This window comes from Gopherus flavomarginatus, chromosome 7, assembly GCF_025201925.1.
Source record: "Gopherus flavomarginatus isolate rGopFla2 chromosome 7, rGopFla2.mat.asm, whole genome shotgun sequence".
Lineage (NCBI taxonomy): Eukaryota > Metazoa > Chordata > Testudines > Testudinidae > Gopherus > Gopherus flavomarginatus.
The window spans coordinates 110,596,664-110,848,443 of NC_066623.1; the positions used below are offsets into that span (position 1 = coordinate 110,596,664).

Consider the following 251,780-nt stretch of genomic DNA (forward strand, 5'->3'; position numbering starts at 1 on the left):
GGGTTCTGAGAGTAACGAGACGTACCTACAGGCTCTCTAATTTTCTGTTCAAATAGTAAGTATCCGTAGAAAGGCAATTTAGTCTTTTTGATTGTTATCTTTATTTGCAAATGTGTATTTTGCTGGAAGGATTTTAATTTGTATTTGTGCTGCGGGGAAGGCTTCTCTCTAGTGTCTACAAGCTGAAAGACCCTGTAACCTTTACCATCTTAATTACAGAGACAACTTTTACTTTTCTTTTTTTTATTAAAAACTTTTCTTTTTTAAGACCTGATTGATTTTTTCCCCTTGTTGAGGCTCAGGGGAATTGAGTCTGTACTCACCAGGGAATTGGTGGGAGACAGGGAGAGAGAAGAGAGAGGGAAAGGTGGAATTCCTCTGTTTTAGATTCACGGAGCTTGAATCTGTATTACCTCTTGTGGAGGGAAAAAGAGGAGAGGGGAAGGTGCATTTCCCTTTGTTTTAAGATTCAAGGAGTTTGAATCACAGTGATCTTCCAGGGTAACCCAGGGAGGGAAAGCCTGGGAGAGGCAACGGTCGGGGAAAGGGTTTACTTTCCTTGTGTAAGATCCAGGGGGTCTGGGTCTTGGGGTCCTCTGGGAAGGTTTTGGGGGGACCAGAGTGTGCCAGGCGCTGCAAGTCCTGGCTGGTGGCAGCACTACAAGATCTAAGCTGGTAATTAAGCTTAGGGGGATTCATGCTGGTACCCCATCTTTTGGACGCTAAGGTTCAGAGTGGGGGTTATACCATGACAGACCCATTTAAACAAAGGTAACACTTGAAAAGTTTTACCAACAGTCTGATTTGGGGACAGGGAGAGATTTCCCATTGATTTTTCAACAAGAGGCCCTAAGTGTCTCGTATGCCTTTGAAAATCTTCCCCCCAAATGAATTAGTTCAAGACAGAAGACTCGGACCCTGCCCATGAAAAATTAATTTCACCGTTGATTTTCTCCTATTGGAGGCAAAGCAGGTGCTGTCACAAGAAAAGGCCCTTCTGTAGCTTATGCATTGACCTGCAAACCTAAGCAAGATGCAAGTTCTGGAGCATTTCCCTCTTTATTCCATTAGCAGCATCCACTGTCAGTTATAGAAATCACAGGCTCAGTTTAGGCCAAAGGTTCTTAGAGCATTGCTTAAACAGGATGTTAAAACTTCAGTTATTCTGGAAGTCATTATTTCCAATATCAGGATTAAATCATGAAATGCAGCTCATCTCCTGCAGCGGGCTTTCAGATTACAGTTTTAGAATTTGAGTAAATGAAAGGATTTTTAGCTGGATAGCATGGTGAGATTTCTTAGCTATTCCTCCAACTACGCTTCTAATACTTAAGGAGTGTGAAATAATATTTTAGTCTCTGTCCAGGTGTGAGATACTTAGCTGGAGTCACAGAGCAGGAATTGACTCTCCACTTCTTAAATCTGTCTTGACTCGATCCTTTCCCCACAGGTTAGTCCCACGCACTAGACACACAGTTTTCCCCATCTGGTTTTGGTCCCTGGACTCAGCTGTAGCCAATGGCCTAAATAAACCTCTGAAGGTGTAGAAATGCCTTTCTCTGATATAGGGGGTGATTCTGTTTGCTAGAAGCTGGGAATGGATGACAGGGGATGGATCACGTGATGATTCCCTGCTCTGTTCATTCCCTCTGGGGCACCTGGCATTGGCCACTGTTGGAAGAGAGGATACTGGGCTAGATGGACCATTGGTCTGACCCAATATAGCCACTCTTACTTATGTTGTTATATTCTGCCTCTTACTATTGAGCTGTCAGTCCTTGGCTTTGCTGAATAAGGTCCGAGAGGAGCATTGAACTTTCAGCCCGGGCCGTCACCCTGACTCTGCTTTGTCAGCTACACACTGCCTAGTCTAGTGGCTGGATTTAGCTCTGTTACTTTGAACCTCCCATTCTATTGGTCTGTTGTCTTCTAGGAATTTTCTCTCCAACTTCTTTCAAAAGCCTCTGCCGACTGCCCCCAAAGCACCTCTTCTCTTTATCCACCTGGCCCCAGAACACTGCTCAGTGCAGAAAAGGGTTTTGAACAAAGACTCCTTTAGTTTGTTGTGGGAAAGGAGCAAATGGCCTTGTTTCGTCTAGGAACATTCTGCTCAGTACACTCCTTAGTTCTGTGCAGGACAAGCTGAGGCTCCTTGCCTTGTGAAAACTGGTTCATGCTAAATCCAGGCCCATTTCAGCAGAAAGCCTATGCAGCTCTCATTTCCCCAGTTTGAAGCCTATGTGCCTAACCTGTAATGGGTTTGATTTAGATCCAAGCATGATTCTGCAGAGGCTAGAGCCTTTACAATAGAAAAAATGGACAAACGTATTCCTATTCACAAGGCCCCACAGTCAGCCAGAGAGAGAGAGAACCTTGGTCATAATGCTCTGCTACATCCAACCAGGAGATGTTGTATCTCCCATGCATTCACCCCAGCAGGGAGAATGGCTGAAGAGGTGCACAGCTACTTAAAGGGACAGTCCCATTGTAACAGCTGGTGCCCCTAAGGTCTGAGGATTAATTCTATGCCCGCATGGATCCCCCTTCGTTGTCTGTGATGCCTTTATGGGCACAGTCCTTCTCATGCCCACTTGGGGGATATCTGGAGCAGTGATCCCATCTGCTCTTTCTTCTCTTAGGATAAGAGACTCTTTCATATCCAAGGACATTTGGGCAACATCGACATCCGTACAATAATGGCCACGTCCAAACCAGAGCGGGAGTTGGACAACATCCTGCTCATTATAGAACTAGAGAGGAAAAACATAAAGCCAACAGCAAGTTGTCAAACTGGCTTTCCTCTAGGTACAGGCTAGGGAAGGTGAGTGACGAAGGTCGCAGACGGGTAGCTGTGGATATTGCATATTAGGGTTTGCTCAGTTTACAGCTCACAGCCTGACAAAGATATTTAAAGACCTCTTGACCAATCCACAATCTTGAAGTTGCATTCTCCAGGGCATGGCTGTATTTGTGGCATTTGACAAGCTAACCCCCCTTCCTGAGGAGGTCTGTGTACACGTCCCTTCCTTCTGAATGCAAATTGGTGTCTCATCTGGTGATTCGGTGTCTGTGTCTCACCCTGGCAGGCCTTTCTGGTTCTGGGTTGCTACAGATTTTTCATTCAAAGGCACAGTGTCAGAGATAGCATGGGCATAATGTTAGAACATTGCTAATCAGCAAAGGGGCAGAGTTAGCTGTCACATTCTCCAAGTGCAGGACCCAAAGCCCGTTGAAGCCAATGGGAAGAAGACTCTCATTGACAGACTTGGGATCAGGCTCCAAGTGAGAAGGGAATTGCTGCACCTTTCCCTGGGCTGGAAGGGAGGTGTCTTGATGCAGTTGCTACATTGGAGGGGCAGATTCCAAGGATGAATGCACAGGGAGAACCCCTAATATCTGTCTAGCATAAATGATGTGACAAGAAAGCTCTATTCTGGGGATCATGTAAACATCCATCCTGGATTAGAGGGGGGAATTAGAGGTATCTTGGCTCCAGCTGAGTGACTTTTGAGGGCCAATGAGAGCTGTGTATGTAGTCTGAAGGCAGCCTGTATGGATCTTTGATTGTCCATGTTGGATTGTGTCAGTGTTTAAATTACAGAGAGCTCTGAGCCAAGATCTGAGCAGCCTCCACTGGAAAAAAGTTCAGATTTGGAGCAAAAATTTTAACTGGCTCTATTTCCGTAGTGGGCCAAACCAAAACTCCAGAACTTCTCAGTGGGTAGCAGTGTTCACCCACCTCTTAACTGGGAGACTTGGCCTAGTTCACACTTCAATCTTCCCAATCAAGCGTTGTTGTTAATCCCTTATACGGGATGAGAGTGGCCTTGGCGGTGAAAGTCACACCTTTGTTGTTGACGTTTGGCTGGAGCCAGCTCTTGGCAAGGCTGGGTGGATAGATGATCAGTGAAAATAGACCAATGTGCTACAGTGTGCAGATAAGTGCTGGGCTCAGTCTACCCTGGAGGTTAGGCATTAGTGAAAACTGCAGAGCACCAGTGTAAATTGTGTCTACACTAGGGGTTTGCACTGGTGCCTAAAATCCCAGTGTAAGGAGGCCTTAAACCCCAGCTAGATCGCTGGCCTCCATAGGATGGGAGCTGAGGAGACACTTGGACTCCTGTGGAGGACGGAGAGCTAGCTCTGTGCAGTGCTGCTCTCAATGGCTGGCATTAGGGAACAGATGTGAAATTGCACTCAGAGCTCTGCTTGTGCCCTCAGCACACAGCGTGAGGGGCTGTGGAAAGGGGAGTTCTGCCTTTGACCCTGCATTGCTTGGCACTGAGAGGCAAGAGTGCTCCTTAGCTGGGGATGAGGCGCTTAGGATGCTTTATTCCCATATCCAGGTCTCCTCCCAACACTGCGCTCACTCCAGCTCTGGGGATGGGGAAGGCCGCAGAGAAACCAGCTGGTGCTGAGAATTCAGGAAAGGTTGTGAAACGGGTTGGCTGAAGTGGGGCTATCCCATGAAATACCCATTGATGGCATTCCCTTGCAAATGAACTGATCCTACTGACTCTCGATGTGGAGCTCCATGGTTTCTGCGGTGTCAGGGAAGTTTCCTCAAGAGCAGGTGGATCCCATTGCTGGACTTGAGGACAATCTGTGGTATTTCCTTGGGCGGTTTGGCTGGATCAGGAGCCAGCTCAAAGCGGAGCAGAGTCAGAGCGAGAGCCACTTTCAGCTCATTCATGGCAAACTGCTTCCCGATGCAGTTCCTGGAAGAGGGAAGGGTAGCTTAATAAGGACGTATGCTCTTGCTTAGAAATCAACTTTCATTCACAAATCTATCCCGACGCACTTTGCTAGCTGAGTGAACTAACCCAGCTCTTTGGGTCAGTGACCATTTCCCAGGTGTATGTACAGCAGCTAGCACAATGGGGGCCTCATTTCATCTGCTACTGTAATATATATCCTAGACAAATCCCTTCACCCATCACTGTAGTGCTGCCACTACTGGGTTAAAACATGGCAGCTGTTTAATAGTGCACAGCAATGTTACCAGGCAGTTTGGGGACAGGTGTGAAAAATGCTCTTTTCCATTGAACCTGCAAGGAGATCGATACAGTTACTCCCCCACGCCTCTACTCAAAGAGATCTTTGCTGACCACAGGGGAAATTTTTCCAAGTCACATATATCAGTTAGGCACCTCACACTCATTGGCTTTTAATGTGCTTAACTGCTACACACATGTGCATGGAATACCTCCCCCTACAAGTGATCCAGAATTCAGTCCCACGAGTGATGGCTCTGGAGTTGCTCAGTAATAATTTAGGGTGATGGTGTGCTGATCGGATTATTGCAGGGGTTCTCAGACTTTTGTACTGGTGACCCCTTTCACACAGCAAGCCTCTGAGTGCGACCCCCCCATTATACATTAAAAACACTTTTTTATATCTTTAACACCATTATAAAAGCTGGAGGCAAAGTGGGGTTTGGAGTGGAGGCTGACAGCTCATGTCTCCCCCCATGTAATAACCTCACAACCTCTTGAGGGGTCCCGACCCCCAGTTTGAGAACCCCTGCATTATTGGGATGTTTACTGTGTAAATATATTGGGTGAAACTGAATAGGGGGCAGTCGGGAAAGCCAAGCAGGAAGGCAAAAGATAAGCCACTTCTCCCCCAAACACTTTGGTGTCAAGAGACAATGCCAGGAGAGGAAAAGGCCTGTGAATGCAGGAGATCAAAAGAACAATGGTGTGTTAAAAAAGGCACACTCTTCTGAGGGGGGAAATTGTTTGGGGGACTCAGGCTGAGACAGGCACCCGCAGGGGTGACAGAACAAGTGAGGCCTGCTTAGGACCCCAACAGGTGGTGATAAGCCTTTGGGTGAGATAGAGGTAGGTGTAGACCATTGGCTGTTTTGAAATCTTTTCTCTCTAAGTGCTTTTTTCCAACTGTTAAATAACCCGTGCTTTGGTTGTCAGAAGTCTGGCTGATTGCTGTAAATCGCTAGCCACAGACTCCCGAAGGGAAGAACTGCAGGGGTCTGAACTGGGTTGGACCTGGTGGGTCCTGTTGGGCCTGGTCTGAGAGGGGAGAATTGCACAATTCCAACCAGGAGAGGCCCGAGGCCCAAGACCTGAGGGGTTCGCTCAGAGACCACAAAGGGGCTGGGGGTGCAGCTAGCCCACCATGGCACCGCGCCTCTACCAAACAATGGCGGCATGTCAATTACACTCCTTTGGAGATGTAAGGAGGCGACACTTAGGTCTCCTGCCGGGGAAGGAGAACTAGCGCCATTGCAGTGCTGCCCTCTAGAGTTTGCATTAGGGAATGGATGTGAACACTGCACTCAGAGCTCCATCCATCGCAGTCTTTTGGAGACAGGCCACTCCAGGGGACGGCTCAGTGGGCATTGTGAAGCAGAAGCAGGAGAGGCCAGAGAGTTCAATCCCTAAGAAGGAACCTCTGGTAGCTCCCGTAGCTCCCCCACTTGGAAGACACAGCAGTATGTAGCCAACATGTTAGTGCTCAATGGGTATTAGCAGCATCCTGGCAGAATGTATTGCTTTGTTTTCAGCTGACCCCACCCACAGAGTGAATGAAATATCCCGCACCGTGCTCCAGCTGCGAAGGGCAGGAAAGCATGGGAATGCCTCTTGGACACGTTCTCTGGTGAAAACCTCATGGGATCAAACACCTGTGGGAAGAGAGTTTAAAGGTCTGTGGCAAAGGCTTTTCATTCCAAACTACAGCATTGCTTGGTTTGACGCCAGCAACTTTATAGAATCAGGCAAGGTGCATCTGACAACATTGCCCCCCTCAGCTTAGGCACAGGATGCAATTTCAGAGTCAGATGGGAGGTCAGTTTCAGCCCAGAGTCTGTTGCTGTAGCCCTAACACCGAGGAGGAGGTGCTGAGGTGGAAACCCTGCTAGGACAGCTGCAGTGTGAAGGGGCAGTGATCTCCCCTTCCATAAAGGGCTATCACAGCCCAAAATGTGACCTGTAACCTGGGGAGGTACTGTTGCAACACATCCCCAATGCAGCCCCCTACCTAAAGAGTGAGCCCTTGTGCTGGGCCCAGAGCACTACTGTCCCTCACTCACAGCTGCCAGGCGACTGGCAGGAGTTGCTGGTACAACCAAGAGCATCATTTGCTACATTTGCCCAAAATGCTATGAATCCTTATTCCACCAGACATACCTGACTATGTGTAAAAACAGACCGTTCCACACCCTACTCTGTCTCTCTATGATACTCAAAATCTTTAAGGTAACTTCCTTTTTGCAGATCTATCGCACCTTTCATCTGGACAGGCGCTACTTGAATAAGATTGCAAAACATGTCGGTAAGGTCAACACTATCCTGGCTTTACAGCTGGGGAAATGGAAGAAGGGAGAAGTAAGAGATGTCTTGCTCAAGGCAGTATGTGGCAGAGGCAGGGAAAGCACCCATCTCTCTTGGTACCCAGTCCTTTGTTTTAACTACGTGACCACCTCTTCTTTCTGTAAAGTTAAAAGTACCTCTGGATCTTGCCATACAGTTGGGTTCCTATGAAGAGAATAAATGCTCACTGCAACCAGAGAACCTATAAGAAAAATAAGAAATAAGAAAATAAATATATTCATCTCTAAGGTGCCACAAGGACTCCTCATTGTTTTTGCTGACACAGACTAACACAGCTACCACTCTATAAGAAAAATGTTGGTGACCTCACAAGGCAATCTTCTACTCAGCACAACATGCTATCCTGTTAAAGGCCCTTCATCTTCTTAATCAACACACCTGCTGTCTGAGAAATATCTTGAGTCATTTCTACATACATGTTTTCACTCCCTTTAGCCCTGCAGAGGCAACGTTAAACGATGGGAGAATGAACTGGGATCTATTCTGGCTCATGAATCATCAGCAAAAGTGATAGGTCTCAAAATGTAATTGTAAGTGGGGAATCGTCATCGAGCTGTGGGTTTCTAGTGGGGTCCCACAAGACCCTACGCTATTTAACATTTTTATCAACGACCTGGCAGAAAAAATAAAATCACTGATAAAGTTTGCAGATGACACAAAGATTGGGGGAGTGGTAAATAACGAAGAGGACAGGTCACTGATTCAGAGGAATCTGGATCACTTAGTAAACTGGGCACAAGCAATCCATATGCTTTGTAAACAACTAAATGTAAAAGTATACATGTAGGTACAAAGAACATGAGCCACTCTCACAGGATGCGGGACTCTATCCTGGGAAGCAGTGACTCTGAAAAAGATTTGGGGGTCACTGTATGTAGATAATCAGCTGAGTAAGAGTTCCCAGTGTGATGCTGTGGCCAAAAGAGCTAATACGATCCTGAGATGCATGAACAGAGGAATCTTGAATAAGAGTAAAGAGGTTATTTTTACCTCTATATTTGGCACCAAGAGACCACTGCTGGAATACTGTGTCCATCTCTGGTGTCCACAATTCAAGAAGATTGTTGATAAATTGGAGAGGGTTCAGGGAAGAGCCATAAGAATGATTAAAGGATTGGAAAACCTGTGTCATAGCATTCCTTCCCAGTTCTGGACCTTAGCGTCCAAAATATGGGTACTAGCATGAGTTTTCCTAAGCTTAATTACCAGCTTAGGTCTGATATGCTGCCACCAATCAGGAATTTTCCAGGGCCTGATACCCTCTGGTCCCCCCAAAACCTTCCCTGGGGACCCCAAGAACCCAGATCCCTTAGGTTCTTAAAACAAGGAGAAATAAGCCATTCCCCCACCTTTCCCCCTCCCAGAATCTCCCTCCCTGGGCTATTCTGAGAGATATTGATCCAACCTCTTAAATTACTATACAGAGAAGCATTTCCCTTCCCTCTCACAAAGAGGCAAACAGATTCAAGGAAAACAGAGAGAGATTCTATCTCTCCCTCCTCCCATCTCCCCCACCAGCCCTGGTGAGTTATCCCAATCCCCTGGGATAAAACATGGGAAACAAGAAAAAAAATCAATCAGGTTCTCTAAAAGAAATCTTTTAATAAAAGAAAGAAAAAGTAAAGAATTATCTCTGTAACTTCAAGATGTAAATATACAGGGTCCTATAGCTTACAGATACCAGAGAGAGACTTTCCCCCCCAGTACCAATCCAAATCAAAATATTCCCAGCAACTACACATATAAAAGTTAACCAGCCAGATCCACAATTGCAAATAGAGTAAAACAATTAAAAAACCTAAACCGCCTGGTTTTTACCTTCTATTTGAAAAGAAACTTAGAGAGCCTATAGTAATGTCTGGTCTCTCTCAGACCCTCCGAGAGAGGAACAAAGAACAAAGAACTCACACCCAAACTTCCCTCCACTCGAATTTAAAAGTATCTTGTCTTCTGATTAGTCTTCTGGTCAGGTGTCCAGTTTCCTGCTTGTAACCCTTTACAGGTAGAAGAGACATTAACCCTTAACACTCTGTTTATGACAACCTGCCTTAGAGTGATTGAGCTCTTTGAGTTTATCTATTTAGCTTAAGAATGAGAAGGTTAAGGGGTGATATGAGTACAGTTTAGACTCTGTAAGTATCTGCACGAGGAACAAATATTTAATGATATGCTCTTCAATCTAGCAGAGAAAGGTAAAACACAATCCTGTGACTGGAAGTTGAAGCTAGACAAATTCAGACGGGGAAATAAGGTGTAAATTTTTAACAGATAGTGTAATTAACCCCTGGAGCAATTTGCCAAGGGTCATGGTGGCTTCTCCATCACGGATAATTTTGAAATCAAGATTGGATGTTCTTCTAACAGATAATCTCTAGGAGTTATTTTGGGGAAGTTCTCTGGCCTGTGTTATACAAGAGGTCAGACTACATGATCACAGTGGTCCTGCAGGAATCTGGGACTCTGTCAGGTGAGTTCTGAGTGCCGAACCTAAGTTACTAGAAACGATGGCGGTAGTAAACGGCATTGTAATATATTAATCTTCAGCTTTCATGGAGAGAAAGAACTTCGAACGCCACAATACTACTTTTACAGTCACTTGTGTGACAATCACTATACATTCAGGGTGAGATTTTCACAGCTCGCACAACTGCACACTTACATTTTTGGCTTGTGAAAGTGGAGGGGGGATGATCTGTCCCGTAGTGAATTTCATCTTGTTTATTGATCTTATGCAATAACTAAACTCTCTTTTTAAAAAAAATTACACTCAGCAGCCATGCACGGGCGCCTTATAGAAGTGATCCAAATTCCATTGAAACTGGTGGAAAAAAACCCCATTGTCTTCAGATCAAGATTGGCGATTTATCAGGTGCACACCAGATGATGCAATATAATATAATTGATGAGCAGATTATCAACAGAGTCAATAGATTTTGCATCAGAAGCAGGGAATGGTTAAAAGATTGGGCAAAAGCACCTAATGATTAGGGAAGAATGATAGACATGCCGGCTGTACTTTGAACCTAGAAGAACAAACTGCAATTAAAGCCAAATAATGGACTTGCCTCAGGTGAATATTTCACTAGCATAGTTATTGGGGCAAGGGTAACTTCTCCCCTCTCACCTCCTGCGGTGTGATTATTGCACAAATTAGTAAAACCAGAAGGAGACGGCAACATGACCCCGTGCCTACAAACCAAAGAAACAGAGAAGACAGACACCGGGTGGGGGAAGAACACCCAAGGAGAGGAAACAATGTGATGGCAGCAAACAAACACATTAGTTCCATGATTGTATTGATTGACTGATTGATTTGTGAGGAGAGGTTAGTTAGGAGGGGACCAGTTAAATGGAAGGAAGAAGGGTGAGGGGGGCAGCGCAGAGGAGAAGTGAGCAGGAGGGGCAGACAGGGCGTGAAACTGAGGTGAGGAGACCGAGAGGAGGAAGAGTGCAGAGAAAGGCAGAGAGTATTCTCCAGCTTTGATTGGAATGTCCAAAGGTCCATGTTTTCACAGCTTCTGCTCCTACTGGCTTGCGTCTCTGGCTGGCTGCTCTGCAGTTCTCCCCCAAGACCACGTGATGGGGGAAGGGGAGGCACTGCCTGGATTCTAGTGATAGAGTGTGCATGTGTATAGGGGGTTCCCCTGCACAGTTCTGGGTCTGGGGGATGCCAGGCTGGGCCCCATTTCTCCCTCTACCCAACTGGCAAGTGGAGAGCATAAAGCCAACAGTCCCCTACCTGCAATGTATTTTTCTGCAAGTTCCCTGCTCTTTTGTGGGTGCTGCTAGAACTGGCGCTGCAAGGCGTACGCCTGGGGCAGGACAGCATGCGCTGGCCATGGGCATGGCAGGCTGGAATTAAATGCCATGCTCTGTTTGTTTGCTTTCTGATTGTTTAATGTTTTGGTCTCCATTCACGTAGCATTTTTCAGTTGGTAGAATCATACCCATCTCACTGAGTGAAGAGAGAGGAGAGGCAACTGGAGAATTTGGTAAGATCAAGACAAGGCGGGCAGGACACTATGCCAGGAAGTACAGAGTGAAATTTACCATGATGTCCTAAATGGTCTATTTTATTCAGCCAAGGTTTGCTTAGGTAATACAACCGTAAAGACATCCATCATTCCCAATATAACAGAAGATAGCAATGATGGGGTACTCAGTGTGTAAATCTCCTGGGCCTACGCAAAGCGCGTTGAGTCAATGGGAGTCTTTCCATTGACTTTGGATCCAGCTCTATAACTGTTGTTCCCATCAAGCTCTCTGCCTTTACTGAGTCAATGAGACCATGACATGAGCAATTCCAGCTCAGTCCTACAGTGTACGGCCAAGCAGTCTTGTTGTGTGATCTTGTGCGACCTCACAAGCTAACACATCTTAGTCCTAGAGGCAGTAGAATAGTTCAATGCAAAGAATATTAGTTGCACATTAGGGTGCACTCTCTCTGTTTCTTGCCCTCCCTGCATTGAATGATTATTAGTAATAAAGATTTCCATTAGACTGTAAGCTCTTCTGGGCAGAGACTGCCTCAAATCATATGTATATGTGTAATGTCTTGTGTATGCAATAGTGCCTAGCAAATGGGACTTCCTTCTTGGTTGGTGCTTCTGAATACCTCCAATATACAAATAATAAACAATAAAAAACAATATCTGGGATTTTCAAAGGAGTTTAAGAGAATTGGACACCCAAATTCCACTGAACTCTAGTGAGATTTGGGTGCTTAATTCCCACAGGCTCATTTGAAGCTCTCAGCCAATTCTTCACAGGAAAAGAATGTAATATTCTTTGGATGCAGGGGACTGGGAGCATTTCAGATGTGATGCTTTCAGCTACCATGCTATATGGGGCTATAGCTCAGTGGTTTGAGCATTGGCCTGCTAAACCCAGGATTGTGAGCTCAATCCCTGAGGGGGCCATCTAGGGCAAAAATCTGTCTGGGGATTGGTCCTGTTTTGAGCAGGGGGTTGAACTAGATCTCTTGAGGTCCTTTCCAACCCTGGTATTCTATGACTAACAACATTCAGCCAACTCTGGCTGGAGCTGAGATGGGAGATCATTAAGGCATGCACGTGTGGAGCAATGGCTGCACCGATACAAAGCATCCCCTAGATGGACTTAGTCGGCAGGTCTCCCATGGAATCTCAGGAGGAAACTGGCACTGCTATTTTCTAGCAAAGTCTCTGAGGTAGGACAGGCAGCAGTCCCAGCTACCCTCCTTAGGGTGAATCGCCCCAGGGCTCAGTGAGACAGGTTAGCACAGGAAAGTACAATTTGTAATGGACATTCAAGGAATCATCTTACAATTTACAATGAAGACAGAATAGGCCATGGGAGCACCACAAACCGCTCAACATCTCCTAGATCTTCACTTGGATGTCACAGGAGCATTTCTTCCACTCTCATTGACATGAACTACATTCAGGGCCAAAGTGTGACTTCAGAGGGAGTGGCATGTATGCGGCTGAAGGTAGAATTGGGCCCTTAAGAAGGAAGAGGCTAAACAGACCTTCTGGCATGGTTCGTCCATCGTGGAACGTGATGGGTTTGCTGAGCAGTCTGGATACTCCAGGTACCGGAGGGTAAAGGCGAAGGCTCTCCTTGATGCACATGGTGCTGTAAGTCATTTTGCCAAGGTCATCCCTGAAAGCAAGCATAGGTGGAGAGTATGAATGAGTAACGGCCCCTACCACTATGAAAATACTAACTAGGAGCATCAACATCAGCAAACCAAAGATCTAGAATTGAAATGCCCTTAACACAAGGGAAGTTTGTATTGGACCTTGGATCTCTCCTTTGTAGCATTGCTATACTAAGTGTTGATCCTTCAGTGCAGCGCTTCTGAAATAGATCCATTTTTAATTCCTCAGATTGAATACCTAAGAAAACAATCCCAAACCAAATTATATTAAACTAGTGAGGTAACATCTCACCACTGAATGGTGTCTCTGTCTCCCAGAATCTCCTTGATTTCTTCCCTGCATCTCTGCTGGTGCTCTGGATGCAGGGCCATGCAGTACAAGAGCCAGGAGACCCCACTGGCCGTGGTATCATGACCCTCAAACATAAACGTGTCCACCTCAGCACGTAGGTCTTCATCGGATAATCCAGCTCCATTTTCATCCTAGCAAAGCAGGGAGTAAATAATCCTCAAACAAGTGTTCATTTTATTAATAATTTTTAGAGTGAAAAAATACACCTTGATTACTGGTGAAGATCCCAGGCCTGATTTGTCTTGTTTACACCAGTGGAAATCAGGTGTCAGTCCACTGAAAGCAATGGAATTATGCAGGTGTCTACATGGTGTAAGTGAGATCAGATTCAGATCCATTGAGTATAAAGGGAGGCGTTCCCCTTTGTCAAAGTTAGAATCAAGACTCACAATTTGAAAGCTGCTGACCAGCTTAACCCTGTGGAGTCACAAATTTTAGCAAGTTTATTCTTAAGTACACCATTTCGCCTTTCCACAGCACCTGCACTTTGTGGGTGGTAGGGACAGTGCAGCAGGTGTGTGACATGTAATATACGATCCAGGTGTTGAACAATTTGTCCGGTAAAGTGTGTACCCCGGTCACTGGACAGAGTGGCAGGAATTCCCTTGGCAGGCATAATATGGTTTAATAAACATTTAGCAACGGACAGTGAGTCAGCCTTGCAACAAGGAAAGGCTTCAATCCAACCAGAAAATAAACATACCATAACCAAAATAAATTCAAATCGTTGACACTTAGGCATTTGTACAAAATCAAGTTGCCAATGCAAGAAGGGTGCTTGGGGCAAGCCCTGGAATCCCTGAGCCACTTTTACAGGTTTACCAATATTGTGGCTTTGGCAAGTGGTGCAGGCGGCACAGTGGCGGGCTGCAAAAGAGCTGAAATGGGGAGCCCACCATCCCGCCTTAGTTAGAGCAGACACCATTCCCTCCTTTCCGACATGCGAAACACCGTGTAGCAGGGCGGCCAGCGATGGGTAGAATGAAAAGGGGGCTACGAAGGTACCAGTAGGTGAACGCCAAAGGGAATCAGGATGTAGAGAGCAACCCTGGGCAACCCAGGAATCTTTTTCAGTTTCTGGGGCAGAGTCCTGGAGCAGGGTGAGGTCAGTGAGGGAGGGTGGTGGTATAGAAACAGAGAGGGAACCTAGAAATGCATCTGGGGAAGGTTCTATAGCAGCAGCATGTTTAGCAGAGGCATCAGCAAACGCATTACCCTTAGCAACATCAGTGTCTGCCATCGAGTGGCCAGGGCACTTAACAATAGCCAGGGCAGAGGGAAGTAAAACTGCATACAGGAGAGCAGCGATATAGGGGCCGTTCTTAATAGGGGTACCGGCAGATGTAAGGAAACCCCGAGCTTGCCAGAGGGTACCAAAGTCATGTACAACCCCAAAAGCATAGCGAGAGTCAGTGTAAATGGTGGCGGAGCGTCCCTCAGCCAAAAAGCAGGCACGGGTGAGGGCAACTAATTCAGCAACCTGTGCTGAGGTTACAGAAGGTAAAGGTGCAGCTTCTAGGGTTTCAGAGAGTGACACTACAGCGTATCCTGCAAGGAGACGACCTTGGTTGTCTCGAAAACAGGAACCATCAGTAAACAAAACAAGGTCAGAGTTAGGGAGAGGGACATCAGAAAGGTCAGAGCGCGGGACGGTGATAGCAGAGACAGTAGCGAGGCAGTCATGAGGATCACCGTCATTAGACAAAGGAAGGAGAGTGGCAGGATTTAACTGAGAACAGCGCTTTATAGTGATATATGAGGCCGACAGCAGTAGAAGTTCATACCTGGTAAGGCGAGCGGAGGAGAGGTGGCTTGTATTACGTTGTAACAGCAGAGTTTCTACAGAGTGAGGGACCATGAGAGTAAGGGGGGAGCGAAGGACAAGGGATTCAGACATTTCGACTAAGCGTGCTGCAGCAGCCACAGCACGCAGGCAGGGGGGCAGGCCTTGGGCCACGGGGTCCAAAGTGGCAGAGAAATAAGCTACTGGGCGATTCCTGCCTCCGTGCACCTGAGTGAGAACTCCAAGTGCACATCCAGATTGTTCATGGCAGAAAAGGGTAAAAGGCTTAGAATAGTCTGGCAGCCCTAAAGCGGGGGCCGAAGCCAAACCTTGTTTGAGGGAAACAAAGGCAGAGTCTGCTTCAGGTGACCATGGCATGGGATTAGGCACAGAGAGTCGAGTGAGTTCCTGTAGAGGTTTTGCAAGGGAGGCGTATTGGGGAATCCATTGCCTGCTAAATCCTGTCATGCCTAAAAATTTTCGGACCTGGCGTGGAGTGCAGGGTCGGGGAAAGCTAAGAATAGCCTGGACGCGGGTGGGAGAAAGTGTACGGGAACCCTGGGAGAGGAGAAAACCAAGGTATGTGACAGAGGTTTGACAAAGCTGTAGTTTAGAGCGAGAAGCCTTGTGACCTTTGTTTGCTAGGGCAGTAAGGAGCACTAAAGAATCAGTTTCTGAGGCAGATAACGAGGGGGAACAGAGGAGCAGATCATCTACATATTGGACTAGAGTGGACCCAGATGGGAAAACAAGGTCAGCTAGGTCTCGGGCTAATGCCTGGGAGAAATAAGATGGACTTTCCGTATACCCCTGAGGGAGTGTGGTCCATGTATATTGCTGTCCCCTGTAGGAAAAGGCAAAGAGGTATTGGGAATCAGGGTGAACCGGAACAGAAAAGAAAGCAGAACACAAATCAATAACAGTAAAATGAGTTGCAGCTGGTGGAATAGAAGCCAGGATCGTTGCTGGGTTTGGGACAACAGGAAAAACAGGTATGACAATACGATTAATGGCTCGAAGGTCCTGAACAAATCGCCATGATTTGCCATCAGCTTTTCGAACAGGGAGGATAGGGGTGTTACAGGGACTGGAACAGGGAACAATAATGCCTTGCTCCTGCAGGGCAGTTATGACCGGAGCAATGCCAGCCTCTGCCTCAGGGTTTAAAGGGTACTGAGATAGGCGAGGCAGGGGTTTGGAAGAGTCAACAGTAATGCAGACAGGATCAGTATTTAAGCGGCCCACCTCAGAGGGATGGGTTGGCCACAGAGAGGATGGGACCTGCGAAATTAGGTGCTCAAAGGACGGGACCAGTGGGCAACAAGGGACCGGAGTAGAAAGGGACGTTTCAGACAGCAGGGAGGCTACAGAATCACTCAGGGAAGACTGGGGAATTTGTAAATAGACCCCATCCGGGGAACAGTATATGGTGCAGCCAAGCTTACATAACAGATCCCGACCCAAAAGGTTTACCGGAGTGGAATCAGAGAGAAGGAAGGCATGATCTGCAGAAAGGGGACCAACCTGGACCGGTAGAGGTTTTGAAAGGGGATAAGGGGTTGGGACTCCCGTAATGCCCACAGCGGACACGGTTTTTCCGGAGCGGGGAACCTCAGGCAGGTCGGTAGTACGAACTGCAGAGAGCGAAGCTCCCGTGTCAACAAGGAAAGGGAGAGAAAGATCATTAATAGTTAACACACACTCACCAGTGGGAGTGAGAGGTAGTAAAGGGGCTAAAATTTCCTGAGGTTCCCCGGTGTCCCGTCATTGTTGTGAGGCAAAGTAAGGCTGGGGGCTGACTGGCTGTGCTGGCAGGGGGTTTAACTGGTTGTTCACAGAGTTACCAGGCCGGCTTGGACACTCATTTTTCCAATGTCCCGGCTGTTTACAGTAATTACAAACATCCCCATAACCCGAAAATCCAGTTCCCTGTTCCCTCCCGCTACCACGTCCCCCCCGTCCTCGTCCCTGGTATTTTCCCCGTCCCCAGTACTGTTTGCCCTGCCCTGAATAATGCTGTATTTGCAAGGCCATTAACTGCTGAGCTGATTGCTCTTCCTTTCCTTTTAAAGTACGTTGGCAATGCTCTGCCACTGTTTGCAATTTGTCCATGGTTTCGGTCTCCCATCCAACACTTATGCATTTTAGCAGATTGCCAATAGCAGGCAGGAGGCCATTAACAAATGCACTAGCCAGGGCACCTTGTCCATTTGTATCTGGTTGCTGTATACCAGAATGTTGCAGAAAAATGTCAGTTAGCCGGGTGCGATAGTCGCCAGGGTTTTCTCCCTGTCGTTGCTTACAGCTATTTATGGCAGTCCAGTTGGTTTTAGGAGTCCATACCCGAGGGATGGCTTCAAATAGATTTTTAGCTCGTTCCTTACACTTTTTTCGGTATTCAGCAGTAGGACCAGTGTCTGGCAAAGTAGAGTGGCGGTCAGCAGCGGGCCAATCTGCTGCTGTGAGCCATTTATCATGCTCACTAGGGGCTGTTACAAGTAGCTTGCACAGCTGCAGGAGGTCTGCCTCAGAGGGTTCATAGGTATCGCACACCAACAAAAATTCCTCTGCAAATTTGGTAGGATTTTCTCGGGGCTTTGGAAAGCCTTTTATAATTGAAAGGAGCTCAGTTCGAGTCCAGGGTTTATAGCTCCAAGTGGGACCCTCGTCCTGGCCCCCAGTATGCAGGATTCGGAGGGGAGCCTGGATATTTTTAAGGCCTAAGCGTGAACTTTTACGAGGCAGAATTAGTCCAGAGGAATGGGCCTCGGCATTACCAGATGGTCCAGACGGGTTCGAACTGGAGATCTCTGGGAATTGTTCCTGATCTGGGAGATCTGGTGACAGTTGTTCCTGAGCTAGGGGCGTGGGTGGCCGTCTATTGATTCGACGCAAGGCTGCCAGGCCAATTAATGCGTCTTCTTCATCCTCATCCCCGGAATCTAGCAAGGGGTTTTCTTCGTCTTTTCCCACCCGGAGACAGGAGTATGAAGGGGGGTCTGCTTGGAGAACAGGGTAAAGGGGAGCGCTCGGTCTAGTGGTGGGAGAGGAAGTTTCCAATAAAGATTTTAACTTATCATTTGAATCTTTGAGAGAGGCGAGTTTCGATTCTGTCCATCTATGATTTGCCTCTTCCCACCATTGCATGAAACAATCGACCTCTCCTTTTGCCAATTTAGTTTTAGATTGGCCGAGCTTGTCTTTTAAGACGTCTACTCGATCCTTATCCCAAGATCCTAACAGTGGCCACTGAGTTTTGGGATCTCCCTGAGTTAGCCTAGACCATTTTTCCAGAAACTTACAGGAGTCTAGACCTTTCCTAAAATACATAAAATGAGCCGGAGTTCCTTTAGGGAACTGCCCCGGCTTAGACGTCTGGTTACCCATACAGGAGGACTTCACACACCAATCACACAAGAAGGAAATTAGGGTTCGTCAGAGCGATGCCCAGTGCAACACAGAAAAGGAGCCCACAGGCTACTGCCTCAATCGCCCTTGCTTTCACACTAAGGGTTTTACCCAAGGTGTGGTGCGGCTGCGATTGTGCAGATTTCACTCACTCAGACCGCAGGGACGGGAACCCCTTGGTCGGCCGATCCCCAGATAGAGACGGCACCCAGACTCAAACACTCCACAGGGAGGACGGATAGACACAGAGACAGGACAGTCCTCAGTCCGGACAGAACACAGAAATAATTACCTGACCAGAATCCTGATGTCAGATCCCGGGATCCCTACCAGAACAGAGTGGGAACCAACAGGTTCGATGGCTTAGACTTCACTGTGGTCGTGCGCCTTTCCGTTTTAGTGGAGGACCGCTTGGGCCAAGTGCCCAGGTGCCGGCTGCCACGGTCGTCCTATACAAACGGTCAGGAATCACACAGCCCCAGTGAAGATGGTTGCCATCTCGGTGGGACCTCCAAATTGTCAAAGTTAGAATCAAGACTCACAATTTGTCAGACCACTCTGTTTATTAGCGCAGCGCTCCGCCAATAACATTCAGAATATGTGAGTGGCCATGCAAGACCCAAACAGTCTTATTTATACAGATAAAAGAGCGGGAATTAGACAAAGGAACAAAGAAAGCAAAACAGGAAAATTCATTTGGGGCACAGCATGCATATCCTATTTCCTTACTAACTGTTATCGATCTAAGGCTAATGCTTCACCAATTGCCCTTAAACGGTGCAATTGTTCTATGTTAATGTCTGTATTCCTGACACCTGGTTGCAACATTCCAACATTTTTGCTTACAGATACAGACAGCATTTCTTTAATCCTTTCTATTCTTAATATATAATTTATTTTACTTTCACACCTTCTAGGATAAGCAAGGCAGCAGAGATGGGTTATGGTTCAAATTACTCATCAACAGGTGTTATGTATCAAGCTTCAGGGCTGACAAACTGAATATGAGCCAACAATGTGAACCTCTGACCTAGCCCATCCCTGATAGGTGTTTGTCTCAGCAGCCCAGAGCCCCTGCACAGAGCTAAAACCATTCTGGGGTGCATTAGCAGGAGTGTTGTATGTAAGACATGGGAGGTCATTGTTCCATACTACTCAGTAGCCGTGAGGCCTCCGCTGGAGTCCTGTGACCAGTTCTGGGCACTGCACTTTAGGAAAGATGTGAACAAATTGGAGGGAGTCCACAGGAGTGCAACAAAAATGATAAAAAGTTCAGAAAACCAGGGGGCTCTCTGAAAAAAGGTTAAGAAGCCTGGACTAGTTTAATCTTCAGAAAATAAGACTGAGGGGGGACGTGGTAACAGTCTTCAAATATGTTAAGGGATTTATAAAGAGTATGGAGATGAATTGTTCTCCCTGTGCTGTGAAGGTAGGACAAGAAGTAACAAGCTTAATCTGCAGCTGGGGAGATTTAGGATCTTGAGAGATACATTCTAACTCTAAGGATAGCTAAACTCTGGAACAGGCTACCAAGGGAGGGGTGGAATCCCCATCATTGGAGGTTTTTAAGAGCAGGTTGGACAAACACTTGTTGGGGATAGGCCAGGTCAGAGGTTCCCAACTTGTTTTTGCTGAGACCCCACTTTGGAGATTTATGTCTCATCTAAGCCCCACTCTTTCTAAGAAACTGTATTTTTGTAGGGGGTGGTGTGCCTGGTAACCAGAGGGGCCAGCACAGGTCCTCACCATGTAACAGTTGAGGAAGCCTTCAGCTCCCTGCCATGGTCAGACAATCTCTCAGGGGCAGCAAACTGGACCGTGCTGAAGGGCCAGTCAGGAGAGGAGCAGAAAGCTGCACCTGTGAATACTGGCCTCCTTGCTTAGGGTGACCAGCAATCCCATTTTTAAAGGAACAGTCCCATATTTAAGCCCTCCTGCAGGTGTCTTGACTTTTTCTTAAAAATGGGCAAATTATCCCATATTTTCTGTCTCCTCCCCATCAGTACTGGTGGGTCCTGCTGCTGGGTGGATCCCTGCTCGCCAGCTGCTCGCCCACCAGTGGTGAGTGAAGGGGTCCAGAGGCCGATGATGGGGGTGGGTGTGCAAGGCTGGTGGTAGGGCAAAGCTGCAGCGCGGGGCCAGCCGCTCCCCATGCTGGTCTGTCAGCACAGCCCCCACCGTGTGCTGGCTCTTGGCCAGCAGGATCCTGCCCCCCGCCCCCTTTCCGGCCGGAACAGGCTGTGCGCTGTGAGCTGAGGTGGCTGGTGAGTGCAGGCAGGCGCTAGGCAGCGGCCGGTTACGTGTCACCTCTGCTGCCCACCCATCAGCCCTTTACGTGCTCCCCTTCTTGCTGTCCTCTCCCTGCTTTGCCCCTTCACCTCCCCCCCAGCCCCACCGCTCCTCCATATCCCCCAAGCGGGGTGCGTCCCGCTCCCAGCGCTGGGTAGAGAACCAGTCCCTGGTCGGAGCGCTCAGTTCACCAGCAGCCTGGCCGGCAGGCTCCTTCCTTCCCCCACTGCCTCTGGCTGGGCCAGCACCCCGGGAAAGCCCAAGATGCTTCGGCTCAGGGCGCTGGCCAAAAGGAGCCGAGCCCTGCATGTGCCAAAGCCCCACACAGAGCTGGCACGGAGAGGCATCTCCGCTCTTCAGCTAAACTCTGGAGTGGCAGGGGGAGGGGGGAAGAAGTGATTTCCAGTCTGTTTGTGTCCTGACCCTGCAGGCTTCACAGGAGCCTCCTGGGTAGGGGCTTAGCACCCTCTTCACCCCCACCCCCCGAGGTCCTGCGCCCAGAAAGCTCAGGGCTGCTCCATCCCCTAGGCACCCTCCCCTGCTGAGCCACCTCTCTGGCTGGATTCACTGAAGCTCCTGCAGTCAGGTTCCCTGGGCTGTGGTGCACAATGCATCCTTAGGGCTTCACCCCTTCCTGCCCACGCTATAGCAGGAGGACAGAAGGCGGCTGGGTTAACTTGATGGCCACCAGCAGCCTGGAGATGTTCTCCCCACCCTGATCCCCTGTGGCTGGAAGCAGCTCCCGTCCCTTCCCTCCCACACAGTGCTGAAACGCTGCTGCTGGCCACATTCTGGTGTGAACCCTGGCAGAAATCTGGGGAGGGGGGCATGTGACCCTGCATGCCCCCACCCCCACGTGTTGCCTTGGGAAGACGCAGTGCCAGGTACTGGGAGAGGCAGATCCATCCCAGGGGCCCAGCCAGGCATGGAGGGTGGAGAGTGCAGGGCAGGGAGGGTCAGGTCAGTTGGACACCCCCACCCCATGTGAGAGAGGTGTACAGGAGTGTGTGTGTGGCACGACCTCTCCCTGTGTGAACCCTAAAGCCTTAACTATAAGAAGATAAATAAAAAGAATCCAACTACACAGTATTTCTTTGGAACAGAGGCTCAGTCAACGTGATGTTAATTTGAACGTTCGCACTGATAGTTCTGATTGATTGTTGGTGAAGTTGCTTAAATACGAGTAATTTTACCTGGTGTCCTGTATTCAGCAAAGGGAAATACAATGCTACTCTTTCTGGACAGCCCTTGGGCATTCAGCATGGCCCCATCTGCTCTTCCTCTGCAGGTTCTGTCCAGCAGGGGAAGTGGATGGGGCTCTGTGCCCTGGGGCCCCACTGAAGGGCCAAGGTCAGGAGAGGGTCTGTCTGGCGGGGCTGGGGTGGGTTCAGTACTCCTGGGGTGCATCCTTCTGTCCCTATCTCTCTGAATCTCCACCAGCCTCCCCAGCGGAGGAGAGTAACTGCTGGTTGGTGGCTCCTGCAGGTCCAGCATTGGGGGAGTGAGTTGGGCATGAAGCCTGGTCTCAGCAGCTCAGACCACCTGCACAGAGCCCCACCTGCTTCCTTGCCAGACAGAGCCCCCTCCTGAGCCTGGCCCTTCTGCATGTCTCCCCAGGTCCTCACACCCGTCCAATAACCCCACCACAGACACTCCAGGTATACTGAGTCCTGCCTCAGTGCAGAGATCAGCCCAACTGGTGGCCCAGGGGCCAAATCTGGCCCACAGGCCGATTCTATCTTGCCCCCAGGTGTCCACTCCCCCAGCAGCAGCTGCCCAGCACACAGAGAGCATTTCAATGACATATTGAATGTACCAGAGGCTATCTGTACAAAATGGCATCCTCTGTGCAGCATGGCCTTGTAAGTATGGTGCGTGAGGTCACGCTACATGGAGGATACCATTTTGTTTCTGTGAGTGGCCCACACAGGTGCCACACAACTGCACATACCGCCTGCATCTCTGAAAAGGTTGAGCCACCCAAGGGCCCTTCCAGCCCTGCATTTCTGTGCTTCTATGGTAACTACCATGTGTTGTCCACTCTCCTCAGAAGAATTCTTATTCTGTTTTATTTTTTCTATACACAAAGAGAAGTTATGTACTTTCAGCCAGGATACGTGTTTTAAGATTACAAGACAAACAACAATACAAGAAAGAACAAAAGTAAAATCCCTGGGGGGAGGAGGAGAGGAAGAGGAGGGAGAGTGAGAGCACAGTGTGTGTGTGTCTCTCCCCTGTAGGAGTCTGCACTGAACTGAACTCCAAATGGCAGCGGTCTCCAGCAGATCAGCAGGCATTTAGAAATTTAAAGATGCAGTACACAGGAAACCGAAAAGGGAACATTTACCTAGTTACACACAGAATAGACAACACCCCCTCCCTGGAATCCTCCCTAGAATGTGCCAAAGGTCTCATTCATGTTAACATGCTGGGGTGCCGCTGTTCCTGTACGTATTAACGTGCTGAGTGAAAAGCAACTCACAGAGAGGAAAGAGTTAATTACCCTCATAGCACTGTTACTACTTGTTATTCATTCACTGAGCACTGTCTTTTGCACATCCTTGCTTGACATTTCTTCCCTTCACTTCCAGCCCCGCTATCAGCTGACAGAATTAGACATGTGGATATATAGGCTGGGAAGCTATTGTCAACCACAGCCAGGTGTAGCTGCTGATGACACTTAGGGAAACACTTGCTTGGCTGTTTACATGAGTATTTCAAACACTCACCTTGGCACACAGAAGAATGTCCAGAAAATCCAAGTACTTCTTCTTCTGGATCTTTTCAAGTTCTTGCTGATCTTGGAGGGACGTCTTTCTCTCTTTTATTACTTTATCTGCATACGAGAGTGGCAAAAATATTAGCTACCCCTTGACATCACTGTGACCTGTCTGTCTGGAAAGGTCATGCTGTTGAGTAGTCAAAAGATCAGAGGCTGAGGGTCTTCTGCTTAATGCAAAGGGTGAAATGGACATATAGTAGATGAATGCAGGAGATGAGGTCTCTAAGAACCAAGTGTTAGGAAGACTTTGTATTTCTAAAGTACTGTCATTGACGGATAGGTCCATCAATGGCTATTAGCCAGGATGGGCAGGGATGGTGTCCCTAGCCTCTGTTTGCCAGAAGCTGGGAATGGGTGACAGGGGATGGATCACTTGATGATTATCTGTTCTGTTCGATCCCTGTGGGGAACCTGGTATTGGCCACAGTCAGAAGACAGGATACTGGGCTAGATGGACCTTTAGTCTGATCAGTATGGCCGTTCTTATGTTCTTATGTCCCTTCCACTGAGAGTTCTCTCAGAACATTACAAACAGTGGAATCATAATCTCTATTTTGCAGGTGATCAAACTGGCCTGTGGAGAAACAAAGTAACTTGCCTAAAGTCCCACAGTAAATCAGTAACAGAGCGAGGAATAGGAATCCATCCTTATTGGAATTTCACTGAAGTTCAGGGAATTCCACCAGCATTGGATTTGGCCCTAGATCTACTATCAGCCTTGTGCCTCAATTTTAAAACCATCTTTCTTCCCTGGAGAATTAGTGAAAACGTTTCTCCAGGGTTTCCATTTATAGACAGACTAATTAACAGTAGGTTAATCCCACCAAACTAGGCAACATCCTACAGTCAATAGGAGAAGAAAAGGAGGACACTGGGAGATACCTGTATGCTGGTGTGCTAGTCGGCAGGCCTCCTGAAAGCGACGTCCTTGAGAACTGATTCGATAGATGAAATCATTATGAAATGGGAAAAAGCGGATTCTATGAAACACCAGGTAGGTCAGATCATAGACTGCTTTGATGTAGTAGTCTGAATCACTGAAGGAAAAGAACAGTCAAATAAGGCTACTATGGATCTGGCTGACAAGAACTTTTTTGTTAGGATTTGAAAGCACCTAGCACTGACCTGTCAGTCTGGCAGTTGCTATGACAACTGAAGGCACATTTCATGATGCTGTCCAGGGTCATCAAGCTGACATGTTCAAAGAGCTCCACTGATTTATCCACCGTGATCAGCCGTTCCCACTTATCCTAACAGAGGAGAGAGCGATGAGGAGGGATGGGATTCCAGAAAAGGGTTTTGCTGACTACAGAGATCCCATTCGGTGCCCTTTATTCATTTTTCTTGCTTTCCATATCTGCATCTTGCCAAACCCCTGTTGCATGTTAGACCCTGCTCTGTAAGCAAAGACTCTGATCTAAAAGGTCCAATGTTAGCTGGGATTGACATTCCCTTTTGGACCAGATTACAGGATTATTTATTTATTGCTGGAGATCAGGCCAAAATGAAAAACTAGATCTGAATTCTTCTTTCCCAATCTTTGGGGTCGGCAAGATCTGGATCTGCCTCAGGATTTTGTTGTCCTGGGCCTGAACTAGAAACCAAAATCCAAACATCCCTAAAGCAGGTTTGAGCCAGACCAGGAGTGGCTCACAGCCATTCCTATGTACAAGTTATTTTCATGATATTCTGAGATTATTTTCAGCAAAGTGAAAAGAAACTGATCTGTGTAATAGGTCTTTGGCCAATTATTTTTGGCAGGAACTAGATCCAAATCTGAGGTGGGAAGGGAGAATCCACATACAGTGGTGCATTGTTGATCTAATGTATTTTCTAGAATGTCTGTCACCACTAGCATATCTAATGCACAACAGATATAACCGGAAATCAAGGTAAATTAAGACTTGCGTTCATTTTTACTGGTTTCACAATTGACATGACTCAGCAGCAAGCCTCTCCATATAAATTAATGTCCTCTGAGAAAAAGTTCATTGACAATTCAACAGATATGCCATGCCAGAAAGATTTGGTTATTTGAGTCCAATCCAGCTGGATTAAAGGATGTGTCTACAATTTCTTTGATCTCTGCAACTGAGTGATTTTCGCTAGCAAACTGTTTTATTTGCCAGCATTGTAAACAAACAAACATAAGTTTAGCAACAACCCTTACTAAAAAGGGAGACATAATGATTATTTCTAGGTGGTTAGAGCACACCTCAAGTGATGACTGAAAATCTGAAGACGTTTGGGGCCAAGTGCATCTCTTGATGTATCTCCACTATAGTCAGTGGAGTTACCCCAGAAGTCAATTTGGCTCAGAGACTTTAATTATTATTAGGGACATACAATCCTTGTGAATTGACGGTTTCTAGCTAAAGAGAGTATTCTGAGTTAAAAGGACTCTTCCAACAAGCTGGACTAGGAGAAGTGGGCACCTTATGAACGGTGCATGATAGTATACGAACTTCATTCGATCCCACCCTGAGCTCCTCTTCATCTACTCTTCATTCCCAGTTTCCGTGTTTGTTTTGGGCGCAGTCCCCCTATTTTATACTAGCCCAAGTTTAGTTCCTTATCTGGCAGTCAGCCTGTTCTCCTCATTTACCTTCTATGTTCACCATCCCCGGGCTGAGAAAAGCTACTGTATTACTGTTCACTTTATTGGAAACCAGGTGACAGAAAAACATCTTGGGCCAGATTCTAAACTGATGTAGGTTGGTGTAGCTCTATAGAATTACACCAACTGGTCCCTTTACTAAAGGGCTGTAGAGCGATTGTGGGACGCAAACTGTTTAGAACATCTCGTTCCACTTTCTTCTAATTGTTCAACACTAGACCCAGTTATTTTCCTGGCTCTGCAGCTGAAAGCACAGTTGTGGTGATGATTCTTACCAGCATCACTTTGGTAGACTCTGCCATCAATGAGACATAAGGTTTCAGCACATCATAATGAAACCCTGGTGTCAGCAGCCTTCGATGCTGGAACCACTTTGGCCCATGTAAGATCAGTAATCCCTTGCCTGGGGGAATATAAATAGCAAAGAACCAGTCAGATCACTTCACAGTACAATGAATTACTATTATTTATGTGTATAGCACGCATAGTAGTCTCGGTGCTTTGAAGAGAGGGAACATTTAAAACATGAATACTTAATTCTATACCTAAGCAAGTCCTCAGTGGATCGCATTCCGAGGGATGGTACCATGAGGAAGGAGAGGGAGTCTTAAGAACTTGATGAGAGATTAGAAAGAACACACCATTCGAGAGGAAGGGAGATGGCATTTACTGAAAGAGGGCAGGGGCAAAGGTGGAAGGGGCTCTATATTTGATGTAGTACCTTATTGGTATTTTGATAGCAGCCACACAGGGCCCTTAATAAGGCTGAAATTAGTTACGCCCCAGCAAGTGTGAAATCTCTGTCACACCAACTAGAGCCGGGCAAAACCAATTTTCAATGAAAAGGGTCAAAAAACTGAAAACCGAAAATATTTTGGTTTTCCAAAATGGAAAATGTTGGTTTTACACTGAAAACTTTATGGGTTTTATTTGCTGGCAACCATTTTTCTTTTGGTTGGAATATTTAAGTTTTCTGCATTTTTTCCCCAGGTTTTTTTACTAAAAGCTGAAGTGTTTTGCATGGGAGAGAAAAAATTTGCAACCAGCTCTACAAATGACATAGGTATTAGCAATATTAATACCCTGTGCCATGAAATGACGTGGTGCAATAACATGAGCAGCTGGAAACAATAACACTCATAGACTCATAGACTCTAGGACTGGAAGGGACCTCGAGAGGTCATCGAGTCCAGTCCCCTGCCCTCATGGCAGGACCAAATACTGTCTAGACCATCCCTGATAGACATTTATCTAACCTACTCTTAAATATCTCCAGAGATGGAGATTCCACAACTTCCCTAGGCAATCTATTCCAGTGTTTAACTACCCTGACAGTTAGGAACTTTTTCCTAATGTCCAACCTAAATCTCCCTTGCTGCAGTTTAAGCCCATTGCTTCTTGTTCTATCATTGGAGGCTAAGGTGAACAAGTTTTCTCCCTCCTCCTGATGACACCCTTTTAGATACCTGAAAACTGCTATCATGTCCCCTCTCAGTCTTCTCTTTTCCAAACTAAACAAACCCAATTCCTTCAGCCTTCCTTCATAGGTCATGTTCTCAAGACCTTTAATCATTCTTGTTGCTCTTCTCTGGACCCTCTCCAATTTCTCCACATCTTTCTTGAAATGCGGTGCCCAGAACTGGACACAATATTCCAGTTGGGGCCTAACCAGCGCAGAGTAAAGCGGAAGAATGACTTCTCGTGTCTTGTTTACAACACACCTGTTAATGCATCCCAGAATCACGTTTGCTTTTTTTGCAACAGTATCACACTGTTGACTCATATTAAGCTTGTGGTCCACTATGACCCCTAGATCTTTCTGCCATACTCCTTCCTAGACAGTCTCCTCCCATTCTGTATGTGTGAAACTGATTGTTCCTTCCTAAGTGGAGCACTTGGCATTTATCTTTATTGAACTTCATCCTGTTTACCTCAGACCATTTCTCCAACTTGTCCAGATCATTTTGAATTTTGACCCTGTCCTGTCATGGTACATGGTACTGTCATGGTACAATTCCCCACTCTGAACCTTAGCATCCAAAAGATGGGGTACCAGCATGAATTCCTCTAAGCTCAATTACCAGCTTAGAACCTGTAGTGCTGTCACCAATCAGGAATTCCAGTACCTGGTACACTCCGGTCCCCCCCAAAACCTTGCCCAGGGACCCCCAAGACCCAGACCCTCTGGATCTTAACACAAGGAAAGTAAAACCTTTCCCTCACTGTTGCCTCTCCCAGGCTTCCCCTCCCTGGGTTACCCTGGAAGATCACTGTGATTCAAACTCCTTGAATCTTAAAACAGAGAGGAAAATCCACCTTCCCCCTCCTTCTCTCTCCCCCTCCCAGACTCTCCTGAGAGAGAAAGTAATCCTAACACAGAGAGAAATTAGCCTCTCTCTCCCCCTTCCCTCCTGTCTCCCCACCAGTTCCCTGGTGAATCCAGACCCAGTCCCCTGGAGTCTCACCAGAATAAAAAAACAATCAGGTTCTTAAACAAGAAAAGCTTTTAATTAAAGAAAGAAAAAACAGTAAAAATTATCATTGTAAATTTAAGATGGAATATGTTACAGGGTCTTTCAGCTACAGACACTGGGAATACCCTCCCAGCCTAAGTATACAAGTACAAATTAAAATCCTTTCAGCAAAATACAAATTTGAACTCCTTCCAGCCAAATACACATTTGCAAATAAAGAAAACAAACATAAGCCTAACTCGCCTTATCCACCTAGTACTTACTATTCTGGACATATAAGAGACTGTATCAGAGAGATTGGAGAGAAACCTGGTTGCACATCTGGTCACTCTCAGAACCCAGAGAGAACAACAACCAAACACTAACAGCACACACAAAAACTTCCCTCCCTCAAGATTTGAAAGTATCCTGTCCCCTGATTGGTCCTCTGGTCAGGTGACAGCCAGGCTCACTGTTCTTGTTAACCCTTTACAGTCAAAAGAGACATGAAGTACTCCTGTTCTATTAACCCTTAACTATCTGTTTATGACAAACACTAATGTCCAGAATTACCCTGATGCACAAAGTGTGGTTCTACTCACTAAAAGCAGTATTATGGAACTCAGTACCTATGTGCCTTGCTGAGTCCACACACAGTTTGCTCAGTTTACAGAATACACAGTTTACCAGCCCTGTAAACTCAGCTTTGGTTCTGAGAGTCATCTCAGTCATCCTCAGTGACACCTGCTAATCCCATTAGACTTCAGTGGGGTTGCGGTGACGGCACCAAGGGCATAGTCTGAAGACCATGAAGCTGAATATGTGTAATTGAGGGCATCATTTGGTCTGCATCAGTTGTGCATTGGTTATGGGGGAAGGTAATCACCGTCATCTGAAATATCAGATACTAGTCACTGTGGAGCAGGATTCTGGATTAAATAGAGAAATGGTCTAGTCTAACATGGTATCTCCCGTGTTTGTCATGTCATCCCTAGTAGCTTTCCATAGCAGAATGGTCATCTTCTCTGGTTTTATAATAGCAAGGAATAAAGCAAATCAAATTACAAGGGAAGTGTGTGGCCCACCATGAACTGATGAAGCAAGGAAATTAAGGATGAGGGCTGAAACTCTGGGCTAACCCTCCAAGACATAGCATGCCCTTGATTCATTCATCAAACTGTTCAAAAGGATGGATGAAGCATGATTCTACATACCAATCCAGGGAATAAGGAATTTGTAGGTTGTAAGACCCTTGGGATCTGTAAAATTCAACAGAGAAGATAAGTACAATGTTAGGAGTTGACACACCATGAAAACAAAAATCTAGATGCATTTCTGGTACAAATTCACTCTTCTAGTCATAGCGATGGAGCTCAATTAATTAGGAAATGAGTTATATAGAAATTAGACAGCTAAATCTTTTTGTATTATTTAGGATATTAAATATTTAAAGAATATTTCTTTTCATACGATTACATTTTAAAGAGGGTCTTTTACATATATCTCATTAATTAGATGCACACGGGACTGGGGAGGGTGATGGGAAGATGAGATTAGAGATATGGGTGAGGAAAGGGAAGGGAAGGCCATGGAAGCTTTTAAAGTTGAGGAAGGACATTTTGTGCTAGAGGAACAAGAAAGTCAATGGAGATGCTATTGCTAGATCAAGGCCTTGGGCCTGATCTTCAAAGGTATTAATGTGCCACGTCCAAGCCACATCAGGGATCACATTGACATCAATGATCCACCAAGGCAGCTATGCTCTTGTAGGGTCATGATGCAACTGTTGAATCAAATCTGAGCGATTAGGCTCATCCAGACTCTGACCGCATTTAGGATGTGCAGCAAGAACCTCCTCTTCGAAGAAGCTTTCCAATCCTAATGGGAATAATATTGAGATATGCCTCTAGATAGTAATCTCTACAGGACAGAGTCTGTCATTTGTTCTGTGTTTGTATAGCCTCTAGTCCTAGAATACTGTGGCCCCGATTTAGTCAAAATCCCCAGGTACTACCACAACAGTAATTATAATAATTAGAGCTTCCTACACTAGAAAGGGAGAACAAATGAAGATCTGGGATCTCATGTAGGAGATGTTCTGTGCTGCTTTTCCTGGGAACAACTTAGATACTGTGGTGGTGGATGCTCTAGGAAACCCTAAGACAGACACATTTCTGAGGGTGCAGGTGTTTGGTTCTCATTTCCCATTGAGGGTGAGTATAGTGCCCCAATTTAACGGTGAAGAGTTACTCATTTGGGAAGAGTATAAAGGAGGGAATTGCAATAATTGACAGAAGAGACAAGCAGGAAGAAGAGTCTGAATGGTTCTCTGTGGAAATAACACTTGGCCTTTGCACCGGGAGAGGGCCTCAAGTGCGAACCTTTCTGAAATAAGCTCCAGTGACCGTACCTCCATGGCCAAACACAGTTTTGGCATAGTCAGGGTGGTTGACTGTTAAGGAAGCCATGAAACCTCCAATCCATCTGGGGTAGGCATAGGGGTACTCTTTTGCCCAAGACAGCAACTGATTTAATTCTCCACTTTGAGAAATCTGCAATGATAGTGAAAAGAGAGTGAGAGAGAGCTTATGGAGAAAGGGGTGAAATCACCTCAGCATGGAAAGTCTGCACAAGGCCATCTGGGCCACTCGAGGCCTGTTTGTGCGAGATGGGGAGCAGGTGGAGTGGATTTGCAATGAGGGGTTCTGCACCTCAAGATGGAGGGAAGATGCCATGCTGGCCCCAAACTGGCTGGGGTAGAGAGGACCAAAATCTACACACAGTGGCTACATAGTTCCAGAGGGAGCTGCATTGCAGCTCTGTCTCCTTTGCAAATCACAATGGTAAAGCTTAACACTCCCCTTGCACTGGGGAAATGAGGCAACTGCTTGACAAAATTCCTATTTTTTCAGAGAAATGTCAAAAATTAAACTTTTCATCTACATTTTCCTCTGATTTTTTTAAATAAAAAAACTGACACCCAAAACCTGAAAATGTTGGGGGTACTTGAAAGCTGTTTTAAGTTACAATTATTAGGTTTAAAAAAATTTCAGCCTAAAACAGTTTCTGGTTTTGTATCAAAAAAAGAACACAATCAAAAATGAAAATTTCCCATGCAAAATTTTTGCTTTAGATAAAAAAACATTTTTTTGGCCAAAATTGCATATTGATGAAATATATTGACATTGCAAGAGGCAAAGCGGGGCAGAATCAGGCTCAACATTTTAAACCAGTGATATTTAGGTCTCAGCGGGTCAGGAGCCAAATTAGTGATCAACATTACCCAAAAGAGCCACAGTAGTGAGAATTCATTGCTTCATTTTCTATAGTACTATATAGTCATCTTTAAACAGTATGACAGGGGAAGATTTAGTTTATATCTATCTATTTATCTATTATAATTATTATTCCCATAGCAAGTTGACTGACCGAGTATTATTATTTTATCAACTACAATTGGTTAATAACACAGTAAAAGCATCCTGATTGGTTACTAACTTAGATTGATTAATAGTTAAATCACACAGTAGTTTAATATCATGTCCTGCAAGGATCTACAGGGGGCACATTAAAGAGACACGGTCTGAGTATCACTATTTTAAAGATGCATTTGATGACAACCTGTTTGAGTTTTGGTGACATGAACATTACAATTGAATACAACAATGCATAAAGCCCCACTCATGAAACGCTGAAAATGTTTGAAATAAAAATTCCCCATATTCACACACACAGCAGAGCTTAGTAGCTATGAAAACCGACTCAAACCTACTTATTACAGAGAAGATGCCTCTTAAGTGGAGGAAGAAACTTTTTTTACGTTGCTCCTATTAAATTTGATCACCAAAATCCTGATCTTGGAAAGCATGTTTAACTATAAGCAGGTCAGTAACCCATGTCAAGTCAATGGGACTATCTGTTTGCTTAAAGGACTGGAGCTGAAAATTGGATACAATTTGTACTGTGGCTGCATTTTTATTTGTCCCCCACAAACATGACGCTAACATACACTTGTGGTGTCTGTTAAAGGGTAGGATAAGAAAGCCGCCGCCTGCCAGGATCCTTTCCTACCAAACAGATTTCACAGACCCCACTCACTGTATTTACCTTTCCTCTGCCTATTCTCTGTTGAAACTAATCGAGATGGTGTGTATATAGCTGCATAACCCCACATCTTTCCCTACCTGAGAGCTGTGGCCATACAGCCAGTGGCTGGGGGGACCTGGGAAACTCTCAAAAGCTTTGAGGAGCTGTTGTCTCTTCCGATAGAGCTGGATTGCTTTCAGCAGCACGTAGATGAGGCAAAATCCAGCAGCCGGGTACAGAAGCAGAGAGGAAGGGGTCGCTATTTTCTCCAGCGCAAAGGCCATGGTCGTGCAGCGTCTGTGGCAGTGACAGGCTCTGAATCTCTCAGTGTGCTCACATTCCTTTTGGGTCTGGATTAGCCAATAGTCAAAGCAATATAGCTCCCTCCCCTTTCCCACACAAGCTTGTGTGGAATGCTGTATGTCGAATAACCTAGTGGAAGGTACAGGAGAAAGTTCTGAAGTTCTCACCAGCACTTGGCCAGACTTTGCTCTGCAGGAGAAGATCCAACCGTCCTGTTAGTTCATCTGTCTTTTCCCCCTACTACAGGCATTTAGCAGTGCCCTAAAGAAACTTACTACAGAGGATTAAGAAGAAACTTCCCATGTGGACAGGTTATCCTATCATGGCAGGATTTCTTGCACCCTTTCTCTGAAGTCACTGGTGCTAGCCAGGATTGCCAGAGGAGGATGCTGAACTAAATGGACCTCTGGCCTGATCCAGTCCATATTCCATCCAGTCTAATCTTGCACGGTAGAAGGTGCACAAATGTCCACAGTGCCACCTAGTGGTCAGGTGGGGGTCAGCAGGCAGTCTTCCCATTGAAAAAGTGGTCCTGCCTTTCAGCGCCCTGCCCCAAGGACTACCTATCCTCTCAGTCAGCACAGGGATTTGGGGAATGGGCCCTTGGCCAGTCAAGGTCTATTTCGGAAGCACTATCGCCTTAGATCAGTGGTCCCCAAATAGTGGGGCACGCTCCCCTAGGGGTCCTGCAGGAACATTCCAGGGGGCATGGTGAGGTCTGGCCCAGCCCCCAGCTCCACTCTGGCCTACCCCCTGCTGCAGCTCAAGCCCCAACTGTGGCCTCACTCCTGGCCATGACCACAGCCCCACTCCCAGCCACGGTCCCAGCTGCAGCGCTGCCCCTGCTTCCAGCTGGAGCCCTCAGCTCCCGGACCTAATCCTGGGCCCAGCTCCTGACCTTGGCTTCTAGGGGAGGCACGGACCAGGTAAGGGGGGGAGGGTGACAAAGTTTGGGGAGCACTGCCTTAAGTGAAGGTCCCTGGTGCTGTAATGTCCTCTGGGAGTGGATAGGAGAGCCCAGGCCTGTGCTCTCCACTGGGCTCTGGATCAGGGCCAAATGGTGGGCAGCTACACTGGACACCTTGGGGTGTCAAGCCGCTTCCCCTTCCTACCCCTTTAGCTTCATGGAGTAAGTCACTTCAGCCAAGTCTCTGACCTTTACACTCTGTCATTTCTTTCTCCTTTGCAGGTTTCCACTGGTTAGTGCAGTCAGGCCTCAGGCAAGGAGCTCCTGGGCAGTATTTTCCCCTCAGAGCACCAGTCTGCTGACTTCCACTACCTGCCACCTCTGAGCCGCTCTGCTCTGCTTCTCCTTTTAAGCTCTGCCTCCAGTCTGTGCAGGCTTTGCATGTGTGGCTGGTTAGGGCCGCTTGGCCTTACATTAGCTTCATGGAATGTTAGCGCTTTATGCAACAACCCTTCCACCAGCCAACCTAAGAGAGGCACAGCTCTTGTTGCAAGAGAACTGGCCAGGCATCGGGTTGACATTGCCTTGCTCAGTGAACGAAGGTCAATTGGCAGAGATGGGTGCAGGATACACATTCTTCTGGGGAGATTGTCCAGCCTCACAGCCAGGACAACTGGGTGTTGGCTTTGCCATTAGCAACTCCATTGCTTGCAAGCTTAAAAGTCTACCTAAAGACATAAGTGATCATCCAATGGTTTTGTAGTTGCCATTGAAACATAAGTGGTAGTTACCACCATCAGCGCTTATGCTCCTACCATCACAAATCCTGAAAACGAGAAAGAAAAGTTCTCTGGCGACTTAGACAAACTCATTGTGCTTACATTGGCATCAGATAAATTTATTATCCTAGGGAGACCTTAATGCAAGGGTTGGCAATAATATCTGCTGGCTTAAACATACATTCCTGGGTTTGGGGGGGTGTTTGAAACAAGGGTTTTGGTTTTGGCCCACTGTAAAAATAAGGTCCATTGGTGCATGGTGGACCCTGATCAGGTTACAGATCTGCGGCTTGTCTGTTTTATTGATGGGTAAATTGAGGCACTCAGACACTGGATTCAGCTATATTAAGGCCAGAAGGGGTGTTGGATCATTTGCTCTGATCTCCTGTATAACACAGGGGGGAGAGATAGCTCAGTGGTTTGAACATTGGCCTGCTAAACCTAGGATTGTGAGTTCAGCCCTTGAGGGGGCCACTTAGGGATCTAGGGCAAAAACTGGTCCTGCTAGTGAAGGCAGGGGGCTGGACTCAATGACCTTTTAAGGTCCCTTCCAGTTCTAGGAGATTGGTATATCTCCTATTGCTATTATTATATATTATACAGGTATTAGCCTTTTACCCAGGGATTCCTGCAGTGGAGGGAACCGATCTCCCCAGCTATGTACATAGACACTAGTGAGGATGATAGGCTTGCAGTTGAACAGGGGTGACTTTGATAAGATTGCTTACACAATGGGAAAAAAAATCTCTGACCTTGCCTTCTGGTACCCCCAGTGCTCTGATGGCTTATTGAAGCAAATCAGTCACATTCCTCAATGAGTGTGTTTTACCAGAGCAGCTACTTCCCTGACCTCTTGCATTAAAGCCCGAGGGAGGTATCCTGAAATTCTACAGACATACAGAGCCAAATTTGGTGTACGCACCCTGTTTGTACCAGGGCGGAATTGGGCCTATAGTGCAAAGAGCATTGAAATATTTTGCGGTTACTTGCGTTCTGTTCTTGTTTCAATAGAAACTGTGAGGTTATCAGCATGAATATTTCTATATCGTTGCAGACATAGAGGGCCAAAAACTGAGCTGAAGATCTGACTCAGAATGTGCCTGCATTTACAGCCCTTAGCCCCCATAAGGGCGAGAAATGTACTTCTAACTGGAAAAGGACATGTTTTTCAAAGCATACAGAAAAATCCACACTAAACCCAGAGCCTTGGAGTGACCAGGAAAACTGATCCATCAGTTACTGAACATAGCAGCTTTCCACCTAGTTGGCTTCTTTGTTTGTTATGTAACTAGTGATAGTTTATGTAGAAGCTAAGACAAACAGAGATAATTTGTATTAAAGTCCAAGGGTGATTTAAATGGTCTTTTCAAGAAGCAGAAGGAATGACGGAGACTGAAGCCAGTCTGTTCCAGAAAGTTTTATTAGGAGCTTAATATTTGCTAGGTATCTCTATGGTATGTTACTCATTTTGTATCTGCCAACTAATTGGTAGCTTATGCTGTATGTTCTAGTTAAATAATACCATACACTTGAGTTTAAAAGATTAAAGAATCACTGCCCCTTAACATAACCACAGATGCACTGGCATGTGACTGTTCCTTGGTAGTCACATTTCTTGGATGAATTCATAGAATCATAGACTTTAAGGTAAGAAGGGACCATTATGATCATTTAGTCTAACCTTGTGCACAACACAGGCCACACAATCTCACTCCTGTATCAAACCTGTGTCTGAACCACTGAAAGTCCTCAAATCATGGTTTAAAGGCTTCAAGGTGCACAGAAACTTTCAGCAAGTGACCCATGCCCCACGCTGCAGAGGAAGGCGAACCCCTCCACCCCAGGGCTTCTGCCAATCTGCCCTGGAGGAAATTTCCTTCTCTACTCCCAAAATGGCGATCAGCTAAACCCGGAGCATGTGGGCAAGACTCACCAGCCAGCACCCAGGAAAGAATTCTCTGTAGTAACTCAGATCCCACCCCATCTAACATCCCATCAGGGAGCATTGGGCATATTTACAGCTAGTAATCAAAGATGAATTAATTCCCAAAATTAGGTAATCCCCTTATACCATCCCCTCCATAAACTTATCATGCTTAGTCTTGAAGCCAGATATGTCTTTTGCCCCCACTACTCCCCTTGGAAGGCTGTTCCAGAACTTCACTCCTCTAACGGTTAAGAAACCTTAGTCTAATTTCAAGTCTAAACTTCCTGATAGCCAGTTTATATCCATTTGTTCTTGTGTCCACATTGGTACTGATCTTAAATAATTCCTCTCCCTTCCTGGTATTTATTCCTCTGATATATTTATAGAAAGCAATCATATCTCCCCTTAGCCTTCTTTTGGTTAGGCTAAATGAGCCACGCTCTTTGAATCACCTTTCATAAGACAGGTTTTCCATTCCTCTGATCATCCTAGTAGCCCTTCTCTTTAAGGCACTTTACAGAGTCCCAAAGAATCCAACCTGTTCCAGTGCACTTTACTGTCGCGGACAATTGTGTGTGTGAGACAGTAATGATTTACAATGAATGTATTTGGAAGGTAGGTATAACTTGATGGCTAGATGTAGTGTATATTCCTTGGATGATACAGCCATTTCTCCTTTCTTGTAGTGTTCTTTTGTAAGAGGCACCCTTGCTCACAACTCCAGTTGAGCACCTTCTCTTGGTTACTCACCAGACTGCTGTGAGTGGATCAAGCCGTGGAATCCCCTGGGTGTCCTAAGCATCCAGAGTCTGAACAGAGTCCAGCACTGTCCTTATCTTAGGGTCTGGAGTCCTTTTTGTCTCAGTGCCTGACTAGCATCTCGAAACATGGAGTCTTCTCCACCCAGCTTTCTATTCTGCCCTTGGCCGCTCCATCCTCTCTCCCTTTCCTGCCCATAACTATTCTGTGGCTCTCAGTCATCCCCCTGTGAGTCCTTTTCTAACCTTTCAGGCCCTTGGTCAAGTGACTCCTAGAACAGCCTTAACAAATGATAGACCTCTACTAGACAACTTCATTGCCAGACATCCTCTGTTCTGAAAACAGTTTTCCTGGTTGAGATCTAGACTATTGTTTAATATGTTTGTATTTGACTAGAGGACCATCCCAAATTAAGAACCCTCTGTTGTCAGCCCTGTTAGACTTTCAGTTCAACCTGGAGGTAAAGAGGGAACAGAGAACAGAGCACTCAAAGCCCACACATTCAAAATGGAGATTGCTGCTGATAAAGATATGCCCAGAGAGTCCATAATCTCACACTGAATCCACAAATCGCACAGATTTCCCAAACAGTCATACCCTGACAATCAGCACAGTCCCTTGTTGGAGTGGCAGTGTTGTCTAGAGGCTAGAACACTACATTGGGAGACTTGGGTTCTACTCCAAGTTCTGACACTGCATGACCTTGGGTAAGTTGTTTCTCGCCCCATCCTTTATCTGTCTTGTCTATTTAGACTCATCGGGACAGGGACTGTCTCTCACCATGTATTTATACAGTGCCTGGCAAAAGGGACTCCAATCTCTGTTTGGTTCTCCAGGCATTAGAGGGATATGGACAGGGCCAGCTCTAGGCACCAGCATTCCAAGCATGAGCTTGGGGCAGCACTTTTCAAGGGGCAGCACTCAAGGGGTTTTTGTTGTATGTTTTTTTTTTGGCAGCACTCTCCATTTTTTGTTGTTGTTGTTGTTTGTGCTTTGGTGGCGGCACTCTGCTCTCCACCTCCGTTTTATTTTATTTTATTTTTTTGCTTGGGGCAGCAAGAAACCTGGAGCCGGCCCTGGATGTGGACATTGCATAAGGCCACAGCAAGAGACACAATCGGCCATGGGGTGAGAGGTGGGGATCTGAGAGCGTGAATCCGGATACATTTATATTTGGAAGCCTAATGTGCTAATAGGATGGCATGAAAATATTTTTAATGCTATTTAATTTATGCATCATTGACACAGCTGTGAAATCTCAAGATAATTTACATACAAACAAGTTGATAAAAGGGGTTACACATGAATTTAATCCTTACAAACATTGATTAATTTGCTTGCTGGGTCGTTGGGATGCCTGATCTGCCGCACACAATTTTGCTCTACGGTGTACAGTTGAAAGTTGTGCCACTTTGACTATGCCACTAATGGTAAAGTGGGACAACTCCCCTCCCTTGTGTGGATGCAGCTATATGGGTATAAGTGTGCTCTGTACCAGTATAGCTGTTTCTGTATGGCACGGGAATAACTATATGGCTATAAGACACCTTAATAATGGTGTCAATGCACCCACATTAGGGATAACACCAACAGTGGAAAATCACACCCCTCACCGACATGGTTATACCTGTAGAACTTTTCAGTGTAGGCCAGGATTTGCACTCTCCTTAATTTAGTTAGCTGAAGGGCTGAATCAGGCCGTCCCATGGCAACAGATAAGCCTTTGCATTGCCCTGAATGGAAGGCAGGGAAAGATTAAAGAGAGAGGCAACTTTTGTGCAACAAACCTGCCATTGATTTATGTCCTATCTAGAAGCATGTGGAGTGTCCAGTGCCCAAACAGCCCACCTGGGTCCCGACACCTGATTAGGGCTTCTAAGCACTCATGTAAATAAACAATAATTGTCATTACTGCTATGTAAGGCTTCTTCCTATTAAGCATAGCATTGCCCTGGGGCGCAGTGGCACTCCCTTCCCTTGGTGGACTTCTGCAGTACCCTTTCTGAGGTAAACCAGTACAACTTCCTACCTACTCGTCTCGCTCCCTCAGAGGAAGTGGTCCCTACACGGGGGCTGGAAATCTGGCAGGCTTGTGTACAGAGCGTACAAGGGGACAGGAAGAGGAAGTCTGCTTACTCACTCCCGTCCATCCTTCACCCTTTGTGTCGGAATCTAGCCCCTCTGCAAATCTCCCAGAGCTGGGACGCTGTCCTCTTTCTCTTCTGTACAACGCTAAGCCCTTGTTAAACTATTATGATGATAAATAAAAATACACTGCTGCATCTCCATGGCCCTTCCCCCTGCCAATAACTTTTTAGTTAATCACAAAGAAGAGTTAGCAGGGATACATCTGCAGAGATGAAACACAGCCTTTGTTTTCACTAGAACCAACTGGGAAAATTTTGACAGGAATTGTTGCTTTGGAAAGAATTTTGTTTTGAAAAAAAAATCTATCAATGTTTTTTGACACCGGTACAAGTTTAGATTTGTTGATTTCAGAACGACTTTTCGTTTTGTCTTTTATATAAAAGTCAAAATCAGAGTAAAAAGTTTTGATGATCTTGGAAGAATTTTTGAAATTTTATTTAAATGATTTTTTAAAATTCATTTTGTGGGAAATTTTGAAATTCTGTTCTTTCCTTTGCAATTCTGAATGAAACCAATTTGAAATCACAGAATTTCACATGAAAAGGAAATTTCAGTTCCCACCCAGCTCTAGTTATTCAATCAAATTTAGATTAAACTCTGCCATGTATCACACTCCCGTCTCAGTGATCTAAGTGTCACTGAAGTTTCTTCAGGTGCAGGTGAATCCCATTCTTGGAGCGCAAAACGAGCTGAGGTATTTTGATGGGGGGCTTGGCTGGATCAGGGGAGAGTTCAAAGCGCAGCAGAGTCTGCATAAGAGCCACCTTCAACTCGTTCATGGCAAACTGCTGCCCGATGCAGTTCCTGAGCAGAGAGAAGTGACAAATATTTCATCTCTAAAGTTACCAAAGACACTTAATATAGTAAACAGAGCACAAGGGACGACCACTGAAATAGTTAACGGGATTCATTTCTATCCAGTGGTTAGTAGAAAGGGTTGGAAAATGGAAATTCCTTCCCACAACAAAATTTTGCATTTTTGTCATTTTTTTTTCCATCTCAAATAAGCCTGGAAATGTGACAGCCTGGGGAGCCAACCAGCCCCAAATTCCCTGAGTAGAGTGTGGTGCAGAGAAGCAGCTGGCAGCTGCTCTTTCTTCACCAAGTAGACAAGAGATGGCAACAGAGCTGTAAACATAATTCTTATCTGATGTTAAACATCTTCCCCAGCTAATGCCTGCAGCCAAAGAACATACCTGTTTAATTTAACTATGTCGGGCAAGAAAAATACCCAAGTGCTGCACTTTGCTCTCTCCAGTCACAGTATAAATTGACTAGTCTGTAAGGTGCCACAAGGACTTCTCATTGGTTTTTATAGTATAAAGACCAGGTCTGAAGCCAGTTTAAAGTGGCAAAGAGCCATCAACTTTTCTATGTGGATTTAGATTGGCTAAGCATTAGCTTTGTATGGGTATTTGTTTTGGATAAACTGAGTGGTGAAGCTGGTTGGGGTTTTCCCACTGGAATGATTTTCCAACAGAAAATGCAGTCTGAGCAAAAATGAAATTTTTCTAAAGAACATTTCCAATTTTTGTTGGAAAACTTTGAGGAAAATCTAAATAAAAACTTCTGTAAGCCAGGCAGGCAGCTTGGGATAAATGGGGAACATTCATTTAGATATTCCAAAGAAAAATTTCAGTTTTGAAGAAATTGCCCCTTCTGTCAGAAAATTATTCCAACAGAAAATTCTTCACCAGCTCTACTGGATAGTTTATCAGAAACAAACTTAGGCAGAGGGCTGGTGTGAATCAGCATAGATTCAGTGAAGCTGACGAAACTATGCCATCTACACTGGCTGAGAATCTGGTCCCTGTGGTGGAACAGGAGAGAACAATTAGCAGCACCTAACGGTGTTTCTCTTGGCTGATTTGTAATTAAGCAAAAGGTTTGCTCTTTTGTTGCAGGCACTTGTCAGGGAAGGAGGATTCTAGACACAAGTGACAATTACATGTACAGCTCTGCTGTGAATACAGCAGGAAAGCTGCCACCTCCTCTCTCCACAGTGAAGAATATGTACAGAGTAGTTCTTCACAAGTCTTGCCCAAGGTCCCACAGCACATCAGTGGGTAAGCCAGGCATAGATGCCAAGTCTCTAGACTTACCTGTCCACTAGACCACCCCATGTCCTAATTGTGCAATAGAGCCTACAATGTGCTAGACACTTGGCAATATAGACAACAAAGGACAGTCCCTTCCCCCAAAGAGTTGACAAACAAACAAGCAGACAGAGGCCAGGGCAGGAAAATAACAAAATAATTTTCTATACCAATCAACAAGGTTCCCTACAGGCAGCACAGCAAAAAGTGGGACATAACATTGGAGAGAAGCAGGGGCCTTGCCGATGAGTTCAAGGTCAAACCACGTATAGGAGACCACACAGAAGATGGTATGGAGGTATTGTTCTGACATGCTGTGGATTTAAACAGACATAAGCCTGAGCTGGATCCAGATCTAAGAGTTTCCTAAGTTAGAGGATGTTTGAATTTGGAGTTTTGCTTCAGTCCCGAATGTTCCTTTTTAAGCACACACTGTTGAATACCTTGAGAGCACATGTAAAACAAGAGCACACTGATATGGCACATGGCAAAGACAAAAGGTGAAATTCTATTCCCCAATGACAAAACTCCCACTAACTTCACTGGAACTGGAATGTCACCCCAAGCTGGGAGTGATTCATCAGTGTCCAAGGAAAATTATTTTATTTAACTAAAGCAACAGATAGAATTAAATATACTCCACCTGGGTCCAGCTGCAAAAGGCAGAAAAGCATAGGAATGGCATCCAGCTGAGTTCTCTGGTGAGAATCTCAAAGGGTCGAAGACCTGCAAAGAATAATAAAGACACATAGTTATGAAACTATCGCTTAGTTTGGCAACCGAGCTTAGCTAGTAAGGGCCAGATTCCACTCTCAGTTACCCTTGCACAAGCCCACTAAAGGCAAGTAAACAGCCTTATCTTAATGACAGGGGACAATGTGTACCAATGGTTTGGGTAGGGAAAAGGGACACAATTTCCATCACAATCTCTCTCCATAGGTAACACCATGTATTAGTATATGGCTCCCAGCTTACAGCAGAGAAATGGCCCGATGCAGAAGATCCTTGAGACATCTACAAACTTCCCAAAATGAAAACGGGTGGGTGTGGCCCAAACAAATATAGGAGGAGTCAGGGCAATGAAAGGTATTGTGTCAGCTTTAGGATTTGGCCTAATGCATGGGTGAACCTGGTTTTCTCTCCACCCTCAATTAAAAATTCACATAGAAACAAAATTTAGTTTTCTCTGGACCTTCCATATCCCACATATCCCCTAAAATCTACAGTTAAGTGGAGTCTTCATACAGCATGAACATTGTGTTATCTACGTACTCCTAGTGAAAATTGGTCATCTACCCAAGGAAAGGGCCTACTTGCTGCTTCATGTGCACATAGGAACTTCTCATTGATCAGACATATAGCTATCCCATATCCAAAAATATCTTATCAGTTTCAAGTAAAAAAAGAAGTACCTCTGGATCATGCCAGACTGTGGGGTTTCTGTGAAGACCATAAATATTCAGTGAAACCAGGGATCCTATTAAGAATCACAGAAATAAATCATCATAAGGCAGGAAAAACGTGTCCTAGATCATAGTGTTCTGTCCACCGACACTTGTGGAATCCTGCAAAACTAGATTAGTATCAAATCCCCTTTTGAAGTCCTATTTTCTTCTGCCACCCATGTGTTGATTGAGTAATAGAGTTCCATCAGGGGACCACCTCATTCTTTACTGACTAATAAAACAAAAATTGTCCAAAAATGTTAAAGAATTTCTACAGACGGTGAAAAAAGTCACTTCAGGTAAGCATCAGGAGAAGGGGAAAATCCAAAAGATGTTAGAGATGAAAGAGTCCTGGTGGACGTGCTCCATGTCCTTATCAATGCAAAGTTTTTCCTTGTGATTTATTCTCCTGCTCTTTGTCTTATCTGCTTTTAAATAAGTCTACACCTTTTACCTTTGAAGATTTTGGAACAACTTATACATCACACAATTAGGAATTGACTCTTGGTATTTAATTGTATAGCTGCCACGTTGAGGAGCCCCAACCATAGCCCAGGACCCCACTGTGCTAGGTGCTGTCCAAACACAGAACAAAAATACAGTCCCTGCCCCCAATGAACTTACAGTCTAAGTATAAGACAAGAGACAACAGATGGAATCAGACAGACTGATGGAGGAGTTCGCAGAAGTAACATTCATCATCATGACAGGCAGCTGTCTCAGCACATTAGCAGCCTAGGTGTGATTTTTTTGAAGGGTTTATGGCAAAGGGAGAGTTTTAATGATGGTTCCTCCCAAGTGTGAGGAGCAGCATGGCAGAAAGCATGAAGATGCTTGTTGGAAAATTTAACAAGTAGGCAATGGATGCTGATATCATGGCCTGGCTGGAGGTGGGAGTTGACCTTTTGATACAGAAGGAGGGATGATAGGTAAGGGTGAGGAATGCGATAGGTCATGAAGGGCCTACCAAGTGAAGACAAGTAGCTTATGTTTGATACAATAGAGAAGAGGAAGCCAGTGGAGGAATGCAAAGAGGGATGACAAGGTCAAAGTGACCTTGGTCACAGGCTGGGAAAATAACCTTTGGAGCAGCATTTTAAATGCACATCAGTGGGGCAAGATTGCATTGTTCAAGGCCAGAGAAAAGGATGTTGTCATGACATGTGAGATAATGAGAGCAGGGCTACAGTTTTAGCTGTGTGGCTGGATAGGAAAGTCCAGATTTTAGAACCATTATGCAGAAACAACCTCAAGACTTAGACATAAATCTATCTCTAGGTTCTCACATCCAGGCTGAGTAAAGATGATGTCCAAGTTACAGGCCTCAGTGATGGGTAACAGGGTGGTCAAGAAAGGAGGTAGCAAAGATGGTTTTGGAGGGAAGAGTAAGAGTTCTGTTTTGTCTATGTTAAGCTTGAGCTGATGGCTAGACATCCACAAGGAGATGTCAGAGACAGGCTGAGATTTTTTTTGGACAGAAGGAGACGGGTCTGGAGTAGAAAGACAGATCTGTGAATCATCCACACGGAGATGGTAGTTGAATTTGCGTTTGTGGATGTTCTTGATATTTAGCCTAAATCAAGTATCACACTATTACTCCAAATAATAGTCCGTGTGTCTCCCTAAACAATTCCCCTCTCTCCTTTCATTCTCTGTATATAAAATGCTTTTGGAATGAGAGGCAAAATACAAATAAGAGACATGAGGATCACTGCCATTGATGTACAGGCACACAACAACCTAATAAGCATTTAAAGAGGAGATAGACTAAGCAGACCTTTTGGTAAGGTACGTCCATCAACAAATGTTACAGGTGCACTGAGTTCTCGTCCTACGAGAGGTACTGGAGGGTAAAGACGAAGAGCCTCTTTGATGCACATGGTGGTGTAGGTCATCTTCCCAAAGTCATCCCTGAAAGGAACCAGAGGCAGAAATTAGGGACAACTGACAATGGCCAAAAAGATATTGTTCATATTTTTTACAGAGATTCACCCAAAGGCAGAGCTGTGACCTGGAAAACAGAAAACTGAAAGGTGAACGTTATAACCTGTAAGTCAAGCAAATTGCAAGCAGATGAGAGTTCTCAGTGCGAGAGCCATGGAGGAGGGAGAGCGGTGGGGAGGTACTGCTTATGCAAGCCAAGTAGAGGAGGGAGAGTTCTCCCTCTGGTTTTATAAGAGAAGGGAGAGCTGTATTCTGCCCAGCTCCCTTAGTTTAAAAGGAGCTGAAAGGGGAAGGGTGATTAGAATGGACACACTTAGGCAACCTTCTCTACCTCTCCATCTATAATATATAGAGTTATTAGGGCTTAAGGCAAGAAGGAACCATTAGATCATCTAGTCTGACCTCCTATATATCACAGACCATTAAATTTCACCCAGATCCCTCTGAACTGAGCCCAGTTGTGCCCAATAGCTTATGTCTGACTAAAGCATATTTTCCAAAAACATACCCGACCTTGATATGAAGATATCTAGAGATAGAGACTCCACCACTTCCTCTCATTCTTTGTTCCAATGGTCAATCGCCCTCACTTTTAAAAATGTGTCCATTTTCTAATTGCAGGATGTCTGGCTTCAGCTTCTAGCCACTGGCTCTTGTTATGTCTTTCTCCACTAGATTAAAGAGCTCTTTAGTACCTAGTATTTTCTTCCCATGAAAGACACTGTTGTCAGATGACCTCTCAATCCTCTTTTTGATAAGCTAAATAAACTGTGCTCTTTAAGTCTCTCATTTCAAGGCATTTTCTCCAGCCGTTGAAGCTGGAGTACAGGACTCGACGGGAGAGCGCTTGGGGATTGATTTATCGCGTCTAGATTAGACGCGATAAATCGACACCCACTAGATTGATTGCTGCCTGCCGATCTGGCGGGTAGTGTAGACATACTCTAAGTCTCTCATTGTAAGGCAGTTTCTCCAGCCCTTGAAGTGTTTTGATGATTCTTTTTAGCACCCTTTCCAACTTTTCAACAACCTTTTTAAAACATGGACACTAGAACTGGATGCAATATTCCAGAATCTGTCTCACCAATGTTCTATGCAGAGATGGGACAGTTGACTCATGCCAAGCTGCAAATGCCATTCTATTTTTTGAATGCTATTTTGACTATAAACTGCTATATGCCCTCTGGGTTGTACTGTGGCCTCCATCTTGAGCTGGACCACCCAGGAAGTGTTGGGAAAAATCTTTACATCTAGCACAGGGGCTAAAAATGGGAAACCATCAAGAACCATCAACCTTGATGGTCCTGCATTCAAGTAAGTTCACCCCAGAACAAAAGGCTGCCTGCAGTCCAGGAGAACTAGCTTTCCCAATTGGGAACTGGGTGGTAGGGGGAGAGACAACTGGGGTTAATAAACTGATCACAGGAGAGGGGTTTCAAGTTATTTGGGAGATCACTTGTAAGGAATATTAAGTTCTCACCATTGAACAGTTTCTCTGTCTCCCAGAATCTCTTTGATCTCTTCCCTGCATCTCTGCTGGTGCTCTGGGTGCAGGGCCATACAGTACAAGAGCCAGGAGATCCCACTGGCCGTGGTATTGTGACCTTCAAACATAAACGTATCCACCTCGGCACGTAGGTCTTCATCGGATAATCCAGCTCCATTTTCATCCTAACGACACACGGCTTCTATCAGGTTTCATGGGTTTTCCCAGGAAAGAGATATGAGGCTTCCTGCTGCTCAGAGTTTAAGTGACAAATGTGTTAGAAAGGAAACCCTGGAGCATTGATCAGACCTTCCCTTTAGGTTGGGGAGAAATGTAAGAATCCCCACATGTGAGATGAACTCCTGTGACGCAGAAAGGTACAACTGCCGTCCTTGCAGTCCCTCAAATGCAGATACTGCTTCCTGCTTGCTCACTCTGGAGGACAAGAAACCTCCTGGAGGGATAGTGAGTAGTAAGGAGGAAGCTGGGACATACTTGTCCCCTCCTCCTTCACTAGCCCATGGAAAGGGTGAGATGCACCAAGGGAAACACATTGCATCCCTTAGAAGGGATATAGCAGTGAACTTACTAGTACCCCCATGTACAGTGCAGCAGCGGGCGGAGATTTCTCTCTCCTCCCAGTGCTTCCCCAGGCTAACACAAAGCTGAGCTTAAATCAAGGGTCGGCAAACTATGGCCCACTGTCCTCATCCAGCCCATAGGACCGTCCTGCCTGGCCTCCAAGCTCCTGGCCTGGGAGGCTTGCCCACAACCCCTCCCCTGCTGTCGCCCCTCCCTCGCAGCCTCAGCTCGCTCGTAATGCTCTGGTCGGCGGGGTTGTGAGCTCCTGGGACAGCGGAGCTGCAGAGCCCGGCCTGACCTGTGGTGGGTGGTGGCGGTGGTGGTGGCGTGGCCTGGCTCCAGCCGGGTGGCATGACTGTAGCGCCACAAGGCACCTGTGCTCCAGGCAGCGCGGTAAGGGGGCAGGGAGCGGGGGGGGAGGGGTTTGGATAGAGGGCAGGGGAGTTCGTGGTGCTGATCAGGAGTGAGGGTGTGGATGGTGGTCAGGGAGGAAATAGGGGGTTGAATGGGGGCAGGGGTCCCAGGGGGAAGTCAGGAAGGAGGGGGGATGGATGGATCGAGTGGCAGGTAGTAGTCAGAGGCAGGGAGTCCGGGGGCAGTCAAGGGAGAGGGAGAAGGGGTGGTTGGATGGGGTTAGGGTCCTGAGCGGGCCATCAGGAATGAGAGGATGGGTTGGATGGGGCGGCAGGGGTGCAGAGACAGTCAGGGGACAGGGAGCAGGGGTGTGAGGATGGGGCAGGGGTCCCAGAGGGGCTGTCAGGAAATGGGGGGGGTTGGATGGGGCAAAAGCTTTTGGGGGAGAGGGCAGATAGGAGGTGTGGGCCTCGCCATGACCCCCTCCTATAACCGGCCCTCCATACAATATACAAAACCCGATGCGGCCCACAGGCCAAAAAGTTTGCCCTCCTTGGCTTAAATGGTACACACAGTCCTGCATAATTACATTGCCACCCAGTCACTGCTGAGTTAAAATGATCATTTCTATAAAACGATCACTCTTTCGATCTACAGGAGTCTGCTTATGTCTTGCCAGTGACTATACTTTGTAAAAATGAGACTAAGTGTGGTTTATAACCTCGACTGCACATGAACAAGCCTATAGCGTTTGTGTGGCTTTAACTATGCACACAGGACTCTGCAGTCACAGAGTTGGGGCAGAACCCATCCCTTGTGTCAAAACTATGCTTCTGAACATTGATGAATCCGGCCAATCAATTTTAACCTTTTCCCTGAACAGAAATATATATTTTTTGGAAGCTGCTGTCCACAATGCCCAGGCCTCTCTCAGTGCTGCTACTCGAAATGCTCACATACTTGGCTCCAAACAGTTCTTGCAACACTCACTTTCGCACTCAGAAGGATGTCCAGAAAGTCCAGGTGGCGCCTCCTCTGGATCTTTTCAAGCTCTTGCTCATCTTTAAGGGACTCCTTTCTTTCTCTGATCACTTTATCTGCATCAGGAAAACATTAAAGTAATTATATCCCATTCGGAGCCATATGTGCACTGTGATTTTCCAGAACCCCAATGGATCCCAAAATACCCAGGAACCAGAATTCTTTGATTCTCATAATTTCTGAAATGAGATGGATCACTCTGCATGGCTTCTGGGGGATGTAAAGAATCTGGGCCACTGCGGAGGTGCCTGAACTACCTACACCAATGGGCGCTTCTCTTGTTGGTGTAGGTACTCCACCTTCCTGAAAGGCGGTAGTTATATCAATGGGAGAAGACCTCCCATTGACTTAGGGCTGTCCACACCACAAGTTAGGTCACTATAACTACTTTGCTCAGGGATGTGGATTTTCCACATTGCTGAGTGACGTAGTTATACCGACATAAGTCTGTAGTGTAGACTAGGTCTTATCTTGGAGCCTGGTACAAATCCTGAATGAGAGGTGAGAAGAGGATAGCAGGAAATACCTGTTTGCTTATGTGCCAATCTGCAGGCCTTGCGGAATCGACGCCCTTGAGAACTGAGCCAGTAAACGAGATGGTTGTGATGCAGGGGTGTCTGGATTCTCTGTTGCACCATCAAGCTGAGGTCCATGACTGTTTGGATATATAAGTTCTCACTACAGAGAGAGAGTCAAGAGAGAGATGGATAAAGACTGGGCAGCGAGTTTGAGTGTATTGGGGGACAGACTGCAAAGATTTCAGAGTTGTTGATTTTAATGGCAAGTGTGTGGTTAGTGCAAGACTAAGGTCACCCAGCATGACAGCAATGTGAACAGGCGGTAACGTAGTGAAACTGCCTCAGAGAATGGCCTTTTCCTTGCAAAGCATTCAGGCCAGCCTGCACGAGGCAAAGCAGTGTTCCCGGGGAGTAACTTGAGTGCTTGTAGTTGAATGTCTTGAGTTTGCAGCACTTCTGCCTGGCCTTTCACCCCCAGTATAAGTGTCTGATAAGCCATGTGCCCGGTCCTATGAGGTGCCAAGTGCCCTCAGCTCTCCTTTATTGCAATAGGAGTGGCAGGCACTCTGCGCCTTCCCACTTCAGGCTTTTGGGTTGTGACACTGAGGAACCAAAAGTCACTAGTCACATGAAAACTTAGGGCTGATCTCGAGTCCATTGAATTCCATAGCAACCCCCCCCACTAACTTCACCAGAGCAAAATCAGACCGGGGTGCTGGAACAATTTGTACAGTGGGGGTGCTGAGAGCCATTGAACCAAACTGTAAACCCTGCATATAATGGAAACCACATCAAGCCAGCGTGTGCAGGAGCACCTCCAGAACCCCTAGTTCCAGCACCTCCGGATCAGACTCATTATGATTTTAGCGGCTCTTAGATTTGAATAGTTGTGTAATATGATTGACTGTATAGGAAGCAGCTTTCTTGGTTTGCCTTGAAACAATGCCCCTTGTCTCAGTTAAACAACAACAATCTCATGTTTGTTACCACCCCCATCAAACAACACCGATTTCTCATAAAGATCAGCTGATGGCATCAATATATTAGTAGCTTCTGCATTTAAAAGATGCCAGCACGTCTAGCTCCTGAGCAGGCTGTAAGTGGAGTTAAAGTGGGTCCCAGCACCCCAGATCCCAATACTCCCCTGTATTAGTGACATGAAGATCAATAGGCTAATGATCCACTACTTCTATCACATCTGTGTAGTTCCCAGTTTGGACACAATTGCACCACACTGAATTTAAAGTCATTTAAGGCCAACAAGGACTTTTCATCAGGATTTGACACTTGCCTGTACTGACCTGTCAGTCTGGCAGTTGCTCTGGTAACTGAAGGCGGATTTCATGATGCTGTCGAGAGTCATCAAGCTGACATGTTCAAAGAGCTCCACTGACTTATCCTGTGTGATCAGCTGTTTCCATTTATCCTATTGGAAAAGAGTAATGAGAAGGGAGACATTTTCTTGGGAGTACAGAATCCTGGTTGCAGCCATTCACTTGGGTCTGGGCCACCTCTTGCATCTGGGGATGTTGGACCTGTGAGCAGGTGGCTGTAATTTTTAACAGTCCAGCCAGTTTCACTGACAGTCTTGAGATTAAACCCTGGGTTGCATGGAAGGCTGAGAGACGGCAGGAGCGCCTTTAACAGGGCTCATTGTCCACCAAGTCATCACAGGTCACTCTGTGGAGATGTGCAATGGGTTAGCATGGGCTCTCTTCTGCTCACTGTGCTACACTGCTGCAGCGCTGGCAGCCGACCCAACATGCACCAAAGAGAACATTCTCAATGTTTTTAAATCTTTCTAATCTACTAGGTAAAGGTTCTTAAATCAGGAAGGGGCACTAGGAGGTTTGAACTCATGATGGTGCCAACAGCCGTTCCTACCAGCATCACGCGGACAGAATCTGCCATCATGGTCACGTAAGGTTTCAAAAGATCAATGTGAAACCCTGGCGTCAGCAGCCTCCGATGCTGGAACCACTTTGGCCCATTTAAGATCAACAGTCCTTGCCCTGTGGAGGAGCACAGTGCAAAAGAGCTGGTTAGATCACTTCCTACTAAGCAATGGATCATGTCAGGTGCCATGATACAATCCAGCCAGAATATGAATGAATATCTGCTCAGTTCTATCCAGTGTATTCATCAGGAAGAAAAGAGTTTTTCTTTAGAACATAAGAACATCCATACTGGGTCAGACCACTTGTCCATCTAGCCCAGTGGTTCTCAACCAGGGGTACGCAGAGGTCTCATCAAATCATCTAGATATTTGCCTAGTTTTACAACAGGCTACATAAAAAGCAATAGTGAAGTTAGTACAAACTAAAATTTCATACAATGACTCGTTTATAGTGCTTTATATACTATACACTGAAATGTAAGTACAATATTTATATTCCAAATGATTTATTTTATAATTATATGGTAAAAATGTGAAAGTCAGCAATTTTTCAGTAAGTGCTGTGACACTTGTATTTTTATGTCTGATTTTGTAAGCAAGTAGTTTTAAAATGAGGTGAAATTTGGGGCTACTCAAGAGCAATCAAATTCTTAAAAGGGGTACAGTCTGGAAATGTTGAGAGCCACTAATTTAGCCCAGTACCCTGTCTTCCAACAGTGGTCAATGCCAGGTGCTTCAGAGGTTATGAACAGAACAGGGCAATTATGCAATGACAACGTCATCTGCTCCTGCCTTCTGGCAGTCAGAGGTGAGGGACACCAAGAACATGGGGCTGCATCCCTGAGCCTCTTTGTTATTAGCCATTGATGGACCTATCCTCCATGAGCTTATCTATTTCTTTTTTGAACCCAGTTAGACTTTTAGCCTTCACAACTTATCCTGGCAATGAGTTCCACAGGTTGACACTGTGTTGACACTGTGTACTTCTTTTGCTGAGTGACATCATTAAACATCTTTGATTTCACTTAGAGCTTTTTGGAGAACCAATATTTTTTTCCCCTGTGAGAAATTTCAAAAGAAAAATCTTTGTTTGAAAATTTTTAATCAACAATTTTCAGTTTTCCTGTGGGAACCAAACCAAAATTCATTTTGAATCAACCATTCTGTAATTAAATGCAAGCTTGCAATTTGTTTAGACTTAAAATGTCATTTTGTTTCAACCAAAACAACCAAAAGAAAATGATATTTTAAGACAAAGCAGAACATTTTTCATCGAGAAATTTCCTGCTGAAAGCTGAACAGTTGTCAGAATTGATATTTTTCCGTACACATTTCAGTTTCAACAAAGCCATGTTTTTTTGAGGAGAAAATGTTATGCACCAAACAGTCTAATTTCAATCCAGACAAGGAAATTCAAGTTTAAGGCTCAAAGATGATCTGATACTTGTTTATGTTTTTCACGTATTACCACTTAATATCACATGTAAAATATTGTATCTAATGTGCTCTCAGCTAAACCTCTGAAATATCTAGTTACAATGATGACATGAGTAAAAGGATGGAACTTAACCTCCATTTCTCAATCTGAACTCAGATTTCTCCACTTTCCTGTATTTCATTCACACCTTCCAGTTACTGTCACAGTCGTTTTTGTCAAGGCCGGCGCTACCATTTAGGCAGCCTAGGCAATCGCCTAGGGGGCCAGAATTATTGGTGGGCGGCATTTTGCCAGAGGGGGTGGCAGGCGGCTCCGGTGGAGCTGCCGCAGTGGTGCCTGAGGAGGGTCTGGTGGTCCGCGGCTCCGGTGGAGCTGCCGCAGTCGTGCCTGCGGACAGTCGGCTCCTCGCGCGGCTCTGGTGGACCACCCGCAGGTATGACTGCGGCAGCTCCACCGGAGCCGCGGACCACCAGACCCTTCGCAGGCACCACTGCGGCAACTCCACTGGAGCCGCAGGACCAGCGCGTGGGGCAGCGAAATTGCCATTCACGCTAGGGCGCTCACACCCCTAGTGCCGGTCCTGGTTTTTATGTTAGCTATTAAATGCTATCACTCTGTATCTATGTGGTACAAGAAATGATGCTGCTTCCCTCATGAATATCACCAGCAATATTGTTACATGAGGTAAATGAGAATGAAATATGATAGTACAAACCAATCCAGGGAACCAGGAAACTGTATATCACAAGAGACTTAGGGTCTGTAGAATTCAACAGAGAAGAGAAATATATTATTAGGGTAAAATGATACTGAAGGTGAATAAGGTGCTACTCATGGTGAGTAAGGCATCAAAATCTGATCCTATGTTAGTCAAACATTATTAGAATTACTTCTAAGCTTTAATCATGCTCTCACTAGTAGCAAAATCTGTACCGGGAAGGACAATCTCCATACAGGAAAACTCTTACATTTTATATCAAGGTTCCATTGATAGATTCTAAAGGGTTAATAAATGTCTGACAGACATTGTAAGCGTGTAACAGAGAGGAGGAATAGGTGTTGTTATAGGGGGTTATAGCCACATGAGAAAAAGGCACAACAGATGGCTCTAAGCAACCTACTGACCTCTTGGACTCCTCTATAGCAATTGACAAGCCATTTGTTAATACATCAATTCTTTCTAATCATTGACTATTTATAAATAGAGCCTTACTAAAAAAACGGTGACCACAATTCTCTCTATTTAGAGCATGCTCTTCTCCTCATTCATCCATCTATCCAGATTCATTCCCATCACCATAGTGTCAGAGCACTGGGGAAAGACCAAATTGGATTAGTTATGCTTAAAACCCCTTCCAATAAATACATCACCTCCCAGTCTGCATTTTTCAGTTTGTGCCTGCTCAGACTTGCTCTTTTGCTTAGGAATCATTAGCCTCTGATTCTCATTATGTGTAAAAAGTACAGAGCTTTTTTAATACCATTACTTAATTCAGGCTTTTTCTTCAGTGCAGCCTTAGCTTGAGTTATAACTTGAGTGTTGCCCCTAACTCAAGTCCCATCTGTACTGAAAAAAACATAAGTCAAGTGTAGTGGTGCTTTCAGCTGAGCAGGCCTGGCCCATTGAGGAAGAGGCTACAGCTCTAGTGAACACAACCTGTCATTTTCCAGGTATGTGCAATGAGCAAACCTTTCTGGAGTGTGGGCAATACAGATTGAAATGGACATTAACGGCTGCCTTTTCAGATTGGCCTAAATAGGTCTACCTTTTTCCACCCACAAAGTTGCAGGCATAAATAATTGCAGGGCCTGTGTAGCTGGTGTAAATCACGTTCAGTGCTTGGGCTTCAGCACTTATTAATTTCTCTTCAGATGGAGAGTGATCATTTTCTGTGTGAGTATTGAAAACAGTTGATCAAAATGCTTACAAAATACACTGATTTCATTCTGTGCCAGTTTCCATCTTAAAACAGTGGCATTTTCTTTGAATCGATGCTTTTCATGTCCATTTCTGAGACCTCTGCTTTACAGATAATAGCATTCAGTGGCATTTGCAGTATGGAATGATATCACTAGCACTCAGATATAAGAGGTGTTATATTTTTGGACCCAGCAAAGAAGGAGATAGACACAGTGGGAGCTGCTAGAAACACAGCTTTGTGCTGTGCTTGCTTTATTGTTCTAGCCGAAAAACTGAAACTAACAAGAAAGTGAGGGGCATAGCACTGGGAAGGAGGGAGCACTTAAACATTTAGAAAAACTTTTTGGCAGTTTACAGCCAAATATTTGTGGAGTTTTGAGTTTGGTTTTCCAATGAAAAGTTGACCTTTTCAACAGAAAATGCCCCAGTGTTCTGACCAGCTCTGTGAGGGGCACTTTTTTAAATGAAAAGGCTTGTGAGGAATGGGTCCCGATCAGCTCTACTCTTGAGTTAATTAATGCATTTTGCCTGTTAGAAGCATAAGGAAATTGGCAGTCTGGGCCTTTCTTAAGTGGATTCCAGCTGCAGTATTTCCTTGCTTTTCAATAGATAACAATTTTAGAATCCAGGGATTTGGGGTTCCCTTTTATTGTGATCCAAAAATCACATCTAATCCACAATAGTGATTGCTACTATTAATAAGGCATTAAATAGGTTCTTGGTGGTACTCTTTAAAGGTACTTATATGAAAGGCAGGATTCAGTAAGGGATCTCGTGCATTCCCAAACCCTAGGACTGGGGACACTTCAACACTGTGATCTGGGGATTAGAAAATACCCTGAGATGCCAATATTCACAATGTTTAGATTGAAATCTCTGCTTTCCATAGTACAGATTGCAACTACAATTTCACTTCTCAGTGGGCTCTGTGCAGGAAAAATAATAGAGTTACAAGGTTTGCACATGGGACTCCCATTAACTTCTGCAGCTATATTGTCAGGGGATCTGGGTACAAGAGTAACTAAATGTGCAATGCATTGTCCCTGAAAGAACTCTGATTCCATGTGGACAACACTGCCTTCTAGTGTGAGAATTAAAAACAGGCCTGCAGCATAGATTCACTACTGAGCAAACCGAACATGTACAGGGAGAGAAACCAGAATATTGACGCACTGGCATGGAGTTTGAACCACACTGGGCTATTGTAACAGAAAAATAAAACAGCCCTATTTTCTATATGTGTCAGCCAATATAACTGGGAGTGAACGGGGGACTTCGACCGCTGAAAACATGAGTCTGTATATCTTGTATGGAGCTAAAGAGCCTCTGGGTGCAGCTGAGAGGTGTAACAGACCCAGGCTCTCTTTGGAATGGATCTGGAAGGGGCACACGTTCACTAACAGGTCACGTCTCCTTAAGATTGACCAGTATCATGGCCTCTTTTGCTGCCGTCTTTAATAGGGCAGCAAAAGAGCTAATACGTTAAATATAATGGGCAAGATTCTCACTTGCCTTCTTGTGGCTGTGCAGGCGCATAATGTCTCACTGACAACAGCCCTTCTATTTAGCCTGCACAGACTGCAGTTTCAGGGGGCGGGGGGGAGGAAAGGTGAGATCCGACGCTGCAGTGTTACTACTTCTGAACCCCAGCAAGCTGGGCAGGGAATAGGACAGGAGGGGAGCAGAGTGGCCACAGAGCTGTGGCTTCTCCCCCCACAGATGGCAGATGTAATAACCCAGTGCAAGCTTAAAGGTGTTAAGAGCTAGAAGCCATTTGCAGTGCATAACAACTTTACTGAACCTATAAACTTACAAACCATACAACAGATGCTATTATTCTTATATATGCCTCTATGTGATCTCTCTCCCCAGAGGCTTGTTAGAATTTATTTATTCATTTCTATATCTTGGACAGCTAATATTGATTATTTGTAAGCATTTGCTTTCAATTTTGTATTTAAATTTTGACAGTTGTGCGAAGTTATGGGTTAGCTTTTTTCATATCATCAATTCAAATTTTTCACAGTTTCAGGAAATGATGGGGCGGGGATCAGACAATAATTATTTAAAGACAGACAGAGATTGAGATTCAAAAAGCTAACACTTTCTAACCATTAAAACACACTTTGTCAACATCACATTGACAAAGTTAGTAGCCTTAAATCAAACTCCAAGTTTTCCTATCTGTATATTTTGATTTATTATCTATGGAAATATTTCCTTCCTCTGTTTGTGTGTGTATTTGAAATTGATGTTCACCAACATTTATCAACGCATCTAATCCTTCCAAGCCTATATAGATATGCCAACCCCCCATCCCCCATCCTCCCCCCACACACGAAGAAGCAAGCTGCATCCTACAAATAATTGCATCAACCTACACGCCAGCTGATGCTAAGGAGAACCCAGGCTGGAGCTGCAAGTCTTTTAGTCAATTTCCTTCCCAGGGTTGCTCTTGGGCTAATCTAGCTATGGCCACCCCCATGCAGGAGTAAGACACAATACAAATCATATACGAAAGCCTAGGCATCTGACATCCTCAGCCATCAGTGGCCTTTAGATCAGTCAGAACTGGTACCTGAAATCATTGATCAATGAACAAATTATTTTTAGATTGACTTTTATCATAACACCAAAGAGCCTCAGAGTGCCACATTACTAAACATTAACAGCTCGTTGTGGGACCACTCAGCTGTCGTTGTGGCTTCTGCTGTACTCCAACTCTTCCCCTGGCAGCAGTTATTTCTGATCTCATCGTGATATGAGCCTTCGGCTTCTTCCAAGGAGGCCTTTGCCAATGACATTTGACACATCAGGATGGGCTGTGGGCCAGCATTAGCGTGTCTCCAGTCTGAATTGACACTGACAGTGTTGGCATGGGACAGATCTCTGTCTGGTAGCGAACTTGCCTTGTAAGGAAGAGGAAGGCATTGCTCAGGCTGGGGGCAGAGCGTCTGGCATCCTATACATGGGGACTAAAGTGAAAGCTCACTCCTGTGTAGAGGGCCAGCCCAAGACCTTTGCATCAGGGTTTGGCTAAAGAGGAACCATTTGTACATAGTAATTTTTCTGACTAATTTTCCATACAATAAGATACCCTGCAGTGTAATGATCAAAGCAACTGATTCTGGACAAAGGCAAGAGAGAGAAAGATAACTTGGGTCTATACCGTAAGTGCCAAGTAGATTCCTAGATTCCTCTTGTTTCAAACTGGCATCTTGAAATAAGAGAGCATTTCCCTTTCCCATTTTTTGTTGTCTAGAATACACAACTAGCTAAAGATGTCCCTAGTTTATTTTTAAGATGGAAGGTAAATGCTGACACTGCAGAGCAAGGCATTTCTGGGCCTTCTCACCTGTCTCTTTCCTGCACTAGGATAAGTGGGAACAGCTGATCGCACAGGAGAAGTCAGTGGAGCTCTTTGAACATGTCAGCTTGATGACTCTCGACGGCATCATGAAATGTGCCTTCAGTTACCAGAGCAACTGCCAGACAGACAGGTCAGTACCAGATGCTCTTGGGTTCTGATGGAAAGTTGCTATTCATTGGCTGTGAATAAACTGTGCAAGTTGCTTATGACTGGTAAATTTATCCCACCTTCATTTTAAAAGTTGTCGAACAGTCAACAGTCAGCATCGTGGAGGTGAATGCCTGGCTGCGAAGATGGTGTCGCCAGGAGAGCTTTGGCTTCCTCGACCACGGGATGCTAGTCGAGGAAGGACTGCTAGGCACAGATGGTGTTCACCTTTCGAGGAGGGGAAAGGCCTTATTTGCGCACAGACTGGCTAACCTAGTAAGGAGGGCTTTAAACTAGGTTCGACGGGGACAGGTTTTAGGGATGGCCTTCGTAAGATGACTTACAGCACCATGTGCATTAAGGAGAGCCTTCGCCTTTACCCTCCACTACCTGGAGTGTCCCGACAGCTCAGCAAATCCATCACATTCCACGATGGACGTACTTTACCAGAAGGTCTGTATTCAGTTCCCTCTTTTCCATTAATTTTTAATAGTCAAATTCTGCTCTCAGCTATATAGGTACAACTGCCATTGACAGCCATGAGAGTTACACCTAACGGAGAGAAGGATGTGGCCCGCCCCTAAATAAGTTATATGCCAGTAGAAGAGCAAGCATTTATATTAAAAACTGCAGACAGAACGCTCTGGTTGGCAGGAGATGAAGTGCAGTAAGAAGAAGGGGATTAGAATCAAACTGTTGGAAACCAATTGAATGAATTCTGACGCAAAAATGTTCAGTCACATTGTTGACCGCTCTAATATCGCGAAGAGCGGAGACTTAAGTCCTTTAGAAAGGGGCACTCAATTGCTCTAGGGACTAGTGTTGGGTAATGGAATTGCAAATTCTGCCATTGAAAAGCAACATATGACATTAGTGAGCAAGAATTATTTGTGACCACTAGTCATGGACCTATATGAAATGAATCAGTGATCTAAGTTCAATTAATAGATTCTATGGCTGGAGGGGACCATCGGGATCATCTAGTCTCACTTTCTGTATAGCACAGGCCAGAGAACTGCCCCCACCCTCCCCAAATAATTCCTAGAGTAGAAAATTATTTTAGAAAAGCATCCAATTTTGATTTTAAAATGGTCAGTGATGGAGAATCCACCACAACCATTGGTAAATTGTTCCATAATTGCTCACTGTTAATTTCTGCCTTTTCACAGTGGATTGGTACCATATCACACAAAACCCCACCACAACTGAAACACAACTGAAGAGAGTAGAGATGGAATGAGAGCTTGGAGATGAAGCTCCCTCCAGGCCAGTACTGTGAAACCTTGGCCTGGCTCAGGGGGCAACTGACGCTGCTCCTGCCTAGGGCATTTCCTATCGGTTGACAAACAGATTTCTTTCTGCAGGATTATCAGGCCAGCACCCTGTCCTGCTTCTGAACATTGCACAATATTTATTTTAAAAAAAATGAGGAAAGTTGGACTTTGCTCTCCTGTATCCATTGCATTTAATTTGTTCTTTCTGTAAAACAATTTTCAACTCAAAATGGCCACCTGGCTGTTAAAGACCATACCATAACAGTCTTTCATAGACAGGACCGGTGCAAGGATGTTTCGTGCCCTAGGCAAAACTTCCACCTTACACCGTCCCCATCTCTGAGCCCTCGCCCTGAGGCACCCCCCCACGGCAGCTCCCCACCCCCCACCCTCTGCCCCGAGGCACCCCCCATCCCAGCTCACCCCTGCTCCGCCTCCACCCCAAGCACGCCATGGCTGCTTCACTTCTCTTGCCTCCCAGGCTTGAGGTGCCAATCAGCTTAGGCGCCACAAGCCTGGGAGGCGGGAGAAGTGAAGCAGCCATGGCGTGCTCGGGGAGGAGGCGGGACAGGGCTGAGCTGGAGCGGGAAGTTCCCCTGCGTGCTGCCCCCCCCTTACTTGCTGCAGGTGGCCCTCCCCGCGCTCCCCTGCCCCAGCTCCCTCTGCCTAAATGCCGGCGGCGACCAGGGCAGCTGAAGATCCGGCCGCCGTGGTCGCTGCTGAAGAAAATGCCGCCCCCCAAATCCTAGCGCCCTAGGCGACCGCCTAGGTCACCTAAATGGTTGCACCGGCCCTGTTCACATATCTAACCAAACTGTCCGCATTAGGCCCATGAGCAGCCCAGGTTTTAGTCTTAAATCAGGGAGACAGAGCCTGCCCTGTCATAGCCACATCCAGAACTGGCTTTTGAAAGCTGCAGCCAACCCTTTTTATCTGGCTTGCTGGCCCCTGATTGGCCCCTGCCTGCTCCCAGCCCTTCGAACCTCACTTATTCCTCCAGCAACTGATCCTGGGAGGCCTCTCTAGGCAACTCCTGGATGTTTGAACTCACTGCTCTTCTCTCCCGAAAGGACTGCTTCATACGGCGGGATTACCATGGCAGCAGGCCTCCAGCAGGGGGCAGCGAGCACCTAGTATCCCACTGTCAGAAGGAATCAGCAGATTTTCACCCTGTTGACTTGTTCTCCTCCTAAATGGATACTGAACAAGTGACATTTAATTTGGAAAACAAATAAAAGAAAAATCCTCCAACAGGGCCTGAGCTGAAGCCCATTGACTTCACCGGGTGTTAGTTCAGGTCCCTAAAGCCCAAGAGAATAGGTGCCTGGCCCCTTGTGAAAGGCAGCGTAGGAGTTCGCAGTCTCACTGGTGCGGCACCCCCTGCTGGTCATCTGGGAATTAGCTCTTCTCCAGCCTCATAAGTGCCCTCTGCAGGCTGGTGTCTCACCTGCCTCAGGCCCCTGTGTCCCTCCCAGACCCCGGTGACTTTTACCTCACGGTTCTGCCCCAGCAGTACCCCCAAGCGCTGGGTCTCTCCTCCCAAGGGAACCCCCAACTCTCTATACCCACTTTGCCTCAGTGGCTACAGACAGTCATCATCTAGCCCCTTTCTCAAGGGGCAGACTGCAGTCCATAATGGCCACTCATCACTGGCAAGGGGGTTGGACCAGCTGCCTCTGCCTATCCCTGGGCTACACTTGTGTAGCCCCAGTACCTGCTTAGGCCTTACCCAGAGCCTCAGCCTCGGGAGTTGCCAGGCTGCAGCACCCCAGCTCCTCTTGCCTTTCCCCAGCACTGCTCTGTGGCAGGAAGCCTCTGTTCCCAGGCAGCTAGGTCCTTCCCATTCCAAGGCTGGAGTGAGACTGACCCAGCTCCTCTCTTAACTCTTTTATCAGGGCCTGCTGTGGCCTGGTTAGGTGTGGCCACAGCTGTGGCTGCTTCCCCAACCAACCTACCTTTACTCCTCAAGCTGGAATTTACACTCCCGCTCAAAGTGTAGACATACCCCAAGACAGAACTATTCAAAACTGCCCTTTGTTCTTCCAAGCCCACTGCCCCGCTCTTAAACATGTGAAAACATCTGAGTGAAATGATCCCATCTTGACCTACAGATGGAGAGACAAGACAAACAGATTATTTTGTACTGAAGCTCTACTCTTCTGATCAGCAAGTGGGCTGCTAAATCAGGCTGGGGAAGATGTCGGTGCAGCAGAAATTTGTTGCTAATTTCCACTTCCTGGCCACTTCAGCAAGTGTCAAATGCAGACAGATGGAATAAAATGGATTAAGAACAAAGAAATTATTATTTCACTAGGAGGGTGGTGAAGCACTGGAATGGGTTACCTAGGGAGGTGGTGGGATCTCCATCTTTAGAGGTTTTTAAGGCCCAGCTTTATAAAGCCCTGGTTGGGATGATTTAGTTGGTGTTGGTCCTGCTTTGAGCAGGGGGTTGGACTAGATGACCTCCTGAGGTCTTTTCCAACCCTAATATTCTATGATTCTATGAAATAGTAGGTACCTACATCCCAATTCCTGTTCAAAGATTCATAAGACAAATGGCAAAACTTCAGTGGGCGTTAGTGGAGTTAGGATTTCATCCATAGACTAAGGCCAGAAGAGACCCCTGATCACCTAAGCAGGTTTCCTGCATAAGACAGGCCATAGAATTTCCCTCTGTAATTGCTGCATCAGTAAAAGTTTTCTCCCCTTTGTTTGCTTTATAGGCTCTTTGGTTGCAGTAAGCATCTATCTCATTCACAGAAACCCCAGCATGTGGAAAGATCCACTGGTATGTTTTCTTTGGTCCTTCTGCAAGCAGTGCACTCAACCTACGCATTTTAGTAGCTGAATTAGCACCTTTAGCAGTTAACCCCCTTGGCATACAGGCCCCTGTGACTGAAGACTGTGAGCTGCACAGGTTTCATGCACACTGTGTCTGGACTTTCCTGGCTTTGTCTCCCCAGCTGGGTGGGTGGCATTGATGGGCTATTTCTACCCCACTCCCAACAGCCCCACAAAAAACTCCACAAGAAAATCCACGTGTATGCACACACAACCCATGGAGTCCTGACTCCTTCCCTTAATCCTGGCTCTACCAATGTCTGACTCCATGGTCTTGGAGAAATCCTTGAGTGAGAGACCTTTGTCAGCAATTAAAGACATAGATAGAGGAGAGCAGCAAAGGAATTTCACAAGTCCACCTGTCTCCTCTGTGTTGATCAGGCACTTCAGGAAGCCTCTTCTGATGGGTAGATCTCTTAAAGTACTTGCACGATAGTTATTTGCACATCTGTGCCATCTTTTTATCTGAGGATTTCCAAGAGACTCTATACATATTAATTAAACCTTCCCACCCTCCAAGTAGGGGCACCCAGAGTGAGCATCCACTTTTCAAAATGGGGGCCCTGACCTTTTTGTGGGCATCAGCTTAACCAAACAGAAATTGGCTATGGTACCAATCTGTACTGGTACCTCACAAGGGCACTGGAAGGCTTAATTAATTGTTTGCATTGCAATCCTCAGTTAAAGTCCCATAGATGTGCAAATTATTGATGATGATGATGATGATTATTAAGTGGTTTTGGAGACACTCTACCTCCCCCCACCCCCAATCAAGAGATGAAGTCCTTACTCAGATTAATAAAATAATCGTAGATCTCAGTGTGTGTCACAACCTTGTTTTGAGGTACAAAGCGCATTGAACTTTCAGACAGGCAAAGTCCTCATGGAAACCTTCTCCCTGATTCTTACAGCTGATGAGTGGCTTTACAAACTCTATTATACAACCAAAGGGCTGTAATTTATGAAAACAGAGACAACTAGAGGCAGATGGCTCACCAAATAATAGCCACGATTTTGAAAAGTGACTAGTGATTTTTGAGTGCTCAACTGGAGATACCTACAAAACATAGGATGGGAAGAGACTTTCTGGGACAGAGTCCAGTCCCCTGCTTTTGCAGGCAACTCTGTCATATAATCCCATTCATAAACATATCAAGCTCCAGCCTCAAAACTAGGGGTTTTGTCCCACTGCTCCTGTTGGGAGGCTGTCCCAGAACATAACTCCTCTTATGCCTCTACACCTTCTTCTCATTTCCAGCCTGAATTTGTTCGTGGGAGTAGATCCCCATTTGTTCTTGTGCCAAGATTGTCCTTGATTTTCAATAGCTTTTTCTCCCACTCTAATTTACCTCCTCCCCCATTTTAACCCAATGTATTTAGAGAACAATCAGATCCCCTTCCCAGTCTTCATTTTGCTAGGCTAAACAAGCAAGCTCTTTTCATGGCCCCTGGTTAAACAGGCCCTCCATTCCCCCGAACATCCTAGCAGCCCTTCTCTCCGTCTGTTCTAATTTGAATTCATCTTTCTCAAACGTGCATGACCCAGGCTAGCCACTATTCCAGATGAGGTTTTACGAGTGCCTACTATTGGCATTAGTACATCTCTAACTCTGCTGGAAAGACCTTGCCTGATACATCCTAGGATTGCCTTTATTTTTTCCCCCACAGTTACATCAGTGGTGGCTGATAGTCTTACTGCGATTGACTAAGACAGTCTGGTCTTTCTTTTCCTCTGTTTCCAACCGATGGATAGCAGAAATACTTATTAGTCTAAGTGCATAACCTTACACTTTATACTATTAAATTTCATCCCATTTCTATTACTTCAGTTCTCCAGTTCTACCTGTATTGCTGATGCCTCCTAATTTGGGTCATCAGCAAGTTTAATTAGTACACTTCCCTTAAAGTGACCTGACTTTCTGAGGGCAGGTACTTGACCCTTCCTGGGGTTGAAGTGGGGAAGAGAGACACAGATTCTAAGGCCAGAAGGGACCATTAGAATCATTTAGTCTCATCTCCTGCATAACAGGACCTAGTAATTCCAGCATCAAGCCCACCTTTTCTATCGGAGCTAGAGAAAGCTGTTTAAATCAAGATTGGATACCTATGTAAAGTCTTCGAGTGATGGAGAATAGACTGTATCCCTTTTTCAGTGGTTTCATGGATAAGCAGTGGCGGATTAACCACTGGGCCGATGGGGCCCATGCCCAGAGGCCCTGGCCAACTGGGGGCCCCTGGAAAAATGGGCACCCCTGCACCGCAACTTGCTCTATCTGTCTGGCACTCCAGCCAGGGAGCAGGGCCAGGCCGTGAGGGCTTGTCCCGCTCAGCCCTCCTGGTGCTCTTGCAGAGTGGGGCAAGCCCCCATGCCCCGGCCCCACTCCCAGCTGAAGCACCGGGTGGGTGAAGCAATGCCCCACACTCTGACCCCGCTCCCCAGCAGCAGTGTAGTGGGGATTGCAGGTGGAAAGGGTGAGGAGGGTCCCCCATTTGCTCTGGCCCAGGGCCCTGCAAAAATCGTAATCCACCCCTGTGGATAAGCACCCTTGCTGTGAAAGATAAGTTGTGCCTTGTTTCTTGTCTGAATTTGTCCAGCTTTATCTTATAAAGGAGTCTCAAATTGGGCATCGAGAACATAGACACCAAAGTCACTAGTCACTTCTGAAAGAATTGGCCAGTAGTTTTGAAACTGAAATGAGCATTGTTTGTTTGTTTTTTAAAGGAACTCTTTCATTCCAGGCATTTGATCCATGGAGATTTTCTCCAGAAAACGTCTCTGACCGACATTCTCATGCCTTCCTGCCTTTTGCTGCTGGGTCAAGGTGAAGTATATTTTAATTTAAGAAGTCAAAGGGAAGAAAAGATTAAATATGATTTAGCAGATGTTTCTGTTTGTATTGCAGAAGCACTTAGAGACCCCAGCCAAGAACAAAGGTTGGACCCCATTGTGCAAGGTGCTATACAAGCACAACGGAACAGATGAGCCCTGCCCCAAAGACTTACAATCTTAATATTTTCTGTCAAATTGACATCAGTTATTATCTATATTCTGGTAGCACCCAGTGGCCCCAGCTAAGATCCTGTCCCACGGTGCTGGCAGTCATGTACCGTCATGCAAAGAGCTTATAATCTAAATACACAAAATAGGAAAGTAGTATTATCCTTTGTTTTAGATACCGGGAACAGAGGCACAAAGAGATTAAATGACTTATCTGGGATCATGCAAGGAGTCTACCCCATCTCAGACAAAGAAATTCTCATTTGCTCCTCTCCTCTGATACCTCCACTTATTTGCCCAAGTGACCCTATCCCATCTCCTGATCTCCCTTGTGCCCACTCTCATCCTCTCCCTTAGTCTCCTTCTTAACCTCTCACAGTCGTCGGGCTTTTAGAATCATAGAGTTTAAGGCTAGAAGGGACTATCAGATCTTCTACTCTGACCTCCTGTACATCACAGGCCACCATCATCATACAGCACCAACACATGAACCCCAACAACCGAAATGAGATTGAAGTATTGCAGCCGACAGGAGACTAGATGTGGGAAGAGAGCGATCCTACAGAAACTGAGAACAGGAAGGGAGAGTTAGAGAGGCAAGAAAGCCAAGCAGGAGCCTGTAAGCACAGTATGACCCTGGAAAAGGCTAGTGAGAAAGATTTGGGGTCTGGTGTTAGCTAGAGAGACTTTGGGCTTCTAAGATAAGAAACTGCTGCTTTTATTTTTGGTTCTTTCTGGGTTCAGAGACACGGAACTTTATACATTCCTTGTAAATGAATGAACAGAACAGGTAATCATCAAGTGATCCACCCCATCACCCATTCCCAGCTTCTGGCAAACAGAGGCTAGGGACATCATCCCTGCCCATCTTGGCTAATACAAACACAAATACAAACACTATATTTGAAGGAAGCTGTTGGTCACTAGCATTGGCTACAGGTACCCAAAGGGAGGAAACAGGTGCCTGAAACCCGGTCAAGCCTTCAAGGTAATAAATCGTTGATACATGGGGGAGCGTACCTTAGTCCTGATCAAGTGGGGGAAACACTGCAAGATTCCACCTTAAGGCAGAGCAAAGGCAAGAGGCCTGTCCCCTGAGGGGCTGCACACAGAGACTAGAAAAGGGACAGGCGGGCAAGAGTCTTATGGGACACTCTGGAACTTTATGGAGAGTTTTAGTAGAACATGTGTGAAAGACAAGTGAGTTGGTTAAGTCTGAAAATAGGCTGGATGCATCAGGTAGGCAGTACGTATCTCAACTACTGGAACTGCTGAGTAGCCATCTGCACGACAACTGTGTCTGTCTGGCAAAGAGTAAGAGAACGAAAGAAAACCATAAGCAATGGCTGAGAGGGTGAGCTATGGAGAGAGGTTCATGGTTTTTGCTGATGCAGGCCCAGCTTCTCTGAATTTCCTTTGGGTCTCTTTTCTCAGGAACTGCATCGGGCAGCAGTTTGCCATGAATGAGTTGAAAGTGGCTCTCGCTCTGACTCTGCTCCGCTTCGAACTCTCACCAGATCTGGCCAACCCCCCCATCAAAATACCTCAGGTCGTCCTACGCTCCAAGAATGGGATTCACCTGCACTTGAAGAAAGTCCTCTGATGTCGATATTGCACTGATCTAAGTGCGGGAAAGGGATCACATAGATAACGTGGTGCCATTTGAATCAGACCAGGAGATTAGTTAGAATAAACAAGCTTCTGGGCCCAAAGATCTTCACCCCACTTCTTCTGCCACCATCAGCCAAAGTGCCTATTTTGGCCTGAACTGATGTGTCGTAGATAGTGGGTTCAATAAAAGGCATGGATCTTATTGCCCAGTAGGATTTTATTCTGCCTAGCAAGTGGTCCCTTTGGAACATCTGCCCCGCTCTGATCTTGCCTCTTCACGTCCCTTCACTGCCTTCCTCTCCTCTTTCGCACAGGGGGTTCAATCCAGCACCCAGTGAAGCCTTGCAATGGGCATTGGATCAAGCCCCAAAGTTCTAGCTTCTCTCTTCCAACTCTTACTGCTTCCTACTATCCTAAATTTCCCTCCCAATTACCTTTTCGGGTCCTTCATCCACTGTCCATACCTTCTACAATGCCTGCATATGAACCCCTCTGTCCTCATTCAAAACCCTCCTTATGTTGCACTTGCCAGAACAGGCCAACTTTTACAGACCTCTTTGTTTTTTAATAAGCATTGATTAAAATTTGGACTGTCAACCTCTGGGCAAACCACATTATCTGCATCTGATTAAAACTGGAAAGTCACTCGGGACAGTGTCTGCCTTCTGGGTTAATAAATAACTAGTTATTAACATTGTATTGAGTTATCAGTGACATTTATAGCTAAACCGATCAAACAGGAGTACTCCAGAAAACAGCTTAGCAATGGACCTGAAGGAACTAGATCAGATCCTCAGCTAGTGTAAATTGGTAGAGCTCCATTGACTTCAATGGAGCTATGGTGATTTACACGGTCTAAGAATCTGGCCCATTGTGCAAGAGAAAAAATTGCAATACTGGGTGTCAAATTCCATGAACACCCCCCTTCCAGAACACCCACGCCCCTAGCTGAATATTATTGACATGTCTATAAATACAATGCCTGTGAAAGTAAGAAGTCATGGGGCTGCCGTACCAGCTAAGGCAGGGGTGGCCAACCTGAGCCTGAGAAGGAGCCAGAATTTACCAATGTACATTGTTAAAGAGCCACAGTAATACATCAGCAGCCCTCATCAGCTCCCCACCCCCATTCCCAGCACCTCCCACCCACCGGCAGCCCTGCCAATCAGCGCCTCCCCATCCCTCCTCACACTTCCTGATCAGCTGTTTTGTGGCGTGCAGGAGGCACTGTGGGGGGGGGGAAGTGTGAGGGCATAGCAGGCTCAGGGGAGGGGGCAGGAAGAGATGGAGTGGGGGCAGAACCAGGGGTTGAGCAGTGAGCACCCCCAGCACATTGGAAAGTTGGCGCCTGTAGCTGCAGCTCCAGAGTCGATGCCTGTACAAGGAGCCACATACTAACTTCTGAAGAGTTGCATGTGGCTCCAGAGCCACAGATTGGTCCACCCCAGAGCTAAGTCCATTGGAACATCTCACATGGTGTTTTGCCTCCTGCTATAAAAGATCACACTATTTTCCCATCACACTCTGTCTCCAGCAGTTGTCTATTGGACAGTTCAGAGGAATATGAATACCCCCTGCCCTCACAACTTAAAATTCTGGTCAGGGCAATGGTGTTTCTCAAGGTGCAGATTCCTTCCTGATCATCGAAGGTAGCCAGTTCATACTCTGAAGCAGGAAGTTTTATGATTATCCTTGTAATTATGGCCAGATCCAGTCTAACGCCCCCTGAAGTCAGTGGAAGACTTTTCTTTGCATAGCCATGAATGTTATCAGTGGTCAAAGTTACCCAGTTACTGAACCAAAAAAAATATTGTCTTGTATTTGTTCTAAATCTCCTGCCTTGTCACTGTCCCCAAGTCCCATTCTGTACATAACATGGGACATGGTGCAAGAGATCCTCAGATGATCCTGCCTCTTACTTCTCTATGCAGTTGCGATGTGGCCCCTACGTTTAAGCCAAGGAGTCTCCTGTCATCTCACTCGGATGTTCAAGCTGAACAACAGGACAAAAACTGATTCAAATGCCTTAAAACGTAATTAAATTTAAAAAAGCTAATCACCATCATAAAATTCAAAGTGGTAAAGCAAACAGAATATGTGTGTGTTGGGGGATGATACACAAAAAGAGAAATGACAGGCAATAATGAAGATGGAACTGACAGGTGCTATCCTGAAACATATTTGAGGGGGTAGGGGGAAAGGTTTCGGTGTTTCTTAAAGGCTGGATCTAATTCCCATTGACCTCAGCGGGAGCTTTTCCATTGATTTCAGTGAAAATTGGATCGGGCCCTAAAACAGGAAGAGATGAATGAGGATGACTCTCAAGGTCATCGTGTTCCATAGTCAAAGGACCACCACAACAAAGGCAGGGAGTGTGATTTTGGGACCCACAAGGAGTCTGTGGATTATAAGTGCACCTATCTCTCGGGTGCGAGGACTTAGCCGTGGCTAGAATCCACCTTGCATAGGGCTGTATAAATGATCACAGAATCATAGAATATCAGGGTTGGAAGGGACCTCAGGAGGTCATCTAGTCCCACCCCGTGCTCAAAGCAGGACCAATTCATCTTCGTTAATCTACCAGTGTAACTGACACAGAGTTATGGGTAAACAAGAAATCCCCTTGGTGCCCATACATTTCCTGAGGCCTCATTTAAAACAGGTTCTTCAAGTTTCCTGCACTGTGGGGTAGGCTTTTCAAACACACTCAGCACTAGGCTAACTCTGCTCTTGCTGGAGTTTGGCCATTCATATCAATGGGGACAGAATGATGCCAAGACGGAGAGTTTTTAAAACTCCCACATGCAGTGTTGAACCTCTACTGGTCCCATTTTGCAAGCGCTAGTTAAGTCAGTCCATATTTAGCACTATACAGCCGGCTTTTTCTCCACTGTCCAACGTGTAGTCAGCTCCTTTTTCCTCTTTCGCTGTTTGATACGCTACGTTAATTTGAAAATAAAGAGCCCCAGATCGTGCCCAGCAATATTACGAACAGTCCAGACACCAAATGAGTAACTCAAGTTCAGAGCCCAGCATTCGTTGCCCAAATGCAAAAAAAGAAAACCCGGACGTGAAAACATAAAGCAATTTCACTTCTCCCCAGTGTTGGGTGCAGGTCCCCTGGCCTCTGGTATTCTAGTAACCAGGGTCTTCCCTCAGCCCAGGGATTTCCCCAGGGCCTCCCACCCCTTGCAGCTCTCCGCAACAAGGTCTACAATTTGGGCTTTTGTTTGAGGAGGGCATTTTCATAGCCCTCTCCTGGGCCCCAGGCTTCTTTAACAGAGCAGGGACCCTCCTCTCTCTTCCCTAGCTGCTAATCATTAGACTCAGTCACCTGGCTCCGCTCAAGTGGGTCTGATGACTCCCAGACCTTGCCATGACCCTCCCCAGAACAGGCTGACTCTTTCCCACCACTCCCAGCCCTTCACGGGGCAGCCCTCCCTGTGACCCTTACCCATCCTCCATTACAGTGGCATGTGTTTTGCACTTTACAATGCATTTTTCCCAGATTAACACTGAGGAATATCAAACTTTTCAGTGCAATGTGTTTTTATAGGGAGGTATGTATTGATTTTTTTTCTTTTCCGGGCAAGTTTTAGCAGCTTCAGGAGTACACTTCCAATCTTGATTGTGATCTGTTAGCGAAATTCTCTTCAACATGGACTACATCATTGTTTTTCCCTTTAACTATGTAACATCTGATCGTAGGACACTGTCTTCTCAGGGATTGTGGCTCTTTTCCAATGGTTTGGATTTACAGGCTATAAATGTGCCAATAAAATTACAGGAGAAGCCAGTACAGTGCCTGGAATTGCTGGGTAGTAACACAGAAGCCTTTATTATGCAAGTATCGTGTTATATGCACAAGAAACCCTCACAGTGATGTCCTTCCACCTCCTGTGAGTGTCCCTATCTCAAAATAGGACCACTAGAACTTAATACCCAAAGATGGGCCTGAGCCATAGAATGTGGATCAAAATATTAATTTCCCCAAGGATAAGATGCATTCAGGTCTGGTGTTCCAGTTTAGGCCCATGAACAGATAAAGAACTTGTGCTACAATTTGCAGCGCTTCAGGAGAACATCTCCCAAATTCAAGAGATTGAGGAGGAGGGGATCGGATCTGGCATTGCTCTTAATTACAGCTTCATTGAAACACCAAAACAGAATGAAACTTATTAGAGACAGATCTGCACTAGCACATCCCAGAATCCAAATCCATTCATGGCTTGTGCAGCTGATGCCGCTCTCTCTGCTCGGACAACCTAACACCCTGGGCAAAAGCCCTCATGAATTTAGAGGTTTAGAAATCCAGATCCACATCTGTATTTTGCTCAGCTTACTGCATCAAATGTGAGTTCATTTCACTGCACCACCAGGTTCGGAGTAAAAAAAATGACTAGATCGTTCAATGAAAAATCTGCTCAGGAGGGATCTACCCAATGTCACGTTCCATCACATGAATACGTTTTCGATCTGTCCTGAAACTGCCGAGTTCAGTGATTCAGATACTAGGCCAGCGGTCCACAAACTTCTGAGGGTCACGCCCACCCTCACCACGTCCACCTCCCCTGCCTCCCTGCATGGGGAAGGGGGCAGGAGGGGAGCCACAGCCAGGCTGCAGTGGAGGCTGGAAACTGGGCCCACGGCCAGGCTGGCTCCATTCCTGGCCTCGCCCCCAGTCTCGGTCTTGAGCCAGGAACAGAGCCGCAGGCAGCAGCTGCGGCTTGGGGCGGGGCCAGGAGCGGAGCCACGGCAAGGCTGAGGGTGGGGCCAGGAGACAGGGACGCAGTTGGAGCAGGACTCGGGGCAGAGCTGGGGGCGGTGAGGGGCTGGGTGGCACTCCCTCTCCACCCCCCCATGGGGTCTGGCCCAGGCCTCCCCACCCCCGGACATTCCCCCACGCCCCTCTTGGGGAGCATGCCCCACAGTTTGGGGACCTCTATACTATGCAGGGAACATAAGTGATAATTTCATCCTGCCAGTCCAATTCAAGCTTCTACCTCTAAAACGGCTCTGCTCCTGTATAAATCTGTGCTCTGCTTTCTTCCCACTCCCTTCAAGCCAGCACAACCAATTTCATTACCTCTCCCTGTGCACCCTGCTCCCAATCTTCCGCCCTTGTTCCAGGCTGCTGCTCATGCTAGAACAATCTCTTCTCTCTTTGTGCTCTTGTTAGTCTCCATAACCTCAATTACATCTAGAAAGGAGCCAATAGCTGAACACAAAGCTGTTGTCCCGTTTCCCCACAGGATAATTTTTACCACCTCTAGTTGTCCAAGGAGAATTGTGGGCTGTCCATTTGATTGCAAATCCCCGCTCGAATGAGTTGCAGAACAAATAGTTTACTTACTGGGTGAAGAAACCTGAAACGACAAATATTAATCTCAAACAGCAAATAACCAATAGTGAAAAAAGTGAGAGTCTCATGATACCGTCACAAACAATTCCAAAACTGAGATAAAGGCATCACTGATCAAATACATTGTCTGTTTCAGATGATTCCTTACGCTCACTGTACCTCATCTCTTAAGAAGCCTTTCAAAGCTTTCCATGTGCATCATCTCCCAAGCACCTTGTCATGTCCTCAGGGTGGCTTTGCAGAGGCCTGTCTCAGTTTCCCCTTCGCTGAGGGCTCCTTAATAAAACTCCAGACAGGCTCTCTCGTGGCCTGTTTAATAACAAACCAGTTTAAAACAATCATTGGTGTTCCAAACTAAAGTCCATCCTGCTGACACTAAAACTCACACTCAGCTTTGGCATCTTCAGCTAGTCCTGCATTTCTTCTGTCCCAGTCTGCTCTCCACCAAGCTGCCATGCCCAGCGCTTCCCAGCTAGAGCTCAACCTTCCTCAATCTGCCTCAAAGAGATCAGCCAGCAAATCCTCTCTGCTGCTCTTCTGGTTACTCAGACCCGCCTGCACTGTGCAGCCCCACCACAATTTTCTCTAGCCGCACTCTTAGCTCCATGGCTTGAGAGAGGTCAGTGGGCAGCCAGTCATTCCATGGTGCCGTCTCCTCCTTTATAAGGCCCAGGTGTCTTCCTTTAAACTCAATTGGGCTGCAGGCAATCAGTCACAGGTGCACTGGCCCCTGCTCCCTCCTAAAAGGGGCCAGTCACCCTGTGACACATGACAACAGAGGACCTGCCAGGCTGGATCAGACCATTACTCCGGTATCCTCTCTCAAACCGTGACCAGCTGTGTCGGAGGAAGGTGCATGAAGCCCTGTAGTGGCAGTTATGGGATAATCTGCTTCCTGGGAACATATCTTCCTGATCCCTTTAGTTATGCCCAGAAGCACCAGGATTTGTATAGGTGCCAGATCTCTTCTTTCTACCCTAACAGAACTCTAGATACTCTTGGTATCCATATAAATGTCCAATTTATTTATTTTTTTCAATCCAAAAAGCCCTTGGCCTCTAGGGTAAAGGGTTTTACACTGATGTCTAAAACAAGGGAAAGAACAAACTTGAATGTAAAACTGATCTGCAGAACACGTCTCTTCTGTGAAAATCATTTGTCTTATCAAGCTGTTTCATGACACTGTCTTCCCACCTTGCTTGGAAAGGTTTCTGCTGCAATCACTATGTCATGATCTGAGAGCTCTGTTGCCTCCTTCAGAAGTAGAGATTAATTAGCACTCCATGTGACAAGCATTCTGTCTTTTCCAGTCTCCTACAGGTATCACTCACCAGGTGCAATGTCTACGTTGGTGTCTCTCCATTACACTCCACTGTGTTTTTTATTAGCAACAGTTATTTGAGCACAGGAATGGCATCTTTGCGTTTTATTACCCTTGGACTCCAGCACATTGGCTGGTGAATCATTCACATCTTGTTCACTTGCTAGGTCTGTGGCAGCACCATCTCTGGCTGTCTTAATTATTGACTCCAACGCTGCATTTCAGGGCATGTCCTCTCTGTTAAAAGATATTCTCTGTCTTCAGTGGTTTTTCCAGTCCGCCCCAAGCTGGGTTGTGAAAGGTTTGTCATAAACTTCCACTCACATTGCTGCTGGCACAGACACAAAGAGAAACTAGGACAGCAACGTACAAATCTATGGTATATCTAGTTCATCCCCTGCCTTTTTCCTGCACTGTGCTGCAGCAAAATCATCAATGAAATCACTGAGCTCCAGCTGTTTTCCCAATGAACTCTTGCTAGACGGGGCAAGAGGCCAAATTCAGCTACAATGACAACATCCCTTATTGCGTTTAGCTGGAACATCAGCTGTCCCTTGGGGTACTGAGTTCAGTCAAAGGCTAGATTTGGTCCAGAGAATTCAGTTTATCCTTTGCCAACAGTAGCTTGGAGTTACCAGTGCCAAATACAGGAAAAGCTTTGTTATCGGCACGTTGGGGGAATATGGGGGTGCCCATTAGTCCAAAATTCCGGTTAACTAAGAGTTATACCTACCAATGGAAGGAGGGAATTTGGGTGTGGGAGGGGGCTTGGGGCAGAGGCTTGGGGCACAGGAGGGGTTTTGGGGTGCCGGATCCAGGCGGCGCTCACCTCGGGCAGCTCCCCACAAGCAGTGACATGTTCCTGAAAATCTTCAATAGGGTTGCCAGGTGTCCAGCTGGTGCGGGGCTGGCAGGCTCCCTCTCTGACTCTGTGTGGGTCCCCAGAAGTAGTGACATGTCCCTGCTGCTCCTAGGCAAAGGTGTGGCCAGGTGGGTCTGCACGCTGCCTCCATCCGCAGATGCTGTCCCTGCTGCTCCCATTGGCCGTGGTTCCCAGCTAATGGGAGCTGAGGAGCGAGTGCTCAGGATGGGGCAAGGACAGCGCATGGAGCCCTCTTGGCTGTTCTTCTGCTTAGGAGCATCAGGGACATGTCTCCACTTGCAGGGAGCCACGCAGAGCCAGGTAGGGAGGCTGACGGCCCTGTGTCAGCTGGACACCTGGCAACCCTATTGACGATTTGTATTGGGAGACATCACACATGCCGGTTTCTAAAGCTTTACGTGCCAGATAAGACAGCTTTTACTGTAATCTCCCTCTCAGCATTGACTTGAGGAGCTGGATCAGGCACTCAGATTCAGACAGTGCAAGATACATACAACGTACTCTCATGAACGCAGGGGGAAACACAGCAGCTTTCGCTAACATCTAACATCAGGAGAGCGAACGCATAAAAAAGGCGCCACCCGACATATCAAATTACACCTCTACCTCGATATAACGCGACCCGATATAACATGAATTTGGATATAATGGGACAAAGCAGTGCTCCGGGGAACTGCGCACGCACCCGGTGGGACAGCCTCTCTCATCTCTTCTGAGGGGGCTGCTCTGCAATCTGGGGCCCCTGGAAGCAGACAGCACACAGGAGCGGGGGCCGGTGGGACAGTCCCCTGCATAAGAGAGACAATCAGACAGAGGTGGGCAGGGTCTGTTGGGGGTTCACATGGGGGAGAGGGGGTGGGGGGCTGCACTGGGAGACTCTCCAATGCAGCACCTTGCCACACTGGCTCTGTGCATCATGAGGCACTCGGGAAAAGGAGGCAGCAAGAGAGAGAGGCCGAGGAGTGCCCTTCCCCTCCCAGCTGGGTCTGTGAGTCCCTGATCTCACAGAGTCTCAGCGCTGCAGGTACCCAGCCCCCAGATACTAGGCTGCAGTGCAAGCTAGAGGGGCTGATACAGAGAAGTCAGAACCAGTCAGAGCACTTCCCATGTCAACATGAAAACTCACTCCTGGAAAGCTGGGTGAGGCAATATGGGGGGTGGGTGAGTTAATATATATCAAGGTGGGTGAGGTATAATATTTTATTGGATCAGCTTCTGTTGATGAGAGACAGACAAGCTTTTGAGCTTTCACAGAACTCTTCTTCAGGAAGAAGAACGAACTCCATGAAAGCTCCAAAGCTTGTCTCTCTCACCAACAAAAGTTGCTCCAATAAAAGCTATTACCTCACCCACCTTGTGGCTCTAATTTCCTGGGAACAACAGGGCTACACCAACCCAGCATACAAAAATGCAAGATTCACATGAACAGCACAGAGTGACCACCATCACACCAGGACACTATTTTCACGATTCATCTTAGCATAGTGTCCATAGCATAGCATCGCACCAAGGAAGTAGCACTATTAGCACAATGAGATAAATACAGCCACATGCGCATGCCAAAAATTCGCAGTACAAGCGCACTGGGATCCACACAGCAGGATAGTAGTGTCAGTTTAGCTCTCAGTCTCTGAGTCCCCCACTAAACTAAGTCTAAAGTTTCAGCTAAACACAGGGGCACATGCAAATAGCTGTACTAACAGCAGGATCTACACTGGTAAAATAGGAGGAGTTGCATGTCAGGGCACTAATTCCCAGTCCCAGTGCAAGGCAATATAGGATCCAGGCACCAGGTCCTTAGAACCAGAATTTGTAATCACTGGAGAGTGGGATGAAATTAGTTACAGAAGGCAACTCCCAAGAAACAAGGCATTGACCAAATGGCTGGGTGGATGTTAAACCATCACCAGCCATTGTGTGCAGCAAGTGAATGACAATTAGTAACTTAATGACCACCATCACCAGAGAATTACTCAGCCCTGGGACTCAGCAATGCTACCTCTCCCTGCCCCCCAACATGGTGCCTAGACTTGTGTTTGCCAGAGCACATGGACTAAACTAAACACATACTACAACAGCAGACAGTTCGTTCCAGCCTTCCATCCACACCCCCAAGGCAGAGATTGTACTGCTATGAAGATTTCCCCTGATAGTCTGTTTTCCTCTCCTACCCCCCACCCCATCCCTTCCCCACTGCCTCTTCCCTTCCACCCCTCACCCCCTAAGAGGCAGTCACCCAGATGCCAAGGAGAGGGAACCAAGCACACTACATGGCCACTGTCTCTGAAAGGCAGGCGTTTCTGCCTGGGCAGGGAGGGCAAGCAGGGGTACCACACCCCACAGGAGACCAGGAGATGTGCCTTCCCCCCCCCCCCCCCCGACCAATGCCTGTCCTGGTCCAGCTGCCCGGGTGCAGAGAATATTTTTGGAGATTTCTCTGGCTAAGCCACCTGCCCCCCACCATGCAGACGACCATCCCACCAGCAGCCAGGTGCTGGCTCTCACAGCTACCTGGAGAGTTTCCAGTCCCCCCCGAAGTCACCCTCACCACAAGAAAGACTCCCTTTGAAATACACTTACCAGCTGCTGCTACTGGCTGCCTTTAGTTGGGTGAGAGGGTAGGAGCTGCTGCTGTAGAACCAGAGAAAGCACACCTGCCACAGTGCCACAAGAAGCAGGTAGGAGAAGGAGGTGGGGTCTCTCAGCTGCTCAGCTCCTTGCTCCAGGAGCAATTCTCCTCGCTGATTGGCTGGTGGCCAAAAACCAGCTAAACAGCGAGCACTCGCACTCCCCTAGCTAGCAACCCTACTGCCCCCGCCTAACAGCTGATGGCTCGTGGGCCCCCATGGGCTCCATAAACAGTTTACTCGTGGGTGGGCGCCCCTGCCCCCTATAGGGGCATGCCCCGACCGACCCCCTTCTTCCCCAAGGCCCCAGCCTCTCCTCCTCCCCAGGAGCCCAGCTTGCTGGAGCTCAGTTCTTTCCCCCTCCCCTCACTGATTAGCTGTCTGTCTGTCTCCTGCTGGGAGACAGCTAATCGGTGAGGCAGGGAGGGGGCACGGTTTATGCAGCACACTAGGGGAAGCCAGCAAAGTGTGCCTGCAGGAGCCCAGCTTGCTGGAGCTGAGTTCTTCCCCTCCTCTCCCTGCCGCTGGATCAGCTGCCTCGCTCCTGCTGGGAGACACAGCTGACTGGCGGGGGCGGGGTATGCAGCATGCTGGGGGAAGCCGGGCAGGCCTTGCTTCAGAGTGGAGCATGGGTCCTGCCCCTGGCGCCATGGTAATCCCGCCTAAGGAGCAGCTTTTTTGAAAATGTGCTGAGGGGAAGCAGCTGCTTCCCCTGCACCCAACTAGCTACGCTACTGAGCTTTAGTGATTTAAAACAATAGTAAAGAGCCCCAGTGAAATCGACTCCTGGTATTATTTGTAGTTGGGTATGCCCACAGTGTGCCACACGTGGTCCCTGGCCCGAAGAGCTCCCAATGTAAAAGATGCTGTGACACAGCAAAGGGGAAAGAGTACAAATACGAGTGTAAAGGTCCCAGTGGCACGGTAACTGGCCATGGAAACACAGTGCTTGACCAGCACACTGAATCAAGCTTCTGGGCTCTGGACTGGCAACCAAGAGAAATGTAAAGTTGTACTGGGTGCAGTGGCTCGAGGGGCTGTTCTGGCAGCCAGGGATCACCAAGGCACAAGTGTACTCCTGGCCACACTCCTTTTCATGATGACACCCACTACATGGGAGGCTGGGAAGGGTCCAGAGTGGGGCTGAGGCCATGGTTCGTTGTGTGCACCATGGTGCATTGGACTGTGTCTCCCTAAAAGCCAGTTGGCCGACAACACTCCATATGTGGGGTCCCTTCAGTTCTCCTAAACTGCCCACACTATCCCCCACTATCACATCTATTGTGCCCATCAACATCTTGGCTGAGCCATCTCCTTCCCAGACTGCAGAGGCTCACCCAGAAGCAAAGGCCCCTTCGTCCCTCACCCCAGGTTCCTGCCTCTGGGGCAGGGAAGGTGCGACGCTGTATGGAATTTGGGGGACACTTTAGGATATTATGAACACCAATATTGTAAAATTGTCATGAGTTGTGCCAGATATGCCATGTAAGGTATCTGCAAAAATGTTATAATTTTCCAAGTTGATGATCTTGTTATATGTTTGTCACATTTGTATTATGCATTGTAGCTATATATGTATGCCTGTTTTTCAAACTTGTGCCATGCTTCTAAGTGACAACCCCAGACAGTTTGGAAACAGCACTGCCTAGCCTGCTTGATGGCTCATCAAGCAACATCAATTGTACAATGAACCCTTTGAAAGGGTCAGGGATATAACTTATGACTTAGGGGACATGCCCATACGGGGACATGCCTATAGACAAAACTCTATAGCTTCCAGGTCTTGTGCTCGGCATCTTGAGTTTGGAACAAAGGAAAACAAGCTGCATGGCAAAAGACTGTAAAAGGCAGCTCCATCTTCTGCTTCTTGTCTTCATTCCTGTTTCTTACCTCTGGAATAACCTTCCTACAAACGAAGCTCTGAACAAAGGACTGAATGAGCCATCCAAGCTTTGGATGTGTTCCAGAGGGACTTTCAAACCAGCAAACTCACCAGTGTTGCTAGGAACCTGATGGACTTCGAAGTCCTTGTATATATGTGGCTGTTTACCATTGAACAACTCTGGTCATCTTCTTTCTTTTTTCTTTATAATAAACCTTTAGTTTTAGACCCTAAAGGATTGGCTGGCAGCATGGGATTTTGGGTAAGATCCAAACTGATACTGATCTGGTAACATAGCTGACCCTTTGGGGTCAGAGGAACATTTTGTATGTGTGAGCAGAGTTTTTAAAATAACTTCTCACTATACTGGACCTCAGTCCTGATTAGGAGCCTGAGAACTGGAATGCAATAAAGGGTGATGTGTGATTTCTTTTTTTTATTTCTTGATAACCCGTGTGGGGGATCAGAAGCACAGTTTGTGACTGGTTGGGGAGTTTAACTTCAGTGTTACCCACCAGTCTTGGAAGTGTCTGGTTTCTCTTTTACAGCCTGCCCTGACCGTGGCATTTCCAGTGAGGGATGCCCCAGGTCGCAGAGGGGCACTGGACTCTTCTCTTTACCCTTCTGGCTGTGGAGGGGGGCACGGGGACTAGGCTGCTCTTCTGGATGGCTGCAGCAATGGCACAGCCCACCCTGAGAGCCCAGGGATGGTGGGTAGGAGTTTGCTCTAGATGCAAGCAGCAAGGTGGAAGACGTTGTGATGGCGAGAGTGGGAGCAGGCTACAACGGGGAGCGGTTAGGAGACAGGCTGAGGTGGAGTGCTGGCTGGGGGAATAAGATCTAGCAGCTGGCATTCTGGCAGCAGGGCAGCTGTGCAGAATCTTGAAGATCAAGCTGAGAAGCCTGGATGTACACCCTGTCACACAGTCATTGGCATTCGCCATTAAGTGGGTGATTTCGGTCAAGTGGGTCCCGGCCCCCTGACGGGGTCACTTAGATTAATAGTCCCTGGGTCCCTGAGTGGACAAAACAAACAAGCAGTATGAGTCCTGCAGCCTCCTGGCTGGGGCAAAGCAAATGAACAGTCTGGAGGCCTGAAGCCTCTCTACACTACCATGCTGCCTCCTCTAGCTGGTGGTGATCTGATGTCCCCATCAGTCTCTGTAGTCAGCGAGGTATCCACACTGTAGTCCGGGTCCATGGGCCCTGCTGCTTGCAGAGTAACTGGTACCTCTGGATGAGCCCCCAGGACACACCCTTACTCCTCTGCAACCAGCCCTGACTTTATCTGGTTCCTCCACTTGGAACATGCCCAGCAGAGGAAAGGAGATGTGGCCTCCTGGGCCCACGATGATTGGTCCGCCCCGGTCACAGTCTTGCAGTCTCTGATCTCCTTTATCGCTGGGTCTCAACATTCTTGCCAGTGCTCACATGTGTTGTCAATGTCTCTTCTCAGTAAGGGCTGGTCTACACTGTGTGTGTGCGGGGGGATTGATCTAAGATACACAACTTCAGCTACGCTATTCGTAGCTGAGTCGAAGTATCTTAGTTTGACTTACCTGGCTGTCCTCATGGCAGCAAGTTGACTGCCGCGGCTTCCCCGTCGACTCCGCTTACTCCTCCTGCCGAGGTGGAGTATGGGCGTCGATTCGGGGATTGATTTATTGCGCCTAGACAAGACACGATAAATTGATCCCTGATAGACCGATTACTACCCACTAATCCAGCGGGGAGTATGGACGTGGCCTAAGTGAATTCTACTACTGGTCAAAATTTTTTGGAGACAGATTTTTCATGAAAAAATTGTTTTACCAAAAGCTAATTTTTCTGAGTAAAAAGAAATCATGTTTGACAAAATTTGATTCCCCCTGCTTTTGAAATGGAAAAAAAAGTACTTTTTGGCATTTTCAAAAATTTTCATTTAAAAATTATGGTTAAAATCCTACATTGTCTAAGGGCTTGGCTACACTTGCAGATGTAGAGCATCGGGAGTTAAACAAGCCCTCGGAGACCTCAGCAGGGAAAACGCTGCCCCGTGTCTACACTGACAGCTACACGCGCAATGGCGTGGCCACATTAGCAACTCTTGCAACGCCACAGAGAGCAGTTATTGTGGTAGCTATCCCAGTGTACAAGTGGCTGCAGAGTGCTTTTCAAATGGGGTGGGTGGAGTGGAGTGTGTTGTGTGTATGTGGGGGGAGAGACAACATGTTTGAGGAGCAGAGAGTGCATCAGCATGCTGTCTTGTAAGTTCCCTCCCTCACCTCTCTCTCTCACACACACACATACACACACACGGCTCAGCAGCAATAGCATTGCACAGTAATGGCAACACTTCGGTGGCGGGCCCTTCACTCGCTCTGAGTCTTCGGCAATGGGTCCCTCAGTGCTGCCAAAGATGCGGAGCGAGTGAAGGACCCACCGCCGCCACAGACTCAGAGTGCCGCCCAGTGAGTACAAACGTCCACTCCCCCGCTTTTTCCCAGGCCCCCTGAATCCTCTGGGTAGAACCAACAACAAACCTCCACCCACAACACTTTCCACAATTGGCAAAATTTGGAAAACAGCCAGAAAGTGGGTGGTAATAGTTTTTGTTTAATATTTTCCCTGGGGAAACCATGATTTCCTGATGGAAAATAAATATTCAAATAATTTCCCCTTGAAAATTCTCGTTTTCTGGCCCACCCCACTGATTTCTATGGTATTAAACTGACATTTGTCTTTGCTCAATTTAAGCTGCTTTCTCTTCGTAATAGCAGTGCTGCTCTAGGCTATCACATGATCAGGGCGCCCTTTCACTCCAACACCACATTCTGTTATTGGGGATATTATACAATGAAATACAGTATTACTTGCACATATGTTCTCCAAAAGACAATATCAAGAAGCAGCATCTGCCAGCGAGTGTATTAAATATGGTCATCTTGGAAATTTCTTCATCTAGGGCAACCTGCCAGTACACCAAATTTGCTAAAAAGTTTGGCTGCTACCATAGACTCATAGACTCTAGGACTGGAAGGGACCTCGAGAGATCATCGAGTCCAGTCCCCTGCCCTTATGGCAGGACCAAATACTGTCTAGACCATCCCTAAAAGACATTTATCTAACCTACTCTTAAATATCTCCAGAGATGGAGATTCCACAACTTCCCTAGGCAATCTATTCCAGTGTTTAACCACCCTGACAGTTAGGAACTTTTTCCTAATGTCCAACCTAAATCTCCCTTGCTACATTTTAGCTCATTGCTTCTTGTTCTATCATTAGAGGCTAAGGTGAACAAGTTTTCTCCCTCCTCCTGATGACAACCTTTTAGATACCTGAAAACTGCTATCATGTCCCCTCTCAGTCTTTTCTTTCCCAAACTAAACAAACCCAATTCCTTCAGCCTTCCTTCATAGGTCATGTTCTCAAGACCTTTAATCCTTCTTGTTGCTCTTCTCTGGACCCTCTCCAATTTCTCCACATCTTTCTTGAAATGCGGTGCCCAGAACTGGACACAATACTCCAGTTCAGGCCTAACCAGCGCAGAGTAAAGCGGAAGAATGACTTCTCGTGTCTTGTTTACAACACACCTGTTAATGCATCCCAGAATCATGTTTGCTTTTTTTGCAACAGTATCACACTGTTGACTCATATTAAGCTTGTGGTCCACTATGACCCCTAGATCTCTTTCTGCCATACTCCTTCCTAGACAGTCTCTTCCCATTCTGTATGTGTGAAACTGATTGTTCCTTCCTAAGTGGAGCACTTTGCATTTACCTTTATTGAACTTCATCCTGTTTAGCTCAGACCATTTCTCCAATTTGTCCAGATCATTTTGAATTTTGACCCTGTCCTCCAAAGCAGTTGCAATCCCTCCCAGTTTGGTATTGTCTGCAAACTTAATAAGCGTACTTTCTATGCCAACATCTAAATCGTTGATGAAGATATTGAACAGAGCCGGTCCCAAAACAGACCCCTGTGGAACCCCACTTGTTATACCTTTCCAGCAGGATTGGGAGCCATTAATAACTACTCTCTGAGTACGGTTATCCAGCCAGTTATGCACCCACCTTATAGTAGCCCCATCTAAATTGTACTTTTCTAGTTTATCCATAAGAATATCATGCGAGACTGTATCAAATGCCTTACTAAAGTCTAGGTATATCACATCCATCGCTTCTCCCTTATCCACAAGGCTTGTTATCCTATCAAAGAATGCTATCAGATTAGTTTGACACAATTTGTTCTTTACAAATCCATGCTGGCTATTCCCTATCACCTTACCACCTTCCAAGTGTTTGCAGATGATTTCTTTAATTACTTGCTCCATTATCTTCCCTGGCACAGAAGTTAAACTAACTGGTCTGTAGTTTCCTCGGTTGTTTTTATTTCCCTTTTTATAGATGGGCACTATATTTGCCCTTTTCCAGTCTTCTGGAATCTCCCCCGTCTCCCATGATTTCCCAAAGATAATAGCTAGAGGCTCAGATACCTCCGCTATTAACTCCTTGAGTATTCTAGGATGCATTTCATCAGGCCCTGGTGACTTGCAGGCATCTAACTTTTCTAAGTGATTTTTTACTTGCTCTTTTTTTATTTTATCTTCTAAACCTACCCTCTTCCCGTAAGCATTCACTATATTAGATATTCCTTCAGACTTCTCAGTGAAGACCGAAACAAAGAAGTCATTAAGCATCTCTGCCATTTCCAAGTCTCCCATTACTGTTTCCCCCTACTCACTGAGCAGTGGGCCTACCCTGTCCTTGGTCTTCCTCTTGCTTCTAATGTAGTGATAAAAATTATTATTGTTTCCCTTTATTCCCATAGCTAGTTTGAGCTCATTTTGTGCCTTTGCCTTTCTAATCTTGCCTCTGCATTCCTGTATTTGCCTATATTCGTCCTTTGTAATCTGACCTAGTTTCCATTTTTTATATGATGCCTTTTTATTTTGTAGGTCATGCAAGATCTCGTGGTTAAGCCATGGTGGTCTTTTGCCACATTTTCTATCTTTCCTAACCATCGGAATAGCTTGCTTTTGGGCCCTTAATAGTGTCCCTTTGAAAAACTGCCAACTTTCCTCAGTTGTTTTTCCCCTCAGTCTTGATTCCCATGGGACCTTACCTATCAGCTCCCTGAGCTTACCAAAATCCGCCTTCCTGAAATCCATTGTCTCTATTTTGCTGTACTCCCTTCTACCCTTCCTTAGAATTGCAAACTCTATGATTTCATGATCACTTTCACCCAAGCTTCCTTCTACTTTCAAATTCTCAACGAGTTCCTCCCTATTTGTTAAAATCAAGTCTAGAACAGCTTCCCCCTTAGTAGCTTTTTCAACTTTCTGAAATAAAAAGTTGTCTGCAATGCAGTCCAGGAACTTATTGGATAGTCTGTGCCCCGTGGTGTTATTTTCCCAACATATATCTGGATAGTTGAAGTCCCTACATCACCACCAAATCTTGGGCTTTGGATGATTTTGTTAGTTGTTTGAAAAAAGCCTCATCCACCTCTTCCAACTGGTTAGGTGGCCTGTAGTAGACTCCTAGCATGACATCACCCGTGTTTTTTACCCCTTTTAGCCTAACCCAGAGACTTTCAACACTTCCGTCTCCTATGTCCATCTCCACCTCAGTCCAAGTGGAATACCACTTGTTTCCTGCCAAGAGGTTTGAGCTACTGTGAACTCAGCTGTGTCAGAGCCATTCCACACATGGTGTTTCATGAAGTGGCAGGTGATCCTAGGCTCTGCTGCAGCAGAGAGTTCTTTGGGTGGCGGTTAAGGAAGGAAGAGGACAGGTGACTCAAGCACAACAAGGATCTGTCTATACAGAGACAGGAGAATCCTGGGCACTCTGCACATTTCCAAAGACAATAGGCTTCCTCCATCACGTGGGCTTGACAGCCCTTCTGGACAGCTTGATTTATTTCACTGCTCGAAACAGACCTCCCCGTCCACTGTGTGAGTTCAGTTGAGCATAAAACTAGAATTTTGGCATAGCCAATATGCTGAGTAAGGATTTTATTGATAATTACAGTGTAGGAATACACAGGTATTAATTACTCCACCCTTATATCAAAGTTGATACAGCTTCAAGGAAATAATACTGAATGCAATGAGAATTTATTTTAAGTCATCCTAATCGGACAGGTGGGGGGAAGTCCCAAACTCTTACACTATTCGTTTGCATGAAAAATGATCCAGGGTGTGATATGGAAGTATTGTTTTCACAGCAACTTCTGCTACCAAAAAAACTGGGAAGAAAAGAGTCTGACTTCTAAAGGAGTTGCAATGATTAATGGGCCAGCCGTGATGTTGCAATATTTTCAGATACAGATTACCAGGACTGACTTTTACTAGTAGTTGTCAATCAAGGCTGATTGAGTGTGCGACGAGACAATATCTGTAATATTACTTGGTCCTTATAAAAGAGACTTAAATAAAGTTGAGGTACTGGTTCTGTATTAGCGGAAAGACCATCCCTGAGTTTCTGTGGCATTCTCAGCCTCCTTGTGCTGAGCCAGACTAGACAGAGCCAACCCTAAACCTGACTCTCTCAGAGAGATATCTTCTCATCTCCCGGTTCCAAATCAACATGAATGTTAGACACAACCGTATATATACAAAACAACCCCCTAACAACTCACTAACAATTTTCAATTAGTCTTTGAGGTGTGCTGCTCAGTCTTGTGGATCTGGTGTTATCTCTTCAGTCTCTGCAGGGTGGTGTGTGGTATCTCATGCGGACCGGACAAAGCACACGACCAATGTGGTTGCAGGCTGAATCAAATCTGTTTATTCACGGCTTTATTATATAGCCATCTCTTACATTACATAACACTTAACACGCAGCACCAAACCATGTTATAATCTTTCCTTATTGGACAGCGGGCAAATATCACGTGCTCATCATGCATCTAATCATTACTGATCGGTTAATTGCAACGACGTGATCCCTGATTATATAAAGAGTGATTTATAGCCTTGTTTGCTTCTTTTCTATAGTCGGGCTTCCGTCTTGCCGGCGCTTCTCTGAGACAGCCCCACGCCAACCCTCCCTGAGTGCCCGGACACGACCCCGGTCCAGCGCTGCACCTTTTCTACCCAGATCAGTATAGGGATGATAAATCCCTACACCTCCCCCTTTCTTTTCAAACAAGGCTGTGGCAATACGCATAAGGCTTTGTCGTAATATATAAACAAAACAAGGAGCAAAAATAAGAAAAAGCAATATAATTATTAATAGATACAATTCAGTGTGTAACAGTGAAGTAAGCCAAGTTGGTTAACCAAAACTATTAAGCCAATCCCAGGGAGGATTCTATCCCTGGGTAAGTTTATACACATTATCCAGTAATGGCTGCAACAACGCATGTATAGAATGTGAGTGATCCGATGAGTTTATACAACACATACCTTCTGAAAAAATCAATAGCTGCTCGATTTTGCAAAACTGCATAACGTATACTATCTACATCTTACAACTTAATTAATGATTACAAGTTTCTAATGAAAGTCAGGAAAGAGGAAACGTAGATCCGGGATGGTATCGTCGTTTGCCGCTTCTATATCGGGGTCGTATGGTTGCTCAGCATGTTGTTGGGTGAGCCACGGTCGAACCCACTTCGCGGGGATCCATCTGGGACCTGTAGTAGTAGAAACACAGGCATAACCCCTCCCCCATGTTAATAACTCTACAGGACCTTGCCATTTCTGATGTGTATAATCAAACCATCAAACCTGCGGGCGAGGCAGCAAGTGTTCTTGCCCTGTGGCACCAGTAATATGTCGCGTGACCGGTGGGACGTTATGCGTCCCTACTTGTAACCAGTTAAGCACATATAGAGCCTTTGAAAGGCGAGCATGGGGTGTACGGGTTAATGGGTCAGCATCAGGGGAAACTCCCCCTTTTTGTTTTAATAAAAGAAGCTTTAAAGAGGCATGGGAACGTTCCACGATAGCTTGACCGGTGGAATTGCCGGGGACACCGGTAACATGAGAGATACCCCATAAGGAAAGAAAGCGAGCTGTACGATGAGAAATATATCCAGCGCCATTATCCGTTTTTATGGACGCAGGGATGCCCATAACAGCAAAACAAGCCTGCCAGTGTTTAATAACATCCCGGGAACCTGTACTGGCTAACCCCGTAGCCCACAGAAATCCTGAAAAGGTGTCCACCGTAACGTGAATATATTTAAGGGAGCCGAATTCAGGAAAAAGGGTAATATCAGTTTGCCAAATTTGCAAGGAAGACAAACCACGGGGATTAACACCAGAGGCAAGGGAAGGAGGTAAAATATGTTGTTGACAACTAGGACAGGAGGCTACAAGGGCATGGGTGGTACTTACAGGAAGCTTGAATTGACGGGTTAGGGCACGGGCAGATTGGTGAAAAAACTCATGGGAAAGACGGGCCTGAGCAAAGGAATTAGGGACATGAACCGAGCCGACCAACCGGTCGATAAGGGCATTACCCTGTGCAAGACCATTAACAATACCAGAGTGACTACGAATGTGGGTAATAAAATAGGGACAAGAGCGGGCATCGAGTAAATGCCAAAGCTGGAGAAGAGCCTGCCATAACACAGGGTTAGGCACTTGCTTTAGAAGTGAGCGCTCTAAGCGACACGTTACACCAACCGCATAAAGGGAATCGCTAACAATATTAAGAGGAATAGTGGGCCACTTAACAAAGGCACGAATAATAGCCTGGAATTCCAAAACCTGGAGAGACCCCTCTGCCACGACCAATTCATGATGCCAGGCACCAGCCGTGTGCCACAGAAGGCCAGCACGGGCCATTTTGCAGCTGGCATCAGCAAACACAGTAAGCCCCTGAACAGGGGAAGATTGTCGCATGACCACCTTTTCTAAGGGAATTGTCACTGACAGGAGGCGGTGAGAGGGATAGTGATTAGTAAGACGGCCAGTATAACATAACAAAGCAACAGCAAAAGAGACATCATTAGCAAGAATGTGGGAGAGTAAAGGAGCATTAAAAGGTACATAAATAACATCAGGATCAGCGCCCGTAATTGTAACTGTACGGGCGCGGGCTGTCACAATAAGTGATGCAATGGCTTCCAATCGAGTGATAACTGTTTTGGAAAATTGAGAGGATGGGAAAATCCATTCGAGTCTGACGAGAGGGTCAGGTAGATCCGGAAGCCATTGAAAAAGCAGTGCTTCCAGGGAGGTATCTCTGGAGAGAATCGCCAGGGACACAGGTGAACCCGGGAGAATGCGGCCAGAATACCGAAGCGTAATCTTATTGGCAATAGTGCGGAGGGCAACTTCATGTTGTGGTCGCAAGGAGCGAGGTTCAGCTGGATCACGGCCTCCTTATAGAAGTTGAAGAAGGGGAGCCAGATCCTCATTAGAGATGCCACAAAGCCCACGGACCCACTGTAAGTCTCCGACCAGGCGTTGGACGTCATGCAGGTTGCGAATAGTGAGATTAATAGTCAGTTTTTGTGGTCGTACGATAGAGTTAGTAATGTGCGTGCCTAGATAATAATAAGGAGCTTGTTGTTGAATTTTGTCCGGGGCTATGGTGAGGCCAGCAGATTGCAGCACGGAAGTGATTTCCAAAATTGCCATCTTAGCATTAAGGGTTGCCCCCGCGAAAAGAATGTCATCCATATAATGATAAATAAGCCATTCGGGGTGTGTGCGATGGAGTGCCTTTAACGCCCAGGCCACATAAAGCTGACAAATAGTGGGTGAGTTTTTCATGCCCTGCGGAAGCACTGTCCACTGATATCGTTGAGCAGGTTCGGCTTTGTTTATAGAGGGAATCGAGAAAGCAAACTTGTCCTTGTCGTTAGGATGAAGTGGAATTGTGAAGAAACAATCCTTTAAATCGATTACAAGGAGAGGCCAATTACGAAGGAGCATCGTAGGGGTACGTAAGCCTGGTTGAAGGGTCCCCATGTCTTTTATGACCGCATTTATTGCTCGTAAATCATGTAACAGGTGCCACTTTCCTGATTTTTTGGGAATGGTAAAAATTGGGGTAAAAATGGTAAAAATTCCAGGGGCTTAAGGAAGGTTCAAGGTGGCCCTTTTCAAGCTGTTCCTGGACCAATTCTTGTACACGGGCGAGCTTGTGAGCTGGCAGCGGCCATTGAGCGACCCATACCGGAGCAGAGGTTAACCATTCCAATTGCAGGATCTGCCGCCCCTCAATGGCCGCTAAACAAAAGGGGAGTTATGTAAAATAATTCCCCACTGACTTAAGCAAGCACGACCTATCAGCCAGACGGGAGCAGAGAGAACGTAAGGACGTACCTTCGCTGTTGTAGCAGGGTCCTCGTCATCACAGATTGTAATATAGTAGGTACTGATGCGAGTGGGTTGGGTCCCCCCAATACCCCTGACTGAGGTCATAGCATCTTGCAAGGGCCAGGAATCAGGCCAAAATTGGATTGGGACAATAGTCACATCGGCTCCAGTATCCAAGAGGGCTTCATGTCGTATTTGGCGGCCATCTGGGCCCTGTAGGCACACCGCCCGCAAGGGTTTGCGTTGCGTTAATGTCATAGCAAGAGCTATCTGTGGGGGATCAGTAGATCCAAAGCCATGAGGCCCACGTTCCGTTGTTTTAGTTTTAGGTACAGAACTTTGAAATGGAATTAATTGAGCAGTACGAGTACCAGCCACAATATTAACCGGAGGGAAGAGGGCACGGACCATTATTCCGATATTTCCGGTGTAATCCGCGTCAATAAGGCCAGGCAGTACGAAGAGTCCTTGTTTAGACATAGAGGAGCGGCCAATTAGGAGAGCACTAAGTCCGTATCCTAGAGGGCCATTTACTACGGAAGGAACGATTTGTACCTTATTGTTTTCCAATGATATATCTGCTGCTGTGGCCAAGTCCACTCCGGCACTTCCTCGGGTGGCTCCTGTAAGGTATTCCAAACAACCAGTTTGGGGCTGGGGAACTCTTGTGTCTTCACGCCCCCCCGGCGGGCACTCCGTATCCCGTTTCCCTGCAGCAGTGTGCCATTCTTTTTGAAACGAGATCGGCATTCGGACCCACGGTGCCCAAACTTGTCACAACGGTTACAAGTTCCCGCAAAAGCCTTTGTTGCATTATCGGTTCCCGTCCGTGTATTTTTATTCGGGCAGTCCCTTTTCATATGTCCCGGCTTTCCACATGCAAAACAAACTCCCGACGGGCGGGAAGGCTTACTGGACCTTACCAAGGGTCGAAGGGCCACTGCCAGTGCTGATGCGTGAGCCTTTGCATGTATTTCCGCTTTGTTAGTTTCCTCGTATATTGATGCTCTGTTACAGGCTTCCACCATTTCTGTCAGGGAAGCAGTCTTTGGTAGAGTAGCCAAAATACAACGACAAACGGCATTGGCATTTTGTGTAGCGAGATCAAGTCCAACAGCTGCCTTTGCTTCGGCCGTTAAATTAGGGGAACGATCTATCGCTTCTCTAAGTCGATCGAGAAACGTTGAATAAGGCTCAGAAGGAGCCTGGACAATTTTTGCGTATGGCGGGATCGGTTTACCCATCTGAGGTACATCCTTAAAAGCGGCCAGAGCCAGTCCTTGTGACTGTTGTAAAATCCGAGGATCAAGACGAGCTTGCCGTTGCGGGTCCGCATAAACTCCAGTTCCCATAAGCATATCCTGAGTGGCATAACGCAGAGGATTGTCCTCAGACAAATCAATTTTACGTATGAGAGCCATTTCCTCACGCTTTGACCAATTATCCTTCCACAATAGCCTTTGAGTGGGTGTTAGAAGCATATCAGCAAACTTTGACGAGTCATAAGGGCACATAGCTTGTCCGACGAATACCTGCTCTATGAGGGACTGTACACATGGATTATTCATGCCGTAGGGCATTATTGATTTTTGTGCCTCACGGACAAGTTTCCAGTCCAATGGCGCCCACTGTCGCCTAGCAGGATTGTTCGGGTCCGGTGTAATAACCGGGAAGGCATTAGGTAAGAATTCTCCTTCTATGTGGGCTTCCTTTATAAGTCCATGCCACCGCCGCACCGGATCCGGAGACCCCGGACCCACAGCATCAGGTGAATATGCTGGTGGCTTATTAGTAAAGGGATTGTTAGGTTCCAGCGGCTTGCCCACAAAGGGGTTATCCTGCTCAGTACATCCCACATTACAACCCCAACGCCCGCAGCGGCGACAGGGGGTGACAACATCACCCGAGTGTGGGGTTTTATCGGGCGGTTTAGTCTTATATGCTCTCTGAAAACTAGACAAACCCGGCTCAGACATTTCGTGCAGGGTTTTTAATGTACGAGATTGCGGAGGATGGTCCTCCCCGACCATCTGGGACAATTTATTTAGCATTTCTTGCAATTGAAAACCTTGCCTTCTGATCTCCTCCTGGAATTCAACCGTCCCTGCATTGATGGCTTCCATTTTTTCCAAGGATTCATCTGGATCCTTTGGGAGCGGGACGGTGCTAGGATCGATTTCAGGCGCACTGGGGGCTAGCAGAATTACAGTCTCTTCTCCCCCAAAGAACTCCCGGGCGCCAACCGGCAACACACAGGGCGGCTCCTCTTTTGGCCGAAAAATATTATTAACCACAGCCTGCACTTCTGCCTCCGCGGCGAGTGTCTCTACAACCTTTTTTGTTTTGCACCATATTTGGCTCAGGGATATGGCTTCGTTGTTGCCATGCGAAACAGATTCCCATAGTTCAGATCCCACACGCTCCCAAACGGCTTTATCCAAAACAGTATTTGGAGTAATAAAAAACTCGCGCCTTTGTCCCCACTTCAACAACTGGGACAGCGTGTCGGAGGGAATCTTTTCTCCCTGCTTCTCAGCAGTGCATAACAAAAAATCATGCACCATTTTTTCCTCCGCTGACAAAGCGGAACCCATACTATTTTCTGCAGCCGCTCACTTGTGAGCTCACGAACGTCTCTCTCGGACGACCAGGAGCCGATATCCCGTCGTTACCTCCTGCCGCGGCCGCTACCTCTGCCTTTCCTTTCGAACTCATCGACCAGGTCCTGCCGGATCGGATCACGTCGGGGTCACCATTTGTGGTATCTCATGCGGACCGGACAAAGCACACGACCAATGTGGTTGCAGGCTGAATCAAATCTGTTTATTCACGGCTTTATTATATAGCCATCTCTTACATTACATAACACTTAACACGCAGCACCAAACCATGTTATAATCTTTCCTTATTGGACAGCGGGCAAATGTCACGCGCTCATCATGCATCTAATCATTACTGATTGGTTAATTGCAACGACGTGATCCCTGATTATATAAAGAGTGATTTATAGCCTTGTTTACTTCTTTTCTATAGTCGGGCTTCCGTCATGCCGGCGCTTCTCCGAGACAGCCCCACGCCAACCCTCCCTGAGTGCCCGGACACGACCCCGGTCCAGCGCTGCACCTTTTCTACCCAGATCAGTATAGGGATGATAAATCCCTACAGTGGTGTTCAGTACCAACCATGTGCACCCATTCTGTGGACTCCTCCATGGCCCTTCCTGGTTCTAGCTCTGCGGATTTAGATTCTGCCTCCCGTGCTGTCTCACTTCTTGTCTCCTTGCCCTCCCTTCATCCAGGGGTCTGCTAGAGGCATCTCCTATTCCGTCTGTATGTCAGTTCCCTCAGGAGTGACAACCTCGTAGGACCTAGGAGCCACTTTGTGAAAGATCCCAGCCTTTTGTGACCAAGTTCTTGCCTCACATACTTGTACATGATCATGTTGCTGCAAAGGCTGAAGTTCATATGACCCCTGTCATAATCAACTTTTTGTTTCTTTTGGTCAGTTTTCTTATACACAGTGAAGCCATTTTATCTGTTACACCAATTTCTACACAGTCAGGCTTTCTTCTTTTCAGTTTTCTATTTGTGACGGGTTTTGGTTGGCTAGGTCCCAGTACCAAAAGGAAGGGGAAGTGTGGATGGGAAACCAGGACCCTGAGACTGACAGTCCCTAGGGGCAATGGGGAGAGGCCAATGCTCCAGGTTAGCCTGATTGACAGGGCAAACAGGCTAATGACGGAGTCGGGGTTCAGAAAGGTTCCATCCTCCGTGTGAGCTGGAATTGCCCTGGGTCAGACAGACAGACTGGGGCCGAGCTAAGGAGAGAGAAGACCCTGTGCTGGGAGCAGAGCTGCAGCCATAGAGCCAGAGGGGGCCAGAGAGGCAGCCCAGGGGCTGGAGACAGAGCAGTAGCATCAGTGCTGAGGCCGAGTGGAGCCGGAGCTAGAACAGTGGAGCTGGAGCCGGGTGCAGTGAGCTACTGGGGCCAGCCAAGGAGGGACCCTGGGCAAAGGGCCAGTGCAGAAAGACATCCCCAACCAAGGGTCCTTGCAGGCCAGACCGGAAGGGGGATCTTAACTCAATGGGGGCGGATGCTGGGAAGAAGGGTCCCACCACCCAAAGCCCAGAGGTGTGTGGCCACCACCAGAGCAAGTGCTCAAACCATAGCATCCCTGCAGCACAGCCAGGACCTGAGAAGGAGGCCTGGGACCTACAAGGAACAGACTATGAACTGCCCTGATGTTCCAGAGACACTGTTTGTGATGTTCCCTGCCACAGAGCAGGGTGATGTGTTTCCTTTACCCTCTCCCCATTTTTCCTTATTCTTTTTTAAATTAATTGCTGATTAAATAAATTGTATTTGCTTTAAAATGTATGTAATGATCAGTGAGTTAGGGAAGTGTCCATTGCAGAGAGAGCACCCCGGAGTGGGGACACCCTAGCCCCAGTCCTGGGTGACCACAGCAAGGTTGGGGGTTGAGCCCCCCAGGAATCCTGGGCCCAGCCTTGGTGGGGTTACAAGGACTCTGCCAGACAAGAGAGTGGAAGGGGAGTCCACGAAGGCAGGGGGCCTCTGGGTAAAGGAAGTGGGAACGAGGACTCAGATCCTTGCACTAGCCCATTTCACCCGGGTAGTGCAGAAGCCAGGAAAATTCCCCACAATAGCAGGATCATTCCCTCATTTACATATTGAACAAAACCTCTGCTGGCGACAACCCACGTGTAACGAGGCGTGACTCCTTTCCCACCTTTTTCCCCACAGAAAATGCACAGATTTGAGTGATTGTACTTTCACTGTATCCTTTTATTTTAAGTATTCACCACCATTTCCATAACAATTCCTATGCAACAGTCTGTATACAGCACCACCATAATTTTTTGGCCTTCTCCCCAGGACCCCAGGGGAACAGAGGTCTCTCTCCTTTGAGGCCTTCATTTAACTGGGCTCAACTAGCCTTAATCCCTCTCTTTCCCCCTGGCACTTCCTTCCTGCTTTATTGGATTTATGGGGTAAGTGGCTCCTGATCCCACCAAGCCGGCCAACCTGATTGTCTAATTACTGCTTCCAGCTTTCTCAAGGGGAGCTAATAAACTTCTGAGTGATCAGAGCACAGACTCACCTGTTCTCTCCCTGCACTCTGTTCCACCATGCTTTAAGGGGGCAGCAATTTTGAGTAAGAGTTAGACTCTTCTTCCTTTTTAAACAGCCTCTTAATTATTTGGATGCCATTTTCCACTAGACCATTAGACTGTGCATATCTCGGATGAGATGTAATATTTTTACACTAGGGCTGTCAAACGATTACAAAAAATAGTTGCAATTAATCAGTTTTAATCTCACTGTTAAACAATAACAGAATACCAATTTAAATTGATCATAAATATTTTTGCATGATTTTCTACATTTTCAAATATATGGATTTCAATTACAATGCAGAATATAAAGTGAATGGTGCTCACTTTATATTATTTCTGGTTACAAATATTTGCATTGTAAAAAAGATAAACAAAAAAAATAGCATATTTCAATTCACCTCATACAAGTACCGTAGTGCAATCTATCGTGAAAGTGCAATTGACAAATGTTGAATTATTATTTGTACAACTGCATGCAAAACCAAAATAATGTAAAACTTTAGATCCTATAAGTCAAAGCAAGAAAGGGTATATGCATTTTTAGCACATCTGGCATATAAATACCTCGCAAAGCCGGCTACAACAGTGCCATGCGAACGCCTGTTCTCACTTTCAGGTGACATTGTAAATAAGAAGTGGGCAGCAGTATGTCCCGTAAATGTAAACAAACTTGTTTGTCTGAGTAATTGGCTGAATAAGTAGCCCTAGTTTACACCTTTGTTAGCAAATTGTCTGAACTCACATCCATCAAACTGTGGCCCATTATTTGTCATGCCCACTTCTTTGCAGTAGTGTTTTCTACTTTCTATTTTTGGAAACTGCAATAAATAATTACAAACCAGTGCACAGTTTCTTCTAGCATATGTGAACAAATCAATGCCCACTTTTACCATGGAACTAAACTCTCCTGAGTAAATATTATGGGCTCTTTACTTGACTGGGTCTGTATTTCTGTCATGTTTCACAAGCTCTAATGGTTTCTTCTATGTCCACATCTATGTACCAGATGGAGGATAGCTAATATAATGCCTATTTTTTAAAAAAGGCTCCAGAGGTGATCCTGGCAATTACAGGTGGTAAGCCTAACTTAAGCACTTGACAGATTCATTGAAACTGTAGTAAAGAACAGAATTATCAGACACATAGATGAACATGATTGTTAGGGAAGAGTCAACATGGTTTTTCTAAAGGGAAATCATGCCTCACCAATCTATTAGAATTCTTTGAGGGGGTCAACAAGCATGTGGACAAGGGTGATCCAGTGGATATAGTGTACTTAGATTTTCAGAAAGCCTTTGACAAGGTCCCTCACCAAAGGCTCTTAAGCAAAGTAAGCTGCCATGGGATAAGTAGTAAGGTTCTGTCCTGGATCAGTAACTGGTTAAAAGATAGGAAGCAAAGAGTAGGAATAAATGGTTAGTTTTCAGAATGGAGAGTGGCAAAAAGGAGTGTCCCCCAGGGGTCTGTACTGGGATGAGTACTATCCAACATATTCAAAAATGATCTGGAAAAAGGGGTCAACAGTGAGGTGGCAAAATTTGCAGATGATACAAAACTACTCAAGATGGTTACGTCCAAAGCAGACTGTGAAGAGTTACAAAGGGATCTCACAAAACTGGGTGGCGAGGCAACAAAATGGCAGATGAAATTCAATGTTGATAAATACAAAGCACTGCACATTGGAAAACATAATCCCAACTATATATATTAAATAATGAGGTCTAAATTAGCTGTTACCACTCAAGAAAGATCTTGGAGTCATTATGGATAGTTCTCTGAAAACATCCATTCAATGTGCTGTGGCAGTTAAAAAAAAGCGAACAGACAGTCCCGATTTGGGGGTATTTTTCTTATGTAGGCTCCTATTACCCCTCACCCCGTCCTGATTTTTCACACTTGCTGTCTGGTCACCTTAGGGGCATGGGTCACTTCTTGGCTTGAACTAGAGTAAAGGGTGGAGTCTCTGTAACTTGAAGTCTTTAAATCATGATTTGAGGACTTCAGTAACTCAGACAGAGGTTAGGGGTCAATTACAGGAGTGGGTGGGTGATGTTCTGTGGCCTGCAATGTGCAGATCAGATGAGATGATCATGCCAGTCCCCTCTGACCTTAAAGTCTATCAATCTAGGTACAAACTGTCCTACAAAGTTACCATTTCTAGGAATTTTTGAACCTCCTCTTTGTCTGTTAGGGCCAATTGCCTGTACCCCACTGGGGCCTACTTGTATCTCCTGTTCTATCAGCCTCTCTCCCAGGTATATTTCTCAGACCCTAAATTTACATTTTTGTTGATTTAGCTTTTATCCTACTGAATAAGCTCTTTCTAGTGCTCTTTGGAGCCTCTGGTCATGTTCCTCTGGCATATGTCCCCAGATTAAAACATCATCCATCTATGCTTTGGTACCTCCAGTACCACCAAATATTTGTTGTGCTTTTCTGTGGAACACTTCAGGTGCAGGATATAACCCAAAGGTAGCCCGCAAAAGCAGTATCTCCCAAAGGCAAGTGCACAAATGGGTACTACTTTTTTTCCTAAGGGCATCTACCAAAAACTAACTGATGCATCTAGTGTGGAGATATTTGGCATCAATCACTTCTCCAAAGATTTCTTCCCTTGTAGATATAGGAAAATGTTCCCGCTCTTCCGTATTATTATGGATGTCTAGATGTAGGTGAAGGTGTCCATCTTTCTTTTCAACCATTACTACAGAATGGACCCACTCTGTCAGTTCTACTTTCTCTATGGTGCCTAGTGCAATTAACTTGTCCAGTTCCTCTTTGAGCTTCTGCTTGGGGAAAAGAGGTGCACTCCTAAGGGGGGGTGTATTATGGGACTATTGGCTTCAGTCCACTCTATCTTATACTCTGTTGAGAGCTTTCCAGTCCCCTTAAAGACATCTTGGAACTGGTCCTCGATATGTGATCCCCTCCCCCTCTAAAGAACACACTCTGTATAAGGCCCAGGGTCTGACACTTTTGCAACCCTAGGATTGGTGTTCTTCGCCCTTGCACAATTACAAACACTATCCTTTCCACATTGTCTTTTGCCTTTACTTAACGCTCACTTACAGCAATAGATGGAGTCAGCTCTCTGCTTTAAGCACTCTAAATGCAAGCCTAGATCTTCCAGCAGCCTCCTTCTGAGCTTTATTTCTCTGCTTCCCATAACAATGAGTTTTCTAATTACGGAACCTGTGAGCTCTCCACCATTGATCTCAGGCTGCCAAGCCAGTCACAAATTCTTCAAAAGTTTCTCCTTCTTTTTGAGCTCTCCTATGAAAGTTGTTTCTTTCAAAAGTCTCCTTCCTTCTGGGAGCAAAGTATGCCACAGATTTTTGCAGCACTGCCTCATAACTAGCCTGCCCTTCTTGGCTTACCTGCAGATTGTTATGTACATCTAGCGCTTCTGACACAGCTATATTAAGGAAAATCTTTTGTTTATCTACCTTCCCAGCGGCTCCATTGGTCTGCTGCATTTGAACTTTGTTGGGGCTCTGAGCAGCTCCATTTCTCTTCACCCCACTCCTGAAACCATGTGATATTACTGGGCTCTTATGAAGGAGATAAAGACAACATTGAGGGATTTCCTTCTTTATTAGAAGCAGAAGTAGATTAAGTTTTTGTGGGAGCCTGAGACAGAAGAAGTGGGGGCACGTCCCCATCCCTTCTGCCTGCACTTCCGCCCCCGTTCCCCGACACACACACACTCTTGCTGGGGAAATGGGGTCAGGGCCTGGGGGCTTGCATCACTCCACCTACGTGGCGCTCTTGCCAGGGAGCGAGGTAAGGGAGTGGTGGAGTCTTCCCCTGCTGGAGCACTGGGTGGACAGAGCTGGACAAGTTCCCATGCCCCACTCCCACTCCCCAGCAGGCACGCCAGGCAGGAGGAGTAGGTTGACATGTGGGGGTGCCCATTTTTCCAGGACGTCCCAAGTGTCTGGGGCCCCTATGCATGAGCCCCGTTGTCCCAGTGGCTAATCCACCACTGATTAGAAGAAAAACTGAGACTGTAATGATCTTGGAGTTCATTAAATAACAAACCAGTGAATGAAAAATAAATAAAACTTTAATAAAACAAACTGGAGAGCTTCTGGAGTGAGTGTTCCCAACCCCTGCCCCAGGGAACCTCCTCAAATTCCTATGTTTGTAATACTGTCCCTTATGAAGTAGCGTCTCTAAATTATAATCTTCTATGAACATATCTCTGCAGCTTCCTTCTTAAAGAAAGGAAAATTAACTCTAATCCACATATATAAACAGCTAACAACTATCTAATAACTCATGCATTACATTCTCATCCCATGTAGTATATTTCCATAAACCCAATGTGAGAGGAGTGGTTACCCAGACATCACTCTCGCGTGAGTCTTTACCATTCACTTTCCTCAAATACCCCTTCTCCAGGCAGGTTACCAAGTCTCTATGAGTGTTTCAGGATGTTTAATCTCCTGCTCTGATCTTCTCAGGATCAGCCTTTCATTAGAGTCTGGAGTTGTTCTCTTGTTCCTTGATATTTTCTCCTTTTTAAAAAAAATAATTGGAGATATACCTATCTCCTAGAACTGGAAGGGACCTCAAAAGGTCATCAAGTCCAGCCCTCTGCCTTCACTAGCAGGACCAAGTACTGATTTTTGCCCCAGATCCTTTAGTGGCCCTCTCAAGGAGTGAACTCACAATCCTGGGTTTAAGCAAGCCAATGCTCAAACCCCTGAGCTATCCCTTCTCCCTAGTTTTTGCATTGATAAAGGATCAGTCAGATGAGAAATGCCAGAGTTCACATCTCCTGTCAACATATTGGAATTTTCTGGGATTATTCGTAAATCCCTCCAATTATGTTGAAATGTGTCCCCCTTGCTCTGTCTGGACTACATAAGATCTTGGATGCAGCTGTTCTTTAATGGTACTACTTTGGCCCCAAGTATTAGAAGTGTGATCCCTCAGGCACACTGTCATCTGGGTTAAGAGGTGGGAGATCACAGGCCGTTTTGTCAAAATAATAGTTCTGCTTCCACTTCTGATTTTCTTTCATCTTCTGTATGGTTTCATTGTTATGAAATTTCAGCAGGTTATCAGTGATTGGTAAATTAGATCTGATCCTTCTTCCCATTAACATCTGAGCTGGAGAAAAGCCATTCCCCAAGGGCGTACTTCAGTAAATCAGTAATGCTTTATACAAATCACTGTCAAAAGTCTTTTTAATAATGTTCTTTATTGTCTGTATAGATCTTTCCGCAAATCCATTTGATTGGGGATAATTTGTGCTTGATGTTTTGTGATGAAAATCCCAATCTATGGCAAATTGCCTAAAATCTGCACTGGAAACTTGTGGTCCATTATTGCTAAAGAGTTCATCTGGAATTCCATGTCTGGAGAAGATTCCCTTCATGCCGGCTATCACTGATTTACTATTAGTACTAGGCAGTGTGCAAATGTCTGGATACAGAGAATAATAATCTGTGACTATTAAATAATCCTTTAATTGGCAGGTAAATAAGTTAGTGCCGATCTTCTCATAAGGCCTTTTTGTGGAACTGGATGAGGTCTTAGTAGCTCTGCCTGTTGGCATGTCTTGTATTTCAAACATGGGAAGCAGTTTCCTACCACATTAGAGATGTTGTGATTGATCCGCGGCCAATACAGCACCATGCGTGCTCGTTGTTTGCACTTCTCAATTCCTAAATGACCCTCGTGGATCTTCTACAACATTTCTTTTCGGAGGCTTGTTGGAATTACAACTTTACTGCCCTTGAAAATCACCTCATCTATCACAGTAAGTTCATGTCTGCAGTTCCAATAGTTTCTTATACTTAGATAGCAACTGCTTATTTCTTCAGGCCATCCTTTAATTATCACTTCTTTAAGGATTCCCAATGATTCAGCTTTCTCTATTTGCTCTCTTATTTGTTGCAGTTTCCTGTTAGCTATGGAAATTGACTTTACAATCAAAGCTACATAGTCTTGCAGCTCTGTCTTTAAAGTCCTCCCTGGTTTCATGGGAGCCACTGCTCTGGAAAGTGCATCTGCAGTGAACATGAATTTACCAGATATGTAGGTCACAACCAAATCGGATTTTTGCAGTTTTATTATCATTCTTTGAATCGTTAAGGTGCAGTCATTCAGCGATTTGCTAAATAATGTGTTCTATTTCAACTTCAACTGTCTGTCCATAAATATACTGATTGAATCTTTCATAGGCAAACTATATTCCTAAAAGCCCCTTCTCAATCTGTGCGTATCTGGTTTCTGCCTCAGCCAGTGATTTAGGTGCATATGCCACTGGTTGCCAACAACCCTCATGCTTCATAAAATCACTGCATCTAGCCCAGACTGTGAAGCATCTGCTGAGATCGTAGTAGGTCTTCCTAGTGTATAGAACTTCACTGGTTCTTGTAGCAGCTGTTTTAAATCTTCCCATGAGTCCTCCCGCTCTGCACTCCAGTACCATTCATTTTTATTTTCTAGAAGTTTTCTCAAAACTGCTGTTTTGACAGATAGATTAGGTATGAATTTACCAAGATAATTAGAGGAACCATTAGACATCTTTCTTTGACAGGGGACATGGCATCATTTCAATGACTGAAATCGTCCTCTTATCAGGTTTTACACCTTTGCTGGAAATCATGTCCCCAGCAAAAGTCAGTTCTGTAACCCCTAAAACACATTTCTCCCTGTTTAGTTTAAGTTTTGTAGCTCTAGTTTCATCTAGGACTTCCTGAATTCTACAATCATGCTCCTCTTTCACTGAGCCCCAGATGATGTCATCCATCCCACAGTTCCCCATTCATGCCCAGAAGGACAGATGAGTTTTGCTGGGAAGGAATCACAGAATGGCTCAGCTTCTGTGGCACAAAGAACCCTGGGATGTGATACCTGAAGTCCCAGTGACACACGCAGGAAAGTGCAGCCATAAGCTGTGACTCCGTGGGTGCTCCAGGGCTGGAGCACCCACGGGGAAAAATTGTTGGGTGCTCTGCACCCATTGGCAGCTCCCCTCCCTGCCACCCCCGAGCTCACCTCTGCTCTGCCTCCTCCTCTGAGCATGCTGAGCTCTGCTTCTCCCCCCTCCCTCCCAGTTCTTCCCACCATAAAACAGATGATTCATGGCAACAAGCGCTGGGAGGGATGGGGAAGAGAGGGAATGCGACATGCTCGGGGAAGAGGTAAGGCTGAGAGGGGGATTTGGGGAAGGGGTCCAATGGGGCAGGGAGGGGCAGAGTTGGGGTGGGGCAGGGGTGGAGTCGAGGCAGGGCTGAGCACCCACCGGCTCCTGGAAAAGTTGGTGCCTATGAGTGCAGTTGCGGTGAGCACACAGTAATGCAAGTAGGACTTTACAGTGAGCAAATCTAGTGCTCAGACCAGGTGCCAAACGCTGCAGTGAAGATATGCTCCAAAAGTTGGTCTCTCCAGCCACTGGATAGCTCCTGCTGGCATTTTTGTAGCACCAGCTCTAAATGTTGGACTCCTACAGCCCAATTCAACTCCCAAGTGAAAATGATGGGAATCTTTCGATCAGCTGCAATGGCAATAGGATCAGACCCTTACAGTGGTGCTGGCAAAAAACATTCTGCTAGCCTTGCTATCTGAAAAGGAAGGCACAAGAGGGAGAATTTAGTCTCTGTGTGCACACTTTATAATTTTGGGAGGTGCTGAGATGTGTGGAGTGATGGATGTGGTTTACAAAGATGGGTGGATAGAAGTTACTGTTATTAAAACTGTTTATTAATTATTATTACTGAGGATGAGCTTAGGAGCCCCATGACCTCACCGTATTAGCTGCTGTTCAGGCACAGACAAAGGGTACGTCTATACTACCTGCCAGATCGGTGGGTAGTGTTCAATGTATCGGGGATTGATTTATCGCATCTTGTCTCAGTGCGATAAAATTGATCCCTGGATCAATGCCTGTACTCCACCTCAGCAGGAGGAGTAAGCAGAGTCGACGGGGGAGCCGTGGCGGTCCACTTGCCTCCGTGAGGACGGCCAGGTAAGTTGACCTAAGATACTTCGACTTCAGCTACACTATTCACGTTGCTGAAGTTGCATATCTTAGTTCGACCCCCTCCCCCTAGTGTAGCCCAGGCGTAAGACAACATGCCCTGCCCCAAATAAAAATAAACATTAACAACACAGCTCTTATGACGATTGTCCCCAGTGTCCATTCAATGATGAGGATCATCCCAGCTGTCCGATCAAAATTGTCAGAATCTTGCTGTGCCGGTTCCCTCCCCAGTCTCTGCATTTATGTGCAGGGAATTTAATACGTTAACCCACCGGGTAACCTCCACCTCTTATTTTAGAAGAACTCCATCTCTTGCCTTATGCTGTGTATTGGAAGTATTAGCCAAATCAACTGAGTTTGGTGAAAAGCACTTTGCCTAAAGCCCATCGAACAAGCCTTGCTAAGTCTCCGTCTAGCAGGTGGGCATCCATTTTACTTGTGTGGAGATGGTGCAGTCCAAACAGGCTCTGATTGCAGGAGTTACTCCAATGATCATTGATTCCAAAATGATGCCTGTGACATTGTTGGATGGTTTCCAACATCATCATTCAGATATTTTCTCTAATGCTCGACTCTGGCAAGCTCGCTGGGAAGATTGTCCACACAGAAATAGAAAGAATTCTCAGACTAAGGTCATGTCTGCGCTAGCGAGCTTACAGTGGCACAGCTGCACTGATACAGCTGTGTCGCTGTAAGATCGCTCACGTAGCCGCTCTGTGCTGACAGGAGAGAGCTCTCCCTTTGACATAATAAAACAACTGACATAGTGCTGTGCACACAAGCACTTATGCCGGCAAACCTTATGTTGCTCAGGGGTGGTTTTTGTGGAAGTGTAGACATGGCTAAATCAGACCTATGGTCCAGCTAGTCCAGTATCTCATCTCCAGCTGTGGTTAGGACCAGATGGTTCAGATGAAAGTGTAAGAAACCCAGGATCAGGCAGATGTAGGATAACATGCTCCATGCATTAACCTTCTCTTGAGGTTTCAGAGTGGCAGCTGTGTTAGTCTGGATCAGCAAAAAGAATGAGGAGTCCTTGTGGCACCTTAGAGATTAACATTTATTTGGGCATAAGCTTTTGTGGGTTAAAACCCACTTAATTGGATGCATGCAGTGGAAAATACAGTAGGAAGATCTATACACACACACACAAAACATGAAAAAATGGGTGTTGCCATACCAACTGTAATGAGACTAATTAGTTAAGGTGGGCTATTATCAGCAGGAGAAAAAAAAAGTTTGTAGTGATAATCAGGATAGCCCTTTTCCAACAGTTGACAAGAAGGTGTGAGTAACAGTAGGGGAAAAATTAGCATTGGGAAATAGTTTTTACTTTGTCTAATGACCCATCCACTTCCAGTCTTTATTTGAGCCTAATCTAATGGTGTCCAGTTTGCAAATTAATTCCAGTTCTGCAGTTTCTCATTGGAGTCTGTTTTTGTTGTTGAGAATTGCGTCTTTTAGGTCTGTAATTGAGTGACCAAGCAGATTGAAGTGTTCTCAAATTCCGGTTAGCTAGTGACACATATTCCCATGTGGGCTGTCACTGGTAGAGACAGGAGGTCTTGTATCCTTGCTATAACAACATTTACTCTGGCATCTGGGAAGCAGCAAAACAACATCAGCCCCAAGTGACCCAGCCCAGGCTTCTTACTGTGGAGTCATAAATGAAAGAACCTCAGTAAGTGAAGCACTGCAGTTTTGAACAGAGCAATACTTAAGGTGTTGCAATTCTAAGTGCGGCAACACCTAAGCACATTCTTCTGGTCCTTCCCCCAGGTAAAGTTGGCAGCAGATCAGCTGCTTGTGTGATAACCTCTTAGGATATCATTGGATCAGTCTGCCAGCTGGAACACCTATAAAGAGAAACTGGATGGTGCATTTGCTGGTGGGGACAGGACGTATACAGCAGGAAGATGACTTCTGTCGTGGTGCGACTGATAACCGCAATTTGGTGCTGGCTGAAAAAGGATGTCTCTCGAATCTTGTACCTGCTCACTGTGCTTTGTCTGGCCTACATGGTGCTGAAAGCAATCAAGCTGTATCAGTGGAGAAGGAAGCTGAACAAAGCACTGCAGAGTTTTCCAGGCCCTCCAGTCCACTGGCTTTTTGGCAACGTCCATGAGGTAAGGAAAGAGGTGGTTGTGAAGACTTAAAAGCTCAAATTGAAAAACCAAAAGCAACTTTCTTGTATACAGAGACAGCCTGCTTAGTGGTTAGAACAAAGGTCTGGGAGTCAGGACCTCCTGAGGTATAATCCAAGCTCTGATATAAAGTTGCTATCTAGAATGCAGGGGTGGGGAAATCAATTAACCTCTTGCCTACTCATGGTGAAGGAGGAATAATAATGTTTACATTGATCAGTGGATGTTGAGAGGATAAATTGATAATGGTACAATGCTCTAAAGACATTTATACTCTATAAATGCTGAAGTATTAGGGTTATTTGGTTATGGATTTTTAAAAAAAAGTTACTCCAGGAGTTTGGAAGAGTTATAAATTCTTGTGTTTCGAGACATATGACAACGAGTAGCTAAGGAGGGCTTAAAAAAAACCACCTCCCCCTATTTTTGTGGGCAAGTTATTCCATAACTGTTTTTAGCAGGGTATCTTGTACCATCTTCTACATCTGATAGTATTGGCCACTGTTGGAGACAAGATACTGGACTAGATGGACCCATTGATCTGATCTATTATGGCAATGACAGTGCTCCTATGAAGTAAAAGAGAAATAGAGAAACAACTCCACCTTCCTGGCCTCTAGGCTAATATCATTAGAGCTATGTTTCGTGCATAACATTGTGTAGCACACATTATACAGTGTGTGCTTTCCATTTAAGTAGCCACAGAAGAAACAATCAGATGGGGGCAAGAGGGATTTGAGACAGGAAAACTCTGGTTAAACTTTCAGTAGAAAATAATCTATGAGCAAGGTTATTTATTTAACTTATTTTGCATGCTTCCCATTCAGTAATTTCTTTGCAGACGCAAGGTCCAAATCTATGCTTGTGTTCTTACACTGAAGGTCAGATATTTACTGAACTCAATAGGGTTATTCATATGATTAAGTGTGAGACTACTAATGTCAGTAAGGAATGCAGAATTTAGTCCCCAAAAAATTGGCCACTTTGGGGGTTGGATTATCAGTGGCACTGAGCTGACGGAAAGGTGGCATCACATCAGCTTTCTGCATCTCTCTTTCCCCAATCCTGGGGACAGTAGGGGACTGTTTCAGACTCTGGTGTCATTTAGAGCAGTCTTGGGGCTGCTCTGTAATATGCCTGGCTGTCTGGGGGCATCTAAGAGCCATCCATTGGCCAAGGATTCCTGGAGCACAGTGTACTCCAGTCACTCCCTTACTGACCCCAGCACACCCTCCATCCCAGGGGGTCAAAAGCATGTGGCATAAAGGTGTCTATGCCAGCCTCTGAGACTTGGGGATCCCCAGCTGCCTTATGTCAGCTTTCTATCCCCTCTTACCACCAGAGCAGAGCACAGGGATAAGGTAAGGGATAGGAGACTTGCCTCATGTGAAGCCTTCTACAAAAATGAAATGGTAAACAAAGTACTTTGTCCTTCTTCCCACAAACCTCAGACCTGGCAATCCTAATCAAGCAGCGTGGGGTGTGTTGCAACAGTCTGAAAATGCCAAGGCTAGATTCCTTGAATCTGCCAGGGCTTATAAAAAAGAAAACCCAGCAAGTTCTTTGCCATTTTGCACTGCCGCTTCTACCAACTCACTTGAGCGTGCATAGGAAGGACTTGACGTGGGGGGCTTGAACTGATACAAAGAGAACTGCCAAAATGACTCACTCCTGAATTGTGGGCCATTACTTCAGCTGGAATATTGTGTTACACAAGTGAGTTAGTTACACTGAATGGCAACCGAGTAGCCAGTTTTCTTGCCAATGTGTTGTACAACAGCTCAAATAACAAAAACTGAGCATCTGTCCCTCAGGAAGAGAACCTGCTTAGCTCAAATAGATTGAAATCACAGAGTGGTGTCAGTCATTGCTCTACATTTTGTTTCTTCTCTTTATTTCACACTCTGATAGTTTATCTTCATTAGCAGCTGGCACAGTTTCAAGTCTCTCCACCTCTGACCCCTGTCTGCTCAAGGGATGCCCCTTTAGGTCCAGGACTGGCCTGAAGATTTATGGGGCCCTAAACACTATTATTAAACTGGTGCCTCTATGCCTGATGGCAGCCCGGGGGAGGGAGAGAGGGCAGAAGGACGAGGCAGCAAAGGATACCGAGATACCCGGCCTGCCTCATGGTGGCGGAGAGTTACAGTTCCCCACAGAGACCCTCATACCCTCTCCCTCACGCAGACTGTGCAGCGGTGGTGCATTCGGCTCTGTGAATATGGCCCCTGCCTACAGAGACTGCAGTGAGTGGTTGGTGTGCCGGAGCCAACCCACTCTTACCTGCTGTCATGGCCGGTGGGTGAAGCCGCTGCTTGGGGATGCTAGCTCCCCAGCCCACCTCTTCGGCCTGTGGCCCCGCTCATACTCCAATCCTGTTCCACCCCAGGCCCCGCCCTCTTCTCACTGTCTCCCTCCTCTTTCGTCCCCCACCCTGCTCACCCCGTTCCAGCCAAATCCCTGAACCCAAATGAAGCAACTGACATTAAAAGCACCACATTTGGGAATAAAAAATGTCATAGGTTTTTTGGATATCCCCTGAAGTTTGTCAGAGATTTATTTGCAAAAACTTGTCTTACTGAATACAACATTAATTATGGAGGAATGCCTGGTGCTGTTTTCCCTTTTCTTAATCAGTATTTCTAAGCTGATTTTATATTTTAAATGTACTCTTAATCCTTCATAAAGTAATCATTCCAGATTACTACACATTTAACTCACTGAAACAAAGACATTATTTTAAATTAATCAGTCACAGAGGTTTAGTGTGTTCATAACAATATGGATTGCTTTTAGAAAAAGGGAACACTAATTTACTTGGTGATCTCCATAACAGACATGTTTATGAAATGTCACCAACTTTAAAAAATGTTTCCAAAGATTTTAGGCATAACAAAGGATTTTATATCTTACTAGATACTGATTTTGCTGGACGGTTCTCTTAAACCTAGTTCATTAGATAGTCAGAAGTAAAGAAATGGAACTCTTTGTCCAGTTATCTGGAAGGAACGGGGTGTTGTCCCTTTAAGGGCTCTCTTCAATGGGGGAGGGGCACGTAAAGGGAGAAAGGGATGGGCAGAAAGGACAGGAAGACTTTGGAAGCAAGTTCCCCCCGCCCATTGTAATTAAAATGTGTATTTTAGATAAGGGTGGTCTTTTGAAGGATTTATTTAAAAAAACATGTCTGAAGATCCAAGCATTTAAGGCTAAAGATGACTGTGCATCTAAAAATCTATGCAAGGATTTTTTTAGAAAATGTGATTTTATAATATTCACCAACTCACTAATGAAATATTTTAAAGCAAATTTTAAACTAAGGTCCTGTAGACTAACATGTTCTGAGTAAAGATGACAGTCATGCACAGCTGTTTGTCAGTAAATTCAGAAACTGACAGCATATACCTGGAGATTTGGCAAATACCTGTGAAATAGGTTCATTGCCACTTGAATGGCTCTTCAACAGTTTCAATGCTGTGCTAACCGGTCTGGCAGGCTGGAGGCGTTTTCACCTTTACATTACTAGATCCCCTCCAGCAGGGGCAGCGCCAGGGTTTCTGACGCCCTAGGCGGACGGCCATTTCGCCGCCCCCTGCGGGTCTGGTGGATCTACTGCAGTCATGCCGGCGGACAGTCCACTGCTGGAAAGGCTCCGATGGAGCTGCCGCAGTGATGCCGGCAGGCAGTCCGCTGGTCTAAAGGCTCCGGTGGACCTGCCGCAGGCATGACTGCAGTAGGTCCACCGGAGCCTTTAGACCAGCACACCGTCTGCCGAAATGATGGTGGCAGCTCCACCGGAGCCTTTCCAGCAGCGGACCGTCCACTGGCATGACTGCAGTAGGTCCACTGGATCTGCAGGCCGCCCCCCCGGCAAAATAGCACCCCCAAAAAATTCTGGCACCCTAGGCCATTGCCTAGGTCGCCTAAATGGTAGCGCCTGCCCTGCCCTCCAGAATAAGAGTCACCAGGTTGCAGCAGGTAGGGTGACCAGACAGCAAATGTGAAAAATCAGACAAGGGGTGGGGAGTAATAGGTGCCTATATAAGAAAAAGACCCAAAAATCGGGACTGTCCCTATAAAATTGGGACATCTGGTCACCCTAGAAGCAGCCACCTGTGGGAGCTTGCAGGAGGGGTCAGAACAGAATTAGGAAGAGCCGGAAGGGTGGAAACTAAGACCCAATAGTGCCCCAAATTTCCAGGTGCCCTATGCAGCCCTGTATGCTGCATATGCCTAAGGACAGGCCTTGTTTAGGTCTCAGGGCTCCTGCTGACACCTCTCTATAGGCAGACTCTGTCCCTCCAGACCATGGTTTCAGGCATGCAGTCCCCCAGCAGTTCACTGCCATTATCCTGTAGCACCTGCAGTCGGGATCTCTCTTTTTCAGGGGCTATGACAGCGGTTTATCAGAGACCAGGAAGCCATCACAGATGTTTAAGGACAAAAGCCTTCCAGAGAAAACATCCAGAACAATTGACAGTCTATATGCTGGCTTCATCTTACCAAGTGTGCCTAGCAGGATCCAGTCCTTCATATCCTGGAGCAGGTGTTTCCATCTTGGTCAGGGGCGGCTCCAGGCACCAGCACACCAAGCATGTGCCTGGGGTGGCAAGCCACGGGGGGGCGCTCTGCCAGTTGCCGTGAGGGCGGCAGGCAGGTTGCCTTCGGTGGCATGCCTGCGGAGGGTCCGCTGGTCCCGCGGCTTCAACAGACCTCCCGCAGGCATGCTGCCGAATCCACAGAACCGAGGACCTCCCGCAGGCATGCCGCCAAAGACAGCCTGCCTGCCGTGCTTGGGGTGGCAAAATACCTACAGCCGCCCCTGATCTTGGTTAAAGGTTCCTGGCAGTTGGCTGGATCCAAATGCGGGCCCTCTCAGTCAGTTTAAGCTGACACTTCTATACAGTTTGTGAGGCCTTTGTTTCCCAGCTGTTCTGAAACAGGTAAAACCAGTTACTTCATCTTTGCCCAGGGTAGACAAAGCTTCAAAGGCCAGGTAGCTGCATAAACAGCATTAGGATTTGGCATTAATAACCCCTTAGTGTGTTTGGATTGCACAAGAATCTCAGCAAGCCAGGAACACAAAGACATATAAAACATATTAATACAAAGGCCTATCCATGTCCAATAGACCCCCCCTGTCTCACGCATCTCAATATAAGTCTTTTGCAGTTTCCATGTGTCCAAGGATGGACTCAAACCCCTCAGCGTTTAAGCTTCTGCCTCTTGGCATTTGCACAACACCTCACATGAGGTGTTATGATCTCTCTCTCATGCCTAAGCCTCAGTCAAACTCAAAGCCAGCGCAGGGAGGTGTTGCCCTGCCAGTCTCACCTGCAGGGCCTGAGTGGGTAGGTGTGCTCTCAGAATGACTAACTCCACACAATGAAACTGGAAGTGGGGAGGAAAAGGCAGCCTCTCTTATAACCATTAGCCCAGAGGTTGGAGAATTCACCCAGGACATGAGAGACCCTGATTCAATCCTCACCCATGTTCTGCTCCCCTCTTCTTCCCCCTCCTCCGGCCCCCAGAAACCAGCAGTGGTTCAGCTCCAGCTGGCAGGCTCCCTTCTAGCCTCCCCACTGCATAGTGCCTGGGAAGCAGCCAGCATGTCCCCGTTCCAGCTCCTATGCATAGGGGCAGCCAGGGGGCTCTGCACACTGTCCTCAACCCAAGCACTGCCCCCACTGCTCCCATTGGCTAGGAACCATGGCCAATGGGAGCTGTGGGGCGGCGCCTGCAGACCAGGCAGTGCGCAGAGCCACTGGCCGCGGCTTCCGCATAGGAGCCGGAAGGGGGACATGTCATTGCTTCTGGGAGCTGCTTGAAGTAAGCACCACTCAGACCCTGTACCCCTCCCATACTCCAACACCCTGCCCCAGCCCTGATCCCCCTCCTGCCCTTCAAACCCCTCAGTCTAGCCCAGAGCACCCTCCTGCACCCAAATCCCCAGCTGCACCGCAGAGCCCGCACCCCTAGCCGGAGCCCTCACCCCGCCCACATCCCAACCCACTGCCTCAGCCTGGAGCCCCCTCCCACACTCTGAACTCCTCATTTCTGGCCCCACCCTAGAGCCTGCACCCCCAGCCAGAGCTCTCACCCCTTCCTGCACCCTATCCCTCTGGCCCAGCCCGGTGTAAATGTGCGAGTGAGTGAGGGTGGAGAGCAAGTGACAGAGGGAGGGGAGATGGAGTGAGTAGGGGGTAGGCCCTATGAGAAGGGGAGGGGCATAGGTGGGGCCGTGGAGGAGAATGGCAGGGGCAAATGTGTTTGGTTTTGTGCCAGTAGAAAGTTGGCAACCCTAACTCACGCCAGCCTGGTGGTGGTGGTGTTGGGGGTGTCAGACACTTGGGACCAGCCTGGGTAGGATTGGGCCAGCAGCCTGGTGCAGAACTGGGGCTGGTCTGAAGCCAGGGGAGCTGGTAGCTTGGCCTGACACCGGGGTGGGTGGGCATTGTGGCTGGAGCAGGTGGGCTGGGACACCTCTGGCTGTGGGGCCTCAGGAGGAAGGGGCAGGTCAGGGCCTGCTGCGGGCTAGCCTCCCTGAAGTGTGGGGGGGTTCCACCAGCTGCCCATGCCCTTCTGCCTCACGAGGAGAAGGACAATCCATGCTCAAATCCCATTTCTCAGGCGAGTGCTCCTAATGTCTAGGTTATACATTCAGTCTCACTATCTCTGGTCCAATGCCTATTTAATTCTATATCCACACAGAGGAACAGCTTCAATGGGAGAGATGGAGAGATGCCACATGAGAACATCCTGGAGTCCTGTGCTCAGGGCCCTCACCTGGGAAGGAGGCAAACCCTTGTTGAAATGCCTTCTCCTCATCTGGCAGAGAGGGGAATTGAACCACATTCCCCCACATCCTGAGGGAGTTTCCTGACCACTGGGTTACAGGTTACAAGGGAAGCCTCCTCCTCTCTCCCCCTGCCACTGGGGATTTTAGAATTAGGTATGGAACACCACTATTCTTGGAAGTAGCAGCTTAGGCCTGTGACTCTAGGAAAGGTTCACAGGAATATATGCCTCCCTCCAGCCCAGATTGAGGGGCCTAACTCACTGAAAGATGTGGGGTTTAGGATGCACCCAACTCCTTGGCATCTGATATTGGAGTTTAGAATACACTCCTCTCCTTCACATCTGCTATTTGCTGACTAGAGTGGTGCCCCACCTAGCATGTTGGCTTTTGTGGATCCCATTCTTAGGGTCTGTCTCCCCCTACACATCTAAGGGAGCCTGGTCACCTAACTCAGCTTTTGTGGATTTCACTGGGTGGCTAGGGGTTTAAGAGTTGGGTGTTGCACCACTCAACCTTGCAATGTCTACGTTTTCTTTGTGGCTATGGACCTTAGCGTCTCTCTGGCTGGAGCTGGTCAGCATTTTGAAAGGTTGACACAAACACATGAGATAACCACAGTAACATTTTAAATTAAAAAAAAAATCATGTCCATCTTCCAATCATTGCTATAGCTGCTTGGGAAATTTTGAAAAAGTAAATGAAAAAACTGGGGGAATAATGTCAAAGCTTTTTACCTGTCCCTTCTCAGCCTTGTTTCCCTGCCATCTCTAAATCCACACTAAAACGTTAGGTCGACCCAGTTGCATCATTTAGGGTTGTGAAGTTCACACCCCTGAGCAACATAGTTAATACAACCTAATCCTTAGTGTATACAGTGCTAAGCCAACGGAAGAATTCTTCTATCAACTGAGCTACCACCTCTTAGGGAAGTGGATTAACTACAGTGTCAGGGATTTTGTAGTCTGGAATTGGGAAGGCATTTTAGCACATACTTAAGTTTCAGTAACCTGGAAGTTTTCTGAATTCAGGGCCCTAGATATGATGTTTAAATTATTTTTCTGTGCCTCTGACAAAACCAAAATACATGCCTATGGACAAGAAACCTTTCCCTTTTGGGAAATTTGTTTCAGTTTATCAAGCAGGGCGGTATGGAGTATCTCCTGTGATTTGTTTAGAGATTGGTTCACTCCGTGCTCTCCGAGGTCTGCCTCAGAACCATCACAAAGCAAAACAAAATAAGCAGTTTGCTTGCCCCAAGGCTCCAGTAGAGACCCAGCAGAACAAGCTGACTCCTTCCAGGTCTCATCTTATCTGAAGAAAGGGCAAAGCTTATAAACTCCTTTATCTCCCAGAATGCCATGGGCTGCTAGGGAACTCTGTCTCCTAGCAACCTTGCTCCCCTGAATCCTAGAGGACTATCCCAAGTCAGCCTTGTCCCTCATCACTGAGGGGAGTTCCAACCCACTCAGCTTGGGGAACTCCAGCCTCAGGTTCACCGGTATGTTTTAAGAGGTAAAACCTGGATCAGGGTAGTGCCACGTCTTAAGGGCCAATGCACTTTGTTCCATCCAGGGTACTCTGTGTCATCCTCTAATTAATTCAGCGGTATCATGTATAAATAATTAAAATTGGGATTGAACCATCATTGGTGGGGATCTGGTGCTGAATGAATATCCCAGGAGATGAGTGAATCCCTACCCTGGTGGGCGGATGGGGAAAACAGGGTTAACTGGTCCAGAAGTACCCATTGCAAAACAAAACAGAAGCTTTGGAGGTGCTGCAGCCTATGGCCTATGGCCATAGGAATCGCACAGATGGCAGGATGGGGTCCCTGCTCGCACAAAGTGAACCCTCGGACTTTTGGAGTGCTGGACTACGGTGACCTGCTGTTACAACAACTAATCATAAATCTATACTGGAGTAGCACCTAGGTGTCCCATTCATGGACCAGAATCCCATTGTCCTAGGCATTGTTCAAACATATGACAAAAAGACAGTTCCCGCCCCAAAGAGCTTGCAACAGGTGGAAATAAACAGATGGGGGAGCAATAATAATAATTCATTTCACTATTATGACACCTATGATCGACAGTGTAGGGGCCTCAGAAATCACAGTAGCCACCCAAGTTAAAAGTCAGCTGAAAAGTACAACTGAGTAAAAATGGGTGGTAAAAAGGGGGGACTTGGCATAGGCACATATCAAACACCTAATTTTTGTCTTCTCTTTGTCATTAATAGAGCTGGTTGAAAATTTTCAGATGGGTCTATCACAAAATTTGATTCATTGCAATCTAAACATTCCATAGACGCATTGTTTTTTTACTCCATTTTGTCTAGGAAAAAAAATCAAAAGGAAGGATTTGTTTCAAAACAGCTTTTTTGTTTTGAATTTTTAAAAATATTTATATATATTTACATTTTTATATTTTATAAAATAATGGAAACGTTTAAAAACATGTAAAATGGAATATAAAACATAAGCATCAACTAAAATGTAAAAATATAAAATAAAAAAATACTGAAACATACCATTTTGATTGCATTGAAATGGAAAGATCCCTCTCCCCCAACACTTCATTTTACAGGAGACTGAAATTCAGTGTTTCATTCTGATTCTGAACAAAATTCAGATTTTCCCATAAAACAGAATTGCAGGTTCCCAACCAGCACAGGTCATTTGTTACTAGTATTTGGTAATCTAGATATTCACCGATTCTTATAGCACCATTACAGCACACGGTGCTGTAGAATAATAATCCCTGTCCTTATCTGCGCCATGAAAACTAATGATTTTCCTCACTGACTTTTAAGGAAGCAGGATCAAATTCTATGGCACAAGCTGACACAACAGAGACCAAGCAGAGCTGAGTTTGACTCTTGTAGCAATAACACCTCCTGGAGTAGGTGACACTTCAGAAGTTTTAAGAAAGAGGAGGATGGTACATAAGGAACATTAGCTGGGTGCTCATGCCAAGAATGCAGGCCTAGCAGAAGAGAAGGCACAGAATCGGGATTGAGCAGTGGAGCCTGACGGCGCTATCAGGGCAGAGCTGTGGGTGAAGAGTAAGAAGCACAAGACGGTGTGGGAGGAGATGAAATTTTAAATTGATGATCCTAACTATGTGCACAGGCAGGGCAAGATTCCATTGCTGGTGTAAATCAACACTGCACCAGGAGGACAATTTGTACATCTTATATGATGTTTTTAGATCAATGGGAGAGAACAACAAAGTCAATACTCTTGGCATAGATTTTGATTTTGATATTGCCTTGAAGGAAACAGATCAAATTTGAAACTGTTGTTAATATTCAGCTGTATAACAAATTAGGGGACAATGGATAGACATTTTTAAAAAGAGTAAACAGGATTGTCACAGTTCAAGGAAACTGCACTTGTATTCCCCCTCTATGGTCCCTCCAGGGCACCAACTCTAGGGTCCCAGCTCCTCCGCAGTCACATCTCTTGGACAAAGACACACACATCTCTCCCTTCTGAGAAGAGTATTTTCAGGCTTCACAGCTCACTACCTGCACTATGAATTCCCCAGCAAAGTCAGACTGCCCGTGGAGGTCTGCTTTACTTTTCTCCTCAGAGCCAGTAAACAGTGTAATTGCCACAATTATAAAAAGTTACCACTCAGCTCTTTCTAAGCAAGCACATTTTTTTCTTAAGATATAAGCATTACAGAGAAAACATATTAAAACAAACAATAAAAGAACTTACACGTGTGCTTTACCAGAGATCACCTCCAGCTCCAACAAGATCTCTGGCTGGTGAACAGTCCTTCAAACCTTACCAAGGGTCACAAGTTCATAATGGCTGTTATTTCAGAACGAGCACACTCATGAATCTATGAGCCCCTCCTTTGTTGAGTTTGGATCTTTGAAGAGACCATGAATGGGTAATCAACCATACAGGGGGTTTCCCACTCAGGGAGAAGCTTGCATAACCAGAGTAGATGCATTGTACACCCATCCTAGAGATTTCTTGGGATTTTCCTTTCTTTAAAAGTTCATTCTTTTCTTGACCAATTGTTTTAAGAGTTCCTTGAAGCACTGAACCCTTTCTAAAGTTTACATTAGTCCTGTCTCCCCCTAGAAATTAGATACCATCCCATAATAATACATATACATTTATATTTTAATACAATGAACTCCTAGGATACTTAATTCAATAAGGTTTGTCCAGGATATTGCAGAAAATTGCTATACCTGTCACAGGGATGACTCCGGTGATTATAGGCCAGTCAGTCAGACATCGATCCCAACCAAGATAATGGAGTGACTGATACGGGACTAGATTAATAAAGAATTAAAGCAGGGTAATATAATTAATAGCAGTCAACATGGTTTCGCAGTGCAGGACTCACCACTGCGGTGCCTCCTGCTGGTCGTCTCAGGGAATTAGCGTTTCCAACCTCTGGAGTGCCTCTGCAGGCCAGTGTCCTGCTGCCGCTTGGCCCCCATGTCCCTCCCAGGACCCGGTGCCCCTTGTCTTTGGGTTGCTGTCCCCTGGCAATAACCCCACAGTCTCAGGGTCTCCCCACCCAGAGAAACCCTCAACCCTCTATCCCCATCTTGCTTCAGTCGTGGGCTACTGCTAGTCACCACCTAGCCCCCACTCACTGGGGTAGACTGCAGTGTAAAAGCCACTCATCATAGGCAAGGGGGGGGTTGGACCTGCTGCCTCTCCCTACCCATGGGCTGCCCCCGGCAACCCCAGTACCTAATTGGCCTTCCACTAGGCCACAGCCTGGGGCGTTTCCAGGCCGGAGCTCCCCAGCTCCCTTGGCCTTCCCCTAGCCCTGCTCCACTCCAGATACCTTCTCTCAGCTCCCTACAGCCAGGTCCCTCCCTCTCAAAGCTAGAGAGAGTCTGTCCTCCTGACCCACTGCCCTCTTATAAGGGTCAGGTGGGCCCTAATTACACCGGCTACAGCTGTGGCTGTTTTCCCAAACAGACTAGCTTTTTCCTTAGCCCTCTCCCCAGGGGCGGCTCTAGCCATTTCGCCGCCCCAAGCACGACGGCACGCTGCGGGAGGCGCTCTGCCGGTAGCCGGTCGCGTGGTTCTGGTGGAACTCCCACAGGCTTGCCTGCGGATGCTCCACCAAACCCGCGGGACCAGCGGACGCTTCACAGGGACGCCTGCGGGAGGTCCACAGGAGCCGCCTGCTGCCCTCCCGACGACTGCCAGAGTGCTCCCCGCAGCATGCCACCCCAAGCAGGTGCTTGGCGTGCTGGGGCCTGGAGCCATCCCTGCCCCTCCCAGGACTGTTTTAAGCCTTTCTTTTTCTGATGAATTTTAAAGTTGGATTGATAAAGGTAACAGAGTTGATGTAATATACATAGACTTCTGTTAGGCACCTCCGGTCTAGACCATACATCATCAGTGGAGCCACACTGATTTGCACTTACTGAGAATCCATCCCTGTAGGCAAGTCTACACTGCAAAAACAAAAACAAAAACAGGAAACAAACCACGGCATTGCATTGCAGAAACCAAGTCTATAGGCTGGGGCTCATGCGACTGGGCAAAATATAGCACTGTAGACATTTCTGCTCAGGCTGGAGCTTGGGCTGTGAGACCCCACCCCTGGCCAGGTTTAAGAGTCCATGCTGAAAAGTCTACACTTCTATTTTAAGCCCTGTAGCATGAACCCCACAAGCCCGAGTCAATAGACTTGGGCTCTGAGACTTCATGTTGTGGGTTTTTTTAAAGTATAGATGTACCCTAAGAGTCTTCATTGTGAGAAGAGACAAAAGAAGGCACATGATTAGGGCTGGCCAAAAAAATCCATATTAATTTCTGTGGAAATTTTAGAAAGAAATGAAAATTTTCTGTTTTGTTCAAATTTGTGTGTGTGGAAATTTTCACTTTTTTGTGTGTGGGGGGGAAATCAAAATTGAATGAAAGTTTCCATTTCACTTCACATGGAAGTTTTTAATTTTGTTTTTTTTTTCAACCGTCCCCTCCCCCACAAATCCATTTCTGATGTTCGGATTTTGGATTTTGATTTCTCTCCTCACCCTTTCTTTACCTCTCACATGTGTTTTTTTTATTTTTTATTTTTTTGCTTCGCTGGTGGACTCCCCTCCCCTCCCATGTGTCCCAAAATTTTCTCGCTCTCATCTGGTCACCTTATCTCCCCTCCGCGCCCCACGCTCTGGACAATGGAGAAGGGGAGACTTTTAAAAAAGGAGAGAAACTAAGGAAAATCTCACCCCCAACCAAAGTCAATGTGGTTGAAAAGTCAGTGTTCTTTGAAAATATCCTGTGACAAAATTTCCAGCCATGTTCTACCCATGATATCGCTTGTGTATGCCTGCTAGAACTTGTTTTCTTTCTCTTTGGAAGGCATCTGGTCGCCTTTCAAATTACTAAGATATCATTGAACAACCTAAAGCATCTGAAATGTGTTAACAAAAAATCTGAGGATGCATCATAGAAGTTGACAAACTGGATCAGATTGGCTCATCTTATCATTTTATTTAGTGCTGTAGATTTTTAATGTGCTTATTCTGTAGACACCATAGTTTCAAGTGCTGCATTATCCAGCCCACGCCTGAGGATGGTTGCTTTTGCTAAACCCTTACGGTACAGCACAATTCTTTTATTAAGCTACTAACCACTGCTATCAAATGACATTGTAAATCTGACGAAAACAAAGGTCTTCAAGCCTGGTTCTACTCCCACAGGGTTTATAAAAGGAGCTAATTTTTGAAGTGAGACTTTGTGGGTGGAAGATGGAGCATCTTAATACTGGAGTGTGCTAGGGAAGGAAGGTGTGTGTACTTTGCTTGCTTAAATGTTTGTTCATCTCACTTTCATGGCAATGGATTATTAAATAATAGTTCTGATATAACAAACATGGTCAGATGGATCACAGACTTCAGAGTTTGCACTGTGACAGTTATCCTTTCCTCTGACACTGGAAAGGTTGTCTTGAACTCTACAGGAGAGAGATTTTGGCAAACACCTGACTTATTGCTCCTGTCCTCTTTTCCCTCCATCATTGTTGCAGTTCACCAGAAGAGGGAAGGATCTGGACAAGCTTTTGGAATGGAGTAAAAAGTACGCACGTGCCTTCCCCGTGTGGTTTGGGAAATTTGTAGTGTTTGTGAGCCTCAACGATGCTGATTACGCTAAGGCTGTATGTGCCAGGGGAGGTAAGAGGTGGTGCATTTTGCCTCTGAATGAGAACAACACACTTGTTATCGAAGTCCTCCAAGGTGTGATTCTGCTCTGAGTCCTGCCAGGAATTGAGTAAGCAAGTGTAATCTCAGCCCTGATGTATGGCTGCAGTCTTCTGCCTTTTTTCCTTGGGGTTATGGGCTAAGTTCCCTTTAAGCTGTGCAGCCGCGGAGCAGCCTATCGGGCACTCAAAGCTGTGACAGAGAGAGACGCCTCTCCCCCAGCCCTGGAGCTGTCGCAACAGGGAGAGACACATTTCCCCCCCAGCCCAGTTGCTGCTGTGGGGGGAGAGAGGGTTGGGGGAGTCCTCTCTCCCCACCACAGCCCCAGGGCAGCCTGCACCCCAAGCCCCTCATCCTCGGCATCACCCCAGAGCCCACACCTCCAGCTGGAGCCCTCACCCCCCACGCCAACCCTCCGTCCCAGCCTTGAGCCCCCTCCTGCACCCTGAACCCCTCATTCCTGGCCCCAGCCCTGAGCCCCCTCCTTCACCCTGAATCCCTCATCCTTGGCCCCACCCCAGAGCCCACACCTCCAGCTGTAGCCCTGACCTCTCACACCCCAACCCTCTGCCCCAGCCCTGAGCTCCAACCCACACCCTGAACCCCTCATTCCCAGCCCCAGCCTTGATGCTCCTCTGATACCGTGACCCCCTCATTCCTGACCCCACACCCTGAGCCAGAGCCCTCACCACCCCCTGTCGCACACCTCCAGCTGTAGCCCTGACCTCCCACACCCCAACCCTCTGTCCCAGCCCTGAGCTCCCACCCACACCCTGAACCCCTCATTCCCAGCCCCAGCCCTGATCCTCTTCTGATACCCTGAACCCCCTCATTCCTCACCCCACACCCTGAGCCAGAGCCCTCACCCCCCCGGCCGCACCCCAATCCTCTGCCCCAGCCCTGAGTCCCCTCCCACACTCCGAACCCCTTGGCTCCACCCCCACCACACATCACCTCCATATTGGGGCACATAAGAAAATTCATTCTGCACATGCATGGGAAAAATTAGAGGGAACATTTTTATGGGTCTTGAGTTCACCTATAAGGGTACCTCCACCCAAGGAAACTCCTAGTGCAGAGAACACAGAAGGCTTGTCCCTTCAGAAAATATTTCACACACAATATCATAAAGAGGAGTGTCAGTTAGAGCACACACAAAAATAAAATAGCTATCACAATTCCCAGGTAATAAAACAGTGACTGTTGATTAGGCATGGGGAACTGAGGCTAAGGGACAAAGGAAAAAGGGATCAGGATAATAAAAGATAAAAACAACAATACAGAAACTCCACCCTTTCCAACATATCTAGACACTAAAAGCCACCCTTGGAGCCCAGCACCTGCCTAGGTAAATAGTGAGTTAAGGCTCATCCTTTGATTGGTGTTGCAACACTGAAGTTGGTGGCTGGCTTAAAACAAAACAGCAAAATAAATAAATAAGGATATTCTTCTGAAGTATCCACCCCAAGGATGGCCAAATCATCCGTGTTGCTCTCTGGTCTGGATTCCAGTGTGCAGGTAGGTTGGCTCTTGGTAGCCTGACCATGATTCTCCACATTACTGAGTGTCCCAAAAATCCCGTAAAATCCTCCCTTGGATAGGAATGTGGAGGGCTGAAAGGTCCTCCCTGGACTGTGATGCTTCTCTCCCTGCTACACTCCAAATGTAGAACTGATAAATGAAATTGTTTTTAATTGTTCACTTTATTAATGTAACTTCTGTTCACCATTCACTACACTTGCCTACACTGTAACTTCTGTTCCATATTGTAATTCAAACCCCATTTTAAAACACTCACTCCATTTTGTAAAAGCTTCCTCCAACCTTCATTTTTGCAAACCCTGCTGTAATCTTATTAGTTTAGTTTAGATGTATGAATGAGGTATGTATGAATGATGGAATCAACCTCCAGCCTCAGCCTGTTCTGATGAGATAAAGTTCAAATACCAACCGCTGAAGACCTAGACAACAGCCCTAAACAAAGTAAGAAGCATCCACCCTAAAAAGAAAAGGACAACAGAACAACAGAAGGAAGATCAAAGCCAGGTCCAAGGCTGAAAGTCACGCCTACAATTGATGGGTGATCAATCTAAACCCAGAGGCAGCGTGACACAGCAAGACCTATAGACTTTGAATCCAAAACTAAAAGCCTATAAAAAAGAAGGGTGAGATGAGAGACTCTGGGTAACATTCTGCTGCCAACATGGAAGAACATCGGTGCCTGCCCAACAGAGATCCAGCTCAGCCTTGTGCCCAGCTTTCCTGGCCAGTTAGCTGCCACAAGCTATGAACCCAAGCTGCAAAATCAAGCCATGAACTTAAGCTATCTTCAGGACTGGTAACTATGCAGCAGCTGCAGAACACCTGATGAATGTAGGTGTGTGTGTGTGAATGTGTGTATGTGTGTGTATATAGGTATTAGGTATAATGTGAATGTGTGTGTGTGTGTGTATAGGTAACAGGTATAATGTGTGTGTATAAGAATTAAGATATTAGTTATTAGTCATAAATTGTTATCATAATAAATGTGGCATCTTTGTCTTGTCCCCTTTAATAAGATCCTGCTGGTTTTTACTGGTCTAATATAATTGGTACAACACAAACACAGCCAAAAAACTGAAAGTAAAACCAAACACATTGTGTCAGAGTTCTGCCTTATTACGCCTGGTTCTGGTAGTGTTGCTAGCCAGTCTGTCTCCTCTGCCACTAATTGCTGCTGTGATTCAGGGGCAAGTCCACTAGATGCTCAGTGTAGCATTTCAGAAGCACCCTCTCCAAAGGAGTTAAGAGTCCCAGGTGTGTGTTAGTGACCTCGTGTGAGGACTACTGTCTGTCTTCCTGGGTCGTTTCCCAGAACAAAGCTCAGACAAAGATATGGAGCCCATAGTATTCGAAGGGCTTGTCTAGATGGTGAGTTAGCGCTTGGCAAGCTGGGCTGTAAATCTACAGTGCGTTAGCATGCTGTACACTAACTAAACTGAAAACGGTTCTTAGTGCAAACCAGGTCAATATGTGTGAGGGAACTTTTAGCACATGGTTGCACCATCCATATGGCCCGATAGTGCCTGGCATGCTAGGAACACCTTAGTGTACTGCACACTAGCTTGCCATCTAGACAAATCCATAGATTACAGTTCACTCCACACGCATCACAACAGGTCAGTAGACTGGCTGTCTAGGGATATGAATGGCCAATGTAATCAATCAGTCTGGACCAGACCACTAACACAAAGCTGTTTTTCTCTCTCTCAATCACAATTTTGCAGATCCCAAGGATAATATTTTCTATCATTACGTACTCCCATGGATTGGTAAGTATATTCTTGCTTTTAGCCATCAACAATGATATGGAGAAGCTACTCCACCAGCTGAGGATCAGCCCTTGTGTTTCCGTGATTACAAAGCAAGGCTGTTTCAGATTGTTTCAATACACAAAAACCTCCCGGGGCAACTTCATTCCCTTATTATTACCATTCATGTTTATTACAGTAATGCTTAAGGCAGGGCCAACCAAACGTGGGGCCCCATTGCGTCGGCACTGTACAAACAGGGTGTGAGAAGGGATGAAGCTGTTCAGATGAGTGGAATTACAACATGTCCAAATTTGGCTCTACCTGCTTTTGCTCTCCTGCCTCAATGGTTTGTTCAGCAGCTGCCTGAAGTGTTTATGGTGTCTGTGATTTTAAAGACTTTCATTCTTTAATTCATTTCCATTTGAAAAGCTATACAGTGTTTTAAACATTAAAAACATTTCGACGGAGCTTGCAGAGCAGCTGATTCACTGCAGCAATTTCCTCTCTAGTGACAGTCACTCTGCCACTCAGCCTGCTGGCCAGGTCATGGTGTGGTCACACCCCTTCTGGGGTGACAGAAAGTCCAATGAATTGAAGTCCTTACGTCTGGTCCTCGGTCCCAAATCTCAGCCACAATGTCCACTCCTTAGAATCCTTTCCCAGGGCTTGAGATCATCCTGATCCCCTTATGTCAGGGGCTTCAAGTCACCTTCCCAGTGGCTAGTAGGGGAACCCAGATCCACCGGCTACACTGGGCTCCAGGCCAGGAACTCTGGGATAAGCAGCCAAGGTCTGCTCCCTCAGACACCTTGCTGCTGCCTCCCTGAACTCCTTCTTGCCTTTTTCTCAGTCCTTTCTTCAGTTCTTCGTAACAATCAGCTCCTCCCAGGGTTTCTCCCCAAGAGGCCCAGTTCCTGCCCTTGTATCAGGGTCTACCAGAGAAGCTGGCTCCAATCGTGTGTCTTACCCCCTCCCTCCCTCCACCCACAGGCTTTGTCCTCACCCTGAAGGAATCTTCTTGCTCCCCTCAGGTTTCTCCACTCTCTATTACGAAGAAGGTGACTGCAGTCTGACAATAGGCTAATGGTACCGGGGAAAGCCTGTAATAGGGTAGCAAAGAATCCTGTGGCACCTTATAGACTAACAGACGTTTTGGAGCATGAGCTTTCGTGGGTGAATACCCACTTCCTCAGATGCATGTATTCACCCACGAAAGCTCATGCTCCAAAACGTCTGTTAGTCTATAAGGTGCCACAGGATTCTTTGCTGCTTTTACAGATCCAGACTAACACGGCTACCCCTCTGATACTTGTAATAGGGTAGTGATGGGTAAACCCAGTTACCTTTCCACCTTGGAGATAAACATTCACCTGAAATGAGATTTTGTAAGATATTTACCTTGAAACTAGCAAACAGGATAAAATGTCGTGATTGGGGATGCAGCGGGGGGGGGGGGGACGTAGAGGTTTGGTTTGGAGACACATTCAGAAGCTGCTCATCTGAACCTCTTGCACTTAGAAAAAGGTCAGGCAAGAGATTTTTCAAGAAGAAACTACCTCCTTAGATTCTGGTACTTTCTTTGAGTTGAGCCAGAAATACCAGGTGCGCAGCATTCCCCAAACTTGAATGGTGTACTACTAATACTGTTGATCGTGGACCCAAATTTCTTGAGGTTTAGGCATTGGTACAGAAATGATTAGATTGCGTTGACGAATAGGCTGAATTTTTCAATCTGGAATTTTTTTCAATGAGGAAAAGGCTTTCATAAATGAAAAATTTTGTGGATATATACATGAAATTTTCTGAATTTTTGACAATGCCCCAAACCAAAAACATTTCATTTTTCAAACCCAGAAACCTACTTCTTTTTTAATTGTAGGAATTTTGGTTGTCCCCCCTTTCTTTCAGTTTTTCTCTGCATCCCCCCACCACTTTTCACTGCAAAAAAAGAGGGGAAAAACACTAAATCTCCAAAAACCAAAACATGGTTTTGGAAAACCAAATATTTCCCTGTTATCAGTTTCCAGTTTTTCTTCAAAATAAATTAAAAGATTTTGAATATTTTTTGCAAGGAATGTAGAAAAAAATAAATTATTCCCGCCCTCCTCATGCATAAAGCCTATGTACCACTTTTCTGAGCAGCTCCCTTCTCTAGTGATTGAAATCATCTGATCTTTGTTGCCTGTGTTTCTCCAGGGAAAGGATTAATGACCTTACAAGGGCCAAAGTGGTTCCAGCATCGTAAACTGCTGACTCCAGGATTTCACTATGGGGTTTTGAAACCTTATATGTCATTGATCACCAAGTCTACACAAGTGATGCTGGTAGGAACTGCTGTTGCAATTGTCATCACTTGTACTTGGTACTTTTCCGACTTTTATGCTGAAAGCAAAGCTTTTCTTGCCATTTCTTCACTGTTCTCTTGGATTCTCTGCCTGCATTTTGTAGTATTTGAAAGACGTATGGGGTGATTCACATGCTATGACATAATTTACACTTGTGTAACATGTTACTAGATCAGAATTCTCCACTCACTCACAATGGTGGTGTGATAAATGAAGGTGGGTGGAGGGGACTTCCTTTTATGAACACACAGCTAGCCAGTAAGCTGTAAAATCCCTCTTGGTAGCTATTCTCTGCTTGCTTTACCTGTAAAGGGTTAAAAAGACCCCCAGGTTAAATAAATAAATAAATAAAAAGGAGTGGGCATCTGACCAAAAGAGCCAATGGGACAGCTAGAACTTTTTAAAATTGGGAAAAAACTTCCCTTTGTTGTTTGTTTGTTCTCCGAGAGAGGGGACAGAGCAGGACAGGGCTGAAGTTATGCTGTAAGCAGCTTTAAAACCAGGTATGAAAACACATCAATTCATATCTCAAACCTACTTATCTGAAACCCCAGATGTGTAAGTAGATCAGAAATGTTTAGAAAGACGCGATTAGATTATTTTCTTTTATTTCTCAACGGCTTGTGGACTCCTCTGTGCTAATCCCAGATGCTTTTGTTTGCTTGTAACCTTTAAGCTGAACCCCCAAGAAAGTTATTTTGGGTGCTTAGTTTTTGCAATTGCTCTTTTAAAATCTATCAAAAGCCTAAATTCCAGATGTATTCTTTCTTTCTTTCTTTCTTTCTTCTTTCTTTCTTTCTTTCTTTCTTGTTTTTAATAAAATTTACCTTCTTTAAGAACAGGATTGGATTTTTGATGTCTTAAGAGGTTTGTGCCTGTTGTTTGATTAGCTGGTGGCAACAGCTAATTTCCTTTGTTTTCTTTCTCAGCTCTTTCCCAGAGGGGAGGTGAAAGGGCTTGAGGGTATTTCACAGGAGGAATTCTCAAGTGTTCCTTCCTGGGTCCAAGGTGGGTTTTGCATGTGGGTAGTGGTAGCATTTACCAAGCCAAGGTCAGAGAAAAGCTGTAACCTTGGGAGTTTAATACAAGCCTGGAGTGGCCAGTATTAATTTTTAGAATTCTTGCAGGCCCCCACCTTCTGCACTCGAAGTGCCAGAGTGGGGATTCAGCCTTGACAGGTGGTAACATTTTACATCCTCTTTGCACTCACTTTGAAAAAGTATAAATCACTAGAGATCTAATATAGCAAGACCTCCATCATCCTCCCAACACTTTAAACCCCAGCATGGAGGTGGGGGTGATCATAGGGGATTTTCCAGAAAGCATCTGGGCTCCAGCAGTCCCCTGCTGCTAGAATAGTTCCTTGGGATATGTTTCAGTTGAAAGCAAGTTAGAGCAGCCCTGAGTCTATAGGTCAAACCACACCCAGGATCAGAGGAATGCACTGGCTCCATACTGCAGATAAATGTGAACCCCCCTCACACGCCCCTTCCAATCTACACTGGGGGAAAATTCCCTCCCAACCCCAAACCTGTCAGTCAGTATGAGAGAGTCAAACCAGCCAGGCATCCAGAAAGAGGATTCTCTATATTACCTAAGAGCACTAGTCCACCTTGTCCAATGTCCTGTCCCAAGCGGTGGCCAATCTCTGATGTTTCAGAGAAATGTGAGAAAACCCCTCAGTATTCACCTGGCCAATTGTGCACCAGGAAAAATATTCCTTCCTGACCCCAGCAGGCAAATGACTGAAGCCCTGAAGCATCCGATTTGATTATAGTCATTCTCTTAATACAGAGATGCAAGTGTTATGAGAATGTTGAGGGCAATGCCGGCAATCCCCATGGCCAGTGAAAAAACGTGATGAACAGGAGGGCCCAGAGATTCATCGATCCTAAAGTCAGCAGGGACTGCAACCAACATCCATTTTACCCCATTGCACACAGAAGCTCCAAGTAATGGCAAGTCCAACCTCAACATGGATAAGCGGTTCCAGTGTTTAGGAAATCACCTAACTTCAATTTTCAGTAACTGGGTCTTGTTATGCCTTCATCAGCAAAGCTGAAGAGCCCCACAGCATCAGATATCTTTCCCATGCATAAGTACCAATTCACAGCATTAAGTCGCCTCTCAGCCTCCTCTTCGATTGGCAAGCTTGTTTTCCAGCTTCCAGGTCATTTTTGTGACTGTTACTTTGAACTGTTTGATTAATACCTGAGTTTTTTGTTCTCACTCTTCCCTTTCTGTCTGCTCGCCTTTGCCTTAGTTTTCCCCGTTTCCCTTTATGAATAACTTTTTCCTGCCTTCTTCCACATAAATCTGTCCTCTGCTCTCCTCCATATTTTCCTCTTCCCCCTTCCATTCTCCTCCAACTCACTTCCATTGGGTCCTACATTCTCCTCTTGTCAGAGGGCCAGCGGGGGTCTAAGGTGCTGCTTGGCTTCGGGGCAGCAGTGCCCCGGCAGTGGGAATCTAAGAGGGTGTCTTTTCTAGCAGGAGTACGTAGTGAGAGTCTCAGGAGTCACCCTCTTTCTGGAGGTAGCCGTGCCTAGTGACAGGAGTCCAGAGGGCTGCCTTCTCTGGCAGTGGTAGCGCCTAGTGGCAATAGACCAAGGAGCTGCCCTCTCTGGAAGTGGTATGGCCCAGTGGCAAGTGCAGGGAGGGGAGGGGAACCCGGGCCCATTCTGCCCAACCATGATCTGAACCAGGCCCTTCAAAACCCATTACTCTGTTGAAGGGTTCAGGTATCCATGTCCCCAAGCAGGTCACTTCCTACCCTTAGTCCTTACTCTGGTATCTCTTCCGCTGGTTGCAGTTCATCATCCCCTTCAGTCCCTAAGGTGAACTGGGCTCCTGTGGTGTAGTCAGGATTCTCAGTCTTGGTGGTTTGTAGTCCCGTTGGCTTCTCAGCAGAAGCCTGCAATGCATGTCCACTTTCCTCCTCAGCCAGCCCATACTGGGCTGAGCTGCTTCCTTTTATGTGCTCCCTCTACTGGGAGTGTGCCCAGCATGGGCGAGGGGGCGTGGCCTCTTGGACACAAAGCAGTTTGTTAATCCCCGTGTCACCAATGCGGGGTTGGTACACCCAGTCACAGCTCCTCTGCTAAATTCCATCCCCTCTGCCTCACCCTCAGGAGTAATCAGGAAGGGGAAAAGGAGTTCACAGGGCCATTTTGTATCCTGGTACTATTAGCCCCTAGGATTCAGGCCCGTCAGAATCATGAGATTGGATTAAAAATCATGAGATTAAAAAAATAATAAATAATAATAATAAACACTGTGAATCTTTGAATGAATCCAAGGCTAGAAGGCACCATAAGATCACTTAATCTGACCTGTAGAAAACAGGCCATAAAATTTCACCCCATTTCTCAAGCCTATAATTTGTGTTTGGCTAAAGCATCTCTTCCAGAAAGGTGCTCAGTCTGGATCTGAAGACATCGAGAGATGGAGAAGGCACCAGTTCCCTTGGTAGTTTGTTCCTAGGGTTAATCACTATCACTGTTAAAAATGTGTGTCTTAGTTCTAATCTCCATTTGTTTGGCTTTAGCTTCCAGCCATTGGTAAACTGGGTTCTTTTTATTTGCCCTCTGGTCTCTAAACTCTTTTGAGTGCACTTGGGTCACATTTCAAGCCTTTCTCTGAAATCATGAGGGCTAGAAGCTTTCTTTTTAAAAAATGAAAGCTGAGATTTTCATGTATTCGCTTGACTCCAGGAGCTGGGGCTTTAAGAGAAACACCAAATATGATACTCCTAATCAAATCATGAGTGCTGTCAATACTAGTTCTCTTGATCCTTTAACTGGGAAGTGGAGGGGAAGGTGGTGGTGGTGCAGGAGCTCTCTTCTGTCTTCCTCTTGGAGCTGGTAGGTGGTAAGGTTAAGAGTATAAGAAGAACATCAAGTGATTCATCATGTCGCCCATTCCCAGCTTCTGGAAAACATAGGCTAGGACACCATCCCTGCCCATCCTGGCCAACAGCCATTGATGGACCTATCCTCCATGAACTTATCTAGTTCTTTTTTGAATTCTGTTATAATCTTGGCCTTCACACCATCTCCTGGAAATGAGTTCTACAGGTTGACTGCGTTGTGTGAAAAAATACTTCCTTTTGCTCATTTTAAACTGCTCCCTATTAATTTCATTTGGTGACCCCCCTAGTTCTTGTGTTATGAGAAGGAGTAAATACCACTTCCTTATTTACTTTCTCCAGTCATACCAATCAGCTACCTGAGGGGGTCAACAACTCGCTCTCCTGTGGTGTTAGGTATATCAACAGCTCTGTGTAAGCTCCAAAACTTGTCTCTCTCACCATGGAAGTTGGTCCAATGGAAACTATTACCTCATCCATCTTGTTGCTCTAGCATCTAGCAAAGCACTTCTGTTCCATCTCATTTCTGTCTCCTTCCTGCATTAGGATAAATGGGAACATCTGATCACTCAGGAGAAGTCGGTGGAGCTCTTTGGACATGTCAGCTTGATGACTCTTGACAGCATCTTGAAATGTGCCCTTAGTCATGAGAGCAACTGCCAGATTGACAGGTCAGTAGAAGGGATAGACCTGGGCAAAATTTTTTAGACAAATAATTTATTTGCCAAAAAATGCAGTTTTGGTTGACTCAAAACTATTTTCAGATTTGACACAAATAGTCACAAAATAGAGGAGAAGGGGGCGGTGTGGTGCTGTTGAGATACCCCTCCTCCCACACCCTTTCTAACCTCTAGCCCAGTGGTTAAGATATCTGAGACTCTGGTTTGAAACCGCCTCTAGATAACGGAGTGTTTTGATTCACTGAAAAGTTTTGGCTTCAGTTCAACCCAAACTGAATTTTTTATTTTATTTTTTAGAACTGCCTTCAAACCAAAACATCAGTTATTCTCCCAGCTTTATGCAATGTTATCTGGATATATTGCTGCCACTAACTCATTGTTTAGGTATAGGATATTGCAACTTTGGGATTAATGGTGACTATGTTACATCTCTACTACAGACAGAAAAGTTGTATACTTTGCTAAATGCCATTTAAATCCTTCAATAAACTTTTCTTTCAGGGAGAATTCCTACATCAAATCTGTCTATGAAATCACCTATCAGATAAATTACAGGATCTGGTACCTCCCATATCAAATTGATTTCATCTATTGGCTCAGTCGTGATGGACGTCGCTTCCAGAAGGCTTGTGAAATGGTGCATCTCCAAACAGGTATTTCCCAATGTTCTTGTCGCTGTCTTTCTCTGAAACTTAGGGGGAAGGGCTAAAAATTCTTTAGAGAAAATATAACTCCCGCTGAAGCCAATGAGAAGCGATCAGTTGACTTCAATAGAAGCCAGATTGTTGCCTTGGTCTCTATGACTTTCAGTATAGCAACAAAGTATTCTATTGATCTATAGACATTATATAGCTGTGCAAGCTTCCTACATATTGTTCTGCCAATGTGCCTCACTCCTCTCCTGGGGAGTCCACCTTTAGAGGTGAGAGGGAGATGCACTCTTCATGGACACTTGGCTTCTTTGATAAGGCTCCCATCCAAGGTGTTATGTGAGATGGACACCTGATTGCACCTTCCAGTCATTACCTATCTTGGCTGGATTTGAGGACTGACCTTCCTCTAAATTTGAATTATGCAAACTCAAATTTAGTGAGAAATAACTGTGCAGCCAATTGGGTAATGGAATGAGAGAAATCCCATTCCCCCTCACATACGGATACAAGAAAGCACCGAGTAGAGTCCTTCTAACAGGCCTCTGCTTCTGCCCTTCTGCCCTGCATCCTATGGTAAACAAAGTGAATCCTACCATCATAAACAAGGAGGATGATGGGGCCAGAAAGACCTCACATGTTGAATGATGGCCCTTCACTCTGCTGGTAGAGCTAACAGAGAAATCTAGATTCTTGAAATATATATTTTTATTATTCTTTTTCTGAAACAGATAAAGTGATAAAGGAGAGGAAGAAATCCCTCAAAGACGAGCGAGAACTTGAAAAAATCCAGAAGAAGAGACACTTGGACTTCCTTGATATTCTTTTGTGCGCCAAGGTAGGTACAGAAGAACCTTGGTTGTTTCTCATATCTAGTAAATGAGTGTGTGTATGTCTGTTAGACAAAAAAAATTTTCACATTGATTTTTCCACTTTGTAGCAGTGTAGTTCCCTAGCTGGGTTGGGCTAAATGCTAATTTTCTCTGACATCAGTTAATTTCTGGAGCAAGTTCTTTAAGGACTCCACATCCATCAACTTCCTTTGTTAATAGGTATCTATGGCTTCAAATTCACATATTTTAGCATAGTCCAGGGTTTCTGCCGCCCCAAGTGTCAGAAAAAAAAAAAATCCGCGATCGGTGGCAGCTTCACCGCCCTACTTTCTTCTTTGGTGGCAATTTGGCGGCAGGTCCTTCCCTCCGAAAGGGACCGAGGGACCCGCCACCAAAGAGCCCAACGTGCCGCCCCTTCCCCTTGGCCGCCCCAAGCACCTGCTTGCTGAGCTGGTGCCTGGAGCCGGCCCTGCCTGTCCCACAGCGGAGAATGGGGACAAGGGGAGCCAATTACAACTGCCATGAGACACTACAATGACGATTCTCAGCCAAAATCTTTCGGTTTAGAGTTTGATGAAAACTCCTAATTTCCCATAATTTTTTTTGATGAAAACAAATGGACAGTTTCCATGGGGGAAAAAAATCAGACCAGCTCTACTGGCCACTCCAAATCTGTGTACTAGCCTCGGAGTGAAACACATTGCATGCCCAATGGGGGAGAGACCTCAGAAAACAGAGAGATTTCTGGAGCTCAAGGGTAGAAAGAAAGAGAGAAGAGACCATTTTTAACCCTCCTTCCCAACTGTTACTCTGCATTTGCCATCACCATTGGTAGTGGTAATGGTATGTCTGCTTAATGGTTATCAAGGACAGCATTAGGTGCAGTGTGGTGCAGCAGCAGCAATATATCTCTGGACTAATACATTCCCTTGACCAATATCCCTGTCTAATTAGGATGAAAAGGGAGATGGATTATCTGATGAAGACATACGTGCTGAGGTGGACACTTTCGTGTTTGGGGGTCATGATACCACAGCCAGCGGGATCTGTTGGACCTTATACTGCCTAGCCATGTACCCAGAGCACCAGCAGAAATGCAGAGAAGAGATACGGGAGCTTCTGGGCGACCGGAAGACCATTCAGTGGTGAGCGCTCACATCTTATTTCATGTTATTTCCTCTCAAGATTATGTCTGGTGAATTAAGATATTCTTGAGAGTGGGAAACTAAGAAGTCCCTGAAACTCAGGGCATCAGGCAGTGTGGTATATTGCCCTGATATTTAGTTGATCCAAAGCCCAGTGGTAGTCAGAGGGAGTCTTTACAATGACTCAAGTGGTCTTTGGATCAGAGTTTTGAACAGGATTTTCATTGTCTTTAACATGGATGCCTGCAAGAACATTTCATGTTTTGTGTGTAAATGGAGACTGTCAAATAGCTGAAGGTTCAGCTAGGTCTGTCTTACTTACATATTTAGAAATCCAACTCCCCACATTAAACATAGATACTAACTTTGTGGGCCCCACAGTTTTAAAAAAGTTTCACTCTCTTGTTCTCCATTGTCTTACTCTTAAGGGGCATTCAGTTAACAAACGCTAATCCCACAGCTGTGCCTGACATCACTGATGAGACTGACATAAACAAGCGAGTTAATGGCAACATATGTGACTTTCAGATCCATTAAAAATAAGCGGATGCTACCCCTGGAAATCTGTGTTGAAAAGTTGTCATAAAAATCTACCAGCTTGAGTGCAAAATTATATCTCCTGCCATCCAGCTCTCTAATCTAGATAATTAAGTAGCCCTTGTCACTGTAATATGTATGAGAACCTTGGATGATAATGAGAAAATTAAACAAAATTTAACGTGTCCATCAAAAACTGTAGCGGTCAAAGGCAAGCTGGACTTTGCAATGCTGTTTTAATTAGGGTCACTCTCAGATTAAACCACTTGGACTGAGCTGGGAGTAGATTTCAATCATGTTCTGTGAATATTCAAATGGCTCAATGAGTTCCCATGTGACTCCTTGCATTCTGTCCCTTTGGCTCTCTGAAAATGTTCAAGCGATTCGGTATTATTGGCATGGATTTTTGTGGGAAGCAAATTTCAAATCCATGTGGATGAATATTTGTAGGAACCAAATTTAAATGTGCCTAGACAAAGGTTCCTGTTGGTAATTCTTGTGCCCTCATTCAACCAGGCAACTTTGTACTATATAACCTATCTGACTAATCACAACTAAGCCACATGACTTACATTTCTAATAGAAAGTGCCAGAACCTTTCAGCAAACTGTTTGCAATCAGTCACAACCCACAGAGTAAAAATATAATATTCCATGAGCCAGGGCCGGCTTTATGACCCATGGGGCCCGATTGGAATACTCGGCAGCGGTCCGGGGGTCTTTGCTGGCACTTTGGCGGTGGGGGGTCCACTCCAGGCCTTCTGCAGCACTGAAGAACCCCCTGCCGTCAAAATGCTGCCAAAGACCCCCTTCGGCGCGGGGCCCTCTTCAGCGTGGGGCCTGATTCCGGGAATTGGTGGAATCGGCGTAAAGCCGGCCCTGCCATGAGCAGAAAAAAAGGAGGCTGAATACGTTGGGTCATTTTTCACTGTGGTTTCTTTACTCACCTCAAATGCTTATCTATATAGCTTTGTACACTCTTTAGGGCAATGTTTTCCAACCTTTTTACACACAAGATCACTTTCTGAATTTAAGTGCAACCCAGGATCTACCCCACCCCTTCCCCGAAGCCCCGCCTCGCTCACTCCACCCATTATCCCACTCTCCGTTGCTCTTCCCACCCTCACTCACTTTCACCAGACTGTGGCAGGGGATTGGAGTTAAGGAGGGCATGCAGGTTCTGGGCTGGATAGGGCCGCCCGGGGGGGGCAAGTGGGGCAATTTGCCCCCGGCCCTGCAGGGGCCCCCATGAGAATATAGTATTCTATTGTATTGCAACTTTTTTTTATGGAAGGAGCCCCTGAAATTGCTTTGCCCCAGGCCCCCTGAATCCTCTGGGCAGGCGTGGAGCTGGGGCTGAGGGGTTCAGCATGTGAGAGGGGGCACAGGGTGCTGGGTCAGAGCTGGGGCAGGGTTTGGAGTATAGGAGGGAGCACGGGGTGCAGGAGGGGGTATGAGATGCTGGCTCCAGGAGGAGGTTCAGGGCTGGGAGTTGCATAAATAATCATAAAAATGAATGACAGCTTTTGTTGGCTGTGTAGCCACACAGCCTTTCCCACCCAAAACCTCTATCCTTTCAGAAACTGGGAAGGTGTGCCAAGGAAGGCAGGTAAAGAGAGTGCAGACAGGCCTGGATTATAAATGTAGGTCAATTGCTTTAGGTTTCAGGAGGAAACTGTTTGCCCAATCCTGCAAACACTTGTGAGTAAGCCAGCAGTGCACGCAGGCTGGTACTCTCTGGTACGTCGTACCAGCAAGCTATTTACAGGGGCGGCTCCAAGCACCAACACGCCAAGCGCGTGCCTGGGGCTGCAAGCCATGGGGGGGCTCTCTGTCAGTCGCCAGGAGGGCAGCAGGCAGGTTGCCTTCAGCGGCATGCCTGCGGAGGGTCTTCTGGTCCCACGGTTTCGGCAGACCTCCTGCAGGTGTGCCGCCGAATCCGCGGGACCGGAGACCTCCTGCAGGCAAGCCGCTGAAGGCAGCCTGCCTGCCGTGCTTGGGGCGGCAAAATACCTAGAGCCGCCCCTGCTATTTATAGCCAGTACGGAGTACTGGGAAGACACAGCAGCAGCAGGAGGAGGAGGAGGAGAGGGCTGGGGGGCAAGGCTGGGGGTTCTGCTGGGTCAGAGCTGGGGCAGAGCTGGGGCAGGGTTTGGAGTATAGGAGGGAGCACGGGGTGCAGGAGGGGTTTGGGGTGCAGGAGGGGGCCTGGTAGGTGGAGAATGGGGGGTGGGGCTCCATGAGCCGCATGTGGCTCACGAACCATAGTTTGGCCACGCCAGTTATATACATCATTACGACTGGGGTAAGTCTTCATTGCAGAGTTATCCCGGGCTATCCCACATCCACATCCCACAGCCTGGGTGTTATCCTACCCTCTCTCTGGTTCACAATGCAGAACCTCTAACCTAGGCTTGAGGATACTCTGAGCCTGAGCTAGCAGGCACAGCTGAGGGTATAAATATCATTTTGCTGCAGGTTGGCTTGATCACCCACCTACTGTTCAGTGAGGGGGACCCAGCACCTTTCCCCGCTACCCTTTCCAGAAGGGAAAGGAGCAGAACCCCCAGCCCCGCCCCCTGCCCTTCCACGGATTGGACACACTGGACTCATTGGAAAAGCAGAAGAGTTACAGAACTAGGCAAAACTAACAAACAAAACAAGCTCAGGGGTATGACTCCATGGCCACAAATTGAAAGAAAAGGAATAGTTCAGAAAGACTTCATTAAGCAAAGCCACTGAGGTCCCCATAGTGCCATTAGCCAAGCAACTGCCATTCTTATCAACTGAGGTGGCCAAACTGACCGACCTTCCGAGACACACACCATAATCTTCAGCCGTTCAAGAGCTGCAAGACATCCATAGCCTGGTAGGTGGAGAATGGGGGGTGGGGCTTCATGAGCCGCATGTGGCTCGCGAACCATGGTTTGGCCACGCCGGTTATATACATCATTACGACTGGGGTAAGTCTTCATTGCAGAGTTATCCCGGGCTACAGCCTGGGTGTTATCCTACCCTCTCTCTGGTTCACACTGCAGAACATCTAACCTAGGCTTGAGGATACTCTGAGCCTGAGCTAGCAGGCACAGCTGAGGGTATAAACATCATTTTGCTGCAGGTTGGCTTGATCACCCACCTACTGTTCAGTGAGAACACAGGGTAGTCAAGCATGGGTGCCATAAATCCTCTAATCCTATCCCCCCCGAATCACCAGACTCACTTTCTGCTGCTTTCATCACGGGGGACGGGGAGGGGAAATTAAACTGTATTTTACAGGCTTAAAAAATAGAATAAAAGGAGAGAAGTTATCAGTGTAAAAGCCAGCTAAGCGGGTCTAATGAAAATGATCATTTTAGGCAGAACAATACGGTTAGCAGCTCACCCTGGACACTGGGTGCAGGTTTTTTATGCAACCTGCAGCGTGGATTCTCAGCACGGATACTGAATGCCTGTATTATTGCATCGAGAAGGAGGGTGTCACTCAATTTCTCTTGCTTGCAGGGATGACCTGGGTAAGATGCCTAACACCACAATGTGCATCAAGGAGAGTATGCGCATTTTCCCTCCGGTGCCCTTTGTGGGCCGCCAGCTTAGCAAACCCATCACGTTCCATGACGGGCGTTATTTACCAGAAGGTCGGTATACTCCCTTTCCCCTTTCTGGAGTCTGCACCCTGTCTTGCTGGTTGTTGAGAGCTACAAATTGCTTCCACAGCCCTCCATTAAGCCTCACCAAGTCCGGGCTTACTAAATGGGCCATGTAGAATCCTGAAGTTATTTGGTCTCAAAGTGGCCTCTGTTGGGTCACATAGCCCATCTGCCTTCATTATCACTGCATCTGAGCCTATTATCCCTAGTAGATGAATCTAAGGACTAGCCTTAGCCTTGAATGCCTTCTCCAGTCATGGTGATCTCACCACGTTCATTGCAAGACTTTCTAGGCTTCCCCTCTCCTCTCCTTCCCTGTAACACTGCGGTTGGGACCTGTTGGGAAGGTGAAAAGAGAATATGTCCATGAACTTCTCATGCTGCCGACTTCCACAGATTCTTCCCCTTTCTTTCCTCCACGCATAGAGTACTGCAGTTGTGGGGCTGAAATCATCCTCCTAGAGCTGTACAGGGAATGAGGGGGACAAAAATGTTCCTCTGGTGCTAAGCAGGGTTGGAGATGATCATGGTGATGGTGTAGTCCAGTCTTCCTAGTTCCCAGCTGCCCCAGGGGGAAATCTCTGTGCCAGCAGATCTGTCCACCCCCAATGACTGATGCAAAATGGAGCTTCTGCAGTTGATTCTCAGCTATGGAGTCCCACCCACCTTCTCACTTCCCCTTCTGTGGAGATGGGGAGATGTAACAGGGGTGCAGGGCCTCCCTGGTGTTGCCCCCAGTAGTCCCAAGGGATGTGAAGACTCTGCAGTCTGGACACTGGATGGAGCATGGCTGATACGTTGCCATAGAGTGAGGCTGAGCTGTGGAGGTCCAGCTGGTTTCATGTCACAGAACCCAACTAGGGAAGAATTAGATATTATTATTGCTCTACTCACCGAAGTTCAGGGGGAGAGCTGTAATACTTTCCCACTGAGCAACTGCACTGGGATAGGTGGCCTGAAAATGGGGGTGATAAAAATGCTAGCTACTGTGGTTGTAAGAATGCTTAGCCTCTCACAGAACATAGCTTAAGCAGAGAAGCTATGTCAATGACCTGTCTTTTTCTTGAGCTTTTTATCTCTTCTGTTGCTTTGCAGGCACTTTGGTTGGAATAAACATCTATCTTATACACAGGGACCCCAGCTTATGGAAAGATCCTGAGGTATGGTACTTTTCTGTCTTTATAATAATAACCTGTTTCCTGCAGCTACTGTCTTGGGGTAGTGACCGGGGGACCCCAGTCCTGGATCAGGTCCCCGTTGTGTTAGGTGATGTACAAACATAGAGCAAGATCTTGGCCCTTGCCCCGTAGAGATTACAGCCTAAATAGCTCAGACAGAGAAAAGATGAAAGGGGGCAAAAAAGAAAGGGGAAATGACTAGCCAACGGTCACACAGCATTTCAGGACATTGAATCCAGGTCGCCTGACTGCCAGGGCCACATCCTTATCCTTATCCAATGTATCATGGTACCGCCTATTCAAAGGATGTAATAAAGCTCCCTGCCACACTTGGCTCTGTTGTGGCCCTCTGGTTGGAGACACATCTAATTTACAATTCTATAATCTCACTTATGCAACACAGTGAGGCTAACATTCAGCAAGCAACAGGAATATGAGAAATCAGCCACCCATCTAAACAGGAGTGCTACAGTGATGTTATCTTTTCTGAGTTATCAAACACTCTCATTACAGGTATTTGATCCTACGAGGTTTTCGCCGGAGAACTCCTGCCAGAGACACTCCCATGCTTTCATGCCTTTTTCAGCTGGAGCAAGGTGGGGCATAGCATTAGTATTCGTGTCTAGTTAGTGCCAGAAACCTACGCAGCGCTTTATAAACCTGGAGTCAGTGCTGCCAAGAGCTCAGGCCTGGATCCAGATAGGAGTTTTGCCACCGACTCCAATGGGAGCAGGATGAGGCCCTATGGCGGACAGGGAAAAGGGAGAGAAGATACTTAAAGGCAACAGAAGGGAACATGGCATAGAGAGATCATCGGCCAGGAAGACAAGGCAGAGTGGATTCCTGGGGAAGTGAGTTTTAAGGAGGCATTTGAAAGGGGAGAGAGTGCACTAGGTAGACAGGAAATAGGAGATTGTTCCATGTACAGAGAACAATGTAAAGTGAATCCAAGAATGGGAGACAAAAGAGGGTATGTCTACACTACCCATCGGATAGGCAGGTAGTGGTTGATCCATCGGGGATCGATTTATCATGTTTCATCTAGATGCGATAAATTGATCCCCGAACGCGCTGCCCGTAGACTCCAGAACTCCACCACTGCGAGAGACGGAAGTGGAGTCAACGGGGGAGTGGCAGCCGTCGATCCTGCGCCGCGAGGATGCGAAGTAAATCAATCTAAGTCGATCTAAGATACATCAACTTCAGCTACGCTATTCTCGTAGCTGAAATTGCGTATCTTAGATCGATCCCTCCCCCCACACACAGTGTAGATCAGGCCAAAGAAGGGATTGAAAACCTCCAGCCCCTTCTTCTGAGGCTGCTAGCTCCTGTTTTGATCCCTGGAGTAATACAGAGCAGCCTCAGAGCTGCTTTACATTACCGTGGATGTCATGGGGCCATTCCAACAGCCAGTGACTGGTATTTCAGGGCAGAGATAACTCCTTTCCCAAGACACTCCCCCTACATTAGGGACCAGGAAGTGGACTGGCACAGGGGTCACTATGAAAGCTTTATGTCTCCACAAAGTTTTCTCCCCACAAGGCCTCCAAAGAAGCGAATGGGTCAGATTCCCAGCTTGTGTAAGTCTGTGTAGCTCCACTGAAAAAAATCTTTTCAATCTTCTACTAAAGATACATAAAAGAAGGAAAAACAATGTAAGCATTTGAAAGGTCAGGTATTAAGTAAGCTTTAATTTTAACAGCATGCCTTGATCCCTTTGCCTTTAGCCGGAGTGAGTTTTTAGAAGAAAAACCCTCCTATTTTACAGTCTCTTCACTGGTATTAATGATGGTAATAACTGTCCTTTTTGGGAGAAAGAGAAGAAGTTAGTTGAGGTGGATTGGTGCTGTTGTTGTTAAAATCCAGTCCCATTTCCTAAATGACAGAACAAGACAAATCCACACAAGAGGGGAGAAAAGAATGGCAAGGATAGGAAGTGCAGCTTCTGTCTCTGGTGTTGGCTTTTACTTGCAACCTCAGCGCTGGAGAAACAAGCGTGGCACACATTTTTATTAGCCGCTCCAAGACCAGGCACACCCGTACCAGCTGTGGACTGCTTAGAGCTTTGCTTTTCAACTGTCTCTGTGATCACAGGTTACAGCAGCACAGCAAAATAGACAGTCTCAGCCAGCTAAGCCACTCTTATTAGACAGGAGGAAAAAGGAAAGGAATAGGAAAGAGAAGAAACAAGGCAGGGAAGGACAAAATCTCACATCCCTGGTGGTGGTTGGGATCTAGCCTGAGCCAGTGGAGCTGGCGATGTCATCTGAGTCTCAGTCTGCTCAGGATGAGGATGACAAAGGCCAACAAGTAGTTCCCAGGGTCCCAGGAGGTGGTGGTGGTGTTGGCTGCCCTGATGGCAAAGCTCGCTCCTTTTGGTTTACCTGTCCCCAAGCAGCAGCTCTCAGACAGATTCTTTTTCTTTAAAAGAAAAGGGAGTTTTGAGCAGAATATTTTGTCCTCATTCCTGCATTCACCAGTTAGGCCTAATTTCCAAAACACCAGTTTTGGTCCTTTGATTTCCAGTCACGCACTTCTCTTGTTTTCCAGACATGGTCTAAACACATTCCCTGAGTTAGATCAGGAGGTCTTTTTGTTTGGACTAATTTAGTTTGTTTCCCCTTTGCACCTTTCCCCATCGACATTGGTTGTTATAGATTATTGTGACACTTTATGGACTTTCACTCACTTGTCACAGCTGGGCTTACAATTAGGGCATATCCGCAGACCCAAATATCATACCTCCTTTCTGAAGAGCCACCTGCTACACCTGGGGATTGCTGGCAGCATGGCATAGGGGACACTAGGACAGTTTTATGGCTGCACAGAGATTTCTCCCATGGTGGGCTCCGTAGAAGTTCATGGGCCAGATCCCCGAGCTGGCGTAAATCAATCAGTGAGCGCCATTGAGTTCCCTTGACTTAATCATTCTGTAAATAATCTTAGTAATAAAAAAGACACAAAATCTGCCTCACTCAGAAACTGACTAACACAAGTTAGAGTGTTTTCTTCTCACACTTGACATAATATTAAACCGTACACTTTAAAATTACAGACGTAGCTGGAGGCAAAGGGGTATTGTCATTTGAAGCTCGGTAAACAAACTCTAAGTCAAGCTATTTGATTCTTTCCTAATTCAGCTTCTGAAAGACACCTCCAGCAAGTGATAAGTGACTCCACCTTCCCAACACAATAAAGAGAAATCCAACTAGGGAAAACTTACTGTGCTTTTCCATATCATTTACACATTATTACACGGTTATGCTGCCCTTCCTGGCTCTGCTGAGAATATCAGGGATTATACAGCCAGACATGGAACATGATCTTACCTATTCATTACAATCTGATTTAGGATACCAGAGGCATCATTTGCCACTGTGCTACTGCTGTTTTATTCCAACATCAGTCTGTTGAAATCAAGGGCATTTCACCAGCACTAAGTAGGAGTCATGGAGCAGTGAATCAGGCTCTAATTATTCAAGATCACATTCTGATTGGTCATATCGGCCTTTTTCATGAGTTTAAGATAAGCTGGAAGAATGGCTGGGGGGAGCGGGGGAGATACAGTTGCAGTCGGCAAGGTCTTCCTCAAGGCATAATATTTATAGCAAAAAGGCAAATTAAGGTAATTTAAGTGAAAAAAGGAAATAGCGAGCTCCCCAGCTCGGGAATCAATCCAGTCCTGTGACCCTGCGTATGGAACCTGTTCCTGCCAAAAACATTCGCTCTCCTCTCTATCTCCCAAGCAACAATTTATAACCCTGTCCCTAAGCACCTGTGGAGAGACAGGAGGCTACTGAGCTGAGGTTAACCCCTTATTTGCCAAGGATCAGATTCAGCCGTGTGCACACGGTCATAATCACCAACTCCCAAGGATGTCTGGCTGTGAGCTCATCACCCACACAGAAAGGAAAGCCCACATAGCTGTGACATACAGAAGGTGGGGAAATAAGGAGAAGGGGATGAGCAGTGCTGTCCAGTGGGGCAGCTTCTTTTCAAATCAGCCCAGCTGCCTGTAGAGATTTGCTGGCTGTGAGAGGGGGAAAGAGGGTGGGTGCGTAGGATGGGACATGGGTGGGGTTGACCACTATAATTTCTCCACTGGCTTCAATTTAAAGAGACATGCCACATTTTCTTCTCCAGCCTATGGTGCTTAGTAGTATTTGAAAGGCAGCAGGATTACATCAGAGTTTTCCTTCAAGTGAGAAGGTGAATTGAGAGCTGTTAAGTACATGTTTATGTTTTAAAGGAAATAACCGGGATGTGGGGTAGAGAGAGAGGGGGAAAACAAGAGTATAGAAAATGCCAAACATGAGGCCAGCTGCTCCTTCCAGCAGCATGCAAGAAACGTTAAAATAATCATTTAGAAGTGCATTGATTGGACCCAGTCCTCATCGACTCATAGACTTCAAGGCCAGAAGGGACCTTCATGATCATCTAGTCTGGCCTCCTGCAGATTGCAGGCACAGAACCTCACCCATTCCTGAAGTAAACCCCAAACCTCTAGCTGAGTTACTGAAGTCCTTAAATCTTGATTTAAAGTTTTAAGTTACAGAGACTCCACCTTTTACTCTAGTTCAAGCCAGCAAGTGGCCCATTCCCCATGATACAGGGGAATGTGAAACCCTCTGAGGGTCTTCACCGATCTGACCTGGGAGAAAATACCTTCCCCGACCCCAAATATGGAGATCAGTTAGACCCTGGGCACGTGGGTGAGACCAACCAGCCAGACATCTGGGAAAGAATTATCTGCAGTAACTCAGAGACCTCTTCATTTTGTGTCCCATCTCCTGCCATTGCTTACAATGCATTGCTTACAATGCATTGCTAATATTAGCAGTTGTGGTTGGGCCATATGCATTGTAAGCAATCTCATCATATCATTCCCTCCACAAACTTATCAAGCTCAGTCTTTAAACAAATTAGGTTTCTTGCCTCCACAACTTCCCATGGAAGGCTGTTCCAGAACTTCATTTCTCTGATGGTTGGCCACCTTCCATCTAATTTCAAGCCTAAACTTGTTAATAATATATATATAATATATAATATATAAGTAATATATATAATGGCCAGTTTATATCCATTTTTGTGCAAGTATTGGCCCTTACCTTAACTCCCCTCCCTCAATGATGTTTGTCCCTCTGATGTATTTATACAGAGCAATATCTCCCCTCAGCCCTCCTTTCGTTAGGCTAAATAAGCCAAGCTCCTTAAGTCTCCTATTATAAGTTCTCCATTCCTCTCATCAGTTTAGTAGCTCCGCTCTGTATCTGTTCCAGTTTGAATTAATCTTTCTTAAACACGAGAGACAAGAATTGCACACAGTATTCCAGATGAGGTCTCACTAGTGCCTTGGATAATGGTATTAACACTTCCCTATCTCTACTGAAAATATCTTGCTAAATGCACCCTAGGATTGCATTAGCTTTTTTCACAGCCACGTCATATTGGTGGCTTATAATCATCCCATGATCAATCAATATGCTCAGATCTTTCTCTTCCTCTGCTGCTTTCAACTGGTAAATGTGCACCTTATAGCAAAAAATCTTGTTGGTAGTCCCTAAATGCTTGACCATGCACTTTGCCCTATTTTATTTCATCCCATTTCTATTAATTCAATATTCAAGGTCATCCAAATCTTCTTGTATGATATTTTGGTCTTCCTCCATATTGGCAATACCTCCCACCTTTGTGTCATTGGCAAATTTTATTAGCACACTCTCACTTTTTGTGCAAAGGTCATTAATGAAAATGTTAATGAAGATCGGTCCCAAGATTTATCCTTGAGGAACTCCACTAGTAACCACGCTCCAGCCTCACAGTTCACCTTTCAGTATGATCCATTTCAGTCTCTTCTTTAATCGGTCCCTATCCACCTTTCAGTTCTCGTATTAATCCCCATCTTCTCCAATTTTACTAATAACTTCCCATGTGGAACTGTATCATATGCTTTACTGAAAGGCAGGCAGATTAGATCTACTGCATTTCCTTTGTCTACAAAATCAGTTATCTTCCCAAAGAAAGAGATCAGGTTAGTCTGACACAATCTATCTTTTTTAAAACCATGTTGTATTTTATCCCAATTACCATTTATCTCGATGTCTTTAATTACTTTCTCTTCAGAATTTGTTCTAAGATCTTGCATACAATTGAGGTCAAACTAATGGGCCAGTAGTTTCCTGAATCACTACCCCACCAGCCCCTCTTGAGTATAGATACTATATATGCAATTCTCCAGTCACAGGGTATCACTCCCCAATTTATGGATTCACTAAAAATCCTTGCTATTGGGCTTGCAATTGTGTGTGAGATTTTTTTTTAATATTCTTGGGTGGAGATTATTCAGGCCCCCAGTTTGATCCCATTAAACTGTTTGAGTTTGGCTTCCACATTGAATGTGGTAATTTCTACTTCATATCCTTGTTCCCATTAGCCACCCAGCCACTGGACCCAAGTGCCTCATTACCCTTACTAAAAACTGAGAGTATATGTTCATTTCTGTGTTTGACCATACTTAGATTATCTCTTTAATCTCCACCTCATCCTCAGTGCGTAGCGGTCCCCAGTTCATCTTTCCTTGTTTTCTTTTCTATTTACCTGGCTAAAGTACCTTTTACCATTGGTTTTTATTTCCTTTGCGAGGTCGAGCTCAGCTTGGCTTTTGGCAGTTCTCACCTTATCCTTCTCTTTCTGAGCTCCAAGAGGCAGCTCTCCTTGCTGATCCATTCTGAGTCCTTTATTCTGTTCTTGCACAGATAAACTGTGATGGAAATCAATGGGAGTGGTAAATAAGAAAGGCAAAGAGCTCAGTATTGGACCCATTTATTAAGGAAGGGAAGAGTTTTCTATTTCTTTCCCTGTTATTTTCTTGTGTTTTTCTCAATGCACCACATTCCACGGTGGAAGAGTTTTTGCTCAAGATCCCTGTGATCTCTCCCCATGCCATACAGCCTCAGTTGAGATTGGCAGAGCTGCTCAGATGGGCTCCCCTCGATTTAAACGAGGGTGGGCTGGTGGGAACCCCTTCTCTATGAGGATTCCTGAGCTCTGGGACAGACTTGAAACCCTGGTCCAAGAAAGCTCAAGTCTACTGATCTTGAGAGCATACCGCAAGACACATGTATTTACGTGGGCTCCTGTGAGGTGTGTATGTATGTCTTTCTCTTTGAGAGAAATCACTTGTGTGGGGGAGAGGGAAGTCAAATGTTCTGGGGGCAATCTCATTGGTCCTATAGCAGAGGTGCCTAGAATCTTGGATAGTTGTCCATTTTTATTTTTTGTATCACTGTAATAATAATTGAACACAGCTTGTTTTTTTACAAAATTTAAAAAGTGAATATATGCAAATATCAAAGAGTCATAGAATAATAAAATTGGAGAAAGGTTAGAAACATTTATCTTACTGCCCTCAGCTTCTTTATATACATATAAAATGATTGGATCTAAATCAGCTGTTACCACTCAAGAAAGAGATCTTGGAGTCACTATGGATAGTTCTCTGAAATCATCCACTCAATGTGCAGCAGCAGTCAAAAAAACGAACAGCATATTGTGAATCATTAGGAAAGGGACAGATGATAAGACAGAAAATATCACATTGCATCTCTATAAATCCATGATACGTCCACATCTTGAATACTGCATGCAGATCTGGTTGCCCCATTGCAAAAAAAGATATATTGGAATTGGAAAAGGTACAGAAAAGGGCAACACAAATGATTAGGGGTGTGGAACATCTTCCATATGAGGAGAGATTAATAAGACTGGGACTTTTCAGCTTGGAAAAGAGATGACTAAAGGGGGATATGATAGAGGTCTATAAAATCATGACTGGTGTAGAGAAAGTAAATAAGAAAATGGTATTTACTCCTTCTCACGACACAAGAACTAGGGGTCACCACATGAAATTAATAGGCAGCAGATTTAAAACAAACAAAAAAGGAAGTATTTCTTCACACAATGCAATCAACCTGTGGAACTCTTTGCCAGAGGATGTTGTGAAGGCCAAGACTACAAAAAGATTAAAAAAAGAACTAGATAAGTTCATGAAGGATAGGTCCATCAATGGCTATTAGACAGGATGGGCAGGGATCATGTCCTTAATTTCTGTTTGCCAGAAGCTAGGAATGGGCAACAGGGGATGGATCACTTGATCATTACCTGTTCTGTTCATTCCCTCTGAAGCACCTGGCATTGGCCATTGCTGGAAGACAGGATATTGGGCTAGATGGACCATTGGTCTGACCTAGTATGTTCGTTCTTATGTTCTTATGAAAAACAATGGTCCTGCTCTGCAGGGTGCTGTAGCTGAACCATCCTTGGTTTTGCAAAATGACCACCCTAACCAACAATGTGCTGCACCTGAGTTTGCCCATCCCCGTTACAATACCAATCAGCCATGCCAGCAGGTGCCTAGATATTGTTGCATTTCTTGAGTGACGAAGGGCATTTTCCTGTTCTTCAGTCCCTCTTTTCAGAATTACAGTGCTTGAAGGGCTGCATTAGTGGCCAAACAATGCACTCCAGAAGCTACATCCTCCATTGGTGTAAGTCAGCATTTCTCCTTTTTAGTCAATAGAGTGATGTCAATTTACACCAGCATTGACAATATATTGCTCAGCTAATATGCGATGGTAACAATTCTCTAGGTTACTTTATAGTCAAGCCATATATATTGACATCACCTACATATAAATGGCAGTACCATCTTCTGGTCTTAGGGCTCCACAAAGGAGGTAGTAAAACCTGATCTAATCTTCTGTTCATGCTAACAGTTCTGTGCTGTTTCTTCCTTGTAGCTGTAGAATTCTATATATTCAATGAACAACCATGCTGGAGTCTATGGAAGTTTTGGACTGATCCTAAAATATCAATTAATGAGTTGGATAGCTTAAACCAGTTTGATTCCTTTCGGCATGAACCACATGGAGGATAAGGAATTGTTGAGCAGCAATTAGCCTATCAACGTATTGGCAAAGAGTGAAAAATAAACTAAATCTTTTAAAGCACTTTCTTTTTGTTGGATTAATGGGATATGAAAGAATCTTAATACGCCTGATTCAAGAGCACTTGAAGTCAATGGAAAGTTTCCCATTGACTTCAAGTGACTTTGGAGCAAGCATCAGGACACTCAGGTTCAATATTCTCACTGGTTCCATCTCTCTCTTCTCAGGAACTGTATTGGGCAGCAGTTTGCCATGATCGAGATGAAAGTGGCCATTGCTTTGTCCCTGCTATGCTTTGAGTTTTCACTCAATCCAGCGAAGATTCCCAGGAAAATACCCCAGCTGGTGTTACGGTCCAAGAATGGGATACATGTGCACTTGAAGAAAATCCACTGGCATTAACATTGCGAAATGTGGGCAAAATACATAAGAAATTTGTAAGTTATTTGATTATCAAATGCATTAAAAATCCCAACTTTGGGGAAAAAAAGATCCCCCATCCCTTTGAGCCTGAAAGGTTGCTTGTTGGTCCAGTCAAAGACATATATATATTTATTCTGAGCCATATGATGTCCTCCATTAAAACTGTATTCCCAAACATTTGCTGGTTACTTTAGTGACAGAGGGACAGAAAAATTAGATTGATCAGCAAGGGAGAAAAATATGAATCAGATCTTCAGGCCGTGTAAATCAACCTTGTTCCACTGATTTCATCGGAGTTTAGTTCATTGATGCCAGCGGGAGATTTAGGCCTATGTTACCAGATGAGATTTGAAAATTTGATCCAGTGGTCACCATTTAAAGCCAACTTCTGCAAAAAGGAACTTCACTGTGACCTTAAAGCTTTTATTTCCTTTACTAGGTACAGAGGGAACCTATGGTATCTCAGACTCCTCTACGTGGCAACTCTTGGCAAATGATTACTCTTTAATAGGGTAGAAGAGTGGACTCACTGCTGGCATAGCCCCTCATGGCTGGAGGTAGTGTTGCAGATTGTTAAGGGTTAATGTTGCTTCTAACTGTGAGGGGTTACAAGCAGGAAGCTGGACACCTGACCAGAAAACCAATCAGAAGACAAGATACTTTTGAATTGGGGTGGGAGGGAAGCCTTTGTTTGTAGTTTTGGGTTTTTGCTTTGTTCTCTCGGGGCTTTTGAGAGTACCACACATACCTCCAGGCTTTCTAATCTTCTGTTTCCAAGTTGTAAGTACAAGGATAGTAAGACAATAGGTTTATATTGTTTTTTTGTATTTACATGTGTGTAGTTGCTGGAATGTTTTAAATTGTATTCTTTTTGGATAAGGCTGTTTATTCATTTTTCTTTTAAGCAATTGACCCTGTATATTGTCACCTTGATACAGAGACCATTTTTATGTCTTTTTCTTTCTTTTTATATAAAGCTTTCTTTTTAAGGCCTGTTCGAGTTTTTCACCTGTTAAGACTAAGGAAGGAAGGGAGGGGGGGAAATCTCTTTGTGTTAGATTTACTCAGCCTGACTTTGCATACCCTCTGGGTGAAGGGAGAGAGAGATTTGATCTCTCGGTACTTGTGTTTCAAGGACTTGAAGCAGGGAATCTCCTAGAGTACCCAGGGTGGGGAAATCTGGGAGGAGGTAAAGAGGGGGAAAGGGAAGTGGGTTATTTCTCTTTGTGGTGAGACTCAGGGCATCTGAGTCTTGGGGTCCCCCAGGGAAAGTTTTGGGGAGACCAGAGGGAGCCAGACCCTGGAATTTTCTGGCTGGGGGCAGCGATATCAGATCCAAGCTGGTAATTAAGTTTGAAGGTTTCAGGCTAACTTCTCATGTTTCTGAACTCTAAGGTTCAGATCTGAGTAGGAAAGTTATGACATGAGTGGCAGCGGTGTGGAAAAATAAGAATCCAGAAGCCAGTAGGAATATTATTTTCCTTTTCTCTGCTAGGGCTTTTAAGCAGAGAGAAAGAGTTTGGTTTTAAAAGGAGCCAGAGATAATTTTTTTTCTGTTCTCTCGTTGCAGTTTTGCTTGCATATTAAGCAAGGAACTATTAAGGTTGACAGAAGGGTCTTTTGTTAAACTATAGCACTCCGATTGAGAGTCAAGTACCCAGCACAACACACATGCAAATAAAGTGGTTTTTCTGGTTTACTTTACATTTAAAAGATTAGCTAGAGGAAGAAAAAAAGGCACTGTTGCTAGGCAAAACCCAGCAGGCAGCAGAGGAACAGCAGTTAAGAAAATAAACACCAGAGGGCACCCCAACACAAGAAAGCAGAACCAGAATGTCACAAAAACCAGAAGCAGTACAGCTGGAAGCAATGGAAAAACAGATAGAACTACTAAGAACACAAATGGCCAGAGATGAGGCAACTCACAAACAAGAGATGGAAAGGCTACAAAAACAAGAAGAAGCCAAAAATGCAGCCCACCAACGAGAGTTGGAAAAACAGAGGGAGGCCCACCAACAGGCCATGGCATTAGAACAGGCTAAGCAACAGAACACAGCCAATTCTAACAACCCTTCGCCAATACTTGTTCCACAGCACAAGAAATTTCCCACCTACAAGGCAGGTGATGACCCTGAGGCCTTCTTAGAAAATTTTGAACGAGCTTGTCTTGGGTACAGCATCCCTGAAGACCAGTACATGGTAGAACTGAGGTCACAGCTCAGTGGACCCTTAGCAGAGGTGGCAGCTGAAATGCCAAAGGACAGAATGAACGATTATAAACTGTTTCAAACCAAGGCCAGATTCAGAATGGGGATAACCTCGGATCATGCCCATCGGCGTTTCAGAACCCAAAAGTGCAAACCAGATTGTCATTTCCCAGACACGCCTACTACGTTGGGAAAAATTATGAGGTCTGGATATCAGGAACCAATGCTAAATCCATGGACGAACTGCACCTCCTCATACAAATGGAGCAGTTCTTGGATGGTGTTCCTGAGGACATAACACGGTACATACAAGATGGAAAACCCAAAAATCTCGCTGAGGCGGGGGAGATTGGAGCCAGATGGATGGAAGTGGCAGAAAGCAAGAAAGCTACTGTCAAGGGGAATGAATACCCCAGGGGGCACACCGACAATAAACCCTACAACCGAGGGCAACCCAAGACCCCTCCTACACCCCAAGGAAAGCCACAGACACCCTATTCTTCCATCTCACCAGTCTCCAGTAACTCACCTCCACCCAGTGACCAGTCAGCTGGAAGATGCTTTAAGTGTAATGAACTGGGACATATAAAGGCCAACTGCCCAAAGAACCCAAACCGAGTGCACGTCGTTACACCACCATCACACCAAAGATCCCCAGGCCCGGATGCCTCTCAAATACCCTTGGAGCAAAGGGAAAATTTGAGAGTGGGCGGAAAGAAGGTTACTGCGTGGAGAGACACGGGGGCACAAGTGTCAGCTATCCACCAATCCTTCGTTGACCCCAAATTCATCAACCCAGAGGCCCAAGTGACCATTTACCCCTTCATGTCACAAGCTGTAGACTTGCCTACAGCTAAATTGCCTGTCCAGTACAAAGGCTGGTCAGGAAAATTTGCAGTCCATGACAATTATTCCATCCCCATGCTACTGGGGGAAGATTTGGCCAACCAGGTGAAGCGGGCCAAGAGAGTGGGAATGGTTACACGTAGCTAAACAAGGCAAGCTTCCAGACCCATTCCTGTTCCTGAGCCATCCACAGAGGCCCCGTCTGTGTTACAAGAGACCCAGACAGAGGTAGTGGACCTGGATTCCATGCCAACGACTAAAACAGCCACAGTGACTCCAGTCCCAGACCAGAAACTGGAAAAGCAGCCAGCACTGATGACAGTGCTTGCAAATCCATCTTCAACCCCAACGCCAGAGGGCGCCAGTGAGCCAGAACTGGCAGAAGCAGCAGACAACCACACCCAAGAGGCTCAGCCAGAGCCTGAAATACCCCCAGGTGCACCAGCGGAGAGCGGTTCACCAGCAACGGAAACAACCCCATCACCTACATCACTTCCAGAGGGACCAAGCCCAAGTCCACAGTCTGAGGAAGAACTGGTGTCCCCAGCCTCAAGGGAACAGTTCCAGACTGAGCAGGAAGCAGATGACAGCCTTCAGAAAGCTTGGGCGGCGGCACGGAGCACCCCAACGCCTCTCAGCTCTTCTCACCGATCCTGGTTTGTTATAGACCAAGGACTTTTATACAAAGAGATTCTTTCTGGTGGACACCAGGAAGAATGGCAGCCACAAAAACAGTTGGTGGTTTCAACAAAGTACCGGGGAAAGCTCTTAATCTTAGCCCATGATCATCCCAGTGGCCATGCTGGGGTGAACAGAACTAAAGACAGATTGGGGAAGTCCTTCCATTGGGAAGGGATGGGCAAGGACGTTGCCAAGTATGTCCGGTCTTGTGAGGTGTGCCAAAGAGTGGGAAAGCCCCAAGACCAGGTCAAGGCCCCTCTCCAACCACTCCCCATAATTGAGGTCCCATTTCAGCGAGTAGCTGTGGATATTCTGGGTCCTTTCCCAAGAAAGACACCCAGAGGGAAGCAGTACATACTGACTTTCATGGACTTTGCTACCCGATGGCCGGAAGCAGTAGCTCTAGGCAACACCAGGGCTAAATCTGTGTGCCTGGCCCTAACAGACGTTTTTGCCAGGGTAGGTTGGCCCTCCGACATCCTTACAGATTCAGGATCTAATTTCCTGGCAGGCACCATGAAAGAACTGTGGGAAACTCATGGGGTGAATCACTTGCTTGCCACCCCGTACCACCATCAAACCAATGGCCTGGTGGAAAGGTTTAATGGAACTTTGGGGGCCATGATACGTAAATTCGTCAACGAACACTCCAATAATTGGGACCTAGTGTTGCAGCAGTTGCTTTTTGCCTACAGAGCTGTACCACATCCCAGTTCAGGGTTTTCACCATTTGACCTTGTGTATGGCCACGAGGTTAAGGGGCCATTACAGTTGGTGAAGCAGCAATGGGAAGGGTTTACGCCTTCTCCAGGAACTAACATTCTGGACTTTGTAAGCAACCTACAAAGCACCCTCCGACACTCTTTAGTGCTAGCTAAAGAAAACCTAAAGGATGCTCAGGAAGAACAAAAGACCTGGTATGACAAACATACCAGAGAACGTTCCTTCAAGGTAGGAGACCAGGTTATGGTCTTGAAGGCGCAACAGGCCCATAAGATGGAAGCATCATGGGAAGGGCCATTCATGGTCCAAAAGCGCCTGGGAGCTGTTAACTATCTCATAGCATTTCCCAATTCCTCTCTAAAAGCCAGAGTGTACCATGTTAATTCTCTCAAGCCTTTCTATTCCAGAGACTTACAGGTTTGTCAGTTTACAGTCCAGGGAGATGATGCTGAGTGGCCTGAAGGTGTCTACTATGAAGGGAAAAAAGACGATGGCGTGGAAGAGGTGAACCTCTCCACAACCCTGGAACGTCTGCAGTGGCGACAAATCAAGGAGCTGTGCACTAGCTTCGCCCCATTGTTCTCAGCCACCCCAGGATGGACTGAACGGGCATACCACTCCATTGACACAGGTAATGCTCACCCCATTAGAACCCCACCCTACCGAGTGTCTCCTCATACCCAAGCTGCTATAGAACGGGAGATCCATTACATGCTACAGATGGGTATAATCCTTCCATCTACCAGTGCATGGGCATCTCCAGTGGTTCTGGTACCCAAACCAGATGGGGAAATACGCTTTTGCGTGGACTACCGTACGCTAAATGCGGTAACTCGTCCAGACAACTATCCAATGCCACGCACCGATGAGCTATTGGAGAAGTTGGGACATGCCCAATTCATATCTACAATAGACTTAACCAAGGGGTACTGGCAAGTACCGCTAGATGAACCTGCCAAGGAAAGGTCAGCATTCATCACCTATGCAGGGGTGTATGAATTTAATGTACTTCCTTTCGGGCTGCGAAATGCACCCACCGCCTTCCAGAGGCTGGTAGATGGTCTACTAGCAGGACTGGGCAAATATGCAGTTGCCTACCTCGATGATGTGGCCATTTTTTCTGACTCCTGGTCCGAACACCTAGAACACCTGAAAAAGGTCTTTGAGCGCATCAGGCAGGCCACACTTACTGTTAAGGCCAAAAAGTGTCAAATAGGCCAAAACAGAGTGACTTACCTGGGACACCAGGTGGGTCGAGGAACCATAAACCCCCTACAGGCCAAGGTGGATGCTATCCAAAAGTGGCCTGTCCCAAAGTCAAAGAAACAGGTCCAATCCTTCTTAGGGTTGGCCGGGTACTACAGGCGATTTGTACCACACTACAGCCAAATCGCTGCCCCACTGACCGACCTGACCAAAAAGACCCAGCCAAATACAGTTAAGTGGACTAATGAGTGTCAGAAGGCCTTTACCCAACTTAAGACAACGCTCACGTCTGACCCTGTACTCAGGGCCCCGGACTTTGATAAACCATTCCTAGTAACCACCGATGCATCTGAGCGTGGTATAGGAGCAGTTCTCATGCAGGAAGGACCGGATCACAACTTCCACCCTGTCGTGTTCCTCAGCAAGAAACTGTCGGAGAGGGAAAGCCACTGGTCAGTCACTGAAAAGGAATGCTACGCCATTGTGTATGCCCTGGAAAAGCTACGCCCATATGTTTGGGGACGGTGGTTCCAGCTACAAACCGACCATGCTGCACTGAAGTGGCTTCATACTGCCAAGGGACACAACAAAAAACTGCTTTGATGGAGTTTAGCTCTCCAAGATTTTGATTTTGAAATTCAACACATTTCAGGAGCTTCTAACAAAGTAGCTGATGCACTCTTTCGAGAAAGTTTCCCAGAATCCAGTAGTTAAAAAGTGTTCTTACAATGTAGAAGTCTGTTAGTTATATACTTAGTAGTATATGAAAAATGATTACTCTTTAATAGGGTAGAAGAGTGGACTCACTGCTGGCATACCCCCTCATGGCTGGAGGTAGTGTTGCAGGCACTCCTTCTCTAGTTCAGTCTCACTCATTCTGGGGTAAACAAAGAGTCCAATAAAATGAACTTAGAGAAACATAACTCTTTGCTCCTGACCAGACTCACTCCTCCACAGACTCTTCGCCCTTCTTGGGCTCTGCAGGCTTGTGCTCCTGCTCTTGTGTGGAATGACTCCCGGGGTTTTCTCTAGTTGTGTTCACAGCATGCACACAGAGAAGTTAGATAAGAACTTAAATACTCATGTTGGAAGGTTGCAATATAACTTTATTTTCATAGAATTCAGAACCATAATGCAAAACAACCAATAAACAGAGAGACAAAGCAGGCTGCTCTCTAAAAACGGAGAAGCGCAACTCACCCCACCCTACTCTAGCTCTGTCTGCAGGCAGACTGCTTCATGCCCAGATTGCACACTTCCCACCAGGCCCCATAGCTTGCAAGAAGAACCAGGGACCTCCTTTGAGAATTTAAAGTGATAGATCACAATTTTAACACACTTTTCAATCCACCACACTCCTCCCCTGTAAGTTCCTCAAGCACAATTTTAAAAAATCACAAATTTAACCTTAGAGGAAGTTGGTGATTTTGCTGAGGCCAGTGGTGCCTGCCAGGGAGAGAAGGTGACACCTGAACTTTGTCCTATTTGTGTTGACCCCAAAAGAAGCACTAGCCCTCTCTCTCTCTCTCGGCCACCATCTCCCATGCCTTCTCCTCCTCCTCTGGCCAACAAAAGCTACACCCATCCTTACTAATGTCAGAGGCTGCATCCTGTAACTGTACTGAGGTTTTTTCTGGTAACAGTTGATCACTGGGCCTCTTCATTATCTCCCATTTTATCTCTACCACAGATGTCTCTAGTCCCATATCTGCTTTACAGCTTTCCCCCTACTTCATCCCTCCCATGTGATTTTGCACCAACACTGTCTGCCTTCAGCAGAAGAACTTGGCAGATTCATGGGGTAGGTTTTTTCACTCTTTGCCATCTTTTATTGAGTGCTCTCCATAGGTTGGGTCTAAGTAAATCAAATTTAGTACATAACTAACATTTTAAAAACAAAGCAGCTGGAGTCTTCTGAGTGGCAGGCTGTGGGGTAGACCTATATGAGAGTAGGGAATTTGCAATGCAATGTGTCAGGGGACTCCATTTAGTTTTGTCTAGTGCTTGTTTTAATGTCTGCACAACACTCTGTGCCAATCCATGTGATGCTGGGTGGTGGGTAGCTGACCCAATACGTTTGACTGAATTTTGCTGTGGGAATGTCTGAAAATCCCAGAAATAAACTGTGGACTATTATGTGAAGACAGTTCCTCAGGTAACCCATAAATGGCAAATATTGCAAAGCACATCAGTTGTTTATTACAGAAGAGGTTTTAAATCATGTGCCTCGCCTCTGGCCACCAAGAATAATCATTAACCACTATTACATGTATTTGCTTATCTTTTTCTGCAAAGCCGATGCACAGTTGCTGCCAGGGTGACAGTGTCTCTTCTGGCATGTTCCTATGGCTATAATGGGAGTCGCACTGGCTACTTTGCATTTCTAAATCTTAATCTAAAGCCAGCCACCAGAAACAATTTCTGGCCATCCCTTCCATATCTATTAACCCTTGGTGCCGCTCATGTAATTCCACCAGCATCCTTTTCTGTACACATATTGGCAGTATCACTTGTATTCCCCATAGCAAACAACCCTTCTGCGTGGCTAACAGTTTGCTGAAACAGTAATGGCTACGTTGCACTTTGGTTATATGATTTGGCCAGTCTCAAGTGTGGTGCATCATCTTAACCAAAATCATCTTTTTGTCTTGTTTACAGAGCAACTTCCTTAGCTGTAATAGGGAGGTCATCTAGGAAAGAGACTCTGTCCATGGAATTTTCCTCTATATGTTTCCCTGTGTGCAAGGGCAAACAGAACAATGCATCTGCATTAGCATGTTTTTCGGATGGTCTATAATATATCCCATCTTAGTAGGCAGCAAAGATCAAAGCCCCCTCTTTGAAGTCTAGTTGCTGCTAGTGGTGGAATGCCTACATCTGGGCCCATTATTTTTACCAGTGGTTTATGATCTGTAACGAGGGTAAATTTTTTTCCAAAGAGGTACTCATGGAAATTAATAACCCAAGTCTCTTTTTCTATCTGTGAGTATTTTTTCTTGACCTTTGACAATGTCCTGGGAGCAGATGTTATGGGTTTCTTCACTCCCATCTTTACAAAGATGTGAAACGAAAACCTCAATTCCTACAGGAGACACATCACAGGCTAGCATTGTGAGAAGCTCTGGATTAAAATGTACCAATAGGCTGGCATGACTTAATTTCTTTTTTGCTTTCTCCAAAGCCTTATTTTCTTTTTTCTGTCCAAACCCACTTCATATTTCTCCATAACCGGGTAGACATCAGACTGGTTACTGTTGATAAGTTTGGAATTAATCTTCCATAATAGTTTTAACATAGCCTGAAACAATCTAAGCTCTGAGACATTACAAAGCTCAGGGGCATTCTGAATGGCTTTTGTCATCTCTTTTAATAGGTGTACTCCTGCATCTAGAAAATGGCTGGATGAAGTAACCCGGCTTTTTTGAAAAAAAGCACACTTCTCTTTGAAGCCATGATTTTACAAGCTCTTTAGAACCCCCTCTAGGATTTTTAAATGTTCCTCTGACATAGCAGACAAAGATAACACAATCCAAAAGTTGGCAGTGGAAGCTAGACTGGAAATCAGGTGTATCTTTTTAACAGTGAGGGTAATTAATCACCAGAACAATTTACCCAGACTTGTGGTGTGTTCTCCAGCAGCCAATTTTCAAATCAAGATTGGATTTTTATAAAACAAGATCTGCTGTAGGAATCATTTATGTGAAATTCTCCAACCTGTGTTATCCAAAAGGTCAGACTAGATGATCAGAGTGGTCCCTTCTGGCCTTGGAATCTATGAATGAAGTGTCATCCAAATAACAGGCAACACCATTTACCACCGGCACTAACTGATCCATTATTCTTTGAAACATAACACAGGCACCAGCTATCCCCTAGGATAATATTTCATATCTAAATAGCACCTTATGTCTGTTCATTGCCCACATTTTTTTTTAATCTAGCTCCAATGCCATCTGCAGGTCAGCTTGAGACAAGTCTAGTTTGGTAAACGTCACTGCCCCTGTCAGCTTTGCAAATAAATCTTGTGGTTTAGGAACTGGATATTGGTCCAATTCCAGCCAGGGGGATATGGTGCATTTATAGTCCCCACAAACTCTTATGCTGCCATTACCCTTTGGGCTACATGCAAAGTGGTGCATCCTATTTGCTGAACTCCACAGGTGAAATTATGTCCTGCTTTTGCAATTATTCCAGCTGGAGTCAGATGACATAAAATACTCTTGCTGGAAGGTTGCAATGTTACACTTTGTTTCTTAGGATTCAGAATGATACCCCAAAAGAGAGAGACACAAAGCAGGCACAACGCAACTCACCTCACTCTAGATGGCTCTCTGCAAGTTGCTTACTAAAAGACCCACATCATATGCTTCCATAGAGCCCCCTAGCCTGCAAACAAGACCAGGAAAACCCCACAGAACTTAAAGTGATAGATCACAATTTTAACCTAGCTAAAGAAGCCCAGCTACAACCTCAATAACAAGGTTACAATCTAGCAAGCCCATAACATAATGAAGATATGTCAAAGATGGGTCTGATCCACAGCGTATTGACATCAATGGGAAGTCTTGCTAATGACTTTAATGGCCTTTGGATCAGTTCCTATCTACACAGACCTCCGTGGACTAAACAACCAGTCACAGGCTCTTTTCACTATTGTATTTTGAAAGTACCAAATAAATGTCTTTTGTCTTCCCTGTGGACTATTTGAATGTTAATTTCCTGGGAAGTAATCTTCCTTCAGGTGAAGGTCATGCCTTTAGTCAGGCAGAAGGAAAATGAAGATTATGCCAAGAGCCTGTCTGATCTGAATGACAAGCACCGATGATCTTTTTCACTCTTCAGAGGAAGGACTATCTCTAACAATGTGTTTGTGCAGTGCCTTATACAATGGCGCCATGGCCTGGCATGGGAAATAAATAACAAGAGCGACAACAATGGTGGAGCATTCCTCCATGAACCTTGTAAATTACACAAGTGAATTAAAGTGGCACAAACTTACTCTTTTAAAAGATGACCAGCTTCAAGACTGTGGACCCACACAACTTTGTATCCCTTTAATTCTGTTACTCCTCCCACTTTCTTTAAGAGGCCCAGTAAGGGACTCCCTCATCAAATACATTTTACTCAGGTCAGGCACATTCCTAGTAAAAGCATCCAGGTTTCCCATTGCAATGTGAGATTAAACCCTCTCCCCATCTGTACCTGCAAGAGAACTACTTGGAAGCTTATCTGGCAAGGAGACACAGCTGTAAAATCTCAAGATAATTTAGATACAAACAAGTTAATAAATGGGGTTACACTTGAATTTAATCCTTACAAACATTGATTAAAATGCTTGTTGGGTCATTGGGATGTCTGATCTGCACACACAATTTTGGTCTATGGTGTACAGTCGTAAGTTGTGCTGCTTTGACTATACCACTACAGGTAAAGTGGGACAACTCCCCTCCCTTGTGTGGATGTAGCTATATGGGTATAAATGTGCTCTTTACCAGTATTGCCATTTCTGTATGGGATGGTGTAATGGTGTTGGGACTCACCACCACAGCACTTCCTCCTGGTGATTCCTGGAATCAGCTCAGTCCAGTGGAGCGCCCCCTCCTGGTGGTGTCCCGTCAGTCATCTCACTTTCAATTAGCATTGCTCCCAACACGTGGTGTCCTCTTCGAGCCTCTGCCCTCCAGCAGTGCCCCTTCGTCCATCCTCACAGTCCTTCCGGAGGGTTTGGGGGGGTCAATCAGCTGCCTCTCTGTGCCACAGCCAACATGGGCAACTGCAGCCCCAATGTCACACCCCTCTTGGCAGGGAGTTGGGGCATCCCTAGATGGCCACTTCTATAGGCCGGGTGTAAGGCAAGGGGGGACCTGGGCCCGCACACTACTCTGGGTCCCAACCCAGGGACCCTCTAGTGGAAACCGTCCTGGCCTCCTTCTCTCCCTCCGTCTGTCTGTCCATGTCTCTGGGATGCTTCCCCTTCGGCCCCTCTCAACCAGCTAGGTTCTTCCCCTCAGAGCCTGCAGCCTGGCAGACACCGGGCTGGAGTTCCCTACTGCTCCCTAGGCCTGGAGACAGAACTTCCCCTACCGAAGGCCTGGGACAGACTGCCTCTTCTCTCATTGAGCAGCCTTTATATAGGGCCTAGCCTTGCCTTCATTGGCTGGCTCTAATATTGGCCCTGATTGGCTCCCAATAAATCCTTCTCTGATTGGCTGCCCATCTGTGCAGGTGCACTGACCTGCTGCAGCCCACACTCTCAGGGAGTGGGGCAGCTGCCACACTACAGATGGGAATAACTATATGGGTATAAGATACCTTAATAATGGTGTCAGTGAATCCACACAAGGGCTTTTACTGGTATAATACCAGCAGTGAAAAATCACACCCCTCACCGACATGGTTATACCTGTAGAACTTTTCAGTGTAGACCAGGATTTGCACTCTCCTTAATTTAGTTAGCTGAAAGGCTGAATCAGGCCATCCCATGGCAACAGATAAGCCTTTGCATTGCCCTGAATGGAAGGCAGGGGAAGATTAAAGAGAGAGGCAACTTTTGTGCAACGAACCTGCCAGTGATTTATGTCCTATCTAGCAGACATTTTGGAGCATGAGCTTTCTTGGGTGAATACGTATTCACCCACAAAAGCTCATGCTCCAAAACGTCTGTTAGTCTATAAGGTGCCACAGGAATCTTTGCTGCTTTTACAGATCCAGACTAACACGGCTACCCCTCTGATACATGTCCTATCTAGAAGCATGTGGAGTGTCCAGTGCCCAAACAGCCCACCTGGGTCCCGATCCCTGATTAGGGCTTCTAAGCACTCATGTAAATAAACAATAATTGTCATTACCGCTATGTAAGGCCTCTTCCTATTAAGCATATAATCGCCCTGGGGCACAGTGTGGAGGCACACTACTCCAGCAGGAATTGCACAGCACTCCCTTCCCTTGGTGGACTTCTGCAGTACCCTTTCTGGGGTAAACCAGTACAATTCCCTACCCACTCGTCTCGCTCCCTCAGAGGAAGTGGTCCCTACACAGGGGCTGGAAATCTGGCAGGCTCGTGTAGAGAACATACAAGAGGACAGGAAGAGGAAGTTTGCTTACTCACTCCCATCCATCCTTCACCCTTTGTGTCAGAATCTAACCCCTCTGCAAATCTCCCAGAGCTGGGACGCTGTCCTCTTTCTTTTCTGTACAAAGCTAAGCCCTTGTTAAACTATTATGATGATAAATAAAAATACACTGCTGCATCTCCATGGCCCTTCCCCCTGCCAATAACTTTTTAGTTAATCACAAAGAAGAGTTAGCAGGGATACATCTGCAGAGATGAAACACAGCCTTTGTTTTCACTAGAACCAACTGGGAAAATTTTGACAGGAATTGCTGCTTTGGAAAGAATTTTGTTTTGAAAAAAAATCTATCACTGTTTTTTGACACCGGTACAAGTTTAGATTTGTTGATTTCAGAACGACTTTTCGTTTTGCCTTTTATATAAAAGTCAAAATCAGAGTAAAAAGTTTTGATGATCTTGGAAGAATTTTTGAAATTTTATTTAAATTATTTTTTAAAATTCATTTTGTGGGAAATTTTGAAATTCTGTTCTTTCCTTTGCAATTCTGAATGAAACCAATTTGAAATCACAGAATTTCCCATAAAAAGGAAATTTCAGTTCCCACCCAGCTCTAGTTATTCAATCAAATTTAGATTAAACTCTGCCATGTATCACACCCCTGTCTCAGTGATCTAAGTGTCACTGAAGTTTCTTCAGGTGCAGGTGAATCCCATTCTTGGAGCGCAAAACGAGCTGAGGTATTTTGATGGGGGGCTTGGCTGGATCAGGGGAGAGTTCAAAGCGCAGCAGAGTCAGCGCAAGAGCCACCTTCAACTCGTTCATGGCAAACTGCTGCCCGATGCAGTTCCTGCGCAGAGAGAAGTGACAAATATTTCATCTCTAAAGTTACCAAAGACACTTAATATAGTAAACAGAGCACAAGGGACGACCACTGAAATAGTTAACGGGATTCATTTCTATCCAGTGGTTAGTAGAAAGGGTTGGAAAATGGAAATTCCTTCCCACAACAAAATTTTGCATTTTTGTCATTTTTTTTCATCTCAAATAAGCTTGGAGATGTGACAGCCTGGGGAGCCGACCAGCCCCAAATTCCCTGAGTAGAGTGTGGTGCAGAGAAGCAGCTGGCAGCTGCTCTTTCTTCACCAAGTAGACAAGAGATGGCAACAGAGCTGTAAACATAATTCTTATCTGATGTTAAACATCTTCCCCAGCTAAAACCTGCAGCCAAAGAACATACCTGTTTAATTTAACTATGTCGGGCAAGAAAAATACCCAAGTGCTGCACTTTGGTCTCTCCAGTCACAGTATAAATTGATTAGTCTCTAAGGTGCCACAAGGACTCCTCATTGGTTTTTTTAGTATAAAGACCAGGTCTGAAGCCAGTTTAAAGTGGCAAAGAGCCATCAGCTTTTCTATGTGGATTTAGATTGGCTAAGCATCAGCTTTCTATGGGTATTTGTTTTGGATAAACTGAGTGGTGAAGCTGGTTGGGGTTTTTCCACTGGAATGATTTTCCTACAGAAAATGCAGTCTTAGCAAAAACGAAATTTTTCTAAAGAACATTTCCAATTTTTGTTGGAAAACTTTGAGGAAAATCTAAATGAAAACTCCTGTAAGCCAGGCAAGCAGCTTGGGATAACTGGGGAACATTCATTTAGATGTTCCACAGAAAAATTTCAGTTTTGAAGAAATTGCCCCTTCTGTCAGAAAATTATTCCAACAGAAAATTCTTCACCAGCTCTACTGGATAGTTTATCAGAAACAAACTTAGGCAGAGGGCTGGTGTGAATCAGCATAGATTCAGTGAAGTTGACGAAACTATGCCATCTACACTGGCTGAGAAACTGGTCCCTGTGGTGGAACAGGAGAGAACAATTAGCAGCACCTAATGGTGTTTCTCTTGGCTGATTTGTAATTAAGCAAAAGGTTTGCTCTTTTGTTGCAGGCACTTGTCAGGGAAGGAGGATTCTAGACACAAGTGACAATTACATGTACAGCTCTGCTGTGAATACAGCAGGAAAGCTGCCACCTCCTCTCTCCACAGTGAAGAATATGTACAGGGTAGTTCTTCACAAGTCTTGCCCAAGGTCCCACAGCACATCAGTGGGTAAGCCAGGCATAGATGCCAAGTCTCTAGACTTACCTGTCCACTAGACCACGCCATGTCCTAATTGTGCAATAGAGCCTACAATGTGCTAGACACTTGGCAAGATAGACAACAAAGGACAGTCCCTTCCCCCAAAGTGTTGACAAACAAACAAGCAGACAGAGGCCAGGGCAGGAAAATAACAAAATAATTTTCTATACCAATCAACAAGGTTCCCTACAGGCAGCACAGCAAAAAGTGGGACATAACATTGGAGAGAAGCAGAGGCCTTGCCGATGAGTTCAAGGTCAAACCACGTATAGGAGACCACACAGAAGATGGTATGGAGGTATTGTTCTGACATGCTGTGGATTTAAACAGGCATAAGCCTGAGCTGGATCCAGATCTAAGAGTTTCCTAAGTTAGAGGATGTTTGAATTTGGAGTTTTGCTTCAGTCCCAAATGTTCCTTTTTAAGCACACACTGTTGAATACCTTGAGAGCACATGTAAAACAAGAGCACGCTGATATGGCACATGGCAAATACAAAAGGTGAAATTCTATTCCCCAACGACAAAACTCCCACTAACTTCATGGGAACTGGAATGTCACCCCAAGGTGGGAGTGATTCATCAATGTCCAAGGAAAATTATTTTATTTAACTAAAGCAACATATAGAATTAAATATACTCCACCTGGGTCCAGCTGCAAAAGGCAGAAAAGCATAGGAATGGCGTCCAGCTGAGTTCTCTGGTGAGAATCTCAAAGGGTCGAAGACCTGCAAAGAATAATAAAGACACATAGTTATGAAACTATCGCTTAGTTTGGCAACCGAGCTTAGCTAGTAAGGACCAGATTCCACTCTCAGTTACCCTTGCACAAGCCCACTAAAGGCAAGTAAACAGCCTTATCTTAATGACATGGGACAATGTGTACCAATGGTTTGGGTAGGGAAAAGGGACACAATTTCCATCACAATCTCTCTCCATAGCTAACACCATGTATTAGTATATGGCTCCCAGCTTACAGCAGAGAAATGGCCCGATGCAGAAGATCCTTGAGACATCTACAAACTTCCCAAAATGAAGATGGGTGGGTGTGGCCCAAACAAATATGGGAGGAGTCAGGGCAATGAAAGGTATTGTGTCAGCTTTAGGATTTGGCCTAATGCATGGGTGAACCTGGTTTTCTCTCCACCCTTAATTAAAAATTCACATAGAAACAAAATTTAGTTTTCTCTGAACCTTCCATATCCCACATATCCCCTAAAATCTACAGTTAAGTGGAGTCTTCATACAGCATGAACACTGTGTTATCTATGTACTCCTAGTGAAAAATGGTCATCTACCCAAGGAAAGAGCCTACTTGCTGCTTCATGTGCACATAGGAACTTCTCATTGATCAGACATATAGCTATCCCATATCCAAAAATATCTTATCAGTCTCAAGTAAAAAAAGAAGTACCTCTGGATCGTGCCAGACTGTGGGGTTTCTGTGAAGACCATAAATATTCAGTGAAACCAGGGATCCTGTTAAGAATCACAGAAATAAATCATCATAAGACAGGAAAAACGTGTCCTAGACCATAGTGTTCTGTCCACCGACACTTGTGGAATCCTGTAAAACTAGATTAGTATCAAATCCCCTTTTGAAGTCCTATTTTCTTCTGCCACCCATGTGTTTATTGAGTAATAGAGTTCCACCAGGGGACCACCTCATTCTTTACTGACTAATAAAACAAAAATTGTCCAAAATGTTAAAGAATTTCTACAGATGGTGAAAAAAGTCACTTCAGGTAAGCGTCAGGAGAAGGGGAAATGTTGAGGTGGGTTGGGGGAAAATCCAAAAGATGTTAGAGATGAAAGAGTCCTGGTGGACGTGCTCCTTGTCCTTATCAATGCAAAGGATTTCCTTGTGGTTTATTCTCCTGCTCTTTGTCTTATCTGCTTTTAAATAAGTCTACACCTTTTACCTTTGAAGATTTTGGAACAACTTATACATCACACCATTAGGAATTGACTCTTGGTATTTATTTGTATATCTGCCACGTTGAGGAGCCCCAACCATAGCCCAGGACCCCACTGTGCTAGGTGCTGTCCAAACACAGAACAAAAAGACAGTCCCTGCCCCCAATGAACTTACAGTCTAAGTATAAGACAAGAGACAACAGATGGAATCAGACAGACTGATGGAGGAGTTCGCAGAAGTAACATTCATCATCATGACAGGCAGCTGTCTCAGCACATTAGCAGCCTAGGTGTGATTTTTTTGTAGGGTTTATGGCAAAGGGAGAGTTTTAATGATGGTTCCTCCCAAGTGTGAGGAGCAGCATGGCAGAAAGCATGAAGATGCTTGTTGGAAAATTTAACAAGTGGGCAATGGAGGCTGATATCATGGCCTGGCTGGAGGTGGGAGTTGACCTTTTGATACAGAAGGAGGGATGATAGGTAAGGGTGAGGAATGCGATAGGTCATGAAGGGCCTAACAAGTGAAGACAAGTAGCTTATGTTTGATACAATAGAGAAGAGGAAGCCAGTGGAGGGATGCAAAGAGGGATGACAAGGTCAAGGTGACCTTGGTCACAGGCTGGGAAAATAACCTTTTTAGCAGCATTTTGAATGCACATCAGTGGAGCAAGATTGCATTGTTCAAGGCCAGAGAAAAGGATGTTGTCATGACATGCGAGATAATGAGAGCAGGGCTACAGTTTTAGCTGTGTGGCTGGATAGGAAAGTCCAGATTTTAGAGCCATTATGCAGAAACAACCTCAAGACTTAGACATAGATCTGTCTCTAGGTTCTCACATCCAGGCTGAGTAAAGATGATGTCCAAGTTACAGGCCTCAGTGATGGGTAACAGGGTGGTCAAGAAAGGAGGTAGCAAAGATGGTTTTGGAGGGAAGAGTAAGAGTTCTGTTTTGTCTATGTTAAGCTTGAGCTGATGGCTAGACATCCACAAGGAGATGTCAGAGACAGGCTGAGATTTTTTTTGGACAGAAGGAGACGGGTCTGGAGTAGAGGGACAGATCTGTGAATCATCCACACGGAGATGGTAGTTGAATTTGCGTTTGTGGATGTTCTTGATATTTAGCCTAAATCAAGTATCACACTATTACTCCAAATAATAGTCCATGTGTCTCCCTAAACAATTCCCCTCTCTCCTTTCATTCTCTGTATATAAAATGCTTTTGGAATGAGAGGCAAAATACAAATAAGAGACATGAGCATCACTGCCATTGATGTACAGGCACACAACAGCCTAATAAGCATTTAAAGAGGAGATAGACTAAGCAGACCTTTTGGTAAGGTACGTCCATCAACAAATGTTACAGGTGCACTGAGTTCTCGTCCTACGAGAGGTACTGGAGGGTAAAGACGAAGAGCCTCTTTGATGCACATGGTGGTGTAGGTCATCTTCCCAAAGTCATCCCTGAAAGGAACCAGAGGCAGAAATTAGGGACAACTGACAATGGCCAAAAAGATATTGTTCATATTTTTTACAGAGATTCACCCAAAGGCAGAGCTGTGACCTGGAAAACAGAAAACTGAAAGGTGAACGTTATAACCTGTAAGTCAAGCAAATTGCAAGCAGATGAGAGTTCTCAGTGCGAGAGCCATGGAGGAGGGAGAGCGGTGGGGAGGTACTGCTTATGCAAGCCAAGTAGAGGAGGGAGAGTTCTCCCTCTGGTTTTATAAGAGAAGGGAGAGCTGTACTCTGCCCAGCTCCCTTAGTTTAAAAGGAGCTGAAAGGGGAAGGGTGATTAGAATGGACACACTTAGGCAACCTTCTCTACCTCTCCATCTATAATATATAGAGTTATTAGGGCTTAAGGCAAGAAGGAACCATTAGATCATCTAGTTTGACCTCCTATATATCACAGACCATTAAATTTCACCCAGATCCCTCTGAACTGAGCCCAGTTGTGCCCAATAGCTTATGTCTGACTAAAGCATATGTTCCAAAAACATACTCGACCTTGATATGAAGATATCTAGAGATAGAGACTCCACCACTTCCTCTCATTCTTTGTTCCAATGGTCAATCGCCCTCACTTTTAAAAATGTGTCCATTTTCTAATTGCAGGATGTCTGGCTTCAGCTTCTAGCCACTGGCTCTTGTTATGTCTTTCCCCACTAGATTAAAGAGCTCTTTAGTACCTAGTATTTTCTTCCCATGAAAGACACTGTTGTCAGATGACCTTTCAATCCTCTTTTTGATAAGCTAAATAGACTGTGCTCTTTAAGTCTCTCATTTCAAGGCATTTTCTCCAGACGCTGAAGCTGTAGTACAGGACTCGACGGGAGAGCGCTTGGGGATTGATTTATCGCGTCTAGATTAGACGCGATAAATCGACCCCCACTAGATTGATTGCTGCCTGCCGATCTGGCGGGTAGTGTAGACATACTCTAAGTCTCTCATTGTAAGGCAGTTTCTCCAGCCCTTGAAGTGTTTTGATGTTTCTTTTTAGCACCCTTTCCAACTTTTCAACAACCTTTTTAAAACATGGGCACTAGAACTGGATGCAATATTCCAGAATCTGTCTCACCAATGTTCTATGCAGAGATGAGACAGTTGACTCATGCCAAGCTGCAAATGCCATTCTATTTTTTGAATGCTATTTTGACTATAAACTGCTATATGCCCTCTTGGTTGTACTGTGACCTCCATCTTGAGCTGGGCCACCCAGGAGGTGCTGGGAAAAATCTGTACATCTAGCACAGGGGCTAAAAATGGGAAACCATCAAGAACCATCAACCTTGATGGTCCTGCATTCAAGTAAGTTCACCCCAGAACAAAAGGCTGCCTGCAGTCCAGGAGAACTAGCTTTCCCAATTGGGAACTGGGTGGTAGGGGGCGAGACAACTGGGGTTAATAAACTGATCACCTGAGAGGGTTTTCAAGTTATTTGGGAGATCACTTGTAAGGAATATTAAGTTCTCACCATTGAACAGTTTCTCTGTCTCCCAGAATCTCTTTGATCTCTTCCCTGCATCTCTGCTGGTGCTCTGGGTGCAGAGCCATACAGTACAAGAGCCAGGAGATCCCACTGGCCGTGGTATCGTGACCTTCAAACATAAACGTATCCACCTCGGCACGTAGGTCTTCATCGGATAATCCAGCTCCATTTTCATCCTAACAACACACGGCTTCTATCAGGTTTCATGGGTTTTCCCAGGAAAGAGATATGAGGCTTCCTGCTGCTCAGAGTTTAAGTGACAAATGTGTTAGAAAGGAAACCCTGGAGCATTGATCTCAGTGGGTCAGACCTTCCCTTTAGGTTGGGGAGAAATGTAAGAATCCCCGCATGTGAGATGAACTCCTGTGACGCAGAAAGGTACAACTGCCGTCCTTGCTGTTCCTCGAATGCAGATACTGCTTCCTGCTTGCTCACTCTGGAGGACAAGAAACCTCCTGGAGGGATGGTGAGTAGTAAGGAGGAAGCTGGGACATACTTGTCCCCTCCCCCTTCACTAGCCCATGGAAAGGGTGAGATGCACCAAGGGAAACACATTGCATCCCTTAGAAGGGATATAGCAGTGGACTTACTAGTACCCCCATGTACAGTGCAGCAGCGGGCGGAGATTTCTCTCTCCTCCCAGGGCTTCCCCACTGGGAAAGCCTAACACAAAGCTGAGCTTAAATCAAGGGTGGGCAAACTATGGCCCACTGGCCTCATCCAGCCCATAGGACCGTCCTGCCTGGCCTCCAAGCTCCTGGCCCGGGAGGCTTGCCCACAACTCCTCCCCTGCTGTCGCCCCTCTCTCGCAGCCTCAGCTCGCTCGTAATGCTCTGGTCGGCGAGGTTGTGAGCTCCTGGGACAGCGAAGCTGCGGAGCCCAGCCTGACCTGTGGTGGGTGGTGGCGGTGGTGGTGGCGTGGCCTGGCTCCAGCCGGGTGGCATGACTGTAGCGCCACAAGGCACCTGTGCTCCAGGCAGCGTGGTAAGGGGGCAGAGAGGGGGGGGGAGGGTTGGATAGAGGACAGGGGAGTTCGTGGTGCTGATCAGGAGTCGGGGTGTGGATGGTGGTCAGGGAGGAAATAGGGGGTTGAATGGGGGCAGGGGTCCCAGGGGGAAGTCAGGAAGGAGGGGGGATGGATGGAGTGGCAGGTAGTAGTCAGAGGCGGGGAGTCCGGGGGCAGTCAGGGGACAGGAAGAAGGGGTGGTTGGATGGGGTGAGGGTCCTGAGCGGGCCATCAGGAATGAGAGGATGGGTTGGATGGGGAGGCGGGGGTGCAGGGGCAGTCAGGGGACAGAAAGCAGGGGTGTGAGGATGGGGCAGGGGTCCCAGAGGGGCTGTCAGGAAATGGGGGGGGTTGGATGGGGCAAAAGTTTTTGGGGGAGAGGGCAGATAGGAGGTGTGGGCCTCGCCATGACCCCCTCCTATAACCGGCCCTCCATACAATATACAAAACCCGATGCGGCCCACAGGCCAAAAAGTTTGCCCTCCCTGGCTTAAATGGTACACACAGTCCTGCATAATTACATTGCCACCCAGTCATTGCTGAGTTAAAATGATCATTTCTATAAAACGATCACTCTTTCGATCTACAGGAGTCTGCTTATGTCTTGCCAGTGACTATACTTTGTAAAAATGAGACTAAGTGTGGTTTATAACCTCCACTGCACATGAACAAGCCTATAGCGTTTGTGTGGCTTTAACTATGCACACAGGACTCTGCAGTCACAGAGTTGGGGCAGAACCCATCCCTTGTGTCAAAACTATGCTTCTGAACATTGACGAATCCGGCCAATCAATTTTAACCTTTTCCCTGAACAAAAATATATATTTTTTTGGAAGCTGCTGTCCACAGTGCCCAGGCCTCTCTCAGTGCTGCTACTCGAAATGCTCACATACTTGGCTCCAAACAGTTCTTGCAACACTCACTTTAGCACTCAGAAGGATGTCCAGAAAGTCCAGGTGGCGCCTCCTCTGGATCTTTTCAAGCTCTTGCTCATCTTTAAGGGACTCTTTTCTTTCTCTGATCACTTTATCTGCATCAGGAAAACATTAAAGTAATTATATCCCATTCGGAGCCATATGTGTACTGTGATTTTCCAGAACCCCAATGGATCCCAAAATACCCAGGAACCAGAATTCTTTGATTCTCATAATTTCTGAAATGAGATGGATCACTCTGCATGGCTTCTGGGGGATGTAAAGAATCTGGGCCACTGCGGAGGTGCCTGAACTACCTACACCGATGGGCGCTTCTCTTGTTGGTGTAGGTACTCCACCTTCCTGAAAGGCGGTAGTTATATCAATGGAAGAAGACCTCCCATTGACTTAGGGCTGTCCACACCACAAGTTAGGTCAGTATAACTACCTTGCTCAGGGATGTGGATTTTCCACATTGCTGAGTGACGTAGTTATACCGACATAAGTCTGTAGTGTAGACTAGGTCTTATCTTGGAGCCTGGTACAAATCCTGAATGAGAGGTGAGAAGAGGATAGCAGGAAATACCTGTATGCTTATGTGATAATCTGCAGGCCTTGCGGAATCGACGCCCTTGAGAACTGAGCCAGTAAACGAGATGGTTGTGATGCAAGGGTGTCTGGATTCTCTGTTGCACCATCAAGCTGAGGTCCATGACTGTTTGGATATATAAGTTCTCACTACAGAGAGAGAGTCAAGAGAGAGATGGATAAAGACTGGGCAGCGAGTTTGAGGGTATTGGGGGAGAGATTGCAAAGATTTCAGAGTTGTTGATTTTAATGGCAAGTGTGTGGTTAGTGCAGGACTAAGGTCACCCAGCATGACAGCAATGTGAACAGGCGGTAACGTAGTAAAACTGCCTCAGAGAATGGCCTTTTCCTTGCAAAGCATTCAGGCCAGCCTGCACAAGGCAAAGCAGTGTTCCCGGGGAGTAACTTGAGTGCTTGCAGTTGAATGTCTTGAGTTTGCAGCACTTCTGCCTGGCCTTCCACCCCCAGTATAAGTGTCTGATAAGCCATGTGCCCGGTCCTATGAGGTGCCAAGTGCCCTCAGCTCTCCTTTATTGCAATAGGTGTGGCAGGCACTCCACCTTCCCACTTCAGGCTTTTGGGTTGTGACACTGAGGAACCAAAAGTCACTAGTCACATGAAAACTTAGGGCTGATCTCGAGCCCATTGAATTCCATAGCAACCCCCCCACTAACTTCACCAGAGCAAAATCAGACCGGGGTGCTGGAACAATTTGTACAGTGGGGGTGCTGAGAGCCATTGAACCAAACTGTAAACCCTGCATATAACGGAAACCACTTCAAGCCAGCATGTGCAGGAGCACCTCCAGAACCCCTAGTTCCAGCACCTCCGAATCAGACTCATTATGATTTTAGCTGCTCTTAGATTCAAATAGCTGTGTAATACGATTGACTGTATAGGAAGCAGCTTTCTTGATTTGCCTTGAAACAATGCCCCTTGTCTCAGTTAAACAACAACAATCTCACTTTTGTTACCACCCCCATCAAACAACACCGAATTCTCATAAAGATCAGCTGATGGCATCAATATATTAGTAGCTTCTGCATTTAAAAGACGCCAGCACGTCTAGCTCCTGAGCAGGCTGTAAGAGGAGTTAAAGTGGATCCCAGCACCCCAGATCCCAATACTCCCCTGTATTAGTGACATGAAGATCAATAGGCTAATGATCCACTACTTCTATCACATCTGTGTAGTTCCCAGTTCGGACATAATTGCACCACACTGAATTTAAAGTCATTTAAGGCCAACAAGGACTTTTCATCAGGATTTGACACCAGCCTGTACTGACCTGTCAGTCTGGCAGTTGCTCTGGTAACTAAAGGCACATTTCATGATGCTATCGAGAGACATCAAGCTGACATGTTCAAAGAGCTCCACTGACTTATCCTGTGTGATCAGCTGTTCCCACTTATCCTATTGGAAAAGAGTAATGAGAAGGGAGACATTTTCTTGGGAGTACAGAATCCTGGTTACAGCCATTCACTTGGGTCTGGGCCACCTCTTGCATCTGGGGATGTTGGACCTGTGGGCAGGTGGCTGTGATTTTTAACAGTCCAGCCAGTTTCACTGACAGTCTTGAGATTAAACCCTGGGTTGCATGGGAGGCTGAGAAATGGCAGGAGCGCCTTTAACAGGGCTCATTGTCTGCCAAGTCATCACAGGTCACTCTCTGGAGATGTGCAATGAGTTAGCATGGGCTCTCTTCTGCTCACTGTGCTACACTGCTGCAGCGCTGGCAGCCGACCCAACATGCACCAAGGAGAACATTCTCAATGTTTTTAAATCTTTCTAATCTACTAGGTAAAGATTCTTAAAACAGGAAGGGGCACTAGGAGGTTTGAACTCATGGCGGTGCCAACAGCCGTTCCTACCAGCATCACGCGGACAGAATCTGCCATCATGGTCACATAAGGTTTCAAAAGATCATAGTGAAACCCTGGCGTCAGCAGCCTCCGATGCTGGAACCACTTTGGCCCATTTAAGATCAACAATCCTTGCCCTGTGGAGGAGCACAGTGCAAAAGAGTTGGTTAGATCACTTCCTACTAAGCAATGGACCATTTCAGGTGCCATAATACAATCCAGCCAGAATATGAATGAATATCTGCTCAGTTCTATCCAGTGTATTCATCAGGAGGAAGAGAGTTTTTCTTTAGAACATAAGAACATCCATACTGGGTCAGACCACTGGTCCATCTAGCCCAGTCGTTCTCAACCAGGGGTACGCAGAGTTCTCATCAACTCATCTAGATCCAACAGTGGTCAATGCCAGGTGCTTCAAAGGCTATGAACAGAACAGGGCAATTATGCAATGACAATGTCATCTGCTCCCGCCTTCTGGCAGTCAGAGGTGAGAGACACCAAGAACATGGAGTTGCATCCCTGAGCCTCTTTGTTATTAGCCATTGATGGACCTATCCTCCATGAGCTCATCTATTTCTTTTTTGAACCCAGTTAGACTTTTAGCCTTCACAACTTATCCTGGCAATGAGTTCCACAGGTTGACACTGTGTACTTCTTTTGCTGAGAGACATCATTAAACATCGTTGATTTCATTTAGAGCTTTTTGGAGAACCAATATTTTTTTTTCCCTGTCAGAAATTTCAAAAGAAAAATCTTTGTTTGAAAATTTTTAATCAACAATTTTCAGTTTTCCTGAGGGAACCAAACCAAAATTCATTTTGAATCAACCTTTCTGTAATTAAATGCAAGCTTTCAATTTGTTTAGACTTAAAATGTCATTTTGTTTCAACTAAAACAACCAAAAGAAAATGATATTTTAAGACAAAACAGAACATTTTTCATCGAGAAATTTCCTACTGAAAGCTGAACAGTTGTGTCAGAATTGATATTTTTCCATACACATTTCAGTTTCAACAAAGCCATATTTTTTTGAGGAGAAAACGTTATATACCAAAACGTCTAATTTCAATCCAGACAAGGAAATGCAAGGTTAAGGCTCAAAGATGATCTGATACTTGTTTATGTTTTTCACATATTACCACTTAATATCACATGTAAAATATTGTATCTAATGTGCTCTCAGCTAAACCTCCGAAATATCTAGTTACAATGTTGACATGAGTAAAAGGATGGATCTTAACCTCCATTTCTCAATCTGAACTCGGATTTCTCCACTTTCCTGCATTTCATTCACACCTTCCAGTTACTGTCACAGTCGTTTTTGTCAGGGCCGGCACTACCATTTAGGCAGCCTAGGCAATCGCCTAGTGCGCCAGAATTATTGGTGGGCGGCATTTTGCCGGAGGGCGCGGCAGGCAGCTCCGGTGGAGCTGCCGCAGTGGTGCCTGCAGAGGGTCCAGTGGTCCGCGGCTCCGGTGGAGCTGCCGCAGTCCTGCCTGGGGACGGTCTGCTCCTCACACGGCTCCGGTGGACCTCCCGCAGGAATGACTGCGGCAGCTCCACCGGAGCCGCGGGACCAGCGCGCGGGGCGGCGAAATTGCCGTCCACCTAGGGCACTCAAACCCCTAGTGCCAGTCCTGGTTTTTGTGTTAGCTATTAAATGCTATCACTCTGTATCTATGTGATACAAGAAATGGTGCTGCTTCCCTCATGAATATCACCAGCAATATTGTTACAGGAGGTAAATGAGAATGAAATATGATAGTACTAACCAATCCAGGGAAACAGGAAACTGTATATCACAAGAGACTTAGGGTCTGTAGAATTCAATAGAGAAGAGAAATATATTATTAGGGTAAAATGATACCAAAGGTGAATAAGGTGCTACTCATGGTGAGTAAGGCATCAAAATCTGATCCTATGTTAGTCAAACATTATTAGAATTACTTCTAAGCTTTAATCATGCTCTTGTTAGTAGCAAAATCTGTACTGGGAAGGACAATCTCCATACAGGAAAATTCTTACATTTTATATCAAGGTTCCATTGATAGATTCTAAAGGGTTAATAAATGTCTAACAGACATTGTAAGCATGTAACAGAGAGGAGAAATAGGTGTTGTTATAGGGGGTTATAGCCACATCAGAAAAAGGCACAACAGATGGCTCTAAGCAACCTACTGACCTCTTGGACTCCTCTATAGCAATTGACAAGCCATTTGTTAATACATCAATTCTTTCTAATCATTGACTATTTATAAATAGAGCCTTACTAAAAAAAGGTGACCACAATTCTCTCTATTTAGAGCATGCTCTTCTCCTCATTCATCCATCTATCCAGATTCATTCCCATCACCATAGTGTCAGAGCACTGGGGAAAGACCAAATTGGTTTAGTTATGCTTAAAACCCCTTCCAATAAATACATCACCTCCCAGTCTGCATTTTTCAGTTTGTGCCTGCTCAGACTTGCTCTTTTGCTTAGGAATATTGACTCATTAGCCTCTGATTCTCATTATGTGTAAAAAGTACAGAGATTTTTTAATACCATTATTTAATTCAGGCTTTTTCTTCAGTGCAGCCTTAGCTTGGGTTATAACTTGAGTGTTGCCCCTAACTCAAGTCCCATCTGCACTGAAAAAAACATAAGTCAAGTGTATTGGTGCTTTCAGCTGAGCAGGCCTGGCCCATTGAGGAAGAGGCTACAGCTCTAGTGAACACAACCTGTCATTTTTCAGGTATGTGCAATGAGCCAACCTTTCTGGAGTGTGGGCAATACAGATTGAAATGGACATTATCGGCTGCCTTTTCAGATTGATCTAAATAGGTCTACCTTTTTCCACTCACAAAGTTGCAGGCATAAGTAATTGCAGGCCCTGTGTAGCTGGTGTAAATTGCATTCAGTGCTTGGGCTTCAGCACTTATTAATTACTCTTCAGATGGAGAGTGATCATTTTCTGTGTGAGTATTGAAAACAGTTGATCGAAATGCTCACAAAATACACTGATTTCATTCTGTGCCAGTTTCCATCTTAAAACAATGGCATTTTCTTTGAATAGATGCTTTTCATGTCCATTTCTGAGACCTCTGTTTTACAGATAATAACATTCAGTGGCATTTGCAGTATGGAATGATATCACTAGCACTCAGATATAAGAGGTGTTATATTTTTGGACCCAGCAGAGAAGGAGATAGACACAGTGAGAGCTGCTAGAAACACAGCTTTGTGCTGTGCTTGCTTTATTGTTCTAGCTGAAAAACTGAAACTAACAAGAAAGTGAGGGGCATAGCACTGGGAAGGAGGGAGTACTTAAACATTTAGAGAGACAGGACATCACAAGACACAGTATCTTTACCTCCTCTGCTGTAGACCGCCTTAGCATATTCTGGGTGGTTGATGCTCAAGAATCCTAAGAAACCGCCATACCACATGGGGTGACAGTGTGGATATTGTTCTGCCCAGGATGCTGTATTGTCTAGTTCATCCTCTTGTTGAAGCTGTGTTGTAAATTAAAGGTAGATATAGTTCATTACAGATATTTAGCAGCACTATCTGAATGAGGAACAGTCCGGGGAGTTAGATAAGACAATAGTTAATAGGCCAAGTATGTGTACATGTCTGCATTTTAGTAGTGCTATTGATTAGGCTTTTAACATCACTTGAAGTGCAGAGGTTCCCTGTTTGTTAGAAAGGCAGATTAAGGTGGGTGAATGTGGGTAAGGCCAGGGGAAATCATAAGAAGTAGCCCAGACAGTTTTTATTTAAGCAATTCCTCTTTCAGCCTAGTCCCTTTCTCCTTGTTCTGCCTTCAGATACCCATCTGGACCCTGACCTCCACCTCCCATTATGTTTCCTCATCCCATCCCCACAGAACACCTGGCCGAGTCTGTCCTGGGCCTTTGAGCTTTCTGTCTGAGTTCTCCCATATAGCACATCTAGAATCTAGTTCAAATGGGCATTGAGGGCCAGATCCTCAGCTGATGGAAACCGGAATAACTCGACTGAAGGCACTGGAGAGATGCCCATTTACACCAGCACCTGGGATTTAAGCGCAGACCCAGCTGTGACTGACAACTTGTGTGAGGGTTGTCTAGGTTTTCCTCTTGTTGAAGCTGCATTGTTAGTTAAAGGGAGATGTAGTTCAAGGGAGATCTTTAGCAGCACACTCCAAATGGGGAAGAGCCTTGCTACAGTCAGGGGACTGGATGAGTCAGATGAGGCAATAGCTAACAGGCCTAGGCAGGAATGTATGTTTGTATTTTTGTAAAGTTGCCTTTGTACAAGCTTCTGAAGCCACTCCAGGTGCAGAGATTCCCCCTGTTCATTAGAAAGGCCAGTAGAGGTGAATGAATGAGGACAAAGCCATGGGAAACCATAAGATGTAGCCCACACAGTTAAGTGTTGCTTAAGGAATCCCTCCTTCAACCGGTCCACTCACTCCGAAAAGGAGAACTCTGAATGCCAACAGTTCTCCCACTTTTAAATTGGATTCTAGGTTACAGCGCCTTGTGGATCAGCCATGCAGATCCAGGGCCGGCTCCAGGCCACAGCGCGCCAAGAGCACGCTTGGGGTGGCATGCCTCGGGGGGCGTTCTGCCGGTTGTTGGGAGGGCGGCAGGCGGCTCCGGTGGACCTCCTGCAGGCATTTCTGCGGCTTCGGTAGATCTGCCGCAGGCGTTTCTGTGGACAGTCTGCTGGTCCCGCGGCTCCGGTGGACCTCCCGCAGACACACCTGCCTGCAGCTCCACAGGAGCCAGGGGACCGGCGAGCGGCAGAGCGCCCCGGCGGCGTGCCGCCGTGCTTGGGGCGGCAACATTGCTAGAGCTGGCCCTGTGCAGATCCCACTGGTTTTGGCAACCGCAAGTTCTTCCATCTGAGAGCTAGTGACCAGACAGCCTGCTTAAACCAATGTATAGTTTAATTTTAACAGCAGGAATGAAGCATAGCATAACATGGCCAGGATTTTAAAACAATAGTCTATGTGAATGTCTAGCCTACCTAAAGGCTTCCCATCCTGTGATGGAAGCCTTAACTTCCTCAAGACTCCTCCAGCTCAGGCATTGTCCCTCAGCCACCCAGAAGTGAGTACTGGACGGCAGTGCTTAATTTGTGCCTCTAGGTTTGGCAGTTCATAGCACTGGCACCTCTGGGCTTGCTGCATCAGTTATGAACATAAAAAGGTTGCTTGAGCCCTGGCACCTCTTTCATTACAAATTAAGTACTGTTGGGAGGTGTCATATCTCCAGTTGTTGTTTTGCCTTCCTGGCTGTTTCCCAAAGAGCCTGATGAGATATTCTGATGTTCTTAATGCACCCATGAAAAACTTCACAGATATGCCTTTTCCTACCTCACAGGACCTAGAATTCATCGGAAGCGGCCCAGGACAAGCTGTTCTTATGGCTTGGGAGAATTTTCAAAACATTGCCAGACACCTCTCTTTGTTCTGAGCCGTGTGCTGGTAACTTGAAAGAGAGTGAAAATCCCTCTGCAGGCCACAGAGCATGCATGCAGAATCTGAACTGGCCTTTTCTGGAGGGTTTAATAGGAGAAAACAAGTCTCTGCCTTAACCGCAGAAAACCTGTGACCTCTCTCTAGCAAACGTGACAATAGACTCCTATTAGTGGGAGAGTAAAGGAAAGTAAAGAAACTTTGTACTTATGTAAACAAGGACGCCAAGTGCCCAGGAGCAGAGCCAGGGTTTTTGGCGACCTAGGTGCAGGGCCAGCTCACCAGTCCCGCGGCTCCGGTGGACCTGCTGCAGGCGTCCCTGCGGACAGTCCACTGGTCCCGCGGCTCTGGTGGATCTGCCGCAGGCGTGCCTGCGGATGCTCCACGGGAGCCGCGGGACCAGCGGACCCTCCGCAGGCACGCCTGCGGGAGGTCCACCGGAGCAGTCTGCTGCCCTCCCAAATCCTGGCACCCTAGGAGACCACCTAGGTCGCCTAAATGGAAGCGCTGGCCCTGCAAGTGCCCATTAGTCTAATAGTTGAGGTAGGTCTATGACATAGTACAATCCCAATTGCTACCTTACTGTTCACACACACACACACACACAAGCTACAGTCCCAGTTACTACTTTACCATTTGAAGGTGGCCATACAGCCAGTGGGTGGGAGGTCCTGGGAAACTTTTAAAGATTTTGAGCAGTTTTTGTTTCCTCCAGTACAGCTGGATTACTTTCAGAACCACACAGGCAAGGCACACCACAGCCATCAGGTGAAACGTCTGGGAGACAGCTCTGTTCAGCCATGCCCCAGAAGGGTTCATTACTGTCTGCAGTACAGATTTCATGCTGCTGCCCTCATTGGCAAGTACTGTTTAAAAAAGCCCAAACCCTGTCAGCTTCTGCTGCACTCTGTACTTCCTGTATGCACAGAGTCAGACACACTCTTATCACACCGGACTGCAAAGATTAGACTTTCAGCTGCTTTTCAAATGGATTACAAGCACCGCCCAACTCAGAATAACCGTGAGTGAAGTTTGCTGAAAGAATAGCCCTAGAAGGCAATGAGCATGTTGTGGGAAGCTTGTGTCTGACTCTAATTCATGCAAAACAGGCTGGATAATTGTATAGCCAATAAAGCTCTGGGTAGCTGTGTAGGTGAGGTAGGAGTAATCATTTATCTCTGCCTCAGAACATAAACATATCAAAAACGCACCCCATATAGCTCTGCATGGCAGCGTAAATCTTGCATGCAGAGTGTAGCTGTGTTGGTCCCAGGATTTTTAGTGTTTAGGAAAATTAGAGTAGTATGGACTGAATAGAGATACTGGATTTATGACTTATTATAACACTCTATAACCCATTAAGTCCCTGCCCCCCAGCTTTTTTGCCCTTATAACTGGAGAGGTGTTAAAGGGCCACATCACCTTGAAATAGTGTTAACTCCTTATGCTGAACCATCTGTTCTACCTTGTATTTAGCTGTGATACTTGGAGTGTATTTCCCACACCTGAAGGAGAGCTTTGTATAAGCTTGAAAGCTTGTCTCTCTCTCACCAACAGAAATTGATCCAATAAAAGAGATTACCTCACCCACCTTGTCTCTATAGTAAACACTATGAACTAGATCCTCCACTGCAGCTATGCTGATTCACAAATGGAGCAGATTTACAAAATGGTAGAACCATTAGCAGCCCCAGTGAGTTCAGCTCTTAAAAATCAGGCAACAGACAGGGTAGATTAGGAGATTCTAAGGGCAGCAGGGACCATTAGATCATCTAGTCTGCCTTGGGTGACCAGATGTCCCAATTTTATGGGGACAGTCCCGATTTTGGAGACTTTTTCTTATATAGGTACCTATTACCCCCTACCCCCCATCCCAATTTTTTGCACTTGCTGTCTGGTCACCCTAAGTCTTCCCTCCTGTATGTAGCCCCTGCCAGTTTGGAAGCTTTAGAGGTGCTGCTCCTACAAAAAGTAGCACAGAGGCATAAACTGGAACTGGTTTGGCTGTGCTGGAGGGAGACACCCGGCCTGTGGCAGGAAGACAAGCCTGATTGGCAATGCTGGGTGACCAATGGCAGGTCGCCGAAGAGGCTTCATAGGGCTCGGGGGGGACTGTGTGACTTGGGGGAAGGAGCGGAGAGCCTGAGGGAGAAACCGTTGGTTGTTTCTCTCCACAGCCACCAAAGAGGCAGCCATTTTTACTCTCTTGGTGACAAGGTCTGAAGCCGACCCAGAGCCCCCCGATCCACAAGAAAGGCCGAGTCCCCAGAAGATGCAGGAACTGTGGAAGTGGAAACTCCACAGAGACCCCACGGCACTGGCCACCAGGACTCGATCCTGCCTGGGACACCATTCAGCTCTTTCTTTATATAGCTCCCTGTTCCGAGCTACAGTTTCCTGACTCGCAGGTGCTCAGAATTCTGATTGACAGCTCTGCCCTTTAAAACAAGTTGTGACCGGGTCTGAGCGGGTTCTGACCAGCTGGAGGTTTAACTGACTCTCCCCTCTGTCACTCCTTACTGCCAACGCTCAGTGGTGGCCAATCTTGCACATGCTCACGGATGACCTTCACCTCAGAGCATGCTCAGGGTCTGCAGCGTCCATCTCAGATTGGAGTGATTTTTGCTTATTCAGTAGAAACTGGAGAATTTTCTCTGGTAATAATGCAGGAAAAGAAGAGGTTAAAAGCAGCCAATGAGAGAGCGGCTGCATGGAGCAGCCAATCAGGGCCCGGAGGGCTCACATATAAGAAGAGCCGCAGGGCAGAGCCCACCCCTAGTCAGTTGTTGCAGGGAGCCCAAGGAGAGAGGACTGTGTTCCTAGCAGGCAGTAAGAAGGTAGCACCTTGGATAGAACAGTTGCTGGCAGGGACCGGGGAGCTGGCTGGCTGGCTGCTGGGAAGTGCTGGCTGGAGGTCCTGAGAAGAGGGTAAAGAAGGTGCTGTGGCTGCAGGGAAGTGGCCGGGAGAATTGAAGAGTTATTGTCGGAGAAGTTAAGGAGAGGCAGCAGGAGGCTGCTATCTACAGGGTCCCTGGGCTGGGACCTGGAGTAGTGGATGTGCCCGCTTCCCCCCGACTCGCCGCTAGGGAAGTGGCTGGACTATAGAGCTGGGAGATACTTCTGTCCTCCCCCCAGAAGGGGGAAAACGTGGATGGTGATCTGGACGGAGGACCAAGTCATGAAGAGGACTCTATGGAATCAGGCATTTCTGCAGACAGAGAAGGCGGCGGGAGAGGCCTGACCAGAAGAGGGGTGAGAGAGCTAATCTCTAAGATGGCCAGCCGGAGCTGCCGCTCTGGTGAGTGAATCCTGTCATGGTGCCCCAGAGCTGCTGAGAGCTCCAAATGACAGAAGTTTTATAGGGGAGGGAGTTGTCTGCTGGCATTTCTTGGTGAGCCAAGGGAAATGACAGGATGGAGAACTGTTGTCAAAATTCAGTCAAATTTTAAATTTGGGGGTAATAAAACACTGTTATCTCTGTGGGTAACAAAAGAGCGAGAGAACTGCACCAACTATGCCTGCAATTATGGGTCATCCAAACCATCACTGCAGTCTGGCAAGGTTGGGTACTGGAGCCCCAACAATCTGAGAGAAGGAGGAGGGGCTGCTATCTTAGGTGGCAATGCTATCTCTGGTGGCAAGAACTGTGCCCAGTGCTATTTCACTGAACTGTCTCTGAAGAGTGGTGGAGAGGTAGCTTTCATGAAGAAAACATGGCTTTGCAGACAGTGGCAGACACAGAGGTGTTATTGAGCAGGTGAGCTGAGGAACTCTAATGAGGTCTTTGCTACCCAGCAATGAGATCAGTTCAGCTGGGCAAAGTGGTATAGCTCCCGGACCAGATCTGGCAGCACTTTCCACTGGGGCTGGAGATAGACCTGCCTGAATTCTGCCCATCCGAGACAACAAACTGTGAGTAAGGTTTTCTTTGTTTTGTACAATGGACTCAGTGTTTGTTAGAAGTATTGCTTGTCTGGGGCACCTCAGGGGGTATATAAATTTCCTAGATTTCTGGGCAGGGACGTGAGCCACTGTTGTTTGTTAAATTTTCAGAAGGAACCTTAGACATTTGAACCAGCCCTTTGTACTGCCTATAATGTCTGGTATGAGGATCACACTGATTTTTGTTGTTGGTTTTCAGGAGTTATTGCAAGATGGGTTAGATCCTTGTTTATTTACATCTCTGAGTCCTTTCCTTGTTCTCATCCCCTTGTTTTAGCTTACCTTGTTCCTATCTGGGGATTAAACTGTTGTTTTTTTTATGTGGACTGTGATTCCATGTACTAGTTAATTCATGTCGTAGCAGTCAAGCGGTTGTTAGTCCTTTGTGTACCTGGTCACTAGATGGAAGCACTAATTGTTGGGAACCCAGGGCCTGCTGGGTGCGGGTGGAGATCAGAGAGATCCTAAGGAGGATGGAACAAGGGACTCCACCACCAGTGAGGGCCAGGATGCCCCAGGAAGGGGTTACATGTATAACAAAGGCCATAGAATTTTACCATTACCCCTGCCTTGAGCCCAGTAAGAGGTGAAAGTGCAGTATAACCTTTTATACCCTTTACATGGATTTAAAATAAATTTGTACTTAGGGGCTGATCCAGCCCTCACTGAAGTCAATGGAAATTTTTCCACTGACTTCAGTGGGCTCTGGATACAGCCGCAAATCGAAAGTATTATATATTTGTGATGCTCTGCAGGGGTACCCAGGGTTGGAAAGCACTTCACTGCTACATGCCCTTAGCGTGATGCAGTCTTGTCCATGCTTCCGCTCCCTGAAACCAGCTGCCTCTGGCAGCACAAGGACGACCTTGCAGACCCCACAGGCTTCATTCCCTTTGTGCAGGTTAGCGAATGGCACACACCAATGCCCAAGCACTCTCTGAGAATTCCCTGCAGTGTCCAGCCTCTTCTCCACTGAATACTACCAGGCCTGTTTGACCAAAGAAACAGTTCAGACCAGCTTGTAAAATTCATCTCAAGACCAATGTTGTGCTTAATATTACAGCACTGAGATATTTCTAGTGAAAAAGAGAATAAGTTTATGATTAAAGTAAAGAGATTCAGGAATAATGAATAAGAATATTGGAAACAGATGGTTACATATAAAACAAAATCATAACATGCTTTCTAGAGACAAAACTTAACTGCATATCTAAAGTGGTTAGTACACTCCAAGTCCTCTGCAACATTTTCAGCCAAGGCAGGAAGAGATCCCGTTTTCATGAAAGCAGATATGCTATCCATTTACTTCCTAACCATAGGATACCATGATGCCTTCTTTGCCTTTTAGAAATACACCCAAAGTTCATTGTCTTTACTCCTAGACAGTATAATCCTTCCAGGGCTTGTTTTTTTCCTGTGTGCTCATTTTTTGCTGACTTCACCTCTCTTCATTTACATGTGACTTCATATGTAAATGTGCAGCCACTGGGTCCACATAAAGTGCTGAATCTACATCCTGGTAGAGAGATGCACAGTTCTGGTGACCTGTTATTACTTTACATGCTTAACAACAGTCTTGGCTATAAGTGACAACGTCATGTAAATAAGCAGCAGTGTATGCACCATGGGTCTGAAACCAGAGGTTCTCATTATGGGTTGCACTTCCCTGGGGAGGAACGGGCATGTGCCAGGGGAGACACAAGTACCTGTCTTTTGGCCGGGGCATTGTGCTGCCCCAGCAGATCCAGAGCTCTATTCAGCCAGGGAGCAGGGCCGAGGGAGCCAGACTTCAACCAGGGGCCAGCTCAGAGATGGGGGCTGGGTGCAAACAAAGAACTTCGGAACCGTTACGTTGTTAAAAAGCACAGATCTGTTGATCAGACGGGAGAAGACAGGGCTTGCAGGAAAGCAGACAGAACTCAGGTCCCTGGAAGCAGGGTGTGTGCCTATGAAAAGTTGAATCTACCCAACTCTTGAGGGAAGAGTCTTTGCTTTGAAGAAGCTGTTTGCAGTCTCTGTATCACCTACTAGTCACAGATGCTGAAGGGAATCCATGCAGGTGGCCAAATGCAATCAGGACAATGAAGTAATCACAATTGGTGTATGAGTGCTGCAGCATCAAGATCCAGGCTAAAAGTGGGGTCATTTGTGGCAGTCCACTCTGAGAAAAATGAAGGCGCAGGGCCAGTCACTTGAACAGGTGCCCACAGAGAAACTGAGGTCAAAGGTATAGTTAGTCTTAAACCATGAAAGAGTGTTCTAGGATTTTATAGGGGTCCTCCTGGTCTGCTGCTGACATATCCAAATGCTGCTGGAGCATGTGGCAGTTTTTCTCCATTACAGCTAATTGTGTGACTATTCTTATTTTCTTTTCCTTTTTATCCTGTCCATTGCAATTTTACAGGCTTCCCTTCCAAATAATGTCCAATTGCTAAACACATCCATTTTCATGTCCATCTGCTATGGACAGGAACCTGATATGCAGCCACGTTTATTGTTTTCTCTGGAGCATTCTCCCTTCCTCCCACTATTCTTGGTTTCTGATTTCATGGATCTGCAGGAGTCGACACGAACCTGACACCAGGATTGGTGTGTGAACATAAAGAGATAGAGCCAGGACTATGCAACTTTCTGGCTGTATTCCTTCCTCCACATTGAGTGTATATTTATACTGCAATAAAAAACCCACCACTCCACATTTCAGAGCCTGGGTCAGGTGATGTGGGCTTTTGTTGTGGGGCTAAAAATTGAATTATAGATATTTAGTGTCAGGCTACATCTTGGGCTGTGAGACCCTCCCCCTTCATGAGGTCTCAAAGCCCAGGCTCTAGCCTGAGACCAAACATCTACACTACAGTTTTATAGCCCAACATGCCCCCAGCCTGAGTCAGCTGAGCCAGGCTAGCCGCAGCCATGCCGCAGGGCTTTCAGCACTTGTAATACTGACAGATCCTGGTTGTTGGCAGGCGGGATTGAACCTGGAACCTGCATGAACCTCTACTGCATGAGCTAAAAGCCATATAGCTGCTAGCTCAGGCTATAGAGTAGACTCATCAATCCCTCTCTAAGTGGTCTTGGTGCCACTACATGGGGCAGATCACCACCCCTGGAGATGTCTGGGTTAGAGACATAACTAGAGTTTCCTGGATCTTCAAGCAGTATTCTAACTTCCAATACATAATCATAGTGTAGCACCTCCTGTTGGGAAGTTATTTCCTGTAACACTATGTTTCTACAGCACCTGGGCCCCAATCAGGCCCCTATCTCAGCAGGAGCCTCTTGGCACTACGATAGTACAAATGATACTATTTCAGCTTTCCAGACCCTAGAGGGGTTTAGGATATCACATTAGGATACAGCAGGAGCGTCAGTTTCTCATGAGATCCATAGAACAGATCTGAGAGCCTGAATCCTGCTCAACTTTTATTTGGAAACCTAAAGTGCTAACAAGATTACAGTAGAATTTGTTTAATACTTGCTATTTAATGTGTGCGTCAGTGACACGGCTGTGACATCTTAAGATAACTGAGATAGATCTAAGTTGGTAATAGGTTTCGCACTTGAATTGAATCTGGACAAACAGAGCAGATCTCTCATGTTAATGAAATTGCTCACTGAACATTTGAGATACAGGTTCTGCCACACACATTTCTGCCCTATGGCGGGACTTGCATACACAAGTTGTAAGAAAGTTGTACTGCTTTGACTATGCTGGCAAGCAGTGTTTTTCAACCTGGGGTTAGGGAAGAAAAATCCTGTAATGGCAGACAACTCATTTTATTTGGTAAAACTTGGTAATCTAATCATAGGTATATTATGACTATACCTCAGATGATGGTATGCAGTAAACAACATTATTTGGAAAAAGGGGTATGTTATTTGAAAACCACATAGAGTGAAATAGCGCCCCCCCGCCCCTAGTGTCAGGTACAGTCATATCAGTATAAGGGTACTCTATACTAACATAGCTACTTCCATACGAGAAGGGGAATAACTACAAAGATGATAAATAAAAATTAACAGACTTGGCCCCAAGCCCACTTCCCATTTTCATATTTTGGGTTAATCACACAGAAGAATTATCAGAGCTGTGTCTGCAGAGCTAATGCATTGACTATTTTGACAGCATTATTCAATCAAAATTAAGCCTATTGTATTTCACACCCCTGTCCTGGGGAGCAAATTACCTCACTCCCAGCATAATTTCGTTTATGCTGCTCCATAGCTGCCTACTGTAGGGTTTCTATGTAGAAGCAGATATTAGCTAGTGTGGGAGTCCAAATACTAGACTAGCTGGACCATTGGCAAAATGTAGAATAGGATCCTGGTTGCAATTTTAATCATGGAGAGGCCACTGGGTCTGCATAATGGACTGAAATTAGACCATGAAGTAAAGAAATGCTGGAAGAAAGTCCCAGTCCTTAAACTTCAACAGGTGTATTAGACATTATTGTAAGAGGATCTTGCAGAGGTAAGCAAAAGAGCCATGGGATAGTTCACAATTATTGTTAGCCCTCTTTAAATATAGGAGAAATGAGACAGAAAAAGAATGTGGGTGAGGTTTTCCGAAGTTTCTAAGTAACTTAAAAGCAGCAAAGAGTCTTGTGGCACCTTATAGACTAACAGACATATTGGAGCATGAGCTTTCGTGGGTGAATACCCACTTCGTCAGATTCATGTAGTGGAAATTTCCAGAGGCAGGTATAAATATGCAAGCAAGAATCAGGCTAGAGATAATGAGGTTTGTTCAATCACAGAGGATGAGGCCCTCTTCTAGCAGTTGAGGTGTGAACACCAAGGGAGGAGAAACTGCTTTTGTAGTTGGCTAGCCATTCACAGTCTTTGTTTAATCCTGAGCTGATGGTGTCAACTTTGCAAATGAACTGAAGCTCAGCAGTTTCTCTTTGAAGTCTGGTCCTGAAGTTTTTTGGCTGCAGGATGGCTACCTTTAAATCTGCTATTGTGTGTCCAGGGAGATTGAAGTGTTCTCCTACAGGTTTTTGTATATTGCCATTCCTAATATCTGATTTGTGTCCATTTATCCTTTTACGTTCCTTTTAAGTAACTTAAGAGGCTAAGTGGTGCTGATTTTCTATGGGACTTGTGCTTATAAATCACCTAGGTACTTCTGAAAAGTCCCACTCTGTTTGGCATAGGCACTTTCATTCAGTGGATCAGGCATGAGTCTGGGACTCAGGTAGCTTTCTCCATAATGGTGCAAACAAGATGGAAGCATTGTCCTCTATACTGGTGTTGAAATTCTCCTATCTCATTGTTCAGGGAGAATTCAGAATCCATGCCAACATGGACTTGAATGTAAAACTCACTCATCATTAAATTAATTTATTGCTTGCTTAGGACACTCATTGGTCATTTCTGGCTCAACCCACACAGCTGGCCATACCTGACACACAGGTTTCAACCCTGATGTTTATAATGTTGTTTCTGAACTTGGGTTTTGATCATTGATGTTACTTTGTTGTCCTGCTCCCCTAACAATGCAGGGTTTTGCTTCCAGAAAAATCTACTGACCTGAATCAAGTTGTCACCCCATGGGTAGCCCCTGGGTACAGCAAACATCTCAGCATTTTACATTCCAGAATATGTCACTGAGTGGTTGAAGATTATTAATGTGTTTATTGAAATGCTCTCAACAAAACTTGGATAAATATTTGAGTATTTAAAAAACACCACAACTCTTTAGTAAGGAGTTCAACTACAGAAGGCATTAACAGATCCATTCCTGATAAAACTGCATCCGATTTGGTAAATATGGATCTCCACAAGCAACTTTTATAACGCACAAACCCTGTTCTCTGTTTCAAACCCAGAGCAACGCCACTGAGATCAATGGATCAAAATCTGGCTTTTACCATTGATTAAATCAGATTGCATTTAACAGGAAAATCTTGCTCCCACCAGTTTCTTCCTTAGCTCAAAGATTAATGGGAAGATCACCTCCTAATGCAAAGAGGAAAATATTCCCCCCTCCTACACTGGGAGACATAATATTAAGATCCTCATTGCTTTGTAAGGTGGGACAGAAGGAATAGACAAAGGGCATTGGAAAAGCCAAAAGAGAGAAAAGTTTCTCTATACAGAATATAACTATGCCCTCACTGTACTGGATTTCAGAACCAGTGATTTCCTGTTGTACTTTTGTTCGTGTCTCTGTATGTGGCCAATCTATAAACATCATTGACCAAATTCTCAGCTAGTGTATTTTGGCATAACTCCAAGTCAATGAAGCTATGTCACTTTACAGTGGCTGACGATCAGGCCCCATAAGAATGTTTCCACCCAGCCTCACCCTTAAAGAATGTCTCTACCCTCTCACACACTAGTACAGTAATTTACTGTTCCTCATATTTAAGATGAGCAAATCTACTAAGAAAGTCTTGTGACTTGCAAGCTTTGCTGAAAAAAAATATCAAAGATAGTTTCAGCATGAAATAGCAAAGATATTAGGAAAGTTTCTTTAAATGCAAATGTATTCCAGTCCTGGAGCGCAGGATAAGCTCAGTTACTTCATTCGGAGGTGTAGTCAGGTCAGGTGAGAGTTCGAAGCGGAGGAGGGTTAGGGCAAGAGCCACTTTCAACTCAGTCATGGCAAACTGCTGCCCGATGCAGTTCCTGAGAAGAGAAGGAAAAATGCTCAGTCTGTAAGGGAGATTTATGGGCTAAGTCATTAATGGTCTGACCCAAACCCGCTGGAGTGTGAAGAGAGGAAGCTGCTGTAGTGGACAGGGAGTCAAGGGGACCTGGGTTCCATTACTGATTCTGCCACTGACCTGCCATGTGACCCTGGGCAAATCACGTCCCTGTTCTGTACCCCAGTTTCACCTCCAAGTCTTTGACTATTTTGATTGTAAGCTCTTCCAGGCAGGGTCTACTGTGATGGCCGCCACCTTGACTGACACATCGGGAATTGACTCAGGGACACCTAGAGCTAAAAGCATGAGCTGATACATCTTGAGATAAATACCTGGGCTCTTTAAGTGGGATTGTAACAGACAAGTAGCTTCTGCCGATTGGGCAGAGAGGGGAACATCTAACACACTCTCATTAATGGTTACCCTGTCTCTTTCTATATGTATGTACAGGTCCTAGCACAGTGGGGCCCCATAATATTGGTTAGTGCCTCTAGGTACTATTGTAATAAAAATAACATCTTTATAGTTAATGGACTTGAGATCAAGCACTAAAGGACAATCTATCATAATCATCACTTCTGAGAACAATTAGAAGTACACGAGATAATTTTCTCTCCTTTCATTGTGGTTTTCGGTTTTCTGGCTGTAGGTTTCACACAATTAATTAATTAATACGTCACCGTGGCCCAGCAGCAAAGGGCATAAAGGCGAAGGAATGCTGATCAGACAAGTTGTCTTGTGAAAATCTCAGGGGGTCAAACACCTGGAAGAAAAGATCACTTGTACTCTAAAGACATTTAGTGACAAAGCTACTGCTGGGTTTGGCAACTGTGTTCACTCAGCAAGGTCCCATCTCTTCCCTTGGCTAGTTAGATAATCCCCCATCTCCTCTGTAACTGAGGGTACAATTGGGCCCCATTCTGCACTGACTTGCATCTGGGGTAGGCAGCACCATGTTGTACGATGGACACTTGACAAAATTAACGGACTGAGTGACGGACATTGGCGAGGGGTGAGGGTTATGTCATTCAGTCATCATTCAACCTGCAAAATAACCACCATTTTCCACACTGAAAAAAACCAGCAACTTAGCTAGCTAGTTAATAATAATAATAAATTTAACTCACTTTAATGTTTTTGAATGTACCTCACCACTGCAGTCAATATTTTTTTGTGGGATGAGGCATTGAAATAAATATTCGTCCTAAAACCATATATCCAGTGCATTGTTGCCAGTGCTTTTCTATTGGTTTCAGAGTGATAGCTATGTTAGTCTGTATAAGCAAAAACAACAAGGAGTCCTTGTGGCACCTTAGAGACTAACACATTTATTTGGGCATAAGCTTTTGTGGGCTAGAACCCACTTCATCGGATGCATGGAGTGGAAAATACAGGAGCAGGTATAAATACATGAAAAGATGGGATTTGCCTTACCAAGTGTGAGGTCAGTCTAATGACTCAATTCAATTAACAGTAGGATACCAAAGGAGGAAAAATCACTTTTGTAGTGATAATGAGAGTGGTCCATTTCAAACAGTTGACAAGAAGGTGTGAGAAACAGTAGGGGGAAATTAGTATGGGGGAAATTAGGGTTTAGGTTTTATAATGACCCAACCACTTCCAGTCTTTATTCAGGCCTAATTTGATGGTGTACAGTTTGCAAATTAATTCCAGTTCTGCAGCTTCACGTTGGAGTCTGTTTTTGAAGTTTTGTTGTTGCAGAATTGCCACTTTTAGGTCTGTTACAGACAGCCCCTCAACCTGAAGCAAATACTCACCAGTAACTACACACCACACAAAAAAACACCAACCTAGAAACCAAACCCTGCAACAAACCCCAGTGCCAACTCTGTCCACTTATCTATTCAAGGGACACCATCATAGGACCTAACTACATCAGCCACACCATCGGGGCTCATTCACCTGCATATCTACCAATGTGATATATGCCATCATGTGCCAGCAATGCCCTTCTGCAATGTTCATTGGCCAAACCGGACAGTCTCTATGCAAAAGAATAAATGGACACAAATCCAACATCAGGAATTATAACATTCAAAAACCAGTAGGAGAACACTTCAATCTCCCCAGTCACTCAATAACACACCTAAAGTGGCAATTCTTCAACAAAAACACTTAAAAAACAGACTTCAATGTATTTATACCTATCCTGTATTTTGCACTCCATGTATCTGATGAAGTGGGTTCTAGCCCACAAAAATACATTTGTTAGTCTCTAAGGTGCCACAAGGATGTCTCTTTGTTTTTACTTTTTTATTTCTCTTGTTTAAATGTCTTATGAGAGGATGTGTGTGTATGTGGGCAGGAGGAGGATTAGCAGCTCCTACTGACCAGGGTACATCATTTATTCCATGTCTGGGACCAAAGGGTCCCTCTCCCCTGTTTGTGTCGCTTACATGGGAGATTCCCCATCATGTCACAGGATGTGGGAAGTGGAAGCCGGGGGTTGATCAGTGGAGCAGCAGGGTTTCCTTTTCCCTTCACTGTGACTAGGGCACCCCCCCCCCGGCAGGGGTTATCCCAGGGTGGGTGGGCATCTCCTCTGCCTCCTGACCAGGGCATCCCCTCCAAGGGGCAGGCTCCAGCTGTGGGCAGGGGTCTGTTGTAAGCAGGGCCATGGTGGAACAAATTCTTGGGGGGGGCTCACCTCTGTTGTCCTTCATCCCAGCTGTTGCAGGGAAGCTAGGCTGAGAGGGCCTCTGCATCCAGGGAGGTGGAACCAAAGGGCTGGAGCTAGGATGAGGGGGCGGTGCAGTGGGGGGCAGCCAATGGGCTGGGAGCTGCTGGGGGCGGAACGAAGCTGCACTCCAGAGGCAGCATGCTGCAGAGTGGCCAAGACAGACACTTCACAGCACAGAGGGATGCGGGGAAGCCATTTGCATGGGTGGGGAGTGGGGCGCTACCTCATAGTAAAAATGTTGAGGTCCATGCCCATGTACCTCAAAATTTTTACCATGGACACAGTGCCGACCCATGCCTGTATCTTATATATTCAATCACACGTGCAATGTGCCAAAACTACCTGAATGGGATATAAATTACTGCCTGATGTACAAAGCCATATGGTGGAGAATGAGGCCTCATGTCACTAAGGAGAACCTTCATTGACTAACCTAATTGGGATGATGGGATTTTAAAGGTTCAGAGCAATTACACCTTTCTAAATTAATAGACGTCTGGATCCCATCTTCATTATCAGTGCAGATAAAGGGCAAGAGATTCTGATCTCAGTTGAATTGGTGTAAATCCTGAATAGCTCCATTGGGGTCCATAAATGTATTCTGGATTTACACTGGTCTGATTGAGAAAAGAAACTAGCCCTAAGCCTACATCCAAAATAATCAATCCAATAAAGAACTTCCGCATATATAGAGGCCAGACTGTACTTTTAAGGCCTGGCCCAAGATGCTGGTGGTATATAGCCACACTGCCCCAATGGAGGGTGGGGATGGATGCTGTAGCAAGTTCCTTCCATTGTGCCCAGGCAAAAAGAAACTAAATATCACAAGAAGAAAAGTAACATACCTCTGGATCTTTCCATATCTCGGGGTTTCTGTGAAGAGCGTAAATGTGCAGAGACACTAAGCTACCTGGTAAGAATGAGAGAAAAGATCTCATGAGAAGAAAATCACCTGCTACAGTATTTTCTTTCTATTTATATTTTTGTATTCCTGCCCCACAACCAGGGCCGGTGCAAGGATGATTCGTGCCCTAGGAGAAACTTCCACCTTGCGCCCTCCCTACTCCCCCTCCACCCTGAGGCACCCCCCCTTGCGGCATCTCCCCACCCTCTGCCCTGAGGGCCCCCCCTTGCCCCAGCTCACCCCTGCTCCACGCCCGAGCACCTCGAGCACGCGGTGGCTGCTTCACTTCTCCCGCCTCCCAGTCATGTCATGTCATGTCTGTTTTTGAAGTTTTGTTGTTGCAGAATTGCCACTTTTAGGTCTGTTACAGACAGCCCCTCAACTTGAAGCAAATACTCACCAGTAACTACACACCACACAAAAAAACACCAACCTAGAAACCAAACCCTGCAACAAACCCCAGTGCCAACTCTGTCCACTTATCTATTCAAGGGACACCATCATAGGACCTAACTACACAGCGCCTAAGCTATACATCCTCCCAGTTGGATAGTGAGCCATTAATAACTACTCTTTGAGAACTGTCTTAATCAGTTGTGCACCCATCTTGTAATAGTTTCATCTAGATCACATTTGTTTGTGAGAATGTCATGTGGGACTGGATCAAAAGCCTTACTAAAATCAAGATATATCAAATCTACTGAATCCACCCTATCCATTGGGCCAATAACCTTGTCAAAGAAAGAAATCAAGTTGGTTCCGCATCATAATTTAATAATTAGTTCCATAATCTTTCCAAGTATTGAAACGCGTCTCGTCTGTTGTTTCCTCTTTTAAAGATAGGTGCTATACTTAGCCTTCTCCAGTCCTCTCGGACTTCACCCATCCTCCATGAGTTCTCAAATATAATTGCGAATGGTTCCAAGATTGCATCTACTCTTTAAGTCCCAAGAGTGCATTTTGGTAAGCCCTGCTAAGTATGTCCAGTCCATCCACCCAAAGTATATGGGGTTGCTGCCTTATTTTTACTGGTATGCACACATCTATTTATTCATCTCTCTAGGCATGTAAGTCGTGCTCAGCACCACCTTGTCTGAGCAACTTACAGGTCGCTGTATAAATGGAATATAATATAATATAAAAAATAAATAAACATAGATACAAGAATTACCTGAGGTTTGAAAAACACGCCTTATAGTGGAAGATTTACTAAGTTTACTACTTCGTTTATTGAAGAGAGGGCTAAGAGATAACGTGGTCACAGTCATAGACTCATAGAAGATTCGAGTTGGAAGAGACCTCAGGAGATCATCTAGTCCAACTCCCTGCTCAAAACAGGACCAGCCTCAACTAAATCATCGTCATTTCTCCTCTCTCATTTGTAAGGCCAGGCTGTGAATACATCCCTGCAGAGGAGCCCTCCTGTTCACATACCCAAACTGCTTAGTCTTAGGGTATGTCTACATCTACAATTTTGCAGCGCTGGTTGTTACAGCTGTATTAGTACAGCTGTATAGGGCCAGCGCTGCAGAGTGGTCACACTTACAGCAACCAGCGCTGCAAGTGGTGTTAGATGTGGCCACACTGCAGCGCTGTTGGGCGGCTTCAAGGGGGGTTAGGGGAACGCGAGAGCAAACCGCGGGGAAGCAGGTCTCCTTCCCCTCGGTTTGCTCCAGTGTTCCCCGAACACCCCCCCCCCACCAAGCAGGTCTCCTTCCCCGCGGTTTGTTCTCGCGTTCCCTGAACCCCCGTGCAAGCAGGTCTCCTTCCCAGCGGTTTGCTCCGGTGTTTTTTGAACCCCCGTACAAGCAGATCTCCTTCCCCGCGGTGTGCTGTCGCGTTCCCCGAACCCCCCTGCAAACCGTGGGGAAGGAGATCTGCTTGCACGGGGGTTAGGGGAACGCGAGAGCAAACCGCGGGGAAGGAGACCTGCTTGATTACCAGAGAGGCTTCCTCTGGTATGCTGGGATACCTGTTTATTCCACGGAGGTCAAGAAAAACACTGGTGAGTGTTTACACCTGATGACCAGCGCTGGATCACCAGCGCTGGATCCTCTACACCTGAGTTTCAACGGGTGTACGGCCAGCGCTGCAAACAGGGAGTTGCAGCGCTGGTGATGCCCTGCAGATGTGTACACCTCCTAAGTTGCAGCGCTATAACTCCCTCACCAGTGCTGCAACTTTGTGGTGTAGACAAGGCCTTAGTCTTCTCTTGCATAGGTGCGATTCCTAGACAGTTCTGGATGAAGTCCACACACACACACTGTACCAGGTTAAAGTCACCCTCTTTATGGGGTTTGGCTTAATGGTAACACCAATTACAATGAAATGACATAAAACTAGGCATTTTCCCTAAGCCCAGCTGTTCCAAGTGTGTCCAGCAGGACCGCTGTGGCTCTGCAGTTAGTTCCCTCAGATCAGAGAGTCACACCCCACTTCTTACGCCTCTTGATGGAGTTAGCAAGCTGTACTTGTCCCATTACTTTAGGTCTTACTAAGCAGCTTTATGTATGGTGCTAATTCCTGCCCACAGTGTAGGTCAGCTGAAAAGCTCATCATCTCTCTTTTAGTACATTGATCTTGTCAGCTAGCAAAGCAAACTCATCCACCTCCTATGAGTGGGCCAGATCATTCCCCACATCCTCTGGAATTAATGTCCTTCCCAGTCTCTGACTTCTCTTTTTCCTCAGTCACTTCATGATCAAAGTGCCATTGTTCCTTGCAGTAGATCGTTGTGGTGAGAAGGATATGTAAAATATGGCTGAGACAACTGGCTGGTGATTAGTTAATAACTGAGACAGATATGGATGCAGGGAAATGCTTCCTGGATTTTTGGTTCAGCTGACACTATTAAACCATCTCTGTTTTGTGTGATTGCAGAATATTTATCCTAATCCATTTTGGTTATTGGTGCACTGCTGACCTTCCTAACTGGAGTAAACCAAAACTCTGGAGTCAAAACCCCTGGAGCTTTAGAGGATTTCTTAATCCTGATCCAAATGCCATCACTTGGGTCCATAATTAACTGATACACGCACATACAATGCCCATCAGCTACTATATATAAAGTTGCAACCCTTAAACTTATAAAGAACACAGGAAAAGGGATAGAATCAGACCTTCTGGCAAAGTCCTCCCATCGAAAAATGTGACTGGTTCATTGAGTTGTCGATACACTTGAGGTACCGGAGGGTAAAGGCGGAGGGTCTCTTTAATGCACATGGTGGTGTAGGGCATGTTACTAAGGTCATTCCTGAAAAGAAACCAAAGATATGTCTGAATGTGGGAATCTCCTCCCCAACGCAGAAATACAAGGCTGCCTGCACAACCTGTTGTTTCTCTAGGTGAATCTTTTAGATTGTAAACCCTCAAGGGAATCTACAGTCTGAAAGAAGTTCCCTCTTGTTCTCTTCAAATGGAAGGCTTCTGACTAAAACTAGGAAATGCTGTTATGTTTTTCCATACCCAAAGAGCAGTGAGGCCTAAATTCTGCTCTCACCAGCAGTGTGTTCAGCTGGAGTAATGCTACCAACTTCAGTGGGGTTCTCAATCTATAACTGAGTACCTGTTTTCCAAAAAACAGGATCAGTTACTTATCTGATACAGCTGCTCAATATTATTTCATTACAATATTTTTAATTAAAAATGCTTTTTTGATCAAAACGAAAGCTTTTGAGGAAAATTTTTTATGGGTTGACCAAAACAAAGAGTGTTGATGAAAATTTTTTTTTGTTGTTAAAATTTTCTGTTTTTTCAAAAGGAGAAACTAAAATCTGAAAAAATATTCAATAAAACTTTTCAGGTTATATACATTCTTGGGTTTTAGCTCATGAAAATGAAAATCTTTTACTGACATTTCTTCAAGATTTGTTTTTGTTTTGTCTTCAAAAATCAAAGCAAAATATGGGAAATTTTGAAAGTAATGTTCTTAAATTTTCCATGAAAAATTATTTGCATTTTTCAACCAGCTCCTGTTTTCTTGTCTCAGAAAGTCTATTTGGGACACCCACAATGTCCTAGTTTTTCATTTCATCCATATCAGACATTTGGATTTTTTAATAACTTACAAATGCTTTGTCCAAGACATATTGCTACATCAGGTACCATTTGTTCTTTTTTTTACCAGAAGCCCCAGTCCAGTGGAACTAGTGTTCAATGTAATGAATGCTATTTGCAGTGAAAGGAAAAGTTAAAAAGTGCAGGTGCAATCAAAGTTGTTCTTTTGCTCAAAGTGTATGTTTAACAACTGTGGCAAACCCACAACAAATGGCTACAAAGGGAGGGGTAGTATTTAGTCCCCGGGGTTAAAAGGCCTCTCTCAATCCCCTGAGGAGAGATAACCAGGGGGAAATAAGGTTCAGCTGGAAAAGGGGTTACCAGGGAATTAATTAGGTTCAGCTGGCTCCAACTGCTGGAGACCTTTTTAAACCCTCCCTGGCATGGAAGCAAGGGGGAGAGTGAGAGAAGCAGTCAGGTGCAGATCTCTTCCAACAAGGAAGGCTGCCCTCTGTCCCTAGAAGGGGAGAAAACAAGCATAAGGGACTGACTGAGGGAAGGATTAGCCAGACCCTGTGCTACCTAGAAGGATTTGCTTTGCCCAAGCCTGTGTCTCCAAGGCTAAAAAGGACTGAGTCTGCTGAGGAGAAAGAGGTACTTTGCCACAAAACACTCCTTCAAGGTTACATAATAAACTCATACAGGGCAATAAGTTACTGGGAGGGAAAGTCCTCCACTCTGAGACGTATGTCCACGTAGCTGTGGAAGTAGAGGATAGAACTAGGTAAGATCAGTACACATATTAAAAAATATGTAATTTGGATGAGTATTTCACAATTCCAAACAATGTCATCACAAAAGAGTCTGACTTTTATATTTATTTTTAAAATATGGTCACCTTGTCCCTCTAACATTATTGGATGTCTTAGATTTTTTTGATAAAATGCATCCTTTGTAGAGCTGGTGGGAAAATTCCTGATGAAACAAGAGTTTAATTGGAAAATGCCAGTTCATCAAGCCTACAATTTTTCACAAATGAGATTTGGGTTAAAAGAACATTGCTGAATCTCAGGCTGTTATGTTGGAAAACTACCAGGGTCCCTACCAGGTGGGACTGCCCTTGGAGACTGCCCTGGAGCTAGGGAACTCAAGCTTTTGTAGTCTGCCGCTCTGGGGCAGCCCTGCCATACCGGGACTTCTAGACTCTCTGTTGTGGAGCTAGGAGCCTGGAAGCCTTGGAAGACCCAAATAAGTCTCTCAGACTCTTACCTTAGAATCAGATGAAGTAAAAATCGTAAATGAATCAAACTGTATCATAGAATCTCTAAGGATAGAAATTCCATGCTTTAATAATAAGAATATAGAGGTAGGGAGCAACTGGTCCTGGAACAAACTAGAGGAGAGGCAATTCTTGATTTAGTCCTAAGTGGAGCACAGGATCTGGTCCAAGAGATGAATAAAGCTGGGCCGCTTGGTAATAGTGACCATAATATAATTAAATTTTACATCCCTGTGGCGGGGAAAACTCCAGAGCAGCCTAACACTGTAGCATTTAATTTCAGAAAGGGGAACTACACAAAAATGAGGACATTAGTTAAACAAAAATTAAATGGTACAGTGCCAGAAGTGAAATCTCTACAAACTGAATGGAAACTTTTTAAAGACACCATAATAGAGGCTCTACTTAAATGTATACCCTAAATTAAAAAACATGGTAAGAGAACCAAAAAAGAGCCACCGTGGCTAAACAACAAAGTAAAAGAAGCAGTGAGAGGCAAAAAGGAAGGTCAAAAAAGAATTTGAGGAACTGTTAGCCAAAGACTCAAGAAGTAATAGCAAAAATTTTAAAGTACATCAGAAGCAGGAAGCCTGCTAAACAACCAATGGGGCCACTGGACGATCGAGGTGCTAGAGGAGCATTCAAGGATGATAAGGCCATTGCAGAGAAACTAAATGAAATCTTTGCATTGGTCTTCACGGCTGAGGATGTGAGGGAGATTTCCAAACCTGAGCCATTCTTTTTAGGTGACAGATCTGAGGAACTGTCCCAGATTGTGGTATCATTAGAGGAGGTTTTGGAACAAATTGATAAATTAAACAGCAGTAAGTCACCAGGATCAGATGCTATTCACCCAAGAGTTCTGAAGGAACTCAAGTGTGAAATTGCAGAACTACTAGCCATAGTCTGTAACCTATCATTTAAATCAGTTTCTGTACCAGATGACTTGAGGATAGCTAATGCGATGCCAATTTTTAAAAAGAGCTCCAGATGTGATCTCAGCAATTACAGGTCTGTAAGCCTGACTTCAGTACCGGGCAAACTGGTTGAAACTATAATAAAGAACAATATTGTCAGACATGTAGATGAACATAATTTGTTGAGGAAGAGTCAACATGGTTTTAGTAAAGGGAAATCATGCCCCCCCAATCTGCTGGAATTCTTTGAGGGGGTCAAGAAGCATGTGGACCAAGGGGATCCAGTGAATATAATGTACTCAGATTTTCAGAAAGCCTTTTCCAAGGTCCCTCACCAAAGGCTCCTATGCAAAGTAAGCTGCCACGGGATAAGAAGGAAGGTTTTCTCATGGTTTGGTAACTGGTTAAAAGATAGGAAATAAAGGGTAGGTGTAAATGGTCAGTTTTCAGAATGGAGAGAGGTAAATAGTGGTGTCCTCCAGGGGTCTGTTCTGGGACCAGTCCTATTCAACATATTCATAAATGATCTGGAAAAAGGGGTAAACAGTGAGGTGGCAAAATTTTCAGATTATACAAAATTACTAAAGATAGTTAAGACCTAGGCAGACTGTGAAGAGCTACAAAAGGATCTCTCAGAACTGGGTGACTGGGTAACAAAATGGCAGATGAAATTTAATGTTGATAAATGCAAAGTAATGCACATTGGAAAGCATAATCCCAACTATACATACACAATGATGGGGTCTAAATTAGCTGTTACCACTCAAGAAAGAGATCTTGGAGTCATTGTGGATAGTTCTCTGAAAAAAATGTGCAGCGGCAGTCAAAAAAGCAAACAGAATGCTAGGAATAATTAGGAAAGGGATAGATAATAGGACAGAAAATATCATGTTGCCTCTATATAAATCCATGGTAAGCCCACATTTTTTATATACTGTGTGTAGATGTAGTTGCCCCATCTCAGAAAAAGATATATTGGAATTGGAAAAGGTTCAGAAAAGGGCTATAAAAATTATTAGTGGTATGGAATGGCTTCCATATGAGGAGAGATTACCAAGACCAGGACTTTTCAGTTTGGAAAAGAGACATCTAAGGGGAGATATGATTCAGGTCTATAAAATCATGACTGGTGTAGAGAAAGTAGATAAGGAAGTGGAGGATAGGTCCATCAATGGCTGTTAGCCAGGATGGGCAGGACTGGTCCATAGCCTCTGTTTGCCAGAAGCTGGGAATGAGCCACAGGGGATGGATCACTTGATGATAACCTGTTCTGTTCATTCCCTCTGGGGCACCTGGCATTGGCCACTGTCAGAAGACAGGATACTGGGCTAGATGGACTCTTGGCCTGACTCAGTAGGGCCATTCTGATGTTCTTGGATGTCCTGGGAAAGCCCTTCCATGGAGACTGCCACAGGGCAAGGGATCCCAGGCACTCCAGACTCTCAGCAGCCCAGGAAGCCAACTGACCCAGGAGACTGGAAGCTCTGGGGTCCCCGACAGTATGTCAGTATTTCCAGAACAATGGTTTGGGGGATTTTCACTTCACATAAAATTTTGAACAATTTGGTTTTGTCCTGATTTGGAACACAGTCAAAATTTCTCACACTGGAAATCCCAAATTTCTGCCAGTTGTAATCCTTAGACTGTGACAGATCTGTGCTTCCTTATTTATTTTCATTGATGACTTGGGCACTAACTCTACCATTGACTGCTTTCATCTCATTGATAATTCTTAGCATTTATTTAATACATTTCAGTTGTAGTTGTTTGTCAGTTATAAAACCTATGGCAATTAATGCCCAAATCAACAATTATCATGAGTAGGGATGAAGGCCTACCACCAAACCTTAATCTGAAGTTCATCAATAAACATCTAAAGTGTCTGAGACAAGACAGAACAGGCATGTTAAGCCAGATGCCCAGTTAATGTATATCAGCAGGAATGCCCTGGAGCACTAAGTGACTTCAGTGGGGTTGACTGAGGGTCTGGCACATTATTTCTGAGAGGCAAATTCTGTTCTCAGTAGCACCAGTGTTAATTCTGGAGTAACTCCACTGAAGTCTTAAAAGTTACTCCAGATTTATATTCTCAGACTCTGCACATACCTAAAATTTAACTGGAGATGTTCACAAAATTTAAAACTCCCATCCCAAGTGTTAATGTGCAATGATTAAAAGCAGAGTCTTGAACTTTCTTAAGTCTCACCATTAGCTGACCCAATCTGCAAGGGGAAGCAATGTGCAATAAATGAGGTGTCTTACCACTGAATGGTCTCTCTGTCTCCCAGAATCTCCTTGATCTCCTCCCTGCATCTCTGCTGGTGCTCTGGGTACAGGGCCATGCAGTATAAGAGCCAGGAGATCCCAGTTGCTGTGGTGTCATGACCCCCAAACATGAAAGTGTCTGCCTCAGCACGTAGATCTTCATCAGGTAATCCTTCTCCATTTTCATCCTAATTTTGGCATAGAAAAATTTTGCAATTAAACTTCATGCTTCAGGGTTTAAGACAATCTCTATTAGAGATGAGGATAAGACCTAATATGATGGGCAGATTATCCGACATCTGCTACTGCACGGTTCTTATAACTTCACTTGAAGGAACTGGCCACTGTTAGAGACAGGACTAGATGGGTCTCATGTCTGATCCAGTGGCAGTTCCTGTGTTCTTTTGTTCATGTTCTGCATTCCCACAAGAACCTACTATATATATATATATATATATATATATATATATATATATATATATATATATATATATATATATATATATATATATTAATTCTTGATATGCTACTCCTCAGATGGTTGTGTGTGTGTGTGTTTATATATATATATATATATATATATATATATATATATATATATATATATATATAAACACACACACACACAACCATCTGAGGAGTAGCATATCAAGAATTAATTAAATCCAACCATTTAGACACAGTGCTGTGTAATGAATTCACATAGGTGGAACTTGAGAAAGAGAATCAGCTTTCAGAAAAAACTAATTTTGGTGTGACATCAGGTAATGCAGGTCTGGGCTAGACAAACACAGCCATTTTAGCTAGAGCTAGGTGAATAATGGATTATTCAGTTGTCTTGCAATTCTGAAAAAAAGTGTTGAAAAACGATTTCATGATGAACCCAAACGATTTTTCCCCCCAAATTTTTGGTGAATTGAAAAGTTCAATTGAATGAAACATTTTGTTTCAACAAACTTGAAATATTTAATTCAGATTTCAACCATTTTTAAATATTTTGATTGACTTTATTAAAAAACAGGCACATCCAAACAAATTCACTCTTGGTGTGAGACTCAATAGGACTTGTGCCCAATTATAGCATTTTTGAATTTGACCTATTGCATCCAGACATTCCAGCTACACCCAACAGCCAAAAAGATTAGAAAAGGGAGTATTTGGTGAGGAAACTGCAGTCAGCAATGCTCGAGTATCTGCCAGTGATACTTAGTGAAATGTGCACATGGTATAGCACAGTTAGTTCATATGTATTCTAGGACTCACCTTGGCACATAAAAGAATATCCAGAAAGTCCAGGAGTCTCTTCTTCTGGATCTTTTCGAGCTCTCGCTCATCCTTGAGCCTTTCCTTCCTCTCCTTGATCACATTCTCTAGGGAAAGAATAATCAATATATGGGTTAGTTAAAATGTCACTGTGATTCACTAGTAATTCAATCACCTTGGAAGGCAAATGGTGGAAGCCACATCTCTAGATACATTTAAAAATGGACTAGTCAAATCACTAGAAAAAAGATACTTTGCACCTTTCAACAGAGAATCTCAAAGTTCTTTACATTCAGTATTCTCAGAATGCTTCTGTGAAGTATGTACATTATGTGGTATTTCTCCCTTTTCCTGGGTAAGGAAATTTAGGGCACAGAAGTATTAAGTGATTTTGTTTCAAGGTCACATGAAAAGTCTGTAGCAAATGCAAGAATATATCTCAGATCTCCTGATTCCCAGTCCTGTTATAATCACAAATCCATCTAATGGACTAGATCAATATATTCTCCTCTCCTACCTTTTTGTTCCAGGACCACTTATTAAGAGAAGGATTATCTCATGGATCATATTCCCATCCCACTGTAACATTCAAATCCCACCACTGCCTGATTCTCATCAGATTTCATTCTGCAGATTGCCAAGCAGGTCTCTGTGGACTGATTGTACTCCATGAGTGCAGTTTGAGAACCACTGAATTAAATGACATAGTACTCTAGATTTCTTTCTTCTCTGATTCCACTGTATGATTCAATTAATGGACCAGAATGTGAGGTTCTTCTGGTTAATGGAGTTTCCCTAAAGTATAAATTTCAGGCCCTAGATAATCTGAGGAACATTCATGGTTTTACCACTATATACCCCCTTTTTTTAATCTAATATTTTCCAATATGTCTCCCCTGCCTGCCCAGAAGGCCATCCCTCTTAAGAGACCCCGGATCTTGAGCATGGTTAATGTCTCAGTTGTACAGATGAAATCTTGAGTCAAGAGAGGAAAAATACCTGTATGGCGATGGACTATTCTGCAGGCATTCCGGAAGTGACGCCCAGGGGGACTGAACCAGTAGATGAGGTCATTGTGGTACAGAAATGTCCTCGTTCTCTCTTGTACCATGGCTGTGAGCTGACGTATAGCTTTGAGAAATGTATTCTCGCTAAAGGGAAGACAAAAAAGAGGAATTTAATGTGTTAATTAGGGCTGTCGAGCAATTAAAAAAATTAATCACGATTAATTGCACTATTAAACAATAATAGAATACTATTTATATAAATATTTTTGGTTGTCTTCTACATTTTCAAATATATTGATTTCAATTACAACATAGAATAAAAAATGTGCAGTGCTCACTTAATATTTATTTTTTATTACAAGTATTTGCACTGTAACAAAACAAAAGAAATAGTATTTTTCAATTCACCTAATATGAGGACTGTAGTGCAATCTCTTTATCATAGAAGTTGAATTTACAAATGTAGAATTATATACAAAGAACTTGCATTCAAAAATAAAACAATGTAAAATTTTAGTGCCTGCAAGTCCACTCAGTCCTACTTCTTGTTCAGCCAATCGCTTAGGCAAACAAAGTTGGTTACAATTTGCAGGAGACAATGCTTCCCGCTTCTTGTTTACAACGTCACCTGAAATTGAACAGGTGTTCGCATGGCACTGTTGTAGCTGGCATCGCAAGATATTTATATGCCAGATGCGCTAACAATTCACGTGTCCCTTCATGCATCAACCACCATTCCAGAGGACATGTGTCCATGCTGATGGGTTCTGCTTGATAATGATCCAAAGCAGTGCAGCCTGACGCATGGTCATTTTCATTATCTGAGTCAGATGCCACCAACAGAAGTTTGATTTTCTTTTTTGGCAGTTCGGATTCTGTAGTTTCCGTACTGGAGTGTTGCACTTTTAAGACTTCTGAAAGCATGCTCCACACCCTGTCCCAATCAGATTTTGGATGGCATTTCAGATTCTTAAACCTGGAGCTGAGCGCTGTAGCTTTCTTTAGAAATCTCACATTAGTACCTTCTTTGGTTTTGTCAAATCTGCAGTGAAAGTGTTCTTAAAATGAACAACATGTTCTGGGTCATCATCTAAGTTATAACATGAAATATATGGCAGAATGTGGGTAAAACATGGAGCAAGAGACATACTATTTTCCCCCAAGGAGTTCAATCACAAATTTAATTAACCAATTATTCTTTAATGAACGTCATCAGCATGGAAGCATGTCCTCTGGAATGCTGGCCAAAGCATGAAAGAGCATATGAATATTTAGCAGATCTGGCATGTAAATACCTTGCAGTGCCAGTTACAAAAGTGCCATGTGAACGTCTGTTCTCACTTGCAGATGACATTGTAAATAAGAAGCAGGCAGCATTATCTCCCATAAATGTAAACAAACTTGTTTCTCTTAGCAATTGGCTGAACAAGAAGTAGGACTGAGTGGACTTGTATGCTCTAAAGTTTTAAGTTGTTTTGTTTTTGAGTGCAGTTATGTAACAAAAAAAAATCTACATTTGTAATTTGTGTTTTCACGATAAAAAGATTGCACTATGTTACTTGTATGAAGTGAATTGAAAAATACTATTTATTTTGTTTATGATTTTTACAGTGCAAATATTTGTAATAAAAATAATATAAAGTGAGTACTGCACACTTTGTATTCTGTGTGGTAATTTTAATCAATATATCAGAAAATATGGAAAAACATCCTAAATATTTAATACATTTCAATTGGTATTCTATTGTTTAACAGTGTGATTAAAACTGCTATTAATCGCTACTTTTTTTCAGTTAATCACGTGAGCTAACTGCTATTAATCGACAGCCTTAGTGTTAATTAACGAGAGACATTTATGCTACTTCAGTGCAACTTCATAGTTTCCCACCATCACCACCCGCAGGAATTTGGCCATGTTCCTTGCTTTTATTGAAAATCCCAGCCTAAATTGCTTTCCCTAAGTCACCCAAGAAGTCTCTGGTACAGCCGGAAATTAAACTCATATCTCCTGACTTTGAGTCCAGTGCCTTAAAGGCAAAACAACTGTCCTTCTCACACGGACCTGTTCTGGCAGTTACTTTGATAACTGAAGGTGCATTTCAGCATGCTGTCTAAAGCCATCAAGCCAACGTCTTCAAAGATATCCAGTGACTTGTCCTTTGTTATCCGCTTTTCCCATTTATCCTAATGTAAAAAAGAGAGGTCAGCATTCACAGAACAAATGGAATTTCTCATATCACCAAAATCCCAGCCATCATTCTTTGAATAATTTCTTTATCTGTAGGATCCAAGATTCATTTGCAATCTGTACAATATTTGGAGTATGGTGTGGAAATGAAGAAATGGAGGATTTGTGATTGAATTTGAGTATATCTTTTAGAAAGACATCCGGTCTTGATTTAAAGATTCCAAACAAGGATGAATTAAACATTTTCCTCACTAATCTGTTCCAATAGTTGATTATGACTCACTCTTTTATGTATCCAGTGTAGTTGTAGACATGTAAGTCCTAGGATATTACAGAGACAAGGTGGATGAGATTGGGTAGTTAAGGAATTACCATGAAAGAGGTAGACAAGGTGAGGTAATATCTTTGATTGGACCAACTTGTGTTGGTGAGAGAGCTTGTCGGTCCAACCAAAGATATTACCTCATCCACTTTGTCTCACTCTTTTATGGTAATTCCTTAACTGCCCAACCCTGCTGATACTGCCTAGCTGATTTTAATATCCTGAGTCCGCTGTTTTGGATGCCCCTCTGATAGTTACATTCAACTTGTGGAGTGACAGCATTAAACAAATTCCATTCCGTATGTTATTCATAATACTTTATTCTTGTTGAGAGAGGCCGTGTCTACACTAGCATTATGACTGCAAAACTTTTGCTGCTCAGGGGTGGGAAAAAACACTCCCTTGAGCGGTATCAGCTTTTCCAGCATAAACACTTATCGGGAGATGCTCTCCCGATGTCACAGCTACTGCTGCTCGTTGAGCTAGTTTTATTATGTTGACAGAACACTTCTATCCTATTGGCATGACACGGCTACCCGAGCGATCTTACAGCGGCACAGATGTATCAGAACAGCTGTGCCACTGTAAGCTCGTAAGTGTAGACATGGCCAGAGACATGGTAAGTGAGGAATATCTTTTATAGGACTGACTTCTTGTTGCCATTTCAAACACATTGGCAATAAAAAGTTTATCAATAGGTGTACAGCCCAGCATATTGCTGTGGAATCTCAGGTCCTTTGGCCAGAAGAAGCAGAAGGAACATCTTAAAGTTGGTGAATCAGGGGTGAGGGTGGGGAGGTTGCCATATTGAATTTACTTCTTATGTTCTTATGTTCTTACTTCTACTTTCTTAGCAGATCATGTATTAGGTGGAAACCTTTCACCTAGTGGGGACTAGCTTCTCGCTTGGCTACTGTAACACTGCTGTTTCAGTGAGTTAATTAAATAAAATGCCAGTGGTGATTAGAACTGAAAGCAGAGGAGATGACTAAAGACATATTAGGACTGATTCTCCTTTTGCATACACCACTGTAATTCCACTGATGTCAATGGGCTTACTACTGTTTTATACTGGGGTAGAGGAGAAGAGAATCTGGGCCTTTGTTACACACAGGCTACACAATGAAGCAGTAATGTTAATGGGGCCCCACCCCTGCTCCTCTTGATGCCACTAACTCAGGGGTAAGAAGACAGGGTTGGGAATGTACTCTACCAGGCTACTGCTGGATGGAGTCTAGGGCCGTCCCTGAGACTGGCTCACCTCAGTACCCAGATGTGATTAATTCTAGGATGGAAATGGTGAGGAACATCTCACACCGGCTTGTCTTACTGTATCGAATGAGCATAAAGTGCAGCTTGACAGGCCTTACGTTTCAGTATGGGAAGGGAAGGTGAAGAATGACGACAGTAGCAGAGGGTTACCTACCAACATCACTTTGGTGGAATCCACCATCAGCGACACATAAGATTTCAAAATATCATTATGAAATGCAGGAGTCAGCAGTCTACGGTGCTGGAACCACTTTGGTCCATGTAAAACAATTAATCCTTTCCCTGAGGAGGGAAACACACAGTGTTAAGTCTTCTGGATTGTGGCAGAGAGTCTGGACTTCTGTCCATAACTTACAGCTCATGACAAAAGAAATCAGACTGTTTTGATGGGCTTAACAAAAGGCCTCACCAAAACAAGATAAACCCATACGATCTGGCCTGTGAAAGGTGGAATCGGAGGGCTTGTCTACACTATAAGTTACATCAGCATAACTTACATCCTACAGGGGTGTGAATAAGCCACCCATGAGCAATGTAAATTACACTGACTTAAGCACCAGTATGGAAAGCACTGTGTTGAGGAGGTGGTTTTATTATGCTGATGGGAGAGCTCTCTCCCATCGCCATAGAGTGTCTTCACCTGATGCACTATAGCTGCATCTGTGCAGATAAGCCGTTGTAGCACTTCTAGTGTCGACTAGCCCAAAGAGACAGTGTTATGCCCTTGAAAGACAGTTGTTAATCCAAAAAAGGGTCTTTGTATTCATAATCGTTTATCTTGGAGAAAATGCAAACCCTTGCTGTGTAGGTAAAGAACTGAAGAAAAGTGGTTTGGAAAGCGGGGGTAGCTGTCCTAAGTAAAGTATAAAGTGACCACAAATACATTTAGGGCAGGTCTACATTTAAAAAACTGCATCTTCACAGCTGCATCAGTGCAGCTGTGCTGCTGTAGCCAGGGCCATCCCCAGGCACCAGACCAGCAAGCAGGTGCTTGGGACGGACAAGGGGAAGAGGCGACAGGTCAGGCTTTTTGGCGGCGGGTCCCTCGGTGCCTCTCAGAGGGAAGGACCTGCTGCAGAAATGCCACCAAAGAAGAAAGCGGCGTGGTGGAGCTGCCGCCGAAGTGCCACCGAGATCGCAGCTTTTTTTTTTTTCCCCGCTGCTTGGGGTGGCAAAAAGCCTGGAGCCGGCCCTGGCTGTAGCATTTTAGTGAAGATGCTCTATGCTGATGGGAGAGAGCTCTCCTTTTGGCATAGTAAATCCACCTCCGTGAGAGATGGTAGCTCTGTCAGTGGGAGAAACTCTGTCTAAACCGATCCTTAGGTTGGTATAATGATGTTACTCAGGGACATGGATTTTTTACTCCCCTGAGCAATGTAGTTATAGAGAAATAATTGCCTAGTGTAGAGGTGGCCTTAGGCTGGAAGTTGAAAGGTGGTTTATAACCATCAGAGAAGTGAGGTTCTGGAACAATGTCCCCATAGGAGTTGTGAGGACAAACCATCTAACCAGTTTGAAGATGTAGCTTGATACATTTAAGAACAGGATTATATGAGGGGGTTGCCTGCAGTATCTGGGGACTGTACTTGATGACCCAAGCAGTCCTTACCAATCCTATGTTCTATCTCCCTACTAGCTTTTAGGATTCTAGCTCAACAGAAGCAGGGACTTTATTTGCATCAGTCAATCACCCTTGTGCAGCTGTGTCTACTATTTCGGTCTGTTGTTGTGAATATATCCAGTTTTATTTAGTTCACCTAGGTATACAGTGCCTCTCACTAATCATCTAAATGCTAAGCAACTAAATTGTGTATTTGGTGACAGGGAGGTGTATACCCTCTATAAAGCCACCTCCTATCCTGTGCTACCTTTGTGCACCCATTTCTCATGGAGGAGAGGGCAGGATCCCCTGGAGATCTTTGGCATGGCTGTAATGCACAGAGCATATGTCAGGGAGATGGTGTGCAAGGAGATTTCTTTCGCTGACTGCTTTAACTTGTGCTGGCCTTTACCAGCCGCAGGGAGGCAGGATTAGCGCTCCTGATTCCCAGCCTTGTGGTCATTGACGTACACCAGGACTTCTCAGCCAATAAGATGCAAATTAGAGTGGTCCATAGTGGGGTGGTGGAAAGCAGCAAAATCTCGTGGCTCCTCTGGGATCCCTGGGAGGTTAGGAAGGGGCAGCTTGCTCCCTCACCTTGTCCTCCTGCTGCTCCCATCCCATCCCTTCTCTGGCCCCCACTGGGTCCTGAAGCAGCAGCTTCCTTCTCTCCCCACCCACACAGACTCAGCTGCAGGGGAGGGGACAGATGAATCTTCAGTACTGGATCTTTGAGCAGGTGGAGTGAGTTTCACTCCATAAGATCTCTTCCTCTTGTATAAATTTAGATGGAATAAATGGGCCCAAGAGCCAAGCATGTTAACACAACCCAGTCACTGACCAGCATTAAACAGTTTCACACACAGTTCAGGGTTTGATGTGCAGAAACCCCAGCCTCCTTAGTACCAGGGAAAATGCGCCTTTACAAACCCTTTTAACCCCTTATTAAAGATACTGGAAAAGAAGAAAGAACAGTTCAAGCATTTGAAATGTAAAGTCTCAAGTAAGGCTTTCATTGTGACCACATCCCTTGTTCCTTTCCCTTTCGCTGGAGAGAAACCTTTAAGAAGGAAAACCCCCCTTGTGAGACAGTCTCTTACATGGTACCAAAGACGGTAATAACTGTCCTTTGGGGTGTGGGGGAATTAGTTGAAATGGCCTGGAGCCGATCCTATTTCCTAAGAGACAAAACAAGACAAACCCCAAAAGGGGAAGGAAAAGAACAGCAAAAATAGACATTGCAGCTTCTGCCTCTGGTGTTGACTTTTACTTGCAACCTCAGTGCTGGAATTAGGCCGGGTCTCTGACACAAAGATTTTGGTCCTTTGATTTCTAGTCCTCCACTTCTCTTGTTTACCAGGCATGATCTGAACACAACCCTTGAGTTACATCCAGAGACCTTTTTGTGTGGACTACTTCAGTCTCTAGCTCCCTTTTGCACCTTTTCCCATCAGCGTTTATGGTCCTAGGTTGTTGTGACACTTCATAAATTTCCCACTCACTTTTCACAGTTGGGCTCGCAAGTTAGGTAAATTTGTGCACCCAGTTAACCGAATAGTCCCTACAGAAATGAGTTATGTAATGTTATGTGAGAGCCAAAAAGCATACGTACCAGTCCATGGAACAAAGAAATTATAGAAGTCACCAGCCTTCGGATCTGAAAAATGCACCAGAAATGAGTGTTTTAATGGAATCAACTTTGCCTTCTAAGGCAAGCTATGTCAGTAAATCAAGGGGTCATGCAGGAGGGTAAGTTTTTGCTCTCCCTTGACATCCTATACTTCAGTAGGGAAAAGCTAAGCATTTTCATGGAACCCATTAAGGGCTAGATTGTTGCTTTTAAGCCCCAGTGGGTGGTGGTATTGTAGATCTGCCCTGCCTCAACTGGAGGTTGTGCCAGAGACAGATACAGTGATCAGGATTCTCACTGCTGCTCCAACAGCCTACATACGCTGATAACAGCCTGCATGGAGCTGGGAGAGTATTATCTCCATGAAGGGATTCCATTGGGCATTATCCTTGTCCGTCTCCCGCAAGCCCCAGTGCATGGGGTGTGCCCTGGGGCGGGACTGTAGCTGGCACCAGCACACCCGTTCTGGCTTGCACCGCCAGCCATACAAAGCCCTGAGGACAACTGCAAAATTTACTCTGGAGGCAGTCCTGGTTGCTGGAGCCGCCCATAGTCAGAAGGGCAGAAATGTCAGTTCCAGCCCACTTTGTCTCCCTTGTCCCTGGGCACTTGGCCCAGAATTGCAGCCATTTTCTCCCAGCGCTGCTGGCTGGGCTGGGGAGAAGATGAGCAATCTGACAAGATGGGCTGGGGGATGGGAGCAGAAACAAGCCCTACATTTAGATCGATGTATAGGGAAAGGTCATCGAACTTGAGATTGGATTGGGACAGAGGTGCTTTCCCTAATCTTGGAGCAAAGTCCACATGCGATAGGGAGGGATGGCAGGTGATTTTATCTCAGAGCTCAGAAGGCAGGGCACACCTGGCAGCCACACCTGAGAGTACTCTCTTCTGCCTCCCTTCAGAAGCAAATTCCATCAGCTGAAGGGGCATGGAAGGCACTGGGTTGACAGTCCTCTTTAGAGTCACTGAGCAGGTATGATCAGGCAGTGTGTGTGCAGGTCCAATAAACCCGCAGCTGCCAACACACAAACAGCGCGAATGTTCGCCCCTGAGACCTTCAGCACCAATGCCACTTGAATTAAAGAAGCACCTCCTTTGGCTGTGATGAAGGAGAGTCCTATCCTCACAGCAGCCAGCCGCTAGAGGCCGGTATGTTCACACAAATTAACTCAAATATGCCACGCAAGCTTCCACCACGCTGCGCCTCAGAGCCATTGGCTAGAGGGACAACCTCCAGAGGAGAAAAGGGTAATCCAAGCCCTGTGCCTAATCAATCCAGGGCTGAACTGAGATGACTGTGTCCAGCTGGGGCCCCTTTGTTGTCAGAAAGCTCTTCAGAAACTGGGCAGGAGTTCAGAGAAGAGCAAAATAAATGATGTATGGGGGTCATTAAGGAAGCTCAAAGCAGCTGGATACATGTGTCTTAGCTAAGCAAGAGCCGGTAGGGGCCAAATGGTCTCCAAATATGTAAACAGTGTAAACCACAAAGCAGCAGAGGAATTATATGGGGATGCAAGTTGTGGGGCAAGGGTGTAGGAACAAATAGGATAAAATGAGTAAAGTGAAAATTTAGGCCCAGATACCCAAAGATATTTAGGCATCTAACTGCCAGTGCAAATCAGTGTGAGTTAGGCACTTAAATACCCTTGTGGATCTGGGCCTTAGGCTGTATTTCAAACAAATGTTTTCTGACAGTTCAAGCTTTGAGCCTGTGAAATACACAATAAGAAAGAGATACCATGGTGCCGAGGGCCATGCAAGTGGATAGAAATAATCCGGCATTGGCAAGGGGATGGAGTAGATTATTGTGAGAGTTTTTCCTTCTTTACCATCAATGGTATTGGTGTACCTGGTTCAGGGTTTCTATAGCACCTCAGCACTTCTCAGGTATAGTCAGATTCAGCAAACTTGCCAGGAAGTGCTAACTGCGTTTGTGCACTGTAAACCCCTACACACTAGCTATTGGGCGGTCACCACCAATCCAGCTCATGTAAACCACTAAACTTCAGAGGTGAAATCCTGGCCCCATTGACTTCAGCGGGTCCATGATTTCACCCTTTACTGCGGTTTAGATTCTAGCTGCTGACCCATAGGTCAGGCTTGAAACGGCCTGGCTGGGATGATTTAGTTGGAAATTGGTCCTGCTTTGAGCAGGGGGTTGGACTAGATGACTAGATGACCTCCTGAGGTCCCTTCCAACCCTGATATTCTATGATGCTATAATTCCTAAGCCTGCTGGCTTTTCAAACCCCACTCTGCTCTTTAGAGCATGGTAAAACAGATTCTAGGAAGTGGTATTAGGCTCATCCACCCAGCGTACTGCTCAGAGCTAGTTCATTGGTTTTAGGTAAGCGAAGCAGGACCTGCTTTCCATGTGTAACCCACTGGACAGCTAGTGTTGATGGTCCCCCTCTGGGTCTGATGCACAGAGGATACATGTACAGACACTGCTAAGAAGTCAGACTTTTCAGCTAATGCTTTAAAGGCTCATTCATTTAGCCCTGGAATTTCCAGTCTGGTATGTCAGCCAAGGTGGCAGCCGTCACACAGGCAATTTGCTGACAGACATTTTATGTTCTTAGAAGACTATGCAAATAATTGCACAGGGTAAAATTCCCTCCCATACAGAGGGTTTCCACCTAGCCTCTGCACCACTTCACTTCCATTTTAGCCTGTTTGGAGGGTCTCACAACCCTAGGCTGGCCCTCTGCACATGAATAAATTTGGTTGTTCTGAGTTCACTTTGTTTTTTAATTGAATCTTGCAGTGTACACCTACACTGGGGTCACTAAAGAAGATCAAAACAGCTGAATATGTATAAACCATAAAACAGGAAAGGAATTATATAAGGATGCAAGTTAGGGTGTGGGGGAGGGGGGGTGTTAATAGTTAGGAGCAAATATAGTAACTCCTCACTTAACGTCCTCCCGCTTGACGTTGTTTCAAAGTTACGTCGCTACTCCATTAGTGAACAGGCTCTTTTAAAGTTGTGCAATGCTCCCTTATAACGTTGTTTGGCTGCCTGCTCTGTCCACTGCTTGTGAGGCCTGGTCCACACTAGAGCGTTAAATCGATTTAAACAGCGTTAAATCGATTTAACGCTGTACCCGTCCACACTACAAGGCACTTAAAATTGATTTTAAGGGGTCTTAAAATCGATTTCTGTACTCCTGCTCAACGAGAGGAGTAACCCTAAAATCGATATTACTATATCGATTTAGGGTTAGTGTGGACGGAAATCGAAGTTATTGGTCCCATTCTTTTACTGAGCTACCCAGAGTGCACCGCTCCGGAAATCGATGGTAGCCTGGGACCATGGACGCACACCACCAAAGTAATGTGCCCTAGTGTGGACGCATAAAATCGATTTTATAAAACCTGTTTTATAAAATCGATTTTATTAATTTCGATTTTACTCTGTAGTGTGGACGTGGCCTAAGATTCTGTGGAAGAGCAGTGACTTTACAAGGGAGCATTGCACAAGTTCCTCTTTTCCACCTCCTCCCCCTCCCTCCCAGCACTTCTCCCACCGCCAAACATCTTTTTGGAGGTGCTTAGGACTTTCTGGGAGGGAGGGGGAGGAGTGGAGATGCAGTGCTTCCCCGCTCCTGCGCCTCTCTACCAAAAAGTCTCTGCTCCTGGCCCCCCCCGAAGTCCTAAGCACCACCAAACAGCTGTTTGGCGGCGCTTAGGACTTTCTGGGTGGGAGGGGGAGGAGTGGAGATGTGGCGCTTCCTCACTCCTCCCCCTCCCTCCCAGTGCTTGGTGCTTAGGACTCTCTGGGAGGGAGGGACGGGGAGGAGAGGGGAAGTGCTGCATCTCCACTCCTCCCCCTCCCTCCCAGAAAGTTCTAAGCACCTCCAAACGGCTGTTTGGTGACGATTAGGACTTTGGAGGATGGGGGGAAAGGAGCAGGGATGCAGCTGCTCCGGAGAGGAGGTGGAGTGGGAGTGGGAAGAGGTGGGCCTGGAGTGGAGCGGGGACAGGAAGAGGTGGGCCTGGAGCATCTCCTGGCAAAGTCAGTGCCTGTTCTTCTCCGGGGAACCTGCCGCTCCTGGTGTGAAGGTGCTTCCTAGCATCCCTGCCTGCAGTGGGCTGTGCCTGTGTGGGGTAAGCCAGGGGCACTTCCCAACCACAGTACAGTACTGTACAGTATATAATGCCTTTTGTCTGCCCCAAACAAATTTCCTTGGAACCTAACGCCCCGCATTTACATTAAATCGTATGGGAAAATTGGATTTGCTTAACATCGTTTCACTTAAAGTTACATTTTTCAGGAACATAACTACAACATTAAGTGAGGAGTTACTGTAGTTCTGTAACAAGGCTACAGATTTCAAGATATCAGCACCCCACTAAAAGTGGACTTTGGTGGCAGGAACACTTAGCAACAGTAACCCTAAAACAATTTTTCCTTTCATAGTTTTGGCCTAAGCAAGGGGCATGGGGTCGCCATTTGAGCTCCCCGCCTCAGATGCCAAAATGTTGTGGGCTGGCCCCAACTTTGGTGGCAGGAACACTTAGCAACCGTAATCCTAAGAACTCAGAAATAAAGTTACCTATTCTCACCTCCTCTGCTATACACAGCCTTGGCGTATTCAGGGTGGTAGATATTCAGGAATCCTAAGAAACCTCCGAACCATACAGAGTGAGCACATGGATATTTCTCTGCCCACGATATGACCTTGTTGAGTTCTTGATCTTGAAGCTGTAATGATTTTTTACAAAGAAAAAAATCCTGTTATGGAGAAAATGAAGGTGCAGGAAGGGATGGTGTCATGGTTAAGTATTATAAAGGTTTATATTATGGTAGCACCTAAATATATCAGGATTGGGGCTGCACTGTGCTGGAAGCTGTACAAACACAGAAAAAAGGCAATCCTTGCCCTGAAGAGCTTAGGCACTGGACTAAAATGCAGCAGACTTAGGTTCAATTCACAGCTCTGCTACTGGCTCCCTGTGTGACCTTGGACAAATCAGTTAACTTCCCTGAGTCAGTTTGTGATAGTCTGAGTAGCACCTTCCCCATCCCACCAATTGTTCCCATTGATTTCAGTGTCTGTACTTGTGATAAAGTTATTTGTCAACTAGGAAAGATCATTCCAGTCTGGGCCTCTGTATCTCAAATGGGGATGATATGATTTTCTTTCTCCTACTGTTTGCCTGTCTCATCTTTGCAGTGCCTAGCACAATGGGACCCTGAACTAAAGACAGGTCTATGGGTGTGGCTATAAGAGAAACAATAAATACAAGTATTAATTAGCATGTTTCACATCTAGGGTTGCCAACTTTCAACTCACACAAACCCAAACACCCATGCTCCGCCCCTCTTCCTCTGAGACCCCACCCCACCTCACCCCTTCTCCAAGGCCCCACGCCCTGCTCACTCCATCGCATCTTCCATTGCTCACTCTCCCCCACCCTCACTTGCTCGCTCACTTTACTGAGCTGGCTCTTGGGGGTTGGGCTGTGGGAGGGGTAGAGGGCTCTGGCTGAGGGTGCTGGCTCCAGAGTGGTGCCAGAACTGAGGAGTTCAGGGTGTGGGAGGGGACTCTGGGCTGAGGCTGTGCGTTGGGATAGGGGAGTGAAGGAGGGCTCTGGCTGGGGGTGTGGGCTCTGGAGTAGAGCTGGAGGTGAGGGGTTTGGGTCAAGAGGTCTCTGGGCTGGGGGATGGAGCCAAGAGGTTTGGCGTATGGGAGGGGGCTTTTGGCTGAGGCAGGGGGCTGGGGTGTGGGAGGGACTATGGGCTCTGGGTTGGGAGTGCAGGTTCCAGATTGAGACCAGAAATGAAGGGTTCAGGGTGTGGGAAGGAGCGCGGGGCTGGGGCAGAGGGTTGGTGTACAGTGGGGGTGAGTACTCCAGCTGGGGGGTTGGCTGTGGTGTGGGGCTGGGGCTGAGGGGTTTGGAGGATGTGAGGGGAATCAGAGCAGGGGCAGGGGGTTGGGGCACAGAAGGGAGGGAGGGGAGCAGGATCTGGGAGGCACAGCTCTTGGAAGCAGCTGCGTGTCCCCCCTCCAGCTCCTACACAGAGGCATGGCAGCTAGTTCTGTGCACTGCCTCATCTGCAGGCACCTCCCCTACAGCACTCATTGGCTGCAGTTCCCGGCCAATGGAAGCTGCAGAGCCGGCGCTCGGGAAGGCAGCGCGCAGAGCCCTGTGGCTGCCCCTATGTGTAGGAGCCGGAAAGGGAACCTGACATTGATTCTGGTAGCCATGCGGAGCTACGGCAGGCAGGGAGCCTGCTTCAGCCCCGCTGTGCCACCGATCTGACTTTTAACGGCCCGGTCAGCAATGCTGACCAGAGCTGCCAAGGTCCCCTTTTGACCAGTTGTTCCAGTCAAAAAACAGACTCCTGGCAACAGTATTCACATCTGTAGAGTCTAAGGCAGCCTCCTGGTGCTTAGGATGGCAAATACAAGTGTTACCACATCCCTCCAAAAGTATTGATGATTCAACAAATGAATACAGCCCTCAAGAAGAAAACATTTACAGACCACAGAGAAAAACATTCAAAAGAAGTGGCTTTTTTCTCAAACTGGGTACATATATTTAGGCGATAAATATCTTGGGTAAATTTATTTAGCAAGGGACTCTCCCTTCTCCTCTCTGTTTGGACTTGAGATAGAAAAAAAGGGGAGTGGATTCCCAAAGATAAGCAGCCTCCATTGAAAGGAACTGTCCATCCCACATCCAGGGAGGCAGAGACTGTCTAGTAAATTTCACACACACACCCAAAATATTCAAAGTATTAAATATAGTGAGATCAGAATGAATGGTAAAATAGAGAGGGGTATGAATTCCAAAACCCGGGAGGTAAAATTCCAGTTGGGATAGCTCCCCTCTGATGTATGACCCCCCAGAAAGCCACTGGCAGCTGCTGATCTGTCTATGAGCCTTGTCACTGATCCTTGTTACAGCAGAGCCTTCCAATATTTTGGCCCAAGTTTTAAAAAGTGGCCTCTGTTTTGGGGGTACCTCCATTTTTGGGTGCCCAAGGGAGATACCTTGAGCCCAGTTGAATTGGAGCTGAGGGTGGTCAGCACCTCTGAAGAAATCAAGCCCTAGGTATTGAAGGTTGGGCACTGAAAAATGCAGGCTTTCCCCCTCCCCCCAATGATGACAGTGGCCTTTACCATTCACACACAAAATCACTGACATCTCCCCATTTCTCTGCAAGTACGGGACAGCAGGGAAGTGTGCTGAGTTTACCAAGACTTCATTCGTTTGTGACACACACTCCGACACGCTCCCTAATACATTATCAGGTAATATCATAAATAAACCATACCTCATGGGCATGGCCATACAGCCAGTGCCTTGGCGGGCCAGGGAAGCAATCCAGGGCTTTGAGCAGTTGCTGTCTCCTCCGACACAGCTGGATCACTTTCAGCAGCGCATAGGTCAGGCAAAACACAGTAGCCAGGTAAAAAATCCGATGGATGTCCACATGCAGCCAGGCCCAGGAGGGCACCATGCTGTCCAGCACAGATATCATGGTGCTGTCAGCCTTTGTCTCTCTTGCATATGCATGAATTCACAATCTATACACACACACACCTACTCCTGTGTGCAGTGGGAGCTGGAGTGAAGAGCCAGGGCTGGACTGGCTCTGAGATATCCGGTTACAGAGCCAAACCGCCCAGATAGAAACCATAAATGTCGTGCGACCTATCAGAGTTCACACAGGCTTGAGGAGAAATGCTCAGTGGCCAGAGGTAAACGGATAGCAGTCCAGTGCTGAGCCCCTCCCCACAACACACAAGTAAACAGATGGACTTTGCAGCATGGTCTGAAGACCAGTACACTCATATTCTGTTAAACCAGCCGGTGAAGTGAATTCCAGTAATTATTTTTACATATATAGACAGAGACCTTTGTATGTATTTATATACACACACACGTACAGACATGAATGTCTATAATATGGGGGGCTGATAACCTCAGTCAGAGGTGGTGCTATCCAACACTTCCCATTATCAGACCATTTTCAGTTGCTTTACTTAAACTGTTTGGGCTGACATTTGCCATTCTGGTGTCTGCTCACTGGTAGCAGGCAATGTGGGGGAGCGACCTCCCTGTTTAGAATCAGGGAACAAGACTCAGGGAGAGGGGAGCAGTTTGGAAAAAGGAACCAAGAGGAGAAGAAGAGAAACATGGACTTGTAATGATGCTAGTTCTGGTGGGACCCAACTGAGAGTGCCAATTCAGGACAAATTGCTTAAAGCAGGGCAGTTACAGCCCAAGGCTGGGGTTCCTTTGCACACCAAGGCAAAACAAACCAGCCAAACAGAGAAGACTTCGGTTTACCCTGCTGACTAACCATAAGTCACACAAGCAATTCCCTTAGACACTCCAGTTTCCCAGTATCACCACCAGTGCCACTTGTTATGGGGACAAATGGTTATGAAAACCAATACCCTAGTAAAGAAAAAAGATTCTCCCAATTCCAAAGGACCAAGCCCCAGACCAAGGTCAATATACAAATCAGATCTTACCCACAAATCACGCTGTTGCCAACCCTTTAGAATCTAAAATCTAAAGGTTTATTCATAAAAGGAAAAAGATATAGATGAGAGCTAGAATTGGTTAATTGGAATGAATTGCATACAATAATGACAAAGTTCTTGGTTCAGGCTTGTAGCAGTGATGGAAAAAACTGCAGGTACAAATTAAGTCTCTGGAGTACACCACAACTGGGGTGGGTCATTCAATCCTTTGTGCAGAGCTTCAGTTTGTAGCAAAGTCCCTCCAGAGGCAAGAAGCAGGATTGAAGACAAAATGGAAGGGTTTCCAGGGCCTTTTATATCCTCTGCCCTGTGGAAGACCACAGCAGCAAGACGGAGCCTGGAGTCACATGGGCAAGCCACATGTCCATGCCTGACTCAGTTCTTTACAGGTGGCAGCCATTGCTCATATGCTATCTTGAAAGTTCCCAGGAAGACTTCTTATGTGGATTGGAGTCTTCCAAGGTCTGTTGTCAGTTAAGTGTTTCTTGACTGGGCACTTAACTTGCAAATTCCTTTCTCAAGAAGCTTTGTACAATATTTGCTGCAAATATATAACAGTGGTTGCACCAATAATGATCTGTATGGTCACAGGTTATATTAACAACATCACAAGACTGTGAGTGGGGATGAGAGGATACTGGGACTGGCTGGGCAAGGAGACTGGAGGTACGTCCAGACTACCCGCCGTATCGGCGGGTTAAAATCGATTGCTCGGGGATCGATATATCGCGTCTAATATAGACGCGATATATTGATCCCCGAGCGCGCTTATATCGATTCCGGAGCTCCATCAACCCCAACGGAGTTCTGGAATCTACACGGAGAGCCGCGGACATCGATCCCGCGCCGTCTGGACGGGTGAGTAATTCGATCTTAGATATTCGACTTCAGCTACGTTATTCACGTAGCTGAAGTTGTGTATCTAAGATCGATTTCCCCCCCCTAGTGTGGACCAGCCCTGGGACTGTAACTGGGTGCCTAACCTTAGACAACAAGGGCTAGATTCTCCAGTCGCTTTCACCAGGGGTAAAGGATTGTGACTCTATTGGCTTCAGCAGAGTTTACACCAGACTTACATTGTTGTAAGTGAGATCAGAATCAAGCCCTGAGTTTCAAAAAGCTTGACCTTCTGACTTACCCATGGTCATGTAACAAATCCAGTAGATCAAAGGTCTCTAGGTCCCAGTGCATTCCTCAGCTTAGAACAAACCAGCAATTAAGAGTTGAGTTAAAATTCTTTGTCCTTTTGAGTCCCAAGGTCATCTAGGTCAGATCCTCAACTGATGTAAATCATAAGAACATAAGAACGGCCGTACCGGGTCAGACCAAAGATCCATCTAGCCCAGTATCTGTCTACCGACAGTGGCCAATGCCAGGTGCCCCAGAGGGAGTGAACCTAACAGGCAATGATCAAATGATCTCTCTCCTGCCATCTATCTCCATCCTCTGATGAACAGAGGCTAGGGACACCATTCTTTACCCTTCCTGGCTAATAGCCATTTATGGACTTAGCCACCATGAATTTATCCAGTTCCCTTTTAAACATTGTTGTAGTCCCAGCCTTCACAACCTCCTCAGGCAAGGAGTTCCACAAGTTGACTGTGCGCTGTGTGAAGAAGAACTTCCTTTTATTTGTTTTAAACCTGCTACCTATTAATTTCATTTGGTGACCCCTAGTTCTTGTATTATGGGAATAAGTAAATAATTTTTCCTTATCCACTTTCTCAACATCACTCATGATTTTATATACCTCTATCATATCCCCCTTAGTCTCCTCTTTTCCAGGCTGAAGGGGCCTAGCCTCTTTAATCTTTCCTCGTATAGGACCCTCTCCAAACCCCTAATCATTTTAGTTGCCCTTTTCTGAACCTTTTCTAATGTTAGAATTTTTTTTTGAGGTGAGGAGACCACATCTGTACGCAGTATTTGAGATGTGGGTGTACCATGGATTTATATAAGGACAATAAGATATTCTCTGTCTTATTCTCTATCCCCTTTTTAATGATTCCTAACATCCTGTTTGCTTTTTTGACCGCCTCCGCACACTGCGTGGACATTTTCAGAGAACTATCCACGATGACGCCAAGATCTTTTTCCTGACTCGTTGTAGCTAAATTAGCCCCCATCATATTGTATGTATAGTTGGGGTTATTTTTTCCAGTGTGCATTACTTTACATTTATCCACAGAGTGGCTCCACTGACTTCAATGCAGTTCTATGAGCTGGGGAGCTGTCCCACAGATCTGTTATTTGCTGTTTTTTAAGGCTAATGGAACTGCAGCAATGTACAGGTGTTACTTACTTAACCTTAAAGAAGAGGTGAGTGTTTGAATTCATTGAAACCTAGACCCAGTGTGCGCTCCTGTTTTACAAAAGGCTAGATCCTGTGAGAGTCTATGGGCCTCCTGCAAATGACCGGGCATCCTCAGAGCCAATTCCTGGCGGCTTTGTGTTTGTCTGGTGGTACAAAGGGCACAGACATCTCTCCCAACATGTCAGCTCTGACACACAATGAGTTCCTGGGTACAGCAAACTTGGTATAAACAGTTCTATGCCACCTGCTCCACTCATAGTTGGATGGGACTTTTCTGGGAGGTCCAGGAGCAGGAGGGGCAGAACTGAACTATTTTTACTATTATTTCTTTGTATTCTGTCTTCCAGTGATTCCCAGTCAGTAGGGAAATCCTTATGGAACTGATCTTGCCAGAGTAATTTAAAGCAGCCCTTAGGCTGCTCAGGGCAGCAGAAATTTCACTTAGGTCACATTTCTTCCCCTGCCCTGGATTCTTTGTTAATGCAGCTCAGCTAGATGCAGGGACCTTGTCCTGAACTCAGTGCTTCTGGAAGACGCGCTACACCTCCACAGATCTAGGGTTAAGCTCTCTTAGGCCTTTGATACAGTCTGATATTCCTCTTAGAAATTTCCCATTGTAGCTACTCCCAGTACAGCTCCAGCGGGGGCAGGAACAGTGGGAGCACTTGTGTAGGCATGGCCACCACCGTTGTTTATAACTACCAGGTTGTCTATGCCTGCTTGGAACAGGATGAACTGACCCAGCGTCACTGTTTGAAAGGGACTAGATTTGTTTCTTGGATGTGGGGAAGATCTCATTCAACAGTCAGAGCTTCTATTCCTTGTGTTTTAGAGTATTTAGTGTACTGAACATTTTAAGAGTTATCTGTTTCCTCCTAAGAGTTTACTGTGCAGCTTTCTCAGCTTAGCACAAAGGTCATTATTTGTGCACAATACAGTTAAAGGTTTATGAAGGAGTTGTATAACATGTATCCCCCTTTGAGGGACCTGCTTCCACAAAGGGACCTTAAATTAATCTTATCCATGCTTATGAGGCCGCTATTTGAACCATTAGCACAGTGGTCTTTGTTTTATTTATCTTTCAAAATTGTTTATTATTGCTATGACCATCAGCCAGATGGGTGAGTGAATTGCTTGCTTTGACGGCTGATAAGCCTTCACAAAGTCAAAGTGGATCTTAGACCTGATCCCAGGTTTTTAACCAAAAATAGTATCTGAGTTTCATGTCAGACTAAATTTACTGGTATTTTCCCCCAAACTGGATACTAATAAAAGGGAATCTGTGTCACATACCTGAGATGTTAGAAAAGTTTTAGCATATTATTTAAATAGAACAAAGGGTTTTAGGAAATCATCTTGGTTGTTTCTTATGCTAATAACTAAGGCTAAGATTATGTCATAGAGATTACAGAAGTCACAGAGACCTTTGTGACATTTTCCACTTCAGCCCTGGTGGAACTGGAGCTGTTAGCATCCCTAGAGATCTCAGCAACAGGGCCCACCCGCAGCTCTCAGCCACCATGGTCATCGGGGGGACCCCAGAGCTGTCATCTACTGCGGCGGTGTGTGCTGGACCCCCACCCTCCACACCTGCAGCAGGTCTTGAGCTCTCATCCCCCAATCAGCCCCATTTTGTCACAGTTATTTGTAGAAAAAATCAGGGACAAGTCACAGACTTCCATGAATTTTTGTTTATTGTCCATGACCTGTCCCTGACTTTTACTAAAAATAACTGTGACACAATCTTAACCTTACCCATAATCATATGTGACTTTTTGCTCAGACTATTTCCGGACGGGTTAAAAACCATATAATTGAATGTTACAACTTAGCAGCAGTACCTGTGCCTACTTTTGTAAGGTCTCAGTTTACTAGGCCAGTGGTGGCATGTTTTGCTTGCCTTAAACATGTTCCTATCAGAGAAAATCTATAAGGCTGCTCATACCTTTACTAAACTTTGTGCTTTGGTTCTGCCTTCGAGAGTGGATGCTATATTTGGTAGAGCAGTGCTCCAATCATTATTTAATTAGGATTCCGCTTCCCTCCTCCTGCGTCTTCAGCACTGCTTGACAAACTACCCATAAGTGCAAATATGCCAAGCCACTTGAAGAAGAAATGAGGGTTAATTGCTTGTAAATGGAGCTCTTTGAGATGACTCTACATATTCCTACTTCCCATCCACCTTCTTCTCTTTGTTGGTGTCCTGCTGTGGTTTCTCTGGGTTTGCAGTGGAAAGATAGAGGGTGCAGGACTCCCTTGTATAGCCTCACCCTCTGAACAGTCTAAGACCTGAGGGGAAGGGCAGGGGAGGTGCATGGGTGCTCTAATGAGCACTATTTGGAAGGTTGGTGCATTACCCATAACTATGACATGCAACAACATCACAAAGAAACTCAGCTTACAGGTAATTTTCATACATAAAGACCTCAGGTTTGGGCCCAGTAGGAAAGTAATAGTAATGCTAATGGGAATGGGGTAGGTTTGGAAGATAAAATAAAAAAAGAACAAGTTAAAAATCACTTAGAAAAGTTAGATGTCTGCAAGTCACCAGGGCCTGATGAAATGCACCCTAGAATACTCAAGGAGCTAATAGGGTTGGTATCTCAGCCTGTAGCTATTATCTTTGGAAAATCATGGGAGACAGGAGAGATTCCAGAAGACTGAAAAAGGGCAAATATAGTGCCCATCTATAAAAAGGGAAATAAAAACAACCCAGGAAACTACAGACCAGTTAGTTTAACTTCTGTGCCAGGGAAGATAATGAAGCAAGTAATTAAGGAAATCATCTGCAAACACTTGGAAGGTGGTAAGGTGATAGGGAATAGCGAGCATGGATTTTTAAAGAACAAATCATGTCAAAGCAATCTGATAGCTTTCTTTGATAGGATAACAAGTCTTGTGGATAAAGGAGAAGCAGTGAATGTGGTATACCTAGACTTTAGTAAGGCATTTGATACAGTCAGTCTTGCACGATATTCTTATCAATAAACTAGGCAAATGCAACTTAGATGGTGCTATTATAAGGTGGGTGCATAACTGACTGGATAACCGTACTCAGAGAGTAGTTATTAATGTTTCTCAATCCTGCTGGCAAGGTATAACAAGTGAGGATCCGCAGGGGTCTGTTTTGGGACCAGCTCTGTTCAATATCTTCATCAACAACTTAGATATTGGCATAGAAAGTATGGTTATTAAGTTTGCAGATGATACCGAACTGGGAGGGATTGCAACTGCTTTGGAGGGTAGGGTCATAATTCAAAATGATCTGGAAAATTGGAGAAATGGTCTGAGGTAAACAGGATGAAGTTTAATAAAGACAAATGCAAAGTGCTCCACTTAGGAAGGAACAATCAGTTGCACACATACAGAATGGGAAGAGACTGTCTAGGAAGGAGTATGGCAAAAAGGGATCTAGGGGTTATAGTGGACCACAAGCTAAATATGAGTCAACAGTGTGATGCTGTTGCAAAAAAAGCAAACATGATTCTGGGATACATTAACAGGTGTGTTGTGAGCAAGACACAAGAAGTCATTCTTTCGCTCTACTCTGCGCTGGTTAGGCCTCAACTGGAGTATTGTGTCCAGTTCTGGGCACCGCATTTCAAGACAGATGTGGAGAAATTGGAGAGGGTCCAGAGAAGAGCAACAAGAAGGATTAAAGTTCTAAAGAACATGACCTGTGAAGGAAGGCTGAACGAATTGGGTTTGTTTAGTATGGAAAACAGAAGATTGAGCGGGGACATGATAACAGTTTTCAGGTATCTAAAAGGGTGTCATAAGGAGGAAGGAGAAAACTTGTTCATCTTAACCTCTAAAGATAGAACAAGAAGCAATTGGCTTAAACTGCAGCAAGGGAGGTTTAGGTTGGGCATTAGGAAAAAGTTCCTAACTGTCAGGGCGGTTAAACACTGGAATAAATTGCCTAGGGAGGGTGTGGAATCTCCATCTCTGGAGATATTTAGGAGTAGGTTAGATAAATGTCTATCAGGGCTGGTCTAGACAGTATTTGGTCCTGCCATGAGGGCAGGGGACTGGACTCGCTGACCTCTCGAGGTCCCTTCCAGTCCTAGAATCTATGAATCTATGAATAATAATATACTGTGCGTGGCCTGAGTATAAAGGCAGCAGGCAAGCTGAGGTTTCCCTCCTCTTCTTTGTTAACTGCCATGATAAGCCCCTAGAAAGGAGTGTATTATTAGTTACCATTGCACACTTAGTCATGAGGCCAAAGGTCAAGTGAGTATCTTCTATCACTCCTGGCACAATCCATCACAATAATAAATAGTGGTGGGCACAACCAAGGCTGCTTATGGTTCCACAAAGCCTCTTCAGTCAAGGATCTATCAACCATCACACTTCCACTGCCAATCAGGATGGAGTGAAAGAGTGTTTGTGATGGGGAATCACCCTATTCCTGTTTCTTGTCTAGCCACAAACTGCTCGGAGACCTTCTTCTGGTCAAACAACTTGTGCAACGTATTTACAGAGTTCTTCCCACCAGCCTTAAAATCTCATGCAACTCTGTGTTTACAATAGTGTACACTCCTTAGCTCACTCAGCCAAGAAGGAGGGAGAAAGAAGGTATTGTCCACCTAAGAAAGTTCTCCTGGTCCTGGCTCTGACTCTGAAAAACCTGCCAGTTTCTCTTCCCTTCTGAGAACTTCCTTCCACTGCCTTTCTACTTTTGACTTGATTAGCCTTGTAGCTCTTTACCACCCATCTCTAATCTATCAATTAGGCTCAGTTTTGCCCCTCAGATTTACTCTGGGGTGATTTCCTTGGTAATCCAGTGATCAGAGTGCTGGTAGAGCTGCTGTTGCCCAGCACTCTGTCACAGAATTATATACCCATGTTCACCAAACATCAAAATACATTCACTGCACCCTGTTTCCACTAAGCCACTTCAAATGGGAAAGAATCATTCCAAATCCTATTCCTCAAAGTGCAGGGAAGACTGATTTTATAGGGATTCTTTCTTCTCTTTTTAAGTCACAGATGCCAAAGGTCGGAAGGCATAAGAATATCTGAGGAGTGGGCTCTGTGGAGAAAATCCTCAATGGATCAAACGCCTGAAACAAAAATAGTCGGTTCCATTGTAAACTAAAAGGAGCATTTCGCTATAAAGTGATCGTTTGGTTTCACAAGTCACTCTAATCTTCTTGTCATTTAGTAAACTGCTGCCCACTTGCTGTAAAACTGGGATTATAGCATTGTAAAGCCATCAATCAGACTTAGCAGTGAGAGCAGGCCATAAAGGAGAGAGTTTTCCTGAAGACTTTTCTTACTATTATTTCTTTGTATTCTGGTCGCACCTGCAACAACCCAGCTGAGATCAAGATCCCATTGTGTTAGCCACTGTACACTGAGTAATTGACAGTCCCTGCCCTGGAAAGCTTCCAGTCTAAACAGATAAGACAAACAAAGACTGAGGGAAGGCAGTGCTATTATATCCAGCTCGCTGAGAGGAAGCTGGGACATTAAGTGATGTATTGGAGCATAAGCTTTCGTGGGCGAATGCCCACTTCATCAGACGCATAATCCACTAACCTATTGGATAAGGTATCCATAAATTTCTTGGGGAAAGGAAATAAGATTTGGGTATAGTAGGTTGGGCTTGAATTACAGAGTGTCAGGATCCTATGAAATACCTTGTATGGAAGAAGTCGGGAGTTTTTTCCTAGTACTTTTTTTGGAGCTTCTTTTTCTTTGAGTGCTTTTTCCTGTAGCTCTTTCTTTTCTTTGTTCTCCTACGTTCTATAGACTATCTTTTTATCTATATTCTATCACACTATCAGCTCAGCTTGTGCAGTATAGTATAACTACTCAACATTCCTAACTGTTGGGGAAGCCAGCACCATCCTATTACCGGGCATACCAGGTCCTTCACCTCCTATTACCGGGTCCTCAAGGAAAGGTGTGAGTATGTTAGGTTAAGGTACTTACAATAGGAATGTTTTGGAAAAGCAGGAGTTTTGGAATTCTTTTACTGTTTTGGAGTCATAAGTTTCGTAGCATTTATTATTCTTTTGTTAATCTCAATAAAGTTTTATCAATTTGGTATTGTCCTCGGTGTCAGTGTTTTTGCCAAGCACCTCGAGAGTCTTCTCCTGATATAGAACTCTCTGAGTCCCTGAACCCTGTAGTCTGAATTGGACAAGAACCTATAAATCTTCAGGTCAGATGTGATCAGTGGCAAGCCATAACAACTAACTCATCAAATTCAGGTCAACAAGCTGACTCAGATGCACTTGTTTCTTGTAACTGCTGTCTTCCAGATACACTACTGAATAGAAAGTAACCACTTAACAAATATTGCTGTGTCAGGATTCAATATTGGGAACCAGACACTGAACAAGATTGTTTTGAATAATGTGCCTCAGTTCGGATGCAGTGTTACTGACCCCCAGTTACGACTGGTAATAACAAAGAATTTGTCTACACAATTTGGAAGATTGCCAATTTACCACTGTTTTTGTTATACCCTGAGGGCAATCCCAGTTAGCTATTTATTACTAATAAGGTCAGGCAACTTTCCTTTTTAAAATATTCTCTGATGAGTTAATTATGGTAGCTACTATGCAACTCTCATAAGCAGTACAAATAATTTCTTTACCAATCCAGTTTTTCCTTGCCATCATATTGTTTGCTGCAATTAGCTTGTTCATTTTTACTTGTGTTTGATTTAATAGTTTAGCAGTATGATGCACGTTGTAAATCGTGTACTGTTTCTTTGTTAACCAGATCATCAATATCATGAATTATAGATTCAGAGACAGTTTCCACTACTTAGTGGTCACAACAGTTATATATATTTCATGTTACCTCTGTTCCAAATGGATATTCCAGGTTTAAATAATCTTGAAATTTAACCAATAATTCCATCTAGATTTTGGAGTCTCGTATTTTGAAACATACCATGCTGTAGAATAGTCTTTTACGCAGCCCTTGAGTCTTGTGCATATTCATGATAAGATGATAGTATGTTAATTAACAAAGAAGTATATGTATCAGAGGGTAGCCGTGTTAGTCTGGATCTGTAAAAGCAGCAAAGAATCCTGTGGCACCTTATAGACTAACAGACGTTTTGGAGCATGAGCTTTCGTGGGTGAATACCCACTTCCTCAGATGCATGTAATGGAAATATCAGGGGCAGGTATATATATGTGTGCTAGCAAGCAAGCTAGAGATAACGAGGTCAGTTCAATCAGGGAGGATGAGGCCCTGTTCTAGCAGTTGAGGTGTGAAAACCAAGAGAGGAGAAACTGGTTCTGTAATTGGCAAGCCATTCACAGTCTTTGTTCAATCCTGAGCTGATGGTGTCAAATTTGCAGATGAACTGAAGCTCAGCAGTTTCTCTTTGAAGTCTGGTCCTGAAGTTTTTTTGCTGCAGGATGGCCACCTTAAGGTCTGCTATAGTGTGGCCAGGGAGGTTGAAGTGCTCTCCTACAGGTTTTTGTATATTGCCATTCCTAATGTCTGATTTGTGTCCATTTATCCTTTTCCGTAGAGACTGTCCAGTTTGGCCGATGTACATAGCAGAGGGGCATTGCTGGCATATGATGGCGTATATTACATTGGTGGATGTGCAGGTGAATGAACCAGTGATGGTGTGGCTGATCTGGTTAGGTCCTGTGATGGTGTCGCTGGTGTAGATATGTGGGCAGATTTGGCATCGAGGTTTGTTGCATGGATTGGTTCCTGAGCTAGAGTTATTATGGTGTGGTGTGCAGTCACTGGTGAGAATATGTTTCAGGTTGGCAGGTTGTCTGTGGGCAAGGATTGGCCTGCCACCCAAGGCCTGTGAAAGTGTGGGATCATTGTCCAGGATGGGTTGTAGATCCTTGATGATGCGTTGGAGGGGTTTTAGCTGGGGGCTGTATGTGGTGGCCAGTGGAGTCCTGTTGGTTTCTCTCTTGGGTTTGTCTTGCAGTAGGAGGCTTCTGGGTACATGTCTGGCTCTGTTGATCTGTTTCCTTATTTCCTCTTGCGGGTATTGTAGTTTTGAGAATGCTTGGTGGAGATTTTGTAGGTGTTGGTCTCTGTCTGAGGGGTCAGAGCAGATGCGGTTGTACCTCAGTGCTTGGCTGTAGACAATGGATCGTGTGATGTGCCCGGGATGGAAGCTGGAGGCATGAAGGTAGGCATAGCGGTCGGTGGGTTTTCGATATAGGGTGGTGTTAATGTGACCATCACTTATTTGCACCGTGGTGTCAAGAAAGTGGACCTCTCGTGTAGATTGGTCCAGGCTGAGGTTGATGGTGGGGTGGAAGCTGTTGAAATCATGGTGGAATTTTTCCAGAGTCTCCTTCCCATGGGTCCAGATGATGAAGATGTCATCAATGTAGCGTAGATAGAGAAGGGGTGTGAGTGGACGAGAGCTGAGGAAGCGTTGTTCCAGGTCGGCCATGAAGATATTGGGAGGTCACCAATGCATTGTAGTTTCCTCAGGAAATCAGTGGTGACATTATCATCAAAGAGGCTGATAAAGGAGGTGCCGTTGTCATCATGAACAGGTCTGACTATCAAAAGGAGGCAGCCAGACAACTCTCCAATACCAAATTCTACAGGCCACTTCCCTCAGATCCCACTGAGGAATACACTAAGAAACTACAGCATCTACTCAGGACACTCCCTACACTAACACCAGAAGAAATCAACATACCCCTAGAGTCCCGACCAGGGTTATTCTATCTACTACCCAAGATCCACAAACCCGGAAATCCTGGACGCCCCATCATCTCGGGCATTGGCACTCTCACTGAAGGACTGTCTGGATATATGGACTCTCTACTCAGACCCTATGCCACCAGCACTCCCAGCTATCTCCGCGACACCACTGATTTCCTGAGGAAACTACAATGCATTGGTGACCTCCCAGAAAACACCATCCTAGCCACCATGGATGTAGAGGCTCTCTACACAAACATCCCACACACAGATGGAATACAAGCTGTCAGGAACACTATCCCTGATGATGCTACAGCACAACTGGCTGCTGAACTCTGTGCCTTTATACTTACACACAACTATTTCAAATTTGATGACAATATATATCTCCAGATCAGTGGCACTGCTATGGGCACCCGCATGGCCCCACAATATGCCAATATCTTCATGGCCGACCTGGAACAACGCTTCCTCAGCTCTCGTCCACTCACACCCCTTCTCTATCTATGCTACATTGATGACATCTTCATCATCTGGACCCATGGGAAGGAGACTCTGGAAAAATTCCACCATGATTTCAACAGCTTCCACCCCACCATCAACCTCAGCCTGGACCAATCTACACGAGAGGTCCACTTTCTTGACACCACGGTGCAAATAAATGATGGTCACATTAACACCACCCTATATCGAAAACCCACCGACCGCTATGCCTACCTTCATGCCTCCAGCTTCCATCCCGGGCACATCACACGATCCATTGTCTACAGCCAAGCACTGAGGTACAACCGCATCTGCTCTGACCCCTCAGACAGAGACCAACACCTACAAAATCTCCACCAAGCATTCTCAAAACTACAATACCCGCAAGAGGAAATAAGGAAACAGATCAACAGAGCCAGACGTGTACCCAGAAGCCTCCTACTGCAAGACAAACCCAAGAGAGAAACCAACAGGACTCCACTGGCCATCACATACAGCCCCCAGCTAAAACCCCTCCAACGCATCATCAAGGATCTACAACCCATCCTGGACAATGATCCCACACTTTCACAGGCCTTGGGTGGCAGGCCAATCCTTGCCCACAGACAACCTGCCAACCTGAAACATATTCTCACCAGTGACTGCACACCACACCATAATAACTCTAGCTCAGGAACCAATCCATGCAACAAACCTCGATGCCAACTCTGCCCACATATCTACACCAGCGACACCATCACAGGACCTAACCAGATCAGCCACACCATCACTGGTTCATTCACCTGCACATCCACCAATGTAATATACGCCATCATATGCCAGCAATGCCCCTCTGCTATGTACATCGGCCAAACTGGACAGTCTCTACGGAAAAGGATAAATGGACACAAATCAGACATTAGGAATGGCAATATACAAAAACCTGTAGGAGAGCACTTCAACCTCCCTGGCCACACTATAGCAGACCTTAAGGTGGCCATCCTGCAGCAAAAAAACTTCAGGACCAGACTTCAAAGAGAAACTGCTGAGCTTCAGTTCATCTGCAAATTTGACACCATCAGCTCAGGATTGAACAAAGACTGTGAATGGCTTGCCAATTACAGAACCAGTTTCTCCTCTCTTGGTTTTCACACCTCAACTGCTAGAACAGGGCCTCATCCTCCCTGATTGAACTGACCTCGTTATCTCTAGCTTGCTTGCTAGCACACATATTTATACCTGCCCCTGGATATTTCCATTACATGCATCTGAGGAAGTGGGTATTCACCCACGAAAGCTCATGCTCCAAAACGTCTGTTAGTCTATAAGGTGCCACAGGATTCTTTGCTGCTTTTAAAGAAGTATATGGTAATGATAGATTTGCTTTTGCAAACTAACCAAATTCAGCCATATTTCAGGGAGAAAGATTTAAAATGACCGGCACATGAACTCATTTTGCTTAGTAGCACACTGTTTAACTAACAAACCTGGCCCAGCTTGTGGTTTATAGTTGTTTGCAGTTAATTGTCCATATAGGGTAGGCTGAGATGTGGCTGACCAGTCTGTTATTTATAAAGCACTTTATCTTTTCTTCTTCTTCTATCTTGTGGTGTCTTCAATATTTCAGATGCACCCTTAAACAGCTTAATTTGGTTAACACAATCAAGTCTTTTCATTTTACATTTTTCTTATTTTCAATAACCCAAGTTTAATGCATGTTAACTTAGCTTGTTTACAATATAGTAGGGATCAAGTCTTCTATAGCACAAGCTGTGCTTTTGTTCTGATTTTCCCAATACTTTAGCTTAAATATACCTGTTTTAGATGCTTTTACAGTTGTTGCATAGACAGGCATTTTCACTTAATGTGCATTACTAATTTTTTCATAATAAATGTAGTGCTTGACTGCTAAAATAGATGCTCACTAGCTTCTGTGAGAAGATGTATTGCTCTCCCCTGCTGAGCTTTCTGTTTTAGCAAAAGAGTTAGTAACAGAACTTCGTAGTTACTTATTTATGATAGCAATTACCTTTTGTTAACGGCTTGAAAGCACAAACTTTAACAACCTCTACTTCTTCTTAACATAACATAAAAGAAAATAGCATAAAAAATTAAACCCAAATGAATTTTAAAGGCAAACTCCTGGAAGGTATTAAATTTTCATGTCACTTGGTTGTGTTTGGGAGACAAATGTGGAAACCTGCTGAAAGTGTTTGGTTCACTTGAACATTTTGCAATATAACCAGTCCTAGTCAATATTTTTATATTTTTTTGACATTTTGGCTATAACATTCCTATAACTATATTTTAATATTTAATAAAGGCACAAACAAGTTTATCAAAACCCCAGAAAAGGAACTGACATTTTGTTAATATGAACTTTGCATTAATGTTGAGGTTTTTAATTTGAACAGAAAAGCTTTTGATTAATAAAAGAGAACCCTTTTTGTTTGTAATTAAAGTATTAACTGAGGCACAAATTTATGTACCTATATCTAAAACTGAGGCCTTTTGGGGCATTGCAAAAATTAATTGGGATTATGATGGTTATAATTCAACCATAATATTAAAATAGTGTGATACCACTTATATAAAAAATGAGTATCAAATTGGCTTTTGTTGCAACAAAATAAAAACAAACAAAAAATTAGGCATGTAACACACATAACATATGATGAGAGAGGACAACATACATGACATACAGGGCAAACTTATAATTAAAGATGAACAGTGCCAGAATTGTATTTATATCTGTACAAGATAAGGCTTTATGAGCTTAAAGTTATTAAGGCAATGCATTTTAGAAAGCAGATAGGTAAACAAAAGAGTTAAATATTTAGATAGGCAAGTTATTACCGTTTTATTTAAAACTTTTAATAAGAATTGATACAAATGCCTATAAAGTTCTTTGCCCACTTTGTTGTATTAATTTCTTTAACTTATGGCAGTTTCCATTGCTTCATAAGACTTTTATTGTAAAAACGCTACTATGTGGAAATAAGGAAAACCCATGTTTCAAATATTAGTTAATGACTAAGATTAGAAGCAGAGTTAATATTTCTGTTGCTTGGCAACCATATCATCAAGAAAGTTAAAACTTCAGGAATGCAACAGCTGGAAATACTCTTAAAATAATGAATTTACTGGAGTTATTTGAAGTAATGTTACCACCTTACGCATTTTGATTATTGCTTTTGGTTTTCTCAGTTGCTCCATTTCCTTCTGTGATGGGGGTTCTGAACCCTGTAATAACTATGACTTTTAATATTTAAAACAAAGAGAGGGTAGAAGTGAGGAGAGGGGGTGGGGAGCAGCCTAGGAAGGGAAGGAGACCTGAGCCAAGCAGCAGCAGCTGCAGCAGTGAGTTTAGCCAACTCACAGAGGATATGAAGGAAAGCTTAAGTGGTGTGCAAAACTATCTGAGAAAAATGGTTATATTATGAGCTCTGAGGGGGCCTCCATGGGTTAGAGCAGGGGGCTGGCAACCCGGAGTCCTGGTTTTGATCCTGGCTCTCACAGAAGAGTGAGGGTTCCTACCTACTCCTGAAAAACCTGAATTTGTTCTCCTAAGTGTCTGTTGCTTTTGTCTGCCTGCCAAATAGATTGCTGGACTGGCCTTCCCGGCTGCAGTTAACCATTTCCGGGCAGCACACTGCCTCAGTTCTAGGTGCTAACCTACGCACTCTTGGGTTTTCACTTTAAAATCCTTTTCTATCCACTTCCCTGCGATCGAGTCACAGTCCCTGTCTCCTAAAGTGCACTGCTGATTGTTCCATTTCCTCCTCCATCTGATTTGCCAATCTAGTATTGTTTGCTTCTTCCCCCTCCTATGCACTTGCTTTTCCCATTCCAACGGATACCATGCTAGGTTTCGATTTAGGATTTGCCAGAACCTGTGGTCTCTCATTATAAGGTGGCGGTTGGGGTGCAGAGGCCCCCTGCATGGACTACCTGATGATTATTGGTCTGGGTCATTTCACATGTCCCCATTTCAATCATCCCAGGTTCTATCTTTCAGTTTTCCAAGGCCACCTTTTTCCATTTCTGTCCCCATCCTCCGGGCACAGTACAAGTACCCAAAGCCTGTTGCTGCCTACCCAGATTTATAGCAGGGAACAGCACTTCTCTTTTTGCAGATTCTCTACAGCTGATTCCAATTTTCTGTTCTGTTCCTGTGCTTGCTCAGCATACCATGTATCTGAACTGCTTACTGCCCTGCCAGTAGCGCTTGTGTTTTCCAGTGCTCCATTCCTTCTGTTGCCTCTTCTCTTTTTTTTGTTTCTATTACTTGCCCTGCCAATTTTGTGGGGTGTTATTTCAGTCATCTAATGTACCTACCCATAGTTTGCAATATTCTACATTTCTTATTATTATTATTATTTTTACTCTTCTTATTATTATTATTATTATTCAAGGTTACAGTCTCTTCAATAGCCTTACAGATTCCAGTCCATGTTTTCCTGCTTTCTTTTTAAATCTCATATGGGTCATCTTTACTCGTTACCTAGCGTGTCCATTCCTCATCAAACAGTGAGGATCTGAAGGGAGAGGATCAGGGGTTTCCTAACTTGGAGTTTTCTGCCATCTAAGGTTGCAACTCTAAGAGTGGGTAGCTTGCCACTAACCAAAACAACCATCGACTTCACCACGTCCATCGAGTTAAGACCGCTAGGTGCTGCTGTTTCCAGATCTCCGATGTCAGCTGCACTAGCAGACAGCGCAGCTGGTTGATTCAGCAGACCTTGGTAAAGAAAGATCACAGGCTCAATTTGGTGGCAAAAGAGCTCAGCCAGGTTTATTGGTGACGAAGCACGGTGCTAGTGCCCCAGCTCAGTGGACACTAACACTCGTATGCTTGAGACAATGGTACCAGCTCCATCAGCACATCAGGAGGCTGACCCCTCGGCAAGTACAAAGTTGCCCCTCCTTTGTCATCTCCTTTTATACATTGATACAAATACATTCCCTATTACACTCCAGAAGTTGTTTGTTACCACCCTACACCTTGTACCTGCTAGTTCAAACAAAACATCTTCATCCGTTATCCTGTCACCTCATCCTTATCTTATGAGGGATCGGTGTGTTCCTCTACCATCTCTTAGGAATGTGTTTACATACATCCATAGAAGTACTGGAGGATGAAGGTGAAGGTTCTTCTTAATGCTCATAGTGATGTAAGGCATCTTGACGAGGTCACTCCTAAAATGAACCAAAGACAGAGATTGTGAATGAGTGGCACCTACCTCTTAGTACAGAAAGTCGAGTAGACAACACATGGCCAACACCAGTACATAGAGTGCAATGCCATTTGCAACTTGCAGATCTCTATATTGACATGGGTTCTGTTCAAATGACTGGTACACCTGATGAAGAGCTCTGCTTAAGCTCAAAAACTTGTCTCTTTCAGCACCAGAAGCTGGTCCAATAAAAGATATTACCTTATCCACTTAGTCTCTCTAGTACACCACAATAATTTATTTGTCTCCCAAACAATTGTAAAGACTATAAAATACAGTACTGCGCTTCCGTCTCTTCTTTACATCTGAGGATAGGCCCCTAATCAAAACCCCATCTCCAAACCCCACCAAATCTTGGGGTTATTCAATATCTGAACTCAGATTCAGATAAAAATTCCACAAAGAGAGCAATGATGATTAGACAGCTAACTCTCCAGGTCACATGGCCAAACAGCATTTTGTGCCCACTGTCCAAATTTGGAGCCTGCATCACACACATCTGGGGAGTGCAAATTTAGAAGCAGAGATGAGGACACTCTGAAAGTGGGGCACTCAACATCTTCACATGGGTTTTTAAAATGTATATTTTTTTAGTTCTTTTGAATTCATTTTTAGTAGCTCCCTTCTCAGCTTCTGGAAATCACTTGGGCCAAATCCACAGCTAATCTAGATTGGTGGCACTCCACTGATGCCAACAGAGTGCCGTCGATATACACCAGCTGAGGATCTGGCTCATGGTTTTTAGGTGAAATGTGTGCAGGAAAAACAACATGCCCCTTTGTTATGGAATCCTGTCCTTTGCTGGTTTATGGGCCAACAATCTGCCCAAGGAATAACCCACATTACAATCTAATCTCAATTTTTAGGGAAATAATTTGAAGTAAAAGACCCAGAAAGTGCTGCGTGATCACATGCCAACCTTTCTGTCACATGATCCAGGATGGGCTGGAAACCTGTAAAAAGCTCTAATACTGAACAATAGTTAATAAAAGTATCATGGTACTGTGTGGAGAGGTGAGAGAGGAGATGAGTATGGTGAATGGGGGGAGTATAGCAATCTGGAAATATAGAATTTTATATATTCAAAATTGGGTAGGGCAAGATTGTGTCCCGCTTTCTCCAGTGTTTTGTTGAGGATGGGGGGCAGTAGGGACTAGCTGGAGGAGAAGGAAGCGTATGGCATAACCCTCAGTTATACTCCAGAGTCTCAACTTCTGTTTAAAAGCAAAGAAATTGCATGATGGGGTTGCCTGTGACAGCTGGGGACTGGACTCCATGACCCAGCAGGTCCCATCTGGTTCCATTTCTTAGGTAAGTCTCTAGCTATTATAGAGGAAGAAACCTTCAAAATGTGAAGTGAGAGTGATTGACACAGTAATGAGTTTGCAGAGAGCCTGAAAGAGCAGCTTGGAGAGGTGTGAACTGCCCCATGTGTCTCACTGGTGCGGAAGGTGATACTTTAAACGTCAGTGCAGTTAACTATTTCACTGCTCATCGAAGCATGTAAAAAAAGAGAGGAAGGGTCATAGCATAAAGCTGTGTTGCTCAGATTGTATGGAAGGAAGATAGAGGCCTGACTTGAGAGTTGTGGTAAAAGGTCACAGGACTAGTCATGGAGAGGTGAATGGCCTGGAGAGCGGGGTCCTGACTCAGGAGCCAGAGGAACTGTGAACTATGTGCTGCTATTGACTGTTGGGTGGATGACCTGATGGTGATGGCCCCAGAGAGGGGGCTGGAGAAAGCTGTCCCTTTAGATGTTGACTGTGGGAACTGCAGAACACTTTTACTGCAAGGCTTTTGGGGAGCTGGCAGATGGGAATGCATTGTGCCCAGCGGTGAGCTTTGTGCTGTACAGGAAGGCAGAGATTTTCAAAGCGATGAAGGTGTCACTGGACTCAGCGTTGCAGCACCTAACGGACGTAGAGGCTACATTTCATTTTCACAAGGGATTTACTCACCTTGGAGCCAGAATCCCATTGACAGTGAGGCCCTGTCTATACTACACAATGAAGTCGACCTATCTTACAGCGACACACAGCCGCCACAGCAATCACACTGCTTATGCGTGTCTACACTTTGCTTCTTGTGTCGGCGGTGCATACCCTCACCAGGAGTGTTCGCACCAATTGAACTGTCAGTGCGACAGCTTCTGAATGCCAGCAACAGTTAAGTATCAGAGGGGTAGCCGTGTTAGTCTGGATCTGTAAAAGCAGCAGAGAATCCTGTGGCACTTTATAGACTAACAGACGTTTTGGAGCATGAGCATCTGATGAAGTGGGTATTCACCCACGAAAGCTCATGCTCCAAAACGTCTGTTAGTCTAAAAGGAGCCACAGGATTCTTTGCTGCAGCAACAGTTAATATAAGCAACATGGTCTCTACACTGACACTGACAATCTAACTACATTGACCTTGACTCTATGCTGCTCTTGGAGGTGAAGTTAGTAAATCAGTGTAGTGGAGGACCGAAATTTGAATGTAGACACTTGCAAAGTTCGTTCGACATAAGCTGCCTTGCATTGACCTAACTCTGTAGTATAGACCAGGCCTCAATAGGATTTAGGTTGCTAAGTGCCTAAATCACTTTTTAGAATAAGATGTAAGCTCTTAAATGAATTAGGTGGTGCAACATTGTGCAGTGACACCTAAATACCTTTAAAAACCTGGGTCTGGGAGAACAAAAAAGGGAAACTGAGGCTGGGCACATCTCTGGTGCTGTGGCTTGAGGCTGGAGGGTGCTCCAGGAGGGGTCACCCTATGGCGGGTTTGCAGGGAGGTGTGGTTGGTTCTGTTCTTCTGAAGGAGACTTAAGGCCCAAAAGTTTGAGAACCACAATCTTGCTCACTTTGGTGAGTGCATCCCACTGATGTCAGTGTCTACTTGTGCAAGCAGCTGATCTAGCCAGTGTGACAATTCCGATGTGCTTTGTTCTCAGGGTAGGTTCGGTTATTATGACTGTTATGTAGAAGCTCCATAGTACAATTTCTTTCCCTTTACCCATTCTGAGCCCTCTCGGAAGCAAAAGGAATACTGCCATTAATTTCAGTGCCAGCAAGATTGTCATTTTCTGTCTGGAAAATGTTTCCCCCTCACCCTCCACCTGCCAACTATGTTTTAAACAGGTTTACCATTTGCTCCCCAATTTGTAGCTCAGTGCTGCTGATGGTATGAGCACTGTTTGGGGAACAGTGGTTGGTAAATGGTTCTACAGATCCAGCAGAGGGTATATAGAGCACACAAATAATGGTGTGTAAGTTTCATTGAATTAGTAGCTGGTTTTTTTATTTAATTTCTCATTGGTGGGATAGTGAGATTTTAAAGACACATACACAAAATCCAGGGAAGGCACCTCTCTGACCTGTATTTTTAATGTAGGATAAACTCTGGGCCTCCGCTGTTTGACTTAATACGTTTGTACCTGAAATGAGCCTAGTAGCACTCATAATTAGGAAGATGAAAGTCCTATGAAACTGATGACAACATACAGCCCTTCAAGATGCACAGTGACATAAAGCACCCAAAGAGATGCTGAGCTTCTTGGTTTTGTGAATAATGCTCTCAAGAATAGATCAGTCCCCTGAAAATGATCTTAGGAGGGAAAGTCATCAAATACACTGAAAGATTTCCCCACTGAACTGTATCCCGGTCTCCCAGAATCTGCTTGATCTCTTCCCTGCATCTCCGCTGGTGCTCTGGGTGCAGGGCAGGCAATGTACAAGCCAGGAGATCCCACTGGCTGTGGTATCGGGACCCTCGCACATGAAAGTGTCCACCTCAGCACATAGATCTTCATCGGATAATCCAGCTCCATTTTTATCCCAGTAAAGCAAGGATACTGCTCAGGGGTGTGAACTAGCCAGCCATTGGACACTATGTTCACAGATCTTGCTGGATCTCACTGTACCAGTCATGATGGTGACAAGGGCTGAGTAAAGTAAGAAACAGCCAAGAATTTCACTTCAGATTTGACTCAAACCTAAATTCTCCTGACTACATAATTGTAACAGTCTCTTCTGGCCTTAAATTCTGTGACCTAGGGCCAAGTTCATCCCAGGGCTGGGATGGGGGGGAGGTAACTTCCCAGAACTGCATGGGGGGGGGGGATTGTTTCACTACAGGCTGCCACAAGCCTTGCAGCCACTGGGGAATGGGCCAACATGCAGCATTGCCCTCACACATCCCGTCCCTCCCTAAGCGTGCCCCCTCACCCACTCTGACGTGCCCCACAATACTGCCTCCTGGTAACCGACTCGGAGATTTCCTCCAGCTTCTCCTCTGTGATCAGTTCCTCTCATTTAACCTAAAAAAGGAGACAGGGATAAGTAGGGCTGCCCAGAGTGGGGGGCAAGTGGGGCAATTTGTCCCAGGCCCCGGGCCCCGCAGGGGCCCCCGCGAGTCCTGGCCCGGCGGCAATCCGGGTCTTCAGACAGCATTTCAGCGGCAAGGGGGCCCTTCAGTGCTGCTGAAGATGAGGCGTGACTGAAGGGTCCCCCCGTCACCGAAATGTCACCAAAGACCCAGACTGCTGCCGAGTGAGTACAAGCGCTGCAGCTCCCCCGCTTTGCCCCAGGCCCCCTGAATCCTCTGAGGCCTGGGCATAAGAGGAGGCAAGATGATTTGGTGAGATGTTACTGTCCTTTCATTTTTAAAATATACCAAAGGTACCTTCAGCGTTTATGCCACAAAATTGGGAAGAAAGGAGAATGATGCCTCAATATTTAAATTTTAAATATACCATCTTTTAAATAAGAATAAGATGTGTGATTGCATCTGGCATTTATGGTAGAGGCCCAAAGGAAATTTTCTTCCTCTGCCTGAGTTAAATGCCAGCTACTTTGATAGTCAGATTAGAGCAGACTTTAAAGTGTAGTTATGACCAGAAAAGTGATTCCTTCTTACTTGATAGATCTTGTGTGTCTAAGGCTACATCTACACTATGAGTTAGATGTAATCAGTGGGTGTGTACTCAGCACAGCTAGGTAGTTCTTCCTCTGTCATTAATGCTGGTCTACACTGGGGGCGGGGATTTGGGGGGGGAAGATCAATCTAATACGTGAATAACATTGCTGAATTCGACGTACTTAGATCTACTTACCATGGTGTCTTCACTGTGGTAAGTCGACGGCTGATGCTCTCCTGTTGACTCTGCCTGCACCTTTCACCCTGGTGGAGTACTGGAGTCGACAGGAGAGCGCTTGGCTGTCGACTTATCACATCTAGACTAGACACCATAAATCGACTTCTGTTGGATCGATCATGGCCCATCGATCCAGCGGGTAATGTAGACAAGTGTGCCACCTTGGCTACACTGCTATTTATAGTCACACTAGCATGATGAGAGTTGGTGCAAGTATGCGTACAGAAGCAGGGCAGTCACACCCCTAGCTCGTAATACAGATGGAGCGTTAGAGTCACAGCCATTTACTTAATGACTTTGGGGAGCATTTTCAAAAGCACCTAACTCCCAGTTTCAAAAGTCCCATAGGCACCTAGCCTAAGTTACTGAAGCGCTTTTGGAAATTTTACCCTTTATGACCAAAATAATTTTTATCTTCCCTTATCCCTGTAGACTCCATGCAACTGTGGAAGAATGAGCTGAATCCCATTCTGCCTCATCCATCAGCAACAAAATTACTAGCCAAGGTCTGCTTGCAGAATCCCTATTACTGGTGCTTGATTTTTTTTAAGTCCCACATCATTAGCCAGTTACAAAAATAATCTTTAAATTTGAGCAAATTTGTGATGGAGCCACCAAGAGGGTCTAGAAATACAAAGCTACTTATTGAGAGATTCCAGAGGACTAGAAAATGGCAAATATAGTGCCAATCTATAAAAACGGAAATAAGGAAAACCCGGGGAATTACAGACCAGTCAGCTTAACTTCAGCATCCAGAAGAATAATGGAGCAAATAATTAAACAATCAATTTGTGAACACCTAGAAGATAAGAAAGTGATAAGTAACAGTCAGCATGGATTTATCAAGAACAAATCATGTTAAACCAACCTAATAGCCTTCTTTGACAGGGTAACAAGTCTTGTGGGTAGGGGGGAAGCGGTAGATGTCGTTTATCTTGACTTTAGTGACACTTTTGATACTGTCTCGCATGTCCTTCTCATAAACAAACTAGGGAAATACAAGTAGATGGAGCTACTATAAGGTGGATGCATAACTGGTTGGAAAACCGTTCCCAGAGAGTAGTTATCAATGGTTCACAGTCAAACTGGAATGGCATATTGAGCGGGGTCTGCAGGGATCAGTTCTGGGTCCAGTTCTGCTCAATATCTTCATCACTGATTTAGATAATGGCATGGAGAGTACACTTACAAAGTTTGTGGATGATACCAAGCTGGGAAGGGTTGCAAGTGCTTTGCAGGATAGAATTAAAATTCAAAATGATGTGAACAAACTGGAGAAATGGTCTGAAGTAAATAGGATGAAATTCAATAAGGACAAATGCAAAGTACTCCACTTAGGAAGGAACAATCGGCTGCACACATACAAAATGGGAAATGACTGCCTGGGAAGGATTACTGCACAAAGGGATCAGAGGGTCATAGTAGAGCACAAGCTAAATATGAGTCAATAGTGCAACACTGTTGCAAAAAAAAGCAAACATCTTTCTGTGATATATCAGCAGGAGTGTTGTACACAAGACACGAGAAGTAATTCTTCCACTCTACTCCACACTGATTAGGTGTCAGATGGAGTATTGTGGACAAATTGGAGAAAGTCCAGAGGAGAGGAACAAAAATGATAAAAGGTCTAGAAAACATGAGCTAAGAGGGAAGAGAACACTAAGACCTGATCTACACTAAGCTGTTAAACCGATTTTAACAGTGTTAAATCGATTTAACGCTGCACCCGTCCACACTACACTGCTCTTTATATCGATTTAAAGGGCTCTTTAAATCGATTTCTGTACTCCTACAAAACGAGAGGAATAACTCTAAAATCGATATTACTATATCGAATTAGGGTTAGTGTGGACACAAATCGACGTTATTGGCCTCATTATTTTACAGTAGCTACCCACAGTGCACCGCTCCAGAAATGGACGCTAGCCTTGGACCATGGACGCACACGACCGAATTAATGTGCCTAGTGTGGACGTGCACAATCGACTTTATAATATCTGTTTTATAAAATCGGTTTAAGCTAATTCGAATTTATCCTGTAGTGTAGACGTAGCCTAAGAGGGGACATGATAACAGTTTTCAAGTGCATAAAAGTTTGTTACAACAAGGAGGGAGAAAATTTGTTCTTTTTAACCTCTGAGGACAGGACAAGGAGCAATGGCCTTAAATTGCAGTAAGGGTAGTTTAGGTTGGACATTAGTAAAAACTTCCTAACTGTGAGTGTAGTTAAGCACTGGAATAAATTGCCTACGGAAGTTGTGGAATCTCCATCACTAGAGATTTTTAAGAGCAGGTCAGACAAAGATCGGTCAAGGATGGTCTAATAATACTTAGTCCTACCTTAAGTGTAGGGAACTGGACTAAAAGACCTCTCGAGGTCCCTTCCAGTCCCACAATTCTCTGATTCTATGATTGATGATCTCCCCAGTTTCCCTCAGAATTGTCAATGGTCAAGAAGGTGGATGATGGTTTTAGCCCAGTGGATTGGTACACATATTATGTGCTGATAAATAAGATTACCCTTGAGGCCTGTAAAAGCCAAAAGATTATTGGGTGACAAAAATAAATAACACTGTATTAGGGGCTGAATGATACACCAATTGGCTACATTGAACTGTCAGTGCTAGAGCTGCTTATAACGGTTTGGTTGACCCCCTTCCTTCCCAGGAGAATGAGAAAATTCAGAAGAAATGAAAAATGATCACAGAAAAGCGACAAGCGCTAATCATCACAGTGGCTAAGTCCAAATTAGAATTAAACCTATCACATCAGGGTTTAAACCAATCCCTCTCTGAAGGAACTAGGAGCAGACCTGAAATGGATGACAAATTATCCCACCTCTGCTGATGTGAGGATTTTTGCACCTTCATCAGGTGCCGACTGCTGTCAGACAGGAAACCAGAGTTGATTCAAAGCTGGGTTTCTTTTTAATTGCCTCAGTGCAGTTTGAGGGTGGAGGATGAAAGATCATCATGGGCAAACTGGGTGTGGGTTTGCTTTACGTTTTTCAAAACGTCATTGATTGGTTTAATAAACCCCAAATGGGGGCTGGTTTGGATCTGGGTTCCGTTTTACCCAAACAGATGAAGTTCAAAAGACTGGAGGGAAGATTCCTGTTTAGGGACATATCTGTATGTAGCATTCTAGAAAATGAGGTTTGCAACAAAGCTATGGCTGCTACTGCAATGGAAGGGGTGACTGGGGGTCTTTCCTTGAAAGACCATGGACTCTTCCAGGATAGATAATATGCTGACAGTACTGAGCTTGCAGCAGTGAATGGTTTTCAGACAGCTGCACACAGCTGGCTATAGGGAATAGTGAGCAATTTGTAACAGATTTGGAGAACCATGCTGTCCTATGAAGGGATGGATCTGCATGACACTTGGGCATTTCTGAGACCATTCAATGCAATAATTCTTACCTTCTCGGGCAAATATGGCCTGAGCATAATCAGGGCAGCTGATACTTAAATACATTGAGAAATTCTCCACCCAACAGAAAAGTCATAGAAGTATTTATGGCTCCAAGTCACGACTTTGCCTATGTCATTTTCATCATGCTGAAACGGTAGCAATAAGGGGGTCGGTGGGGATGGCAGAGGAAAATAAGGTTGTTGACAAAACCTCCTTTCTACGGAGTGTAAGAGTCTTTCCAGAGTCAGACAAATGATCACCAGAGGCTATTACAAGCTGGCAATGGTTCATTTGGCATTCAGAGACCAAATTGATGAGTGAAGTGTAAAAAACCTAAATAGAATAGAATGACTTTATTCCATAGTGCATTAAGCAGCTTGTCTAACACCTTTCTTGTGTTTGTTCTCTCATTGTCTCTTCAGGAACAGAATTGTTTGCGGCAGTGTGTTTTGTTTTGCTATTGTTTAATAATAAACATACAGGTTGTTATGTGTTTATGATCTATCCAAATATGTCTCCATGTTAGTGCTGAAATGCCAGCTGGCATGAGAGTATTGCAGTGCCACTTGGCATTTTTAATCAACTCCAACACTCTTTTTAATGATCATTATTTATTATTTGTGTTAGTGGAGCACCCAGGCACCCCAGTCATAGGCCAGGACCCCATCATCTGAGGCACTGTATGAACACAGAACAAAATGATAGTCCCTGCGCCAAAGATCTTACAGTCTAAGTATCAGACAAGAGACAACAGATGTATACAGATAGGTGGGAGTGTACAAGGAAACAATGAGACAATATTGGTCAGCATGATAGGTTGTGATCTCAGTATACCATCAGTCAAGTTTTTCGTAGGCATCACAGCAAAGGAGAGTTTGGAGCAGGATAATCGGTTGGTGTTAATGGGGAACTTCTCCCAAGCATGAGGGCCAGCATGGGAGACAAGCATGAAAGTGCTTTTTCAGAAGTGCAACAAGTAGGAAATGGAGGTCGGCGTCACAGGCGTAAACTCACTTTTAGACATTCATATTCAGCTTCTTCATACTCAAGCAGCAGCTCGTGCAGTGTTGAAAAGGATCCAAAATTGTCACATGCGGTCCATGGGACAAAAGACAAGAAAACAATTTACCAGGGGCATTAGTGAGAAGACAGAACCTGAGGGCTGGTAGACATTAAATAACTGGCTGTCTCTTTTGCTACATTTTTCAAAAATTAATTTAAGATCCTGAAGTGGTAGCTGCCTTTAGAAAAGTCTGAGCTATCCTAGCTAAGAGGTACTAATTTCAGCCTAACCTTCCTGAGGCAACTATATGGGGAAACCCAGACTTACAAATTGAGGGGAAGGAGAGTCTATAATTTGGAAGAATTGACTGAGTGGGGCCATCGTATGGATTTCCCAATAAGTGAACGATAAGGGATTTGCTGAAGCAACTCTATGACCTGCTACCCTCAGCAGAGTGGCAGTACTTACAGCTAAAACAAATGCTGAGAGATCAGTTTGATCCAGACACTGCCCAAGGCCCCAGAACTACCAAGAACCTTAGAAATGCTTCATAAACTCCCCAGGCTCATGCCCACTCTATGCTTTAGTAATTAAGAGGAACTCCATTCATCTTCAGTTGCATATGAAAGAATCCCAATGGCAGAATCATAGACGGGACCAGAAGGGTCATCTAGTCTAACCCCCTGCACAGGAGCATGTCACATAATGTTAAAAATGCCTCTGTGGATCTCAAGCTATACTTGATACTACAACTGGATGCCATTGGGGTCACACAACGTAAAGCCCGTATCTTCTGACGTCTGTTGGTGCTTAATAAGGAAAGCGGGACCCTGGTGCATATGCTATGGGACTGTCCAACTGCCAGGGACCTACAGAAGGAGGTGCATATGGGAGTTCAAATGGTACTTAACTTCAGCAGCCAAACCTCGGCTGGAAATTATATCCTCTGACATGTACTGGCTCACCTGGGTTTCACTCTACCTCAAAGACTTGTTTCTTGAGGGCTGCAATGATCTCCAAGCCCATGAGGTTGGAAACGCGGAAGAGTATACTTATGCCCGGAATCATAAGCAGCTGGTGACCCTGTCATTGGGGGAGGCTAGGCCCCACGCTTCCCCCTTCATCTCCCCACCCCCTGCAGGAGCCCAGAGCATGTCCACCGCGGCCCCCAGCACCAGGCAGTCCACCCCAAGCCCCACCCAGCCAGGGCCAGGGCAGAATGCCGGGAACTGTAGGAAGGGGCCTGAGGGAGGGGTGGGGCGGAGCCATGCCAGGCTGTTTGTGGAGGCACAGCCTCCCCCAGCCTATGATACCCTCCACCCATGTCCAGAATACAGATGTGGTATTCAGACATGTTCTAGTTAGCAGCCAATGAAAAAATCGCTTATCACCACAGAGTTCAGTGATATGAATTTAAAGACATTCACAACTTGTTTCTAGATATATTTGAATAAAGACCATTAAGATAGCTCAAAAAGTCCCAGACTTCCATTCCACCTACACCTCCCACCCACAACCTTGCATGCTTTTCCCATCTCCCAGTCCCCTCCTTTCCCTTTCATGTACATCTTCTCTTTTTTTTTTTTTTTCAGGAATCTCCACCCAAATGCTTTGTGTCTATGGAGCATTTTTTGATTGTGTCATTTTGACGAGTTGTAGAATTGCATAATAGTCCCATTCCATTGGCAATCCTGTGAAGTGCTATGTTTGTGATCATATACGAGCTGTAAAACATTTACCTTTTTGTACTTTTAATTGTTTGTCTATAAACATAGATTCATAGATTCATAGACTCTAGGATTGGAAGGGACCTCGAGAGGTCATCGAGTCCAGTCCCCTGCCCTCATGGCAGGACCAAATATTGTCTAGACAATCCCTAATAGACCTTTATCTAACCTACTCTTAAATATCTCCAGAGATGGAGATTCCACAACTTCCCTAGGCAATCTATTCCAGTGTTTAACTACCCTTACAGTTAGAAACTTTTTCCTAATGTCCAACCTAAATCTCCCTTGCTGCAGTTTAAGCCCATTGCTTCTTGTTCTATCACTGGAGGCTAAGGTGAACAAGTTTTCTCCCTCCTCCTGATGACACCCTTTTAGATACCTGAAAACTGCTATCATGTCCCCTCTCAGTCTTCTCTTTTCCAAACTAAACAAACCTAATTCCTTCAGCCTTCCTAACATTAATAGCAATGAATCACAAAAATTGCTAGAAGAAAACATGAGAAAGAGTAAGAGGTGGTACAGACACTGCTGCATGTAGCTTTTATTAGCCTTGTAAGATACACACCCTTTATATGCTCTGGGCATATTTTCATAATTATAAACATCTTAAAACATAATTAAAAACAGCCTATTGGGTAAGAATCAGCTTAGTTAGGGATCAAAGCCCCAGCCTTCTTAGTCAATTTGCTGTACTCAGGGAAAGTCTGGGTAAGTAGCAAGTGTCCCATGGAAGGAGACCAAAGCCCTGAGGTAAGTGGAGAAATGGGGTACTGGGAGGAAGCAGGAGCAGGAGAGTGCAAGAGGGGAGGACTCCTGTCTCAGACTGAGAAAGCGGGACAATCAGCTAGTTATCTTAAGTGCCTATACACAAATGCAAGAAGCCTGGGAAACAAGCAGGAAGAATTGGAAGTCCTGGCACGATCAAGGAATTATGATGTGATTGGAATAACAGAGACTTGGTGGGATAACTCATATAACTGGAGTACTGTCATGGATGGATATAAACTATTCAGGAAGGGTAGGCAGGGCCGAAAAGGTGGGAGAGTTGCACTGTATGTAAGGGTAAGTCTACACTACAGGATCAATTCGAATTAGCTTAAACCGATTTTATAAAACAGATATTATAAAGTTGATTGTGCGCGTCCACACTAGACACATTAATTCGGTGGTGTGCGTCCGTGGTCCGAGGCTAGCATCGATTTCTGGAGTGGTGCACTGTGGGTAGCTACTGTAAAATAATGAGGCCAATAACGTCGATTTGCGTCCACACTAACCCTAAATTGATATAGTAATATCGATTTTAGCGTTACTCCTCTCGTTTTGTATGAGTACAGAAGTCGATTTAAAGAGCCCTTTAAATCGATATAAAGAGCAGTGTAGTGTGGACAGGTGCAGCGTTAAATCAATTTAACGCTGTTAAAATTGGTTTAACAGCATAGCGTGGACCAGGCCTAAGAGAGTCTTTGGCAGCACTTTGGCGGCAGGTCCTTCAGTGCTGCTGAAGAGTGAAGGCCCTGCACCGCTGCAGACTCGGCGCGAGTACAGGACCAGCTGCCACCGGAGACTCGGCGCACCGCCTGGTGAGTACACGCGCCGCAGCGGGTAGCACCTTTTTTATGTCCGCTCCTCTGCTTTGCCTCACGCCCCTGAATCCTCTGGGAGGCCCTGCTTCACAAACATTAACATTTGAATTCATTAACTAGTTTATACAGGGGTGAGCTGGAGCCGGTTCGCACTAACCGGTCGTTAAATTTAGAAGCGGTTTCAGAACCGCTTGTTAACTGGCTTCCCTGCCAGGGCAGCTTTGATGGGCTCCGGCTGGGAAGCCTGTAATTCCTGCTCCCGGCCGCCGGGGGGCGCTGCGCTGCGGGAGCCATGTGGGCTGCTTCCTGGCCCTGCTGCTGCTGCTGCTGCTGCACCTCGGACCTCTGGCGCTGGGGCTCCTGCTGCTGCCTGGGGGGTTCCCGGCTGCGTCCTGCTGCTCGGGCTGCTCCCAGCCACTCTGCCCGTCTGAGTGCCAGCCCCCCCGCCCGCAGCCCCTGCCCCCCCCGCCCGCAGACCCCCCCGCCCCCCCGCCCGCAGCCCCTGCCCCCCCGCCCGCAGCCTCCCCGTCTGCACCCCCCGCCCGCAGCCCCTGTCCCCCCGCCCGCAGCCACCCCCCTGCCCCCCCGCCCGCAGACCCTGCACCCCCGCCCGCAGCCCCTGTCCCGCCGCCCGCAGACCCCCCCGCCCCCCCGCCCGCAGCCCCTGCGCCCCCGCCCGCAGACCCCCCTGCCCCCCCGCCCGCAGCCACCTCCGTCTGCACCCCCCGCCCGCAGACCCCCCTGCCCACAGCCCCTGCCCCCCCGCCCGCAGCCACCTCCGTCTGCACCCCCCGCCCGCAGACCCCCCCCGGCCCCCCCGCCCGCAGCCCCTGCCCCCCTGCCCGCAGCCACCTCCGTCTGCACCCCCCCGCCCGCAGCCCCTGCCCCCCCCCGCCCGCAGCCACCTCCGTCTGCAGCCCCCGCCCGCAGCCCCTGCCCCACTGACCCTGCCCCCCTGCCCACAGTCACCTCCGTCTGCACCCTCTGCCCACAGCCCCTGCCCAGAGCCAGCCCCCGTCTGCTCCCCCCTCCCACAGAACCTGTCCCCCCTCCCACAGCCACCTCCCATCTGCTCCCCCTGCCCGCAGCCACCCTCCGTCTGCACCCCCGCCCACAGACCCTGCACCCCCACCCACAGCCAGCCCCCGTCTGCACCCCCTGCCACAGCCACCCTCCGTCTGCACCCACCACCCACAGGCCCCCCGCCCACAGCCAGCCCCCGTCTGCACCCCCGCCCACAGCCCCCCCGCCCACAGCCAGCCCCCGTCTGCACCCCCGCCCACAGCCCCTGCCCCACCTGCCCACAGCCAGCCCCTGTCTGCACCCCCTGTCCACAGCCCCTGCACCCGCCGCCCACAGCCAGCCCCCGTCTGCACCCCCGCCCACAGACCCCCCTGCCCCCCCGCCCACAGACCCTGCCCCCCCGCCCGCAGCCCCCCCACCCACAGCCACCTCCGTCTGCATCCCCCGCCCACAGCCCCCCTGCCCACAGACCCTGCTCCCCTGCCCACAGCCACCTCCGTCTGCACCCTCTGCCCACAGACCCTGCCACAGCCACCCCCCATCTGCACCCACCGCCCACAGCCAGCCCCCGTCTGCTCCCCCTGCCCACAGCCAGCCCCTGCCCCCTCCCCGCAGCCAGCCGCCGTCTGCACCCCTCGCCCACAGCCAGTCCCTGTCTGCACCCCCCGCCCACAGCCCCTGCCCTCCCGCCCACAGCCAGCCCCCATCTACACCCCCGCCCACAGCCCCTGCCCCCTGCCACAGCCACCCCTCATCTGCACCCACAGCCAGCCCCCGTCTGCTCCCCCTGCCCGCAGCCAGCCGCCGTCTGCACCCACCGCCCACAGCCAGCCCCTGTCTACAGCCCCTGCCCCCTGCCACAGCCACCCCCCATCTGCACCCACTGCCCACAGCCAGCCCCCGTCTGCTCCCCCTGCCCGCAACCCAGCCCCTGCCCCCTGCCCACAGCCAGCCCCAGTCTGCACCCCCTTCCCACAGCCCCCCCGCCCACAGCCAGCCCTCCTCTGCACCCACCGCCCACAGCCAGCCCCTGTCTGCTCCCCCTGCCCGCAGCCAGCCCCTGCCCACAGCCAGCCCCCGTCTGCACCCCCTGCCCACAGCCCCCCGCCCACAGCCAGCCCCCGTCTGCACCCCCGCCCACAGCCCCTGCCCCACCTGCCCACAGCCAGCCCCTGTCTGCAGCCCCCGTCCACAGCCCCTGCACCCGCCGCCCACAGCCAGCCCCCGTCTGCACCCGCTGCCCACAGCCCCTGCCACAGCCACCCCCCATTTGCACCCACTGCCCACAGCCAGCCCCCGTCTGCTCCCCCTGCCTGCAGCCACCCCTGCCCACAGCCACCCCGTCTGCACCCCCTGCCCACAGCCCCTGCCCCCCCGCCCACAGCCAGCCCCCGTCTGCACCCCCCGCCCACAGCCAGCCCCCATCTGCACCCCCTGTCCACAGCCACCTCCCTCTGCACGCCCCGCCCACAGCCCCCCCTGCCCACAGCCACCCCCATCTGCGCCCCCTGCCAGCCCCTGCCCCCTGCCACAGCCCCCCCGTCTGCTTGCACAGCGCCCCCATCCACAGCCAGCCTCTGCCTTCACCCCCGGCCCACAGCCCCCCCTGCCCACAGCCAGCCCCCATCTGCACCCCCTGCCCACAGCCACCTCCGTCTGCACCCCCCACCCAAAGCCAGCCCCCGTCTGCACCCCCCGCCCACAGGCCCCCCTGCTCACAGCACCTACCCCCCCTGCCCACAGTCACCTCCTTCTGCACCCCCCGCCCACAGCCCCCCCTGCCCACAGACCCTGCCCCCTGCCACAGCCCCCCCGTCTGGTCGCACAGCGCCCCCATCCACAGCAAGCCTCTGCCTTCATCCCTGCCGGCAGACCTCCCCCGTCTGCACCCCTGGCCCACAGCCCCTCCTGCCCACAGCCAGCCCCCGTCTGCACCCTCCGCCCACAGCCAGCCCCCGTCTGCTCCCCCTGCCCGCAGCCAGCCCCTGCCCCCTGCCACAGCCACCCCCCGTCTGCACCCACCGCCCACAGCCAGCCCCCGTCTGCTCCCCTTGCCCGCAGCCAGCCCCTGCCCCTTGCCCATAGCCACCCCCCGTCTGCACCCCCCTGCCCACAGCCACCCCCCGTCTGCACCCCGTGCCCGCAGCCAGCCCCTGCCCCCTGCCCACAGCCAGCCCCCGTCTCCACCCCTTGCCCACAGCCAGCCCCTGTCTGCACCCCCTGCCACAGCCACCCTCCGTCTGCACCCACCACCCACAGCCCCCCCGCCCACAGCCAGCCCCCGTCTGCACCCCCTGCCCACAGCCCCCCCGCCCACAACCAGCCCCCATCTGTACCCCCTGCCCACAGCCCCTCCTGCCCACAACCAGCCCCGTCTGCACCCCCTGCCCACAGCCCCTCCTGCCCACAGCCAGCCCCCGTCTGCACCCCCTGCCCACAGCCCCTCCTGCCCACGACCAGCCCCCGTCTGCACCCCCTGCCCACAGCCCCCCTGCCCACAGCCAGCCCCCATCTGCTCCCCCCGCCCGCAGCCAGCTCCTGCCCCCTGCCACAGCCAACCCCATCTGCACCCCCTGCCCACAGCCCCCCCTGCCCACACCCCTTCCCCACAGCCTCCCCCTTCCCCGCAGCCTCCCCCTGCCCACAACCAGCCCCTGCCCGCAGCCAACCTCTGCCACACCCCCTACCCGCAGCCACCGCATGCCCACACCCAGCCCCTGCCCGCAGCCAGCCCCTGTCTGCACCACCTGCCCACAGCCAGCCCCTGTTGCAGCCAGCCCATGTCACACTCCCTGCCTCCAGCTAGCCCTGCCCCATGCCCCTGTCTGCAGCCAGCCCCATGTCCACTGGTGCCCTGCAGTACTCTGCTGACAAATTATAAGAACTTTTCCTGGGTTGACAGAGTAGGAAAAGCCCTTCCTGGAAGGAACATCAATAAGGAGGGAAGGAGTCTGATGCTCCAAAGCAATACACCACACGTCAGTGAAAGTCTGCTATACTGTTCTTGAATTCTGGGAAACACATTTCTACCCACAAAAGCCCATGGCAACTACATAACTAGAAATGTATTCCCACCGCACAAGTTATTAGCAACAATTTTTCCAGTGGAATAATTTTCCATCAGAAAATGCTGGTACAATTAAATGGAAGTGGTTCAGAGGAACATATCAATTCTGTTGGTGTGTATTGAAATGTTTTGTTGTGACTTTTGTTATATTATTATTTATAATACAAAAGTCTAAATGTTTTGACTTCTGTAATATATGATATGTCAAAAATTATAAGGTTAAAACAAAATGTTTCAGAATATTTCATTTTATGAAAAATTCTGAGATTTTTGACTTTTTGCCCAGGTTTGAGACATGTGACATTTCAAAATCTCAAATTCTGGTTTTGGTCAGCTATATAGTTGTGATATTGTTCCTGCAGTCTGTTATATAAGTCCCTAGAGCTTTTGACTTCTCATCGAACTTAAGGACATGGGCCCTGATTCAGGGTCCATTGAATTTAATGAAATTATTTCAGTGGATTAAGTCCATTTTGAACAACAGTCTCCCATCTGGGGACCTGTTCTTCTCACATGCCCTTTAGCAAATCAAAAATACCCAGAGGTTGACTGCCATAGAGTAACTTCAGTTGGATAATCCTGTTGAGATATCCCACGTGCAGCAAAGAATAGGAACCAGGAATATTGATCCCAGTGGTGGGGCTCATGGGATAAACACTTCTTGGGCCTATTTTTAAGAATATGGTTAAATCTTTCTAAAATCCTAAACCATCAGTTTGGGGATGGTAGTTTTAGTTTTCAAGGAAGTGCACACTTGTTTTATGAGCCTAGATAAGAAATTGGTCTCCTGATCGGCCAGAAAGAATAGTTTCAGGGAACGTCTGCCTGGCTACTACATCTCCCTCACACCACCCCGACACATACTTGACTTCAATGGGGTGGCAGTAGGTTTAAATAAAGTGGTGTATCTTCACCAGAGAAAAGTAGCTCCCACCTTGTTTATGTTAATTAGTTCTAATGCTGTGTTCCTTATTAGCAGATTAAACAGCTGTAGAGGGACTGTGATATGCAAACCAAGGATCCAGTCTGGAGAGCTAGTGTGAAGTCACTGGAGATGGCTTGCTTTCTTAGGGGATAATCACAGGATGTTGCACTACTGAGGTTGGGGTCTTTGCGCCCAACTCTCATTGAAACGCAGTGACATTTGGGTGCCTAACTCACTTGGGTTCCTTTGAAAACTCCAGCCCAAGCCTCTATTTAGCAAATATGCTTCATCAACACAATGAAAGAGAAGAGTAATACTTTAATGAGTAGTCAGAAACAATGTCTTAACAAGCAGAGTTCTGTGGCACCTTATAGACTAACAGACTTATTGGAGCATGAGCACGCATGTACATGCATCCGACGAAGTGGCTATTCACCCACGAAAGCTCATGCTCCAATACGTCTGTTAGTTTATAAGGTACCACAGAACTCTTTGCTGCTTTTACAGATCCAGACTAACACGGCTACCCCTCTGATACTTGACAATGTCTTAACAAATACACAATGGACTGAATTCTTCAATATATAATATTTAGCTGCTATATCACACGTCTTATTCTTAAAACACTTCTGTACACAGCACTGTTCAAGGGATACAGATGTCCCATTTGCTGACATTGGTGTGACATCTTGCACTTTAAATTATATTTTGTGATAGGTACTGTTTAGCCCAAGACCTTTCTTTAAAATTGTTTTAAGGACATCTCTCCCTGCCAAATAAGCTTCCAAGTAGTTCTCTTGCAGGTACAGATGGGGAGAGGGTTTAATCTCACATTGCAATGGGAAACCTGGATGCTTTTACTAGGAATGTGCCTGACCTGAGTAAAATATATTTTATGAGGGAGTTCCTTACTGGGTCTCTTAAAGAAAGTGGGAGGAGTAACAGAATTAAAGGGATACAAAGTGCTGTGGGTCCATAGTCTTGAAGCTGGTCATCTTTTAAAAGAGTAAGTCTGCCACTTTAATTCACTTGTGTAATTTACAAGGTTCATGGAGGAATGTTCCACCATTGTTATCGCTCTTGTTATTTATTTCCCATGCCAGGCCATGGCGCCATTGTATAAGGCACTGCACAGACACATTGTTAGAGATAGTCCTTCCTCTGAAGAGCGAAAAAGATCATCCGTGCTTGTCATTCAGATCAGACAGGCTCTTGGCATAATCTTCATTTTCCTTCTGCTTGACTAAAGGCATGACCTTCACCTGAAGGAAGATTACTTCCCAGGAAATTAACATTCAAATAGTCCATAGAGAAGACAACAGACATTTATTTGGTTCTTGATTTCCTCACAAGGGCTAAAGGATTTGGTACATTCAAAATACAATAGTGAGAAGAGCCTGTGACTGGTTGTTTAGTCCACGGAGGTCTATGTAGATAGGAACTGATCCAAAGGCCATTAAAGTCATTAGCAGGAC

General features: G+C 45.7%; 5 protein-coding genes across 5 annotated transcripts; 1 reads left to right on the forward strand and 4 right to left on the reverse strand.

Moving 5' to 3' along the window:
• Positions 1-4,549: 4,549 nt before the first annotated feature.
• Positions 4,550-33,050, reverse strand: LOC127055111 (cytochrome P450 4B1-like). The gene is made up of 12 exons (XM_050961727.1): positions 32,865-33,050; positions 31,091-31,232; positions 29,895-29,939; positions 26,503-26,630; positions 24,736-24,860; positions 24,493-24,647; positions 23,558-23,664; positions 13,289-13,479; positions 12,865-12,998; positions 7,472-7,536; positions 6,564-6,646; positions 4,550-4,718 (listed from the first exon to the last, which is right to left on the reverse strand). Exons 1-12 carry the CDS (start codon positions 33,048-33,050, stop codon positions 4,550-4,552), a joined length of 1,530 nt encoding a protein of 509 aa, XP_050817684.1.
• Positions 33,051-39,951: 6,901 nt separating this feature from the next.
• On the reverse strand, positions 39,952-242,012 carry LOC127055116 (cytochrome P450 4B1-like). The gene is made up of 11 exons (XM_050961737.1): positions 241,992-242,012; positions 53,106-53,150; positions 50,940-51,067; positions 50,357-50,481; positions 49,064-49,215; positions 48,487-48,593; positions 46,555-46,745; positions 44,908-45,041; positions 43,098-43,162; positions 42,329-42,411; positions 39,952-40,393 (listed from the first exon to the last, which is right to left on the reverse strand). Exons 1-11 carry the CDS (start codon positions 241,999-242,001, stop codon positions 40,225-40,227), a joined length of 1,209 nt encoding a protein of 402 aa, XP_050817694.1. The 5' UTR covers positions 242,002-242,012; the 3' UTR covers positions 39,952-40,224.
• On the forward strand, positions 103,945-145,684 carry LOC127055110 (cytochrome P450 4B1-like). The gene is made up of 12 exons (XM_050961725.1): positions 103,945-104,154; positions 117,991-118,135; positions 121,429-121,473; positions 123,652-123,779; positions 128,215-128,339; positions 128,850-129,001; positions 129,730-129,836; positions 130,786-130,976; positions 135,014-135,147; positions 136,255-136,319; positions 136,851-136,933; positions 145,510-145,684. Exons 1-12 carry the CDS (start codon positions 103,945-103,947, stop codon positions 145,682-145,684), a joined length of 1,560 nt encoding a protein of 519 aa, XP_050817682.1.
• LOC127055103 (cytochrome P450 4B1-like) lies at positions 159,119-176,154 on the reverse strand. The gene is made up of 12 exons (XM_050961712.1): positions 175,932-176,154; positions 173,205-173,346; positions 171,625-171,669; positions 169,862-169,989; positions 169,279-169,403; positions 167,989-168,140; positions 167,412-167,518; positions 165,468-165,658; positions 163,821-163,954; positions 161,990-162,054; positions 161,221-161,303; positions 159,119-159,287 (listed from the first exon to the last, which is right to left on the reverse strand). The coding sequence occupies exons 1-12, from the start codon at positions 176,139-176,141 to the stop codon at positions 159,119-159,121; spliced, it is 1,551 nt and encodes a 516-aa protein (XP_050817669.1). The 5' UTR covers positions 176,142-176,154.
• On the reverse strand, positions 185,705-214,735 carry LOC127055112 (cytochrome P450 4B1-like). Its single transcript, XM_050961728.1, has 12 exons — positions 214,529-214,735; positions 211,810-211,948; positions 207,220-207,264; positions 204,162-204,289; positions 202,284-202,409; positions 200,218-200,365; positions 199,219-199,325; positions 197,953-198,143; positions 192,618-192,751; positions 189,440-189,504; positions 186,574-186,656; positions 185,705-185,873 (listed from the first exon to the last, which is right to left on the reverse strand). Exons 1-12 carry the CDS (start codon positions 214,733-214,735, stop codon positions 185,705-185,707), a joined length of 1,542 nt encoding a protein of 513 aa, XP_050817685.1.
• Positions 242,013-251,780: the final 9,768 nt, after the last annotated feature.

What these genes read in the sequence shown, in the direction of transcription:
- LOC127055112 (XM_050961728.1), bottom strand. Translation starts at nt 214,735, where the DNA reads ATGATATCTGTGCTGGACAGCATGGTGCCCTCCTGGGCCTGGCTGCAT. An exon ending in AATAGTCCATCGCCATACAG is followed by an intron (nt 199,326 to 200,217) that starts GTATTTTTCCTC and finishes TTCTTTCCCTAG; the next exon opens with AGAATGTGATCAAGGAGAGG. An exon ending in CCCTTTGCTGCTGGGCCACG is followed by an intron (nt 185,874 to 186,573) that starts GTGACGTATTAA and finishes TTCTCTTCTCAG; the next exon opens with GAACTGCATCGGGCAGCAGT.
- LOC127055103 (XM_050961712.1), bottom strand. Translation starts at nt 176,141, where the DNA reads ATGAAATCTGTACTGCAGACAGTAATGAACCCTTCTGGGGCATGGCTG. An exon ending in AGCAACTGCCAGACTGACAG is followed by an intron (nt 168,141 to 169,278) that starts GTCAGTACAGGC and finishes CTCTCTCTGTAG; the next exon opens with TGAGAACTTATATATCCAAA. An exon ending in CCTTTTGCAGCTGGACCCAG is followed by an intron (nt 159,288 to 161,220) that starts GTGGAGTATATT and finishes CTCTCTGCGCAG; the next exon opens with GAACTGCATCGGGCAGCAGT.
- LOC127055110 (XM_050961725.1), top strand. Translation starts at nt 103,945, where the DNA reads ATGACTTCTGTCGTGGTGCGACTGATAACCGCAATTTGGTGCTGGCTG. An exon ending in AGCAACTGCCAGATTGACAG is followed by an intron (nt 128,340 to 128,849) that starts GTCAGTAGAAGG and finishes CTTTTCTTTCAG; the next exon opens with GGAGAATTCCTACATCAAAT. An exon ending in GCTTATGGAAAGATCCTGAG is followed by an intron (nt 136,320 to 136,850) that starts GTATGGTACTTT and finishes CTCTCATTACAG; the next exon opens with GTATTTGATCCTACGAGGTT.
- LOC127055116 (XM_050961737.1), bottom strand. An exon ending in ATTCTGTCCGCGTGATGCTG is followed by an intron (nt 50,482 to 50,939) that starts GTAGGAACGGCT and finishes CTTTTCCAATAG; the next exon opens with GATAAATGGAAACAGCTGAT. An exon ending in GACAGAGAAACTGTTCAATG is followed by an intron (nt 45,042 to 46,554) that starts GTGAGAACTTAA and finishes GGTTCCTTTCAG; the next exon opens with GGATGACTTTGGGAAGATGA.
- LOC127055111 (XM_050961727.1), bottom strand. Translation starts at nt 33,050, where the DNA reads ATGGCCTTTGCGCTGGAGAAAATAGCGACCCCTTCCTCTCTGCTTCTG. An exon ending in GACAGAGACACCATTCAGTG is followed by an intron (nt 12,999 to 13,288) that starts GTGAGATGTTAC and finishes GCTTGCTTTCAG; the next exon opens with GGATGACCTTGGCAAAATGA. An exon ending in CTGTATGGCAAGATCCAGAG is followed by an intron (nt 6,647 to 7,471) that starts GTACTTTTAACT and finishes CTCTTCCCACAG; the next exon opens with GTGTTTGATCCCATGAGGTT.